This window comes from Vidua chalybeata, chromosome 3, assembly GCF_026979565.1.
Source record: "Vidua chalybeata isolate OUT-0048 chromosome 3, bVidCha1 merged haplotype, whole genome shotgun sequence".
Taxonomy (NCBI): domain Eukaryota; kingdom Metazoa; phylum Chordata; class Aves; order Passeriformes; family Viduidae; genus Vidua; species Vidua chalybeata.
Window position 1 is genome coordinate 103,496,480 of NC_071532.1, and position 288,358 is coordinate 103,784,837.

The window sequence follows — 288,358 nt, forward strand, 5'->3', positions numbered from 1 at the left end:
GATTTCTCCTTTTGTCCATATCTCTGCCACCACAGCTGCTACCAGCACCTCTAATAAACTTTTCTACACAGAGAGCCCTCCCCTGGACCAAGGCTTTTCAAACAAGGCTTTCACTGGAGAACACCTCAGGTCTTCTCACACACCTGCTGTTTGCTGCTCTTGAGCAGTTTCCAGGCAAGAATCAAATTAGGATTCTGTGAGGCCAAGAGCAGGATATAAGAGCAGACATGAATCTCTGTCTGCCCAAGATGTAACAAGCAATTCAGTTTTAAATTTATTGAATATCAAAAAGGCAGAGGAAGAGGACACTGAGCTGTTTCCCATGGTGTTCTCTTTCTACCTGAAGACAAGGCTTATAGATATTTTGATAGCAAAACTCCCCTTTTTCCTTTTCAGTCAACAAAATATAAGTCTCTTGCTCATCAGTGAGCTATGCTGGAGCAGACTGTTTTGCATTTGGTAATGAATTGCATACCATCTTTAGATAGAGATCTTTTGGACTCGTTTTTGGCATCTCCTAGGAAATATGCTCTCCACCTGCTCTCTGTCCAGTGCAAACACCATTCCCACAGCATGTTTCACTGCTGCAGACAGATCCTGCCACCTAGTGCATCCAGATGTGTACTAGCCCCACAGCACACCTGGAACAGCTGCCTGGACCCCCACTCCTCACCAGTGATGACCAGATTTCTCCATAACACTCTTTCAGTCACTGAAATGAAAAAAACTGCCACCAGAAGCAGTTTTCTGAGAGATGGACCTAGGCAAATATTCTCCCAGGACCTGGATCAGTTATCAAAAAAAGCCATTTTGATTTTCATTTCCATTTAGAAAGTGCCACGTCTGTATTTCTCTGTTAGTAACAGGGAGGAGTAAAAGAAGAGACCTAATCACAGTCTGCAGCTTCCTTACGAGAAGTGGAGGATTAGGCACTGTAGTGATAGTGACAGGACTTCAGGGAATGGCCTGAAATTGTGTCAGGGGAGGTTTAGGCTGAATATTAGAATAAGATTCTTTATCCAGAGGGTCGTTGGGCACTGGAACAGGGTCCCCATGAAGTTGTCACTGCATCAAGCCTGATAGAGCTCAAGAAGAATTTGGACAACCCTCTCAGGCACGTGGTGGTTCTTGAGGTTGTCCTGTGAAGGCCCAGGAGTTGGACTCAATGATGCTTGTGGGTTTTCCCAGCTCAGAATATTCTATAATTCTATGATAATAAACTAAGTAAGCAGACACAGGAGCATCCTGTTTTGTTCTGCCCTTCTTCTGCCATACTTAGGTTATATCCCTTTTCTCTGGCTCACTCAGGCCAGCATCCAGCCAGGAACAATATTGTCTGGTTTTCTGATCTCTTTTTGCCCCCTTATTCTGTGGGGTTTCCTCTATGTCATGAAATGAACAGCGTTTCATAAAGTCCTCAGTGCACTAACTTTGCTTCCAGTCATAGGTTAAGTAGTGTGGCCACTGAAAAAGGAGAGTATACAGCCCAAGGCTGGATTAGAGGTTGTCAGGAAAACAAAATGGGACTTAGGCATCCATGTGTGGCCTGATTCCTCTCCATAAGACTGAGCTACTCACTGTGTGTGTGTGTGTTACACAAAACACACTGTCTCCCTCTGACAAATCAGATCTGGGCACTGTCAGAGAGGGAAAAGCAAACTGGACACAAAAGATATAGTATTCGACAAATTCTGTTTATTGAAGGAAATTTTTGCTTTCATTTTGCAGGAAGAGTTTATAAATCTTCAGTTCAGGTTTGGAAGTCTTAACTCTTCCACACTTTCCTCCTCACAGAGCCAATGATACTGTATTCTGACATGACAACCGCTAGCTTTTTGCACTCTGCACTGAACAAATATCCACTTCTTTCCTCATCTCTCATCTCTGGGAGGAAGGCATTTGTTTTCCTCCTCAGAAGCAATATAATGTATTGCTTCAATCCTTCATTAGCTGCCTAATCCAATTCATGTCAGCTTCTTCTCTTTCCTTCTGCCCTGTGTTTCTAACCTTGCACCTAGAGAAAAGCTGTGTTTGCTATCCTTTTTTCAAACTGTTGACCAGCCTTGCAAAATTTGCACTTCTCTTCTGCTCTGTTTCTTTTTCTCCCATGCTTCTGATGGTAAATAGATTCAAACCTGTAAAGAGGTTATGGTTTTTGCATTACTCATTGAAATTACTTACCAAGAGCCTTGGTAGACTCTCCACCACTTGTGTGGCTTTTATATAAAATCAGAGCCAAATCACAGCAGCAGGTGAGAGGGGCTGAGCCCAGAGCAGTGGCAAGGGAGATCCACAAGCTGCCTTCTCGTGCAGTGCCAGGAAAGAGGTGGAGGACCCCTCTGAGCCACAGCACATCTGGATGCCAAGGTAATGCCCTGATCCTGCCCCAAGGGAAGGATTGGGAATAGTGGCAGGGCACAAGTGGAGTGGGAAGCAATTTATGGTCTATCCTGCTACTCCTGGCAGCAGAAAGGACTGTTCCCCAGCTGTCCCCACCTCAAGACCCTTGCCTGTCTGTAGCCCTCTTCCCATCCATTTGTGTTGGTCCCCTGACACAGGGTAGGACAAATAGGAGCGGCACAAATCAGGAGGTGTTTCTTGCCTCAGGGGGTCAGCTGGGGCTCAGGCTGTGGGGCTCACTCTTCTCTAAGTATAGGAAGTATCTGAAGTGTCTCCTCTGTAAATCCAGAGGGGAAAGGATTTGCTCAGGTGAGGATCCCAGCTTCAAATGACAGTTCCCTCAAACTACCCATGTCTCTCAAATCCCTCCATTCACACCTCTTTCAACAGTTTCATCACTTCCATTCCCTTTCTGGAATCCATGACTTTTCTTCTCCATCTCCAGCCTGTAATGCTTCAATTTTAAACTGCCTGGCCCTGTGACCTCCTCCTGAAACACACACCTTCCAGAAAATAAACTTAATCACCTCCATATCTTCTCTGCAGTTGCCTGTGATATTTCCTGCGCCTGTTTCACACTCGTGGTGTCCGAAAGCTTGCTAATCTCACACTTGCCTACTGGAGTCCTCCTGATCAATCCCAGCATTCTCATCCCCATCTCCTGAAATCCCCTGGCCCCTTCCAGCCCTTCTAATCTCAAACCCGTCCTGCTGCTGCCCTGAAAAGAAATTTTTGCCTTCACTGCCAAAAAGCCTTCAGCCATCTCTGATTACAATGGAAAACTTTCTTCAAGTACTCTCTCTCCCAGCTGCAGGAAATCCTGAGGGGGCTATTCAGTGACCTCCATAATGAAATAGGTCAGATTAGATAACCACAATAAGCTTTCCTGGCCTAAAGGCCTCCTGCAAAGCAAATTGCATGATCTAGCACATAAGAACATGGATTAATAAGGACATTCAGGGAGGACAAAACACATGTTCCTAAAGCCTTTGAAACTCCAGATGGCTTGAGCAGTCTAAACCTATAGATCTAAAGAAGGAGGAAAACAAGTGTAAGTGCAAAGGAGCAATCTATGTAGCCATGATAATACCACCATTACACTCGTATCATTTGTTTTGTATTATTAGACAAGTCACACAGACATCCCGTATTCCCCAGTTTGAACTAGCAAAATGCCAATGGACAAGGAAAAAAACACAAAAGTTTGTTTTTGTAGGAATAATGTGATGACACATTTTCAGCAATATATACTATATTGTCAAGCCCTCATTAGACAAGCCAAATATTTTTGTGTAATTTCTGCAATAAAATATGAAAGCAGCAACATTCAGACAGAGAGGCTGGCTTTTGTTAGAGTGGGGCTCCAAGAATAACAGCTTGTGAATTACCAACACCATTGTTTGGGGGGAGAAAGTTGCTTGATATTAACAAATTCATTAAGCCCAAACTGACATGCCTGTTAAAGCAGCCATTAGTCTCAATCTTTATGGATTTGTGTCCCAAACATACCAAATAACACCAATCACGGGTACTGTGTTGGGGCACAAATATGTTTTCCAGCAGATGTTAACAATGATTTATGACTCGCATTTCTCCCGTGTACTATGGCACTCGTACAACTCATTTGTGCTACGTGCTTGCAAGAGTCATTTCACCCACCCACAATGCCAGGGAAAGGCAATTGCCTCTATGGATCAAAGGGAGCGAGGCTTGGAGCTGTTACAGAAGCAGCACACAGGTGTCTGGAGCAGGGCGTGAGGAGCACACTCCTCTGCTAAGGCCCACCTCACCAAAGGGGCTCTGAGCCTCTCTGGAATCCATTCCCTGATCTCCCATCCCAAGTTATCATCCCAGTGGGCAGCGGACTGGCAGTCCATGTCAATGTTACCCATTTCAGATAGGGACCATGCACGGGGATAAGGCATGAGCCCTGACCTACGTGCAGTCCAGGGCCTCAGCACATGGCAAACCCTTTTTCTTTCTCCAGTAGAAACTGCCAAAAGGATTTAGGAAGATGGATGACAATTCGCCCAGGAGAAATTTGGCCCCGACACTGGTGTAAATGTTCCAACCCCTCTGATAAACTTCATATGATATTACAGCTTTAGGTATGCAGCAACGGTGTCTGACTACACAAAGTTTATTTATTTGCTGCTTGATCTGATTTTTTTTTCAATCCGAAAGACAGTTTCTCCTCGTCTCCATCTCGTATGTTTGAGAGATCTGATCCAGGATAACAGGAGTAAAAATTGGTTTCCACAGAATAATCAAGACAAGTTACAGTAAGGCATGTGGGAATCTGTATTTGAAGTACCCACATTGCTGAACATCCATTTTCCTTTTTATCTCCTCCTTTTCCAAAGGAAATGGTTCCGTCTTCCACCTCAGCTGAAACTCCCATTTGCACAGCAACTTCTCATTTATACTGTGTAAGGCTATCATGTTAGACATTCAGATTTGGATATGGAAGGTCACAAGCTTTGGTGAACATCAAAATATAACACCATTGTGGTGGAAATTCTCTTTTCATTCCTTAAAAAAACTATAGGAACATTAACAGATACAAAGACATTGAAAGATAAAAGTTTTTACAGAAGCAGCAAACCCTTTTAGACTCAGGCGAGCCTAGGTTTAGCCCAGTTCGCCAAGAAATTGTTCTGAAGCTCACATAAATCAATTTTAGACAAGGATTATGCTAATTTTCAACTTCTTACCTGTCCACACATGTTTCATTTATCTCCAAAATGACACTTCATTGTCAAAAGAGATCTCATGAGTACTCTAGAGATGTGCAATTCGCATCACAGTTAATTGACATCCTACAACACCATTTATGGAGCAGTGTCATCTGGAAAACGTTTCTTCCCTGCAGTAGTTTACAGCCTATATAGAAGAAAAATGTTAAATTTGGAGTGATGGAGACTTTCAACTAAGAAAGAAACTCAAGGTTCACTTTAATCCTTGGGTCTCTGGGAAACTCAGCTGCCAAGTATCTGTCCTACCCAACAAAGAAAGCCAAAGAAGCTCTACTCCTACGTGTCACTGTCTTTTACCAGTCAAACAGAGCTAAGCTTTAGCTGGATTAAAGCAAAACTGCAGAAACCACCAGAGACACATTATCAAACAAACCCTTAGACAGCATGGAGACTACCACGGCAGGATCAGATAGGAAAGACAAATCAGTGTATTAGGCTTTTGTATAACCAAAGAGTAGTATAAAGTAGCAGCAAATCATCTGTGTTATTCCTCCACACTCCTCAGGGAATGCTCAGTGAATCCAAATCCACTTCTGCAGATCTTTCAAACAACCCATGGAAAGCCTACTTCCTCCTAGTAACCAAACCTGACCCCAGAGCCCCCAAGCAGCCGGTGGTAACCACAGTGGTAACCATAAAGGACTCAATTTTCTGTCATGTTAAGCCTGCTCTGTACCAATACTGATCAATAACCTATGTGATATGCCTGTCACCTGCATAGAGATCCTAGTGCCCACAAAAAGTCAGTGCTGTATTGACAACTTCTGCTGCCACTGTCAAAAGAATTACATGGGACCAAAAACCAAAACAGAGTAGCCACCAATGAAAACCCAAACTAGTTTGTCAAGAAATGCTCTGTTTCTATTGAGAATGGAAAGACAAGTGGATAATAAGGCACAGACCCTTGTTCTGTGAAACATTATACTTGTAAACACAGGAAAATATTGTCACTGGAAGGCAAGCACTGCCCCTCTATTGCACTTGTCTGTGTTCATTGAAGCTTGCAACACACAGGATGCTCTCTTTAGCTTGCCTCCACGACATAAACTCCTGCAAAATAACAGTTATATTCACAGCAGAAAACAAATGAGCAATTTAGGTGACTTTGTTATTTGAGAGGACTGAAGACAATATTCTAGAACTTCTCAAGGGCATACAAGCTATAGCCCTCAGCTGAAACAACCCCAAAAAATTTGACTATTTGGAAGTGTGGGTAGAGTTCGTGGTTTGTTTTCCACTTTGCTGAATCTCTCCATTTACTCACTCTCTCTTTTTGCAGTCCCACGTGTAGTGGCTGAGTTCTGGCACCCTGTCCAAGTCTCCCCATCCTGGGAATACCGACCCCATTGGTTCTGGAATCAAAATGACCACACGGCACTTATAACATTTCCAGACAGACATAAATACACAGATTAGTCTTTTCTGCATTTTTCCTCATAAAAACAACAGCAGCTTCGAAGCTCATTGGCACAAGCATTGAGATTAAGTATTGCAACCTGCTATTGTTGGCAGGCTTGCTCTGGCTTCTTCTGCTTTCCCCACCTCCTTGTAATCCTCTCTTCTCTTGGAGAGTAGTTAAACGCTATGTCCATTCATGTCACCACGGAGTAGTTTTGGCAGATGCATGCCCCAAGGCTGGGATGTTTTTACGAGAACCGTTTTCATATTTCACTGTTTGCCTGGCTGATCCTTTATCTGTTCTAACAGTTATACAACTAAACATACTGAACCTTCTGTCAGATGATTACATATTCCATGTTGAATTGCAGGATATGGAAATCCTGCCAAACACAGTCCTGATCTAACTCTGTCAGCTTCAGTGTGTGGCTAAGAATGAATTCAGACCTTAAACTCCTTTACACTGGTCTTTGAGAATAAATAGAAGCAAATCATCAGTAACATGTCTTCTGTTTTGTGCATCTATGCCTTTCTAGGCCCAAAGGCTTCTGTGGATGCCTTTTAGCTGTGAGTGATGGGCTTGTATACACCACTCCTCTGTTCAGAGGTGTGTATCGAGGGGGTCAGAATCCCACAGTCTAAAGCTGAAATCATTTTGGTCTAGAAGCAATGGATGCCAGCTCCTAATGAAAAAGCAAAGATGGCAGCAGATGGAGCCCTTCCCGTCACTCCTCGCTGTTGACCCAGCAGAGCCAGGAGGAGGGTGGAGGTGAGGGAGGGGGGAGCAGAGAGGAGTTCATTTCCCTTCTCCACCTGGCAGCATCTTCCCAGTGCCACCAGCTCTGGCTGCACAGCTCCCAGCGGGCTCTGGCTGCACACACCCTGCTGCTGCTGCTGCTGGTAGAAAAATTCAGGGGATTTTTCAGGTTGCATTTAAATATCCCCAAGACCACAAAGTGTTTGGGTTTTTTTCATGAGGAAGATCTCATTCCTTTTTGAACTCATGATTCCCTAGAGAACTGCTTCAGGTGGAAGAAGCTGATCTTATCTATTCCCCTACCATTCAGCTATTGCTACTGAATCAAACCATTAATACAGCCTGAGGCTCTGGTGTGCACCTGCTCAGAAATGAAGCAGACAACAGATGATCACAGCTAAAGTTCAGGAAGGGATTTTGTCCACAGGAGAATCCTAAGAGAGAATGGATACATGGAAAGAAGGAAAAGCAAACATACTGTTCATGTTTTAAAAATAGCTATCAAAGTGTTCTATAACAGATTTCAAAGTTTTTCAAAGAATCTCTGAGTCCTCCTATTAATATTGCCACCTAGAAACTTCCCAGACATTTTAGCTAGCTTTTTCACGCGTTTATCTTATGTTTTCAGTGCTGTTACTCTGATCACAGCTGCCCACACACAACCAGCATTCTTTTGTAATAAAAGCATAGAAGGGTTGTTTATTTGTTAGGTTTTTTGTTTCTGTGTTTTGACAAGAGTGGCAACCTCATCCCCTACCAGTGTTAAAACAACATAAATGAGGCTAAAGCAAAGGAAAACTCAGTCATTAAAAGGTTGAAAGGGAAGTTTCCAGCAAAAAAAAGTTATTGAAAATATCTCAGAGAACAGCTGAATAATCATCCTCAACATCTCTGGGTCACTCACACACTGAATTTCTGAAAAAAAGTCATGTCCTCTTAATATTAGCATTTCAGTTCCTCGATCTCCAAAGGTGGGGGACCACAGAGCCATTCCTCTCCTCAAATCATTTTTCCCTGCATGATTTCTGTCCAGCCTCTCTCATTATCCCAGCTTCTCTGGACCCAAACAGCAAATTCTGCTCACAGCAGATTTAATGAGGACTGCATGTTGCTGGCTATTTAGTTGGCTGTAGCTATAATTAGACAGCTGACAAAGACAGGCTGGTTGTGTGCTCTTTTTTTCTGTGATTACATATCATAGTTGGTCTATGTGCAAGACAAAAGATGATTTTTCTTCTTTGTCACTCCCCAAACTCCTCAAGGGAGTTGATAAGAGTACTGGCTGCTTTCTGCCACTTACCTCACTACTAGCAAGAGGACTTTGTCATCATTTCTAAGCCAATAAGTGTGTTGAAGTGACATGTAGAGGAATTCAGTCAGTCTCCTGCCTAAGCCAGCACTTTCCCTCTTTTTACAGAACTCCTGAGGAGGGTTTTGGGCTTGTTTATTTTTGGGGGGCATGGGGGGAGGGGGGGAAATATAAACCAATATTTTAATCTTTAAATGCTATGCTTCTTGTTTCATGAAAGTAGTTGGTTGAACTGCATCCCCCAGTGCACTGTGATGTCCTTACATAGCAAAGGGAAACAGTGCAAGGTGGCAATTCTGTGCCTACATGAGGACAGAGAGATGGGGCTAGTCCATATGAGAAAGTGTGGACATGAAGATGGCCTGACACAGAACTTTCTAATAATATTTTTCACCTGAAATATTTCTTGGTTTTACTAAAATCTTTCTATTTTTTTCATGCAGAAGACTCAATCTTCCCATGAAATTAGAGCCTTTTAAGGAAAGACTCAATGAAAATGTTTTTAAACATGATGTGCTAGTAGAACATTTGTTAGTTTATTAAAATAAATACATTATCTTCAGTAATCACTCACAGTAAAAGCCTAGACTCAAAGTCAGGCCAGAACATATATTTTGAGTGAGAAGATGCCATTTCCAAGACACTTTTCTAATCATAGATCAGGACACTACTAGCATCAATAAAACTATCTGTAAAAGTACATAGAGCCATTCTTCATCTCCAGTTCACTGAGATGAGCAAGCAGCGTATTATTACCAAGATAAATGGGTAAAAAAAATTCCTGAAAAATAAAGACCAATTAAAAAAAAAATCAAGGAAATACTTTTTATCCCTAGTCTGTGAAATCTCTCAGTGAAGGCAATGGAAATTATACTTGTGTTAGGACAACGTTTCTACCCTACCAAAAAAATCCATAAACACAGGAAAGTCAGGTGACAGATATGGGCACTCCTCACAACCTGAATTTGCTGTGGATAACATCACATCTCTCCAACCAGAACCTGTCCAGAAAAAGATGGAAGGACTTCATCTCCCAAGAGAAGCAGAAACCTCCTGTAAGTTTCGCACTCAAACATATAGAATGGAAATGTAGCTCCTCTGTGGACACTGGCCAGCAATGGCACCGCTAGCACTAGGTTTTATTTCATGTCATCAGAGAGGCAGTGCAGGAATGTAAGTAAAGCCTACGAGGCTGCAAGAAAAGCTCCATCATATCTATAGTGTGACCAACCCAACTCCAGCTGCTACACATTTTCTATCAGGTTACTTCTGGCAAGCAAACAGCAGAAAGCAACTTATTCATTTTATCAGCCACCACCAATTTCTACCTTTCTTCCTCTGTCAAGAATGCCCCGGCTATTGCTTAGGTAGCACATGAACAGCTTTCCCACAGTCTCTCCTGCTTCCTTCCACTGTTCCATAATTCAGCACAGCACCTTGTAACGCTCAGAAATTATACCCCAGGGTATCATTCCTATCACCTTCCCAGTCCCCCCCAACAGCTGCCCGCACTGCCTTTTGTGCAGACCCCCTCAAAAGTCAAGCGGGTTGGTAAAAATAGTTCTCCCTGTCTGCCCCACTTCTGATTCATGGTCCACTTAGGTAACGTCTCTTTCAGCTACATGGAATGGCTGGGGCCTCCTGGACCCCAGGGACATTACATCCTCATAAATAAGGAGATTTATTTACAGATATAAATCAAGACACAACGTTTAGAACATGCTACAGGGAAACAGTAAAATCCAAGGAGAAGGAAAGAAGAATAATCAAGAGTCGAGGATTCTGGCCAAATTCTTCCTAAAATAGCTCTTCCAAGACATAGTGAACATTGTATCAAGCTCACACAGGATCTTTGCTTCTTCATGACTCATTTCACTTGAGCTGGAGAGTAACAATTTCCTCCCTAGCCACCGACTCACATGGCTAAGACTAGGCAGATGGAGCTCAACCTGTTGTGATTGATCAGGCCCCTCTTTAGGGTAAACGATGCATTTCATCAAACGCTACCGTACATAAAGATCAGCATCCAGAAAATCGTGCTCTTTAACACACACTGACTCACCTGCACACCCACACACACACCCGTGCACACCCAGCCCGGTGGTCAGGTCATCACCTGCTAGTGTTAACATGCACACAAGCAATTACAGAGCAGACATCTGTTCAGGATGTTGCTCACTGGATCAGCATCTTCGCACTGAGATGGCTGCAAGCCTTTGAAGCATTTATGTTCTGACTGTGCTGTCTACTAGTGCAGGATGGTTTGTCTGTAAACGTCCCTCGTGCTGGCACAGCACTCACCGGCGTGAATTATCCTGGTTCTGGTTCAGAGCTAAAGCAACGATGCTAATGGGGAAAAGCCAGCCTTGTGCAGACAAGATGAATCCCACTTCTTTCAGTTGTCACTATGTGGGACTTATGGAGTCCTGGATGGAAGAAGGTTTTGCAGATTTTCCTATAAACAATAAATAAAGTGTCAGTATCATGTTCTGTTTGACAAGATAGGCACCATCTCAGAGAAATCAAATAATTATTTGGAAATTAAAAACAAAATGCAGGTCCGTTACAGGGTCTCATGTCAATTATATTAAAGTTTTAAAATGTTCCTCAGAATGAATGCCAAAGCAAAGTTTGAGTTTTCACTGTGATTTCTGAATACAGACTGATGCAACTCCCTCTGAGGGCATTGGTAATATCTTGAGATTGTCCTCGAAGGTAATTAAAAATTAAACTGGACAGTGGTTGCCAAGAGGTGGTAAATGCCCTTGCCAAGTCCCTGGTCCTCTGTCCTGGCATGTTGGTAGCAGAGGAGCACAACCCTGGCCATGACACTGCAGAGGTCATCGTGCCCCAACTTCTGTGGCTCTACACCAGCACACAAGTGCCAAATCTTTCTGTGCCCATCAGGTATAAAAAAAAAAAAAAAAAAAGCAAAAATACATTTGAAATACATGTGAGCTAGACATTATTCTGGACTTCACCACACCTGACCTCAGGTGATCATGAATAACCCATGTGTATCTCAGCATCTTCAGATGTTCAGCCTAATGGCATCTTCTCTTGTGGGCTGAGAGCCAGGCAGAGCAGTGGGATTTTCAGGATGGGCTAAGCCACATGTTGAACTTGGACCCCTTCTCTGTACCACTGCCACTAAATGTTGCAAATAAAGGGAGACTGATTGGGAGGAAGAGACTATGAGAGAGAGCGAGAGAGAGAGAACAAGGACTCTTATCTAATACAGACACAACAAATTTTAAGCCTGCACACTTGTCTAATATTGCCTGCACCAGGAGCTGGAGCCCACACACTGGAGCTGGACACAGCAGTAGCTGCACCTCCCTGCAGCACAGCCCCAGTGCCACAGCCACAGCACCTCAGTGCCAGGCAGGAGAGCAGCACACATGGCACCCACAGGGGAACCCACTCATCCCCACTCCACCATGGGGACCAGGCTGATCCCAAGTTCTTGGAGGCATTGAGCCCACAATGTTCAGTGCCATTAGGACTTGTGTTTGCTCCATGTTGAGGTGGAGGTGAAGTAGGGAGCCAGTGCCAGGGCACCTAAGCCAGCTGCCACAGGGGACCTGGGCTCTTGCTCACATTCAATGCCTGTGCTATATTCTTGTCCTGAGCAGGTATTCCATGCCTCCTCACCCTGGATATGGTGCTATACTGTTATCCTGAGCAGGTATTCCATGCCTCCTCACCCTGGACACCATGCAGCAGTGGCTGAGCTCGCTGGGCTGCCGTGGAGCTGGGAGCAGGGCAGGAGGAGGGAGGGATGGCCGACACTTCATTCAGTGATTGCAGCCCTCCTCCAAGGCTCAGACTTTGAAACAAGACATTGGCAGGACTGCTTAGAGAAATGATTTCATCCATGTATGAATTAAGCCAAAGAACACAGTACTTGTCCCTTTGGTGTTTATTTTAAAATAATTATTACATGTTCCCTTTTCTTTCAGGAACATTAAATACAATGCTGCACATGATTTTGTTCAGGAGGGCTGCAGACGGCTGCGATGGGGGAAAGTCAGTGGCAAGTACTGACATGCACTATGGCAAGTACTCAAAAATGAACTCCTCATTCCCTTGAGCCTGAGGAATGCTGAATTCTGATACCATTTGGGGGGAAATGATGATCAATAAGAGCTAGCAGATTTATTTAGTTGTTGATTTTTCAAGTGCTGGCCCACCAGTCCTGTTGTATTTCTGCTCTTTAAATCGAGAGCAGACCTTTGCAACCAAGTGCCAGCATTTGGTAGCAAGAAAGGCTTTCCTCAAGCAGCTGTCCTCTGAAAAACATGCTGTGGTTTGAAAATGTGGTTGCAAAATGTGGACAATGTGCACAGGAGTTATTAATGTTTGCAAGAAAATGTGCTGCTTCATCTCCATTATGGTCATTAACCTCAGCTGTGGTTTTGCAAGCAAAGAATTCTGCACTCATTCTCAGAGCTGAGATTTGGATTTCAAAAGCAGAGACACAGTTAGTTCCTATAATTCCTCTCCCAGCTATAACACGAACATATATGGACACTGGAAAAATACTTCCCTTTATCTTAATGGACCTAGTACACAGTCTGCAGAAGGAATTTAAAACAGAGGTTTAATGTCAGATGTTTCATATGGACCATATTTCTCACAGTGAAATGGGAATTTTTTTTTTTTTTTTTTTTTTTTAAGGGAGACAATATGCTGTCCAGGAAAACAAAGCAAGCCAGCCAGCTCTATGACCATTTGACTGGGAGACAGCTCCAGAGTCATTCCAGTACTGGCAGTACAGCTAAGCCAGAGTTCTCCTATAAGCCAGATGACACACTTGGAAAAATATATTCCAGAGCTTGTTATCCAGCCCCTGCACCTGCCAAATTTGCCCATATGGGACCACAGGGCTTGGCTCAACCAAAGGAGGAAATAGATGGGAAAAGACAGAAGAGTATCAATATCTCAAACAGTGAGTATCATCAAGTTAGTGCTGAAGTTGCTACAAGTCAATTTTTGATGAAAGGCCTGTGATCTTTAGAAAGTCCAGTCCAATGGAGAGGGTGCTTTTAGATACATGCATGGGCAGATATTTAAAAGCCCAACATATAAAATGTAATCCAGCTTGGGATGCTCCATTTTCACACATGTATGAACACAGTATTTGTCAAACGTGGGTGGGCACAGGTGCTGGAGAGCACAGCTTTGGTGGCACAGGGCCTCTTGGGGCAATTGACCATTAAGAAGTGACTCCCCAAGCACTGCTAGCATAACTCTCCTTACAGTGGTGTGAACAGGCCAATGCATTCACCCCAAATTCCAAGCTGACCCTGTCTGGGAGTTGTATCTCTGTGCTAGTGTAGCAGGGTGCCCAAATGAACTGGGACACTGGAAAGCAGAAAGCATTGCAATATTAGCAATATTAGCATGGCTGTGTGGCTTCTGGAGCCACAACCAAAGGGGCTGAGGGCTCTCAGGGAGAGAACCAGGGAGGAATTTGCTTAGCACCTGCACAATCTGGTCTTTCTTCCAGGAGAGTAAACTAAGGCAGAGTTGTCCTTGACTAAGTGCAACATACCTGAGTTTCAGTTCCAAACGGCCCCAGGCTGCTGGCTGCAGATGAGTCAAATCCTGAGCAGCACACAGATCAGCACTATATTTGTCATTGGGAAAAAGCATGGGAATTCCAGCATCAAAAGTACAAAAGCCCAGCACTTGAACAGGAACAGCATCTCTTACATTGCCAGCTCAAGCCATCCAAAAGTTGCAGACAGGTTCCCATACTCATGAACTTGTCTTTAGCTAAAAATCACACCGCAATATATGATTTTAATAACACATTAGGGGTTGATTGCATTTGCTGTCTAGGGTTTTTTTAAACCACTGGGGTCTACTTCCAAACACTTCCACAACAGGAAGGCTCAGAATATGTTATTTTATGCTATTTTTCAAATGAAAGCTGAGGTTCTTATGCAGTCATCTTAACTCCAGGAGCTGTGTTTTTTAAGGCACACACAAAATGTCAAGGGACTCACAATAAAATCTCAAGAATTGGCAAGATTGCCTTTGCTGGCTTTGGGGAATGAGCAGGTTGTTGTTGGAGCTACACATTAGAGGGAGACACACTCACATGTTCTTAACCAGTGAACTGTGCACCGAGGTATAATGGCAATTCGCCCAGCACTGACATACAGCAACAAGAACAGGATGCACAAAATTCCCAGGCCTCTTAAAGTAATGGAGAAGCTTTGTTAGTTTCACTAACAAGGGAACCAATGACATAACCTGTCATAAACATGTTGGGACCATTATATGCACAGACATGAGATATATTTAAACTATAAAAACCCATTTAATAACCAAAAAGACAGCTGCGTAATCTGCACATTACAGTCACAAAAAGGAAATAAAAGTAAAATTAACTGGAACATGTGTGTCTGCAGAGAAAAGGGGTAAGAAAGGCCTGAAGACTGCTCAGAGGAATCTGGGACCTGCTTTAGCAGGAAAGCACTGCTATCCTCCATTCTCTCTTGCTCTGTACAAACCCTACTTTTACAGGGGTTTTTGATTGTTTTTTTAAATAGAATTGCATATACACTAACAATGGGACAATTTTCACATACAGGGAGTAAGCTGGGAGGAGAACTTCGTCTCTTCTACATTAATGGCATAAAACAAATGTGTACTCATCTCAGTGTCCAAAATATCTGGGTACCAACACTTGGGATCAAGACAAAGTCAAAGAAATACAGTGAACTAGTCCTTAATTTTCTTACATTGAAGTGCAAACACTGAGGCACAATATGGCAGAAAAAAAGGACCTGCTCCTTCATCTATCTCTGCCTTTTTTCTTAACGGCTTTGTAGATTTACGTGCAACAGGAAAACTGACTCAAATGTGTTTAACTAGGACTATGCTCACAACCTATTTGGGGTATGGAGGTTTTTATAAATCATATTGCTTATGCTTTGCCATCTCTATGAAGGACAGGTTTAGCTCTGTAATAACTCACTGAGGTTTTGTCAGGATCAATTTACATTTGTCAGATGCTCTGCAGTCTTCAAACAAAAGCCATAAAAAACAGCACTGCACTACTATTTCATCTTTTTAAAGGTTATGATTTATGGACTATAGAATGGGAAGAAGAGGCAGTGGAGGGGTGTATTTTTCTCCCAGCTGCAAACACTGATCTTCTCCAGAGAGGAACCAATGTACAAAACTCAGCAACATGCATCCCTAATACCAAAATAGAGATTGAAAAACCCCTCAGAGGTACCTAAATGTCTGTATCTAATTTATGGGTAATTTACAATGGAAATAGATGATTTAAAAATGTATACAAATTGTATCAGAGCAGATAGATAGCTTAACTACAAAATAATGAACATGAAGTGTCTCTTGTGAGCTGCCAGGTAGACATTTTGATTGCCCAGATTTCGTTAAACTCAAACCAGAGAGAGCTTGAAGTCTTCCAAACATTCTTTAACTTTATCAAGTGTGTCGGTGCTCTACAGCCGATGACAATATATTTCACCAGAGTTGCCAAAAAATTGTTTCATTTTAAGCGATGCCTGTGTTGCATTACTTTTACAAGTTAAGCCAGTGTGTAGGGCATGATCAGCTCCACAGAAGACTAAAGCCATTGCCAATGTTTTCTTTACATCCATAAAACCAATTTCACACAGGCATTCCTTAACCAAGGAGAAAGACAACAAAAACAACAATAGAACCCCTGTCATGTCCTTGTCTCCTCTAGCCTTCCAGTCTTCCAGTCAGCATTGCTTTTCCCAACTTTGCCAATCAGACTCAAGCGAGTGAAGAGTTACAGAGAATGTCTGTGCTGCCAAGAGCTATTTCCAGTGGACTTTGATCAAATGATGCTGTAATCCCTAATGGGAAGCATACTTCATTTATAAGGTATTCTTTGGTGCCATTCCCAAGGAGCAGGCCTACGGGTTTTTGAGCAGCAAAGCTCTTTCCCTACAGAAAGTCTGGGCGAGGGCAGCACTGCCATGTCCAGTGCAGGTGTCCAGGCCTGCCCAAGCCAGTGAGATTTTGGTCTTAGCCATTGGTACAGTCTGAAAAGGCTGAGGGGGTCAGAACCTTAGCTCTGGAATTCCCTCAGCCACAGACCTTTACCCAGCAGCAGTGACAAGCTCACAGCAGTGCACTCCGATTTTATCTTTTCCTGCGAGGAACACGACGGCAGGCTGTTCTGACATTTGCATTTTCATGCAACTTTGTTGAATTTAAGATACTCGGGTTGTTTTCAGAATAGTATTTTATTTTCCCTGAAGACCAAGGACAATTAGCTCACATTTTAACAAGGAAGCAATTAAAGTGCATGATGTTCATAAAAATGATTTATCATGCTATTAAATTAGGATGAAAATCATCAAAGTTCATAATAGCCAAAGAAAAACAAACATAAATTATACTCAGTTTGTACCCCGATGCTTATCAGCCTGAAACACTTGTATCTATTCTCCAGTGCTGCTGTGCAACTTTGCAATTGTATCTCACTGTTTGGAAAATGTGCCATTTTCATTCTGTGCTGTATTGCAGCCCTTTAAATTGAAGAGGCTTAAACAGCCCCTATGTGTTTAAAATTTCCTCAAAAATAGATTAGGCTTGTAGAGTTAACAGCATTTTGAGCATCCCAGGCAACCCTGCTGGAGTCAGGTATATCACTGAACACAAGGACAGCCCCTTGCCACACAAAATCCACTGTTTCTTCCATCTATCCATTTGTTCATGCATTTACAAAAACGTTTGCTCTCATAACCAATAAAAATATATTATTTTTTATGTGCCTTCACTTTTTGTTAGGTTTTTTCACTGTTTTTATATTCAAAGAAAAAAACTTAAGATGCTTTTACTGAAATGGCAGTTTCAAATCCATACATTTTGCTCCCATTTTCTTCCCTAGCATATTTGGATATTGCATAGATACCTCTTTATTATGAGATAAATATGTTAATAACTCCTCAAGAAAAGAAAAGGCAATAATATGCCCCAATATAGAACCAGAGTGGAGTCTTTTGGCTATCTTAGTATCTGTGATACTAAGGAAAAAAGTTGTCTGTGCCTTTGTTTTGTTAGTGAAATTACGACATATTAACTCTTTCATAGGACTTTTGTTTGAAAAAACATTTGGACACTTCTATAAAGAAGCATTATGTTTTTTTAGGCAAGGTTTCCCAAGCAATCAGGGTTTCACTTCCATACCAATCTACAGAAGCCCCTTGTAGCAGCTTTCTGCTCTTCACTAGCATCTTTCATAAGAATCCTTTCTGCATCTCACTGCCAGCCCCTGAGATTCTGACCAGGGAGCAGCTTCAAAATCTGGCAGAGTCTGCATCCCTGCAATGGTCCGTTTGCTCAAAGTTGAGGGATCCTGCCATGCTATCAGAGTCTGTGAGCCTCCTGGCCCTTCCTGGGGTTACCAGCCAGGGAGAAGATACACCTAAGAATTGCAAATAAGGCCTCCTGAGCAGTAAAATTATCAGGAAAAAAATCAATCCCTCAATAGGTAAGAGCCAGTTCAGATAAACTGCCTTCCTATCCTAAATTTAAAGCATCTGGGAAATTGAGCACCTTATTCATTAATTGCTGGAAAGATTCCTGGTTTAGATGTCTGAACTTCATGTCAACAACAGAGTTCCTTATAGATTTAAGTTAAGGGAATTATTAGTCTACTAGCTACGTGTTAAATTGATTTGCTGAATAGGGACTTGTGTTTCAAAGTAATAAATTTCTGTTACGGTGGACACTGTTTCCCTTACTATAACTTGGTAAACATTTATTTATTAAAACTTAGATTATACAATTTGCAAGTAATTTTACAGGTTAAGGCTCCTTCATGACTTGGAAAGCGTCATGCGTTATCACATCAATGCAAACAGAGCTAATAAGAGCTTAAGTACATCTGTTTTCTAGAAAGTAATTTTTTTTTTAAGTGTTTCAATTCCTCATTTCCTTAGCAAATCGTCCTTATTTTTTTGAAAAAGGGAAGCATTAAATGCTCTGTCTCCATGATGAGTTCTAAATAGATATTTTCAATGAATTATCCTGATTGAGCTGCCTGTCAAGATAATGGTATAAATTGCTCCTTCAATCTACATTTACAAACTGATTTAAACAGCCTCAGTAAAGACTCAGACAAAAGTTAAAGGAATCTGATGTAAATCAACAATGAGATTAGTGTTCTGATCTCTTCTCACAGACAGGCTGTGCTGCAGCTGAACAGACTCAAGTTACAGTTTCTTTTCTATTTTGCTTTAGTTTCCTTATTTCAGCTCTGTTTAAATTTTGAAAGTATGAGTGGCAGGCTAGAAAGAGTGTTCTGAGATAGATAATGAAATATTCCCAGAACTTCAGGTACTGCATCTTAAAAACTTTCATTCACCATGAAGGATTGAATTTTAGGTGTAGGAGATACATTCAAATGTTGAAAAAAACACACACAAAAATGAAATTTTAAAAACTAGAAGTGTTAGAGTACTTTACATGTGATATGGGCTTAAGAGGCAAAAGTATTGCAGGTCTTATTAATGAACCTCAATATCATATAGAAGTTCTTTTTAACTTTTCACTTCCCTGCTATAAAAAAAATACTTTTTTTACTGTACTTAGTTTAATTTAAATAACTTAATCATTACAGTGATCCCCATTTTATTTTGTTTGTAGTTCAGAGGATTTAGGTATTCTAGTAACTTTTAGCAGCATGTTTGAATACCATTTTACCTTCTCAATTACTTTACCGTCATTTATAGAAGAAAAAGGAGTAATGATAATTGGATATAACTTTTCAGTATTCATGTTCTGAAAAATGATTAGAAGCCTTGAAAAATGTTGACATACCTCACTGTTCTGTTTTGCTCTGGTTTAAATATCAGTGTATTTATTAAAGCTGGTTGGAAAATTTAATCACATATAATATTTTCTTTTTCATCAGATGTGAATTCTTTCCAGGTTTTTCAAGACTCTCATTTTTCTACACATCTCAGAAAATCTGTATTAAATGAGGTAGGATTTATTCCAAGTTATCCAGTGCCTATCTTCAAAGAAGTATGTTATGCATATATCTTTTAAAATAACTTATTATGTAAATAGTCATTAATACAGAATAGCTGGGGAAAGATTACTTCAAAAAATGTCGGTCTTTGAAAATGCTGTGTGAGAGAGATTTAGCGAACATAGTGAATATCCTGAGTTATAGTTCTAAAATTATAGTTTGTGCAGTATTTTATATTCATCAGATTTAACTCTTGAAGGGCAAGAATTTTGTCTTTTTGAACTTGCTGCATGATACATGATTCTCCACTGCAAACAACTCGTCCGTGTAGTGGAGAGCCCGGCACATGTGGATGCTCAGACTCTGATCTCACAGATGCTCTGATCTCACGGCTCTGGGCACAGAGGACGGGCGGCTGCAGCCACCCGCGGCTCCGGCCGCAGCAGCAGGACCAGCTCCGTCACCCTCCACAGCCCGCTGCAGGTCAGGGGAGTCTTGGGTACAAGGACTTGAGAAATAACCTCACAGGTGGTTCTTAGACATTAAGAGCTGAGGATATTCCCTCTGTCCCCCGGCTTTAGGGATTTAACTGAGGCTGGTTTGGAGTCCAGTCGCTGAGAATTCCCAGTAGGGTCCTGGAAGAAAGACAGGCTTCATCTCCACTTCCAGAGCAGAGCTAGGACTGGACACAATGTCTGGAGAAGCTGACCTCTGTCTGTTGGCTGCTGTGGGAGCATAACCTGAGGAGATGCTTACTTAGGCACTTCCAGAAATTTCCTACAGCTCGGCAAAATGGATCCAGGAATAGAAATATTGCAAGAAAAGTGGCACAGCTGGGTCACAGATTTTGCCAAAGATGCTTATTATAGGAGTGTTTATATAATTTAAGCCTGGAATTAAATCCTGCTAGACATACACTCCATTATTTTTTTTACCCTCTGAGCAGATTTCCCATCAATCTCTGTGCTGGTAACCCAAGGTAAAACCTCAGTTTGTAAACACACAGAAGTCGAAGTACACAAGCAGTCCTTCTGAAGTCAGTGGACTTGGCTTTTTAAAGTGGCATTACTTGGCATGTGTGTAATGAGCAGGACTTCAAAATGGTGATGCCCAAGCAAAGGCCAAAGGCTTTCAAAACAGAGAGGCAGGAAGCAGCAGCAGTCAGTTCCTCTAGGTGAGAGGAGAGACAAATAATTGTAATTGCTTCTTGAAACTGTTCTTGCTACCCAGGAAGCTGCCAACTGCCCCTCATTGCCTGAAGCTGTCCAAATTCAAGGAACGGGGGGGAACATGGCCAGTCATTATAGTTATTTCTCCCTTGCCAAGGGAACTACTGAATTACTACAGCTTCACATGGGCTCACACCTGAAGAGACAATATTCTCAAACTCCTCAAAAAATTGCTCTGAAATTTTGGGTTATGCTGATTTTTGTTGGGGTTTGTTTTGTTTTGTTTCAAATTGTGCAAATGTAAAGGAAAACAACCTCAAACAACAAAAGGTGAACTCCAGAGGTGCAAAGCAGAAAACAAGATTAGCAAGTTCTCAGTCTGGCCAACAGAGCTGAAACAGTTTTGGTGCATATCTTAGATTCAGTATGATACTAAGTCCAAGTAAGGATAACCTTGACTGAGCAAGTGTTAATTCCAGCTTTAGGGATGGCTACTTCCACACATTTTTCCCAGGTTGTACCACATCATTGATTTATAGGGCTCATTCCAGTAAAGCCTGCACCCTTTTTTCCCAGTGTTTACTGCTTAGATTACAGAATACTGAATAGTCCCCTTGACCTCTATTTATTGGTCTTTTGTTCTTCACATATGTCACTTTTGGCCTTTCAGCAGCACAACTGTCTGGGCCACAACAGCAACACGAAGAACACTGCTGGCAAATTGCTGCTTTCATCTGTGCTTTAACATCAGTCCTGCACAGGCTCTGAACTGTTCCACACAGCTCAGGAGCTCAATCCCACCTCACTTATCAGCAGGCCTGATGAGATATTCCTTGCTCAAGGCAATAGGAGAACACACTTCAGCACACCAAGGATTGGCTTAAAGACACACCAAAGTGTTTCTCTGATTTGCAGCCCAAGAAAAACACCTTTACTGTAACAACATGGATCTGCCTACTAGTTTGGTCAGTCTGAAGTCAGTGGTAAAAATGAAGGCAAAATGAGGTCAGGCACCAGAAGAGCGATGAAGTAAGACCATGACTGCAGAATACAGGGAAAGCCCATAAGTCAAGAAGATGATTTAACATATTCAAAAGACAGGATGGGAAATGCCAGGGATGAAGGGGAGTGGAATCAATGCAGAACACACTGGGCAGGAACACGCTGTGGAAGGGGAGCAGGCAAGGGTGAAACAAGCTGATGAGAAGGCACAGGTCAAGGAAGATGTGACCAAGGCTAAGAATGAGGTCTAAGGCTCAGGGCTGAGTAGTGCTAGGAGCCAAGCACAGAAATACATTTACCCCTGTAAACTTATATTTTCTCTGGTTGTATTCATCTCATCAAACATTCTTGTCTCCAACTGCAGATCTGCTTGCCTGTGCTAACTCTGACTATACTGGACAAGTTTGCCCATGACAGAACTGTGCAAGTGACCTGTACCCATGCCCTAGATATCCAGATGGTTTAAGATACTAAAGTAGATGTGCCCAAAGACTCTTCACACAATTCACTGACCATTTGCTGTGTTACCTGACTGACCGAGCCTGGAGTCCATTTCCCATGAACACAGAACCTCATGTCCTCGTTCATAAAAATGAGAGGATAGAGTTACTGTTACATTAATGGGACTTTCATTTTGGAGCCTTAATATTCTTCAAATACAAAAGGTTTTGTACCATATAAAAACTACATTATCAATGCACTTTTTTGGCAGCATGAAGATATGTTTGTCACTTCATTGCATCTCCTTCATTGAATATGACTGGGGCCACAGGGGAGGAAGGCCATCAAGGGATAGATCCCATCTCAAGGCTACCATCACATTTTTGCAGCAACAAGAGCTTTCTAAACTCACCTTCCTCTAGCCTGAGGAAGGAAACTCAGCTTGACAAGTATGTTCCTCATCAGGCCATTAGTTTGTTAAGTGACAAAACTAAGCAATACTGTTTCACGAGGGCTGTGCTGAAAAGTGACTTTGCTTTAGAAACTGGGCCGAGCCTCCCTCAGTCACGTCTGTTTTCTATGTGTGATCATTGCAGGGGAGGGAGGGTAGTCAAAGTGATTCAGCACTTGGAGCCTCATCCAAGACTCTGCACTGCTTGGATCACCATCATGTTGGGAGGCAGGAGGATGACAGGAGAATCTGCTAGCAGGATGCCTCAGATTGTTTGTCCTTGCACTTAATCCACTTTATACTTCCTCTCATGCCAACACTAGCAACAACCAGCAGCTTTGAGACACTGGAGGTTTTGTGTAGCTCTTGAACATTGTTTTGCTTCAATTTTTTCTCTCAGTGTTGGACTTCTTTTTTCTCTTTTGTGATATATGTGGTAGTTATGAAAGTTGTGCCTGTGAAAACAATACTGACAAAGGGTTCTATTCAGGAATACAACAGGAATTATACTAAAGGTATCCAGCTATTGTAAAGTCATGGAATAAATGAGGTTGAAAGATACCTCTGGAGTCATCTGGTCAAAACTTGTACTCAGAACTTCAAAATTAGATCAGATTGCTCTGGGCTTTGTTCAGTCATGTTTTGAAAATCTTCAGGGGTGGAGACTGCACAGCCTCTCTGGGCAATCATGCCAGTGGTTAACCACTGATTGTGAATGGTTTTTCCTTATATTCACATTCAGTCAGGATTTCTCTTGCTGCAGATTGTGACTATTGCCTTCTGTTCTTTTGCCATGAACAACTGAGAAAGTTCAGTTCTATCTTCTCTGCAACCCTCCTTTAGGCAGCTGGACACAACAGTGAGTAAATGCTCCTCATGCTGAGAGCCCAGATCTCTCGGCCTCTCCTCCTATTTCATCATGTGCTGCAGCCCCCAGCCAGCTCAGTGTCCTTGGTTGAACTCATTTGAGGATGTTCATGTCATGTTTGTACCAAGGGGCCAAACTGAGCACAGTAGCCCAGCACACAACAGTCAGGAAGGAATCACCATTTCCCTCAGCCTGCTGGCTATGTTTTGGCAGATACAGCCTAGGGGACCATAGCCTCACTGGCACAGAGGCCCACTAGAGACTTCTGTCCCATTTGGTGTCCACCAGGACCCCTACCTATGTCCTTTGGTGCAAAGCTCCTTCCCAGCACTCAATCACTTCCCAGCCAGCAGTGGTGCATGGGTTTGCTCCATCCCAGGTTCAGGACCTCACATTCCTTTTTGCTGAGCTCTCTGAGGTTCCTGTAGGCCCATTTCTCCAGCTTGTCAAGTGTCTCTGGATAGCAGTCAAACCTTCAGCACACTCAGAGCTCCCCTCAGTTGGCATTATCCACGAAGGTGCCTGCCAGGCTGTCACCCGGGGCAGTGGTGAAGGTGTTTGACACCATCCATGCCAGTAACACAGCTGAGAGCTGCCACTCAGCACTGACCACCAGCCAGACTCCAGCTCCTTAACCACTCACCTCCAAGCCCAGACAGATTTTCAGCCCCCTTGAATTCCACATCTCCCAAGTTTGGCTACAGCACCTCTCTTGCCTGTGGACATTAGTGCTGTTCTGTGGTTGAGGAAGCATTGCAAAAATTCGAGTGCAGAGATCAGAGGCAGGAGAGCTGGGCTGTTTCCCAGTCTCTGCTGTGTGACCTTCAGTAAGTGGCCCAAGCCACAGAGACCAGATGCTACATGTTGTTTAAATAAGTCAGCCTATGCCACAGATTGTAGATGCAGCTGCTTCTGGGGCAAAACTCTGTTTGTGAGACAGCTGAACAGGAGCACATGCCCAGAATTAATAAATAAATTAAAACGAAAATAAAATTTTAAAACATACTTCTGTAAAGACATTCTGCTCTGGCATTTAAATCTTAGCATAATGTTTTAGGCTCAAGCTTAAGTCCTCCTCTCTACAAAATGGTGACAAGATGACCTAAACTCATATGCTGCAGGAGTGCCACTAGTGGCACTTCAATGTTGCATGTGAATAAAGAATAAAATCTGAGATCAGCTGTAAAACTTTTAGTGCCACTAAAATCCCCTTGCAAGGTGATTTCAGATGAGGAGCAAGCCATGGCAGTGACTGGATGATTTCTGTGAAGGCTGCAGCATGCAGGGTGCTGTGTTGGTATTGTCTTCACAATCTGCTGTATTTTTAGTACCAGATAATATTGGATCAGCAGAAATTCATGTCCAGTGTCAAGATGCACAAAACTTGAATAATTTTAGACAGCTCTATGGGATGTCCCAAGGAGCCAAACTTACTAGAGCAGAGGTGAGATCAGAAATCATCTGCAGAAAGAGAGGCAAAAGCCTCCCAGCTACCCCATTGCCAAAAGGGCCTTTTTCTCACCACAGAAAGTCTCCAGAACATCATTGTCATGATTTCATATTAGGGTTCAGGGAGGGGGGCAGGCACGTTTGTGCATGGCTTGCTATGGTGCGCCCTTCTTTGCATGTGTTTACTTCACACATTGGTAACACAGGGGAACATCCTGGGTCCCAAGCAGGGACAGCACATAGTACCTGTGACTGGGCAACAGACCTTCTCTAGGCCTCCCTCCACCGTACTGGCCTGCTTTCCTGACACCAGGAATCTGGGTTCAGCCTGAAACTCCATCTAGATATGTTGAATGAAGCTGCAAAGTAAGTCGTATGGATACAACACAGATACATCCCTTTTTCTGTGGGAGGGCCTGGTGGACAAAAAGCTGGACACGACACAAGAGTGCCCTTGCATCCTGGAAAGCCAATCATGTACTGGCTACATCCAAAGCACTGTGGCTCCAAGGCGAGGGAGGGGATTCTGCCCTGTGAGTCTGCTCTCATGAGACCTCACCTGCAGTGCTGTATCCAGCTCTGGGGTCCCCAGCACAAGGAGGATACGGATCTATTAGAGAGGGGCCAGAGGGAGCCACATAGGTGGTGAGAGAGCTAGAACACCTCTCCTGTGAAGACAGGCTGAGACCTGTCTTCACAGGAGAAGGCTCAGGAGCAGAGAAGGCTCAGGTGAGATCTCTAAGCAGGAAGGTCTCCAAACAAAGATGTCCTAGTAGCCTTCCAGTACTTAAAGGAGAAACTTAACTACTTAAACTACTTATAAATACAGGGAAAGTAAATTTTATACTGGCAGATAGTAATAGGGCAAAGGAGAACGGTTGAAAACTAAAAGAGGAGAGACTCAGATTAGATACTAGAAATATTTTTTTTTTTCTTTGAGGGTGGTGAAGCACTGCAACAGGTTGCCCAGAAAAGTTGTGGATGTCCTATCCCTGGGCATGTTTAAGGTTTTACAGAGCTTTGAGCAACCTGGCCTAGTGGAAAGTGTCCCACTCCATGGCAGGGGATGGAACAAGATGATCTTTAAGGTCCCTTCTAACCCAAAGCATTCTGTGATTCTGTGACGATCAGCGCTGTTTGTCCCTGCCTGCTGGGACACCTGTCCCAAGCGGGGATGCTGTCTGCCCCAAACAGACATGGACCAAGAACGCCACGGAGCCCCAAGGACCACTGTGCGACCCTAAGAGGTTGGAAAAGGGTGCACACTGCCCTGACAGCGGTGCCGGCAGCAGGATCCAGCTCTCTTGCCTTGCCAAGAAAATTTCCTGAGCAAAAATCCCGGCACAGCATCCATCAATGCTCCCCGAGCCAGAAACTGACGGCGGCTGTGCGGTGCCCCGATGCGGGTGCGCCGTCCCGGAGCGGCGCTGAGGGACGATGCCTCCCGGCACGGACTGCTCTCTCCATGCGGAGGGGAAGGGAGACACCTAATGGGAACCGGCGGGGACAGCGAGATCTAGGGCTTTGAGAACGGCTGGGCAGCTACCTCTCTGAACACTGCTTTTGGAAAGACATCCACCCGGTTAGGCTGTTGTTCCACCCCCACTAAAAAAAATATCATGCCTGCAGGTGACAGCAGCATCGTGCAGTAGATCAGCCTGGATACCTGGGGACAATCGGCATCAAAATTGTTTCCCTCAAGAGAACAGAAGGACACTGCACCTTGCTCTCCCCTTCACTGCGGGCCGTGAGCACCAGATCCTACTGAGAGGTGGGGAAGTCTGACAGGTCCCAGGGAATACAGAGGCTCAATTCCTGTAGCGCAGCACCAATTTAATTCACCAATTTCTGACAGTAGAAAGAGCACATAAGGTACCAGTGATAAGAGGCAGCGACCCCACAGATCATCTTCCCGAACAGATCTCCACTCCCAGGGAGGCTGAGCCTGGTGAGTTATCGATATTCTCGAGTTACCCAGCAAACATCCCCTACATCCCTTGCAAGAGTCCCTAGGAGCAAGTACTGTTCCCATTTTGCAGATTTTACATGCCCAAGCATGAGAGGGGCTACAGCTCATCAGACAGATGGAAACTGCATCCATCCTCCTGACAGCAACATGATGAGAAGAATTAGCCAGTGGGGCCAGGCAGTAGATCACCTCCACAGCCACACAGGCAAGCGTGGAGAACACACTGAGAGGAGAGCAGCCATGAAAGCCACCGAGTGAAATTGGGAAGAAGCCTCACAGATCACTGTTAATGACAGCTGCTCAGCAAGGAACAAAGTGCTTCACACTGGTCATGGGCCGAAGCCCATGGCTGTCCATGCTGGCCATCATCTTAGACAGATGTACAGCATTAGCTTGCCAGCTTTTGTAGTCCTAATCCGCGTTGCGGTAACCCGAGATAGGAAATAAAAGCGACTTCTTGCCAGCATTCCTGGATGTGCTTCAGGGTGAAAGCTGTCTGCTCCCTCTGTGCCTATAACTGTGTGACTGTGGGGAAGCACGTGAGTGTTTTTGTGGTGAAAATGTGAGTCAGCAAATTCTGTGCTCAGCTGGTCCTGGAGGAAGCCGTGGGTGTCTGAGATGAAGGCGAAATACCACCAAGAGGCTGCTGACAGCTCCTTGGGAGACAGCTGCCCACTGGTGCAGGTACCTGTGGGGAGCAGGATGGGGCATGCCACAGTGCATGGCAGAGAGAGCAGAGATGCTGTAGAAGGACATGGAATGAAGAAGGAATAATACAGGTATTAGGGGTAGTCAGGGAAAAGGGTAAGAGAAAGAAAGGAGCACAGGGCTCCTCTACAGGAGAACAGGGGAGGGGAAGGACATACTCATTTATGTCCCCCCAAGAAGGAGCCAGGAAATTATGTTGATAATAGGCCAATGCCTATTGTGGAACTGACTGCAATAAGCATATCAACAAAATACCTAATTCTTTAACACAGTCAAGCTTTTTTTTTTGGTTCCTGCCAGTGAAAGGCATGTCACCCTTAGCACAGGATACCAGAGATAGCAGCAAGGTCAGACACAGGTCTGAGCTTGGTCTGGGAAGGGTTTACTTGTGTCTAAATCTTACTGAAATAAATGAGATTTAAGCAAGGGCTTAACTACTGTACTCAACAGAGATGTTTTCTTGAATCAGGCCCTTCATCAAGAAATGTTAATTAGATATATTTCCTTCTGAAGACATCTGCCTGTGAGGACAATTTCACCATCTCTGAGATGCTCAAATACAATAGTAACAAGGCTCCACAGTCACCCCGGCAGTGAGAGTGCCGAACCTCTCAGATCCCAGTTCTGCTACTACAGATCATGACAAATAGTGTTGGGTTTTTCTTTCTCTGAAATAACATCCTAAATAGCTACTTCAGGCCTGCTAAATGCAGGAGTACTCCTCATGAGTAAGATAACAGTCCGGTCTTGGGATTCCAACTCTTTCATACCAGGACTTAACAGTCAGCTCTGAAGACCACCACCGTGCTGGCATCACAGGCACTACAGAAACAAGCAGTGCATGGTCCACCTCCTCCACCTGCGCAGAAAAAAATCGTGTGCCTTCAGCAGAAAATAAACCCATGCAGTCAAATACCAGAGAGAGGTGGGGGAAAAGTCAGACAAATGAAATAGATGGATCAGATTCCAGCATGCCCCAAAGGTCACTCCATGCAGGGCCTGCCGGAGGGAAGGTGGGAGCAGTGTCGCTCCTCCAGGGAGGGTGCCAAGCTACCAGTCTCTTGATGATTAATCCTGGAGAGCAGGAGGCAGTGGAGAACACCCTGCCAATTGCAAATGTGGTGATGGGGCACTGGGGGCATATATATGCATCATTAGTCATCTGCAAGAATTTTGTTTTTGTAACCTCTGCATTTTTATCTGTCACTTCGAGCAATAAATATGCACTCCCGCCAGTGATTTGACATTACACTTGCTTTGGATGGTTGCCTTTCCCAAATATTAATAGTAACTCATTGTGGACACAGCATTGGTATTTAGTTAGATCAGACCAGCTTCTTTTAAAAAACAACTTTTCATATAAAGAGAACAGATGTTTTTAATTTACACAAAGAACAAAAACAAAGTTCTATTGTTCAGTTATAGTGAACACAAACATTACAGACACAGAGAAATTAACACCAATTGCATGTTAAAAAAAAAAAAAAATTAAAAGCCCATCAAGGTCTGCTTATTTGTGCTTTTTCCACCACTTTAACAATTTAGTGGCATGCAATGATAGCAACTGTTGCTTTTTGGAATTCATATGCATTTGGGAGTGGTATGTTTTAAAGATTAAAATGGCATAAACACAAGGGCAATTTCTAAACACACATTATATAGACAATAATAATAATAATTATAATACTTTAATAATAACAGATGAGGAATGTAAACTCTCACAGTCCAGAGCATAAGCCAACTACTTGCTCATGGGGATTGGAAGCTGATTTTTCTATAGTTGTTCCTTACAAGTATATTTTCCCCCTGAACCATCTGCAGAGAAGAGTGAGGCCTCAACCCTCTGAAACCTGAGTGTGCATATGAAGACAGACAGAGCAGTGACATCAGTCACTAAGGTTATCTTGTGCCATGGTATGAAGTTCAACCAGAGCTATCTTTCTATGCTATTTTACCCTGGGAATTCAAGAGCCTTTTGAATGCATTTACAAGCTCCTAGTGCATGTGGGTGGGAGCAGAGCTCAGGCTCACATTCCTGCCAAGGTGACCAAGCTCATTCCAGAACAGCAATGCTACCCTGCAGGTGGAGGCCACTTGCACATCTCTGTCTCACACACACCCTGAGAAAATACTTCTCAGAGATAAAGCTTTACCCCATTCCCATTTCTCACCCTTTGAACCCACAACCTGCTTATCTAATTCTCATCTTACTCCAAGGCATTTCTTTTCCCTTGGAGAAGCATCTCTTCTAGCATCTCCTTGAAAATTTTCTAGAGGCTGTCTCTAGTTGACAGACACATCTTAACTTCTTGGGCAGCCACTTCTAGGTTTAGAAACACTGACATAAAAATATTTCTATCTCTATTTAAGGTTAGCCAGTCCTGCAGTTGGAAGGGGACAAGGAGGGCAGAGATGCCTTATACTGGCTTTTCCCAACTCATAAGTATAAGCAAAGATTCTATATAAGCAAAGACTGTTGCTCAGAGAAGTTGTGGATGTCCCGTCCCTGGAACTGTTCAAGGCCAAGTTGGATGGAGCCCTGAGCAACCTGATTCAGGGGAAGGTGTCCCTGCCGGTAGCAGAGGGGTTGGAATTGGATGATCTTTAAGGTCCCTTCCAACCCAAACCATTCTGCGATTTTATGATTCTATGAATCTGGTTTTGATTCATTAAAACAAAACTTTGCCCCAACTTTGCCCCATTTCCTCTCCCATTGCTCACTAGTTTGTTTTTTTGGTCCAATAATGGGTGCCATTTTACTATATCCCACAGTCAGACTAAGTATCAAATGATGAGGCTTTGAGGCTTACTTCAGATCAATAAACAGGACATAGTGGAAAAAAACAAAAAAAAAAAAAAAAAAAAAAAAAAAAAAAAAAAAAAAAAAAAAAAAAACACCAAAACCAGCTTCCTTGCATTTTAACCAATTGTAGAAATAAAGTAATCATTAAGAGGCCTGGGACAGAAAAACTTAAAAATCTCTTTCTGTAGTATTCATGTAACCTGGGGATTTCAGCGCCACAAAACAACAGATGCAAACACCATGACTCAAAGGGCTGGAGCCTTTTTCCACCACTGAAAGCAAGCCTCACTGGGAGAGGTACTGCTCCAAGTGGCTGGTTTTAAACCTTCTAATACATTATATAATACAAAGCCCAGCTCCAGACCCATGCAGGAAAAAAAGAGAAACCAAAACATTACATTCAAACAGTACCTTTCAGCTCAAAAGAACCCAAGCCATTCATCATTTTATCCACCACAGAATGCCATCACCTCGAAGCTGAAATGCAGCAGCTGTTTATTACCCTGCAAGAACATTAAGATGGGTGCTCCTTGGCAGCCAAAACAGCGAGGAAAACCGAGTAGACAAATATAATAACCTGGAACACAGAGGCTTATCCTCCCTACCTTTATAATGAGTACCAGAGGAACTTTAGGGACCACAAGCAGCTGATGCTTCCAGACGCCCAGTGCTAACAATGCTTTCCACAGCACTTAAGCGATCCTTGGAAGCCAAAAGCATTTGACCTGGACATGCTTTGCTTTGCTTGGTTGATAGTGAGGCCAAGAGCTGGCTATCACACACTGACCACAATTTCTATGTCACATCCAAAGTCACTTCTGTCACACTTAGAACCAAATTAATGCCAGAAACACAGTAATCATGATGGTCTGAGTTGTCCAAAGATGCAGAAATTTGTCTTACTGCTTGTGGCAGCTAATTGCAGTTGTGTACCTGCCCTGACAGTTGATTGTTAATTAATCAATTGTGATCATGCTCTGTCAAACATGGCTCCCTCAGACCCTGACTCACAGTATCTCGGGGAGATGCTACACGTCTCTTGGAAGTGGCTTATCAAAATTGGAACTGTTTGCTATCCAAATATACTGAAGTTTTCACTCAAAATTCAAAATCTCATTGTTACACCACACTCATCACTGTGGTATCTGAGTATGGCCATTTCCAGCAGAATTCCAGCTCCAGCTGGATTCAGTGAGGAGTCACTCGGACGCAGAGTTAACGGGGGCCAGGATCATGCAGCCTGCGTGGGCTCATGAAAAGTTGTGGCAGAAGCTGGACTTCAGCTCCCACTGAATGAGAAACGGTCTTGTGGCCAAAGGACATTTAATTAGGAGATTGCTAAAGCCCCAGGGCTCCACTCCAGAGCACTCACACAAGATGTGTGCCACTGTTCCCCACTGTGCAAAGTGACCGTGTCTGGCAGAGCAGTGGTGAGGGTTCTGCTGTGGTGAGGGTCCTGTTCTGCACAGGTCCTCTGAAAGAGGAAGAAATCACACTGATTGCACTGTGTCCTGGGAGGGGATGTGCCCACTGGCTTTTGTTTATCACACAGTGGTGTGAAGTGCACGGCAAAAACAATCTGTTCTACAGCACAGCTCTGGTCATGCCTGTGAAAAAAAGGTAAGGTATGAACGTTTGGTCAATGGCCCAAAATGGTGGGCAAAAAGAAATTGAGCTCTGGGTTGAAATGGCTAAAATGTCAACCTAAGTCTCTTGTACTCCTCACCCCGCCCTGGCTCATCCATGCCACACAAGCTGTATTTTTAGCTCTCCAAGCCTGTCAGCCTTTCTTTCCTGGGTCACTTGCAGTCCCAGAGAAACAACTCCCATTATCAGCAAAGACTTTCCCAGGCAAGATGCTTGGCCTTTTACAGACCTGCACATGGTCTGACTGATACAGAGATATTGCAGCACTTCTGAAAACAAGATGTTTTCACCAAAACACTCTCTGATAATCAAACAAATCAAAGGGCAATCTAACTGGATCCACAAAAGCAAAATGTGCAGCTGCCAAAGTACTGCTGTTATCTTTTGCATGGCTGGGTCACTGAGACATTTCACAGAAACAAAAATGTATTTCCTGTGTAGACCAAATTAAAATACCTCTGGAGAAATGTTTCATGTGTTCTAAACACCTGAACCTAGAGCTACCCAACTGGCTTGTAAGGAATGATAATACTTCCCAGGGGTTGATGGAAAGCACCAAGCACCCTCTGCTGTATTCATTACATTTAGGCTCAGCAGCAGCCTCTGACCTTGCAAATATCTGGCAGGAGGGTGCTGTGCCCTCCCAGAGAGAGGGAGCTGCCTCCTCTGCCAGGAGCGAGCTCTGATAACGTTGGAGGGCATTGCGGGATTCCACCCAGGTGTCCTTCCACAACAGAAGCCATTGGTCTCTCCTGGTCGACACACAGGGTTTGGAGAAGACAGCACAGTCTGTGAAAGGTAACCTGTACCCCTCCTCCTGGGTCTGACCAAGTGCCATCTGCACACGTGGGTCCCCTTTACTTCACAGGGAGGAGGACTTTGCTGCCCATGCACAGGTCTCTGGGGACAGATGGAGGCTGTGGGTCACTTGCTACACAGGTAACAAGACTTTGGTTTCCACCTCCTTAATTTTCCATTTTGATATTTTATTTTTTCTCCCTGTTCATTATTAGTTCATGTCCTTATACTGCAGGATCTGGCTGTTTTTCTTGCTGTTCTGGCTGGGACAAGGGAGGCAGATGGCTCCCCCAGGTTGGTGAAACATAAAAAAAGCAGAGTGGGGAGAGAGGAAAGGATGAGAACTTGGTTATTTTGCTTGTAACACGATGTGCCTCTTCTCTGCCCTCCAGTCCCACTGATTCATCAGCTCTATATGTGCTCCCACTAGGTTTTGTAGAGAGCAGTTGCCGCTCCAGAATTTTTTGGATGAAACTGAATAAACTCTTGCTCCAGGGAAAGTTCTTCCAGCTGGAAATCTATGGTGAGTTACAAGTGGCAGCCCCGAATGACATGAAGGCTGGGGAATCACCTAAGTGATCCCAGAGTCTGTGATCTGGATGCTGCTGCCATCTATTGATAATTGGTAACTCACCCCAAGGAACCTGCAGCACATCACTGTCACCCTGAGCCAGCCTCTGCCACCTCAGTTTGGCCACTAACCCTGCAGAGGAGTAAAGCTGGTAACTACAGCCACAGCCCCCTCTGCCCCATGCTACTGTGGTGCTGGGAAAGGAGAAAGGATGGTCTGAGGAGGAAGGACTGATATTTGACTTTCATTATTCTTCTGCTGAGCCTTACACATGTCTAACAAGGAAAACAAAGGCAACATTGCAGATTGGATATGACCTGAACAGCATAATGACAACAGCAGTGTAGGCTGGGTAATACCCAGAAAACACACTCTCAATGAGGGCTGAGTGAGTGCTGCAGCAATTAAAGGACTTTATTTCCTTTTTATTTAACACCACAATAGCATTTAAATACCATGATTCAGATTGGACAACGGGGTTCCATTTTCTACAAAAAACAAAAGTCTTTGGAACCAAAATGAAAACCAGAAAATTTTCACATCAGATTGTAAAAAGTATGTGATTTTACCCCAAACCTAATTAATTTCTCTTGAGATCAGTGCACTCTTTTCTGGGTTATGTTTTTCTTCATTTGATTTGGAGGCAGAACTGAAAAAATCTAATACGGAAAGGGTGTGGGCAGAAGGGATAGCATTTATGAGAGTAACTGATACTGCTGGAAAAAACAGACCAGCCTTCAGGCACAAAATGATGTTTGTTTCTTCCAGCTCTATCAGCTGGTCTCATAAAAGCTATTCCTTCTTCTTCCAAAATCATTCCTACTTATCTCCTGAGCCTATCCTGCCTGCAGGCATACATCTACAGAAACAGCAGTTCTAGAACTGTCCAACATATAGGCATGACGGACAAATCTAGAAATTGCAGTGGCAGCTAGTTAAACCCTATCTATTTGTACAGATTTTTGTGTCTAGCCCAAGACTAAAACAGTTCCTTAATCAGAGGGCAGATGACTAACAAAATATGATGTTATTAATTCTACCATCATCAAGAGCTGAGCACAGCCAGTCCCTGTCATGTCTCTTATTGGCTCCCCTATAGGCCTCACAGCATGCAGAGAGAAGCAGTAAACCTGATCAATATGTAAAAGTGCCCACCAAAACAGATCTGTGACCACATCCTTTGAGCAAAGTGAGCAGCAGATTATCCTTACTTGATGATTTTTAGAAACAGATGTGTTTAATAGCCCATAACTCTTTTCTAGAGAAGAAAATCGGGTAGGAAGAAATGTAAGTGATGCTTCAGAGAAACTCTCCATAATAGCACTTCAAAGTGGCAATGGCACAAGCTTCTGGATGCGAGGAAACAGGCATTGAAGAGCACATTATATGTGTGAGCTTGAGTCATGCCAAACTGTCTCATGCACTCCTACACATGCCAGCACAGTGTCACCAGCTCCTTAGCAGCACATGTCACTGGAGAGCACCCAACCCACATGGAGAGAGCTGCGTGAGAGGACCTCAGCACCACTCTGCCCCAGGACTTGTCTTGAGCTGTACATCCCACATATCTTTCCCTTTTTCTGTAGATCCTTATTCTGGTCCTGTTCTGCTGGATGAGAAATTAGCATCTCGCTGTGGCTATGTCCTGACAGAAGACGTGTGGGGCAATCCCGTCTTCCGTGCCTCAGTGCTCGGCTGTCACGTGGCCAATGAGGTAAGGCCCAGACATGGGCTTGGAAGCAGCTCAGGCAGTACATCTTCTCCAAAAATACAAGACTGAGATAGTATATGCGTTCTAATGGCATGTTTTGAGAATACTGAACTCAAGGAACTAGTGTTGGGAGTGTAGTGTAGAAATGAATAGGCAATGGCTCTCTGCTGTGAGGTTTGTTCAGTGTGACTGACATGGGATTTCCTCTCTCCATGGAATGACACTTATCCTAATGCTGCTGAGTAGCTGCCAGTTCTCAAGCATATCCTTGTAGCTGCTGATTTGCCAGAGAGTTTCTTGAAAGCCTCTCTGGAAAGAAGTAGGCATCTGCTTGAAAAAGTAATGTTTGCAGTGTGATTCTGGCAGATCATTTCCTGGCTTAATTTGTGTGGTAATGTGCCTGTTAACACATGCCTAGGAACGTAGATCACACATGTCTATTAGACCCAAATTTGCCTCATGTAACTTTAGCCATCTAAAAGATAATGTCTAGTCTAAACTAGTTGTTTACTCTTCCACAATAGTCAATGGAGAGAAGCAGGCATCTCCAGAAGGTGATTCACCCCTTCCAAAAATATGTGTAAAAGTGTAGCTTGGATTTCTAATTTCTAAATGTTAGTTGAGATGAAATGTACCCAAAACCAGAACAAATCAGAGTAGAAACTTCATTGCTTGTCCATGTTTAGTCTGGTTGGTCCTGGAAGCCCCACAGAAAAAATACGGTAAAACTTTATAGGCAGAGTTAGCTAACAAGAACGGGGGTATACAGTGTGCTGTGCAATGACCTGGATTTCCAGGCTGGAAATTTCTCTGTAAAGCTTTTACCTTCTTCTGTTGAAAAATACACATCTGTGTCAGATAGAAGGACAGTCCGTGGCTTTGTGTGTGGCTCCTGAGGAGCTGAAGAACCAAAAGGATTTTTTTTTACTGGTCTTAGTCTAGCATTAAACAGCATTGTAGATTAGATCTGAACTACTTAGATCAAAACAAAAGTTCCAGTACTTTCTCTCCATATGGAGACACACAGAGTCACAAAGAGGAGAAACATGAACCTCACGGTAAGGTAGGTCAGGTCTGCCCTTGACCAGCTGCTCCTTTATAGTGTGGCAAGAACAGAGCTGAGATGGGGTCTGAGGCAAAGGCTGTGAGTGCTGAAGCAATGTCCCTGGCTCAGTACGACCCTGGACACAAACCATTTCAGACAGGATGGTTTGTTGTAGGAGCTATTACTGCAGTTCTCAAGCTGCTCTCATCATTATAAAACACTCTCAGAAACAGAACACTGGGCTGTATGGTCCCATGCAGCCATTCCTGGAACCTTCCACACCATCTGCTGAATTGCCAGTTTTTGTTCCCAGGCAGATGAGCTGTTTTCACTGACTGTGAACATCAAGGTCTCCTCATTTTCAAGCATGAGGGCAGCTGTCACTTACACGTACCCTATGTACTGCTCCTATGCATCCTGGGCTTCAAGAGAAATCATGTGCGAAGAAAACTACATGGAGGTAAAACCCTTCCCACTGAAGGCAAGGCTACATCCAAGCTCCCTGCCAGGCACAGCAACCTCCACAAATTCCTGTCAGAAGTTGATTGTACCCCATGTACCAGGCATAATAGCAACGTACTATTTAGCAGAGTGTGTAACTGTAGATCTGATTGGTAACACATTTACATACCATAAATATTTTGTATGCAGTGAAACTCAGTTAACTGTACAGATTAAGTAAGGCAAGCCTCTGCAAGCAAATCAACACAGAGACTTAAGGCCAAGCTCTTAAATTCGTGAGAGTCTCTTTTGGTCATAAAGTGCTGCAGCATCTGTGCAAATGTCATCCTCATATCTGAAATAATAAAACCTAGAGTTTGCAGAGCTGCATCTCTGCTGAATCACACAACTCACAGGACATGCCTGTGAAACAAGAGCTGCCTCCTGCCAGGTGGTGCAATTGGGCTGCTTGGCCTGCTGCCATCACCTACACACCAGTGTAGAAATGAGGCAGCAGACAATCCAAATTTCATTGCTTTCTGTGCATGCCTGAAACAGGCAGGAGAAAGAAAACATACTTTTCCTGTCAGAACTCAAGGATGTGCAGTCATGTCTGGGTTGCAACACAATTAAACCATGGTACAGATGTCTTCTGTCCTGTTTCCTTGCCTCACTCTGCAGCACATGTGGGAAAAATTTACACCACAGCACCTACCTTACGTACTGGGGACATTTTTAGGTGTTCAGCCTGCATGGGAAGAGAGAACCAGTCCTGTTAATGCCAATAACCTGCTTTCCTACACCTCCAGTGGAGAGACACAGGCCAATTAACTTTCATTTTAAGGCCACAAAAATTACTGCCATCAAGAACCTCCATGGAAACACTTTAATTACCTCCAGTGAATGCACACTGCTAAATCCTGACAGATGCTGTTCCCCAGGCCTGTAATAACACTGAAGACCTGTTTGCTCCCATTGCTCCCAAAGAATCTCCTGTGTCCCCAGGTGTCAGTGAAGACTGATGTCCCAGCGGTTTCAAATGACTACACCGTAGCATGGATGTCAGCACTGCCAGAGGTATGAAGGGGAGTCTTTCCTAACAGTTCCTAGCCTGCCTCTTCTCTCTGCTCTTATGAGTCATTCTTGGGGCATAGCTCCATCTCTGACAAAAAAAAAAGGGAGTTGACAAATTTGCCGTCAAGTACTGAAAACCTCTCAAGTATTTTTAGACCTCTAGACTGCAAAAAGACATTTAGGTGGGAGAACAGAGTCATATGCTTGTTCCATTAGTGGAAACTGAGTTCAAGACAAACAAAGGTAGGTGGTTCTTCACACAATGGGTAGTGAAACTCTCAAACTCATCACCAAAAGATGTTGTGGCTGCTAAAAGCTTACTTGATCCCAAGGAAAGTCTGGAAAAGTTGACTGAAGAGAAATCAAATAAGACATACAAAATACAAAGAAGGTACAGATAGCTCAGGAGTCACTAAGATGAAAAATATTTGAGGCTGGAAAGAATGAGTGGGAAATGATGACAGGAGAATCTATCTTATGAGGAAAAGCTGAGGGAGTTGGGCCTGTTTAGACTGGGAAAGACTAGGAGAGGATCTTAGTACACAAGTATCTGAAGGAAGGGTGTCAAAAGGATGGACACAGGTTCTCCTCAGTGGTGCCCAACAGTAGGACAAGAGATAGACAGAAACTGATCCACTGAAAGTTCCACCTGAATGTTAGGAAGAATGAAACAGATTGCCCAGAGAAGGTGTGGACTCTCATCTGGAGAAGTTCAAATGCTGCCTGGACACAATCCTGAGCACCACACTCATGGGGAACCTGCTTAAGCAGGGAGGTTGGACTAGATGGCCTCCAGTGGTTCCTTCCAACCTTAACCATTCTGTGATTCTGTCAAATATACATGCTTGTCCCATGCTTCTCATGTCTTACTTGCTCCTGATGCCCATTTTCCTTTTGACTGTGCTCCCATATGGCCATCACTGCAGGGGACTCTGTTCTAGGCCAGTACAGGCATTGCTCTCTTCTAATCTTTGACACAGTATGGCTACACAGTAATGGTAGTGGGTCATTTGGCCTCTGTACTGCTCCAGCAATCAACAGACATGGAGACAATCTGTTTCTTAACAGCACAGATATTTTGTCCACAGTGGATTTGTTCAAGGTCACCTGTCTGTTTCTTCCAGGGCTGCTAGAAGAGTATCCCTAAACATGCCTTAAAGAGCTCTAGAATTCCTTATCTTTACATATTCATATATATATACACATATATATCTCAAGGGTATTTCTTGCCTGAGATGAGCTCGTAGTATCATTCCAGTTACTCTCACTTCTAACAGGAAAATAGGCACTACAGTATCAGTACTCCGCTTTTCAAGAGACTTTGGTAGACATAGAACTGATATAGCTCATCTCTCTCTTGCAGACTCAAAATGTTGCATACCAGCAATGGCAACTGATGTTTGTTTCTCCATCAGGGAGAAAGAGAATAACAGTAAGTGATGCAGTAAAACTGGGCTACAGCTTCAATAACAGCCTGTCCCGAGTGTACCTGCGGGCGCCCTACCACAGCAACGAGTCTGACGTCAGCGTGGTGAGTTGCTGACCCCAGTCAGACACAAAGCTCTGCTGTTCCCACTGCCTCTCCAGAACATAAGCTCTCTTTTTCTGCCTGGGCTCAAACAGGTCAGTGGTGTAAATATGAACATGATCACTTCCACTTCCATGTACAGGCAGCGGTGGCTGCTTTTGCTGATTGACACAACTGTCTCCTGTCCTGTTGGTAAGGATCTCTTTCTTCTTCACTAAAAATAACCACCGAAGGAGGTAGTAGAAAACACAGTCTTCCCATTCTCAATAAGAGAAGAGGTTTACAAGCTTCCCTCAGAACAACATGAGCTAAGAGTCTGTGGCTTTAGTCCCGGACAAACACAGTCCCTGCTGTGACACTACATTCCTTGTGTTCCCAGTGCAGTGTCATGCCTTGTCTCTGGTTTCTCAAATCCCCACATTAGATGCAGGAAACTGGAAACAAGCAAAACTGCCAGGGCCTCCCCTGGACTAATCCCACAGCCTTGGCCGTTCTTTTTCATACTATTCCATGCAAGGCATGCAGCTCTGCATCCCTGAAACTCACATAATCCTTTTCTCTGGAGAGACAGGACTATCCTGGCTTTTTGCAGACAAGTGGTGGCTGCACTTGGCTCTCACAGCCATTAATAATCTCACAGAGATTATTAATGTGAACAAATAATGAGGAAGCACAAGGTTTTAAGTTGATGAGACCTTGAGGCCAATATGCTCTGTGCCCTCTTCCTTCTGCCAGTAAGCCATGGGACAACAGAGCAGGTAGCTGGGAGCACAGCTGCCAGTTCTTCTGAATAAATTAATGATTCCCCTGAAACTGGTGATTCAGGTCTGCTTCGAGTTCCAGGGTCTCTGTGACAAAATAGCCATCATTTGGCTAATATCCTGCAAGGTGTTGCATCAATGAAAGCTGTAGAGATATCCTGGTGAAATGGAATCAGGGAAAGGCAGAGATAGGACTGAGTGGTAACTCCAATTGCCCCTTCTCTGGAACTGTCTATCTAACTCCACAGATGGCATCAGCTTCACCAATACCACGCTAACATGGACTGTGCCAAGAGTTATCCCCACACTAGTGGTCCAGGAATCCACCTTTCTGTCTAAAAGCATTGTAATGGGAGTGGATGATCAAGTCATAGTGAATCCAGAAGAGATGAACTACTTACTGGAGTACAACGAGACACACATCAGAATAACCATCCCTACTGGAGCAGGAGGAGGCAAGCTAGAGGTTAGTACAAACCTGTCACAACAAATACATTTGAGGGCCTATACTATGGATGTATCAAATCATGATAAATCCAAATACGGATTGACTGCTGCTTAAAATTTGCAGATACAATAAATATTTGAAGAGCTAGATGCTTCTTCTCTGTGTTTTGAAAGCACTTACTCAGAAACTAGGAATTCACAATGACAAAACATGGTAGAAGCAAGAAGCTGCCTTTTGTTAATAATCTATAAGACATACTAATACATTAAGAGTGAAGGAATTTCTGGACATTGGAATTTAATTGTCTTTGTTGTTCAATAATGAAACTAGTCCTGGTAAACCTCTGGCCTGGCTCAATGAGTAATTTCCCTGTCAATTTCCAAGACAGCATGATTTAGCAAGGGACAGGTTCTCTGCATGTTGTTGTGGTGCAGTCACCTGCTTTGAACACAGTTTATTCCTCATCAATATATAATTTACAGATACAGAGGCAATGTCAAAAGGAATGTTCAGTAGAACAGAGGAGAATAGCTTGGGCTGGAAGGCACCTTTAAAGACAATTTACTCCAGACTCCACTTCCATAGGCAGAAACATCTTTCACTAGATCAGGTTGCTCAAAACTCCATCCAACTTGAACATCTAGAAAGGAGTTGGCAACATTCCTACAAGATGGCATTGGTGTGATTTTTACTTAACCCCGTCAGGAGTTCCCTATTTGTGTAACAGACAGAACAAGAGACGTGACTGGTAATCCAGGAATGGTAAAAAGCCAACCAAAACAAATATGGTGATGTGCTAAACTTAATGAGGACACCCCTGATACTTCCTTATTAAGGGTCTCAGCAGTATCTGAGCCACACATGGACCAGACTAATGGGCCAAGCTACCAAACAAACAAGCAAAGTCTCCTAGTAAAATCCACCCCAAGCTGTACTAGAATACCATTTGCTCTTCCTAGTGTGAGAATCTTAACCATATTCAGTCATCTCTTCATTAAGCTACTGAGAAGACTTAATCACACATTTTACCTCCTAGAGCTCCATAACCGGTGGTGTGTATGGAGTCATTTACTGCATTGACCTGTTTCTGGAGCACACATGGACAGATGCAGATTGGCAAACCACGAAGTATACAGTCATCAAATCCATCACCACACCTTTCATGCCACAAATACCAACTGTTATCAACAGTAAGTCATTCCTCTCATTGACCCTCACCAATCTTCTGCTGTGCTATACATTGTTCCACCCAACCTATGCCACACATCTACATTCACCAGAATATTCTTAACTCCCACTTACAATTTTCTAGGCAAAGTCAAAATTCAAGTATTATATTAAAACAAACAAACAAAAAAACCCCAGTAAAAACCCTTTAGCCTTAACTTATAAGTTGCTGGTAAAAATGTAAACGTTTCTTTCATGTTAATCCCTGGGTTTTTCCAGTGAGCACTGGAATAAAGATGTTGTGATGTGCAGTTATCACACTGGGAAGAACTATCTGAGGACAGCAGTCATCGATGGTATTTTCTCCCCCAAACTGCCTGCATTTGATACCTTGGGAGCATACTGAAATCCTTGTGCCACCCAGTGCTGTAGTCATGGTTTTAAAATTTTATTTTCCAATGCATTAAGGCACTTAACATACTTGGAATTATCTGGATAAGTGATATAATAAGAAAAAGGAGTCTCTTACCATACATTATGATCATTTTTTCAAATTTTATGTGGCTGAACTAGATTCTAGATTTCATTAAAGGTATTGCACATCAGAATGCACCTCTAGAAAGTCACTGAATCCACTTTCTATAAAGCTCTATGTATTTGTTGTTAATCCCCTGCAGCTTGAAGCAATTCTCATGTACTCGGAGAATTTCAGATCTGACTAGAACACAAACACTCATTAATCAGAGCCATTAAAGAGATGGCTGTTGGCTAAGTTTCCTGGAATTTGAATGGGAGGCCACCCCAACCGTCTTCCTTATTTGATCCACATCAGCAGTAATTTGATGCTCTCTCCCTGCAGATACTGTGCCAGAGGAACGGCTATTTAATGTTGCATTTGGACATTTTCTTCCTGATGTCTCTCTGGTGGCAATCACAGTAGGAAATGTGCCATTTTCCCTGAGGGAAGCACAGCACCACGGCTTCAAGATTTATGAAACTCCCTTTTCTAATGGAACAAAAGCATTTATCCTGGAAGTCTCTTTTGATGATCCATATGTTCTGAAAGAGGTAGGATACAGCAGGTCACTTCAGCAGCAGAGTGGAGGAGGTGGGGCAGTCCCTTTGCAGAACATGGTCCAGCTTTTATTCACCAACAACAGTTCCTTGATCATAAAGGTGTCAATGAGTCTGAGATCATCTGAGTTAAGATTAGAGGCTTTTATGTGCCCACCTTGCTCTCCATAGATCTCTAGGAGATCAGTATCAAGTGTAATTAGATGGGATGAAATGTTACTTCCTTTAGTGCCTGTCAGCATGGCTCATGTCCAAGTGCATGCTCAACAGGAAGAGGTTTGTCAAGCCTGTATTAGATGCTGCCCTTTGAAACAGGAATGTCTTGGAAAAATAAATCAATTATTGCAATGCTGGCAAACACCAGTTTCAAAAATCCAGTAACTCCTGAACCCACTGTTTGACTGCTGGCCCAGGCCATGCCCCGTGCGAGCATGCTACGGGCAGCCTCAGGGTACTCTAAATGTAATTTTGTTAAGCTTCAGACCATTTGTAATCTAAATATTTGTAAAAGGTACATATTCACAGAGGGATTTCAACCTCTCTTTTCAGTGGGAGGATGCATAACTGCAAGTTCTCTACCACTTTTTCAACCAAACCACGCAGGGCTGTGATGCTGTTACAAGGAACAACATTGTGAACGCACAGGACTTGTGCAAATAGTTTTCAGGCTGCAGTCAAACCACAGTCAAATTGCATTAAGGATCAAAGCAAAAAAAGAAAAATCCAGAAGTATTTATTTCAGGTTGAACACCAGGTTTTGCTTTCAGCACTTTCAGTGAAGGAGACGAGGATACTGAGAGGGATCTCCCACAGCATCTCCTCATACCTTCTATTCAACCGATTACTTACTCTTCTGGTTTCAGCCCACACTCTGAGTAAAGACGAATAAGGATTTGGACCTGGATCTCCCTCTATGATCTCTTTCACCATTGGGCTACAGAGGAACCACCATTGTGTTCATTTCCATCTTCATTTTCTGAAAAGGCACAACATTCTCCACATTTATGTTTGGCTGAAAGAGCTGTTGAATCCAGGCCAGATTTCTGAATAGCTTTAGGTTAGCTGAGCTATTTGTAGGGGAGAGGAGGGTGTTAGAATAATTATTTAATGTTGTTCAGAATATACATGCCTGCTTATTCTGAAAGCTGCTGCAGCCTTACTCTTCTCTCCCTTTCAGTATGTGAATAGAAATGAAACAAAATACACCCTTCTGGTCAACTACACCCTTAGTGTGGGTCCACAGATGACACTCTACTATCATTCAGCAGAGGTGGAGTGCATGATTGCTGATATTGGTAAGCTTTCCCCTGCCATTAACTGGTTTGCATCAACAGCATGGCTGTCAATGAATTCAGCGAGAGCATCAGAGTGAGAGTGAGAGCTTTGGGGAAAACCCCACCCCTCCCCATAGCTCACTGTTGGTAACAGCCAAGTTGCTGCTTCACTGATGGCAGCTCTTCTGTATACTAGCAAGACAGTCTGCCCTCGAGACACTGAGAGCAATAAAACAAATGTGTAGAAGAAGTTGGCTTGCAAACTCAGTGAACAAGATGCCTCAGAACATGAACATACATATACTGGCAAAGCTTTCAGACATTGCTACAAGTTTCAGTTTGTCCTCAAACACAATTCTGCCTCCACATCCAGGGCAGAACTTTGACTCAAAAACATTGCTCTAATCTCCAAAGAGAGAATTTCTGTAAGGAGAAATCATTCACTAAGAGCTGTACTTAGCAGGTTACTGAAACAATTGGGAGGTCTGTTTGGTATTTCTCAAATTTATTAGATTTTTACATGCCACAAAGATGACAGTCTCCTCACTGTCCTATTTTATCTCTGAAATAGCTCTTGGTTCAGATCAAAGAAGGCTGATCAAAAAATATATTTACATACATAGCTCAGCTTGCCTTACTGAAAGAGGGAACAGTCCTGGAAGCAAACTGGCAGGCCACTGCTGAAGCAGGACTTCCCACCTCATCAGATGTCAGCTGGTACACCCCCCTACCACACAGCCAAGCCCTGCAGACAATGCCAGCATGCACATAACAGGCTGCTGGGGTTTCTTACCTGTGACAGAAATCCCTGCCTGGGCCAAACCTCACCACTCAAACCTTCCTTCATTGCTAACTCTTCATCCCACCTTCTTCCCACAGAAGTACCAGAAGCAGTTGGTTCCTGTGATGAAGAAAACCTGTATCTAACCCTGCCCACTTTTGGCTTGCACCAGTACTGGGACCTGTACCTTGGCAACAAGCTCCTGAACCGGCACCTTGCCCTCACCAATGGGTACCTTGCAGCTACCAACTCCACACACCTGATCTTGCAAATACCTCTGTTTGCTGGGGGGCTCATCTATGAGGTAAAGGAGCTGTTCAGAAATGCCTTTTCTAAAGCACATAGGACTGTTTGCTCTCATTGAGTCCTACAGTCACAGTCTCTAGTGCTGCGGTATTACATAGATTGGAAAACCTCCAGAGAGAAGGACTTGAGACAGAGCAAGTAGGATAAGAGGCATTAGACATGGACCTTTATGGAAATGCCGTGTATTGTGCAATCTGCAGTCCCCACTTGTCTCTAAAAGATATGCAGCAAGTCTTCAAAAACAAACTCCTCAGTGTTTTTAGTAAGATGAGGCAAAATGTCCCATCTGCACTGAGCCAGAAACAATATTTCAATATAGCTTTTATGAAAGCAGATCTTTTAAAGGAAATTTTGCAGAAATTTTAAGACATGGCAGGGGAAAAATGATGCTGTAATAATTTGAACTATTCTACAATAATCAGCCCAAATTTATCTCTGTGACAGTGACTGATAAATTCATACAAGAAAACTTGTACTTGTACTTCTGCCCCCATGTTGCTTCAGGCTCGAGCCTGCACACTGACTTAACTCTTGTGACTTGTTAGTATTCAAGTGGCACGAGCTATGGAGCAGAACTTGGTACACGTGGATGATGTACAGGAGATAACAGATCTCTTCCATCTCCTCCTTCGCAGGAAGTGTCCTTTCAGAAAATTAAAGCAAGGTTTGATGTTGCCCTAAGGAAAGTGAGAACTATGGAGACCTTACAGATGTTCTCCATTAGCTGCAGTTTTAATTCTTCAGCATTTATAAGTAAGTTATGCAACTGATCAATCAATAAAAAGATGTGTGATTCTTTCTCGAGCTCATAACCAACTCTCTGCCTTTCTCAGTATGCCACCCAGATGGTACCATAATGGTATCTGCCCAAATGAAGACAGTTCCTGCCATTGACATGAGTAAAACCAAGCTAAGGGACAGCTCCTGCAAGCCTAGAGAGTATAATGAAGCCCATGCCTTCTTCAAGTTCCATGTCACTACCTGTGGCACTTCAGTAAGGGTAAGTCCATGACCAGAGCAGATACACCTGCTGGAACCCTCTGCCTCTCCTGCATTTTCTCTTTTGGTCCCCTACCCCAGCTCCTGAGAAGAGTCAATTTACAATGAGCTTCCCATATGCACAGTTTGAAGGTGACCACATTATTTATGAGAATGAAATCTCTTATGAGAAAGAGACTCTTCCAGGACAGAGCATACCAACAATCACAAGAGATCCAGACTACAGGTAGGAGCTGCTGCTCGCTGACACTGCTCACTTCTGTACAGCTGCTGGGAAACAGATGTGAACACAAAAATTGCTGTTTCTTCTAGACTAACAGTCTTGTGCTACTACCAAGCAAAAGAGACCCTAGTGCTTGGTGCCTTCTCCAGGGACCTGGCCACATCTCCTCCCTTTGGCTCTGGGACAATGTTTCCACGTTCAAATACTGCAGGTGTGCAATTCTCTTCCTCCATTTTTAAACCTCTCTGACTTTCAGTCCTAAGTTCCCTTGTTAAGACATGCCTTACTTTCACCTAAAGAACCTCACTAACATTTCCTTCTCTGCAGCTTACAGAAGGGTAAGACAAGCTCTGAATGTAGTTTCAAGAGTGTCCAAAGGTAAATCTCCTCCTATGGAAATCAGAGAATTTCCAATTATGTTTTAGTTTAAATAATATTAAACAACAACAAAATCCCCTGACATTTTCTCAAGATGAATCCTTCATGGAGTTCTATGGGCCCAGCATGGCAATACTCAAACAACCCATGGAGCCTGTGTTTCTTGAGGTGGAGCTGAAGGATGAGAGCCCCAATGTTGAGTTATATCTGGAAAACTGCTGGGTAGCCACATCTCCAGACTTCAACAACACCCCAAGATGGAACATCACTGTGGATGGGCAAGTTGTATTAAATATCCAATGATCTCATCAGCAAAGCCCTAATTTCTACTTAAATCTGTTGATCTTTCCCCTCAAATAGGCGTGAGATTAATGGCAGTGAGTTTGCTGCAGAGTTCTGCCCGGTACCTGTTAGCCCCAGGGTGAGACACCCTTCTCACTTTAAAAGGCTGGCCGTAAGGACCCTGGCACAGCAACTGGAACAGGTAGGATTGAGTGAAAGGCTCAGCTCCCACTCATGGACTCTATCCTGGAAGTCTGCATGATGCTCTTAGTCATGTGGTTTAGTTGGAGGTAGCAAGGAGCAGGAAGTTGGAGTTGATGACCCATATGGGTCCCTTCTAACCTGAGATATTCTGTGACTCTATGCTTCAAGAAATAGATTTAAGCACCTCACAGACTTAAACCCTAACCAGCATTCAACTCAACTGCCCTGACTGGTGTGCAGCTTTAATTCAGTTCTCTTCTTAAATCTCCTCTGCCACCTAACTGGCTTGAGATTGGACAGGCTGGAGTAAACAAAAGAATTTGGTACATAAATATGATTTTTATATGGTGGTTCTGGCTTTGTGTAGGATCAGATTCATATCACTTCAGCTCAAAATGTCTAGAGCAGAAAAATCAACTTATGAATCCCAATATCCACATGAAGTTCAGCTCTGTTGTCTCCCATCTGTCCTAGCCAGTCATCCTTCTCCTCGGGTGTCAGCCCAATGGGCAGAGAAGCAGAGACATGTAGGTTTGATCTTAAAGTTTGAGATCTTGTTCTCCTCTAAGGACTAAGGAGAGCAGAGAAAAACCCAGGACAGTCACCTGAGGGTGCTTTGCTCCTTGTGCATCCAGCTGAGTGAACTGTCTGTCCTGACATATACTGATACCAGCCGTGGTGTGTTCACCCTGCCTGGGCAGCTCAAGTAACTGCATCGTTATTTACTTAGCCTTTCATAGGCACCTCAACTCTTGAACTTGCTAGAAATGAACATGATGCAATTCTGGCTTGTGCTGCTTCCTAAGTGTGCAGTAAGCACCAGACTGAGTTTCTGTCTAGTTTTGATACACTGCAGCACATGAGGTTTTAACTTCTCCTGTCTCAGCTTCTCAGTTACCAAACTGCCTGAGGGCTTCCTTGGCATCAACTTTAAATTCAAGGCAGGTTCAGCTAGAAGGTGCCACATGGAGCTGTTCATAGAAGCATAAGTCTAATCAGCTGTAGTTTCTGCAAAAGGCAAAGACAAAATAATGCTCTGCAAAGTAGGATTTGATATGGATGAAGCGGCAGTTTTTCTTCTTCTCAGGTGTATGTGCACTGTTTGGTGGCAGCATGCTCTCCTACCAGCACACAACCTGGCAGCACCTGCAGAGGACAGTACAGCTCAAGCAGGGAGAAGAAGGGTAGGTTGTGGAGGAGAAAAAGAACCATTGCAATGCACCCCTGACCTGATGTTTCTCAGAGATTTAGGAGCTCTGACTTTGGCATCTGAAATGCCTCAAGCATGGACTGTGAACGTTGATGTCACCTTTAACATGCAGCATGTTTGTATTCTTTAAAAACTGTATCATTCGCAGGCTTTCCAGGTCACCCTTCTCACAGTCTCCAGGGCTATGTACTTGCTGGACCAGTATGGATTGTTGCTCCAGATCGAAGATGACACATGTAAACTGAATTTGGTAAGAACACCAGGCCCTGTGTACTCAGCCTGAGAGGTCACCATGGTTTGTGACATAAGTAGAGCAGAGTCTGTCCTTGATGACCTCAAAAATAAAAGTTCTGGGACAAGAACAGGGAATGGACATGGTTTGCAGTCCCATGGTGTCAGTTGAGCCCATGAGAGAGGGAAGAAGGAGAGCTCCCTGCCAAGCCAAACACAGCTGGTGTGGCTCTGGAGCAGATGCCAGCAGCAGAGCAGGGCATGCTGGACTTGGGCCATAGCAGGCAGTTTTGGAGCCAGGTATTATTTCAACAGGTTTTCAACGGGACTGCCCCCAGTCTGAGAGAAAACAGATCCAAAATTTTAGAAACAAACACTAAGGCACTAAGGCACACTGCCATATTCCAAATGCATTTGAATGGTTCAAATCCTCCAAAAAGTCGGGTTTCTCCTATAGCTTCATCCCCCCTTGGACAACCAGAGCTGCTGAGCTGTCTGCTCCAGCATCACTCCTCACTTCAGCCTCTGTGTGTTCTCCAACAGTACCTGAAGGCTCTGCTGTGCTGGCTGCTTTCCAAATGGTGCCACTGGGCACAGGAGCTACTTCTTCCAGGAGCCACCAGAACTATTTGCATGAAGTTTAAAGACCAGATGATGGGACAGCACTGCAAAGTTCTTGAGTCTGCTAACAAGATCAGTAAATCTTGCAACCTGTTGCCTCTCTAAAATGGCTATAGAAGAAAACTTAGCAGAAAACGACCCAAGGCTGCAAAATAACACTTTCTGTTTCTTCCAGATGCTCAAATATGGACTTGCGGATCACTAAAATTATTCCAGACCCGATTGTGGCTGCTTCTTGTAATATTTCATAAAGTGATGCCAGTCTTCCTATCTGAATGTAAAGTGCAAATCTGAAAAGTCAAATAAAAATACACCAGAACAATGTATGCACAGAACATCTCCTTGCTAATGTGCAACAGCAACCATCTGCTGTACCAACACTGGCTTCAAAGAGCCAAGCAATCACTGCCAGCGCCCCTCCAGCAGGCAACACTAGGGCACACACTTCTTCCCACTAATGCAGAGCTTTGTCTGTATCATGACATCAACCTGACATTCTTGGAAACCTGTTAGTTCCTCATTTTCCTCTCGCCTGCCCCTGTATGGAAAAAGTTACTCTATTTTATCTCTACAAAATGTGAGCAGATGGACACTGTAGTATGAGCAAAAATGACACCTGGTATTTTTTGTTTCTGTGCACACAGAAAGCTTTTTTTTTTTAATTCTTCTTATTTTTTAGAGATCAAGTACAAACCTGACACATGACCACCTGTAATTACTCTCAGGATGTGCCTACAGTGTAACTGCAGGTGTGGCTGCAGCACATGTAGACGTTCAACAGCAGTGCTGAGGGGGCAGGTGGCACACTCGTGTGTGGACTCCAGAGGGTTTCCCAGCTCCTGCAGCCCCTGCCTTCCCAGGCTGGCTGGTCAGTGCACACACGAGGCCCACTTCCCAAAAGCTGCAATGCTGCCTGAGATGATTGCTGAATAAATGCCCTCTTAAAGCTGTACTTGCCGAAGGAGAAAGATCTGTGAAAAGGAATGGGAGGGTGCTGCAACCCCAGGACCCCCCAGCAGCTGCCTGGGTGCTGCCTTCGTCTGCTGCATGAGCAGTGCACTCTGCTGTCCACAGCCCACACTGCAGAGCCCAGCACGTTACTGCATTTGCCATGCATGCATTTGCCAGGAGAGCACGCTCCCCGTTTTTAACAACAGCAGCAAATTCATAAATTTAGGTTAACTTTCTGTTAATCTAAAAAGGAGTCCTCTAGAAATTTGCAGACTGGGATGAAGGGAAAATAATTATGACCAAATGCTAGCTCTTCTCAGCACTCTCGGGCCACACAGGTGAGCATCAGGTCTGGTCTGGTGTAACTAAGGTTCATTTTGTTTTGCAGCCTTGCAGAGTATATTTAGATAAACTTGTTTGCAGTAAGTGGGATATCCCAGATCCTCCCCTTTTGCCCTAGAAAACCAGGAAGAGGTCCAGCAGCATTCCATACCCTTCACCCACTAACTGACAGATGAGGAGACTTTTCCACGTACATTGGAAGGGAGATGGAAAAGGAGTGACAGACTTGCATTCGCATTTCAACAGAAATTTCAGGTCTCCCCCTTCCCATAGACAAGCCAAAGCAATTCCATATCCTTGGTCTCCTTCTCCTACCTTGGCTGCTGTTCATGGTGTAGATGATGATTTTCACACCAAATCTCACTGTGTGTTAGGGTTAGGCATTCCCTGTTTACCTTTGAGGGTGTCTTTCCCAAGGTACGATTCAGCCATGCTATTGCACGGGTGTACTGCTCTGCTCCTCCGTTCTCCTGGGATTATTCCTACCTCTCAGATGCTGCACAGGGAACTTCAGCACTTAACTCCTGTCCTAGATTGCAGTTTTCAGGCCTATGGGCTTAAACAGTTCCTTGGATTATCTTTCAGGAGCCACTCTGGTCATACCCCTGTAGTTGAACAAGCCTTCATTATTCACCCAACGTGAAGAAAAGGAATTGTGAGAGAAGTTATTTTTAATGCACAGACAGAGGCACACCAGAGTCCCCATGCTGGGGAGTCCCCAGCCTGGAAAGCACTGATCGGCCTTTTCCACAGCAACAGGAGCTAGTTTGAAACCTACTGTTGTGATGCCTGGGACACAGCTGGACCAGCTGTTTCTTGCTGGGATATCCTTGCAAGGATATCCTTCAGGCCCATTTCATATGCTGGGAGACAAGGATATCCTTCAGGCTCGTTTCACATGCTCCTTGTACAACACAAACACGAGTGATGAAAGAACTGATCTGTTGCAGCCTGAACAATTCAGGTTACAACACTGATCACCATGATCTGTAGGAAGCAGGGCTCTGGACTGATCCAATCTCTGCCTGCTCATGCACTAAAGGGATCCTACAAGGAGAATCTTGGAAAGAATCTTAGGAAACGGACCAATGTTCTACTCAAATCGTCACAACATGCTGGAAGTGGGGACTCCAACTTGACCAGATCTCTCAGCAAACTGTTTTCATACAAAGCAACCAGACCTTCCATTCTGCATGAAAGCCGCTGGCTGGGATCAAATCTGTTTCACTGATCCAGCCCCTGCCTCTGTTAAAAGGATGAGGCAGATGGCAGATGAACATCTGCTTACATAAAAGAATTTTGGATATTATCCTCCCACTAGCAATCTTCAGTTTTGAACATTGTTTTTGCTTTTCTGAATCCTTCCCCTCCTGACAGGCAACAGTGCATGACCTGCATAGCTAAGCTTGATGGAGATAGAAGTGTTCAATCCCCACAAAACTGGAATAGTGCACCTTTCTCTCCTCAGTCACTTTTTAACAAGGTTACCTGCTAGATGAGAAGTGCACATTGCAGCCCTCACTTGTAATAGCCCAAGAGTTTCAGGCTTTTCATGCTGACCAAACCTCCATTGCTCAATCAGAAGGCAGGCATCTAGAAGAGGGACTTATTCTGGCTACTTGACAACCAAACCCTTTGGCCTCAGTGTGCTGCAGCTTTCCATTTGGAAAGGCTCTCCTTGTTCCCCATGCTGTGCTCACACTAAACAAGCATGAAACCCTTCTCACACTGCTCAGTGCCCTGCTAACTTTGGCATTCTGTCAGCTTTTCCCACCTTTCTGCAAAAGCAAGGGAAAGGCCTTGCAACACTGATAGTTGTGTGACAACTCCTCCTCCTATGTTTCAGTAGGACAAATGGAGTCCTAGGGAAAAGCACAGGATGATTATGTTACTCTTTTCCTTGTTCTGTAAGGCAGTGATGTTATTCTTTGAGATTCTGTAACACATTATAGAATTCACAGGGTTTTTCATAAGTTTAGAGGTAAATCATCAGGTGAGAACAGTTACTCATTGCCAAATTAACCCTGCCTACAGGAACAAGCCAAGCAGAGGGGCTGCCAGTGACAGCTGTGGAAGGAAAGTCAAGGGTTTGAGAGAGTAGGTTTATAGGTAGGAAACCTTGGGAAAGCAGCTGAGAATTATTCACATCTGAAATATTTCTGGCCAGAGTAAAGAGAGTCACAGTGCATTAGCAGCAACCACCTCTCTGACTTACTGGTGCAACCCCTGACTTTGACAAGGGCAGTGGAACGGGCAGGACTGACCCAGGGGCTCCACAGAGGGATGGAATTCTCATGAAGAGACAACCCCTAAAGCCCAGTAAAAGTATAAAGCTACAGCACCTCGCAATGCAAAGCATCCAAAGCACACAACCCTGCTCCTTTTACAGGCTGAGAGGCTGTGTGAATTTCACAAAACATTACATAAAATAATTTTATTACTCTCCATTAGGCTTTTAATTCTTAAACTTTTATAACAGGAAACTTTGCAGGACAAGGGGAGTTACTAAATACATCCTCCTCTTCAAGTTTTGGGGTTTTTTTATACACATTATATACTGAACATTATACCCTGTGGTGTGGAATATCCCTTTGGTCAGTTTGGGTCACCTGTCCCAGCTGTGTCTCCTCCCACACTCCCAGGCATCCCCAACTTCCTCCCCAGCATGGCAGTACAAAAATGAGAAAAGGCCGTGGCTGTGTGTAAGCCCTGCTCAGCAATAACAAAAACATTTCCATATTAGCAACCCTGTGTTCAGCACAAATCCAAAACACAGCCCCATACCAGCCACTGTGAAGAAAACTAACTCTACCCCAGCTGAAACCACCAGGGCTGTTCAATAATTTCAGGCTGAAAACCTGAAAGCCAAAGAACTAAGTGACTTGTGTGCAGGTGAAAGGGGAAAATGCGAAAACCTTACTGGCCAAAAATACCTTGAAAGAATTCCAGATTAAGCTGAAATGTATGATGACAGTTCATCCTTTCACAGGAGAAACAAGGAAGAATGGAGAAATGTGGAGAATTGGCAATTGCTCCCCAGCCCTGTGCAGTATTTCTGTGCCAGCAATTGCATGAGAAGTAATTAAACAACACAAAACAACACAAGCTGGAATATTATCTCTAGCATATTTGTTTTCTAAAATACTTATTCACTGTTAATATTTTGATCTATATCCTGGCATTTTAAGTGTTCTGTGCAGAATCACATCTGTGATCTCTCTTCTCACAGTAAAACTTCCTAAGTCACATTCAACTGTTCATTACTGCTTTTTTAATTGTCTTGGCAAGGTCAGTCATGAGCATGTTTAGTTCTAGCTCACCTTCTCACCATCAGTCAAGAGTTGGTAGGATTTCTCAGTTTTTAAGACTGAGGTGGCATGAAGTGTGTCAAGTCATTGAATCATCTGTGTTGTTTTAGAGACAGAACACCAAGATAAATGGTAGCAAAGCATGTGCTTAACATATCAAGTCCAAAATTAAGACTTCTGAGGGGGAAAATATGGTCATTGCCTATTTCTCAAACTGTGAATGGTCACATACATATCATATTTCTGTAATTTCAAATGGTTGCAGTCAAATGTCAAAAGCATGAGGTAAATGCAGCATTTTCTCAGCCCTGTTTCAAATTTGCTCATTGTGGCTGTTGCAGTTTCATCCCCACACTGAAAGTGGTCTCAGTGAGGCTGCTGGGAAGGATATCCAGAGGCTCCAGCCTGCTCTCACCACTCACCCCAATGGTCCCACCATCTTCAGTGAGCCCTGTGCTTGTGCAGGCTCCGGGATCATCCACAGAGGAACTCACCATAAGAAGCAGGAATGTCACTGGCATAATTTAAAAAACAAAATCCTAATGCTCATGTGAGCAATCAGAGAGTATTTCTTTTATTAGAACTTGTGTTGCTATGAACTTGCAACGGTGTTTCTTGCTGACGATTTACAGATTTCAGTAATGGTCCCTCCTACCATGCGAGAAATGAAGCTGCCTGGGTGTTCACAGCCAGCTCCATCAGATGGATTTCACACTGTATTGTTCAGGGAATTGATCTCTTTAATAAGGAAGAGAAAGCCACAACTCCTCCTGTGAATATTTTCTATGATAAACTCTGCAGACAATCATGAGATAAAAAGAACGTGTTCATTTTTGTTTTCAATTAAACTGGCCAATATATTTATTATAGAATTACAAAGTACTTTTGTACAAAATCTGTACATGTGTCTCACAGAGATCAACATTACACCTTCCCTCAAGAATAAAAATCCGAAATCCAGATTATTTTGCAATCATAATCAATTTTTAACTTATTTACCTAAGAATGAAGTTCTTCAACAGGTCATAACAGATGTAAATGACCTTTTTGTCATCCATCAATGACAAAAATCACATGTTTAGCAGAATATTTTCACACCACATCACTACCTGAAATTTTCAATAACCCCGCTTCTGTTTTTCTTCTTTATCAAGAATAGCCTGTTTTAGACTCAATGCAGCATCTTCAAATTGGGGGTTTAACTCTAATACTTTCCTGAAATCTTTCACGGCCTCATCAAAGTCTCCTGTCCCAAAAAAGGAAAAAAAAAAAAGTAAAATTATCTTTCAGCAACTGCTCATGCTCACAAACCTCTCACAACTCAAGAACACCTCCTAATACTTTCACCCACAAAGTAGCAGCTACTTCCTGGACCCACAGCATTTGGATTGTGCACAGGCCCAACTGGGAGTGAAAGTGTTTCACATCAACAACCAGAGCATGTATTTTTGAACCTCAAATGGACTTAAGGGTCAGTTCAGCCAGTTTATTTCTAAGAGAAAGAGACAAAAGGCCCACACCAATAATGAGGCTGCCTTAAGGCTGGCACGCAGTCACAGAGCTTCCAGCTGGTGCCCGTGGCCGGGCTCCATTCTCCAGTCCCTCGACCTCTGCAATGGCCAAGCTCTAATAAAAGGCACAGGGCTGTCATTTTGTGATGGCATCATCAAAAACGGGGCAGGAAATTCCCCAGAGGTGGCCGGCAGCCCACTGGAAGTCGAGAAGGCTGTGCTCACTGCAGCTACAGCTGCTTGGGAGATGCTCTACCTCAGATTTAACAGCAGTGTTTGGAACTGGATTGTTTTACCCCAGTGCAAATTTTTCCACAAGTCAACTACACCCACGGAACAGCATCGTTTCGAACGACTCCGCAGCACAGCCGGCTGCACAGGGGTGTACGCACAGGCTGGGCAGGCAGCAGCTGCAGGCGCTGTCACTGCAGAGACCGCGGTCGCGCCTGTCCTGGGGCGGTGCCCGCCCTCGTCCCGCCCGTGCCAGGCGGGTGTCCCCGCCCGTGACCCGGGGCTGCCCGGGGCGCGCTGCCCTGCCCCGCCCCGGCTCGTACCCAGCCGGTAGCGCACCAGCCCGCGGTTGTAGTAGGGCACCTCGAAGCCGGGCTGGCACTCGATGGCGGCCGTGAAGTCCTGCACGGCGGCGGCGAACTCCACGCGCAGGTACCGCACCTGCCCGCGGTCGTTGAGCGCCGTGGCGAGGTCGCTGCGGGCACTGCGGGGACAGAGGGAGCGGCGTTAGCGGGGCCCGGCCCGGCGCGCCCGCCCCGGCCCCGGGCCCGGCGTTACCCCGCGGGGCTGCGGGCGATGAAGCGGCTGAAGAGCTCCTCGGCCGCCGAGAGCCGCCGCGCCCGCAGCTCCGCCCGCGCCGCCGCCAGCAGCGCCGCCGCCTCCCCCGCCATCGCGCTGACGTCACGGGCACGCCGGCGCGCGCGGCCACGTGAGGGACGGTGCTGGGCCGGAGGGAGCTGCCCGCAGAGCAGGAGCCGCGCGCGAGCCACAGAAGTACGGCGATATCGGCCGTAACAACAGCGGGGCCACGGCGATGTCTGCGCCTCTGCTCCGCTCTCCTGAGACCCCACCTGCAGGACAGCGTCCAGCTCTGGGGCCGCGGCACAGGCACGACATGGAGCCGGTGGAGCGAGGCCAGAGGAGACCGAGATGATCGGAGAGCTGCAGCACCTCTCCTCGGGAAACAGGCTGGGAGAGCTGGGGTTGTCCAGCCTGGAGAGGGCTTTGTGGAGACCCCAGAGCACCCTCCAGTACTTAAAGGGGCTCTAAGAGAGCTGGAGAGAGACTGTTTACAAGGGCATAAAGGGATTGGAGAAGGGAGAACGGCTTTAAGCTGAAGGAGGGACGGTTTAGGTTAAACATAAGGAAGAAATTCTTTACGGTGAGGGTGGTGAGACACTGGAACAGATTGCTCACAGAAGCTATGGATGCCCCATCCCTGGAAATACTCAAGAACAGGTTGGATGGGCTTTGTTCTACCTGGTCTAGAGGAAGGTGTCGCAGCCCTTGTCATCAGGCTTAAAGCAAGATGGTCTTTAAGGTCCCTTCCAACCCAGGCCGTTCTACTGCTCTGATTCTGTGGAGATGGGGTTTATCCTTACCTAGCCTGAGCTTAGGTGAGAGCACAGAAGAAATCCTGCGCTCTCCTCTCAAACGTGTCAAGGCACAATGTGAACAGCTCACTGTCACAGCTCACGGCTCTTGTCAGGCGGCCAGGTGCTGGCTGGCCTGGGCACAGCTCACCCCTGCAGCACTGCCAGAGCACAGGCCTAAACCAGCAGTTAGGTAGGACAGCAAGACATCGTTCCTTGGACCTTTGTGTCTAACAAGGGTGACACTTCAGCTCTTGAAATCTGTTCAACAGATGCAGGCTGCTCTCTCAAGCTACATGAAAAATGCCAGGTTCCAGGTTGCAAGTTCATGGAGGTTTCCTTAAGCTGTTGAAGATGACATCACCCAAGCTCAGGAACCCAACTGACACACTGACTGCTGCGTGTTTTCAAGCCCTTTATTTTATGGTGGGTTTAAATACACTTGGCAAAAGAAACCAGCACTAACATATGCTTATACTGGTATCATCACTTTAGTAATTCTAAACAGTAGTACAAAAACATATATGGTAATATTATCAAAACTATTGTAACAGTATTTCAACTCAGGAATCACTTCCTTCAAAAAACTGAATTCTGAGAAAACCCAGTAATTTCCTGTGGAATTAGGGAGAAAAAAAATGGAACCTGCTCAGAGTAGAAGATATTGATATGAGCCTACATTCAATTCACATAGTTTTGAAACTAGGCTCAATGTACAATTCAAAAAGAATGCTTTTACCTTAAATCTTTTTTTTAAAGTGTAGCAAAAAATGGAATCTATTTACACAGTATTTTCTTCAGATAAATGGAAGCGGTAATGGTTTCTCTTGCGGGTTTTCTGTTTTGGTTTTGAGTTGTAGTGTTTCTCTAACAGCAGCACTAACTGCTTCAATACAATACCTGAGTTGTAATTCAAAAGATAGTACCATTTTAGAGGCTGTTCTTAGCTGTCATAAATGCAGATACAGAGTCTTTATCCTCAGCTTACTGGGCTGTGGCACAGAGGACAGGCATTATAATGGCCTGCTTCTTTGGCTTTCATGCAATGCTTACACACACTGCACATCCAGAATTGATACTCCAGGATAGGGGCTCCTGTTGCAACACATACAGGCATTTTACCATCTCCACTATAAAAAAAAGAAGAAAAGAGTAAAGCTGAAAGAATAAAAATGAGGCGTGCCAGTTGTTACTAGCTCGTGTAACACTTCACTGTCCATGTAACCGAGTATATAAATCTTCACACCAGAGAATGCCCACCCCCAGAACCACACAGTCAACAAATCAGGACCAGCAGATCCAAAAGATGGAGTGAAAATACGCAGTGAAGGCCATATAAAAGTAAGGCCTGATTTAGACACCTGCACTGCTATTATACTCTGTCCTCTGAGGTCTGAAGGGTCAACAGAATCACAGCTGCTACTGAGATTCTGTACAGCTGCACAGTAGGGTCAATCAAGACAGGTTAAAATCCTGTTTGCTCAAATAAAATTGATTTCCATATTTACAAGTTCCATGCTCTCAGCAGGAAACATGTCAAACACACTGTTGTGGGTACAGCCACTCCAAAGACTTACCCCTTAAATGTGCCCTTTATACTAATTTTAACTTCACGTATTGCTCTTTTCACACCAAGTAGATTTAGGTAATTCACAAAACACTGGAGACCTGTTAGTTAGTAATGGTTAAACAGTCCCTTGTTGATACTTTCAGCACTCCACCACGGAGATGCAAACAGAAACATTCTTACTTTAATGTCACATGACAGAGTCACAAAGGTCCTAACACTCCTGTGCTTTATCTACCTGCATTTCAAATTAAGATGAAGTTACATCTTTATGCCCAGATCCTTGAATGCAGTCAATTTCTATTTTCCCAAACAACATAGTGCTGTATTACCTTCCTCCAAACTGGCTAACTCCTGCCTCATTCTTGCCCAATATTTGGTTTAAGCAGCAAAGCACTTAATTAATTTGGTCACACACAAAACCTGCTAAAACCCAAAATATAGCGAAAAGCAGAAAAAAGTGACAATATTATTACAGTATCATATAAAAATATACCCACCTCTCAAGAACATCATCCAGATCAGGTGTTTTGTTATACTTTGGTCTATATCTTGTGAATATCTGTAGAGCAAGCTCTTCATACAGTTGCCTCTGCTCTGGCTTAAGCGTTTCCAAGGATTCTAATTTAACAAAGGCTTTTGAACAAGTATCAAATGCTCTGTTTGCACATGCACAGAGTGCCAAAAGGGAATAGATTTCAACTGCAGGAATAATGTCTTCATAATCTCGCAAATGAAGAGCTAAAAATATGAAAAAAAAAAGAAATCCAAGGAAATTATTACACATCTTCTGAGAAGTGCAAACATCTGTATGAAATAGTTGCTCCTAGACAACAGTATTAATTCTAAAAAATTGGACAAAATGAACTACAGTCTTTTTATTGACATGACTGTGAAGCATTGCTCTAAAAAAAAAAAAAACTAGGAGATACCACTTGGAAATTGATGTCTTCTTGAAACACTTTATTTTGGTTGATTGGTTTTAAAAAACCAAGGATTTGAAATCTTCATTACTTGGACAAAGTACAAGTTGCTATTTTTTTCTCTAATTCCCACAGATTTTTTGTGAATCTCTACAAGAAGGTCTGATGTAAATTCAGGTATGCCTTATAATTTAGGGAGAGAAACAAAACAGTCAGCAGAACATCTACCGAGATTAACCAGTTTGCCAGGTAATATTTGGAAGGATTTGCTTCAGCAAAGTCCTTTCCAGATATTGTGACTGCAGCCATATTCAATTCATTATATGGTTTTGGTTTAAATTCCATGGATTTATTAAGAACTGAAAAATGTGGCAGCTATAAAAGACATTATGTGCTGATTTTACAGGGTTGAAAATGAATACTTACCTGTTTTAAGTGCTGCATCTACAGAACCTTTATAGAGCTGTTTTTGTGCGAGTATGAAAAAGTGGTAAGCCTCAGCTCCTCGCCAAGCATTGTCTGCAAAGCGATTTGTTGAAGAAAGAACATCTTCTTCCAGCAAACCAGCCAAAGCTGAAGCACTCTGAAAACAAACCAGTATCACAAGTAATTTTTCTATGAAACAGATACAGCAGAAAATGGGGATATATGAAAAAAGCTTTTCTATACTTGGTGATAACAACACTGTCTGTGTTAAGTAGGCAAAATACAAATGGACCTACAGTGAGCATTGTCAGGTGTTCTGTACAAAGCACAGGCACAACATATGGTGCAGATTTTCAAAGATAAATATCACATACATGTGTATACAAATATATTTTGTGCACATCTGCAGACTGGTTCATAGTTTGGATTAGTACTTCATTTCAATACCAGAGCTCTTAAAAATTTGCTTAAACTATTTCATTTGTGCATATGAAGATGAATATGTGAGCAGAGAAAAAAAATTCTTCCATTTGCTTCCCCTGTATCTGGAGCCATCTCCCTGCTGAATTACAGGCAACATAGCTTAATCTAATCACAGATCACTCTTTGGGATCAATACTTAAATGAATATGAATAAATACTAAAAGAACCAGAGTCTTGCAGGAAGTTTCTTAGTATGGTTTTCATTGTTATAGTGAAAATATTAAGAAAACTATGTTAAACTTAGGAAGAAAAATATCTATTAATACATAAGATTTAAATGTTTTAAAATAATACTTGAAACAATATGTTTTCATGGGGGACTTGCTTGAAGGAAAGCTTTGTTCTTAACAGGGAAAAGGGTAATTAAAAAAACATTATACGCTCCCATGAAGATGGCTTGCTTAATTCTGACTAGCTAGCAGATACCAGAATTCAGAAAGGGGAAAAAAAAATACATTACCTCTGAACTTTTCTCTTTAACTTTTCCCCTTTGTGCATTTTGCCTTTGTTCATGACACTGTTCCATAAGTAAGGCTGACAGCACATAAAGCTTTTTAACTCGCAAAGGCTTCGTCCTTTTCTTTGACTCTTCATCTGCAATCTTAAAAAAAAAAAAAAAAAAAAAAAAAAAACAAAGGGATTTAATTCTCTTGGACAACTGCATGCTTGTACAAAACCTAGGAAATCATGCCAAGAAATGATTCTGCCTTTAAATGCAATAATTTAGACTGCAAACAGAACTATAAATGAAAATGTCAAAGTGAAGTATGCACATTATTTTATATTTATTTGGTTAACATGTATATAAAGCCAAGTTCTCAGGAAGGATAAATCAGTGTAACCATGTGTAAGTCTAGTGATCTAGTATAAAAATAAACTAAAAAATAGCAATTTTTAAACCCATACATATCTTTCAATAAGGTCTGGTGGTTTTCCCAGAAAAGAATAATGGCTTTTGAAAGTAACATATATGATATATATTTTATATATATATATATATATATATATATATACACTGCTATAAATATTTGCTGTAAAAATCACAACTAATTGAAGAAATATACCAAAATTTAAATTCTAGTTCTTACTGCTTTTTTTTTTCTTAAGGAGATAAAAATAAGTCCCATGATATCTAAAATAATGTGGACACTGCAACCCAGGCCAGTCTACCATACTCTTTTACTAGGCAATGCAGGGCATCAGGACCTTTTCTGAGGTGCAGTTCATCTCCTACTGAAAGTCTCAAAATATATAAATAGATGGCTTGTGTCCCCAGAGTCTCCTCTCCACTAGCTACAGAGGACACCCAGGGTAACTATTACACATAGAGATACCTGAGCTCTGGGAGTTGAGTTCATCTTTGCAGTATCGTGTATGATGACATTTGCTTATTGCCTAAACATTGTTAAAACTAAAATAACCCCAAGAGAATAAAAGTAGCACAGAAATAGTAAGAGCTAGTCCAAAAACCCCAGTCATTTGACATAAAAATAAAACCCACCATACCTTGAACATGAGCTTAGCAGCTTCAAAGAAATAATTGGCTTTACGATAGAGTTCTATAGCATCAAGGATTTTGTTCTTTTCCAGTAAATGACTTGCATATCTGGCTAACAAGGATCCAATCTCTTTCATATTGTGATTTTTGGCCAGCTCCACGGCTTTATTCCACTAGAAATTACAGGAGACAATTATTAATCTCATGTTTTCAAATACATTCTCAGAACAAACCAGTTATCCATGAACAGACTGCAGCATCTGTGTGCAATATTTCATCACCATTTTGAACCAGACTACTATAATATTAGCATAAAAAGAAAGAGAATACAAATGCTTACATCATTTCCAATCATGTGATGCAGCAGTACTGAAAAAAATGCTGGACCAATGTTGGGGTAACAAAACAGAGTACTCTGGACCTTATTAGCATAAGTGACTTGATAACAGGATGCCTTGGCAAGAGCAAACAGAACTTTGAGAATTAAATCAAGATTGCAAGAAGATCAAATCAGACGGATTTACCGGAAAAAAGAAAATTACATCAGACTTCTGCAAGCAAGAGATGTTTAAAATATAAATTTGTTTATGTGATCTTTAACCCAATCATCGTAGTAAAACATTACTAGCCTTCCTAAAACACTATATGAACATTTGTAGTCCACAATAAAATCAGATTCTTTGACAATCTCAAAGTCCTCCCTGTCTCTCTTCATTGCTGATAGACGTCTGTCCAAAACTACATATAAAACAGTTGCTTCTACTTTTATGAAAGCTATGCAAAATCATTTCACTGTAGCTCATAGCTGGGCATGTGGATTTTAACCAAGAAAAGTCTAAACCAGACTCTCAGAAGCATGTCTGAAAGAGGACCTCAGCCCAGAAGCTTAAAGCACACAGTAATACTTATCCTTCTATACATCTCATTTTGTAGGTGAATTTTCCTGATTTTCAGTGGTTTGGCTACTGTGTTTGCCCCAGATGAAAAGTTTGGCAGGACTGAGATCTTAACTGAATCTCACACCTAATAGCTCTTCAGATCCATAAACTAAGAAACTGTTCACAAAAAGCCAGCCCTAGTCAGTCCTGCCATTCCCATCCATCAAGTTCCTCATAGCCGTCCTCAGTTTTTCCCTTATTTGTGTTGACACAGACATTTGCACAGGTTAAGTCATACCAGGAAACAGCTCTAGTTATAAACATGCAGATTAGTTTCCAGTTCAGCTTTTTCCAGCTACGTCCTCATGCTGTCACAAACCCATTTGCATCTATACAAAGAAGGAGGGGGATGTGGTAAATATCCAGAATGGACATCTGTCTCTTCTCCAGTCTTCTCCCAGTCCATCAGGAGGCAGCACAGCCTAGCTCCATAGAGCCTACTAATGTCTGTATGCTGAGCATGCTGCTCACATACTCTGCATGTTGCTTTGCACTGCCCCTCCAGTGGTTTAATCTTAATCTCAGAGAACTGTCTTAAGCACTGAAAGATGAATTTTCCAGAAATTATGACAAATCATCTCACACGTAACAAGGATTTGTATTCTATTGGGCATTAGTATAGAAATCTCACTGTTAACCTGGTTGAGGTTAACAGATTATCTCCTGCTGTTTTACCTGGTTGAGATGCACACAGGTATCCACGGCATCCTTTGGTCGATTACATTTCAGAAAGGCTGACACAGCTTGTTCACACATCCCCACTCTCACAAACATATAAGCTATATCCTGCAAAAAGCATCAGCACTGCATTAAATTCACTTCTGCATTTTTAGTACATTGTGCAGCAACAGCAGTGCTCCTGTTTGGTTAATTTAAGTCCAAGAGGGTGGGGAATGGGTTGTTTGCTTCATGGACCCTGTGAAGGCATCAGGCACTGTTGTAAATCTTTAGAACAGTGTGGTAGTCTCACACACTGCTTCTAAATTAAGAAAGCTATTACAATGAGGCTAAAAGAAAATGCTGTCTTGATTTAATGGAAAAGGCATTAAAGGAGCATGTTTGGCATTTTTCAAGCATTTTGGATTAAGTCAACCACAGCATTGTTTTAAATTATCTATTGTTTAGTAGGCAATTTCCTGCTACATATACACACCTATACCCTGTACACCCATATATCCCACACACTCTATCCCATCTACTTTCCCTTCTTTTAGAGTATTGTCAGTCAGGTCATTCTGGGGAATTGGAACAATAAAAGAAGAGTGATGAAGTATGAAAACAACAGTAATTAGTAGAGATCAATACCACAGTAACACCATCGCACTTAAGTGAGTAGGTCATACACTGCATTCATTCTCTCATTCTTAACCCTCCCAAGATGGGAAATTTTAAATAAATAGTTTGGTATAAGACAATGAACAATAAAGGTGCTTTCTTCTTACAGGAAGCAATTTATGATTCTCTGGAAGTGAGTTGGCCAAATTCTCCAGTCCTTGGTAGTCTTCTAGCATGTAGTAACATTCAGCTAAACGTTCCTGGTTCTGTCCTTGGACATAGTACTGTACAGCATTTAACCTAATAAGACAAAAAAATGTGATGGCCTGTGATGTATAAACACAAGAGAAGTTTTAATTCTGTAAGCATTTTGCATTTGTAAATTTTAAATCACATTATTTTAAATAGGTAACTTTGCTTGAAAAACTTTCATAGCTAGAATCTCACTGTTTTTCCAAAATATTTTTACAGATCATTATATTAAAAGTGTAGCAATATTGATTCTCTGACTAGTGTAAGTTTAGGAAGTCTTCCCACACCTGCAGAGATGAGGGCAGACAATGGACAACTTACAGCTAAATTTCCAGAAAAGGGCTTTACTCTTGTGCTTCTGTATTTTAAAATGCAAACACCAAGACCTCCAAGGCCATTCTCCAAAGTTACCTAAAGCATCTAAAACTCAACTTTCAAAATCTAATCACAAATTTCCAGCTGCATTGTGACAATAGTTTGGATAATGGCAATACATAATGGAGCTGTGGAAGTCTAAGACAGAGGCTTAGAAGGCAACAACAAATGTTTGTGAAAATATTCCCTGCAAGTTATTAGCTATTAAGACATTACCTCTGGCTCAGTAATCACCTGACTGCAAAATGTGTTCTGGAGACATACCATTACAGCTGTGCACTGCACTTAAAATCTTCCTTGGGTGCCCAGTTTGGGCAAGAGCTGGAGACAGATTAAGGTCAGAGAACTCTGGACACCTTCTCAAATATTTGTGGTTTAAAGCATTTTAGAACATTCACTGAGAGTTAGTAATTCTGTACTACTTTTAATCCCTTTTGGGTTTTTTTTTTTAATACGTTCTATATCCAGCCTAATATAACTATAGTTATTCCTCTTTCCTTCCCTTCCTTTGAAACAGACAGACTTCTGGCAAAGCAGAGATTTATATCACCTTTGCCCTTTAGGTAGCTGACCAGCAGCTCTCTGTTTATTGTACCATGGAACCATAGAGGTATGAGCTAAATCTCATTATTCCAAAATTATCCAATGTATTGCATCCTGCCTTTCCTGATATCCATCCCTCCTCATAAATTAAGTCTTGTCATCAGTTTAATAATTTCCTCTGTAAGTTCCCTACTCCTGGTTCCTCTACAGACCATACCATTTCTGTCGGTCTGCAAAGTAGTCTCCAATGGCGTTGTGTGCCTGTTCCAGGAGGGCGTCGTCCGAGTCCCCCGAGCCCGTCTTCAGCAGCTGCAGCACCCGGAACCAATCGCCCAGCTTGATCCGCAGCCCAATGGCAAGATCTCTGAACAGGAAACAGCAGGGAAAAGTCAAACACAACAAAACAGGTAAGAAACATCTCGAGAAAAGCACCCAAAAGTGTTTTCACCTGCAATGCAGGTATCAGAGTGATCCCAGGTAATTTGTTTACAATTTAAACACTATTCCATTAAAGCAAATACTCAAGAGAGCTCCTAGATTATATCACATGTATGCACTTCCTTATCAGCCACGCTCCTGTGTGAGGAGTTAAATGAGTGAGACAGCTGGGCTGATGTTGCTTCAGGCTCCCTCTTACTCTATTCTGTATTTTTCACTGCTGACCACTAAAAGAGATGGCAGCAGCTGCAAAAGGCTAAAAGCAAAAGGAAGGTGAGGGGAAAGACCAAGAAGCAACAAATATCAATAATGGAGGCTAAAACTGAGATGTAATAAAATGGATTTCAGAGACTTCTTTTCCAGATTCAGGGTGATTTTGCATAAAGGAGAAAGGACTCAGCAGTAGTTTTTCCTTTTTTTTTATTCATGCATACATATGAGTCACTGTGTGTCTGTCTGGGATGTTTTTTGCACCAAATAGAATAATTCTATATTACCTCATATAAAAGTAATTCTGCAGGTGCATAGAAAATAAATGGGAGAGACCTATGCCCTTCTTTTAAAAATGCCCTCAACTTACAAGTAAATTAAGGAAAGCACGAGAAAGTCAATGCAGTCAGCTAAGTATGACCATCTATCTAAAAACATTAAAATTTTATTTGAAAAATATATTTATTTCATTGTGATTTATGGTAGATCCTTATCAAGATTTTTCTAATTGTGAAAGTTGAAACCAGTAAACAAAAAAGTAAGTTTTTGACTTCTGCAATTCTATGTCCGAATTTCTCCTCAGCCATGTGAAAAGGAATATGCCACATCTAAAACTGGTGTTGCAGTGTGACTGAAGTGCTGAGGAGGCAGCCCACATCCCCAGACCACCAAACTGTCAGCAACTAATTAATGTCATGCAAGGAAGTTTTCATTACCAGGCACTATTGGGCATCTCTCCCCAGCTCCTGCCTTCTCCCTCTGCCCTGCCACCTTGTCCCCCTTACTTTCATTCTTATAGCATGAAATAATAACTAATTTTTTCTCCATCATTCTCTACTGTTTTTCATGGCTCCGTTTATCAAAGCTTAAAATTTTTTCATGTGCATAAGTGATTCATGTTTCTCCATGTTTGACCACCATCTACAGGCTACACTGCATAACTGCTGCTGCTGATTTCTCATTATCCTTTTTCAATAGAGACAGTGCTCTAGCTAATTACTTCATGTTAATTTATATTCCCAACAATACTAAAATTTTGCTTTGTTTGTTTTCATTCCTGAGCAAAAATTACACTGATTAGTTTCAATGTTTCACAGTTTCATCCAGAGTCCTTCTGTCTCTCCAAAGATTACAGTTCATTAAAAACTCTGTTGTTTGTATATGTAATTGAGAAGAATGTGTACTTGGCTACTAGCGCAGAGCAACACCACATAAATTAAACATTATTTAAGACTGTTTGTATTTTTGGAATCCCAGTTGAAATACCAACAAAATACTTGTGAAAAAAAACATGTATAAAATACAGCACTACCTAGAGCAGCCAAGGTTTTGTAAACAGCTTGGAATGCACTGGTTTACATACAGAACTGGTTATCTATAGACAAACCAAAATTCTCTCCATCTGATCCTTTTATGTTTTTGCAGAAACTGGTAAAGACTCTCCAGAGAAAACAGCCATTCCTGATTAAGGAATGCTTTTTTTTCCCCAGACTTTTCTACTGCTGTGATGTTTACATGCAATTACCTCCTGTCCATATCCAGATACATTCTTTCAGCTTCTTCAAATTTGCTAAAATAGGCTGCCACTTCTGCTTTCTTCATGGACTCGCTCTGCAGATTGCCCAGGTGCTTCACAAACTTAATGCCTTGATAATCTTTGCAACGCACAAAAGCTTGTTCAGCCATCTGCAGATCCAGCTTCTGAAGAGCAGCTTCAGCCAGGAGTCGCCTGTGTGAAAAACAAACATAGCAGATGGAAAAGCATCTATAGAGTAAATTAAATGAGGGTACATTTAACTAGTAATTATTTAAAGAAGGCATACAAGTTGTTGCAATTTATTGTTTACTAGCTAATCTTAGTACAGTCGTGTGTTTATTCCTAATACGTTCTGTGATCTGACCAGTACTTGGTCAGGGAGAGATGTTCAAATAATTGCTAATATTCTTTAGTTCAGCTGTTGAGATGGACACTGGCTTGGGAGGAATGGGCAAGACTTGACTGTTACATTTATGTGAAATGTGTTGCTGATCTCAGTGCAGTTCCATTTATTTATTTCTCCCTATGCATTTGTGGAAACGTTAAGCCTTGATGGCAGCCTCAATCTAAGTGCCTCCAGCTACATTGGCCACAACAAATAAATTATCCTTCTGATCCAGATGGATCCATTTTCTGGTCCATTCCTGGTCCTGTTAGGACAGCAGTTTGGGACAGCAGAAAAAACCTTTGGGGAGCCTTATAATTGGTACTGCTCCATTGGTTAGTTCTGCAAATAGGGAATTCAGGCCAACCTGTGTGCATCGGGTGCTTGAATGGGCTCTAGAATTTTCTGCAAAAATAAGGCTATTTAAAATTTAGACTGACATTGTGAAACAAACTCAGTGCAGTAAGGCACTGACAAAACCACTAATATTATTGTTGTATTCAGTGATCCAAGCCATGTTAGGCAGTATCAGCTGTGTCTCTGAATGAATTTGAGAAGGTTGGTATCACTAAAACTCAAGTGCTTATCACTGACATCAAAGAAACCAATTGATCTACACATCACCCTGTTTGTTGCATTCTAGAAGCAAGGTCACTGTTTTGTTCTGATCTGGAATACACTGGCTTTATATCCAGCACTTCTAATCAATATCTTCTTCATAAATATGTGACGCGTTTTCTCTCATAATAAAAATAAAATTCACAGCAATTCCGGAGCAAGGTGAGCAGAATTTGACCTATATTTTATGATTATATGATATAGAACTTTTTCTGAGACACAGACTGGCAAAACTAATAGTCATTTTATATTAAGTGAACAGATGGTACTAGCAAAAAAACCATGAACAATTTCAAAGCTCCAAATATCTTCAGCTAGTTCAAGACATTTGTAAAAATGAAGACTCAAAACACTAACATTTCACCCTGCACACTCAAGCTAATAAAATTATAGTATTACAGAAACTTTCAATATATAACTAGCAAGTCTTGTTTTTCAAAATGAACATTCTGGAGACAAAGGCACAACTAGATAGAAAGGAATGTTTTTTGGGACAAACTTTTAAAGCAAGGTGTCTTGTCCAGTCTTTCAGCAATTCTAAATTAATCTCTGAACCATCACAACTAACAGTGAACTCTCCAACCCCCCTGATGCAAGCTAAGCACCCAGTGCTGCAAGAGACCATTTAGCTTCGAAACAGATCCAAAATGATTAAAGAAAGGTACAGATAAGTAAACAGTCTCCGGAGAGTTAAGTCTCCTTCATTAAGGAACTTGTTAATGAAGTTTTAGGTTCTGCACTGACTTTTCATTAAATTATCTACTGAGGCCTTTATTCTTCTAGCCTTTCCAAGTTGGGATATTAAACAGATTTCCAGCACTCCTGTTTCCACAGGTTTACTCTCACATGTTTGCTCTGCAGGCTTTTCAACTTTAGTTAAATAGCTGAGCCATGTTTAGTTTAAGCATGCCACTATCTCCATTTCTCAGATTACTTCTGAGATGATGCATGGAAACACAACACACCCAGCCCTTCTCACTTCTGTCCTTCAAGGCCTGTCCAAATGCTACAAGGTTACTCAAAGTACTCTTATCCTGCTATCACTCCGATGCGTTTCCTTTACTGGGTTTTAAGCTCTTTAATGTTCAATATCAAATATATAAATTTTAATTTAACCAATTTATCTTGCTGTTAGCTTTCATTTCCTTTAAATTCCCCCCAAAACACAAGGAACACTGTGTTTTGGGGCCCATATAGCACAGAGCAAAAAGGTGTCCTGAGCCTACACGTTATACCCACTATCATGATACAGCACATGCCTGACATTCTAGGTACTCCAACATTCATTAAATCATAAGTGATTGTGTGCAAAATGTATACTGCTTTGGCTTGTTTTAATTTGAGGGTTTTTATTTTCACACTAGATCTGTCTGAACAGGAAAAGAATAGAAAAGGAGACAAATTTAAACAAATTTGGCTTATAGCGATTTTACCAAAGTCTGGGATGTGGATTGTCTTCTATGAATTGAGAAGATTCCTCAATGCCAACTTTTTCAATCAATGCTCGACTGTCTCGTAATGACCGAATCTCGAAATTGATGATGTAATCTTTGTTAGGATGTTCAGGATTCTAACATAATGGATAAAGAAACATATTTTTATTCCTGATGACTTCTATTTTCACCCAACAAAACAGATATCATCATTAAGACAGACACCAACTTTTCCTACAAAATAAAATTAGTTATACTGACCTTTAATATTTCATCCAGAAGAACAGACTTGATTTCTAAATCTTCAAAGTTGCAAATGTATCCAGATGTTTGTATAGGTTCCTGAAAGTTAAATAAGTTATAAAGGAATGAACTTGTATTCAGTCTGACTAAATCCTAATCAAATCTGTTAAGTATACATTAAGATACATTCTTCTCCAAACTAGGATATACTTGCATTTCCAACAAGAAAAAAATACTATAATCATGAACATTATTGACAATTCTGTAAATATCATTAAAAACATCATTAAAAATCCTCATGTTTTCTGCAACTAAATTATGACAATGAGATAGAATAACACCTGCCAATATTTAGATTCAACTGAACTGTTTTACAAGTATTTCTACTAAAATTGCATTTAGGTATTCCAAAGCATCAAAAAAAAATATGCTCCTGAAAATCTCATACATTTAAGAAAAATATAACACCATTTTTATGTTTCTAGGACTGATCATTCATTTTACCTATATGGTCCAAAACAACATTCCCAAAATTCCTAAGATTTTGAGGTTTATATAAACAAACACTTGCAGAACTGAATGATAAGCACAACAATAATACTATTCAAGAAAGAGCCATTAACCTAAGAGTGAATTTTTTTAAATGAGTAGTTTATGTATGTTGATATTTACCTCTGGATCCAAGTTTCTGAAAACATACATTCTTGTTTTCTCCATCATTGCAAACAAGTCCGGGTTGTCCTTGGCCCATTTCATGTCCCAGACGTCTTTGCGCTCCAGTTTCAGCTGCCCGCCTGCCTCCTGCTGCCCCGCGCTGTCTGCAGCCCGCGCGTCCAGGTCCAGGAAAGTCAGAACCCCTGAAAGGTCGATGATAGCGAGACGACTGCAGAAAAACAAACAGAGAAGAAATAAGGCAGCTAAATGACACTACTCAAGGCTGTAAATCTGAAATAGTTCTCTATAGTGCTGGCACACTATAATTCTATAGATTGCATGAGATGCTGTTGTGTGCCTGAACCAGCACAGATCCATATGGTTTTCATGTATCTGCATAGCAGAGACCAGATACATGGAAAGATGTTCTTCATCTGCTCACAGAGGATCTGGCCCTGCAAAGGTTCTGAAATATGCCCATTTTTATATACAGCATTTTGAAGATACATCAGATACCAAGTAGAAGAAATTACAGGTCTATCCCTCACCAAACTTTTCTTGACAAAGACTCAAATTAACAACTGAACAGAATGGGTTTTCCTTATTTACTAGGAGGCAATGAAGAAGATTAGTAAATTAAAAAGTAAGTGTGGTGATGCAGACTGTTAATTCCTAAAATGTGATTTCTTGCGTTTCTACAAAGGGTATTCTTCACTTTTTTCCAAGGCAATGTTAAGTATAATCCAATTAATCTTTGAAGTCATTTAAAATATGGGAAAAATACAATTTCTAAAAGGCTATATTTGAAAATTTACAGTTGCATAGATCTTCAGTGAATCATAATAACCTGTATTTGCCACAAGGCCATTTTAAAAGCATTTCTAAATATTGATAGGTAGACAGCCTTAATCCCTATTAAAATTTCAAATGCAATTTAGAAAATTAACCTCAAAATGCTTATGGATCTGAGCTTATTTCTCTAGAACAAAGTCATTTAGGAAGAAAACAGCTTGGGTTCAAAACAAAATGAATATAGCTCTGACTAGATCACGCTGCCTTTTAAGCAAAGCAATCTATTTTTGGGCTACACCTGAAGAGGCAAGAGATCTCTACACATATATTATTAATTTTGTTTGAAATTTTAAAGTTATTTTGAAGTTAATAAAATGGCCTTGCTAATTCTTGTGTATTTTTGCCTTTTCTGCCAACACTCTCATGCACTCTCTTGCAAAAAAAAAAAAGCTGTTGAGTAGAAAACAACTTTAGTATTAGCACAGATGAAGTTCAGGAGAACCAGACTTACTAGAAACATCACCACTAGTTATAGCCTGTAACAATGGAAAATTAAATGGGATGAACAAAATTTCCAGGCTTTAGAAGGACACAGAAATAGAGAGAAGTAAAAGATATAAAATTTCAGGTTATGATATAATTTTATCAATTCATGTTATGATCAAAGGAAGGTTATGTTTGGTTCATCTAAGAAAACAAAGGTATTTTCACGTACATAGGGTATAAAACATAGGAGGCCTTTACTAACAGTCTCTCAGAACAATGACTGTCCAGATGGAAATAATTAGTAATAAATAAATGGTTAAGCAAACATTAAGAACAACTAAAATTAATAAATGGTTTATACTAAATTAAAATTAGTACATAATTATTATAGAATTATAGATTTCACAGAATTATCACAAATTTTAGTGCTTGATTTTGAAATTGGATATCTGTGTTAGAAACAGGTCTGTAACTTACCTGGAGTTGCAGTTCAAAGACAGCTGATAGGCACGACAGTCCAGGGTATAGTTCTGCACCACAGCCACACTAGGGAGGCTGTATCTCTGAATAGTGCCAGATTCTCTTCCCTAGAGGAAAGCAATGCTGCCTCAGTAAGAGAATTTGTCCATCAGTAAACCCTTTAAAATGGTCTTATTTATATGCGGTTTTAGACAAGAGAGCTTTGGGCTAAGTGACAGAGCATGAGTGAAAAGAGGGAGTCATCACCCTAGAAGTTCTGAATTCTGATATTTAAACAAGATAGTCTAAGATGCTACAATTGACAAATCTGCTTAAATCAGGGATGTTAAAACAAACAGTTACAGTCCACATCTAGCCCACAGAATTTCAGGAGTCATGACCCTCCAGACAGGGTCTACATAATAAAACAGGAGAGGTGTGAAAAGATTCTTGTCCCACACTGGTAAATCCCCTCAAAGAGTTTCATATAGCAGCACCAGCCCAGGTCTGAAAGCAGGACAGCTCTGCTTATGTGGGGCTGTCTGCATACCAACAAGTCTCACCAGTTACTGCAAGACCAGAGCTAGATTTAAAAGGAAATGCTATAAAATATACTGGCCATTCACAGGCTTGAGTAACAGGAAAGAAATCTAAGTAGTGGTGTGGTTTATCTTTATTTTGCTGAATGAAACACCAGTTCCCTGCATCAAGATACCATCAGGCCATCAGGGTGAAAGGAGTGACATCCCTGAAATGAAATGATCACTGCCACTATTTTCTTGTGGTGTTTCTGTAAAAGTCAACAACATATCCAGGTTGGTTTGCCTACTGTTCAACTCTTTGTTGGAAATGAGTCAACATTACATTTCAACAGAGAGAAACCTTTATTTCTTCTTTCCCCAAAGCCGTCCCTAACATCCTCAGCATAATTTACTATTTTTGACTTTTTCACAATTGTATACCCTATAGACTAACAAGCAGCTTAGTTCAGAAGTGTTAGAAAATTGAATCACTATCATATGCATTCAGCTTCAGCACATTTATCCAGATCTAGTCTCAAAGGCATTTCTTCTCATTCCTTTCCTTTAAAAAAAAAGTCACAGATTAATTATTGTGAGAAGTTCATTTTCATATTCTTCAAGAAGCAACAATCCCATAGTCACCTATTAACCATCACACTTCTTTTGTCCATGCTTTCTCCCATGACCCTCTGATTTTGTAAAATCCAGTCAAAGGATCAAACAAAAAAAAAACAAAAAAAACCCCACAAAAATCCACACTAGAATCAGAACATGACAAAACAAGATCTTTCCTGGAAGGTGGAAAAGAGGAAGAAACACTGCTCTTTCTCTCTCTTTGTTCTGTTCAGTTAGTTTGCTATAAAGCCCACATATAAGTTTGTTCATCTAATGAGATCACTTTCCAGCTTAGAACAAAAAAATGCACCAGCTTTTTGGCATTATTCAGTACCTCACATATCTGTATAATACAGAGGTGTATTCATCTGTATATAGTACAGTGCCATGCATTATACCATTAATATGTAAACAGACAAACTTTGTAAATCTTTGTGTCTAGAACATACTATCTCAAAGAGACTTCTCAGGATTCAGATTACAAAATTAAGTCCTAACCTAGACTTTATAAAATCCTATATATAAGTATTTTTTGTAGATGAAATGTGCTTGCCACAAGTATTAACTCAGGCAACTAGTCTGTAATTAAATTGCAAGTACTTAGTGAATTAGCCCTCCTAAAGAAAGAGTCCAGGCTAACAGAAGAATCCATTAAAGTTATCTTTGAGGAAGTTTAGAAAGAGATTTTGTCTGTGCAAATTCTAAATTCAGAAATGCTTTGAAATTATGACTGCTTATGAACATAGAGAGAAGAATCTTATGCCTACAAGCACAAGAGGCAATTAGGAGTTCTGTTAATCATGTAGCTTACCACAAGTAGTATCTTATCAGACGCTGTTATTGCACAAATTGGATCTCTTGTTCCCTGAAAGTAAACAAGTGATATCAGTATCAGTTTTACTGCAAAGGTAAGCGTGCCCTGCTAAAGAAAGATGGTTATTTAAATAAACAAGAGTGTTGCTAAGTATCCACATGAAAAGGAGCTATCAAACCCTGTCAGCATAGTCTGTGGATAGTTTATGGTATCAGTAGCCTTTGCTATGGCAATCATAACAATAATATTAACAGCTTCCTTTCTTTTCCTGACCCTCCCTCCAGAAAAATAAGAAACTCAAAATGTAACAGATGTTTAACAGAAAATACAAGAAAGCAACAATCCCTGACTTATGAGGGCTGTTAATTAATTAATTTCAAGTATATTAGTAAGTACAGCCAGCACTTGTACACACACATGATGTGAAAATGGCCAAAAACACTAGAAAATATCATAAAGGTTATTGAGTTTCAACAAAGTTATATTTTGTTGAAGTAAGGGGAGCTGCTTCTGACCAGGAAGACAGCAGGTGCTGTCACCTGTCACACCCAGAATACACTTTTTCCATGTTCTCTATAGTTTGCTGTATATTTCCAGTAATACACAATGACACAGTAACAGCACCCACCAGAGGGAAGAAGCATAACACTTAAGTAAAAAAGGTAGAAGTAAAAGAAATTTTAAGTACAACCACTTATACTAATGAAAATCTAAGAAAATAAATAAATCAACACTAATTTCTGCTCTTTCAAGCTAACAGTGACACCACAATAAACTAGTTCATAGTTCATAACATCACTCACTTCAAAAGCTCTGCTGTAATCAAGGTGTCCCTCTGCAGACCCTGAAAAGGTGTCATCAATATGATAGATCCTGTAGAGAAGGAAAGTTAAAAGAAAAAATGAGTCCAAAGAAAGGAGCATCTTTGGTAGCATCGGTATGTTCCATCCTTGAAGAAAAAACCATTGGAATTGGAGAAGAGAATAAAAGCTATGCCTGTTCTTATGTTCAAAAGCATCCCCTTTGATAAACCTGCTTTATACTGTTATAAAGATATGGCAGTTGCTTTCACTTTCACAGCCCCTGATGGTCTATTCCCCTATGATCTGTAAACTTTCATCCTGTAACAGTAATTTCCTGCTGTTACAGTTAAGTGTCCTGCTGAAAACCATCAACCACTCAGTTGTCCCTTTGAAACATGCACTTCCATATTTCCCCAGGCTTTTCTCCATAATTATGAAGTGCTTCACCTTCACATCCACAAAAACTTATGTATTACTGTATTATTCAAAACTTATAACTTCTCTTTTGCCTTAAAAATTAGCATTAGGAAAGATTTTAGAATGTTAAAATCCTCATTAATGCTGAATTACAACTATCTACCTTTTCCAATATTTTTATCAATTTATAATCTTGTCCAAGGCTAGGACATCCAGGTCCTACAAAAATGTAAGTTATTATATCATGTACAAATATTACTCATTATTAGGGACATATGGTGACAGGAGATGGTAGGTTTATAGAAAGATGATATAGGGTAGAGATGATATGGAAGAACACACAAAAAAAAACCTAAAAAGAAAACCATAACAAAATTTCAAGCTCTGTGGAGGTGACAGAAAAGTTAATACCACAAATGAGCACCTGGGAAAGAAGTATTTTGGAAGCAAAATTATGTTGACTTTGGCTTGTTTAGTTTGAGAGGATAAAAGTCCATACAGGATTAGTTGTCAAAGCCACAACCAGACACAAGTGTATTAGAGAAGAGCCAGCTGGACAGACTAAGTTCTTACAGGCAATGACAGACGAGAAGCAGTTAAAGTTATCAGAGGGAATAGAGCTGCCTGGAAACTAAGAGCATGGAGGAGAAACAGGAAGGGGTAAAAAGGGATCAAGACATACTGCTCTGTAAGGAAAACATGCAGCAAGCAAATGGAGACACTGAACAGAAACTAATCCAAAAACATCTGAGGGATGTGGATAACAAACACACAGCTGCTATACAAAACTAGTATATCATCTTACAGGCCTGAAAGTCAACAAACCTGATTAGAAAAATGAGAGGACAAGGGTTTGCATTTTAGACATGGCAGAATCCACCTTATCAATGCCACCAGAGCAGAAGAAAAATGACAAAGCCTAAAGACAAACCTTTCCCTGCCTTCTTTCCTGGTCCGTGCCAGCTGATTGATTTCCATGGCTGTGAGCTTCTTGGCCACCCGATACTGCCAGACGTAAAATGCTACTTTGGAAGCCGCGATCACATGAGTTCTGGTCATTGTGACAAACAATGGCTCTGTTACAAAACCCAAAGAATTGCAAAATTAGATCAGCAAGCACTGGAGTAGATGCTGATTCGTACATTTTTTCCAAGATGGATGAAAACATACACCCATATATTAAATGCAAAAAACAACAACCAAAAAATCTGCCCACACACAACCTAACAGCAGTTTTCATTAGCTGGCAACAAATTTCACAGGGGCCTTGTGGTCTTGTCCAGAAGAACAGAGAACTTCTTTACAGGTTCTGATTTCACCATTAACACTTTCCTCTCCCTGCTATTTCAGCAAATCTTCATGCGCTGATGCAGAAAACAGCAAATACATACAGACAAACTTTCAGGTTAATGACCAGCTCAGGAGCATCTCAAATCTCCTTAACAATATCTATTAAATATTTCCATATCTGACATATTTAAGGCTATTCAAAAGTTGAGATTCTTTTTCTTAAAAACAATTCATAAATTTTAAGTTTGACAAGACCTAGAAATGCTGTTTGCACCTTAGTTTATAGTTGGGCCAAATATCAACACTTTATCTGAATGGCAACAAATTAAATATTTAGCAGACTGTACACTTAGTCTTACTTTATTATACCAAGAAATCACAGTGTAGGAATGCAGGACATTTTCTTTACTTCAGCCCTAAACCCACTTAGAATATGTACACAAACTGAGTATCTCATTCCTGCTATCCATGCTCAGTGAAAAAAAAAACAAAACAAAACAGTGAAGGCATAGAAAAATGAAGAAACCTAGGATGCAAATCAGCCAATGTCTTTTAAGTTCTACAAGTAAATCATTATGACACAATTTATTATATATTTACCAAAAAAAGCTAGATAAATTCAAAAGAATTGTGCAAACCAGCCTGGTAGTGGAACACTGAGTCATACAGATCACATGATGTGAGCAGAAAATAGAATTCTTTTACAGTGAATCTCTTTTAATTTTTTTCTCCTCTGTATTTTAGCACAGAACAGAACTCTGGAGGGAGCTATAAGCCTTCCACATAGAAGAGCAGTGCTACAAGAGACAGATGGGGGAAGATTGGTTGAACAGATTTCATTTCTTTGAAACCAAGAGGATTATATAAGCTACCCAATGGCTGCAGAATACTTTTTAGTAAAAATGTCAATACTGGGCAAGAAGGCTTAGTGACAATGCTTAACGTGAGCAGCACAGTTGTTTACGTTATATGCAACTCATGTATTTCATGTACTTATAACACATTCATTTCAGTGCTTAGTCACATCCAAACTGAAGGATACAGTCTCCTGTATAATAAAAAACATTAACAAATTCTATGTGTTTGCTCTGTTTTTTTATTAACTTCCAACTGTATGTGCCATAACAACCAATGTTTTTATCCTTTACAAATGAAACATGAGAATCTCCTGACCTGTAAGGGAATAAGGTTTGCTCAAATCACAACACTTCTACTAAGCCTCATATTTGAACACAACTTAGTCAACATTTGAGTACTTGTAGTCCAAGACAATGTTAAACCACATTGCCATACCAACATCTGAAGCCGTGGACATTCCTCACACTCAAGAGATGAATCCTCCTTTGACTTACAGCTTCCATGGAGCCTAAACTTATTTGTGCACACCTTGAAATACCCGAATCTGGGGAAAACAGTTGTTCGCATAAGGTCTGTTGTCATCCAGAAAGAAGATGGCAAAGTATCCATGCTTTATCCACAGGAATGTAATCAATTAGGTGTTTTATGAACATGCCTAAGACTAAACTGACAGTTGCTGCCAAAAAGCACATACACACTAAGCCCTGACACATTTTCCTGCCACTTCTTTCATATCAGCTCTAGCCCAGCTGGACAACAGAGTAAGTTTGATCAGTTCATTCATCTAACTGACCTCAAAATTAAATAAATAAAAGATTACATTAAGTTGGATTAAAGAGAAAATCACAAATGATGGAGCAGGCAGGAATGAGCAGCCAGCACACAGGGAGGGCCTTCCCTTCTTTGCAACAACAGGCTCAGCAATGACGGGATTTAAGCCAAATGTGAAATTGCAGGGCACAGCACAGAGACACAATCATCAGGATCAGATCAATGCAGAGCCACATCTGAGAGAGCAGCATCTCTATGTGGGAGCTGATGCTTTTACAGAATTGCCTGTATAACTTCAACAATTGCATAAAAGTAGGACACATGGCATTTTTTCTAGGACTGTTTTAGCATTTTATATTGGTCAGTCATTGAACAAAAAATCTCAAACAGAAAAATCTGTGGAAAAAGAAACTCCAATCCAAGTCTAGACTGGACACTATGAAACATTTCTTTACAGGAGGGTAGAGACTCATTGTAACAGTTTCCTGGAGAGGTGGTCAGTGCCCCAAGCCTGTCAGTGTTTAAGAGTCATTTGGACAATGCCCTTAGCAACATGCTTTTGGTCAGCCCTGGAGTGATCCTGGACTGGCTGATCACCAGTCCCCTCCAGCTGAAAGTATTCCATTCCACCTTCTCACCTCAGAGCCTTCCACACTGGGCTATCTCTGCTCCTAAAATGTTTTCCTTCTTGACTGCATGACAGCATAAATTCAACGTGAGAAAAGGATGTCCCAGCCACTCCAAGTTTGGGCTGTTGCTGGGCAGAGAAGGAAAGAATGGGGTTTGTCATTTCCTAAGACAATATGCTCATTTCAATCCCTTCAGGCTGAGGAAGATCTAGAATCCCTTTTCAGGCAACTGGTTTAACTATTTAAGTTTCCTTTAGTGTAGGGAAATACCATCTTATACAGCAGCATTGATTTACCAGCAGGTGCTGCTCACCTGAGCATCAGTGCCCTTCACAGAACCTGTGCTCTGACTATTAAGCAGACAGAAATGCAAGCACGTAAAGTCTGAAGGAGGAAAGAAATTTGGACACTCTTCTGCTCAGCATTTCCACTGCACAGAAGCTTTCCATGCTCAATATGTAAACTTGTTAGACTGTTGAGATCTTCCTGCTGATTTTGCAGATACCCAACTTCAGTATTAATGTCTTAATACTTAATTTTCAGACATTGAAAATATGTGAGGAAAACATTTAAACAAGTGCTTCACTTTTCAGGTCCTGACCAAATACTGAAAAGGGCTAAACAAACTATCCCCATAAAAACAACTCCAACATGTGAAACAACTGCCTTTAAATTTCTTCTGGCCCTCCTTTTTCTTCTCACCTCATTTCTCTTCACTATTCTTTCATAAAGCCTCCTCCCTGAAGGAAAGAAACTTTCTTTCCTATATACCCAGGAATCTCGAATAACCTTCTACAATGTTTGCATTTCATCCACACACACTCCATCTCACTTCAAAGCTGTTAGAAAACACCTGCTTCATGTCTAACCTTCTTGTAAAAATACAGACAGAAATCAAACTTAATGCATGACTACATTACTTCACCACATGAAAAAGCTGAGTTGCTTTCTAGTCTATGAGATAGTATACACAAACAAGAAAGACAAGCAATCCCACCTAAATCTGATGGAAAGGAAGCAATCTGACAGACACAATATTAAACTGTTGTTTTCATACAAGTCTGTTACAGGCTGTTCCTGAGAAACTGGAAAGAACTTAGTCTAATCAATAAATCTACCTAATTTTAGACCTTGATTCAAGTATCTCTACAAGTGTTGGCTCACAAATAGAAGAAAATGTCAGGCAACAGCAGGGACAACTGAACATGTTGGGACATGTGGGACAACTCATGAACAACCACAGTTTACGAAACATAAATATTCAAAATCCGTTACAATTTACATTAAAAGGATCAACTAAGTAACAGCAATTCAAGTGCTTTTCATATGTAGTTCAGTCATCCCTGTTAAGGCATCCAGGAAGGAGGTAAGACACCTGGGCAGGACTCCAGCTCTGCCTTTAATCCACCTGTATGTTGGTCAAGCTGTTGTATTAATTTCACAGGGTGCTAATACACACTTGAAAGATAACTCAACACTTCACTATGTCAGTGCTCCTAAACACATATAAGAAGATGATATAATCCAGCCTGAGTGACCTTTTCTTAGCAGATACCATCTGTTGTGTTTCCATTAAAAAGATATTATATAACAAGATATTTAACCTTCTGTAGTTTATATTTAGTTATTCATCAAAGGACTTTGACAGAAAGCCTGTGAGCCTATAAAACAAGCACAGAAGACACTGTGTTGGTTAATTTTTGTCCCAGAGTAGGATGGAATGCAGTAATATTAGACAATGAAGAAAAGAGTAATTTATGGGCTAGCAAACATAAGCTATTATGAAGGACCTCAAACACAAGGCACAGGAAGCAGAGGAAGCAAAATGCCTTTGGACAAAATAAAAAGCAGTATGAGGAACAGCTGAAAATGTAACCACCCAACAATGTCTTAAGAAAGCTTAAGTGATGGCCCTTCATCAGATAATGACTGATTAATCCTTTATTGCCATCATTAACAGAGACAAACATTAAAAAGCTAATGATATAATTAAAAATTCAACAGAATAAAGGAAAAAAACACTTCTTTTTTTTGAGCCTTACTTGAGCTACTGGCTTAGAGCCCAACAACACAAGATTTACATCTCCTGAGAGTGAATCAAACACTGCATAATGTCAAAATTTCTTTTGTCGTTAGGAGATTAATAGCGGTTTGTTGAAACAATATTATAAAATATTATAAATGGACAATTCAGACAAATTGTGTCTTAACAAACTTTCTCAGATGCATTATTTAAATGCTCTGTCAGCTACTTAGCATCCCTACATGAGCAGTCTTTTTTCTCCACTATCCATCTCCTACCAGGACAAAGTCCAAGAGGCTTTGCCCAAGAGGCCAGCAAGGCACCTAAGTCTCAAGGAGGAGTAAACCCTTTATGTTCAGTAGAGCTCCAGGTAATTCTTGTTCCAACAAGGGGCAGTCTGTTAGAAACCACAGACAGTCCCTGTTCAATTTGCAGTAATTACAACCAGTCAAAACGTATAGTTTAGAACTCATGGTAGTGAAGAGCACAAACTCAAGAAAAGGCAGGAGTACACAGATACCAAGTGGTCTGTTGAGGACATTCTACAACATAAGAAATAATTTTTCACCAGCATTTATGAAAATCAAATAAAGTAACAGCCTAAGTGTATTTAAGCCACTCTGAAAGATGGCACTTTGAAGTCTAAAACAAATACAAGAGTTCAAAACAAAAATTACCTAACTTTTTATGGACAGAACTTTATGCAACAATTTATTAGTTTATTAAAAGAGAATAACCTGAAATTTTTTATTAGTAGAAAGAAGAGGGGAAAAAAAGAATTTTACAAACAGATAATAGCATTTTTCATAAGTCAGTAATACCCATCCAATTATCCTGAGTAAGAGACAAGTTAATTTTAATGTTTAACTGCTTATTCCTTAAACTGATTTTCCTCATTTATAAACAGAACAGAAGGACAATGATTTTGTTAGAAACCATGTATCAACCAGAATCTTAGACAACTTTCAGAAAGGTCTTCTGCCCTTAAAGTTTTACAAGGTCTTCTCTCTCTATTGACTTCTGCAAGGCCAGACAGCTGCTTAAGTTCATCATGCTGTCAAACTGGAACAATTACACTTCCTACTGCCAAAGAGCTGCAACTGTGATAAACAGCATGATACTCTGTACAACAGGACCTTGACTATGTACAGCTGTCAACCTCTCACACCAACTGACCTTATGTTGTAAATATTTCTAGTTGATCTATAAAGTTGCATTTTCAAATGTTACAAAAAGAGGAAAGTAACTATGATGAAACCAGCACAATGTGTTCCAAAAGAGTTGCATTTATAGGCATTTGCTTTTCACTTTCATCTTCAATCCCTTCTGCAAGTTTGGAGAGCAAACTTTAAAGAAGTCTTACAGGATGCATATATTAAAAAAAAAAAAAGGTTGAATCTTTGTCTGTGTATACCATACAGTAATGAAAGATGCTATTACAGAGACTACAGAAATTTTTCAGGACTCAAAAATGTAAATATTCCTAACCTTAGGTATTTGTCCATCTATGAGGCTGAACGTTGTAATGCCCAGCACTTTCACAAGTGAACTCACTCTAAGAAAGAGCAAATCTATGCACTAAACTGGTCCTCCAGTACTGAAGGGAACAGCAGCAGACTGCAGAAAGCTTTGCTATGCTAAAGGAAGAAATTGTTTAATCTCTTCAGCACAATTCAAGTACAGTTGGAATAACAACAGCATTTTTCAATTAAACAGCCTTTAAGTGTTCCCAGTTACTGAAAAATATTCTTTTTTTGTGTACAGGCAGCTGCAGGAGATGGGTCATACTGGCAGAATCATAAATATACCTTTGTTTATAATAAAAAAAAAACCCAGAAAATTAAATAAAACTCTCACAGATAGACTCAGAAAGTTCACATAAACAGAACACTAGAAAAATGCAAAGCAAAGAGTTTAAATGCAGAGTTAGACTTGTACATGCAAAGCTAATTATAACAGTGAGGGGGATTCATCTCACCTAATTTTATACATCTCTGACAGAGATAAGCTGGCTGCCCTGGGCTTCTTCATACCCAGTGAAGAGCAAAAAGACCCCCTTCATGAATGATTCACTCAACTTATTTTAGATGTCAGCTGCAGAAACTACAAGACCTACTCCCTCTAAGTCCCTGAACCCTCCTCCCACCACCCCAATCCTGCCTGCCAAGGATATCCAGGAAACCAGCGGGCACATACAGTGTAGACATCTGATCAGGAGCAGAGACAGGACAGGGCCAAAACACACACCCCACTCACACCACTACCACACATCACATCATCTTACTTCATGGGATTCTGTTTTGGGTTTAGGTTTTTTGGTTTGGGTTGTTTGGGATTTTTTGGAAGGGGAGGGCATTGTTTGGTTGTCTTATTGATGTTCTTTCCTCCAGTCCTGGTAAACTTTTCGGTATTGAACCTCTTGGACATGTTATTCCTTCAGATTCTGATATGGCCCCCCTATTGCAAAAGGTGGCAAGAGGACATCAAAGGGACAGAAACAGAAACAACAAGAATAAAACTACCACAATATTTCATAAACTTCCCATAGGACAAAGTAGTCAAACTCATTCATCAGAGCATACTCTTCATTTTAATTATGATCTACAATATAGGGCACAAATTACAAAATATATGTATGACTCACAGCTGGTTTCCTCCTGCTATCACTGAAAAACTGAACATTAGAAAATTATACTTAAAAGCTAATTAATATAAAATAAAGTTTAAAACCATTTAGAAACATTAGTTAGGGAAAAAATAATTTATGATCTTGATTATTTCTAGTCCTTGGTTGATTTTTTTCCTACCTATATTCTTCTGTGAATTGCTGTTACTTTCTTGTTCAATAGTTCTTCACCTTACTTTCCTCATAATTTCTATCTTACCAACACTTTGCTAGACACTTTGCCCATCAATTTTATCAGAGAGAATAGCTGTTTGCTGTTTAATATTAACACCAAGTATTAGCACTATGACTTAAAATTAACATCTCTACTGAGACTAATTTAGCCAGAAAAGTTTCTTTATGCAGAGAGGATAAAACTAATGCCTCTAGAAGGCAATTTACATTAAAAAAGAAAATCATGAGGTTTCTTGTCATAATAGAATCTTCCCTCTCATTCAAAAAGCAAATAAATATTTTTATAAATTTAAATAAGTTATTTAGTCCTGCAACAAAACAGGAGAGTTAAAGAATCAAGGTTGAAAAAGAAAACTGCAAACAGGATTCACAGCGTCTACTCTGAATCCAAATTCAGATCTATTTGGGTAACAGGCCAAAAATAAAGCAAAAACCAGAACAAATAAAAGTGGATTCATTAGTCAAAAAACTGATTAATTTGTCCGTTTGGCTACAACTCCCTCATCTGTTTAAAGGGAAAATAATGAATTATCTTTATACTCAAGCAAAAATCACAGAAAACAGTGGCTTGCAATTACTTGGTAATGTTCTGTACCACGCCTGCAGCAAACAAACAGTAGGGAAAGCCTGGAATTCAGCACTAGTTAGGATTTGGGGGTGTTTTCATACTTGTGTTATAATCCACTGTTTTTAAATTAAATTTTAATTTATAATCTCAAACTACTTAGGTAAAACATTTGTAAGGAAGATAAGGGAAAGATATTATCAACACTGAAACACAAGAAATTGATGCTTAAGTTATTTGGGAAGCAGTAACAAGTTATTTTTAAATGAAAGTCCAAATCAAATTATTTCACTTCCTCTGATACAACTGGACCCTTTTCAAAGTACATTTTCTTAAGAAGAAGTTGAATTACCAGTGTTCTGAAGGAAAATCTGAATTGCCAAAAGACATCCATTAAATAAAAAATAAAAAAAAAAGTAGCAATTTTTAAAAATTATATTATCCATAGTTTGCATTAACTGGAAGAATCAGTTTAAGTTTAGCCAATTTGACAAGGAATGTTACTGGTTTGATAAGCCATTATCTTTATTAAAAGATAACTAACAGGTCAATTCCAACAGAGATTACAGAATAAGACTGTTGCAAGTTGCTTACCAATATCAATATATTTTGGGTCCAAGGGTGTGCCAATAGAATTGCAGAGAACCAGCACATACTGTATGGAAATAAAAGCAAGTGTCATTACTACCACACTTCTTGTAGATCAGTAAGCTGTACATGGTTTTCTGTGAAGGTGCATCTCATAACCCATGCCACACATTCTCATGCTCATCAGCAACAGAAAACACAGAGACCATGACTGCAGCAAATATAAAGCAGCATAAGAGTAATGAGCTGTTTGCCAATTAGCACTATAAATTAAGAACAAGCACAAAACAGGCAAGTCACCAGCTGTTTTATGCATGGGAACAAATCTACCAGACAACATCCAACAAGTAGGAGGTACCACCAGCACGTCCACAGACAACACACAGCCAAGACAGGCAGTGTCTCCCCCGCTGCTGTGTGAGGCACAGGCTGCACTGAGAGCATTTCCAGGCATGATACACCCCTGACTCAGGAATTTAGTTCTCATCAGCTGCTCATGCAAAAGATAATCTAATAAACTCCCAGCAGTTAGGATCTTTGTTCTATCCTTTGCAAATCTCCATCTCCTTGAACCTCCAAGAGGGTAACAGTGTGGGGAGAATTGTCAATTAGGCTCTCCCTCTGTCCTGCAGCATCACAGGTACTACAGAAGTGATGAGGGTTTTTTTAAAGTTTTTCCCTTCTTGTGATCTCACTCAGGAAGGCTTTAATAGCAGTTACCTCAGAGACCGGGCTGTTAAATTCAGGAAGATGCAAATACATAACAATTCACTCAACAATAATGCTTCATTCCTGTAGTTTATGTATTTCTTCAGGTCTAATCAAGGATTAAATACCTTAATGATTATTGCATAGGGAAATGCCTTGAATGAGAAGTGTGGAAGTTAAGGAGCAACTTTTACTGTCAAGCCTTTAAACTTAAAATAAATAAAATACACAGGGCTACCAAAATGTGAATTAGCCATGAGCTGTTACCCTGACTCTCCAGGAAATGAAAGATAATTAGTTTTTAATGGCTCTTTCACCTCCTGAACAATCTATGTAATTGTGGTATGAGACTACAGTAACTGTACAGCTACCCTTTTAAACTGATAGATTGACATCTTATTCATCACACAAGAGCAGCTCAATTTAGCTTTTCATCTACCATATGAACTTCATTCTTCCAAAGAAAAAGACCTGAACATGGATTTCTTTCCATTAAGTTGGTTTTTTTTTCTGGTTTGGCCACCAGTAAGTATCTCACAAAAATAGTATTTTTCTTTGTTCATGAGTTAAACTTTCCACCAGCATTCTCCACAGCATTCTCAAATTTCTATTTTCAAAAAAAAAAAAAAAAAATGTTGTGCCTCTGCCTGTGTAGGAAAACACACATAGCTTTAACTCTCTGTTTTTTATTTCAATCATGTTTACATTAATTCTTCTCTGGTAAATTATCCCCACATTCAGTCTACAATAAATTTCTCTTTTATGCCCTATCCAGTAATTTCTGAGACTCCATGTCAACAGATCAGAGCCTGTCAAGGAGTAATGGAGTAACAGTATCCAAGACAGGCTGTATGACCCACACACAGTGGTGCCAGGGCAGAGAGTTTCCATTGGCTGATTTATCCAGCCTTGCTATGGATATCAACATGAAGTCCTTCTTAATTTACTGACACATCTACTTGCAATATCTTTAAACAGGTCCTGCTGAAATTAAGTCTTTTTTTCTCCCATTAGCTATTGCTTAAATTCTGCCATTTTAAAACCTCATTTGGTCATTAAATTTTAATGACCAAAATCTCTTGTAAACCAAATCAGTTTTTCAGACAACAACCCTAATCAACTGCTATCCATATGCCTATGGACTTAATTTCTTAAAACCTGAAAACTCACAGTGTCAATAATTACACTGGAGCCATTTCAAAACAAATGATAGGTCCTTCCTATCTGCAATTTTCAGGTGCTAAAATTAAATCTCTTATTTATGCTCAAAAGAGTTACACTATGTCTCTCCACTGTTCATTTCCTCCTTTAAAATTACAATTCAGAAAAAAATTATCTTATTGCACTCAACTTCACCAAATGTTTATGGCCACAATCCTATGTTTTCAGTCCATATGACAGTATACCATTTACAGCACAATGAAGCAAAGCAGCACTACAGCATGTTTGGGTTTTTTTACCATGGCACCAAATGATTCTGTCTCCTGCTCCTCCTTTGTAAGCAATATATAAGTAATACAGAAAATAATTCTGAAATGATTACACAGGAAAAATCATGTAACAGTATCACACTAACTGAACATTCATTAACCAAAGGATACATTTATCAATTGTGGTTATATATAAAATAAATTAATGAACAAAGCAGTTTGCAGTAAAATGTAATTTATATCACCTAAAAAAATTGCCCGTTTTTTTCCATTTCTGACTGATGAAATATTCATTACCATTCTGATGCTTTTACCTTGTCTCTGGAGAATTGTTCCAAATATTTCTGAAGAAACATTCATCTGGAAGGCTGCAGTTTTTATTAGGTTACTAATGGCTACAAGGAGTTGATCTGTAGATGCAGTTACTATGAATCAGCTACTTGGTTGGTTGTTGTGATTCTATGTTTTTGAACACTGAGCCCATTCACACCATTCTGTCAAATGATAACTGACACAACTCTAAGGCAGATTCAGACTTTTACATTTCATTCCAGCTGTAGAGAACTGACATGTGGAACACAGCATTTCAAGTGAAAATTAAGACAGATTTTACCTGAGGTTGATTTTCATCTGCTTTAGTTGCTAAAACACAGAAGTCCCCATAAGTTGTTATGGAAATAAGGCTCTTGACATATTTCACATATTTCTCATTGTTTTTTGTGTCCCAAAAGACTACACAGCACTCTGGGCGCTCCGCTCGGGTATAGGCGTAAACAACGGTATTGGAACAGTAACCCCACTGCCAAGAAAGACAATGTTCATAAAACCAATTAGAAATTATAAGAATTCAATAATGAATTGTTCCAGCCATGAAAGAGTTTATTTCATATACACAATTAGCATTCAATATTTCTTACCTGTCAAGTGACAAAGTGATTTAATATGAGATCACAGCTCACATAATAAGATATTGGAATAATATTAAACTGGCAAAAGAAGGTTTTCTATCACAGCAAGCTTTTTCTATCACCTTCAGTACTAAAGGATCAACCAGAAAATGTGACAAGATCTCACTTTGCCCTGTTTCCTCCTTGTTCAGCAGGTATATAGAATATTTATATAGTTCAGCAGGTATTCAGAAATACCCAGTGTGATGATGGTTTTTGCCATGAAAATGCTTGCTTTGTGACTACTGATTCAGAAACCTGAAGTTCATTTCCCAAAGGAAATACAATAAATACCTTAAACAGTGCAATTCCAGAAGCAGACAAAAATAAGCAATTATACAGGGGCACTGTAATAACTCCATCACCTCTTCCATATTAGTACCATGAGAAAACCCCTCCCTTCCTCCCAGAAGAATGTAATTATTCCTGTAACAAGGAGGAGAAAGGGCAAAAAGGCAAAAGAAACAGAATATACATAAGGATGCATTTTATTGCATTCAACTTATGTAAAGTACAAAATATAATGATGAAAATCCTTTCTAATACAACAGAATCAGAAAATAGAAAGGAGGTGAAGCTATCAAATAAATGAGACATAAGGCAAAACACTTAAAGATGACAATGCAATTGTAGAAAACCTAATAGCATCTCTGCATCAGCATCTACTAGAGAGGGAGAAGAGAAAGCTTATTAGTGTTGGCAAGAGAGGCTCCCACACTCCTCAGGAACTGAAACCAAAGTGATAAACTACAGCATCAACAGAAGAACTTCTAGAATAGACCTGCAGACTCTAAATTAGCATTACAACTCCATGAAAACTATGACTAGTTTAAAAAAAGATCAGTTCAATTCATAATTTTTACTGTCATGTCCATTTAAAACCTCCTTTCTCTTATTATGGCTTATTGAAAAATAGAGGAAAACAGATTATTCAATAGATTGGTAATGTGATATTAACTCTTCATTTCCAGGTCATTAATTCCAATCCAGCATAAGATAATTACAGCTTTGAATCATTCTCATTTAATGAGTGTCACCTTTTAAAATATGTAGCTCCTAAAAGGTAGTTACTTATAGTACCAAAACACAGCAGAAGTATTGATTGAAGGAAAACATGTATCACTCACCATAAAAACATTTAACATTGAAATGGAGTACACCACCAACATATTAAGAATTTATTTACAGAAATAAATTAATTTGAACATCTCTCTTTCCTTTTCAATTGTGCAAAATGGAAAAAAAAATGAGCTTACACATGCAGTTCCTAAAACAAAAGTTTCAAAGTATTATTAATTTGCAAACTGTGCCAGATCTTGAAACACACATGGTCTCCTAGATACTGATGAGTTAAAGAAAAAGCAACAGGCCTGTGTTCCAGCTGTTGCACATCTCCCAGAATAAACATTAGGTAGCATTTCCTGCAAGACTAATTTCCAGCTCAGATTTCCAAAGACTTTTACAGAATATTTACAACAAACTAATTTAAAATGCTTTCTAGCAGATTTGTGTTTACAACTCCCTGACTAAAATACATTTCAATGTAGCTGCAGGATGTTCCTCACATTGCACTCTCTCTAATTACAGTGGCTACACACTGTTGATTAAAGAACATATCGTGTGCTGTGAAAAGAAGTATACAATACTCTATATTGGATAGTAATTACTATTCTTTGTTAAACTGTAAATTTAAATTAAATAATAACTCCTAAAAAAAAAAAAACACAAAACGAAAAAACACAGGCGGTAAACAAGACACATCATTATTTAGAATTAGATGATAGAGACTTGTAAGAAGTATATTAGGAACTGAAATGTAAGCAGGAAGTACATCTATCAGGTTGCATTCACTCCTGTTGTTCAGGTGCCTACTCAACTTTCCAGGCTCAAATGAATAATTCACCACTAAAAAAAATGGCAGTAAAGTAAGGCTCAAACAATTCCCATTGTATGACTCAGCCCAACCTAGTCAACCAAACAGCAGTGAAAACACAGTAGCCTTACCTAATGACATCCTCAATTCCTACCAAATTTAGAATCGTGCCCAATTCTGTTTCCTTATTGTGAACATGAAACTTCAAATGCATTGCAAAGGCAATGGCTAAGTCATTGCATCACCAAGACAGACCCTCACATTCCACTAAAACTGCAAGTCAGTAGTGTTGATGAAGCTGCAATCATAAGTGAAGCACTAGTTTCATACATACATGTATACACACACATATATGTATGTATGTATATTAGAGCAAGCTACTTTTTCAACCTGATCAGAAAGAGAATAAGTAACAGGAAACTTATTAATACAATTAAGTTTCACATTACTACATACCTTGTAATGTGGACGAATGTTTGCAAAATATATGTAATGATCAACAGCCAGTGCAATTTTCAGTCCACCTCCCTCCCAGGACAAGGAAGAAATCTGTTTGCCAGGAACTTTCAGTGTACGTAAGTGCTTGGTTAGAACAAGGAAAGAAAAAGATTTGAATTTATCACAGGAAAGCCACTCTAAAATACATAAATTACAGTTTTGATAGTTGTTGAAAAAAACTCTATAGATATTCTTTACAGTACCCCATAACAATTCTCAAATTGCAAACATATGCAAAGAAAGAGAGATACTTAAGGTGTACACCATAAAGTGTTCTTCCACCTCAGATTTGGTTTGTTGTTTTTTAATTTGTGTTTTATTTCTCCAGAGAGAAAGAAACAACAGGATTCAGTGATAGTTCAAGCTTGAAGAAATAAACAGTAGATAATGACAGTATAAACATTATTCCTTTTGCTTGGTAATTTGAATCACCTTTATGATTTCAGTCACAATTAAAACACAGCGGTAGTACTGACCCTGACATGCCTCAGAAGTTTCACTGACGCTGGAAGTGTATTAGTCAGTTCATGTACAACACTCTTAACTACAGCTGATAGCTTAAACAAATAAAAACATATCCCTACTCTATGTCAAGAGCATGCAATTAATTAGCTGCATAGGTACACAATTTTCAGTGAGGCAATGGACATTTTCCTCTTCTCTACCCCCTTTCCAAAAGAATCTAAGAAAGGCAGTTGGTACACTTTCCATCTTTTTTCAAGTATCTTTATTTTGCTGCAGAATTTTAAACTGAACGAAGGAAACAATTAAGAAAAAAATAACGTTTTCAAAAGCTATAACCTTAGTCCCACAGAGCACTTCTTTGGGGGTACCTTTTTAGTTGCAAATAATATAGATGTATGTAGTCAAAGATACACTTATCTACTATTTACTGTACCTTTCTGAATAATCTTGCGCTTTAAAAAATACATTTTACTGAATAGAACATTGATGCTCAGGTCTAACTCTCCTTTAGAGTACCTATTTCATACCTTTGATCAGATTAAATACCAAGTCAAATACTGCTCACACATTATTCATGGAAAATACCATCTTCCAAAAAGTGAAGTCCATATCTGAGTATCAGAACGAGTACAAAACAATTCTAAAACCTGAAGAATTTACTTCTGAACACTAAATACAAAATCTGGAACACCAGTTTCAGTTCATTCAAAGGACATTAGCAACCAGAGATGCAACATTATTGCCAAAACCTTTGGTTCCAATAAATCCTTTCAACTAAGGCAACCCCTACAGATGATATTGGATCTTAACCCCCTTCACAGCACAGCTCAGAGCTGGCCACTACTTCCTCTGTACAAGGGACAAACTTCACCACACTCTGATACATAACACTAACTTACTGATTTTCAGCTGTATTACTAAGAGGGAACAGGATATTACCTGTCAATATCAAGGGGGTCAAGGCAAAAATAGCCCAACAAAAATATATTGACCAGTTGTCTCACAACTATCAAACATTTACTCTATTATAAAAAGCCAGGATGGATGAAAACCATTTACAAAACAACAGCCACAACAACCAAATGAAGAAGTTTAGGAAAAAAATTCTCTTTTCTGAGGTTTCTGAGCCATTGCTTTTACTGATACAGGATGCCTTTTTGCCAGTTTTACTGATTCCATATAAAAGAGCAAAAACCAAGTATTTAATACCAATACTCATTCACTGCTGTATTTTCAGCTTCTAATCTAGAGATACCCAGGTCTCTTACACAGACAGTGTAGAAAGACAAGTACTTCTGGATTTGATACACAGATGTTGACATCTGGACTGCTGCCTAAGCTTCAAACTGCTTATCTTCCATAGTCTCATCTCAGGGATCTGGTGTTCAAAGTTAGACACCACACTTGTCCTATCACTAGTGTTTTAAGAGGCACTTGGGATTTTCACACTGGCCACTATGCTGCTTTTCTAAAAGGGTAAGTGGTCCTGTTTCCAGATCCATGTGGATATCCCAGATGGATACCTCAGAGCACTAAACACCTACATTTTGGCATCCAAATTCCACCAGTAATGACTCTGTAACAAAACATAATAAAATTTAGACAGAAAAAAAAAACCCAAAACATTTACACTACGTATCAAATATTTTTACCTCACCAAAGGGAGTATAGAACTGCACAACATTGACATCTTTATCTTGAGAAGCTGCTTTGAGGGAGCCTGCCAGTGCCAGAATGCTTCCATTGGAGTTCCACTGAATACACACAACATTGATACCAGCATCAATCAAAACAGGATCTAGTTTTTAAGGAATAAACATTAAGAATATCAACACAAGTAGACATGTTGGGTCAAGAGAAGCTCAGTAACTTGCACCCTATATTTTGTACCTACTGTAGTCATTCTCATCTCTCATTATCTGGCATCTCCCATTATCATAACAGACAGCAAGGCAAGGGCAGTTGGGTTCAATGTAGCCTTGGGTACCGTGGTACCAGTGTATCCCAGCAATGCTGAAGGCTCCAGTTAAATTCACCAAACAACTCAGCTTCATTTTCACCTGCACAAGAATGGTTAATTAAAGTCATATAAAACATGTTATTTAAAGAATAATTTATATCTCTACTGACACTTGCAAAAGACAAGATGTTTAAGCAAAATTGTTTTCCTGTCCCAAGAAAGATCTTGAAGTTCTCAGAATTTTATGGGTTTGAAAAACTTCCTTATATAATCAAAGCCAGATCAGACATACAAAAAACATATATTTTTAACTACAAAGAAGTACCCTAATGTTGGCATTTTCATTCTTTGAAAACTAAATTAAAAACAAAGAAAGCCAACAACATAAAAAGGCACACTCACACATGTGCATAGACAAAATAAACCCCCTGGAACACTGCAAAAAATAATTATTATTTCAAACCATTCCTAGGCACAATATTTGAAAACAACAACAACAAAAAAACCAACAACACCATCAACAAAAATAACAAAACGAAAAAAAAATTGTTTGCTTTTTCTTGACTAAAGTTTGCTGAATAACATATAAAAATAATTGGAAAAAACTGGTGTCTAAATTAGAACACCAATTAAGAGAACTTATGCAATAACTAGCCCAGAATACCTGGTAACACCAGTGAGGTTTCGTCTGAAAGATAAGAGTATTCCTGAATCAATTCCAAAAGGAATGCCAGATAAATTATGGGAGAGAGGGGGAGAGGGAGAGAGAGAGAGAGCATGACCATACATATTGTTGATATGGTGGGGGGAATGACAGCAAATTATTTGAAGAATTTCAGTAATTTGTAGCAGTTGGAAATACCATGACTCATACAGTGGGAAAAAAGAAAGATATAGTGGGAGGAAAAAAGAAAAGAAAATGGGAAGAGTAGCAGATACTTTCTTAGGAAAGTAATGGAAAGGAGAAGAAAATTCACCATATTAAGCATTTAAAAGTTAAGAACATGGTCCCAAATACACTGGTTTTAAAGTCAGTGTTTTACTTAGCATTTTGTTATAGTCGTATTCCAATACTTTAAGTAAGTAGATAAAAATAAAGAAATAAATCTAGGTTGCAGGAATTCAACAATATACTATATCTATTTCCTTCTATTTTTCTACTCACTACCAGGATTTCTCTAAAGATTAATAGGAGCAATAGGAGAATAAACTATTGCTTTTCCTAAAAGCATGCTAATACTTTAAGAAGCAGAAGCTGTAAGAAGACAATATCCTTTAAGCTAGCATTAGTTCCTCCAAATAATGAAAGGAGGAAAAAAACAACAGCTAAAAAATATTAAATCTGACCTATTATCCCAAACATCTTTGAAAGTAAAGATTTTCAGATGTCTTAAAGAGTTTAACTTAATTTCAACTACTTTTACATTTTCCGTAACTATTGCAAGGCCGAAAGGCATTAGTTGATGTGATAATCATTTAGCTACCAAAAAAAAGAAATAATTATAATAAAAAGCTGCAGAACTCTAGAATAAAAGCTCTGTGCAGGAGGCTGTCCAGGACTCATGTCCACCAATTAAATAAAAATTAAATAAAGAGGAAGTGAGCTTTTATGCCTGTTGAAATAAATCACAATCCTTATATATAATTACTATTATATCCCGATGTTATAATCATAATCCTTAATTATATCACAATGAACTTACAATAAAATTTCCCTGATTGTCATAAATGTGAATCTCTCCATTTGCCATTCCAAAGAGTAAAATTTTGCTATTGGAGGACCAGGCCACATGGCACAGGTGGGTGCCTTTCAAGTCTTTTCCCCAAATGCGATTGCCTGGAACAAAACATTGACTGCACTTAAAAAATATACCACAAAATTAAAAGCAGGATGCAAGCAACCAGTGTAAAAACTAAAACAGCTGAAGTCAAAGCAACAATTAGTAAGTAACTATTGATTGTATTTACCTAGAGAAACAGAGCCACTGTGTATGTGGCTACAAGCAATTTTGTGTGATAGCACAACAATTAGTAGGGCTTAAAATCTTACCATCCACTGATCCAACAATCACAGCTCCATCTTCATATACAATACAAATCTTCTGTCCATCAGCATTCCAGCTCATACTTCGAACCACTGATTTATTTCTGTTGTTAATCATCTCTTCATACCAAGAACCTATCAGAAGTGAAAGAAAAGCTGAGTTACACTTGTGATTTGATAAACCTCTAGAGGACTCAAGGCACATGCTGATCACTGAACTGCTCTTTCAGTAAAAGCCTAGCAAGACTACAGTACAGTGTCCCCAGAAGACACATACACAGTTACTGTGAAACCCAGTGTTCCCATGGGAGCTGCTCATTTCCAAAGCCAACGATGATGAATGAGGACTCGGAAAGGGGAGCCAAAGTCCAAGAGGAGCCTACAGAAAGAGCTCTGTGCTTAGGTAATTTCAGAACTGACAATAAAATAGGAAACATAAACAGAGAGAACAACTGGCTTTGCTAGGAATAGGTAATAAGCAATTTACTCATTATTTTCCAAAACAAACAGATTATTTATGTGACAGTAGCCACGATATCAGCCAGAAAGACTTTTATTCTTTACTCCTGAAATGAGAACAGCTAAGATTTTATTTGTTTCCATTTTTCATTAAACTAAAATTCCCAAGAGAATAGGAAAACTCTTTATTTTCTTTTTTTTTCCCCACATGTGTTGGAAAGTGGTTACCTTGACTGTGAGGTTTGCTGGGTTTCAAATGAATTCCAGTGAACCACAGTATATGTGTGTGTGAAAGGGTGAAGAGCAATAAAAGATAATTATAGTCATACACTGGTTAGTCATATTGGTTCACTACCTTAAACATTTCTAAAGATAGTTTTTATAAGAGTATTGAATTGATGCCTTATGCAGTGGTGATAAGTTCTTGTAGTCACATGTTTGTGCTTACTGCACAATATATTTTTCATATTGTATTCCAAGCAAGAGAGATGAAAAATTTAGAGCAGTTTATCAAGCACATGGCTAAGTACTGATATCTTCAACTACAGCAGCTCTGCAGGACAAGTGCCTTGTCTCATGTGGCTACACTATAAAAAATATAGACAAGTATTACAATAAAACCTGAAAATGGTTTTTAAACTATTTTGAGCTATATAATCTGCAAAATAAAAACTCTGAAAAACAACAGTAAAAACTGCAAGTGAGAAAAAAATATTTCTCATGACACAAAATATTATCACATCTCAAGTTTATCCTGCAGAATACCTCTGTACATCATCCACACAATGATAAGGCCATTTTGATCGCTGGTAGTCAGTTTTTGATACTGTTCATTCCATGTCACAACCTGCACAAAACCTAGAAAGTGGTAAAATTTTTTTATTATTATTTAAGTAGTTAGTAAAAAATACAACATTCAACTTAATCAACTTGGAACTTTTCAGAAATTTACATTGCTGACTTTGATTTAGTTGTAGGCTTCTTTCAGGATCACTTATTTCCTCTTTCAAAATTCTGCCCAAGAGCTCCTTTTGCTTCTGTATTCACCCACTGGAGTAACATCCTTTCCAAATCCTGCTCAGAGTTGATTCTACACCCAAAACCCAAATCATGGTTTTGCAGTTTCTGACCACATCTGACACTCTGGGACAATGACAAAATTTTACAGTTGTAGGAAGTTTGGGGTTTTTCTTCCTCTTAGAAGTCTGATCCTCACTATCACTGCACATATAAAATATAATCTCCCTGACAATTACCCAAAAGAGCACTCTACACACAAATCCTTCAGACCCACAAGCTTCATATGGGATCCCACTCACAAATCTTTGAAACATGTTTGAACTTTTATCAGTTCCATACTGCGGATCAAATTGTACCACACTTTCTCCTCTCCTCACTGCTGGGTATCCATTTTCTCTGTATCCTTTCCATTTTTAGTGTTTCAGTCAAGAACATTATCAACAAATGCAATCAAAGATACTCTGATTGTCAGGGATTTTTAAGGTAATAGTAATCTATTTCAGAATTGAAGACATCCATTCAAAGTATCCATTAAATAAATTCCTCACAATTAATTTGTTCCAATCCTATTTAATTAAGCGCTTAAAATAACCTGACTCTTGGCAGATTTCAACTGCAAGTCCTCATAAAAAAGTCCACTCCCTCAAATAATTTTTAGGATTTAGGATTTTAGCATCCTCTTCATATCCCATTGTCCATGGCTGATGACCATTCAACATTTCTCATGTGAGAAGTTAAGTCCTCCCCTAATTTTGCTGCATTCAATTTTTACTTTCACACATTAGACTTCTCTGGCTTGCTTTCTAACCTCTCTTAATTTTGTACACTGTAGTCTATGCATATACACATTCTGTAAGTTGTCAATAAAGGGAAAAAATCACCATATATTTAACACAGAATTCAAGTTTATTGAACCAATTTTCTTTTCTTCAGAAGAAAATGGAGAGCTACTGTAACATATAATCTCACAGACATTATTAAAAATAAAACCCAAACAGCCTTATCCAAGATAACATGATAAAAATATACAGCCAAGCTGTTACATACCATGCTGAATACTCACAACCTTTATTTTGGATTTACAATAAAATGTTAGACCATAATTACTCTATCAGCTTCACAAAACCTTGTATTTCTATTCTAACTAAAAGTAGACCAAATGCCCAAATGCACTTACCACTATGACCTTCAAGAGTTTGAGTCACAGAAATGTTGTTAGGAGCTGCCAGTCCCTTTATCTTTGCCTCATCTAAAAAAAATAACACAATTCACTATGAAAATAAACCTAACAAAGCATACATGTTACCATGTTTCTATGAATTCTGAAGCTCTAATCACTATTTACACAATTTGGATGACAGATGTGAGTAGCAAACACATGGAACTGAGGGGTGGAAATTTCATCCTGTGGTTCAGTTTATCTATGTAAATAGACCACCTTGTGGTCTAGCAGTTTTTCAGGGAAAAATGCCAACCAAAAAAAAACAAGCAAAAAAAAAAAAAAACAAACAAACAAAAAAAAAAAAAAACCAAAAAAAAAAACCAAAAAAAACCAAAACAAAACAAAAAAAATACACAGCTTTCTCCATAAAATAATTAAGATGGTAAAAACTATTCAAATAAAAAAATAAATAACAAAGTAAGTTCCAAAATAAAGAGGAAGTCTACAAAAAAAAAAATTAATTATATGCCCTGAAAAAAAAGGGAGCAGAACTGAAGAAAAGTTCAGCAGATATAATGGGTAGACAAATTATTTGTGTGCCAAATAAGACCAGCTGGAGAAAAACTGTATACATAGGACAGCGATGAGAAAATTTGATGTCAGAAGAAATACATAATAGCTATGTACAGATTTAAAACATATGCAATATTGTCAAGTAACTCAGGGAAGAAGTTATGCTTAAGTGTGGTGGGTTTTGGTCTTAAGATAAAAATTTTAAAAATAAAAAAAAACCCAAACCAACAAAAAACCTAAACAAAAACAAACACACACACACCCCCATTTACCTGTTTGCATTTCTAATTTTATAACTTTCAGCAATCCATCTTCTCCACCACAGGCTATGAAACCTTGGGTCTTATTCCAGGAAATACATTTTAATCGAATATTACCGGGAATTGCAATCTGAAAAAGAAGTATTTTGTATCTCTACACAGTTTCAATAATAAGTTGTTTTATTTTACATCGTCTATCTGAACACCTCAGAAACACCCACAATAGCACAAGAGATAAAATTATTTCTGTTTCTATAAATCTATTTCTATTATTTGTACATGCAAAAAAAGAGAGAAGACAGAACTGTAAGCACCAGCGAAACTGTGCCACCCTCAAGCCATTGAACTCACGCAGTAATTAATAATAACAGGACACCTGCAAAGGTGTGCTGAGCAACAAAAACAGGTGACAAGGGTCACACAGTGCACAGGGCTTCGGTCTCCAGCGGAAAAGCCGCGTCCAAAGCCTATCGGGGGAAAACGGCGGAGCTGCCGGAGCAGCGGGAGACCGAAGAAGCCCCAAGCCAGGCCGAGGGAACCGGCGGGACAGAGCAGGGCAGCGCTCCGGGAGTGCAGCGCTCCGGGAGTGCCGCACTATGTCCGGCCGCCCCGCAGCGGCCGCAGGCGGCGGGAGAGCCCCGATGGTCCCCTCAGCCCCCGCGGGCTCCGCGCTCCCGATCCCCGGCACTCCCCAGGGCAGCTCCCCCTGCTCGAGAGCGGCCTGCCCTCCGCCGCCCCGCGCCGCCCCAGCAGCACCTTCTTGCACAGGTAGACGAACATCCCGGCGGAGAGCGGCAGACGCCCGGGCCGGCCCTCACGGCAGCGCGGCCAAGCCGGCCCCGCGTCCCCCTGGCAACCGCCCGCGGAAGTGGCGCCGCTTCCGGGGGAGCGGCCGGCGCCGTGAACGGAGTGCCCGTCCGGCGCCGCGCCCGGGATCGCCGGGCTGGGCCGTGAGGGCATCTCCCGGCCCAGGAGTGTGGGAGTGCTCAGCTTGGTTAGAAGGCGCTGCCAGTTCGTTAATAACGCTGCTTTTACACGAAGAAAAATCCCAGAGTTTGTGAACCTCAGCTTGTCTGGGCAAAGTGTAATGTAACTTACATCAACATAGAATCATAGAATGGTTTGGGTTGGAAGGGGCTTCAAAGACCATCTAGATCCCATCCCACTGCCATGGGCAGGGACACCTTCCACTAGACCGGGCTCTCCATCCAGCCTGGCCTTGGACACTGCCAATTATGGGGTGTCCACGGCTTCTCTGTGCAAGAGCCTCACCATCCCCACAGTAATGAATTTCTTCCTAATACATTACCTAAACCTGCCCTCTTTCAGTTTAAAGGCATTCCTAATCAAAAAGTAAGGAGACTTAATCATTGAAACGGAGAGCAGCTCACAAGCTCTCAGTGGTGTTAAGGTATTAGAAAGATAAATTACTTGTCACTGATACTGCCATGTTAAAATTTACAGCTGGACAAGTTTTGCTGATGTCAGACCTAGAGGCAGGTTAATAAAGCCTAGGAAGAAGGATGTCACACTGATAATGGACACAAAGAATGCAGAATTTATGGGCCACAAGGCCCACATTTGGCAGAACTCCCAAGGTAAGAAAGAAATTACTAAAGTCAACTCAGCATCGTGCGGCAATCAGCTCAGACTGGGTAAAGGGTAATTCCAGCAGGGGCAGATTGCAACCATCGGACCCAAGAAACCCACCAACCCAAAAGAAAAGAAACTCTGAGCACGTGGACTAATTAACAGGAGAAGCCAGAGAATCATTAACCAACAGAAGGTAGAACACTAATTAATAAAAGAACTTATAGCACTATGTAGCTCCAGCACCCATGGGCCTTTTGGTCGGGGACTGTGCAACGATCTCCTCGTCCAGGAGTGGGTAAGAGATGCAAAGATGCAACATATGAAGAGACTGTATAAAGGAAGAAGAGGGGTTGATATAATATTGTGGAATTGTTATCGTGTAGCAGAATTTTGGAAAACTCATACATGCTTGAGAGTGACAAGTGGAGTGTATGAAGTCATGGTTAAAAACCATTCTCTTCTGGGTAGTAATGCGGAATGGGGCAATCAGTTAAACCTTGTCCTTGTTCTCCTTTAATATTTTGAATCATTGGGACAAGTTTAGTGGAGAGCTCCTTACAAACTGGAAGTTAAAGGAATACTGTACTCAGTGGTGGCCAAAATATAAATTGGATGGTGATGAAAAGTGGCCAGAAATGGGAACATTATATTATAATAACATGCTACAACTGTTGTTTTGCAGAAGATTGGAAAAGTCGGATGAAATCCTGTGTGTGGATTTATTTTTCTCATTGAGAAATGGTCATAAAACAAGAAAGAAATGGAGATTATTGGCATCTGATTCAAATGTGTTAATGATGACGGAAGAGAAAAAGAAATTATCTTGTTGCTGTTCTGCTTGTAGTACAGCGAAAAGGTATCTGAAAGTGGGTAGTGATGAAAAAGGTGTACAATTGTTGGCTTCTCTGAGAAAAAATCAGAGGATAGTGATAATTGGGACCAGGAAAGTACTGATGGTAAGACTGGAGGAAGTGATGCATTTAGTCCAATTGAGGTTGAATTTGGACGCACCAAAACCCCGTATATGTAAAAGTTCCCTTCTCAACCACTGACTTGATACATTGGAAGGAGTCTGCCAGGCTGTACTGCGAAATCCAGAAATATTTTAAATTCTGTATGGTACACCACATAATGTGAATCTGACAGGAAAAACTGACCAGATTATGTGGTAAGAGAGAAAGCTTTAACAGGTTATCTCTTGTCTTTAAAGAAAACCCTGAGATTATTACACAGGTACTTGCTCTTTAGAACACCAGTCCCAATCAAGTCACCAATATATTCTTTTAAGCATGGAGATCAAGTCAACCTGAAAAGCTGGAAAGATACTCCATTAGCTGAGAAGTGGAAAGAACCTTAGCAGTCCTTACTGCTAAGGACACAGCCATGGAATTGAAATGACTGGACTCATGAATTCATTACACATAGACCAAAGGTATTCCTCCAACTTTGTGGTGGTCTTAACAGAAAGACCCCGAAGCTGAAATTGACTCGGGACTCATGAACTGCACATGGACAAAAACAGAATCTGTACTGCAATTTTATTGTGTCCACGGAGAAATTTTACTATATTTTTGTGTTTTACTAAGTTTAAAAAGTTTTTGTAGGCAATGCGCTTGATTTTTGGAACACCATTGAGCACCCAGGCCTGGGTGCACAACTCTGAAATAAACAATCAGGTCTCTTTTGAGTGTGTAATTATTGGCTTGTAGCACACTGGATAATAAATCCAATTTTTCTGAACAACAATATGTCCTACTTTAAACAAGTCATTTATATCATCTTGGAATTTTATATGGTACTCACAAAGTGAGGCAGGTAATTGCTCAGAGAAATTGAATGTAAATATTATCATTCATAATACAAAATGAAGTTATGAATACTAGTGCATGAATCAAAGCCTGCCTAGCTGACAGCTTGAAAGATACATCTGGCCTCCAGGACAATATTCCACTATCCTATAAAATTTTACATCTCATCTGACAGCTGGCCTTAGTATAAATAGGACTGATGTAATCCCCTCCCAATTGCCAAGAACTTGTAAAGTCTTGCATTAGATTTACAATTTGTTTATTCTTACCAATTACAGAGGCCAAGGCATACTTCTGGCCCTATAAATGCCTGTATAATACTCATGCTTAAGCAGAGGACATGAAAGTAAGCAAAGTAAAGTGCTGGATATAAAACTCCATGACTTGGAGAAATAAAAAAATTATGCATGCACAGCACTTTGAGGAAGCAAGTGTAGCATAGCCAGGACGTCCTATGCTAACTTTAATTGTACTACAGCAAATTAGTATCAGTACAGAGACACACGACAAAATACAAAGCACATCCAAATCCAGCATTCTTGGAGGGTTTATAGTCTCATTTTTAGCCCTTACAGCTGAAGCTGTGTCCCATGTTCACTTGTGCTGTTTTGTATTATATTCCAGCCTAACAATACTGTGTAGGCATACCTGAAGTCACACTCCCATGTGCAGTGAAGTGAACATAACTGAACGTGCTTGAATGTGGTGTGTGCAGGGTGTGAAACAAGTACAGATGTTGTTTAATACATCTTTGGCAAACCAGTTACCAGATATAATATTTTGTGTAATGATATTGCAAAGGTCTACAAAATATATGGGATTTTTCCATGAAAAAAAAAAACATCATTTTGACTCCTAACTTAAAAATAACTTCTAAAGTATTTGGATGATTATAAATTCCAAGTGTATATAATGACTGGATTCCTTTAACAAGTAATTTTTTTTTAATTGTTAGCTTGTGTGTTTTATCCTAAAAGCCAGATTGACACCAGTAAAGTGTCAGTAAAGTCTGTAATGACAATAGGAACGACTGAGAACATAAGTAAATCTTGCAGGATAAAAATATTAAATTGGAGGATGTCTTTCATTCTTCTACATTTTTAACATTATTAATACTTGAAATTACTGTTCCATCTTTTATCTATATTTACAGTGACATCTAGGTTTTAAAATCAAATACTTCTTTTTCCAAACATGTGACTTGGGGGAGTATTCTGTTTATTTCTTCCATTTATGCCTCTTTTATCCTTGAAGTTCTGTTTCCTTGGGTTTTTTAAACCCTTTATTTCATAACACGTGTCCTTTAGGTTGAATACAAAATAACTTCCAACATCAATGTGCATATCATATTGTATTTTATTAAAATAAGTTACAAGATCCAACTTTCCCATTTAATTAAAAGAAGACATAGGCACTCTGGCATTCTGCTTTGCCATTTGAAAGTTTTATATAATGTGATATACTGTATCCATTCATTTTTTTTCTATATTTACTTTGAAGTAAGAGAATAAAAAATGCAGTTACCACAGAAAAGAAATATCTGCAGTAGAAACTGAAGCACAGCAGGTATGAGTAGCTTCATTGCTATAAAGTGATTGTACATGAAGATCTTTAGGGTCACTGTATTTTCAAGGCTCTTGTCTCCCTGAAGTCTTCTTGACATTTGTTGATAATAATAAACCACTGCTGTTTTGTAAGCTGTGCAATGAAATAAAGTTTCCTGAAAACAATTACAAGGTTTGATTCTGAAAAATTATTTTAAAATACAGCAAAATGATAGCTCAGACAATCTGCTGTCTCTCTTGATATGCCTGCAGTTTCTCAGACACTTCCTCTAGTGGTCAGTTGTTAAGGGGAATAAAATAGATGGCTATAAGGTTTGTTTTATTTACAGTCTTTCTCATTGCTGCATTTTCAAAAAACAGTCTGGTTTCTAGATTAAGTCAATACATGCTTGAAACAGAGATTTCTAAACATATTAGACTTCTGTCAAGATCTGGCATCTTCCCAAATAATCTCAACAACCCTAATCTCTTAGAAAGAGTTGGATTAGGTGATACCCAGGGATGAGGAGAAGAAGGTGATGGTCTCTGCTGTTTTCTGGGTTGTCTTGAAAGGGTTCTAGGGATAGAAATGGCACATCAAAGAATGACTTTGAAAGAAAGCCTCAGTTCTTTGTAATAAAGTCTATTCCTAACTTTAACCTACAACATTTTCTTGCTTAACATGAGCTCTTGGGGTAGAAAGATTGATCTCTGAAGGATGTGCTACTACTGAGATGACATTACAGGTGTAAATATCTTGGTGTTCAGTTTTAACTAATTAGATTCCCTAGAATTATACATTATAATCCAGGAAAATCTGAGTTTTTCCCCTTGCTTTTCCCAGGTAGATAAACTGAATTCCAAGTGCACTGCATGAAGAGGGATGTGCAATTAGATCTCATTAAAATAACTTCGAATTTATTCAAAAACTGGGAAAGTTTTGTGTCCTTGGCAGAAGTCTTTATTTGACTTTCAGATACTTAGGCAAACTGAAAAACTCTTGTATCTATCTAAGTGATGTATAAAACTCACTACTTTACTCTCCTTTTTTTTAGTCTTAAATAGTCCACTCTTCCTTCATTTTGAAGCCTAAGAGATTGGGATGATAACCACAGACATAATGCTCCTTTAATCAATTTCTATTTGAATAAGAGCACCTTTTACAGAAAAAAAATTCTGTTTCAAAAATTTTCAGCAAAGAAAATCTGTGACCTTCCTTGGTAAATTGTAGCAGTGATCAAGCACTCTCACTTCTAAAAATTATGCCTTATGATGTACCACAGCTTGTCCAACTTCAACTTCCAGTTATTAGTTCCTGCAATGTCATCTGAGGGCATTTATTCCAGCATTCAGGCTTGCTGTGGTACAACACAGATCACCACTTTCTCTTTGCTTATTGCTTGGGTTTTTTTTCTCTCCCACATGTTTGTGGAATGTCTGATCCGGGGGCGGACCGCATTTCTCTGCCCGGCTGCAGACACGGCACTGCAGCAAAGGCAGCCGGCAAATTCCAGCGCCAGCCGGCACCTCGGGTCTCCTGCGGGCACAAGGCGTAACCAGAGCCTCCAGCCTCAGCACCCTGCCTCACAGCCCTCTCATGCTCCTGCGTGCCCGGATACTAACAGGCTCACAGATTTTCAGAGAAAAGAAGGTGCTTGAAAAACACTTGGGACAGTGCCTGCCTATGGAGGTGGGATGCAGAGGAATACCACAGCTAATGGGACTGTTGTCACACTGCCCGTGAAGTTGTCCCTAAAGTTTTGGGACATAATAGGAGGGCTCAAAACTGAGTGTTTGATGTAACAGTAAAAGCCAGCTAGAAGAATTATGAGTTTGATGAACAGTGCTTGATGTTCAACATGGCAGATATAATCTAGGGGATGTGGGTATATGCATTTATTTTATCTGTATCGTGTTGCTCTTCAATGAAATGTGAAAACATAATGGTGTTTGTAACAACCTATCTTTTTTTCCATAATATTTGTGAAATTACCCTGAAAAGACTTACTTCTCTGGATATTTCTTCCCTGGTTTATAACAAAACAGCTACTTCTAAAACACCAGGAATGTACTGAATGCAAGTGATCATGTGAGAAAAAGGATATATTTTTTGGACAGAGCTTCAAGGTGTGAGGTCACTGAGTCCTGGAGGGCAGTTATGGCTTCACACTTACAGGACTCTTCAGTTGTTACAAGACTGCTCGTTATGGCTCCTAAGAGAGAAAACAGCATTTAGTATATTTACTACAATTATTGAACATTTAAATCCCAAGAAAATGCTTGATCCTGTGGAAGGAGTCAAACCCATGATGTGACGCTACAGCAAGCACTACAAGCCAGGGCAGTTGGGAAGGAGGGGCAGCAGTGAATAGGGGCTGGTGTGTAGCCAGAGACCTGAGTGTCATAGTCCAGGACAGGCAAGAGAGAGCTCAACTCGAACCAAGAAGGAAGCAGAGCAGGATGTTCCTCACCTGCCTGCCTGAATCCTCTACTCTCTTTAAATTAGACCTTTACTGAGAAAAAAAAATAAAATAAAAAAAGGTTCTGGCTGCAGAGACCAACCAGCCTCCTCTTCAACTTTAATTGTGTTGCGCCACAAGTACTCTTGGTTTCTAATATTTGCGACATGCATGCCTAGGGAGTAACTTTCTTGATTCAAGAGTATGGACACAAATCCATTCAAATGTCACATTAATATAGATGGAGGGAATGACATCATTCAAATAGGCCCATGTGAATTTATAATCTAGCAGAAAGTCACAGCAATCTAACTGGAGGAGCCACTTAGTATGACAGCTAAGTCATACTACCAGTATGCTACCAGTCTCTTCAGAAAGAGAAAGTGATCTTTGCTATACTCCACAGTGCTTCCATTTAATCTGTTCCTAAGTCTTGTACTCAGTCTTCCAAATTTGCAGGGGACCAGCCTCCGCTGTCCTCAAGAATTCCTTCTTCTCCATAATTCACAAAAGAAACCCCAAAAATTATGACAATTTCACTGTAATATAATAATGTCAAGCATCAGTAGATGGCTGTGAGTTCTCAATTTAACCTCACCTGCTCCATAAAGTAAATAAGTTAAGGCTGCACCACTTTGATGAAGGCTGAGAACAAGTGTATCAACAGATACTACAGCACAGGAACTGCAGAGTTCACCATCCACATCTGAGACTGGAATAATAAGCTTCCAAAAGCAAAGCCTTCTTAAAAGAGAGACTAGAAATACATTTTCAATAACTTATCAAGAGGTATTACCTGTGTATAATACCCATCTCTTAATACATGTGTTTTTACATTACTTGCAAAGGTAAAAATAATATATTAAAAATTTTTTGTATATATGTAATTAATAATATATACATATATATAATTTTGGATATATGAATGCATAGCTGATCAATGTCAAACAATGTGTGTGAGCATTGTAACAGTAAAAAAATAGAAATATTATACATAAGTACATTTCCCATTTTTCCTGAACTGTTTTTGGCTTTTTTTTTTTTTTTTTTTGGTTGGTTGGTTGGTTGGTTTGATTTGTTTGGGTTTTTTAGCAGTTATGCTATTATTACTCCCATTTTGCAACAAAACTGCAAAATCTATGAGGTAGCAGATTTAGCAGTGCAGAAACTCATTTGTCTTAAAGCCAGTGTTGAAATTGGTGTCTCCTTGATTCCACTGAGCCTGTATTTGTTCAGCTCCCCTCCTTGGAACATTCCACTGGCTTTTTGGTCAATGTACAAAGAAGAGCTCTTCAAGAGTCAGCTGGAGGAAGGCCAGTTCAGAACATCACACCACTATGGTTGGTTTCCAACCAACTGCCAGTTAACTTTTTATGTCTGCATTTAAATTCTACAATGACAGATACAGATCTTCCTTGGATTTTGTCTGTTTTAACAAAATTATTTTTCCAACCAGCTCTGGCAATTGTCCAAGGGTATTCTGAATTCTGCTATAGTCCAACTGTGAAACTGAGAGTTTTCCAGTATTTGATATTCAAAATTTGGGGCATTCCTGTTGCCACTGGGATGCCCAGCAAGTCACACAAAACATGCTAAAGCTGTGTTTTTACACTGCATTTGTGGTCAAGTCCAGACCAACAGAAACTATTTTTGCAGATGGTGTTTATCTATATCTACCTATTTTATAACTCTGCTCTTACACAGCATCTTCAGCCACTTGGTGTGATGGCAGGTTTTTCCCACTCTGAACCAGGGGTACACCTAGGTAGCTCTTGAGGTCCCTTCCTACCCAACTTAACTTTGGATTCTACATCAAACTGTGGAGAGGTTCTGCCAACAGTTGATCCCAGTATTGCCTGTCTGAAAACACTTGTTGAGTTCATTCTTGCCCCACTCAGCTTAGAGGAGATGCTGAGAATACAAGGTTTAGCATTGCATTAGTTCTAACCTGAGTATTGTTCCCCTGGGGACCCCCCAGCCATTCTCCAAATGCTGGTAGGCAATGGAGACTCACATCCCAGAGGCAGGTGCCCCAGAACCCTGCCTTGCCAACACCCTCAATTATTCCCATTTCAGGAATTAAGATTATGACAGACTGTATTTTTAAATACAGTCAGTCTTTCAAGGTGTGATGATAGATAAGCAGCAACATTAACCTTGCTGTAAAACTAGTTTTAAATACAGTAACTGCTATAACTAAAGAAGGACCAAACTAGCTCAAAATATTTTGGAAAGAGGCATAAAAGAATGAAAAGGGATTGTACTTCCTGAGAGCCTGTGAGTTGATAGACCATTTCTCAAACAGATTAAAAATGCTTGACACAATAAAAAGAGGTGCTTCAATAAATACACATATTCAGTAAAATACCCAAACATTAAGTTATTACTTGAGCATGTTTTGTCATCTGAATTTAAGATAAAGCCTTCATAGCAGTCACAGGTCTATGATCCACTCCCACAGACCTGCTGCCAGGCATAGGTTCCTGGTGCACACACACCGGCTCACACAGGATGTGCTTTGGTGAAGTAGTTATCCAAAACCAAGATAACATTTTTTAATGCTCCCCAATGGCAATGCTTTTCCATGCCAGGATCCTGTCCTCTATGAATCTTATCAGGAACTGCTGAGATGTGTAACTGGTCTCACGTTGGAGCAGCAATTGTCTTACTGGGGATTAATACATTAATTAATCAAGGGATACGTCAGACCTTGCTCCCTCTGACCCAGCTGCGTAACCCCACCAGATGTGAGATGCCACATCAGCTCCAAAGGTACACTAGGAAAGGTTTCCAGTACACAATAACTTTACAGTAAGGAAACTGGGAAGCAAAGAAACACTTCTGAAATTGTTACCTTTTTACTGTAAAACGAAGTCACTGAGAAGCTAAAGAAAGGAACAGCAAGATGAAATTCAGCCTGGAGGGGAGGACATCACCTCAAACTGTCTTGCATGGTGGTACACACATTCCACAGTAAAGTGTGTGACTAACCCCAGATCTTCTCTCAACAATTTGTCAGTTCTGGGTTTGCTGAATATTACATGAATTAGGGAAGGCCTTATTTCTAAGTTGACAAAGACTGCATGGTGAGTATTTACTAACATTGTTACATATAAAGTTCTTTGTGTCTCTGACATTTGCTCAAGTGGGCTAGGCAGAGTGATATAGAACTGTTAATTTTAACACCCGAGCCCGTGTGAAAGCTCCTCAGGCAGATACAAATATATTCACATGCTAACAAGAGAGGGCATGGCTGGAAGGGGATCAGCAGTCTGCTCTTACTTGAGCACGTCCTCCTGTCTGGGTTGAGGGTGTAGCCTCGGTGGCAGTCACAGGAGTAGAACTGGTCGCCTCTCACGCAGACCTGCTGGCAGTCGTGCCTGCCAGGCGCACACACGTCGGCAGCTGAGGGAGGCATTGCAGAGGAGAATATCAATCCATATCCAAACTTTGATTCCCATTCGCAAATGTATCCTCATTTGGATTCAAACCAGGATGTTTTTACTGCGTGTCAGTGTGCTGTTAACCAGAGCAGGGTGCACAGAGTGTGTTTCTATCTGGCTATCAACGTCACAAAATTAGTAGGAAATTTTGGAATACTGGCAACACTTTTCTGCAGCTGTAACAGATGGCAAAAGGAATGGAACTGGAAGTGAAGAAGTCACAAAACAATTCTCCAACAGAATTTCAGAGAACAAATATCTTGATTTTAAGAGACTATTTGGCATTATTTCAGCTCTAATTGAGTTGAAGAAGACACTGTTTTAGGGAGTGAAAAGACCATAAACAGAAAAGTATATGTGGCTGCTAAAAAAGATGTGACACCCACTGCCAGTTTTAAAGTGGGCACTTTATGTGTGAGGCTGCTGTTTTCTGCCAAATTTAACATGTCAATTCTGAAAGGGCAAGCTGAGAAGGAGTTCCTATATTTGGATATCTTTGCAGTAAGAAGGCCCAGTAAGGCACAAGAAAAAAAAAGGGTGGAGAAAGAAAGGAAGAGAGCAAGAAAGAGAGAAAAAAATGAGAAGGGAAAGGAAGCAAAGGAAAAGAAGAAAAAAAGGAAAAGACCTAGACTAGCTTTGCAACATTCTTGCACATCTTTGTGATATAATTGCGACAAAGACCTGGGTGGTTGGAAAATCATTAGCAGGATACTGCAAAATGAGATTCAAAAGGAGAAAAAAAAAAAAAAAAAGCAAGCAATGTGAAGAAAATAATTTAAAGTTTGAGTAAGCAGAAGGAGAATCAGTGCTATGAAATGAGGTTTGGGATTAGACTCCCAAAGGGGAGGCCTAACTGAATTTACATTCCCTCACATGTTTATTGCTTCTCTGTAATGCCAGCTAAGAGCTAATGCTAAGCACCATATTTACAAAATCGGCTCCTAACCTACTGAGGCCCTCTGGCTTCAGAACTCTTTGAGATGTGAGACCTGTGACTTACCTTGAGAGATTTGCCCAGAACTTCCTGGAACTGGAAGCCTAAATTCAACAGTTTGTCACACAAAATATAGTAAGGAAAGGGATTATAGTGGAAGTGGGGAAAAAAAAAATGATTTTCCCTAAATAAATCACCAGTGATACATCCAAAGAAATTCACAGTGAAGATCAAACCCTAATCAAGTGAAGATAATATAGAATAGATAACAATTTGTAGATAATATATACTTATATGTACATCCCTGAGTACCAGCTGCATCTATGCTCTTGTTCTCCACAAGAGACCAGCACTGAGAAGGAACATTTATCTCCATCCTCTAGAGCTGTAAGGCTGGAATATTTTTTAAGGTCCAAACACATCCACCAGAAAGAGCAATCACACTCATGATGATACAGACTGCAATCTCTCTTCCAGCACAGTCCATGCTCTCCCTCATCTCATTCCCTTGTGCTGCTTTACTGAAGAGTTTTCTGACAAAAGTGGTCCATATCACATGCTGGGTATGGCAATTCACACTCCACGGGTGTGAAAATACTGTGAAGTCCTCAAGGAAATGCCAAATGGCATTTTAATCTTAACCAAATACAAGCTTCACACAACAGCAGAAGAGCCAAAGATCTAAAATTACTACTGTACATATGGTAAAACAAAGTTGTTTTCAGGAGTTGTACAGAAACTCTGGGATAATTTATCAGAAAATTAACATCAATTTACCAGATTTTAAAAAGCTGCTTGCTTTAAGTGAAATACATTTTTTTCTTAATCAGAGCTTACCTGAGCAAGTCTTCTTGTCTGGATTCAGAGTGTATCCTTCATAGCAGCCACAGCTGTAGGATCCATCATTACTCAGACAGACTTGGGCACAGTCATGCCTCCCAGGTGCACACATGTCCTGGGCTGTGGGGAGCCACAGTTTAGGAAAGAAGCCTGTTAATCCCTTCCACAAACTGTTTTAAATGCTCAACATTTTTAATTACAATTTCATTACAATTTAACCAGTGTCCTACTACATTATTATATTATGATGCAGACAAGTGAATTCAGTTATTAATTATTTAATGGAGGAGGCAGATACTGCAAGACATTACTACACCACATTTCATGCAGTTCTGCCTTTCATCAGCAATTCCAACAGTCCCATACATCCCCAGTAAGGATGAATCTAAAAACCCACATGAGATGAGCAATAACCTGCCCTGTGTCAGACTAAGCAGCTAAACAATGTTTATGGAATTTTGTGAAGACCATAAAATGGTAGATAAGTGCCAAACTACATTTTCTAATCGACAAATTTAAAGAAAAATGCAATGTTACTGTTAATGGAAACAAGGAAAAGACTACAGCTGAGTTCTCATTTTAGAGTAACTCATGGAAAACATGTCCATATCTCCATGAGTTTCATGTATTCAAGTAGCCTTTAAGTCTTACCTGAGCAAGTCTTCTTGTCTGGATTCAAGGTGTAGCCTTCATAGCAGTCACAGACATAGGATCCGTTGTTACTCACACAGATCTGGCCACACTCGTGCCTCCCAGGTGCACACATGTCCACAGCTTGTCAGGCGTGTTAGAGAAACAACTCATTGTTAGTAACAGGCAGTTTGAGATGGAGTGCACATTCCCATTTTAAAATATATTTTGATTTGAAATCAGCTCAGAAATGGCAATAGTAATTGAAGGAATTAGAACAAGTGGTAGGAGAAAATATGTATAATGTATTTGAAGACTTTGTTTTGGCATCTGGCCCTCATGAATGGATCTGTAGGCACAATAAAAAGGACGGTGATAGAATCAAACTACATCTCACCATTACTTGCAGCTGAGTTTTATTTATTAATTTCTAGAATTCTTACTGAAAAAGATACAGAAGTTTGTTGTTTCAACAGAAGCATACAAGTAGCATCTCAAATCCAAGAATAGTGTTAGTTTATTTTTTTTTTTTTTCTAGTTGAACTCGTTATCCAAAGGAATAATACCTGAGCAGGTTCTCTTATCTGGATTCAGGGTGTATCCTTCATAGCAGTCACAGAGGTGGGATACCCCGTTACTCACACAGAGCTGCTGGCAGCCGTGGGTCCCCAGGGCACACACGTTCACAGCTACAAAGGGCATGACAGAGAGGAACTTCAGTCACCCCAGAGGGAAGGAACGGGCATTGCTCATTCATGCTTACAGAAGTACATCTTGCACTGTTTGCTGGATCAGTGGTAGTAAATGTCAGTGCTGTGTTGCTGTCACAACAAGTTACAGATCTCCTTTGCACCACTCCATAGACAGGAGAGAGAGGCCATAAACAGCATGGAAATAACTCATTACCTGAGGTGGCAGGAGAAAAGATGAATTGAAAATGAGATGGTTCAACAAGGAGAGATTTTAAGCATTCAGTAACATTACACTGGAAAGGAGAACTCAGCCATGAAAAGGACCTTCTGGCTCTTTGCATCTAGTTCTTTTCCATTAAGGACAAGGTGTGGGAAGGGAAGGGAAGGGAAGGGAAGGGAAGGGAAGGGAAGGGAAGGGAAGGGAAGGGAAGGGAAGGGAAGGGAAGGGAAGGGAAGGGAAGGGAAGGGAAGGGAAGGGAAGGGAAGGGAAGGGAAGGGAAGGGAAGGGAAGGGAAGGGAAGGGAAGGGAAGGGAAGGGAAGGGAAGGGAAGGGAAGGGAAGGGAAGGGAAGGGAAGGGAAGGGAAGGGAAGGGAAGGGAAGGGAAGGGAAGGGAAGGGAAGGGAAGGGAAGGGAAGGGAAGGGAAGGGAAGGGAAGGGAAGGGAAGGGAAGGGAAGGGAAGGGAAGGGAAGGGAAGGGAAGGGAAGGGAAGGGAAGGGAAGGGAAGGGAAGGGAAGGGAAGGGAGGATTAGAGAGAAATGGGAAGACAGGTCTGGTTTTACCTGAGTTTTTTACATCGATTAGTAGTTACTAATTAGTATTATAGTGGGTATGCATTACTGGTAAAATAAATCTCCAAAGCAATACTGGTGAGATAAAAAATTAGAAGCAAGAGTGCTTAAACCTTCTCATGTATTTCTGAAAACAAGGCAATTTTGTGGCAACAAAATGGCAACATTTCCCATTTTCTAAAACAAGGAAATCTTCCTTGTTTTAGAAGTCTGCTAAAAAGGCTGATAGAGTTGTCTTGTCTTTACATTTAACATGAACAAAATTTCTGGGTGGTCTTTTCAAGCATGAGTGAGAAGCTCAGACTCAAATAGTCAGATTTTTGTGGTAGGAAAGTCAAATGTCCACTGACTTGGACAGCAATTCAAGGCTAAGACTTTTCCATCTCTAGGATGGCCTCATGCTGAATAATGCTTTCAATGCATCAAGACCTTGATCTTAGCCAGCTGTTTTTCCCTTGAACATTAGTTTTCCTGTTTTCAGTTCACCCTGCAGATAAATTAATTGCCTTGGTCAAAGCAAAAAAAAATCCTAGTTGCCACTGGTGAGTACAGATTTCTGACCAAAAAGCACTCTGGAGCTGGAAAGGGACCCAGTTTACCACACTGTCTTACAAGACCCTCTTAGATTCATTTGATTTATAGGAGTCTTTTTAAAGACTGTTTCCTTCACCCTGTTTTTTTCATGAATCCCAGATTCTGGCAAACTGCACGCAGGCACCTCAGCGTTCCGCTGGAAGTGTACACGTGTGAGCTCTCTGATTTACCCTCCAGCCTTGCAGGGGTGTAATTTCTGGGCTTCAGCACAATAAACAGTTTATTCTTAAGAACAAGAGATTTTTCTATCTGCTATGAAAAGACTTGCTTTGGTGAGAACATAGGTGGACATGAGTGCTGTGTTCACAGCACACATACCTGTCCAGCCAGGTGGGCACTTGTGAGGATCTGGTCACACCAGCAGCACAGCGTGGTGTCAAGCCAAACCTCAAGGCATTTCCTATGCTAATTACTGGCAAAATGTCCTGTCTGCAGACAGTCTTACACATTTATTTCATACCTAGAGAAAGAGGTTTATTCACTCTAAACATACTCAAAAGGTGTGGTGGTAATTTTTAGTAAGGCTCTGAAAAAACAAAGTAACACACTGCCAAACAAGTTCCCAAGGAAGTGGCTGTTATTTTAATTCTTTTACAATGTCATTTATACCTATTATTTGCTGGAGATTTATTCAAAAGTAAATTTCTTAGAAATTCACTAGAAAAATCTACTTTGCACATGTTTTTTGATTGTCAGAAAGTTGTCATTTGATTTTTGTGAGTAGGGCTGTGTCACAGCTATCTATAGGCAGTTCTAAATGCTCCAGATTACCTTTTTTCCCTGTAAATGACAGTAACAGCCCACTCTGGCCTAGCATTGTTAGTGGAGTTCTAGCCTAAACCAAATACATACAGCATTTTTATAAGATCAGCCCTGAAAAAACCAAGCTAATTAATAATATCCCACAGTTCCTTGTGTAAATCAAGCTGCAGAGAAACAGAGGGAGATGTGGGCCTGGCACACTGGAAAAGCCCAGCAGTGCCTAAGGAGTGAAAGCTATTCTGAGATGACCTGCTGCTGCATTTGGGCACTTTATCCTGCACCAGATTGCTCAAGCCACTGCAGTGGTTTACCTGCCATGCTGATTGTCCTACTCTGAACCTATAGGGAATCCCTTCAGCTCCACATGCCCATCGTCCTTGCTTCCCAGTGAGCTGGGAAAATAAATGAGCACCCTGCACAGCTCTGGTGTGCAGTAATTCAATAAATACATGCAGTCAAACCTTGTCTAGATTGCTGTGATTTCTCTTTCTCCCTAAATCTGACCAACTGAACAAGGAGGTCCACTCGAGTCAGGTCTGTTACCTACACTAAGGTCACTATTCAAAATGAAAGGCCGTTACTTGGGCTCTACTGAAAAAGAGGGTTGGCTTGTTTGCCCAGTGGATGGTAAAGGAAATATTTAGATGTGATACATAACACTTCTGAAAAACTTCTTTCTTAAGGAGTGGAACCGCAGCAGAAGTCACAAGGAGCCAAGTTACACTACTCTCTTGGACTGATCCCCTTACCACAGAAAGTCTCCCTGAATCTGGATGTCAGCTTTTCTATCACGCCGTAGGTCTCCACATAGAAGACGTGTTCATCCAGAGGCTCACTGGCCATTATCCTCAGGGACTGCATGTCTGCCCGGTCCACCCCGACCGCGTAGATCTCGATGCCAGCTGTCCGGGCGCTTGCCGCCACATCTTGAACCCGGTCTTGTGGCCGTCCATCCGTCACAACAATGACCACCTTGGGGATGTTGAAGGTTGCTGGCCGGGCGCCCATTTCCTCGGTGAAGACTTCTTCCATGGCAGTTTGGATGGCAAGGCCGGTCATCGTGCCAGCAGACAAGGGCTCAATGCGAGACACAGCTTCCTTCATAGAGGCTTTGTCAAAGTAGGTCTGGAGGGGAAACTCCACCTTGACAGTGCTGGCATAGTTCATGACCGCCACACGCGTCGTTCTTTCACCAACATCCAGGGTATCGATCATTTCTGACAGGAAGGTTTTCACTTTCTCAAACTCTTCAGGTCGGACGCTGCGGGAGCTGTCTACGATGAAGACGAGGTCTAGAGGCCGGTTCTTACAGGCAGTGTCTGCCAAGAAGGAAGGAAAATGCTTCAGTCATCTCCTACACAGGACAGGAGCTCTCACTCACCCAAGGGCAGTGAGTGCTGCCATGGCAAACTACTCCTGCCAGAAAATGTTGGTTGATTCTTTATGAAGAGGCTTCAAATTACAGTGAGCAGCATATTAGAGAGTCATAAATATTAATTTTGACAAGTAATAAATAACTGATTTTTTCTAAACATTAATAGATAAGTGCATTTGAGCTCTCAAAATGTCTAACTATCCTTGAAACGAAGGTTTGTGGTAACCAGCCAACAAAGAGATGGAACAATTATATAAAAATGTATTTACTATTTATTTTCATAAAGTTTGAATTCCAGTTTTTATAAGATAAAGAAATAAAATGGCAAAACATCTGAGTAGATCACATAGGGAACAGATTGTAATATTTTTTAGGATAGTAACAATATAAACTCCTAATTAGGATTTCTTGTTTTTAAATTACAATCCAAAATACACAACAAGAACAAATAAAGGCCAACAAGGAAAAGAAAAAATGATGTTGTAAAAAGGCTTCTTTGGAAATTGTTATTGTTTTAAGGCTTGTAGAGCAGAGAGAAAAATGAAATTACTCATGAAATAATTTTATATGTAAAAATGAACATTTACACACACATTTCCAAAATTCCTCACTGCCATATAAATCTAGACAGAAGCAGAAAAGCCATAGCTTAGATCAGAGACAAGCATCACTTCTAGGAAGACAAAAACCAATCAAGACAGTGACAGCAGGCAACTGAAACGCTCCCTCCTTGTCCTGATACCACATCCTGACACAGACGGTACCATGTACTTAATTTATACCATCAAGGTTGGATTTGCAGCTGAAAAATGGACAACCCAAAACAAGAGTATTTCTATAAAAGAGATATCTTGGCTCACCAGTGCATTAAATAGCAAAATATGAGGTGTCCAGTTTGAATTCACACCTTGTTTTGGGAACCTGACACACTTCTCCTGGCTACTATCAAGTTGACTTTTATTATGCCATTCTAGCTTAAATTTTAAAAATCTTAACAAGTATCTTAAAAGTAGAGGTGAAAACAGCAGTTTTTAGTTTTTTCCAAGGCATGAGAAACCTTTTTTCTCTGATTCAAGTGAAAACAGAGGAAAAAAATGAAATTGCACAAATTCCCTCAGGAAGCATAGCAGCATAGTTGATTTTGCCTTTGGATGGAGTAATAGACCAGACAAATCTAGGATCCCAGCCACATATATTCTATATAATTCTGTATTCATCCTGTAATTCAGTTTTGCTTTTGGAAAGCTGAAAAAAACAGGAAGAAATGTTAGTGCATGCATGCGTAGCTTAAGACATGAAAAAAAAAAAAAAAAAAAAAAAGAAGGAAAAAAGAAAAATTATTTTTTTTAGAGTGAGAAGGAAAAAAATGGTTTTCAGCAACCTGGTCCTTCCACGAGTCTGAAATAAAGATGTTTCGAGCACAGGTAGGGAAGAGCTCGGGGTTCAGAGGCGCGGAGCGGCAGCGGGGCAGCAGCGAGGGAGCGCGGAGCGGGGCCGCGGGCCCGGTGCGGTACCTGCGGAGCGGCCGCCGGGGCGCGGCTGCCGGCGCGGGCGGAGCGCGGGGCCCCGCGGGGCCGCGGGCAGCGGCAGCAGCGCCAGCGCCAGGCAGCAGCCCAGGATGCCGAGCGCCCGCCCCATGGTGCTGCCGCCGGCCCGCGCCCGCCGCGCCGCATTTAAAGCTGCCGGGACCGGGAAGGGGGACGGGACACCGAGGGGGCATCGGCCGCCCCCGCCGCCTCCTCCCCAGGGCGGGCCGGTGGCCCTCGCTCCCCCGCCCCGACGGGCGCTCAGCCCTGGGGAGAGGGAAGGGGGGCGAGGATTAGAGCTGGTCGTTAGGAACGTGCGGCAGGGCCGGGGCAGGGCTCAAACCTGGGCGCAGCGGGAGCTGAGACGCCGTTCTTCCTTCACCGCAAGTGTTTGGTCCAGGCTTATTTTGCCTTTCCGTCTCCAGCACAGTAGTTGCAAAGAAAGGGAGAAAGCTCCTAGTGTCGTCACAGAGGCACAAGCTCCCCACTCTGTTGCCAAATTTGGCCAAGGGCATTTTGGCCAATTCCTGCAGGAAGCTGCAGTGAGCTTTGGGAAAGCACGGCTTATGGCACAAAGGCACCCTGAGCTCCAGCACAGGGCTTTAGAAGACGCCTTTGCCAAATCTGTATCCGGTTGTATTGCAGGATCATCTTCTCTCCCATCACCTCCATCAGTGGAACAGGAAGCCTTGATTTAGAAGAGGAACCACCAACCCCCAGCTGTACAGTATCAGGCAGGCACTGACTCACTTCAGCAAGTTCTGCCACGAAGGCACAGTAGAAGAGGCCACCATCATATTCCTAAAGGCTGCAAACAGTATCAGGGAAGAGGGACCACCACCCTTCAAGCAGAAGAAAGCCACAGGGCAGGGCTCCAGGGGAGTATAATGGCTTTTCTCTCTCAGAAGACACTGCAGCTTTTTGAGCAAGAGCACATGCACACACACACCGGACAAATTTCAGGCAGTGCCTGCTGCTGTCAAATACTGCTCACAAACATCGTCAGCCACCCATTTCAGTAAACAGCCCTTGGCAGGAGCTCTTTGCCCACTCATGGTCAGACACACACACCCTCACTGCAGAGGGACCCACAGCAGTGTGTGTGCTGGAATTGAGCAGCACCCAGTTGCAGCTCTGTTTCTTATACCTCACAAAACCAGTGGTCTTTCACACACCCCCCTTCCTCCCTCCAGAGTCAGACTGAAGCAGTCTGTGGCAGCATCTAAAGACGCCCTGGGTTTGGAGTCTCTGTGGGAGTTCAGATCCAGTGCAGCTCCAGAATCTGGAAATAAGAGTGCCACTGCCAGCAACACTGGGCCCACCCTGGGTATGCCCTCAGGGTAACAGAGGGACAGCACTCTCAGAACAGGGGCAGAGAGGGTCTGAGACCACTGTTCTGCAAAGTGCTCTCACAGGTGGCACCTGAGTTAACCACTGCTGGCAGCACAGCCCTTAACAGAGCATTTTTAAATGTGTAGAGAGATAGATATTGAAAGTACAGGAATAACCCCACAAATTATATGCTGCAGCAATCTGAATCTCTTTTCCCAGAATTTAACACCAGGTACCTCTTCTCTTCCAAAGCAGTAAAATGTTTGTCAGATTTCTTCAGATTATTTAAATTGTTAAATAATCTTTTACCTCTTTACAGCTCTTGCTACAAAAGAGGAAGAATGAAAAGTTTTTTGCAGCTTGTTTTTTTTGGTTTGGGGTCTTTTGTTGATTGTAGAACATCACAAGTTATGGCCTATCTCCAACAACTCTGGACATTTTCCAATGTAAATGCTGTAGTCCTACGGGGTGTCTGTCCTGCTTTTAATGCCTGAGCTGACCAGACATCAGATTTCCCCAAGGGCTCAAAACCTCCAGTACAATTCCCTTTTCCCAGCTCATGGCTAAGTACCAATCAGACAAGTGGAAGTCACCCAAGTACTTGAACTGCAAAGGCTTTAACACAGGGACTGTGTGTTAGAGAGAATCCATGTTCTCCAGCCACATAAGGACTTCTACTGAAGCATGGATCAACCACTAAACCTGTAACTAAGTATGCTGGACTGTCTGCAGCACACTGAAGCACTTAAACAAAAAAGCCACCAAAAAGATCAACCAACACTACTGGTAAACATTTTGTAAAAGATTTATTTAAGTATCATTTATCACAAAGAGGAAAATACATAGAAGATTAGAAGCATGCAACCATCTTCCACATTTCTATTTATTTTTCTTGCATTCCCAGCTCGTTGTAATAGAACTCTTGTGCCACCCTCATTTGTTCCACAAAAATACTGTTTCAAGACATAGGATAACAAAAAAAAAACAAAAACAAACAAACAAAAAAAAAAAACAACCCACAATAAAAGGTAAGATAACATATGAGAAAAGTGCAAAGTAAAAAAGTCACATATATACCACATTCAAACCCTTCCCCTTCCAAAAAATGGATAAAGGCAAACTGTCATTTTGCTGCACGATCAGATTGTCTTTATGAACTACTTTACAAAAAATTAATATAAATTAAGGGCAGAATCCTGCAGACACTTATAATCACAGCTAACTTCAATCAGAGTGGCTCAATTGGTTTTACTAAAAGCCACAAGTTAGTCACATGCGTAAGTTCTTGCAGGTGTAAGGCCCTAAGGCAATAAAATGTTTAAGAGCATTAGGGAGAACAGAAATTAAAGCAAATGAAATCACTCTCAGATGTGTTTTGCTTAGTAAGTTTATATCAAACATATTTTAAACATAACAGTTTGCTCCTAAAGCCCTGAATATTTCTATTACTTAAGCAGTTTTGCAAGATTAAAAGACAAAACCCCCAGGAAGCTGGTACAGATGTTAATGAACATAAAAATTGCTTCAGGCAGGTATGTAGGGAGGTGGAGGCTCCTTCTCAGGCATCTTCACTGCCATTTCATAGGTTGGCAGAACATACTAAGGAGAAGACATTTTGAAGTGATTAATGCAAAAGATTAAAAAAAAAAAAAGCACACATGGCCCATCAACAACTTCATCCTCTGTTGTAGGCAAAGTTATTTTAAGAATTTGCTGCAGTTCCTAGTAAGCAAATGAGGAAGTGAAAGAAGGTGCAGGAGCAGTTTACTGCTCTGCTGAGCCTAACCCTCATTCATTCATTCCACACCCCACTGCAAAGCAGCAGTGAAGGTTTGGACTGGTGCAATCAAAGCTTCCCTATACCACAAGAAAAACATTCAAAGACTTCTCTCTAAAGACCCTCCTTTTAGGCACTGAGAATTTAGCTAAGAAATAACCCATCACAAAATTAGCTGCTTTAAATTTTTTTATCTTTCTAGTCTTTCTTTAGAAAGCTGGACAAGACTTAGAAATATACATGGATGTGGCAATTTTCTACTTCAAAATTAATGATACTGCTTCCTTTTATCTTAAAAAGATGTTTTACCTGTGGAGGAGCTTCAAAAGCAGGGTACACTGCAATCTCTGGCAAATTTCTGTTGATGATGTATTTATAGCAGTTCCATACACAGTTAATTAGATATGCCTGAAAGAAGAGAGATTTCTCTTTTTAAACACCTCATAAGCATTGGCTGATTCAGAAATTAGATGTTGGATGACATTCCTATGATAAAAAGGAGCATAAATCAACTTAGACAATACATAGCTGAGGAATGGTTGCTATTTCACAGACCTGGCCACATACCTATGTTGCTATCCATTTAGCTTTGCTGTCACAGTGACTCAGAGTATGCATCACACAGGTTTTAGCAAAAGAATTCACAGATCCATTCAACTAATCTCTGTCTGCCTCAGCAGCGCTAATCAAATTAATCCCCATCTGGCTTATGCTTCTGTGGATCTCAGTACAATCCCACTCATCCCTCAGCACTGATTCTCCAGCTAACTGCCAGTGCTAAGGAGAGAGCTCAGACACACAACTGAGGCAGCAGGGAGAGGGTAGAATGAACCTTGAACATCGAGTCAACACTGACTACTGCAGAAAGAAACACTATCATGACATGATAAGGATTAGGGTGTTTTTTTATTACTAATTTGTGTAACATTAACCTCTCCAAATCTCTCACTGACAAGTTAGCACTGTTGTACAAAAGGTACCAAATTTCCCAATCAGTACACAAGTGTTATCTACTGTATTAGGTTTTCACTCCCCCCAGTTAAACATTCCACTTGGAAAAAGTATAGAAAACCAGTAAAATTATTTTTCATAATTTCATTTTTTCTTAAATGTAACCTGAACGCAATAAAGGAAAAGTATCATGGCCAATATATATTATCCATTCATTTCTCTAATATGCTTTGTCAAGAGTTTTTAATGCCTGATTATTTAGATCTTCAGAAAGAAAGTAACTGGTACTATCACCCTTCAGCAGGGAGAAAGATGCAGGTCTAGAATTAACTTATACATTTCCTCATTCAATCATCTTCCTTCCAAAACTTGCATTCTGGTATGTTAGGCACAGTGAGAGATTTTAAACATTTTGTTTAGAAACTTGTATCTATTAACTCAATATTATTTCACTACAAGCTTAATTACAAATATTAAGCTTATCTCCGCATACACAAAAAGTCTTTTTGCATTCCTCCTTCCTACTCAGGAAGGGCAGAGCTGCATAAGCACACCCCACTGCACACGTGCAGTTAGCTGAAGACACCAGTACACAACATATTAGACCCAAGTCATACCAGAACCGAACATCATAACAATTGTGCTCAAAGAAGTTCTTACCTCAGAAGGCAGCTGGGTTCTGAATTCAGCATTGAGAATTAACTCAGATTGGCACCGTCTTAATATTTATTTACTCTTGCAACAGACACACTATTTAAGTTTTAACTTACCTTTAAAATGATAAATAATACGAAGAACACCAAAACAATAAACAAGAGACAGCTGGAGTCCAAAGAAAGGAGATCATCTTTGTAAGGAAAATCCGGCTAGTGAAAAAAAAAACAGGGGAAGGGAGAGAAAGGGAAGAGATAAGAATGAACACTGCATAATCAAATATGATAGAAAAACATCCAAACTTCACACCAAATGAAACAAACTCTTGTGTAAACTACTCCCCTGAAACAAAAAGTTCCATTTCTAACAAGTTTCCTCTTTATCCACCCACAAAGCACAGTATTTATCCTGTCTCTGTCCCACAAGAACAGATCGCTACAGTACAGTCTGTGTCCCTAGTTACTTCATCAGTCTCATGCCAACACAGATTCTTCTTCACAGCTGCAGGACAGTATTTGTACTCATGGTCCTCTACAACTCTTTAATGGCTTACTGTTAATTACATCCTGTCAGTCCAACCTGTAACACACAGGTGTGCAGTGTAAGATGTCACCCCCAAAACTGGGGGAGCTGAAACAGAGCTTCTGCAAACCTGTCTCTTCTCCTTCCTTGACCACAGTAACAAAGCCTCTCTCAAACACCAATCTAACATTTTATCTGTTTTAAAAAGGACTTGCTTTTAAACATCTACTTGAACAGATTAAAACATCAGCCAGCCAGAGCTTGTGGTCCCTGCTGACAGTACATTCTATGCATTGACTCTTCTTGCCGTTCCAGCACAGGCAGTGTTAGTGAGAACTCCACTGCAGTTTCTTTAGAAAGTGCTGTGGCAACTTGAGAAGAGACACATAGAATGTAAAAAGGAAAGCTCAGACTCCATGTGTAATGCCATGGGAATCCTTACCTACACTTCTACACACCTTACCTACACTTCTCTTCCTGTTCCCTACACTTCTCTTCCTGTTCCCTACCAAACACATTTTTAATCTGCAGTAGCAAATTTGCCATCGAACCCCACTGCTTAAAAGGCACAGTTAAGTGTGTTAAAGAACACACTTCCAAGTCCACTTGTAGCCAATACAGTTTAAACCAGTAGTTCCCATCACAATTCTTTCCTTACTCTCCCTGGCTTTCCTTTTAGGGAGCAATGACAACTTTAACTCTTCCACCTCTGCTGCAATGATAAGCTACCATTCCCTAATAACCACCTATGGCTGCTGCAGGCTGAATTCCTTTTTCTTATGCAGAGGAAGGGGAATCACTGATCCAATTAAAACAAACTTTAATTTTAAATGCAAAATATCAGCGTGAGCTGAATACTTACCAACTGATCCAGGTAATCCTTGATTCTGGGCAAGTAGGTTAGAGAGCTGATGGCAACCAGACAACTGAGCACAAAGTCAAAGAGTTGGTAACAGAAAAATGGGATCAGCCAGCCTACACGATGCTAAGAAGAAATAGAAAAAAGGAGTAGCCTGTAAATTTAGTTTTAAAAAAATCAAGTAGCAACTCTAAAACCATAGATTATAAATATACTTACAGCAATGGCACCATACACCATCATTGCACTGATTGTGAACATGAGAAGGGAGATAGCAAACAGAACACAGGCATTTTCTGCATTAAAAAAAAAAAAAAAAAAAAACAAACAAACAGTAAGACTCAGTAATTTCCTGGAGTTGTCACACTGCAGCTGACAGGTACCCAAGCTTTGTCCATCACTATGATCTGTTCTCAATTGATTCATCCATGCCAACTACCAGCAGCAGAACAGAGTAGTTCAGATCCTTCCTAACAAAAAAAGATCTGGTTCAAGAAAACCTACAACTACTTGGAAAAATCCCTTTGCCTTAATCAAAAGCCTGACTAAAGCCCAGGAACACCGATTAGAAGCTTGACATAGTTTGACAGTAATGCACCATAATGATACTGATTTGCAATATGTGTCAGTGCTGAATGATTAACTTTACAACTGGACAGAATCTTAAGCTAACACACTATCAACCTTTACACTTGAAAATGGTTTGGTTATGTAATTTGGTCATTGGCAGTGGGAGCAGCACTGCTCCTTCAGTAACACTAAGGAAAACAGGAAATCACTGTGTGGAAGGTATCCCACTATTTACAAGAAAAGGCAGTTGAATAGAAACCAATTTCTAGCAAAATCCAGGACACTAACGGAAGCTGCATGATAAAGATTCTCCTTGTGCATCACAGTTACTGATTACAGAAGTACAGCTGCTTTCCACAAGTTAGATTATACTTGTTCTTTTTTAAACACAAAGGAACCAACTTAAGAATCTATAGATGTGGTAAATAAATGGGTTTCAGCAATATTGAAGCCAAAATTTTGTGGTTCCCCTGCTTGGAAGAGACATTATCTGAGAACCCTTTCTACTCTGCAATTAATATCTACACACATAGATGGCATCAAGAAAGAGCCCCCCATGTCTGAAATGCACTGTGTTGATCAAAGTCTCAGCAAGTGTGGCTGTCTTCTGAGGAGTTATTACTTACAATATACACAAGTACAATAATACCTGTAATATTCTCTCACACACACAAAACCCCTCTAGCCAAGATCCCAACATAAGGAGTAAGAATTTTTAAGTCAAAAGCATGTGATAGATTTTACGCTGAAGAGTGAACAGAAGCTTCTTTCACTCATATAAGCTTAAGGCTACTAAGTACACCAACAGCCTTTACAGATCATATGACATTCTACAGACACCTGCTGTGATTTTACTTCATATCTTAGCTTCATAAAGAATTTGGTCCTTGCTCCCACTCTTATTTCATTAGTAGTAAATCTGAGTTACAGTCACAGGTCAGAACTGCCAGATTCTCGATTCAGGTCATGAACAATTAATCCAAAATGCTCAAAACCCAGTTTTGTGCTGTACTATTTAACTTTGCTGAATCTGACCCTCCCTACATTTTCATGTAATACAACAGACTGAGGTAGATTAGAAGTGCCACCCTACACATTTCTACACATTTAAAACCAAGAGAAGCAAAGCATATGCACAAGTTTACAGACACAATAGTTAAAAAGCTTGACACCAATTATAGCTGTATACATCATACACTCAGTAACAAAGTGAAAAGCAGGCTTAATTCTGCTCATGGTGCTTTCTCCTTCATTTATTCTCCAGGTGAAATTTAGAGAAACACTTTGGTTTCACTCAAGCACTTGGCATCCCAATTGTTCCTTCTTCTTCAAAAGATATCATGGTCTTCTTCTTAGCAAATTCATATGCAGGAGCTCTAAGGCATTTCCTGATCTATGAAGATGACCAAAAATTCTGAAGAAAAGTCTTTAAACTTGTTTTCTGCTGCTTGTTTTACTGAGACAGCAAAGATACTGCTTATGGAGAAAGTGAATCAGAGATGTCCCGCACATACTTCAACACTCAAAGCATCAGAAGGCCAAGAAATCTCATCACTTAAGATGCTTGGGTATAAAATGAAGTTAAAATAATAGTCCATAAAGCTTTCTTTTTATTCTTGTGGAAGAATTCAATCCAGAATAATTGAAGAGAATTTCAGAAAATAAGATAACCATATTTATTAGAAGTTGTATGCATATATTACAACCCATCAGCCAGCAGAGTTCTAGACCTACCAGCCATTCTCTCAGAAGCATAGTAATTTCCAATGACTTCATACTGGATATCAACAGTTGGCACCATATTTGGATGAGTCACTTCTACTGTCAACAAGATGCCCATCAGCAAGTTCACCACCTGAGAGAGATCACAGTTACCTCAAGGTTAATTACATTGCAACAGCTAAGATGTTTTTAATGACCACTAATAATCCTTTATTTCAGTTAAAAATAAACTCTTCCCTTTGTCTGTATGTGGAAGAAAAAAAAAATCCCAACTTACAGTTAAATTTGAAGCTGATTTAGTTAAACAACTACCAAAACAACCCAAAGAGTGTGGAGCACTTGCTAGGTTCAGTGAATCACAATGAATAACTTTGCAAATTGAGGGGATGGTAAGGTTCCTAGGGATTCAAGTAACATAATTAAGCTGATGCTCTAGAGATTTGTGAACTGAAAAACTGGAAATAGTTAAAAAAGGTCAGGAAGATAAAGGTACAGAACGAGGAATATTTTGAAATAATTTCTGTTTTCTACAATGAGTTAATTTAACAGACAAATAAATTACCGGGTTTCTGCCACATTCCAGTTTTAATAAACTAGAGAGAACATCATCTTCTGCTTCCCAGATCACTTATTAAAACCTCACCAGTCCTTATCAGAAAGCCTACACAACCACAGGGACGTTAAGAAGTTTCAAACGACGATCAACCCCCACAATGTGTATGCATTCAGCACGGGCTGTGTGCTCACCAGTCTTTCTCCTCCCTCATGCTGCCACTTAAGACTCCTTTTGTTGCCCCATTTTGGTACACACCAGAAATGTCTTCAGGAAGAGCTCAAAGAAGCAGAAGTAGCTTAAGCCTCCGTAAAATTGCCTTGACAGCATTTATAACGTATGCAAGGTTTACAGGGACATAGTTTCGGTTACTGATATCTGGAGACACATGCCAAAGGTTGCATAACACAAAAAAAACCTCATGATGGTCTTTTCGAGATGCAGACATTTCCAATCAGTATTCAGTACTGTCACCACCACCAGCAGGATCCCATCCAATTAGCCTCAAAAGAAAAAAAAACTGGTTTGCAGTTTCTCACAACTTAAGAATATTTGCCAGGTATTTCTTCTTCTACTGGCATTACAGAAGTACAGCTGCTTTCCACAAGTTAGATTATACTTGTTCTTTTTTAAACAAAGAAACCAACTTGAGAGTCTATAGATGTGGTAAATAAATGGGTTTTAGCAATATTGAAGCCAAAATTTTGTGGTTCCCCTGCTTGGAAAAGAGATTATTTGGCATGGTTCCAGGAGTCAATGATGGTGGCAAGTCTACATACAATTACTGAAGATTTTGGAAAGGAAAAAAAAAACATTCTGAACCTTTTAAAATTTTTGAGACTCTCAGTTCCTCTACTTTTTTTCCATCACTGTTTTTATTGGGTTTTTTTTTCTTTTTCTTTTCCCAGGGGTTTAGAGATAAATGGTGATAAGCTTGCTTGCACTTTCTGCTAAAAGTAACCTTTAGTGGAATTAAATTTAGTAGTGCCTTTCACTTTGTAGAAATGCAATCATTTCATCATGTATAACACAAACTCACTAGAATTTCCAGCTACTTTGAGCCACTTTATTTTTATAAGGCATTTCATGCCTTGGAATATAAACCATTGTAGCCAAAACGGCTGGCAGCAAAGAACTCTGTTTAACCACCAATATCTTTAGCCTCAAAATGCACTTATTTTCACTCTCACAAGACACTTCTGAAAAGACAAACTGTCAAGTTGCTCACCTGCCTCTTGTCTTCAAATCTTATTTTGCTTCACCCTTGGTCACAAATATAGAACACTTTCATCTCCCACCTGGTTCATCCTTCTGTACTCTGGCCTTCTGCTCTCAATGCATTTTCAACCCTTCTATTTCCTCTGTGAGTGAACTGGGTATATTGGAAAATACCTTTCTGCACTGTACTTGTTTCAAAAAGCCTATGTCAAGGTTCAGGTCTCTGGCAGTTGAAACATTGATCTCTACTTTATAAAGCCCAAAAGTACATGTTCAATTACAACTAAATCATTTATTGTTTATACACAGTCATGAGTTTGACTGCCATGATAGGCTATCTGCCTCAGGATAAGGAGTAAGCAGCACCTGAATTTACTATAGAAGTACTGAAAAACTTGACTGCCTCAGAATTTTGAGACTGTAATTCTCCATATGTCACTTTATTTTTTTATTTTCATCTTATCTATGGTCCTAATTCAGTGTACCGAAGTCCTTAGTAATTTCACTAGTTACTGAGTGTAGTTCCAAGTATTAAAGGTTTATTTTCTCAACCTGAAATGGTATGCAAGTAAAACAGAAAATAAGAGTCATTTAAAATCCAATCAATTAGAATCAATGAGACCAAATAAAAATAGTAACAAACCAAAACAAAAACAAACAACAAACCCAAACCTTGGCCAACTAACACCTCAGGGTTTCCAGCACTCCATTACTACCGTTTCACAACACTGAGTAATTAACTGAAATTTATATGTTAAATGTGATTAGGACCTACAGAGCCAGAGCCTCTATTTTAACTACTTCCATTCTTTCCCAGAAACTTGGTAACAGCAAGACCACAAGGCTTGTTTCAAAATAATCAGTGTAACAGGCAGCAAGAATATGGTTCAGACCACAGAACATTGTTAGAGCTTTTAAGTATATACTCACTGCAAATCAAACGTATGTTCACAAATATCTACATAGAGAAGTCCAAAAAAATGAAACTCATGTATGCCTCAGTGTAATATGAGGATTAAACCATTATCATCGCCCCCTCAAAAAAACCCTCAAAAAACAAAAAAGAAAAACAAAACAAAACAAAAAAAAAAAAACAAAAACAAACTGACAGCACTCAGTGGGACACTGCAGCACCCTAGAAGTAACACCTCAGAAATCTCAGTGGCCTCATTCTAGTCTTTTTGCTAAGAAATCAAAAATTTTGCAAAATATATGTTCAAGTTCTTGTTCAAAAAAATAAACCCATTAAGATGAAAATAAACTATTACAAAACTAAATTAGGGTTAAGGAGTGTATTTTACATTTTCATATCAGGGATAGCTAAGTTCAACAATTTGGTGTAGCTTGTATCAAAATTCAAATTGCTGAAATTTCAAATTCTCAAGTAGAAAATCATAATTTATTACACACTAGTAACAGAAATATTAGCTCCCCATATGATTACAACTCAAAAGACTGTGGAACTATTAACAAGCATTATCTTTTTAATTAGTGAGTTTTATCTCCACAGCATACACTTGATGCCTCATCATGTAACTGCTTCATCTCTCTGGAGGCCTGAAAATGAAGTCTAGTTTTCCCCAAGCACTCTGAGTGACTTGGGCAAAACCAAGAATTCCTACTTATAATTTGCTTATATCCTCTTATGAGGGGAAGAATGGAAATTGCCTTGCACTACTACATTATTTTTCAAGGGGAAAAAACAAAACAAAAAAGAAAAGGAAAAAAAAAGAAAAAAAACAAGACAGAGAGTCTGATTTGATCTGGTTTATTACTATATTGAAATAGTCAAAACTGAAGAAGAGTAATTTTAAATCGAGTACTTCAGAGGCTCTAGCACTACCACTATTAGACTGAGACCAGTTATATTGGCTCATTCCTGCCAATCTGGTTCAGTGAACAAACAATTCCAGAGATCCCCTCCTGCTCCTGCTAACCAGCAGCAATTGCATCACTGACTGCAGCCCTGAAGTTTGCTGCCAGAACACAGCAACCCCTCCCTCCAAAACAATACTATCGGCTTTTATGCTGTTTACTGAACTCTGATCCCATTTTTGCCAGTGCAGTGTTCGTGCTTCCGGTTTCTGGAAAGTGCAGTGCCCAATATGAAAGTTTACAGGAAAAAACAAACTTCAAAGCAACACGACTGCAATTATGGAGAGAGGAACAGGAGGTTTCTTTTTCCTTCCTACACAGAACAGCAGTGGGTGTTGCAGAGCTAAGCAAGCTTTATCAGACCTGGAACTCAAGTACAATCCTGCCAGAAATGTTCTTGTCTTTTGGTAAAGACATTTTATTTACTGATCACAAACAGCAGCAGCACACAGACAGAACTGTGCTTGAGACACTCTCTGTTCACACAGCACCAGCAGCAGACATTTTAGAAGGTAATCCTCAGTCTCTCTGGACTTGCAGAAGCACACAGCAAGGACAGTGATAAAACTGGCGAGGAGCAAAGTTAATTATATGCATGATTTAAAGTACACAAATAAGCAAGGAATAGGAGAATGCCTAAAGAAATGGTTACATAAGAATAACACATGTATTAAGTAGACAGAAGTCTTATCTTACTAAAACATCTGGAGAAGATTGCTATGAGACTCCATTTTAAGTTTGATAGCAAATTCCTTCAGGACTGCACTGCACGGGAACACAGTTTATATAGTAAACAGCAAGATTTTCAGTAACATAAAACTATTCTTGAACTAAACATTCACCCCCTCCAAAAGCTACATCCTTCAAAAAAACCCCAACAAAACTAAAGCACAAAAAATACAAACAAAAAGCCCCACCAAACCCAAACACCAAAAAACACCACCCTCCACATAAAGTTATTACTATTTGTCCCATTGTAACTTAAAAGCAGAGATTACTTAATTGATTTAGAAATACTTCTCATAAGTACCTGAAAGACTAAGTTAGAACTATACTTAAATGGTGCATTAATTAACACGTCTAAAAAACCTGACATGTTCTGGACAATTTTTTAAAGCTTGGCAGAAGGTAATTAAATTTAACTTTCACTACCAAAACCGTATTTTACCTTCAAAAATGTATAATTTATAGCTGAATTCTGATTTTAAAGCATTAGGGAAGACCACCTAAAGCTTCATGTTATAACCTTAATTCAGCTCCAACAGACAGCTGTTTCCAGACTTGAAAGTTCTCACCCTTACCTAGGTGACAGCTGAGAATTGGATAAAGATATTCAACGCACTGTATAACGAAGTGCTCGATACACAAGGTTTTTTTAATAAAAACCGGCACCTCTGAAGCAATTTGCATGGCCCCTGCTACCATGAACTCAGCTCTACTTTTCCAGACCGAGTGGCTGCGGTTACACGAGATCAAAGCCGCACTCCGCCCCTGGAGCCGCAGCCTCACGGGTGCCCGGCGCAGCTCCCACCGTCCCCAGCACCCATTCAGAAAGAAGAAAGAGGTGCCGCATCCAGGCAACAAGAGGAGACACAAGCACAGCAGGAGAGGTAGAAACTGGAAGTGCTACCAGGTCTGCGGCCACGGAAGCATCTCCCTGTCCCCCGCCCCCAGCAAGTTCCTGGGTTTACAGACACTCCCGCGAACAGGAATCGCAGTGCGGAAGGCCGCGAGGTGCTTTTGTTCTCTAACAAGGATTACTGTCCCCCGTACTGCTCACGATTTGTGCTTTTTCTTGAGGGACCACAAGCATATTCTTGAACTCCATCCATCAGCACAGGGTGGTTTGCAGGTTTCTAAAAGTTTGATTCTAAATACTACAACGGACCTTTTCCTTTGAAATGAACTAATTAAAAGAACTTAATCAGCACCAAGACTTTAGTCAATTTCTTTGAAAGAGATACCTTTTCCCTAAAGTTTCATTACATTTCCAACCCCCTACCCTGCCTTTTCCTCAAGTCCTGTCTCTCCAGCGACTTTCTTTGCCTGTACAATTTTTGTCAACTGAGGGACCAAGATGAATAAAGGATCTCCCCATACTTGTTGAAAATAAACCATAAACTCCCCAAAATCAAACCCCCATGCCTCTAAAGGCAAGTTCTGTGCATGGCTGTTTCGTATCAACATAAAAATTCAGCATTCTTTGTTTCTTACAATCTGGAGAAGTGCAAAGGAGAACACAGGTTTGATTACAGCTCCAGGAGAACAGAAAAAGTATGACGCAACTTTTGTAAACTATCCTCTCATTTTTACTGCCCACGAGGTTAAGGGAAGGAAAGAGGAGGAAATGACTACAATAAAAGGGAGCTCAGCCCCCCTTTAAGGGAACCAAGGGAAGTTAGGGCTCCAGGCCTTTAACTTGCTGGAACTGTTTGCACATTTCTACTTCGCTCTAGTCCAGCACTTTATTTCTAATATTTCATCCGCACTACCACAGCTCTCTTTCTCAGAGAGAAAGCACTCACCGGTCAGAAGAAAGGAAGTGTTTTGGGAGCCAAATTTGTTTTCACTGCTTTTCAATCACAGTTTCGGGAACAGAGTATGGAATAACCAGGAACTTCCCCTGCCACAAAGCTCTTGCTCATTCTGGAGACACTCATCTTCCTCTCAGAGGTTACGCACCACTCATTCCCCTACTATACACCCCCAATTCCAGTCTCTCCCGGTCTCCTCCCTTACACGCTCAGTACTGTATTAAAGTCTCAATCCCTCCAAACCAAGAAAGAGAAGAGTAACACAATCTCTCTCTCTCTCTGAGACGCAGATTAAAACGCCCGGAACTTTCTCTTCGCTTTCTTTTTCCAAACACAACAAGGAAGGCTGCCGAGGGACAACAGGACTTCGTTAGCCCGAAGGAGACCCCGGGAAAGAAGATGGACCCGAGCCCCGCCGGGTGACCCCAGGAAATCCCGTCGTGCCGCTTTCCCGGACCGCCTCAGGACAGGGAAGAGCTGCCCGGGCAGGGGAGCGGGGCGCCCGCGGTCCCTCAGAGCGGCCGCGCGGACGCTGCTCCCCCGCCCCACCGAACACCCCGCGCACGCGCGCTGAGCACGGCCCCCACCACCGCCGCCCCTCCAGCCGCTGGCCGCCGCCGCCTCTCACCATGTACCAGGTGCCCAGGATGATGGTGCCGGTGCGCACATGGCAGCAGCCGCAGCAGCGAGTGCTGTAGAAGCGGTCACGACTCCGCTTGAACGTCATGGCGGCAGCGCGCAGCCCCAACCACCAGACCCACCACCCGCCCTCTCCAAGCAGTTCCCGACACCGAGGGCCGTAAAACCCCCGGCGCGCGCGTCACCGCCGCACTGACCAATCAACCGCCGAGAGAGTGTCGCGGGGTGGGCCTGTGTTGCCGCGGTGACAGGTGATTGACAGCATTTCTGACCAATCACAACAGCTCTGATACTGACGCCCCGCATTCACCTGCGGCGGCGGGGGCCGCACCTGAGGGGGGGGGGGGCGGTGCCTTTTCCGCCATGTCGGGCTTTGCCTGCCTTTGCCGCCGGTCCTCAGGCGGGTCTGGCGGGGAAAGCTCCTGCCCTGCCCTGCTCGCCTGGCGCACGGGGAGCAGCTCGCCGCGGGTTTGAAGAGCCGGAACTTGACAGCCGGGGAGGCAGCGAAAAACCTATGGGGAAAGCTGCGTTGTCTAGGCACGTTCCCGTGTACTTAGCGCGGGTGAGGGGCTGCTCTAATTCTGGGGCCAGTTCTGAGCCCCTCACTTCAGGAGGGACATGGAAGTTCTGGAGAACGTCCAGAGAAGGGCAACAGAGGTGGTGAAGCGGCTGGAGCAGAAGGAGGAACGGCTGAGGGTGTTTTGCCTGGAGAAAAGAAAGCTCAGAGAGAGCCTTATCGCTCTCTCCTCAAAACTCTTTGAAAGGAGGTTGTAGCCAGATGGGGGTCGGCCTCTTCTCCCAGGCAGCTGGTAACAGCTTTAGAGGACATGGCCCCAAGTTGCAGCAGGGAGGTTTAATTTGGACATCAGGAGGAATTTCTGACGTTGGAACACAAATCACTGTTCCTGGAGGTGTTTAAAGAAAGACTGGCACTTAATGCCATGGTCATGGTGTTTGGTCATGGTTTGGATTCGATGATCTCACCGGTCTTTTCCAACGTAATTGATTTTATGATTATGGACAGCCCTTAATTCCAAAATTGTAATGAGTAAGTAATGTTTCCTGATGCCCTGATTTCAGCTGGAACAGTGTTAATTTTTGCAGCTGCCAGGAGGGAGCATGGCTCGGATGTGGAGGTTATTCTGTCTCACCTCACATCATTGGTCATTGCCAGGAGCAGGGAGAAAAGGAGTTTCTTCCCATGGAGAAAACGTGGAGGAGGGAGCCGACTGGTATTGTGTATTGGGAGTGGGGGCAGGTTTCTTATCTCGTTGATGTTTCCAGTATATTGTTGTGCCTCTAATTCTCAACGCAGCAGGAAAGATGAGGGGGAGTGAGAGAGAGCAGCGTGTGGTTTCGGAAAGTCTCAGTGGGGGTCCTGAACTGGGAAGTACCATTCCTAAACCATGATACCGGGGCAGAGCCTGAAGAGGTCTGCTTTGAGGTACTGCCAACATCCCTCGGCTTTCACTGAACTGCGCTGCAGAAGGTTTAGTTCACATGAACAGTTTTGCTGTTCTTTTGAGTTAATTCCTTGGATTGAAGAAAAATATTAAGACTGTGTTACATGCTAAGAGGATATGCCATCATAGGGAGAACAGAGGAGGTGAAATTTAGTCCACAGAAGTGCTTTACTTTGTTGGTGACTCCAAACCCTACTCAAGCCCCTCTGTTGGCGAGTGGGTAATGGAAATGCTTCATTAGTTCCACTGAAACATCTAATTAATGTATTGAAAAGTGCTGCACTTTTCAATACATTAATTAGAAAAAACGTCTGTAAATCCAAGTGCTGTCTTCATTTGTGTATGTGATGAGTTTCACCACCACTTAGACACACAGTCTCCTGCTCCCACATGGAGCAGGACCTCCTGACCCAATGGTTTCTGGAGACCTGAGCTGTTGATGCAGAAATGCACACAGTTTATTTTAACCTTCTACTTGCAGCTGCAAGTATTTCCTTCTTGGCAGTGCACAGTCTGAGACACAGAACCATAAATATTTGCTTGTGCCTATATACACCAAGATGTACGTCAGTATTAATATTGAGTTTTTTCACTTTGAACAATAAGAAGGTAATGGGGGTGACAGTGGTTGTCCTTTTGATACATTCCAGATTATACAATTAACACAGTTTATTGCTTTAGCCGCTTAGTCTGTTTTTAATCTGAGCTGTTACTGAGTTGTTTGAAATTGTTTACTTAAGGGCTTTAAAAGTGACCTTTTTTATTTTAAATCCCCAGAGTTCCATAGTTGGTGTTTTTCTTCCTTAGGGCATATTTCATTTTTGAATAAACATGTTGTAAGTGCTGCTAAGATAGCTGTAATGATCCTCTTACAAACTATTGTTTGTTCTTTAGTGCTGCTGATGTTCTCAGCCCTGTGCACAGATGCCTAATTATCAACACTCTGATTTAATGTAGCAAGAAGGGACTAATTTTAATCAATATACACATGTCCATGTAAAAAAAATAGAAAAAAGAATGTGCATTTTGTTGTAATCAGTCATTTAAAAAATCGGTTTTCTTACAGATGGCACTTAGGGAAGCTAAGCCAACTACTCCTGCTGCACGCATGCCTGAATTTATTACATTGTTCTGCGGAGCTGAGAGATTCTTCTTCCTGTTGGTCTGTCCCTGTGTGTAGCAGGAGTTCACAGGATTAGAATGAGTCAGAAATTAAAGCATGAGCCACTCCCTCAAAGTTTGGACATCCTTGGAAACCTTTAAATCCCACTCCCACTTCAAGTGATTTGTGAGGGCAAGTGTTCCAACTAAGAGCTTGCAGTTGGACACTGCCTTCGCTAAGATCAAGCTCTCACCAGGCTCAGATTGTCAGGGCTATTTTCATGAGATGAAAGAAATCTTAATTAAGTGTTCATATCTTTGTCAGCCAGACTCAGAATAAAAATTGATGCGATTCCCTTGAGCTTTACTGCTTGTTATACTCGGCAACAAAGATACTGGGAAGAATAATGTGAATCTCATTTAACATCACAAAGGAGCTTTCCACAGCAGGATGAGCTGATGTGGAACTATTGAATTTGCATAAAAAAACCTCTCCACTTTCTTGTCCCTGAAAAAAAAAAAAAAAAAAAAAAAAGTAAAAAAGGAAAAGAAATATTTAAAGAGTATTTTGAGAATGATTGCATTGTTTCTTGTACTTAAGGGAAGAGCTAACAGGCTAATGATTTTAGTCCTACCCTCTGTGAAAGACTCCAGTTCTTCCATGCCACAGGCAGCCCAGATGACCTCAGGCAAGAGACTTCCTTCTTGCTGAGCCTTAATTCTCTCCTTTTTGCTAGTTCAGAGAGGATTTGTGAGGCTAAATATATTAAAAACTCTGGGCTCAGCTTACAGTCGTGACAGGCCGAGCAAAATCCTCAGAGTCAGCGAGTAGTAGTGATAAAACTTCCTCACAAGCAGACCATGGCATGCAGGACCAAACCACCCACAACAGTAAGAGCAGGAAGCCATATACAGATCTGCAAGTCAGAAGCAGCTGCAGAAGAATGATTTGGATTCCTTTACCAGCATGACATTTTAACTCCTTCCCTCTCAGCAGGTAGGGAGGGTTTGATATCGAGGTGCTCCTCATTAGCCAAACTAGTCGGGCTTTCAAAACCCATGTCTAGACAGGAGATTTGCACTTCTGTCTTGAGAGAGCCTGATAATGTTTTACCAAACACAAATTAGTTTTGGATAATCAGATTTTAATAAGGTGACAGCAAAACAACTAGGATCAGGTAAATGAGAGACCAGACTTCAACTTCTTTAAAAATTTAAAGTCCTACACTTGCAAGATGTCAAAGCAATGCAGCACTAAGACTGTTTTCTGCTAGGTTTTGTAATACCATAGTTTTTCTCTTTTGTGCTGTTCTTCAGTCTATCCCTTGGCTAGAAGATGGTGGATTAATGCTGTAACCATACACTGAACTATTACCAGGTGGCAATATTTTGAAGAATAAGGTGCTGTTCTGTTTCCGCATTTGCTGTGTTGTGTGAATGGAAACCTACAGACTCTGAACTGATAACCATATGTAACCTCGGGCAGAGTTCATATCACTTCATAGTGAAAATATTGTCCTGATGGGGGTTGAGAAACAAAGGTGCAGTGAGATGGACTGATCTGACTACTACAGGTCAATCAAAGTTCTAGGAACATCTTGTCCATTGGCTTCTTTGCCTGGAAATAAAAGGTACAGTGCAGGACATGTTGGAGCTCCTCCATCCCAAATGGAAGGCCCTTGAATATGAGGGCAGGAACAAGCTACTGCTATTTTTAAATTTTTTTTTCCTATAACTTTATGCATGTGCCTGCTACTCTGCATTCTAAAACTAAAAACAAAACAACAAAAAAAAGGTTTGTTAGCTCCTCAGATTCAGTTATTTTCCATGCTGAACAAACATTTTTAGATTAAAAAAACTAAAGTTTTTCAATATCACAGACAAAGTCATATCTTTACATAGAAACTGCAATATATAGTACTGTATCCCCTTAGCAGAATTTAGAAAAATCTACAGAACTGGTGCAGAAGGTGTGAAAAATACCCAGGTTGAAAGTATGGATTGACTTTTTCTTTCCTTTAAAAAAGGTAAGAATGTACTAGAGTAAAAGCAACGCATTAACATATCAATGAGAGGAAAAAACTCTCAAATAAATTAGTCAGGAGGAAGCTTTCCTGTTGGTGACTCATACAGCCAAATCACAGATAGCCTGAAGTCAGCATTAACAAATTTTACTATCCTTTTTCTCCAAGATGAATTTTGTAGGAAAACAATCTAATTTGGAGAATGGACTGTTTCTGGGTTGCTTGCTGTATGCTCAGATTTTCTAAATCAAATACTGAATAAAAATTCTTGTCTTCATTTAGAGAATCAAAGTCTGCTAAACTAAAAGATCTGTGGTTCATTTATAGCAGCCTCCACACAGTTGAGGAGCTATGAAAATGTCTAAAAATAACATGATGTAAAATGGTACTTGGAATTTCAGATATCTCAGTGCTTTTACATGAACAACAGTGAGCACTGGAAATGGAAAATCTCCTGTACTCACTGGCAGCCTCCCCCTTCCAGCCCTCAGCCCAGACTTGCCCCTCCATGAATTTTGGCAGGGTGAGCAGGAGGAGCCTGAGGACCTGAACACTACCTCCTCAGGGAAGCAGGGAGTCACCTTCTGATGGCTGTTATTTCTTTACACGTTGGCTCCTTGACAGGGTTTGCAATTCGGGTCACCAGCAGGTTTCCAGGAGGAACACTGTGGCAGGAGACTCTTGCTGCCAGAAGAGCTCGATAAAGCCATTTATCGTGAGTCCCTGCAACGCGCAGTGCACAGAACCACCACCAAACGAAAATCATGCGTACAAAGAGAAATCAAAGTTGGATAGAAAGCAGTCTTTACCAAAATTCTGATACTCTCTTGGTGGGATGACACAGGGGTCAATTACTCTTACAGTGGCCTTTTCCCCAGAAGACACAGAGTTGTTTCTGAGATCAGTGCATTACAGTGTCTCTTCAGTCAGTATGGGAGGATCTTTCCTTTGCAGGAACACCTGCAGGGCTGAATGTCAGGAATGGCACATGCTAGAAAGTTCATTTTACCTTGAAAAGATCCCTGGGTCTTGTTCACTACAATCAAAGAAGGACAAGGTTTCCTATATCTGATTTTTGTGGCCCATGACTTAAAAACCCTCTCTCACAACATCCAGCTACCCTTAGAAAATACTCAGCACTACAGAGTAGGCCCATGTTGTAAGCATAGTAAAGAAATCATTTCCTTCCAGGCAATTAGCATGTCTACCTGCTAGTCAGCTTGTGCACATGTTGGCTGTGCCACTGATATCCACATTGGGTGGGACCTTGATAATTATAGACAATTACAGTGATCAGTTATGGATAATTATGGAACAGCAGGCCAAATTCCTCTCTGTGGTTGCCTGTCTTTACCCTGGCAGTGTTACACCATGGTTTGAGTGTGAAGCTTCAGCTTTTACATCTGCATCCTGCTGTCTGCCTGCAAGTAAACACAACTTTGTAGGTCAGGAGCTTGTCAGTTACATAATCAGCCACATCTTAATGCCAATGGATTGATCACATATGGATATGGCTCTTTTATTAGGGATATAGCCAATCTTCTACCTTCAAGAGCTGCCCACAAAAAAGAGCATCATTAGAAAAATAGAGCAGACTGAGTTTAAGAGAAAGTGGAAACTTAAAGCCGTGTATTTCGTCATTTACAGCTGCTGCTGTAACAATTAATTGCTTGCCCCTAACCAGATCATAGATGTTTGCCAGCCACACTTCATCCCACCACCCAGACTGTGGCTGCACCAGAGGCTTGATTTCCAGCCACTGGGCCATTTGCAGGCATGTGGAGAGCTTTTGGCTGTTCCTAAAGCAAGTGCCCCTCAAGCAGCTAATAAATTGCTTAGGGAAAAGGCAGGGGGTGCCAGCTGGACCTGGCCCATGAACTGGCAATTAGACACACTGGGTTATTATGAGCAGAGAGAACTACTCTCGATTTACTCTTCTAAGGGATAACATTCAGTTATAGCTCAAGCAATGCTTCAGCATGTTGGGGGGGATGTTGAATCTTGTCTCTGAGGATTTTCAATAGTCTCCAGCTAGCAAAGATCAGAGACTGGGGGAATGCACACATCCAGCACACCTGTGTAACCCTACCAAAGCCAGGAGCAGCAAAGCAGGCTGATGGTCTTCTGTCCTAAAAGCACAGAAACCAGGGAATAACCTGAACATGCGGTGATGAAAGGGAGTTTCTTAAGGAACTCAAAGCTTTGTCTGATTTTCAAAGCATCTGCAGAGACCATGTGTGATGATTTTTTAGCCTCTGACAACTGGGAAGTGAAAGAATGGAAGTTGACAGAGTTGCTTGGAGCTTTGTGTTCTGATTTGGTTGTTTTTGTAAATTCAGTTCTCTCACTGAACACTTCTGCATCCTTGTGAGCCTGTGCAGCAGCACTGCTGGGGGATGTGGTACAGGAAGGTTCCAGGCACTGCCACAGCCATTTCAAACAAGCAACAACCAACATACCCTTTCCTAACTGCTGACAAAAGAGATGAATCACACCAGCATGCTGTACATTGCCACCTAATTTGCCCTGAAAGGTGCTTTTCAATTATTTAGGAAAGCCTATGATCAAGAGTATTTAGTCGTAGAAGTGTATTCTTTTTTGTCTACATTAGAATGTGGTATTAAATAATGTGCTGCTGTAAACTATTAAGCCCATCTCTGTATTACTGTGATGACTTCCCAGGGGTGAAACAGTGAAGCCAGAAGGAAAATGCAGGCCTCAGACACCACGGAAGTCAGGAGGAGAGGTACTAAAGAATTGACAGAAAAACAGTAATATAATTTGCTGCTGCTTGTCATCAGCACCTCAGTCAGCTTGTAAGTCTGGATTGCTCTTTCATCCCAACAACAAAAGAATGTCACGAGGATTTCCTAAACATTGAAGAGTTCAGATAAAGGGAATCTCTTAAAAAAATTTATAGTACCTCGAAAAAGCTTGAAAATAGAATGGTTCTAGCAAAAAACACATGCTCTTACTCACACACATACAAATTAAATAAAACAGCTCATGAGTGTTGGACTTCAGACAAAAGTTTTGATTTTTTTATTATAAAAACACTGACATTTGAAATACTGAAAAATGTTGAAATAAAGCATAATTACAAAGACATCAAAGCGTTTACAAGCAGATATAGAGAAAAAAGCAGAAGAAATCTGTAGTCCACCAATCTTGTGAGCTTCTCTCTATCTCTTTTTTTTCTTTCTTTTTTGGATGACAGAAGTTATCTTCAATGCCAAGCAAAGGCCATGGGCAACATCTTGGCCCCAATGAGGTCAATGAATGTTTTCCATTGGCTTCAGAGATAGCAGAACTTTGTTCATTATCCACATACTCATTACCACATCTTCTAAATCCTTGAACTTGCTGTACCTGTTCCTCCAGCAAGGCCATGTATTTTCTTGTTATGCATCTATTCCAAACCAGTTACTTTCCCGATAAAAGCTCTTTGGTCTGTTCAGTCCATTCATGAACTGCCAATATTTCACCTACACTGAGACACAAACACCAAGATGTGCAGATCCCAGACAGTGGGCTGCTAAGTGGCATCAGTTAAGATTACCCCTCCCCTGCCTGTCTGAAACAACCCTACTGTGCTAAATTTCAGGGCACACAGTACAGCTAACTACCCCAAAAATCACAGCACAAGAGAACTGCCCTTCAACATATAGTAGCTACACTCTAAACACAAATACATTGCTGCAGTTAATTGCTTCTCTGAAGGGTACAGCTGATCTGATAGCTATGCAACAGATGAAGGCCATCAGGGAAAAGTGTTGAGCTGCAAGTAAAGCTTAGACAAGCTGGGATCGGGGATCAGGGATGCAGTGGCAGAAGCACAGAGCTCTCCTCTGGCTCCATGATGCAAACAGGAGTGCAGCTGTGGCAGTGTAAAGCCATGGACATCCCTGGTTATTCATTGTCCTAGTGAAGAGTTTCACAGCATCAGCCCAAAGCCTACAAATGTGCACACATTTAACATGCATTAGTAACTGTGCCCCACCATCTCCAAAGGCACAGAGTCAAATGCAAATGGAGATTTGAGAAAAACTATCTCATCCTTCAAGGCAGCACGTCTGGGATGGGTCAGGCACAGTCTCAGGACCATCTACTAGCTATGGAAGACCCCCCAGCTACCACCAAAGCTGCAGCTCCTCTGGGGATAAAGGGCTTCTGCTTTTAGTGGTGTCAGTTCAGCATTATTTATAAACCACAGTATTCTATTGTAACACATTCTCCTCCATACTATGAGCTCTCTGACAAGAAGAAATACACACCCTTCAATAAATACTAAACTGACTTAAAAACTTCATTCACAAATTTAGTTTATATTAGAATATTCAAGTGACAAAATGTTAAAAAAACTTCGAAACATTAGATTAAGAAAAATGATTTTTAAAAGTTACCTCAATCTACTATAAGGACAAATGCAACATGCTTTGGACATACAGACTTTAAACTTTAGCCCACCATGAAATCCAGGGGGAAAAATGGGTTTAGACCATATTTCCAAACAAGATAAAAACCTCCTTTAGAATGTTCCTTGAGGAGCAAACTAGTTTAGATGTTCCCTGAGGAGCAAACTAGTCTGATGTGGGATAAAAAGTATAAATATGGCAAGGTAAGAGGCAAAAGTCTGACAATAGCAGCCACCAAGGATTTAAAAGAGTTAGGAGGTTGGAGAATTATCCATGTTATTCTCCCTTTTTTTCTGAAGAGTGCTTCCTTCTGTACATTACTAGCCTGTCGATGAGCACCTCTGCAAAAATGCCAGAGGAGACCAGACTAGCTGGTGGATCCTCCACGGGACCAAAGTAAAATCACAGTCAGGTACAGCCCGACTATTATCTACAATGGCATAGAACACTACAAGTTGACAAACAACGTGACAGCAAAAAACTGAAAGGACTTAATGCAACCAGTCAAACCCCATTCAACATCTTTTGATCGAGGGCAGCAGCTTGCAATGAACAGCCACTCTGTTTCAAAACCACCTCCTGTGCACAGCCTGCTCCCTCTCTCCGCTCTCTCACACACTCACGCTCTCTGGCTCACTGCTCCTCTTCTCTTCCTCTCGCTGGGAGCTCTCCCGGAGCCTCTCTTTGCCTGGGGCTCAGCGGCATCGCAGAAAGCAGAATCTTTGCAGCTCATTGGCATGTCTGCCCCATCAGACTGGCACTCTGGCAGCTACACAGCTCCCTCAAGTCTCTTTCTTCATTTTCTTCCTCTTCCTCCTCTCCTTTTTTCCAGGTACACCTGTCATACAAACAATAGGGACAATGCACAACCCTTCCACATGCAATTGCATCCCTGAGAACTGTTGGCTTTTTGCCTGATGAAGAGGATTTAAGGGTTCTTAGTTGTGTTTTACAAGGGCCACTTACTTTCAAGGGTAATTCAAAATCATGGGGAGAACTCAATGCTTTTAGTGGGCTCTAACTCATTCATATTTGCTTCTGTTTCATGTTGAAAAGAGCTGTGCAAAAATTACGGTCACTATATGCAATAGTAGCTTTTTTTTTTTTGCTCAGTTACTCTGAGAGGAACAGGAACAGTGTTTGTCAGAATAGCCTCTGAGTAATACAGAGGCTCTCAAATAATTAAAATATGCAGCTAAAGGAGAATCATTTCACATATTCACTTAAAAATGCATTTGTGAACACTTCTTAGATTACGCATTATTCTGAAAATTCATCAGATGTGCAAAAACAATCACTTACTGTTATTGGGTGAATTATTAACAATGTCCAAGGATTTTTCGAAGGAAGCACTGACTGCATCACTGCTATCTTTTGTAGATATCAAGTTCCTGGGGCCTTCTTCCATTCTTGTTTGCAAACCTTGCTGGGGCTTAATTGAAACAATATGCTTCACTAAGCATATGAGTTAAACGCAGCATATGCAAGTACAAAATATGAGAGAACATGTCATTATTGTGGGGCATTTAAAGAAACTGCAGGACAAATTAATTTTTACATGATTAGAATAGTTTGCTGTGTTATCTACCTACCTCTTATTTATTTGTTTTAGAGGGGATTAAAGTGTTGAAATTATCTTTCAGTGTTATTTCTCCCCTTGCTTCCCCAGTGAACAGAAGAGCAGCAAGATATACTGAGATGAAAGTACTGTCATTGTGTAGTGACACTGAAGAGTAAGATGTGCCCAGTGACTGCTAAATGACTAGAGTTCACAGAAACACTGGAGGTAGCACAAGGAGTGTGATGAGCAACTTTGTGGATCTGGCTTCGTATGTAATTTCATTTTTTATGTCCAAAAAGGACATAAAAACGTATGGAAGCACTCTGGGAACTGATAGGATGTCCTAATGATTATGTGGATTGTGGTCAGTGAGGTAGTTAAAAACTTTCTCTTAAAATAAGAGCATCAGGAGATCTGGGAGCAAAATTGTCTCAAAGATCATGAGAGACCACAGTGGGTCTGAGGGGAAGACAAATGATAAAAAAAAAAAAAAAAAAGCAGCGATACATGTCCAGAAAAACATATTCTATGACAAGTGAATGAAAGACAATTTGGACATTTCAGGCATTCCCCCCACAATTTCTCATTTCACTGAGCACCAATCACAGGCACTGGTCCAAAAGCCACTCAACACTCTGTTCCTGTGCACTTCCCATCCCAAATGAACTGACATTCTCCACAGCCTTTCTCTGTTGCACTATGAGACATTTTTAGTGCTATAACAGTGGCCTTGTTTTATCTGCACTGACTTTTGGGAGCCACCTTTTCATTACTATTGATATCTCTGGGTGACCTTCAGCTACAGATGAAACACAGGCCAATTGTACGCTAAATTTGGAGTGCATCTGGTCTTAATCATGGATGAAAAAATGTTTATGCAGATGCATTCCAAGTTTAGTGCACAACATTCTGTACTGCAAAATCAAAGTGTTTTGAAAATATGTTAGGGAATACCATGTTGCAAAACTCCACTGTTCACTGCCCTCATAACTTCTTTTTATGGGAAGACAGGGAGAAAAGAGAAGAGAAGGCCAGAAGAGAAACCCAGAGAGGAAGAAAAGTCTCCCTTAGGTCATCCTAACAGAGAAGAATCCCCCCTCTGCTAATGGAAAACCAAACACTGGAACACTAATGGAATACAAAATACTCACATGCCTCAGTCCAGCTCCACCCTTTGCTTCCTTCACCTCCATTTTCTTCTTCTTCCGTTGTGTTTTGCTTTCAGGTCCAGAAAGACAGAAACGAATGCCTGCTTTGCCTTTTGGCAAATCCTGAAAGCATCAGAGATTTTGTAAGAGGAGTCATGGGACAACTAATTTTGTTTTTTTCAGGTAAACTGATTACCTTCAGGAGTGTGTGCTGACAGTGTACAAGTGGGCTTGTCTCTCTGGATAGGGTGCACATCTCAGCTGAACATGTCTTTGCAAAGAGCTCAGCCTGCTCTTCCCACTGCTGCCCGAAGGGAACACTTCCCTGAGCTTCTAGAAACCATTTAAACAGCAAGACTTCTGCTTCTACATCTCCACCCAAGATACGACTGTATCACTGTCACCAAACCCTCTTATCAGCAAACTTAAATAAATATGTCCTGGCTGCCCAAGATGCTGTGAAGGCTGTGCCAGCTTTGGACTCCACAGCTCTTTTAAGGCTTGGGTATTTGAGAAGGTCAGCAGCAGTAGGGTGCAAAAACCCAAGGTTTGCTGCTTAAGACAGTGATACTAGGGGGATGATGAACTCCCAGAACCAGCCAGCTCCCCCTAGCCCATCTCATGCCTCCTGCAAGTGTGTTCCCCAGCTCCAGCTATCTCAAACAGGTGAGGCAGGGACCATGCCAAGCACTTCCTCCCAGCATGAGAAAACCCCCACAACCGAAGGAGCCTGGCTCCAGGGCTGGACTGAAGACCCCAGCGTGGATGAGGCTGACCCCAGTGGACCAGGTCTCCCTTGGCCATCAACAGCACTGCCTCACCTTCTTCTCATCCCTCATCTGAGGCTCCTCGTCTCCAGTCCAGTTTCCCCACTCCTCCGTGGGAGCTTTCCAGTCAGAGTCCAGGTCAATCACAGAAGGGTCACCTGTTAGGGCAAGCATACAAATGAGTTATGTTCAAATCCATACTATTTCCCAGCCTCACATGAGGCTACAAAAATACCTGACATCTTCTTGCTTGCTCATGTGATATTTGGATGTGCATGTATGCATGTCTTAAATGTGTTAAAACATTTATAAATTTATTTGAAAAACATATTAAGACATATACATTGACTGCCAATCCACAATTAGTGACAGCACACTTCAGGAGAGGAGAAAAATTAAAGAAGGGCAGAAAAGCACATACAAAACCAAAAGCCCTTCAAGCCTGCACTTCAAGAAAACAAGCTTTACAAAACTAATAGTGTGGCTTGTCAAATATTTTCTTTTAATTTTATGAAGAAGGATTGAGGCATATCCAGAAACACTGTCAGACACAACAGACTCTTCCATTCACTGCAACACACCATCCTCTGGGCAATTATTCATATGGAAGAGTAATATTAACAAAGGATTTGTGCATTCATTATTGCTCTCATCGGTGTCTTCTTTCTTACAAAAAATAGAACCAAGTACATTCTCAACTTCATCTTCCTTTTGTTTTCTTTTCTTGAATGTAAGTCAGAAAAGCACCATCCCAGCACTGATTTGCAAACCTCCTTAAGATACAACTCTAAATAGGCATGAAATAGGGAACACCTACTCTGCATAAATTCAGATCATTTCATGGGAACTGGGCAAAAAACTTTTCAAAATCTTTTAGGTTTCTCTATCTTTCAGCATCTGGTATCTTTGAAAATCTGGCTGCAAGCCCTCAGCTGCCTCTCCACAAAGCACTGGCAAACTATCCTCAGTCAAGAAGAAACAGACCAGTTTAATTCCTTCACCCAAACTGAATGAGGTGCAAAAAAGCAGATAAATCAGCATAAGATGTTGAAAGGACTACTTGATTATTTTTTAGCAATTTGAATGTAACAATCTTAAGTCTTATCCTAACAGGAAGAATGACTTTAAAAACACAATATATGTTTAAAAACATAATAATAACTCTTAGCTGATTACTTCTCTTAAAAAAATCCCAAGCCGGATGGAAAAACTTCTACTTGAAGCAGGGCCAAAACCAAAAGCATGCTGGGAATGATAAAAGAAAACTGTTTCCAAAAAGTTGCTCTGACCAGTTTGCTGCCAAATGTTATAAACATGATTATAAACATTTTTCAAGCTTCTCAATTTAAAATCCATGCCCTCTATATAGACAATATGTCTTTCATTCTTCAAAAAGGAAAGGAACAACTAATTTTGAATGCATTTTCCAATAAAATTCCAGTCCAAAACAGAATTCAGCATCCTGAGCTTCAACTCAGCAACTCTGCTGATATATGTTCTCGTGGGTGTGCAAGCAAAACAGACCATAACTTAACACATGGAAAGCCACAACTATTGTTTTCACCTTTTTAACTTCTGATATCTCAAAAAGTGCATTCATGTATATACTTCTAAACATGAAAATAGTTTTGATGGCAAACTGCCTGCAATGGGCCTACGCTAATGCTTCACCCTTGTCACATGTGGGCATGAAACTCTGCAGACAGTGGTGACTCTGCCTTGTCTCAGAAATACTCTTCCCAAAGTATTGTGTCCCAGGGGTGTTTAAAATCAATTCAGACTAAAATTAAGGGCAATATAAGATTCTTTAAAATTTGCCAGATTTGATGGGGAAGTTGGGTTAAATGTACTTATCCCAAAGCTCTGATTAAATGTACTTATCTCAAAGCTCTGACTTAAAATCTCTTCTGTTGTGTAGCATATTTCACTTCAGTGACATCTCCCACAGTGTCTTTAAACTTTGAATATTCTATAGTATTTTTAAATCTGATTCTCCTTGGGTCATCAATTATCTCACAGGCTAAAACTGATCAGTAATTTCTATGAACATAAATACTAAAAGGAATGTGCCGTGCAGCAGCATGTCCCCCTTCTCCCCATGTGGGTTTAGCCCTGACAGAGGTGATTATCTCTCTCAGCACCAACACAGACCAACATCTTGGCAATTCCTGCTGTTCATTTTTACAAAAGCAATGCTGTTAAATGTCATTTTCCAGCTAAGTTCTTGCTTGCAACCCACCCCAGTCCTCCAGCAAACTCCATCCAAAGCTGTACTTTTCTGTTGGCAGCAAACATTTGCAGAGTGCATTTCAAGATCAAGGTGGTTTCCATGTACCCCATGCAATGAAAACACTATTAGATCCTGAGAGGCACAACATTGAAGGTGTCTTCAGAAATCAGGGAGGCTGCCAGCACCTCTGCAGGCAGAAAGTCCATCCCAGCACCAACTACCTGAACATACTTTGTCTCCAGTCTCTCTCCTGTGTAAGGAGGAGCGGACAGGGAGCAGATGGCTGCACCCTGGGGGGTGTTGGGAGCAGGCAAACAGGGCTCCACAGCAGCAGGATCTGGTCAAAAGGGACAGTCAGCAACTCCTCTGCACCTGCTGATAGATAAGGTGGAGTACAGCACCGTACAGGCTGAACCTAATTATCTGGCCTGGAAAATGAAACTGGAAAGTACTGCAGCAAAACTCAGTCTGTATCACCAAGAAGGGGATTAAAAATTTTCTACTCTGGAGTTGTACATTTGGATTCTAATCCACCAGCGTCTCTCTTGGCATGCTGTCACAAAATATGGGCAGCAGAAACTTAAGGGAGGTTCATCTGACAGGGCAAACCCCTCAGTAGGCTGCATATTGTCCATGGCAGCGAGCTTTTCTGTGGCTGCTGTAGAAAACCCACCCCTTTGCAAAGGGCAGTTTACTGTGTTATGAACACAATCCTAACCCAATCCTTGCCAAGTCATCACTTGTAGACTAAGTGTAATACATTCAGTTGAAATGGGTAGATAATTTCCAGTCTAAAGCTTGAATTTCTGTGTTACAGGTCAATAGTTGGGTGGAAGAATCCCTTATTTGGCACCTTCCTTCAGCATAATTCAGCAGAGGCAAAATATCAAATAAATCTCAGACTGATGACTTCTTTTAGTGGAAAAAAGCTACTAATTCCCATAAAACAAAGGAATTACAATTGATTGTAACTCTGGAACAGAAGGAAGGTTGGGAATCAGGAGACACGGAACTTTTCTTAAGGTTATGGGGAAATTTTGCTTTGGCAATCAAGAAGGATTCATTGGGAGGATGCCAAGACACAGATAAAAAATTACTCTCGTGGTCATGAGCTGTTGCATTTGTAAAGCAGAATGTGGATTTTCTGAGATTGCACTGCGCTGTTGCCAAAGCACAGGTCCGCTGCACTTGGAAGCAGATGCATGGGATAAAATTAGTATTCCCTTGCCTCGGAACCAGACACAAATGCTCTAAAACAGCCCAGCCCTCACTGTGTGGGTTACATGTTTTATAACAGCAAAACCAGCCACAGCTTGCAATGCATTCTGTGGGACAGCAAAGCTCAAGTACATAAGTGTCACCAAAGGGGCAGTGGCAGATGTGTGGCATAGGTACACAAAGGGAGTAGTAGGAAGCACATGCAAGTAAAGCTTCCAAGGCAGAGGCAGGAGGATCAAGAACAACCCTGCAGAAGAAGCAAGAAAGGCACCTGGTGAAAGCAGAGCACTTCCTGGGCTCAAAAATGAAGTGAATTATGTCAGGACCTGTTTGTGACAGGAATTAAAAGTATGCAAACACTAATGATGAGTAGGGAAAAAAGATGATGAACAAAGCTTCCAACTTTGGGACTCTCTTCCCTCATGGCAGAGTCCTGGCCACCTCATCCTGCTGGTGGGACTGCTGGGTCTGCAGCCATCAGTGCTGACAATGTGGCTTCAACTCCAAGACACGGAATGCCCCCAGCTAACAAAGGCTTAGAGTTTGAATATGCAGAGACAATGACCAATGACAGAATGAAAATTTCAGAATCAATGAGGTTGGAAATGGCCTCTGGAGATTGTCTAGTCCTACCTCATGTCTCTCAGAGGGCTCAGCTACAGCAGGTTTCTCAGGAATGCAGCAAAGTTTTGAATATTTTGAAGGGTGGAAAGTTTGCAGCCTCTCTGGGCAAACTGTTCTGTTGCCTGACCACTCTCCCCATAAAAAAAAGCTTTCACTTATGGATAAGTGGAAAATCACTTCTTACCCATTTGCCTGTTCTCCACTCTCCAGGCCATGACCCCATCAGGTGCTCATACACAGGCATGGCTAGACCTTCTCCAATATAACCCTGACTGTCTTGTACTGGGAGCCCAGAAGTGGACACAGGACTCTCAATTATTATATGACAATAATTGAGAATTAACCACCAGCAAGCGTGTATCATTAATGAATGCGACAGGAGTCACAAACAAACAGGAGTGTGTTGTTTGGAAACCAGCCTGATTGAGAGTCTTTCAAATATTCCAAAAGTGACTGCCTAGTTCCCTTTACTACTATCTCCCTCTCTCCCTCTGTATATATATATATGCTTTCAGTTGTGCCAACACTTGAATCTCAAGCCTTTTGTAAGTGAGAGTGTTATTATTGCTGGTACTTCTCAAAAAGATAACCCGAGGTGGAGCAGGGAGCAGGCCAAGGCAGCTCCACCAGCCAGGCCAGAGGCAGGAGTCCAGCATCCAGCTCCTTCGGCTGTACCAGCCCAGCACAGAACAAAGAGAATCATTACATGTACTGCTCTGGATTCGATAAAATGACCCCAGGTCATGTTTAGGCTATGAATGGCTTTTTTTTTTAGTTCCCAAGCCTGCAAGAGCTAACAGGCCGTGTTTAACTGTCTAAGAGCTCATTTCGCTTGCAGCGCCAACCTTAATGCCAACCATTACCTCATCTAAATTCAGGGAATACATGTTCTTGACGCACCCCTCCCCTGCATCAATAGTAAGGCTGATGATTCAAAAGAAAAAAAAAAATACCAGGACAAAAAAGCAAGCTGTAAGACAGACTGAATCCTCTAAACACTTCTCCTCTGATGTTTGCAGAAGCAAGCTGCTGAATTTGCTCCTGTCATTCTACTCTCAGACAGATATGGAGCTCCAAAAGCTTGGCTTTGCAAGTGCAGATCAAGCTCAGAGTGTGCCAAGTCTGACATGTGCTAAATGTAGTGCAAGGGAATGCTGCTGAAGAGCTGCCCACACTGCCTCCCTCCATCCCACGTGGGCATGACAGGGCTCCGAAGTTGGAAAGGGCCAGGCACCCTTTGCAGCAACACAGAGGTAAAGAAACACAGCACCAAAGGAAGGGAAGGCTCAGGGCTGGGGATTTTGTTTTTATTCTTTTTAAAGCAAACTGTGTTATTTATAAAGTCACGCCAAAATGATGCGTCTGCTGCAGAGCTTCAGTTACGCTGGGCAGAGAAGCAAGACAACCACAATCTTTTCTCCTTAATGCATTCCACCTCTCTGGGTTCTCCTGCAGTTAAGCAATCAGAGCAGCTAGAGAACAAAGAGGTTTGCTCAGCTCATCAGCCATCATTCCTGCAAGAGCAGGGAAAGGCTTCCCAACAATAGAGGTATATATAAATACTTCACTCGATCCTGACCAGAAGGTCAAGAGAAAAGGTCATCTAATACCCACACTGTTCATGCCAAATTATTCCAGCCACTCAGGACCCATGCTTGTCTTTCTTTTAAAACTAAAAAAATACCCATAACCAGTCATAAAAAGACTAAAATCCTGACTTCCACAAAGCACTGGAGTCATATTCTGCATCTGGGTTCAGGGCATTTCCAAGGAAATTTAAAGTTTTGGCAAAGGTACATGGAGCTAGAAAAGCACCCTGTCCTCCCATGGCTCTCCCTCAGCCACCCCACTGAGCCCCGGCTGCAGCTGCCTGGAAAAGGCCCACTCAGCTCCACCTTCCCACACAGCTATGGGAGGGAGGGAGGGAAACACAATGCTTCAGTTATGAAAACCAAACAGCTTTGAACTCGTTTCACAAATGCAGTAATCTGAGTTGACTGCTAACACATGGGGCTTTTTGAAATGCAGAGCCCATCCTGCTGCCTCTGGCTCAGGAAGTCCCTGACCCGTTCTTTTCAGGGTGTGGGGCGGGATTGCCCTGTGCTTGCCCCGTTCCTGTGCTTATCTGCCTGCAGCTGATAGCAGTGCACTGCTGGAGAGCCTGCAGACAACCCCCTAGAGCTGCTGCTGCTGCCCAGGAGCTCTAGTTACACTTTGCACCACGATCTAAGCACCAAAACAGACTGTACCTACTGCATTATTTGTTTTTCTTCTGAGGGAAAACAAATAAAATGCACTTTCTTGCCCTTCTCAAGAGTTCCACATGGACACCTGCTGCCCTGACTTGAGCTCACAGCAGCTCTGGGCACCTGCTCAAAACCAGACCCAGACAGGATTTCTCCCTGACCAACAAATGAGCCGTATGGGAAGTGGACCCTGGTGTCTGAGGCTTAGGGAATGGCCTGAAGAGAGTTCCTGCATTGGAACTTGGACAAGTACATTGCACTTGTCTGTCTACAGAAAAAGGGCAAAGAGATGTACCCTGCCCCTGCCATGCATCATCTGCTGGGAGGAAAGTCAAGCTGCCATGCCAACAGCATCTGGAAGGACTGTCCTCAGATGATTTACTCTTCACATTATCTGCACACAGGAAAGCATCTTCATTAAAAAATTAAACCAAAAAAAGCCCAAATCCCAAACCTAAAAGATAATCACATAGGTATATTCACATTATTAAAACCAATTAATCATGCCTCTGTCTGCTCACTATGTCACAATGCCTGGATGTTATGTAATTTAAGCCACACATTAATCTATCTTCTCATCACTGTGGATTTATTAACAAAGGCCGGACGAGGACACTACATGCATAAGTTATTAAAAGCAGCTCACTCAGGAATGGCTACACTAACAACATTCCAAAAAGTAAACTTCTGGCACATCTCTGTTGAGGACCTAAGGAGGGAGCTGTAGTTCCTGCAGAACAAAAGCCAAATCCAGAGTATTCAGCTCCGACTCCCACCACCTTCAGTGAGAAGACTTCTGCTCAAGCTAACAGAAATCCATAATTACCAAACTAATTGCTCCATGAAAGAGCACAGGTGAGAGAGCTGCTGGAGGAAGAAGTTGCTTTGATGATTACTTTCAGTAACTAAAGCAACCAGTAGGATTCACATGCCTCCCTGAATGACTCCCCTTAGCCCTTTTCTAAGACCTGTACATAACAGACTAGGGTATTCTTCACATCTTTCATAAATCAGGGGTTTTTGACATCTCTGACTTTTCCTTTCTTCCTTTCACCTAATGAACTCTGAGGTTTATGCAGTTGTGTATCAGTTTGGTGTTTTGCTGCATAAAAGCAGATATTAGAAAGTATTTCTCCTTGTTGAGTACTTATACATTAGGAACTGCTTGAATCCACTGACAAAGTGTTGGAAAACAGATGGTTAAATATGGTATGTGTTATATTAATTGCCTTATCTGGCTTTAGAAGCTGATTTCAGCGTTCTGACTAACATCACACACTCTGTTTTGTGCACAGATATCTATATGTATCTATGCTTGTCTTTAGCATCTCTAACAGATTCAGGACCAGACTCTGCATTCATCATCCAGCTAAACTTTCAGTCAAATATGAGTTTCTGGTAGACAGGGAATTTATGAACCAGGGGTGCTTGCAGTCAATCAGTGAAGACTGACAGCTGCAAAGATGTAAAGTGAAAGCCAGAAACAAGGCTTAACTCAATGCAAAACGAGGAGATGCTCCATCCTTCTCAAGGCCATGCATGGAGAGGCTCAGGCAGGAAATCTCTCACTGTGCTGGATGAGAAGCTGCTGGCTAGGCAGCCTCTAACAGAGCCGTTCCAAGCTGCACATTCACTCCCTCCTTCGGTCTGAAATTCTCTGAATTTGTTGGTTATCGGAGCACAACAGAAACCTTCTGTGTGAGTCAACCTAACAGAAAGAATCTGCAGGGGAGGCAGTATCTTTTTTTTATTTATTCCAAGATGAGTACACGAGTTTGGAAAGCGCTCAATAAAAGGTTCTGATGTCGCTCCCTAAAACACTGGTGTGCTGGATTGCAGATGCAAGCAAGCTCTGCAAGGGAGAGTGACTAATGAGATGTGGCTCCAGGGGAGAAGACCCATGTGTGATCAATGAGAGCCCTTTTCAGCCAAGCAGCTAAGAAAGTGATAGAAGAATTCAGATAGAAGTGCAATGAGAGGCCACTCACCTAAATCCCTGGAGAGATCTGACAATGTCCCAAAGGTCACAGGACAGGATTTCACATCTGCAATATCCCATGTTCCTGAATTTAAAATGCAAACAAACAGTAACCCAAAATCTGATGTCATGTTCACAATTTTTACCTCATGCTCCCAAGCTTATTACAGCCCTTCCATGTTCTCTTCATTCCAAGCCTACATCTGCTGCTGTTGCTGGACAAGCATCAAGCAAGGAGAAATCACCTTTATGGACAGAGAGAGTCCAGCCCCATCACCATGTACACCTTCTCAGACTTTTAATGTGCATGTCACACCAGCATGGCACTTCTCTGGACTTAAATTTCTCACTCATCTGAACTGATACCCTTTATGCACTGCTGGCAAAATTGTCATCATGTATTGGAATTTGGCCTTTTGAAAGCATTAGAGTAAAAATTGTACTAATGTCCTCCCCCATCAACCCTGTACTTTGCAAGAAAAGGACTCTAGCAGAGAAGGCAACTCACATGAGGGCAACCTAAGAGCATTTTCTGAATCATCACAGTACTGGATTACTGTTGCTGAAGGTGAGTCATCATGTGACCTTATTCAATTATGCTCAATTATTCACTGAGAATGTAGTCAAAATCAAATGCTTTCGATTTAGGAATACCCTGCCTTTTCCTTTTTCGAAAGACCCAGATATACCCTGCAGCCTAACTCTGGCCATGTGTGAGCATCCTCAGAAGGCAAGGCTTTGGTTTTAAAAGACACAAATAGTACCTGTGGGTAGAAAACAGCTTGCACCCAGCAGGTAGTCTACAACACAAAGAATTCCTGCCATAAGGACCCCTCTTTTCACATTGCTGGGAAATGAATGACACCTAGCAGGGTCCAAAGAGGGTGGACAACACTGCGTGTGCAGGATGAATGTCAGTGGGGCTGCACTCTGATGAGGACACAGCAATTTGTGAAGCTTCCCCTCGGCAATATTTGAATGTCAACACTCACCTACATTGGAGAAAACATCGTCTTCTGACCTTGAGGGTGCTGATTCTTCCCGTAGGGCTCCTGAGCCCTTCAGCACAGTCCCACACTCTGCCTTGGCAAAGAAAGCACCTTTTCCACCACCACCAGTGTCCTCTGTGAGTGGCCACACTGCTCCCTTCTCGTCCCAGTCAAAGGCTGGCTCAACCGCTGAGCTACCCAGAGATGCTCTGCCGGGGTCTTCTCGGGAATAAACATTACCACAGGAACATCATTATTTTTAATTACAAGGAAGAGTTTGTTCAGGAGAGAAAACAGAACAAAGCCTGATCCAAACCCATCAGACTATTTCCAGCTGTAATTATTTACAGACATGGTGGCAGCAAAACACAACTCCTGGGATGGGACACTGAAGTGGAAAACAGGAAGGCCAATGTGAGAAGGACGGTGCCACAGCGGCCTTGGGCATTCCTCCCTGGAGAGGAGGCAGCTCAAGGCCTCCAGGGTTCTGCTAGGGCCCCAGAACAGTGAAGGGAGAGAAACAGAACAGCTGGACCTCCAAGAAAAAAGAAAGCAAACCTCTTGGATGTTGGTCGTTTAAGGCTGCTAGAGAAATCAGTCCAGGCATATGAATATTATAAAAAATGACAGTTATCTCCAACATTTGTGTTCCGAAGAACTCCTCAAGTGTTTTATGACTCCAGCCTTCAGAATAGCAAAGCATTTTCTGGAGCTCTGGCGAGGAGGAGACCACTGCTGACACCAACTCCACCTTCACATACCTTAATGGTGATGCTGCTGTTTCTCCCCTGCCAGGGAACAGCAGCCAGCACTCGGCAGGTTAGGGCTTATTCCTAGATCAGATCTCACTACTCTGTAAATGCCCATGCCAGCATGATCCAGGATTTAGCATTCTGCACAGCCCAGGCTGCAGGACTGCACCAAAGACTTCTGGTGCTTCAAATGAGACTTGGAACTCCCTTTCCTGGGTCAGCAAAGCCCTTAACACCTGCATGACCTTAGGGTTAATCCCTGTGGGGTTTGCATGTGGAGCTGACACCACTGATGACAGCAGTTCAACTTACATGAAGAAGGAAATGTGAACCCATTTACTGGAGAGAAACTGGCAACCTCAGCACCTCTAGTCTTTACAGACCCTTGATAAACCAAGAGTCAAAAATCTAAACTCCTGATATTTAACTCTATATAATCCAAATTATAGATAAAGTGGTCCCAAGGTCTCTGTATATTTTTCTATTGAAATTTCCTGTTCCCCTACCCTTCAATTTTAATACAGCACCTGAGAGCACTTTAAAAGTGTTATTGCAGACACTGCACTAACTCACATATATCCAGCTAAATCTCCTAATCCAGCTATGTCTCTCCAATATCCAAACTCCTATCTTAGTTTCTAAATTACTCTAATATTATAAACCTAAAGGTTATTTTGATCATTTTATCACAGATAATGAAAATACTTACAAATGTCTTAATTCTATTATCTGCTTTCATATAGTGGTTATTACATATAACCACTATGATTTCTGCTGTATGATTAGTAGAAATGTATATAGGCGTAAGTGCACAGCAGACACCTTGAAATCCCCAGAGAAAAAATGTGGAGTGAGCACGAAGTGTTGTTTCATTTTATCTCATTAGGATAAGAGTATATTCCTATTGTAGTATTAGTCTGGACAGTCCTGGACTAAAGAACCTGTTTGGAACTGAGAAAATTATTCGTGTTTTTATACGTCCATTATCAGAAAACCTCTGTCAAGCCACGCAAAAGGAACAAGCCCACGTGACACCAAGCCTTTAGCAGATCTATGATCTAACAGACATCTGCTTTCAAAGTCCTGTGGGTAATGCTGTGTGCTCTGCTGTGTGTTTTAATGAGAGCACGGAGGAAAAGGCAAGCTCCCAAAGCTGTTTTTTCTTAAGTAAATAGCCTCAGTGAGTGCATGGATTTTGCTGCCAAATGATGAATAGAGCAAACAGATGCTGGGGTGTGGGGAGGGGTAACAAGCCCAGCCAGATCAGGTGTGCAAATTGAGCCTGTACATTTACCTTTTTGTTTCAGCCTTTCCTTCCTTAAGTGTCTCTTTTCACGGCTGCTGATCTTGGTCTGCCAAACTCCTGCAACAGAGAGCAAAGTTCATTTTTAAGTTATCAAACAACTTTCTTCATTGCCTTTACTGCTTAGCACCAAGGTAAATAGCCATCTGAAAGTTTCTGATTCTGGCTGTAAAAGAGGCATCAGATCTCATGCAGCATGTCCCCTGTGTGCAGCCTTTGCTTCCTCTGCAGAGATGTTACATAAGAAATCCCCATCACAGACCTGTCTGTTGTGTCCTGACTCACGTAACTGCACGTATTCTTCTGTCCTGCGTTTCAGCCTGATGTGACACCCATTCCCTTGGGGGAGATGTCACAGCAAAGCATCAACCACCTTATATATCTGACAGTGGGGAGAAGTTAATGAAAATCTTAACCATTAAATAAGGCTTCAATTTACTGAGTTCCTCTAGCCCTAGACTTGTTCTGCAATGTGGACACCCTCTCCCACTCAGCTGCTTTACACACACATTCATTCACACCCGTGGGGCCACATCCTGTCTCCATCCATGCTCTCCATGACCCAAGAAGTCAGAGGAGGTGCTGGCAAAAATGGTAAATGAAAGAAAAAACACAGCCCCTGGAGCTGACCAAGACACTTCCTTTCTCTGAAGCATCCCTGAAAAACACATGAAACAGTTCAGCTGGCTCATCCATTCAAAAAATTACAGATCTGTTTGCAGAAAGCCTCTGCTGTGTCCCCTTCTCCCCCAGCAGCCTCACAGGCCCCAGGAAGGACTCTGGTCCAACAGCAGCCAGGGCTTCTCTTCCTCTCACCACCACACTAATCACGTTGTAATCTTTTAAGCCCAGAAAAGCTTAGAATTTGTTGTTTGCAGTGCAACCCTTGGTGGGGGGAGGTAGAGAGGGTCTCATGGGATGCAATGTATTTTCCAGTGAAATTCTAGCTGCCTGAGCCTTGCTGGCCTCTGCCAGATTTCTCTGCAGATCTTCTTGCAAACAAAGGTCTTGGCTCTGCTCACAGGCATGCTACAATTTGGCTGTGAATTGCCCCAGCACCTTTACCAGCCTCAGTCATGGGCACAACAGTGTGCTGCTCCATCAGTGTATCAGCATGGCAGAGGCCACAGGATTAGGGGAAGGACCCTGCTGACCACTGGGCCTCTGACCACGTCAGAGATCCTTCCTCACCTGCAGATTTGCCCTCCCTGTGTACACAGTTGAGACTTGGGGAGTGTGGCAGGAAAGGACATATGCCTCTGTCAGAGACTGAAATTTTATGGCTTAAACATGTATTAAGGACTTTTGCCCATTACAGAAAAAGTGCATAATGAAGCTGCACCACCGAAGCCCACCCTGGATGGGCCTCCTGACTGAAACCCTGGACTGTGAGTTAAACCCATAAGGCAACTTGAGATAAGGAAAGTGACACTATTGTTCAAAGCATCTGGAAGAGCACCCATGGCCCAGCACAGCACCTGCTTCGAGGTGGAGGCCACAGCCCCAGGTTTATCAGCTGCCAAGCTCACACAGACCCTGCACCAAAGGGGGGAGGGGGAAAGGTTTTGGGTGTGTGGCACAGCCTCTGGCCAGAGGCAATGAGTGCCCACCCTCTGCTGTGCAGACCAGCTCAGCTGTGGGGCCCCTTCACCCCAGGGAAGCCACATCTAAGGGACATCCATGGGAGGGACAGCAGAGGAGGTGTCATGGTCCATCAAAGGCCCCTCCCAAAGGAGACCCTGCACCAGGGCACTGCACATGATGCAAGAGATCCACAGTGTTGCAAGGGACAGTGTCAAACCTGCCCCATCAGGGGAGGCACATGGGCATTCCCATCTGCCCAAATGTATATTACTCCATGGGATTCTATACTTTAAGGCAGGGGACCCTCACCACCAAGAAGACCAGATGGAGGGAAGCAACAAGGCATCGTTGGAACCCATGGAAGGGTGATACATTTCTAATCTTTGTCACTCTCCCTGTTCCCCCACACACCTCTTTTTCTATTTTTCTTTCTTTTCTCTTTCTATTTGCCTCTTTTACTATTAAATCAAATATATTAATTTTTTGATCTCAACATCTAAGCTCATTTGGTTTGAATCACGTTTTTTGGGTATATTCGAATCTTCCAGGGTTAGATCCATTTTATTCACAGAGAGTTAGTTCTCTTTTCTCCTCTGTAATTAAACCAGATCACAACAGCACCTGTCCACGTAGTTACACATGAAAAGGAGCAGGTGATAGAAATAACTCTCAAACTGGCAGCTTTCCCCACTAACATAGAACTCTAGAATAGTAGAGAAGGCCTCCCTTTTGACATATTTCATCCCATGTTATTATTTAGTAATATGCATCAGATAACAGAAGAATCAGATCTTTTATTACCTTCTTCTTCTTGCAGTTTGTCTTTTTCCACAGAAAGCAGATCTTTTGGCACTTCCTTGTCTGAGCCCTGGGTTTTCCTCTTCTTCTTAGGCTACAGTATAGAGGAGATATAGAGCAGAAAGATAAAACAAATATTTGTTGTGTTTCATCCAGAAGAAGAAAAGAGTCAGGACATTAGTTGTGAAATGGAGACAAGCTGTGATACTCAGAGAGAGTAGGGGGTTGCTGGAGTCTTTTAAGTGTGTGCAAAAGTCTTCCTGAACAGATTTTATTGCAAATTCCAAACCAATAAATGCTATTGCGTTGGACCTACAAATCTTATCTGCTAGATTAGAAAGTTCACATTTTAATTCAGGTACCTGCTCTATAGTAAGATTTGCATTCATTATTCCTAAGTTCTTCCTCTGAAGGAGGAAAGTCTAAAGTATTTACCCCTTTTAAAATCAGGAATGCTATAATCAGGAGTTAGGACCCTGCCCAATGCTTAACAAAAAAAAACCCAGCCCCCTCCCCGCCCTTTCAAACCATGGAACAGCCTGTTTTTAATGAAGGTATCTGTAGTTTGCACTATTCTGAAAGGGCACAGGAGTAGCTGGGCCATTTGCATACAATGTGATGAAACAGTAGTGCTAACCCTAAACTATACATTTTGAATGTTCTAGTTTAAACAGTGATTCTTCACTTTTCCAAGGTGGGAAACCCCTGCCAGAAAATGTAGCTCCCTGCCCAGGCTCAGGGGCTGCTCCTCACTTAGAATCACAAAATCACAGAATGGTTTGGAAGGCACCTTAAAGACCATCCAATTCCAACCCCCCTGCCACCTTCCACTAGACCAGGCTGCTCAAAGCCCCATCCAGCCCGGCCTAGAACACTTTCAGGGACGGGGCAGACAGCTCCTCTGGGCAACTTGGAACTTGCTGTAAAGCCTTGGAAGCTCTTTAAAGCATTAGTCTCCTTCTCCACACCAGTACAAGTGCTTAATGCCCAAGGTAAAACCCTTAAATAGACCCAAGGAAATGTCCCTGTCAGAGCAGGAATGGAAATACAGGAGATTCCAGCACCCACTTCTGGGCTTGGATGATGAGATCATCCCCCTTGTGGTGGCAGTGACAAAAACTACAATGTGGCTGTGCCAGAAAATTACATGGTCTTATATTTCTGCAGCATCTCTAAAGTGCAGCAAACCAAGGAAGAACAAACTATCTTAAAAAAATGAACATTCTTAAAACAACTGTCTCTTGAAAGATAATCTGTATATCTAAAACTCTTGCTGGTACCTTGAGGAGCTTTTTCTCTCTGATGTTGACTGATGTGATAAGATGGCCATTCACTGGAACCTAGGAGGTGGACAATAACAAAATGCATTATAGTACATATACATGCATGTGTGTGTATGTGTAAATATTTATAAAAATATATTTATTTCAATACCTTCCTGTAATACATATAATAGTCTGAAAGATACAGCTAAGTAACCCCCTGTACGAATCTGGGCTAGAATTTGTGCCCTTGTTCCAACTGGAGTAATTAATTCCAAATTAATTAGTGTATGCTAAGCCTTCATGAATGTAAGTCCAGAAACTCCACAAAGATTTGTTCCAAAGCAGACATTTATGTGGTTTATCATAAAATTTGTCTAAGATCAATGTTGTTTTTCAAATAGGGTAAGCCTGTCTTAAAGAAACAGCATAGACATGAGAAGGCTTATTTTAATTCTTGTTTACCAATTGGGGTGGACCTTATGTTCCCTCTCAAGTCTATCTGACCAACTAAAAGAATAGATTTTATCCTACCTAGATCCAGTAAACAATAAAAGTTTAAGGACTTTTCAAATGATAGTTTGACTAATGTCTCCGCTGTCTCAGAATTCCCTGGGAATTGCCAGCCACCAGCTACAGGGATGGGAAGGTGTAAATCTGCAGCTGAGACAGCAAGGGCTGTGGCAGCAAGGGCCACTGCACACTCTGCAGAGCCAGCAGCATCCAAGACAAGGCTGAAGCTCCCTCCACAGGTGCCTCTGTTTCCCCCTGACACACACAGCAGCTCATTGCTGGATGTATGGCACTTCTCTGACTTATCGAGGTTGCTCTCCCTATGCAATGCAGCTGCTGTTCAGCACTATCCAGGCTTCCTTCAGCCCATCAGACCTGTTGGGCTGCCCAGCTGACCCCACATCTCCCAGAAGGGGACCTGACTCAGGCTGTCACCCTAATCCTTGATCCATCCTCTGCCAGGGGCAAGGGGATCCCTGGCAGGTGAAGGCAGCCCTGCCTGGAACAAAACCCATCTGATCCCTGTTGAATTCAGGTGCCCAGTACTCTTGGGGAAGGGAAGCCAGAGAATGCTTCCTTCTGCCTCCTGCCTCTCCCCACTCTCACAGGTCATCTCTGTCCCTGAGACACTGGGGCCATGATTAGCTAACAGCAGATAAAATCCTGTGGCTGACTGCCCATGTCTCTCCCCAGCAGACCCAGTGGGGCTGCAGTCCTTCAGACTATTAATGGTCATCTCTTTGATATTTTGGGGATTTTAGAGCTATTTTTCACAAGTCTCAGAAAGAGTGAAGTGCATAACAGGCACCCGTATGCTGGCAAATGCTTTGCCCCTGGAGGTGTTTGCTTGTAATTCCAGACCAGTTACAAGCCCATGGTGGACATGGACCCAGCGGGCTGGTGTTCATCCCAAGTTCCACAATGATTAGGAGCAGAAGCCCCAAAACTCTGGACTTTGCACGCAGACAATACTGATTCAGGGTCTTCCAGTAAAACATCACAGTGGCAGGCGGCAAAACCCCTGCCTGTTATATCAGTAATTCCACCAGCTTCACATTATAAGCTTAAGACAAAATCTCCTCCGTCCCCTTGGCTGTCAAATGCAAACAATATAATTCTGAACATTAGTAAAAGAATTACTTCTCTGTTAAAACCCAGCAACATTTGTTAGTAGCTAGCAAGGCTGTCTTGTTTTTTCCCATGGGCACTTTCTTCTAAGCCTCTCAGGTTCATTTCCTAGAGGCACTCCATAAATCCCAGCACAAAGCAAACCATTTTCCATCTCCTGCTTTGCTCAAGGGAAAAATCCCACTCTACCTGCAGCAGGGAGGGAAGCAGCTTCTCACATAAAATGTGGGATATAAAATACAAAGCCAGGGGCATTTTGGTGAAAATTTGAACCACATAGATATGGAAAATCTTGAGTTTATATTATTCTTTCTTTCTCAGTATATGTTTCTGTCCATCTAAATGTTTGAAAGTACATATAGATCTTGTCTCAGTGGACAAGATCTATGCAATATAGAATCTTGGGGGAATGACTTTCAATTATATGACAGAGAACTTCAGGAAAACGGAATTTTATTGGATGAATGCAAGAGATGACTGGGGGAAGCCAAACAACATGTAAGTGGAATATTCCTTCCCGATGTCATCAAATCCTGGTGATTTCCCAGTTTTCATAATGAAATCTTCACTGTTTTCTAAAGGCTTTGCAAATGGACCTCCCAAGTGAAGGCAGTTTGAGCAAGACTGCCACCATGGGCACAGAAATAGCAACACCAGCTTAGGAGGCAAAGAGGAGGATGCTTTTTTGCTGTCTTTCAGAAACACACAGATAAGAGGATAAGAGACATCCTGTTAGCCTCTCTTTATATCAAGATGCTTCTGTAAGCATGAGGGACTGCAGGCAGAGACAAGGAAATGTCAGGATTAAGGGCATGAATCTGCCTTCCTCCCCCAGGCTGGCGTAAGCGAGCACAGCCCGAGGCTGAACAGGACCCTCACACAGGCAAGAACTCCAGAAGGAAAATGCTGAGTGCAATAAAGGATTAGGGAAGATGCAAAATATATTGGCTCTGACAGACTCATCTCAGCTGGGGCAGGATCACGTTCCTGGACCTTCTCTCCGTATAAATGACAGTAAGCAAGGAGATGGAAAATTGCAGCACTTTGTTTTAGTGTTTTGCCAACTTGACTGCTGCGTACTTTTACCAGCCAAGCACAACATTTGCTACTGAAATGATATTTCACCTGCTAGACAAACATCCCCCTCTCTCTCCATCACTGACTAGGAGGTTAAATAGTCATTTACTATGTCCCAGGGGTCTTCATGATGACTGAGTGGCTATTCAGCCCTAAGTGCCCACATGGGACTCCTGAACCTTGTTGCATCCTTCCTAAAGAGCAGCTGAGTGCAAAAAAATACCAAACCTGACCACTGACTGATGCTCAGCAAATGTCCCACCACTGTGGTGTTGCTCTTTTTTTGAACCTGAAATATCTCTTGCTTCTCTGCCATCCTTCAGTAATACCAGCAACTCCCTTTCTTTCATCACCAAGAATTTTTACTGAGTTCTATTTCCCTTCAGTGGAAAGGTATTATGTTAGCCTGACCTTTTGTATTAAATCCTGCCCTTATCCAACCCTTTTTCAAGTAGTGAGCTGGCTGTGTGGCTGAGGAACCCCACCCTACCCTATTCTTCCCTTTTGAAGCCCTTAGGGTAGGGGATTAGTCATGCCTCTTTATCGTGCCATTTGGCCACTATGAAAAGGAAAAAGGAATTTTCATTATTTTATTTTATTTAACCTAATGGAATCATTACAGAGAAATTAATATTGTCAGGGGAATTTTTTTCTTAATGAAAAATGTAGTTTTGTACAGGGAAAACACATCTAAATCCACCACATTAAATGACTATATTAAGTGCAATTCCAAATACATCAAATATATGCAGAGAAACAGAATCAGGACTTTTAGTGGAATCAGACTTAGCATATTAATTTCTACTCACATTCTGTGGAACAATAGAAAGATTATTTTTAGTTCATGGCCATTTGGTTCGTGACCCAGTGGAACAGGATTTCCCCCCCACCCCCTGCCTTTTTTTCCCCTTTTTATGTAACTTAAGGTTATATTTCTGATTATTTTTCTGAAACTAGCAACTTCTGATTCTCTTGAGCTAGTGTTTAATTTATTTTATGCTGTTAATATAGTTCTACATAAAGTCACAAAGAAAGGAGGCAAAGTGATACATCTCCAAGTGCCAAAAAATCCTGGATTTAGTATATAAATCTTGTATTCAAAGCCATAAAGCTGTATGCCTGGAGACCTACCTTTATGCATTTCAATAGTTTTGTTAGACTAGTCATTTTTATAAAACCCAACACCTTTGTGTCTATCAGATCAGGCTGCCTGCTTTCACATCTCAGTGCCATCAACTGGTTAGAGGAGTAATTAAACGTGAATATCAGCTTCAGGTTCACTAACTGCCCTTTGTCCCTCTTGGGAAAGGTGCTTAAAATTGCCTTCCTTAGGAAGGCATGGAAAGGTTTGCCCAGTAGAGGGATACTAGCACAAAATAAACTCAGCCTATGAAACCCAAATGGAGCTATTATATGATTCACACATTGGAAATCAGGAAATTAATTTAAGAACATGAATAAAGATTCAGAAAATTGTTCTCAGCTACCACTTTCAGAAAACTCAAATTAAGTGTGTTGGATACTGGAAATGAAAGGAAGCAAAACTATCCCATTCTGGCAGGGGGTCTGTGAACACAAAACCATTTCCAGATTTAAGAAATACTTCAATTAAATTGTTTCTTAGTGCTCAATTCCAGTGGGGAAAAAAAAAAAAAAAGGTTTTTTTCACTTTATGTTACAACACAAGAAAAATGTCGTGGATTTAGGCCAAAAGGCAATACTGGTATGACAAAGGTAACACCAACATGCACTAAATTAAAATATTAAGGGAGGGGGTGGGAGAAAAGAACAAAAAGATAAGGACTTTCTTAGCAGGGAAATAAATAATCTCCCTTAAACATGCTCTGTTACAACTGAACAAGGTATGACTGCACTTTTCAGCTTTCTCAGTAGATCTTCAACAAGCTGAAAAGTGAGCAGGAAGTCTTCATCCCTCTCAGCATCCTCTGGAAGATCCAGTCCTTGCTCCCTACACTGCATGCTCTGAGTCAGATTATTTGCAGCACCACTTGCAGTTCGCTGTTTGCTCTCTGCAGGTGGGTTCTTGTCTCCTGTGCACAGAAGCAGGGGCTGGGCCACAGGGAAAGCAAACCCAAGTGCTGCTGCTGCTGCTGCTGCTGTTGTGGCCAGACAGGGCTCGCGTTTCTGCATCCACAGACAGCGAGCAATCGGCAAGACAAACGTGCTGGGAAACAAAGCAGTGCTGGCTTTCATTAACTCTGACTCATAAATGGAAGCAGACATCCTGGCCAGTCTGGCTTTGCCACATGGTCTTGTTCTGATGATGGACTTTGCTCAGGGAGACTTATTCCCTAAACCAATGGGAACCAGGTGAATGGGAAAAGACAAGCCTACATTTGTCAGAGGAGAAAGGATGGGGTTTAGGCAGAGGCAGAGGCCATCAGAGAAACAGGAGAGTACCAGCTTCAAAGGAAATCACTCATTCAGTTCTAACAGCTAGAGAAAGGATAACACAATGACAATTTCTCAGGTGACAATGGAAATGACAAATTGCTCAGGTGACAATGGAAAGCCAAAAAAATGTTGGGTTTGTTAGCAAAGGAAACTAAGTGGCTTTCCATGCATGGCAGAAGGACATAAAGGAACTTCTCTGGGATATGGCTGTTCACAACACTACAGAGACATATCTGCAAAGGGGAGGGAAAAGAGCAGAATCTTGCTTTTTGATCAATATTGTAAGTACTAATAATCTTGTTGTTAATAGCTGTTACTGTATGTGGTAATGCAAAGTTTTTCCTGGCAAAATCACTTCAGACAAATGTGTTCCCAGTAGGAAAGAAGACTGTTGGAGAGCAAAATTACATAGGAAACACATGCAATGAACAGACAGAAATATATAGAACTACAGACTAAGAATATGTGAAATTTTCCCTTTCCCTTACAGCACCTAATGTAGAAAAGAAAGGGGCAGTTCTCCCATCAAATGGATGCTCCAAGAAACTTGTGGAAAAGGATCTGGGCCATCAGCACAGAAAACCCATTCATCTGCACATATTCCCAGGGATGAAGTTGCCCATAAGGACCCCTTGAGCACAAACACAGATTGATAACAAGGAGTGGGAGCCAGGACTGCATATGTAGCCATTCATATCCAAAAGCAGTCGCACGAGAAAATTTAGGGAAACATCCTTAAGATGATGCTGCCTGCATTATATGTCCTCCAGCTGGCCAGCCTTCCCTGGACACACGAGAAGACACGCAGCAGCCATAAACACAATCACACCTGACATGTACCTGCCTTGGTTCAGCTGCTCTCATCATCAGGGGAAAAAAATCATATCTGGGGAAAGAGTTTCTGCAGCATGAGTAGATTAAAACTACTGTTGTGAGGAGGGAAGAAGAAATCAGTTTCCTGGCATCTTCTATTCTGATTAATTAAAGCACCATCTCAAGAAGGGATAAAGGCTCCATTTTAAGGAGGTAATTACCAATCTCCAACACCTTCCAGGATACTTTAAAAATCACTTCTCGTCCAAGATAGCTATATAAACATAATTGTGCAACTGTGTTGCATTGGCATGAAAAATACTGTGTAACCTGAAAAGGTAAAAGAAAACATCTATTTGCAAAATTCTGAAGCTGAAGGGATGGATATGTAATTCTGGTACTGTTAAGCAATCCTGCAAGAAGCAAAAAGTATCTCCAGTTTATAAAGACACTTCAGAAAAGCAGAAAGCTTTCTTTTGAAATGTATCAGATGGCACATATTTTTAGAAGCTTTTTAAGGAAGATGATGTCACTGCATTTGTAAAAAATGCTCTTCTTTACAACTGACCAATTTGCAGAACAGCTCAAAAACTTTGAATAAGCACAAACCCCCCAAATCAAACATTGTCATTCAGATTAGTTGGCTTCCAGCAAGTCTCAAAATTATTTCCCAAAATTAGGGAAAAGGCAATCCTGAAAAAGGCTAAACACTATCAGCATAATTTCTAGACCTTTTTTTTTTCGTGTGTGTGTGGCTGTGTGACAACAGCCAGAATGTAACTTGTTTTGTTCTATGCATGAGATCACATTCAAAATGTGCTTGTATGATTGTGTGGAGGCCATGAAATCATTGGAACAAAGTGGTGGGTGAGAGGCTGGACACGACACAGCCATGTGCTCTCACAGCCCAGAAAGCCAAGTGTGTCCTGGGCTGTACCCAAAGCACCAGGGAATGGGGGACTCTGGCCTTGTGCTCTGCTCTACCCTGCCCTGGTGAGACCCCACCTCCAGTGCAGCATCCAGCCCTGGGGTCCCAGCACAGGAACGACATGGACCTGTTGGAGCAAGTCCAGAGAAGGCCACCAAGTTGATCAAAGGGATGGAGCGCCTCTGCTATGAGGAAAGTCTGAAAGAATTGGGGTTGTTCAGCCTGTAAAAGAGAAGACTTCAAGGTGACTGCCCTGGTTCTGGACAGGACAGGGTTAATTTTTTTCAGAAACTGTCATGGGGTGTGGCCAGGACCAGGAGCTTATTCTATCCCACCTTACTGTCATTACCAGGGGTGCCAGGGGAAGGGATTCTCTTCTGGGGAGAAGGGGTTCCTTCCAGTCTGGTATTGTCTATTGTCAAGGGGTTTCTGTGTAAATAATTTCTTTTCTTGTACCCTCTGTTGTGGATATTCTCAGCTCAGTCGGAGAGAAAGAGAAAGGTTTTCTAACCAGGCAAGAGCCTGGGAAACAGTTGGGAAAGAATGTAAATAATTCTCTAATCTATCTTGTTATTCACATTGTTTATAGATATGCTCTGCCACTGTGTGTCATTCACTGCACACCAATGGTGTGACATGTTTTCATTCTAAGACCAATGAAATTAGTCTTCTCGATGTTCTCTATATAATGAGTGGTACATTTGAAATAAATCAGAGCTCATTTTCTTTGCCTTCTGAGCTGGAGTTCTCTGTTCCCGTCCTGCTCGACAGCTACACTCTGTCATTTGTATTATTCCTTTTCCTGTTTGTTTGGTTTTTTTTAATCTCGTTGCTGTTTCCAGTAAATTGATCTTATCTCATTATATAATCTTTACCTTTTGTGCCTCCAAGTCTCAAGTCCATCCCACTGCAGGTGGGAGGGGAAAAGCTTCAGAGCAGAAGGGAGGAGCATTTGGTTTTGGGGAATCTTGGTGGGCATACTAAACTGGGGACTAGCATTCCTAAACCATGACAGTGATCCAACTGAGGCCTTCCCCTACCTGAAGGGAACTTGAAGGGAAGATAGGGCAAAACTATTTACAAGAGCATGTAGTAAGAGGACAAGGGGGAATGAGTTCAAACTGAAAGAGAGGAGGTAATGGTAGAAATTCTTTACCATGAGGGTGGTGAGGCACTGGAATAGGTTGCCCAGAGAAGTGGTGGGTGCCCCATCCCTGGAGGTATTCAAGACCAGGCTGGATGGAGCTCTGAACAACCTGGTCTAGTGAAAGGTGTTCCTGCCCATGGCAAGAGAATTGGAACCGGATGATTTTCATAGTCCCCTTCCAACCCAAACCATTCTATGATTCTGGGAAAGTTTGTTCAACAGACTGATCTCACATGGGCTGTTGAAGCCACTCTGGCTGAGTCTAACAGGGCACCATGGCTCCTGGACAGTGTCTGTCTGCCGATTGCTATGGGGAGTAGGGATACACAAAGGGAAGATCAGTCCTACATCATCCTGCAGCCAAGTAAGAGCAGATTTAATGGGAAGGCAACCAGACAGCCTACCCCTGGGGCAGCAACTGGGAATCACTGGCAAACATGCATTCCCAAACTGAAAAAATAATTAACCACCTAGGTTCTTTTAATTAAGATCTTGACTTATCCACCACTCCAGGATATGCAGATGTTTGGCTGCTGGGATGTATCAACACACCTGAGCACTGGAGGCAATTTGTGTCTTGTTTTTTTCATATCTCAGCAGGCAGCAGAGAGGGGTCCCATCCTGTAATATCTGCCATCTTATCACATTGGCCATGTGTATGAATGGGAGACTTTGTTATTAGTGGCACCTCTGCTGCTGCTTTGGTGGAGATTTTCATATGCAAATTTCAGCATATCATAGGTGTTTGGCTGTTCTGGCATCCTCCCATCAGCTAAGTGCCAAAGCAGGGCAGCATATTACACTTAAGCAAGGAGATACAGTTTTTGCCTCAAGGATATGATGTTCCAAAGACAGAGAGAACCTGATGGGAAATGACAAGGAGCAGTGGAGAAGGCACGATGGGGAAAAGAAAACAAAAGAGACAGAGAAAGGAAAGGGCACGGTACTGTCATGGGAGGACAAGCCTTCATTTTTCATTTCAGTATGCAAGATATTTTCTCTGGGTTATCGATCTTTAGGATCTTTTAAGTTATTTTTCTTGATCATCCTCTTCTCATTTTCCACCTCCTCAGGACCCTGTTTTCCATACTCTACACAATAATCAGAGGGTCTCATACAGAAGATGATGCTACTGTGTAAATGCAACTGCTAGAGCCCAGTTCCTAAAGAGTAGGAATTGCTCAGCACTGGAAAAGATGAGATTAATGGCAGAAACTGCGCATGGCTGTAAAAAAAATTATCCCTTCAGTTTATCCCTCCTCTTCTTTGGTTTCTGTTACTTAGGCTTGTGAGATGCAGCGTCTCTGACTAGAAGATATCTTTTCAAATCAATGCCGTAAGCTTGAACTAATAACCCTGTCACCATCACAGCACCTGGACACATTCCTGACACAGCACCTCTGACACATTTCTGTTCATGAAGAACAAAACAACTTATTTTATAGCACACATTTTAAAAAATCCCTGCAAATTCATTTTGTTTGTCTTTCTCAAAAATGAGACCTAGGAGATAATAGTAACAGAATAAACAATAAAGTGGGTGTCTCCCCTTTCTGTCCCACACTGCCTCCAGTATTGGTGGCTCTGGAAAATTTTCATTCGTTCTGCAGACGACTCAAGTCATCTAGTATTGATGATTATAAAGGTATGATAAAATTGTTACTGAAATCCTTCTTCACCCCTTGACACTGGCAGCTCAGTTCAGATTGCTTTTGGATTTAATTGTTCTTTGCTAATTCAGGAGTACTTGTGCTGCCAGGTCAAGATTCTGCTCTGACTGATGAAAAAAGAAATGCCCTGAAATGGAATAGTTTATTAAAAGATAACTATAATACAACTAAAAGCTAAAGCTTCCATGACAAAATAATAAACCCTTGAAAACTAGTGTTACAATGGAAAGCCTGACACATTTCTGCCTGAGGCACAAGCCCACTTATTTTATAGCACACTTTTAAAAAATCCTGCAAATTCATTTTGTTTGTCTTGCTCAGAAATGAGACCTAGGAGACAATAGTAACAGATTAAAATGTTAAAAAAAGCTCGATGTATTAATTTTAAGTACATACTTATGTTTGGTAAGTTATTCTGAGAGCTTTCCATATTGCAGTGCCTCAGTGAAATTGTTTTCTGTAATTTACACTGAGATTTTCTGCTACAGAGAGCTTACAGTGTGTCAAAGCAACAGTCATGACAATGTCATACAGAAACTTCAACACTGTGCATCAAATCAAACTCACAGCATATATTCAACAGGGTGGCCATGGTCATCAGCTCACAGCCAGGTATTCATGCAGTAACAACAGAGCTTTAATTTGGAGTAAATACACATAATTAGCACATTGTATTAAAACCGTAGTATGGATAACTATTCTTGTATATTCCTTCTTAATATAATGGACATTAACTGGCGTTTTCTTAATTCCCTGCAAAGACGATCAATCTCATATGGAGTTACGCTGTCAAACAGAACGGTGGATGAAAGGCCAGTGCCAGCAACCCCCAGTCAGGTGCTCGGGCAACCTGCTGCCTTGCACTGTCAGCTTGATGGCACCGCAGGGTTAACGGGGAACGGCTGAGCCCCCTAACCCCTAAATCACATCGAGAGGTTCGGGACGGTGCGTCCTGGGCGGGACGGTATGAGATGGGATGAGACAGGGTGAGATGGGATGGCAGCAGCCCGGTGGGGCCGGACGCAGAGGGTGCAGGACTGTTCTCTGCCCTGAAAAGGTGCCGGGGAGGAAAGAGGGAAGGATGCTCGTCCCGTCCCGGGGAGCGGCCGAAGCGCGACCCCCTATTACCCTTACCTGCGCCGTGCGCCTTTGTTCCTCCGGCTGCCGCGCCGGCAGCGCCGCGGCCGCCCGGCCGCCGGCCCCCGCGGGGCCATCCCCCTCCTCCTCCTCCTCCTCCTCTTCTTCCTCCTCCTCCTCCTGCGCCTCCTTGGCGGCGCGGCGGCGGGGGGGTCCCGGCACGGCCCCTCGGTCCCGCAGCCCCCGCAGGACGAGCAGCGCGGCCGCGGCGGCCGCCAGCACCAGCGCCGGCCAGAGCAGCGCCAGCAGCCGCCCCGGCAGCTCCCCTGCGCCCAGCGCCATCCGCGCCGCCGGCCCCAGCATGGCCGCGCCGGCCCCGCCGCCGCCCCCCCGGCGGGGATGCTCCGCTCGCTCCGCTCCCAAAGTTGGTGCCGGAGCCGCGCTCGCCGCCGCCGCCCCGAGCGGCTCCAGCGCGGCTGCGGAGCGGCGCGGGCGGGGGACCAGCCGGCCGAGGCGGGGGATGCGGGGGGGCCCGGGGGGCGCGGACACGTCGGTGCTTACGGGAGCCTCGTGGCGAAGGGCGGGTGCGCCGTGCGGGGGGGCGGGAGTGGGACCCCGGGCGCGGCCGATCGCTGGTGCGGGGGCAGGAAGGGGTTAATGCACGGATTGGGTCTCCCCTATGGAAAGATGAGAGTGGACGCGATGAAAGGTGAAGGCGATGCGATTCGAAGCAGCAGCGTTGGTTTGAGAGCAGATGTTTGGCCCAGGATTGGGGTATGCAGGGATGCTCACAAGTGATGCTTTTCTGCAAAATTCCCCAGTCTAGACGGAACAGTGTTTAGGGATGTACTTCTGTTGTCAGGCAGCGCTACAAACATGTCGTTATCGAGCACCATCGCTGTGATGATGACAAGCGCTGCCATGTAACTGCGCTCTCATCTCGGGCTCATCCTCCGAGAAACAGCATTTTACCGCCGCCAGCAGAGCGCGGAGCAGAGCGCCTCGAACCACAGACCTCTTTGCCGTGCTGGACGGAAAATTTCTTCAGCCACCTGATGAATAAGTGCAGATGATGCTCTCAGAAAGTATTTTTTTCAGTCACCGAGTTTCTTTTCAAGTGGAAAGCTGAGGTTTTGCCTTGGTCAATCTAGGGGGACAACCTCTGAGCAATTAATAAACGTTGAATAGCAGTGAAGGGAAGGAGTGAGCTCCTCGTTCTCTCAGCATGGTTGTGTCTTGCACCTGGCACAAACACCGTGGAACTTACCAGGGGCTATAACTAACAACAACAACAAAAAAAAAAAAAAAACCAAAAAAAACCAACAAAAAAAACCCCAAACATGTTTGTAGTAAATCCAGCACAGAGAAAAGGCTGGTAAGGGAATGACTTTTTATCTCTTTTATCTGTCATTGTTTATTTCACACCCAGCAGGGACTGCTCTCTCTTGAGTGTGGATCCAAGTGCTGGAGCTCAAACTCAAACCCACTGAAAAGATACCAACGGGAAAGGCTCATTATCCATCCTTCCATTGGATTATCAACTCTTCAGGGATTAAAGATTTATTATTCCCATGTCCTGGGCCAAATTACAATTAATCCTAAACAAGTCTAGGTTTTGAAAGCACAATAAGGTGTTTATAGCACTCTAGAAATTTCCAGATGAAATACAGGAGAATTGTGAATAAAATGATATGCTGAATGGCCTTATGGGGAGAAGAAGGTTTTGGGAGGGAGGGAGGAATGCTTAATATACAGGAGGGAGCTGTGGGGTTATGGTGGTGCTTCAAATACTGTTGTTGGGATAGGAAGCTTCTGCTTAAACATGGGTCACACAAGTTATCATTTTCTTTCTGTATATCATACTGTCTATCTTCTAAAATTCAGCACTGAATAATCTTGTGGTTTAAAACCTCAGGAATTTGAGTGTTTCTGTTCCTAGGCTTGATACTGATGTCTTGTGAGAATATGTCTATCTTGCACCCATCTGGAGCCCTGAGCTGATAACTGAGTAGTCATGTGCAAATGTCAGAGAGAGGGGGACTTCCTCCATAGTTAAAAATCGCAGTTATGTGGGTTAGTTTAGATACTTGTATTTTATTTTTTTCCTTATCTTGATTTTTATTTTTTACCTTTCTTTATGTATCTGTTTGTAAAATGAAGATACATCTCTCCAGGTCTGAGCTGTTAAAATTCATACAATCTATATCTCAGTTCATACATAAATTCACTACTTTCAGCTCATATAAATTAGTTGGTTTTTCTTTTCCTGGGGAAACATAAGCTGAAAGACATTTCAGGAGTCAGCATTGCTTAATTGAGTATGAGATTACTGCTTTGCACCATTCCTTTCTATCTCTTTTTTTTTCTTCAATAGAGGCAATTACTGTGGCTGGCCTCTAATGGCATTTATTTAAAAAGATAAGCATCATCATATTAGACCTTTTTTTCTAGTATTATTACAGGCTCATTTGGCAGCATATCTCTTACACTATTGCTCTATGAAAATAGCACAAATTATTATCATGTCATGTTATATGGAAAGACTGAAATTTTATTGCAAACGTGAGGAGATATTTTCCCATTTATGTATGATGTGAGCTAATAGCAAATGTCAGATGGGGAATTGTTCTTCCTCCATACCTGGACAGAAAGTCCAATAACTAGGAGCTGGAACCCCCTATCTGTCATAGATCAAAATGTGGTGGATTTCCACTGACAAAATAGTGCAAACACTAATGCCTGATGGGTCCTGGTCGAACCTGTCTGCTTCTTTACTGAGTTTGTCATTCAGGGTGCTGAAATTATGAAGGTAGGCTTTGGGAAGTTTTCTGGAAAAAAATACAGCCTTATTCATGTTTAAATATTTAATGAAAGCTGTTTGATTTTGCCAAAAATCATATGGCAACTGAAAATAAAGGCAAAAGCCTTGGTTTGGGCAGTTTTCATGGTAAAGGCAAAGCAGAGTTTTTGAGCTGAAATGAAAGCATTATTTTTATTTCCGTTTTCTATTGAATCATTAAAAATGAAATTTACTAAAAAAGGAAGGAATTAAATTATTTTTAATAACATTTCACAGAAATTGTAAGGTTCTGACCTGATGTATTAACAGTAGACTTAAGGATTCTCCCACAAAACCCAAGAGAAATGCCCTACCCTGACACTACTCATGTTTAATCAACAGCAACAGACACGATAGAAAAATCAGTGATTTCAAACAAGTGAGAGATATAGAGAGGAAGCTTAAACTGCCCCAGCAAAACCATCTTTTGAAGTCCCACCAAAACCACCTTTTGAGGGGCAGTGAGGAGACCTCTTTAATCAGACTCCCTAACCTTAAGGAGTTCAGCAAGCTGCATCTGGAAGAAGGCAGATGAGGTTTGTTTGTAAGCAGCTGCTCAGAAATCCCTGCATCAGGGCAGAGCATGAGCTGTGCCCTCCCTTGGAGGAGCCCTTGGTGCTGATCAGGCTGTTCAGAACAGACCCTTCTTGTAGGATCACAAGGCTTTGCTTTCCACTCTCTGAGCCTCAGGATTTTGGGGTAACTGGGTGGAGAACAGAGGGGGTTTGCACCTGTTTAAGTGACATGGAGCAGTCCCTGCTTTCTGTTTCTGAGCCCACAGCTGGGAGAGGTTCTGGGGGAGCACTGTGCAGATGTGGGCCCGAGGATGTTTGGACGTGGCTGAGATCAAAGCACAGGTCTCCGTTTCGCCTGAATTCGTGGGCAATGAATGCTGAGTGAGGACGTGTCCCTCAGCAAGGCTCCTGCTGCAGGCCCTGCTGTGGGCTGGGACCCTCCTGCTCTGCTGTAATGAAGCTCGTTCACAGGCTGAGATGGTCTCACAACCTGCTTGTTTACAGGCTTGAAGGGACATTTGCACCAAGTCCTGAGGTCCATCAGCTGATGTGCAGGACATGTATTTATCACATATTTGTGTAATTTGCAAACGTCTCCCATTTTTCCTCCTGTCTGAAGCCCTGGTGCAGCAGTGACTTTCCACGGACATGCCTGAAGCTGATGAAGTACTGAGCTCGCTTAGCCTGTCGATGAGGAAACTGAGGAAGGTGGTATCTGCACGCCTGGCAGCAGTGTGACAATGACCAGTAATGAGAGAGGAGGGCTCCATCTGTTCAGACTATTCAGCTCTTTTGCACAGCTGCCCACGTGGCCAGGTATTTGCCATTAAATAAGATGATTCATTCCTTGACAAGTTGGTATCTGGCCTAGCAGTCCGGCATTTCCTTTCGGCATCTGTGGCTGCTTTGAGGAATGCAGCTCTATAGAATTTTACTAATTATCTAATAGCTTTCAATCTCTTGTTTCAGTACAGGGAACTGCTGTTAATTAATTGCAGATCTTCAGCATACCATTCTTAACTGATTCCCCTAGTAAATATGTTTAACACTTGCCTTGGTTTCCTGTACATGATTCATTCAGTTGGTAAGTGATCCATCTTTGTTTGCTGTCAAAGTCTTTGAGTTGGAAGAAGACTTTAATCATGTTACTTGGCTTTCCTGAACAGAGAGAAGAAATGGAGTCAAAAAAGCACGCAATGGTAACACAGTGAGAGAAAGACCACGGCCTGGGTTTCTTTCACCAATAAAAAAGTTGTGTAAGCTTCAATTTCCCTTTCATTTTCATAAAGAACATACTGGAAACATCTATTCAGCCAAAGACATGAAACTAAAACAAAGAAACAAAAAACATCTTGAAAGAAGGAAAGAAGGCACTTTCCCAGCTTATGCATTAATTAAGACCAGTCAAAGAAAACGGCTTCAAAGGAAGGAGGAAGCCAGTGGTAACAACTGCTTTTAATGGGCTATAGCAGTGACATGCATGGCAGGCAGAGCCAGAGCAGGCATCAATGCAGCAGTGGCAGTTCAAAGGCGACAGAGAAAACGTTGGAGGCAGAACTGAAGTTGCTGAATAGTAAAATTGTTTCACTAGGAGATTTGTCAGCCACACTGTGGGACAAAGGAACTTGTTTAGCAGAACACATCATCTTGAGAACCGTAAACACTGCTGGTTTAAAGATAAAATCAAAGGCCTTGAGAGCAAAGCAGAAGTAGACGTAAAAGTATGCATAACTGGCTTTCCTGGAGGTGAAGAGGTTTGCATCCCTGTCAAACAATTCCGAAAGAAGCTGTTAAGTGCCCCAGGTCACCCTTAGCACCCATTCTTCCCCTGGGTGGAAGCCTGTGCAGAGCTGCATGAATATACAGCAGGATTGGTAGGTTTTTTGCACATCTCAGTGGTGATTTGGGAGTCTGGCAGGAAAATTTATTCCCCCGTACAAAAAAAAAAAAAAAAAAAAAAAAAAAAAAACACAAAAAAAAAAACCACAAAAAAAAAAAAAACAAAAAAACAAAAAACAAAAAAAAACAAACAAAAAAAACAAAAATAAAAACAAAAAAAAAACCCAAAAACCCCACATACTATTATACTATTATAAATATTTTATACAAGTAATAAATGTATTTGTTTAGCAGCAAGAGAGAGGGCTTTATTATGTTCTTTCCATGCATATTTATTCTCAGTGCTTTTCAGCCTGTGTCCCACATCCAGCTGTCTGGGAAACCAGCTGGTAATTTGCTGTTTCTTTTGACAAACAATTCAAGCTCATGCTTTGAAGACTTCCTAGGTCCCTTCATCAGCAACCAGAGGCACGTGTGCAATTTTACAGGAACATGATGTCTACAGAGAAGTCTCCAAATTAAGATGTCTCTCCTTGCTTTAATCCAAACTGGCACACGACACAGTGAGCATGGAGTAAATGAGTGATGACACACAGTTTATTGCTATCAAAACCAGCATTCAGAGAGATGCAGCTGACACACTGGAGGGAGGGCATCACTTCCCTCAGGGAGATTTTAGTGTCAAAAGTGTCTGAATACACATCCACTGGTAAAAGTGTGGCTACACTGCAGCAGGCAGTTTCACATTCTCATGAAGTGTGGGTATCAAAGGCATGGCTGTCCCCAGATGTGCTCGGATAAGCTTCGAATCTGAAGAGGATCTTCCACTTTGATCTGGAGATGTGGAGGTCTGAAAAATGTACCACATCCACCACATCCTCCATGGTTTCTTCTCATGTTTAGTCATCCTCCACGTGAAAAAACCTACATCTTGTCGCTAATTTAACGTTACCTAGCTCTGGTATCCCACCACTGATTTCTGTGACTTGCTCTGACAGCAATATCATTCTCATGTTCCTCCTGAGAATGTGCTTCAGTGTCACATGTACATTACCTCTTAGACTCACTTCTGATAAATAAAAGATATTAAAACTGTATTTCTCACCAAAAGGCATTTCCAACAGGTCTCATGCTGGTTTTGGAGTCTCTTATTTTGCACATTCTCTCGACATCCTTTTTCTGTATTGTCTTACGGAGAGGTAACATTCAGCCTTTGTAACCTATTAACTTAATCCTAGACACATGGTGTGGAATCATTTGAGCTCTCTTTTCCTCATCAGCATATGAGGGGCACCAGTGGAGCTGGCTGCTCATGTTTTCTCTGCTTCCTAGCCAGTTTTCTAATTTCAATTAAATAAAATGTGACCCTGGTTCCTTCAAAGGAGGTGTCACAGTGAAGGGCTGAGTCTCCTCTATGGCTGGAAGTTGCCTGTGGTTCCAGTACACATAGGTTTGCTCTAACAAGGGCTCTGTCCCGTGAGCAGCCAGGCCACAGGGCTACAGTAATCACAAAGAATATTCTGGATCTGTGTTTTTAGCAGAAATCTCTATTAGCAGCTAAGTCCTAAGGTTTTTTCAAACTACCATTTTGTCTGGATCCCAAGACTGTGTCCCTGAGTTGTGCCCCAAGGATCCAGACAATCAGGATTTGTTGGGGTTGTTACTCTTCTGCTCAGCCTACACAAAAAAAACCCTCAGCCTCTTGGGATAAACCCCACATTTAACATCTCCTTCCCCAACCCAGGGTGCCAAGATTTCATCGTAAGGCATGTGACAATGAAATAAATGACACCAATGGTTTCCCATTTTATAATTGCCACGGCAACTATATTGTAACTTTTCTGATAACATTTCATTTCTGGGGCTGTATCTCTCACAAAATTGCATAATTTAGCACTCAGAGCCATCCCACCAGCCTGCCAGCCACACCATACAGTAACATGTTGTTGCAGCAGTGCTACTGGAGACTCCCATGCACAGGGTTACTTGTTCTTCTGGATTTCTTCCCAAATAATGCAGCATTTTAGAAGGGAAGGCTGCATATTTGGTAGCTGTTTTTCAGAAGGGAGTACCTTGCAATTTTCTGAGTGCTTGTAGAAGTGTGTGTTTAAGCCAAGTTCAAGTCCTTTAGCAGTTCCTTACACTTCATGTTCCTTTCATGTAATGTTGTTCTAAATTTAGGGTATTGAGCTTAAATTCACTGTATTAGACATCTCCAGAGATGAAATGTGTCTTTTCTCAGCGTCCAAAAACTGTGCTGCCTGCAGCTTACCATGGTCATTAGATACCATGCAACACATGCTATTCAAACATGCAAACCAGGAAAGTGAGATTTCTTTACCTGGCATGGATCAGAGGCAGTCCTATTTTTAAATCTACCTCTGGAATGTGGAAAGCAAATTGTCTCAGGAGGCAATCCAGGCTGGAAAATGTAGGCAGTCATACCAAGGCTCAGTTTCTTTATCTGAGTGGTGCTGCTGCTGGGCAGAGCTGTGCTGGCCTCGGGACAGGCAGGAGAGGGCAGCTGAGGCCAGAGCCCAGCTCCATCTGCCAGGTCTGCCCAGTGGTGGCTGGATCCCAAGGTCTCCCTCCAGGAGGAGCTCCCTTCTCTTCATGTCTCGCTCTCAGCCAAGCCCTCTTGGTCAAAAACTCACAGTTACTTTTGCCTCCTGCTTTCAGCCCTCCTGTTTCATTTGTAGTCCTGCTTCTGGCTTGCTCTGAGACCTCCTGAAGCCACAAAAACTGGGAAAGGTCTTCAGCATCTTGACCTCTGTACAGCTGTTCTCTAATTAGCCACAGGCTGCAGGCAGTATTGGGAGAGGGCAGCTCCCACTGAAAAAGGGCTTGGTGTGGATGGTATGTCCTGTGGGAAAAACTCAGATCCTGGAAGGAAATGCTGGCCATCATTATGTCAAGGGTCTCTACTGACACTTCATCATGTTTCTATCTGAAATTGAATCATTTGCTGTTATAAACAAATTGTAAGATAATTATATGAAGCAGAGGAGGAACACCAGTATTAGCCATATTCTCAGTCTGCAAAAGGGATTTTCTACTTGTGTTCCTGGTATTTTCCATTTTATTTCTCAACTAGAAAACAAACCATGGTTTACATGACCTTTGGGGGCCATGTTCACTTCCCAGCTCTGCTATGTAATACTGGCCAAGTCATTTCAGCTCAGGAGCTAATGGCTTTGTTTCACATCCTTTATCTGCTTGTATTCTCAGACCAGCATTCCCCAAACTCCACCAGCCCATGGTCTACACAAGGCAACACCACCCCTTGCTGTCCCTGTGAGCCTCAGTTTTAACTTCAGAATGTCCTGTGCCTGTGAGCAGCATTGGGCAGGTTCCACAAGCCATGGACTGGTATGGCCAGCAGGGTCAGCTGGTGTGGCCAGCAGGGTCAGCTGGTGTGGCCAGTGGTGTGGGCTGGTATGGCCAGGCGGTGACATTTTGGTGCAGGAACTGTTGATGGTAGGATGGACACCTAAAGCCTTGGGGACAGGTACTTGGAGGAGCACTGGTGTCATGCCAGCTGTGAGTATTAATGACTCTTTGTTGATCTGGGAGTTCTTCATGCTGTTGAGAGAAAAACAAACCTTAAAAACTGCCTAAATCCTGAAGCAGAGCAGGATTTAAGGTGTATGTCTCAGGATTTCTAATGAGCTTATTGTGTGGTGTGCTGGCCATTCTCAGTTTGATCCCTAGGCATATACATCCCCCTCATTAGACAGGTGCCAAAGGTGCCAGGTCCTATAGCTCTCTGTAACAAAATCCTATTAACTAACTGCTCACATAATTCTGTGTATAAAATACAAGACATTTCTAATAGTGTCAGTAGATAGGCATGTTGGTGATGTGAGGCAGTTAGATGTAGTTATAACAGGAAGCAGGAGTGGGATTAGACATTCCAGGTCAGTTGTGTCTGTCAAAATGTGGTATTGTTCCCTTGGAGAGCTCGTCCATATACCAACTGCCTCATTTTTGAGCTGCCATAGACAGGCATGGAGCACAGCATGCCTGTTCTGCAGCGACTGTCAGGAAAATGCCCTGTGTTGAAATGTTAAATTTCAAAATGCGTTTGGGAATGTTTCCCTGCCAGTCTTTCCTGGTAGACCTTTGAAAACAGAAATGCTTCTGCAGAGGATGTGGGTTACCCATGTGAGGAATCTGAGTACCCAGTGCACAGTCATTTTCAGTTTTTCCAAATCGGTATCGCTTTCATGTTGGCACATAGGAGATGCTTGTGGTTAAGAGTGTAATCCAGTTTCAGTAGCAGAATAATATCTCTATTGTTCAGTCTAGTTTTTAATAGCTCTGTGATCCCACAAGCATATAAACAATGGGAACTAAAGACTGGGAAGGTGAAATTGCCCATTCCTTAGTTGTCTGTGCACCTTCTCTGTTCATGGAACTGAAGAGCAGAAGGAGGTTCTATTTTCTGCTAAAATCTAATATTGTAGAATATGACTCTGCAGCCCATGTGTGTCGTACCACTTTTGATACTTTTGAGCAGGAGGGAAAAATGGAAGCCCTTACATGTCCGTGCCAAAGCAGAGCCCTTCAAAGCGATGAAATAAATGACCCTGGGAAGATTGAAGCTTCTGACAGGGATGGCAGTCACTCTACAACGTGTCCCCCACCTGGGACAAATCACAGTCATGTGTGGCCCGGCCGTCGGAGCTGACTACTGCAGACTCTGCGGACTCAGGGAAATCTGCAATTCCAACAGCAGGTGGCACAGTCTTAAAACTAAAATCAGCCCGCAAGGGGAAATGCTGCCTGGGCTGTGAATCTGAGCGTTCCTTCAAGGGGATCCTGTGTATTTGTCAGCCTAAGCATACTGGTTTTGAAAACAGTGTGTTTTCTCTTTAGGAGAAATCATTTAAAGAAACTGCATATATGAGACAATCTGATGGCAGTGGAGTTTCGTTTAAGATTCTCAAATACAGCTGACAGCTTAAGTATGATATTTTTGCATCCATGCCTGATAAATCGCTCTTTTGATCATCCTTGTATGATCTAGAAACCATTTAGAGTGGTCATGGATACAAAGAAATTCTATTTACTGGAAAGAAAGTGAAACCCCAGAATGATTTAATTGAACAGTAATGTATGAAATTTGCTTTTATGTGGACATAATCCTTTTGCGATTCTTAAACATCATCCAGAAACTTACCAAATTAGGCAAAAAAAATCTTCTGTTAGTTTTGGAATTTCATGAACTAAGTCAGATATGGGTAAATCAACTCCATAATTCTCAGCCCTCCACATGTGAGGAAAGCAGTGCAGCAGATCTGGCACTTTGGTTCCATCAGCAATTAGCATTTGGACAGGCAAGTACACTTAGCTTGGCACTTTTTCTACTAAGTTACAGAATAAAACCCAGAGATCTTCCTCCAGTAGACAATATGGTAAGCCTGGGTGTATAATACTGGAAAACCATTTCATGATGTTGAAGGAATTAAGAAACTAATCCATCCTTTTGATGCACTAAGGAATTGCTAGAGGAATTGTCTAGTGGTTATAACAGGAAACTGTGAGTCAAGGCATCTGTTCCCCCCTTTGTCAATGAATCATTTCCTGTTCTTTGGTCCCACAAAACACCCAGACAGAATCTGTCCCCAAGTAAAATACACCCTTTACTAGATCAGGTCCCCACATAGCTCCCAGGCTTGTGGTAGAAGCTTTCACATTAGAGTCAGAAAGATGTCAAAATAGAAAGATGTCTTGTAGTCCTCTACATGAATTTTCCCTCTGCAGGCTTCACAGAGCCCAGAACTCTGTTATCAGCTGCCCTGTGAGAGCACATGGAAGCAGCAATCTCAGCACAGTCCTCATTTTAGTAGATGTCAAAGTGCAGAAAAAAAGAGTTTTCCAGTGGTAAGATTCTGTATTAGCAGTGTTTGTATTAGCAATGTTTAAGGAGTGAACTATCCACTACTGTTAAGTATCTCATAACTTTCCTGCAGTTAGAAAGAGAGACTGTTGTATTCAGAAAGAGATTCAATGCACAAATTTTAATTTTTTTTCCATGGGATAGGATGAATTATTTTCTGGAGCTGCCTGTCTCCACTGTTTGCAGAAGGAAATGTCAAGAAATTTTACTGCTAACTTACTGTCTCAACTCTGTGCTTAAATGGGCATCCCAAACTCCTGCCATAGGAGTCAGACCACATTAGTTAGATATTCTTCCTAATTAGATATTAGGAAGAAATTATTTACTGTGGGGGTGGTGTGACAGTGGAACAGGTTGCCCCCGGAGAAGCTGTGGGTGCCCCATCCCTGGAAGTGTTCAAGGCCAGGTTGGATGGGGTGTTGGACAACCTGCTCTAGTGGAAGGTGGCCATGACCATGGCAGAGGGTTGGAATTCCAACTCAAGCCATTCTGTGATTCTGTGGTTCTGTGATTCTGTGAGTGAGCACCAACTATGTCTAACAGTGCTGTGTTGTACTTTCAACGGCTGCAGTTGTTGCTGCTGATTTTGTATTTGCCACACATTCCCTGCCTCCCACCACTTCACACCAAGCACTGCTGCTGCTCTGCTGCTCAGGGGTGTTTGCCCAGGAACCAGCACCTTCCCTGAGGAAGCCTGAGGCAGCAGCAGAGAAACAGCACAAGACTTTACTGCCCAACACACCAATCGCTCATCCTCTCCCACTGCTAATCAAGCAAACAAAAATATGTGCTCTCAGAGATAACGGGGATTAAAGATTTTGCAGTTATTTCCCAGAGGGATTCCAGGCATTCCCATGTTTGCAGTGATCCCCAGAAGTTTACATCACAGTTGCCTACGCAGGGAAAGCAGTGTTTTTCAATATTCAGAGAAACATGAGCTCTAAATTAAATAACTTTGCAGAAATATCTCAAATATTTGAGATCACTCCTTCAAAAATATCTGACACAAGAGGAGATGAGCCTCATCTAAATACAGCTTTCTAAAAGTTAGGCGGGTGAGCAGGAATCCCCAGTAACTGATGCAGGCAGGGAAGCAATCTCAAACAATGCAAGTATGAAAGAAATAATGCCTTAAACAAGGGAATAACAATGGCCTATTCCGTTCTTCCTCTGTTTGTCTTAAAAACAATTCCAACTGTAACTTTCTCAGGGAGAAAATAATTTTAAGTTTCCGTTCTCTGTTAAAATTCAGTTTGCATTTTCCTGATTTCTCCCAATTGGTATGGTTTCTTCCTACTCATCTGTTGTCTGAGGCTGTTGTGGTTCAGGTGCGTGAATGTAGGTACACGGATTGTGGATGTTTACATCTGATTTCGCTATTTTGAGCTCTGATTGCAAATACTTCCGTGAGTGCTATTTCTTGTTCTAGGGTAGAGTAGGCCTAATGAACAGCACCCCAGAGATGCTTATTTGTCCTCATTCACAGTGGGGAAAGCCTGGGGTCACTAGCTCTGGTGTAGATATCTGCACTGCAAATGTCTAAAATTAGGTGGGATAAATCTCATGCAAGGAGCTTGATACTTTAAGCCCCTGTTCAGCAAAGCACTTACTGCCAGCATAAAAAGAAGCCTGAGTTTCATGCTTTGCTGAGCTGAAGCCTCAATTACTTAAGGAATGAAAAGACAGTGGTGGGGATCATAGCAGTCAGACTTGTGCAAGGTTTATGTTGGATTTCCACCAAGCAGTCCTACATAACACTCTGCTCCCCTACAGAAAATACTCTTCTTCCTTCAGTTTCCTCCTCCAAACACATTTATTTCCCCCTCCCAGGGCTCCCTCTCCCTGGCTGAGTCACCCACACTGTGTAACCCAAAACAGGGCCAGGTGAGCCAGGGTCACCGCGGGCTGCCGGGATCTGCGGCTCTGCGCCACTGCCTCTCACTGCTTCTTAGCCTTTGGGGCTTTTGGCTTCAGTGTTGAGCATCAAATTCTTCACCACCAGCTGAAAACTTTGCCTGAGAGTGGCAAGGCTAAATAAATATCCGGTGGTGGGCTGAGTGAGCTTGATGTAATTTGGGGCTTGTTTTGTAACTACCCCAGGAAGGTGGCTGGAGCTGGAAGTCTGACCCTGTTGGGTGTATTGGCACCAGCAAACTCCAGGGTTGCAGGGCACAGGTCCAGGCACAGGCACCAGTACCTGTCGGGATGTTGTTCTAGGTCACCGTGCTGTCCTGTGCAGCACTTGGGCACATCCAGGCCCAAAACACCCTCCACGTCCTGCCATCTCCTTCTGGCTACCAGGAAAACCTGGCTGTGGGAATAAACCTGGAAATTATGCTAATTCACAGAATCGCAGAATCCTTTAGGGTGGAAAAGACCTCTAAGATCATAGAGTCCACTCATTAACCAGCACTGATAAGTCACCCACTAAGCCATGTCCCTGAACACCACATCTACATGTCTTTCTTTTAAATACCTCCATGGTAGTGACTCAGTTATTTTTGTGGCCACCTTGAACCTTTAGGGCAAAAATGTAATCATAACTTTTGTGCAGAAATAAGTTATGTTCATCTCCTGAGCTTGGCCAGGGATTTTGGGTGCAAAAAAGTAAATAGTGGCAGAGATTTATTATTGTTGTGCTTATGCTGTAAAGATATCAGAGGAGAAGTCAAAATACTCAAATCAAATTGACATGCTTTGTTTATATGTGCCATCACTCTGCTATATAAGAAACAAAAAAATTAAATTACTAAACAGATCAGCCACCAGAACGAATTGCTGCAACCCTGAGGATGTGCAGAGCATAGACTAAGTGGAAAGTGATAACTATAAAAATACAAGGACACCAGTGTGATACTTTTTTTCCCCCATTACCACAATTTAGGCTCTGTACTTCTTGCTGGTTAATAGAATCAATGGAGACTCAATCCCGTGTATTGAGCAATACTGGTATTGATAATCACAGTCACCTGAATTCACACAAGTTGTTAACTACCTAGTAAACCAAGTAAGTAAATTAAACCCAGCAGTAGCAACAGAAATTAACTGAGAATTCAGTTAAATCCAGTGACTGTCACTGCCATGGGCATGGGGACTATGTTAAGGGACAAGGGGGACTGAGGTCAGCATTATTTGAAATACTCATATTTTTTCTGGCCTAGCGTACATTATATTTCTTTCCGTAACTCCGCAGAACTGACGTTCACTTCCTTGTGTTGAGTGCTTATGCCATGTTTACAAGTGCAAGTATGAATCATTATCAAATGCATTTTTTGCTTGTTTTTCTCCTGATATTTTCTATAAGAATGATTGCAGATGTCCATGTAAAAAAAAAAACAAACCCAAAGCATTCTGTCTTTCACTCAAAGCATTCTGTCATTAGCACTCAAAACTTTAGTAAAGAATGAGGTATACTTAAGCTTCTGTTTTTCCTTCCTGAATTTTTAAATGAGAAGTTTTTTCTTCCAATTAATTGTGTCAAGTTTTTATTATTAGGTTTTCATACATTTAGCAATAAATATGGTATTTTTACCTTTTTTACACCTTTTGTTTGCAAGAAACTACGCCCAGTAAACTGCAGGCTGGAAAATAGATGTGTGCATGTTATAACTTCCAGAAATGCTTTCTGGTAATATAAATAAATGCTTTTGGAGTCTTTCAAGGTGGGAAAACCTTTCTAATAAAACACTGTTAATGAGAAATGTTTAATCTCTTTGACAAGTTCTTAGGCAGAAACGAGTGAATAAGATTTTTATTAGCTTTTCTTTTTCATTATATCATGTATGAATTAAAATATCCCTGTAAAATAAGCTTATGGATGGGTTTAACTTTCCATTACTCTAAAAGCAGTATCAAGGACAAATTTGCCTGCAGTTCTTATTTCTAATTGTTGAGTACTTAAAATGTAATGAGTAATTAAAAGCTACTAGCAGTGCAAAAAATGTACAAATTCAATAATAGTAATTAAACTCCCTCCTTGCATAACTCCAAGGTTTCACAATGCTCTAGCATTTCTCTTTTATATAAGACAACAATTGAGTCAGAGACTTCAACACATTTTTACAAGCTCAGTTGGTGCATGGCCCCTGTTTGCTTCCCCACCATGGTCATGAGATGATCTACACCCAGTTAAGGCTTACATGCTGTGGGTTAGATACTCATTACACAGCCCTGGTTACTGTGTGCTGCAAAATTGCATAATGTCTCTGTAAATCTTATTTGAATGAATGAGCCATTGAATTAAAAAGTGACGTAAAGCTCAGTCCTACCCTTTCAGATGTTGTATTTCACTATGAACTTTCGAGAATTAGCAGGTGGCAAGATGAGCCTTTGCTTTCCCCACGACAGCCTGGAGGCAATGGCTGGGCACTCAGGGTCACACTCTGACTTGCTGGTTCTTATAAAAGCAAGGTATCCACGGAGGAGTCAGAGTTTAGGCAGTTTACATTGCAGCCTTTATTCCCTTGGCATTTACTTTGGTTTAATTGTTTTAATCTGGGGAGCTCTAAGGTTTCTGCCCACAGAAGGAAATGTTGTAAAATCTAAAGACACAATAATATGCATGGCAGCATGTTGGTCCTACAAATATGGGGGAAGCCAAAACATTTTTATTATTTTATGAATTTGTAATAATTTGTGGCATGTGCTTTGGCTATGAAGCTGGAGCTCCCATGTGCATCAGTGCACCACTCTGCCATTGAAAACCAGCATGCCTGAAGCTGAGGTCATGTAAAACTTTTTGTTTTGATGATACCGTAGGGGCAGGAGTGAGCATTTATTAAAGTAACCTTGTCTCTTCATGCTAGTCTAGATCACAAGGCCCCTAAATTGCCTGCAAAATGCCATAGCACACCACTGTGTTACATAAAATTGCATCTCTGGCGTCGCTCAGTACATTTCCAAGGGAAGAAAAAATAGTGCTCACTGACCTGCCTTTGGGTGTGAGCTGTGCTGAAAGCACTTACAGCTGTTGACAGTGAGCCCTCAAAAACCTGTCCCACTTGAAAACCAGTCCATAGCCTTTTACAAGAGCAAACAGGCAGAGCAGATCAAGGCAGCGATTTCAGTTTGCCGTCCTCTGACTCTGCAGGAGTGGCAAAATCGCCGTAATCCTGCTGATATTACTCACAACACTGTAACTGATACCCAGCTCAAGAAATTTAATGTGTTCTTACGTATAGGTAGCTCACCAAAAGTAATGCATTAGTGTTTTGTTCTCTTCCTTGGATAGTAACAGCCTCAAACCTGGAGGACAATATTTCTTGCTTCCCTCAGGAATTAGTTGCCAAGAGACTGCGCCACTGCCTGAGATAATTCCTCTATCACCTCTTTCTTTCATCTGGTGAGATGCCAGAGGACTGGAAAGTGCACAGGGGTGCACAGTCTTCTGACAGTCTTCCTGTTCTAAACTGTTCCTATGCCTTGGCCAGGCATTAAATGAGAAAGAAGGTTTGCAGTGGAGTTCATCCCGCTGGGAGACAGGTCACAGCCTGGCAAGAAATCTGACTAGAAAACTGATTCCTTGTTTCACCACAGGAGAAAACCACTATTTTTAGAGATGAAAAAATAATAGGAATGAGGGAGAAGCCTCTTACCTACTTCAGCATAACCAAATGGTCACAATCCTTATTCCAGATGTAGTGAGAGGACATGGAAGTTTTCTAAATTTAGTTTTACCAACAGTATGTTTTTTTCCTGAAAAAAAAAGAAAAAGAAAACCCACCAAAACTCAAAACAAATTTTAAAAAACCCATCAAAATACCTTTAGAAAGAATAAATCTACTTATAAATCTAGGCTAAGTTTGGCAAAAAATTGTGACCCTCAAAATGGAGGCATATGTTTTGTAAATATTACTTTGGTATCCCTTCTTGGCTTTTGCTAAACAAAACCTTTTATTTTTCACTGCAGAAGGCCATCTTGAATTTTAAAATTACCTTAAATTTACAAAAAAAAAAAAGCCTTTGAGGGTTTAAGTTCTATCTCCCCTAAGAGACATGTTGGTTTAGATCAAAAATATCTAGATGTTAACAGAAGTATTTCTCATCTCCAGAAACCCTAAACTTCTGTTTCTTGGTTCAATCTAAGGGAAAATTTTTCCTCTGACTGTTTATTAAATCTCTGCCTAAACAGGAAGTTTTGTTTTCATACTCAGATATAGATTGTAGAGGAAAAGTCAAGTCCCTATTCTCATGTCCAGATATTTGTAGAGAGAACATTGGAATTCTGGTCTAGGCAAAGACCTCCTAGTTACCTTTGTGCAATAATTTTCTCCTGTGTTAAGCAAAAAATAATTTCCTTTTTTCCCCCCTCCAAATCAGATACACATAGTCTAAAAAAAAAAATTTGGTTCATATGAACCAAAATTTTCAGATAGAGAAGGTTTCTGTAGGAAACTTTTAAATCTCTTTAGTTGCCAGGGTACTTGTGGGGTGATTTCCTTTCACGTTTCAACAATGGAAACAGCTGTTGCAGGGGTGAGAAATTAAGAAATTGCTCAAAAAAAGCAGCCTTGCTGAGGGAGGCAGGGGTTCAAACCACCTAGACCCTGTGGGAAGGGGGCAGAGAGGCAGACTCAGCCCTGTCTGTCCTCAGCAATGCAATCAGAACTGGCAGGGAGAAGGATTGCTTAAAGCCCCTTTAATTTTTAAAAAGCTTGACTTAATAAGTATTCCCATGGGAGCATATTCCAGCACAATGTGGGAGTCAATGAGCCCATGAAGCAATAACACATCATATATTTTAAAGGTTTTAAGAAGTAGTGGGAGAAGCAGAAGACAAACTGGGTAGAATTTAAACCACATTTATGGCAAAACACCCTCATAATTAAAAAGAGGAATTAATTGTCTCACAAGCAGAAAGGCTTTCACTTTCTTTTCTCCTATGTAGGTGAGAAAAAGAAATTAGGAGATGAGAATCTGAGAAAAAATGGTAAAAATGCTAATTTTATTTCTGTGCATTGTTGCTAACTTTAAGCCAATGCAGATCCAGCACAGGTGAGTGATATCATCACAGCCATTTAGAGAAGGGAGAGAGGTGGGATTTATCCAGGGTGGTTCTTCCGGTGATGGAGAAGCAGATTTCAGTAAGATTTATTTCATGAAGACACCCCATTGAAACAGGAACCCAAACTGACAGATTGATATTGCAAGGTCCCAAAATCTCCACCTGAGGGAGGGAGGGAGGAACAGAGGCAGGTTCGGGGGTTTGTGGTTTTGTTGTTTGGGTTTTTTTAAGACATTCTCTTTGATACGATACAAGTGAATTCTTGGTTGTTCTGCCCTTTCCTGTAAAGTAAGGATGTATAAAGATCAGCTATATGAGATACAGAGAGGACAGACGATGGGAAAACAAAGATAAGACATCCTTTAATTTGTACTTAAGCACAAAATGTCTGATGCTTGCCCCAGCCACGGGGAGGGCTGCTCAAAAATCACATGTAAATTTTAACAGGGCCAAGCCAGGCATGTGGCAGCAGACTGATATTTTTTTTTTTTTTTTCAATGTGAATCAGGACTCTTCCACAGGGAAAGTCTCCATTTCATCTCACAGCTCTTCACTGTTGGCTGCGAGAAGCTTGGCACTGCCGCTCCATCCTGATGCCCGGGGGGATGCCGGCACGTCCCCGGCGCAAGGCTGGCCTCGCCCAGCCCCGACTGCTGAGGGCTGCTCGCTCCTCTCCTCCTCATCCCACAGCGGCCTTGGCACGGCCCAGGCATTTCCCTTCTCCTGTGAAACACCGCGGGCCCTTCCGCGCTCCCAGGAACACGGACACTGGGAGTGAGGTGCCCGCAGGGCACGAAACCCAGAGCATTTCTTGCTGCGACAGGGTGCGGGGAATGTCAAATATTTCACATTTCCCTTGATTACTGGATGTTTTTTCCTATGAGAGGGTGCGAGGAATGTCAAATATTTCGCGTTTCCCTCGATTAGTGAATCTCCGTGAGTCAGCTCCTGGGAAGCGGGGCAGCCCGGCTCGGGGGCACTGGGAGAGAGGGGGCTGTTCACTGCCGGCTTGGTGCCAGCAGCTCTCACACGCCCTTATCGAAGCCAAGAGCGCCGTGTCTCCGCCGGCCGGGCCAGCAGCCCTGCCCACAGCCCAGCTGCGGCTCCGGAGGTGTCACAGCAGCCTGAGCTTCGTCCCGTGTCACTCACGGAGCGCTCCGGCTCCGCACCTCGCACGGGAGGGAGCACGCTGGAAGAGACGATGCCCACGGCCCATTCCTCAAAAATCTGACTGCTCTGAAGGGCTCAGTTAACCCCGTACTTGGCGTGTGCAACACGAAGAGAGTTTCTGTAACATGTAGTAAGAGGGAGAATATACCCTGGGATCCGGGAGGAAGGTTTTGGAGAAATACAAGTATGGACTGTAACAGCACTTGGCAAACCTGAACCAAATGCATTTCGTTCTTGATATAAGAACCTTCAAGGCTAATATCACTGCCAAACATGCTGAGGGTGGAAACGAATGTTTCCAGGCTCTTTAGGATGCCACTAGCACCGGGGCCATTGTGGCTGTCCAGGTAGGAGGTGTCCTGGCCTGCAGCCCCCAGGTCACAGATTGTGCCAGTAGTGAAGACTTGAAGGGGAAGAAGGAGAAGCGCTGGGGTATCCTCAGGGAAAATGCAATATTGTGAGTAGGAAATGGCTGTACCATGTCTCAGATAGGCTGTCTCTCTACCTGTTCTTTTGACCCATTTCATATCATGTGCTCTGCCTATTCTTTTTCTCCCTTTGTTGTTCTATGTGTTTTCTTTCCTTACCTCCTTTTGTGCCATTCTTCCTCCTGTACCTGAGCACACATTCCTCTTCTTGGGCATCAGGGGGCAGAGGGATATCATCCCTCCTTGCACCCCCATCACCTCTGGCCATGAGGTAGAGTGACAATCCCCTCACAGACCAGGTATTGTTGCATCACGGAAACCATCTTTGTCACTTGCAATAGTAATATCTATAAACTTTACATTTTTTGGCCTTGGTATGGTGAAAACACATGGTAGGAGACAACTGCTGCACCCAGGAGGCTTGTAAACATGATCCTGGGTGTCTTAAAAGGTGTAGAGTTCTTAAATGTGGGCACCAGTTTGGGGCAACTGCATTGTCCACGGAATACTCAGAGCCCTGGAAATGGCCTGAGCAGGCAACCCACTATAACACCCTGCACACAGACATGTTTCAGGGTGAATGGGACCAGGCAGGAGGGCAGTGCTGTCCCTCTGTGCTGTCACAGCTGCAAGCAGAAAGAAGAGTCCAGGCTAATTCCTATATAACTCTGCTGAGGGTTAAGCCTGGGGCTGGCTGGGTGTTAATTCAGATTTCCCTGACTGTTGTTTCCTTCTGTTTCCTTCCCTCCAATAAAGTTCTCTTCATTTAAAGCTTTCTGCTGTGACTGGTGAAACACTGCCTAATCCAAGGTGCACAGAGGCATTTAGTGTCCCAAGTTTCTGAATGTATGATTGAGACAGGGTTGCTTCAGTTTCCAAGGACACGTGGTTCAAAACTGGACCCAACTTAGCAGCACATGCTGAAAGTGTTACAGAAGTTAGAAGACAAAACCTAAAAAATGCGATGACAATGATGAGGTGAGGGACGGTCCCAGGATCTCTCATCACCTCAAGACATTCTATAACCCAGCTATGGATCCCTTCCAATCTGGGATACTCTGTGATCCTGTGATACAGCAGAGCATCAATAGCAGAGTGGAGATCTCTGAGACCTCGGCCTGCCTGACAGCATGTCCCTCACGAGACTGGACATGGACACAGACATGTCCTGACAGATGCTAGGTCATGTGTTCAGGCTCAGTTTGGCAACTCTGAATGTGCCCAAGGAAGTCTCTTATTTATTTGCCAAACCACTCTGTTCTTACAATTGTCCCTTTGTTTGTTCTGTTGGAAGTTCTCACACTGCAGAGCCTCAGGCTGAGAAATTCACTGTCACTGTCATAGAGGGGGCGGTAGCAGCATAGATATGTCCTAGGAATTTATCCCCACATTTGCTTTCTGTGCTCTATAAAAATATTAAAAATAGTAGAGACCTGTGCTGCATCCAGAGACATGATCCACCCATGACCTCCTCTGAAAACACAATGCCATTTCACACAGGCAGAATTTCAGTACCTAGAATTGCAGAATGAAGAGAAATACAAAGTAGGGAATTCCACACTGGTAGCCCTTGATATCTGTGATACCTCTCTATGCTTTCAATAAAACAACTAAGAGCATTTCAATCTTTATAATTATCCTAAAGACCGATTATCTTAAAAGATAATTTCCTTAAGATTATCTTAAGATAATCTTAAAATAATCTTAAATTATCTTAAAAGACCAATTCATTATTTTATTTGTCTGTCTTTTAAAATTAATGATATTTATTACAAATTTAAAAATCAGTCCTTAGGTAGTTTGGGGTGGTTTTCAGCTCTGTATTAAGAGGGGCTGTGGGCTCAGCTCCATTGGCTAGACATGTGTCCTGGGATGCACAAGACTTTTATGTGGTGCTATGGAAATTGACACAGCACAGTCACAAATATGTTTGCATTGCTATCTAGAAGCCAGAGAGAGCACCAAGGTCCCAGGTGATAAAAAGTACTTCTCCTTTATCTCATGTGTTGACACTTAGATGCAGATGCCTAAACTTAATGTAATAAATTTAATAAAGACTTTTTTCTGCTAAGTCCTGGTGTCTAAATTGCTTCAGAGAGCTTAATTTGCTCCTTTCCTCTCATGTCCTGGCAAGATAAATCCTAAGATGTCACCACTATGAATAAGAAAGTAGTTCTAGGACTCTTTCTGCCCCATGGCAGAAAGTTGTGACACAGAGTTGTGGCATTCCTCATGACCACACAGGTAAGCAACCTTGTCCCCAAAATTGTGTGGGCCCATTGTAAACGCCTGTTGGCAGCAGTTCACCTCCTGAACCATGCCTGAGCTATGACTGCAGGAGCACAGGCTGGCCTGGGATGAGTGATGGCAAACCATGGGCCTCTCTACACCTCACTCACATTTTTGTATCATCTTTTCAGAGCTCTGCTTGTCAGCATTATATCCACCTTTTATGACAACATAATATTTTAAGGCCAGCATGAAATGTGAATGAAATTTTCTAAAATAAGCGTGTTCTGTATAATGAAGTGAAAATCACAACCATAGAATTGCTTCACTTAATCCAGAAGCTTTTCACAGATATCCTGAAAATGGCAACTTTACTCAGCTAAGGCAAGCTTAGCTTGCTAAGCCCAGGAGTGCCAGATTTTCTGAGAGTTGACTGTGTTTTGCCCTTTCATCCTACCTTGGCTTCACATTGTAAAAGTGCAGATGCTTAGGAAATTGCCTCCAGGTGTTGAGTGATCTGAGTTTCACAAAAATAATAAACCTTGATCTGAGATAGATGACCTTGTTGTCAGCATAGGATCTTCAGGCTTGCAGAAGAGAACTGAAAAGGGTCTTTTTGCATTCCCTTGCTGCAGCTGTGGAGGTATTTTGGAGAGCCTCAGAGAGATTCAGAATTGTTCTGTTTTCCTGGACAAGAGTTTTTTGATACACACCAAGCAAAAGGCAGATTTGGGGAGATATGGGAACTTATGCTAAAGTCTCTCATTCAGGTACTGTCTGTTAACTTAGACGTGGCACTTCAGTACTCAGCATGGAGCAAAACATCTCTTTTGGAGGCATCCAGGACCATAAAGCCACGTGGTGTCTCTGCACAAAGGCCTGGAATGGAGACCTGTCCTCCAGTTCTCTTTGTACATCTCATGGACCTAAAGCACCTGGTCTTTCTGACTTCATTTATTACACTAGAAAGAAGTGGCAGTACTATTTTGTTTTCTCTTGGGGGTTCTGATATATAAACAGGGATGAAATCTGGAAGTCTTTATGTAGGGGCTTGCTATAATTCCAGTCCTTTGTCCCATGTCTCCTAATAGACAAACTAATGCATTAGGGGCCTCTGATGTGCACAGTGGTAGCCCAGCAACTGCTGCCCAGCTATCTTTATGACCCAAACAATACTGTGCTGCCAGGTTCAACAGTGCTGAAAAAAAAATTAATTGTAGATGCAATTTCACTGTAGAAATTGTTTAGAGCCTGCTAAAGCTTTAGCCAGAGCATATGGGATTTTTTCTTCTATAAAAAGCCTGAGGGTTAGTGTCTGTTTAATATTCAGGAGGCAAGAAATGCTTCTAGCACTCAGAAACAGTGAAGAGCATCCTTGTGGGATCCCTGGGATGAGATACTAAATCCTGAACTTGCACTCCTTGTTCTCCTATTACAGCAGACATCGAGGGGTAGCACTTGTGTCCCTGCACATCATCACCAGCAGCAACAAAGACATTAACTCAGTGCTGCTAATGAGGGCCGGGTGAGCACTGGAATAGGAAGCTGTGTTGACATTTAAAAGATCCCAGTCATCAGGCTCCATGTTGCCTAATTGCCAGGGCTGTGTGGGAAGCACTGCTTCAATGTCTCCATCTAGTATGGACATGACGGGCAGGAATACACTACTCCTATGGAATGTCAGTTACTTCAGGAAACAATTAGCCTTTCTGAATATTCAAAATATGTCAAAACACTCTTCCTTTTTCCCTTTTAGAGCTCTTCAAAGCTGTGAGTGTGCAACATTATTCCACCTACTTGGAGGCAGCTCTGGAATATTTGATTCACAGATGTTTCTCTTGGTTGGTGTCAAACCTCGAGCTGCTGCAGCCAAATCAAATCTTTGCAAGCAATACAGGCGAAAATGGATCTTGCCAAAGGTGGTCTGATCAGCATGTACCACTATTATATTCCTTTCCTCTCCAAAATACAGTGCCAATGTCCAAATTTCCTGTAACCTTGGACTATGCTTGTTCCCAAACAGTGCTAAGTGTGTCTGGGAGAGGGTCAGTTTACCCTGGTCAACAAAATGTGAAGGACTGTCCTAACAATTTAATAGCATAGGTGATCTGGCTCTGGAGTCTGGGCCTGGGTCCTGACACTTTAATTTACTAGCAGAGATAGAGCCAGTGGGTAGTAAGAACAGGATCATCTACTCAACCGGTCTGATGGTGTATCACAGACTATTATGTCTCACCTTGCTTCCCTTTCATAAGGGTTTGCCTGGGGCATCTCTACTAGGAAGACATCCAATCTTGATCTGAAAACATCAAGAGACAGAGAATCCAGCCCTACTTTTGGTAAGTAGTTCCCAGGATTAATTGCTCTTACTATTAATAATGCATGCCTGGGTTTCTTTTTATGAATTTGTTTGGCTTCAGCTTCCAGCCGTTGATTCCTGCTATGCTCTCTCCACTAGATGAAGAAGATCTTTTGCATATGGTATTATCTTGTGGTGGTACTTGTATGCTTTAATCAAGTCATGTCTCCATCTTTTTGATAAGGTAAGCAGAGAGATTCCTTCCAGGCTTTCACTAGAGAGAGACATTTTTCTCTCATCCTCTCTCTGACCTGTCTCCAGCTTTTACAATTAAAATACAAGGCACCAAAACTTTATGCACTTTGCCAGTATTAGTCTTACCAGAGCAGTGAGGAGAGATAAGATCAGCTCCCCACTCCTACTCACTACTTCCTTGTTCATACATCCATGAATAACATTATCTTCTCCTGCTTTACAGTAGGAACTCACTTAAATTCAGTCTGCGGTCCTTGATTTCCATGGCTGCCTGCTGTCTACACAATAGGCTCATTCCCTGGTCCTACAGCAGTGTCTATGTTAAGACATATCTTTAAAATCAGGTTTTCTGCATTGTCTGTGTTATAGTGTCCCACAAGTGTGTTCTGAAGTTAAATCCCTGTGCTGCTCAGTTAGTATTATTGTGCATGGAATAAAGAGAATAACCAGAAGTTGTTCCTTAGAAAATGAATTACAAAATTCCCCTTAATGTCAATAGGAGTGGGAAGAGCTCATGGCATTTGTTAATCAATATGAATCTGTAACTAAATTTTCCTCAGAAAATGTAAAAGCCATGCTGTTCTAATACTTTTTCATATACAAGATCTTATAACTGCTGTAACCAGTGAACACACATTGACTCCTTCCCACTGATACTGACAGTATTTTTTTCTTCTTAAGACAAAAATAAATCAAGTCTAACCTGTCTTTCCAGCAAAGATTTTCTGTTCATTAAAATCTGAGCACTGCTGCATGGATTTTGGCTCAATAGGCAGAACGTACCCCATTCATCTCAAAGGCAAGTGTAGTCTGTGTGGCAAATCCAGCATTATGAAGCTTTTTTACAGTCAAATCAGAGCTATTCTTTGAAGGATTGTGATTGTGCAGTCATCAAGGCATTTTTCAAATTAGCAAGAAAAGACACAAAGCAAACTGATCTGACGCATTTTAACGGGTATTTTTTAGATATGTAGATTGAAAGAACAGCCCTGAAACTTTTACATGAGCAATTCTTACATCTTTGGCCCTACTGATTTTGATGAGGTTTCTGGTTGGGAAAGGATTTCAGGATTTGACTTGCACCAATACTTTCAGCCACCGATTTTTCCATGTAAATATGAGGTCACATTGATGTCATAAGACAAAGAAATCAGTCTTTTGGGTTCATTAACAGGGGACAAGCATCTAGAAGTCTACAGAGTTTTGTGGCTAGCTAAGGATTACAGTGTGAAACCAACACATTAATGCAGGAAAGAAGAAAGTACATTTAAGTCCACACAAAGCTCCCAGTTCCTGTGCACAATACACTTTATATTAAAGCTCAAGAGCTCACAAACTCTGCCATTTAAAACAGGAGTTGGCAGTTCTGAGGAACAGTACAGTTTGTGTCTGAAGCTACTTTTAGTGGCTACCTGTGATTAATGTTCATGGACCTGTCATTGCCAGATGGTCACATGAAATTAAATTATTATTATTATTACTGAAGAGCTGGGATGCTCCCTGCAGCACTCGGGAGGGGGGAACGCTTCCCCACGAGGCCATGGCTCTCATTGAGGGCTGAGCACGAGGTTGGGGTGTTTGTGGAGACTTGTGCCTCTGCAATATGCATCTCACTGTGGTCTGTCTGTGCTCCCCCAGGTCCCTGCAGCACACCCTGTGTGTGAATGCCCCTCAGTGATGTATTGAACTAATCACCTACCTGTCACATGCATCTCAGATGCAGGTTTGCAGTCGGAGAGAACTCACCCAGCTTTGGGCCAGTCCAGCATGTTCCCATGCAGTCACATTCTCTCTGCACTTCCTAAATGTTTAAAATGAGCAAGGAAAGTCAATTATGATTTTATAAGCACAGCAAGATCATGAACATGAAAATCTGTGTCAATAACAGTCTGACCACAATGAATTCTGTGAGCAAGGGGTTGGATTTTTGTGTCAGCAGAGCCGTAGCTGTCCCAGTGGCTGGGTGGCAGTAAAGGTGTGCTGGCCCGTGGGAAACCTGACCCGGGGAGTTCCCAGGCAGGCGAGCGAAACGAGGTCACGCTGCCGGGTACCTGTCGGGAGAGCAGTCACACACCTCACCCCGCCGAGTGCTATCTGCCAAAGCACTGCTGGCTGCCCAGGCTTTGGAAGCTGTTAGAAACAGTGGTCAGATTCCCCAGCTCCCTAAAAACTCTGCTGAGAGAAGAATCAAAATAGCCATATGCAAAACATCACTTCCCAGCCTCAGTCAGCCATTCCTGGGGAGCCGACGTGGTGTTCTGCAAATGCATCATGGAGAAACCTGGCCAGCAGAGGTCAGATATGGATTTGAACAGTTAGGGAGAAAAAACTTCTCTGAGGTATTCTTTGGCTTGATATTGTCTCTTGATATTTGAGGACGGAGAGGTGTTTGGTGCTAGTGTACAGAGCTGGTATACCTTGAGCCATTTTAGTTTATTGCTGTGGTTATATTTCCATCCTTATAGTATTTGCTGTGTTACTCTCCTTTAGTACATTTTAAATTGTAAATTTCATATATTGACTCAGTAATGAAAATTATACTAGGAGGAAAGTTATAATTTTAAAACATGATGTATGTATTTCCCTCCTTTCCTCTATTCTTTATTTTTTTCCTCATTTCAGTCTTCCTTCCTTCCTTCCTTCCTTCCTTCCTTCCTTCCTTCCTTCCTTCCTTCCTTCCTTCCTTCCTTCCTTCCTTCCTTCCTTCCTTCCTTCCTTCCTTCCTTCCTTCCTTCCTTCCTTCCTTCCTTCCTTCCTTCCTTCCTTCCTTCCTTCCTTCCTTCCTTCCTTCCTTCCTTCCTTCCTTCCTTCCTTCCTTCCTTCCTTCCTTCCTTCCTCCTTCCTTCCTTCCTTCCTTCCTTCCTTCCTTCCTTCCTTCCTTCCTTCCTTCCTTCCTTCCTTCCTTCCTTCCTTCCTTCCTTCCTTCCTTCCTTCCTTCCTTCCTTCCTTCCTTCCTTCCTTCCTTCCTTCCTTCCTTCCTTCTTCCTTCCTTCCTTCCTTCCTTCCTTCCTTCCTTCCTTCCTTCCTTCCTTCCTTCCTTCCTTCCTTCCTTCCTTCCTTCCTTCCTTCCTTCCTTCCTTCCTTCCTTCCTTCCTTCCTTCCTTCCTTCCTTCCTTCCTTCCTTCCTTCCTTCCTTCCTTCCTTCCTTCCTTCCTTCCTTCCTTCCTTCCTTCTTCTCCCCTCTGTTGTCTATTCCCTCTTTCTCTCTGTCTCTCTATTTCTATGCCCATTTTTCTCAGGCTCACAGGCCTGTTTTGTGAACCTGGCTGCACTGGATGATAGAGTTACACCCACAGATTCACCCTCCCTAAACACATTCACAGTCAGACTTGCCACTGCATGTTTCCCTCCTTTCTGAAGGAGGCAAAGCTGAACAAATTGCACAGAAAGAATTGAAACAACTTAGATTTCCTTTCTAGCTTCTTTAGATGCCACAATAACTGAGACTGAGTTATTCTTAATTTACTCTGCAGATACAGAGAGCAGTACTCATTGCACAGAGGGGGAAACTGGGGTGGGTTAGTCACATGCAATAAACACCCTGTGGCTGTTCCAGAGGGGCTGGACTCCAAACTGAGTGATGTTGGCGTCCTGGCCAGGGCTGGGGCAGGGCCTGGACACCCACCAGCAGTGCCCAGCCACGGCTGCTCAGCCTTTGGGCTCATGATGCCGACAGAGCTTCTCAAAGGTTTGTTTCAAAGTAGCCTTGAAGAAAATGAAGACAATGTTCTAGAATAAACATCCACTTTTATATATGTATGTGTCAGGTATTGGTAAGCATCATAGCTGGAAGCCAAAGCCATTTACTATTTGTACCCTGTTGACAGAAATTAAATGCTTCTGGTCCACAGGTGGTTTCGTTTACATTAACTTCAATCACATCTCCAGTTCTTCGTACAACTATCTACCAACAATAGTTTTAAAAGTTACATTTCTACTGCAGCTATTTTTCTTCACACTTAGCAACTGTTGTAAGACAGCAGGTAGAGCTGTTTTTTAGGAGAAAAGTACTCAGGTCAGTAAAGAAAGCACAGACTTGGCTGAAGGGCAGCTCTTGACAAACATTTGCAGTTTTCATCATGAGCATCCTAACAGGAAAGATATTTGTTCAATCTAAATTTGCCCGTTCCCCTTTAAAACACAATTTGTTTGTATTATATAATTTCCTGATATAATTTCCTGAGTTCAAGAATGAGAAAAAGAGGAACTATTCTGGAAGAGTAGACCTCCTGTGAAGGTTTTTTTTTCCTGCTGTGAGTCACACTTTCAGAGGGAGAGAACCCAGATTTTTGTCTCTCAGGAAGTGAGGTTCAACAATAGTAGGAATATTGTATCTTGATATAATAGAGCTATACCAAGGTCAGGGTGAGAGGGGGAAAAAGGACAACATGAGCTGTTGGCTTCTGGTAGATTGGTAAACATCTCCCATTGCAGGGAGCTCAAAAAGGAAAAGCAATTCCCATTTCCAAGTGTCCTATTATTCCTCTGAAAATGTTTTATATGTGTATGTTAGAGAAATGCTTACAGACTTTGGCCACCTGGGGAGAGGTTGCAGTCCAGATAGACAAGAGGGATGAAGGCTGAGGGAGGAAAGAAGTCTTCAGCAAGGCATTGTGCAGTCTGCCAGGACAGCCCTGCTCCTCTGCACTTCCAGGCTGGATTTCTGTAGGCCATACCTGAAAAACATGTGAGGTGCAATGGACCTGGTTTGTAATAAACAGCTCCTTTTCCATGTAAAGGTCTAAAAATGGCATTTCTAATAAATGCTGGAATTTATGGATTTACTAGCCCAGCATTAAAAGCAGGTTGAATGTTTCAATAGGACTTATGATGGTACCATTTGTCTCTGCTAACAAAGACTGTAAGCAAGTGTGAATAATAGGTAATACAATTTACACCAAGAAACATCTCAGTAAATGCCTAATGATACCATTTAAACTGTGCTTGCTGAAGAACTGGGCTATACTCTGCTGCTTGAATTTTTGTAAATCCTTGACATTACAGCCACTTAAATCCATGCCAGGAGCAATATTGGATCTGTCAAGCAGAGATAGAGGCATCATTGTCCAAAATTAAAGATGCGTGAAGGCTCTGCTAGGTTTTCACTTTTAGCTGCTCTGCTCTGGTGTTGGGGAGCCTGTGCAAGAGATCCAAAGTCCAGCTGAAGGATCAAACCCTTTACCTCTGTGACATGGGCGATAAGTATCACTTGCACAGTGTGTCTGGATCATGAAGATACAGCAGAGCTACCTTGTTTCTGATTTTCTTTGTGCTTGGAGGGCTCTGGAGCCACTCCTGCACCCTGAACAAAGCAGAGAAGTCCTTCCAGCCCAGCCTGTGTCTGAGTTTTAACTAAATTAACTGCAATCCTTCCCAGTGCAATGCTAGATGTGTTACCTGTGTGATCATGTACATCTCCTTTGAGTGCACTTCTCAGGATAGTTCTTTAACACATCTAGAAGAACATAATTAGATAAATATGCCTTCAGTATCATCAAATTGGGACTGTTTTCCTGAAAATAATCACATAGGAACACCTCTTCCACTTCCTTTTCAGAGACAAAAAAATTGGTTGTAGAGAAGGGCATCAAGTAATGTATCAACAAGAGAGTCAGAAATGGCCAGAAGCAAAAGGAATTCTGCCCAGATTTCTATATAAACTCTTTTGCATTCTCTGCATTTTCAGAGAGATTAGGAAAAAATAAAATTCAGAGCACGTGGACGTCAGTACTCCCATTAAATGAGGCTTTCTCACTCCTAACACTCACTTCTCTAATTTATCAAAATTGAGCTGAAAACTCAATATTTCTTCTTCCATGAGCCTTGCAATGGTAGGTCCTTCCTTTGGTGGGCACAAAAAAAGAAGTCAAATGTGCTGAGACACTAAAGATACTTTGGCATACCTTTGTCAGAAGAGACATGGTATACTTGGGGATGAAAAGTAATTTCCACCATCTTCCAGGAATTCCTTGGAGATGAAGAGTAATGATAAATCTTTCCACTTCCTTGCATGGTTTAGGGTTGCTACACAGTGTTTGAACAGCTGCTCTTGTCCGATCCCTGAAGGTGGCTGCAAGTCCGTGGAAGAAGAAGAAATCTGAGTATATATCATTCTGAAGTGGCAGACAGGATGAGTTATTGGGATTTTTGCCACTGATAAATCCCTTATTTCTGTTACTGATACTGAACATGCTGTGCAGTCATGACTGAGGAGTTTCAGCAACTCACCACAGTGCTCAGTGTGCCTGTCATGTAACAGAAAGGTTTATCTCAGTGTCTTGGCTCAAATTTCCTAATATACTAACCTCTATAAACTCCCTTTAAAGCCCCCAGAAGACACATGTCATGGAGCAAACTCCACTGTCCTGTGACTTGGGTAACTTACTATTTACAGCTGTCCTGCGTTTCCTAACCAGAGAATTCCTGTAAAATAATGCAGTAAATATACCACGTGTAGCCCTTTCTTAGAGGGCTTGCATAGAGTAAAATCTGCATATATGTAATTTCCCCCATATTTAGTAGCCTTAAAGGCATAATGGTCAAAGCCATTATTTATTGCCAATTTCCCCAACTGATCCAAATAAGCATGATTTCTTACAAAAGAGGGAAATATCTTCAGTTTACCATGTGTTGCTACAAGACTGAAGTCTGGGTAATCCTCACACATCCTCCATGCTGGATACTCCAGCAGAGTAACCTCTAAAATATACTGCTTCTTTACCCCAGGGGACCTCAGTGAGTGACATCTCTGTGCAGCTGCATTTGGTTCTATATGACTGGCATCTGACAGAGAGCTTAAGCAACTTTGGTTGTGTCTGCGGTGGTGCCACTGATCTGGTCAACATCTCCATGGACAATTCCCAGTCTGCTCTGCTCAGTGTCAGCTCACTGCTTGCCAGCTTTCAGCTTTGCTGGGTCTCCACAGGCTCCTCCTGGTATACATCAGGCACAGACTCGAGGTGGGATCAGTGTCACTTAAATTTCAACGTGTAAAAGTTGTTTTTAGCTTCCCTCTGCCTTCTGTGTCATCAAAGGAGTGTGCTGAGGGGGGTATTTTTCTCATTCAAAGGCAACTGTCAAAGTTAGATAAGAAGAGAATTTTCCTCCAACTTCCTATTTTGCCTCTAATGACTTTAATGGACTCTCAGAAGAGCTGAGACCTAAGAAACAAAATTTACATATCTGAATTTACATCTCTGTCTCAGTCCTTCATGAAAGCAGGGGCTCACAAGCACATTGCTGCTGACCCTTAGGAAAGTCACAGTTTCTAGGCAGGACAACTTGATCACTTAAATAGCGTGGGCTGTCCAGGGAAGGATGAGTTTATGGAGCAGATGGCAAGTTAGTACCTACACATAGAAACAGGATTTGTGTGAGATTTGTGGCTTTTCTTCTGAAAGACTAAAAAAAAAAGAGTCTGGATAGTTTGGGAATGCATAAAGGTTATGAATTCTATGTGATTTCCAGCAGCTCATCTGCAGGAGGCCAGCAGACACAACTGTCCCCAGTGAAATCAGATCCTGTCATTCCTCTCTGCTTCTCCTTGATCAGCTCCAAGAAGAAACCTCAGCCTCTTCCCTCCCAGTTCCCCCACAAAAGTTCACCGAAGAGCTATTTTGCACCAGGCAGTGAACACCTTTTCTCTTCTAGTCCCTTTTATAACAGCAGAGGATCAGTAATTTCCTGTGGCTGGTCCCACACCATCACATTTTCTCTCTTCCTGGAAATTGAGCTCAAAATTGAGGTTAACATACAGAAAAGCTCCTGTCCCTTACATTTATAAAGTAAAAACTTTTATAAAGAGATTGGTGATGCAGAGAGTTTGCAGAATCCAAGATGATTTCCACCAGCTGAGGGAACAGAGGGAGCTGCCCAGACCCCCAGGGGGAAGGGCAGCTGGAGGGATCGACATTGCATCACAGCATCTGCTGTCTTCTGAGGGCAGTACAGACTGTTGAACCCTGGCTTTACTACAGTCATCTGAAAATCTGCAGAAGAGTCATTTTTCTGTAAAACCCCTTTGGTCAGATAGAATTTGAATTTTCTACATGTACAGTGATTATTTCTTCAGTTTCAGAGAAACAGTGAATGTAGAGTTTGCACAGAAAAATGTGCTGAGAGGTTGCCCTAAAAATTGTCTGAGGCTCACCAGAAGAAAATAAAGAATAGCTATAATTTTAAGAAAATAGTTAAAATAAGATAACAACACAACTGTGCAGTCTGTTTTACAGCATGTTTCAGATCTTTCCACAGTCCATATCAACCTAAGAAGTCACCAAAGACTTCAATGCCATCTATGGAGCACCCTGTTAAGGACTGGCAGTATAAGTTTTACATATATTTAGTTCGTGGCCCACTAATTTGAGTATTGGATCTTAAATGAATGAAAATTCTAAATCTAATCCTTAATTCAGTAACATTTCCATTTTGAAAATGTTTAAAGTCTGAATCTGGATTTGGATCTGAAGTATACCACCATACCATCACAAGGGACTTGCCTCAACCCCCAGTATAAATGCCCCATACGCTCTGGAACACATTGTGATTTAAGTCGGCAACTAGAAAGCAAAGCAATGGGTATTTCTCAAATGACTACTGTAAAATCAAAATGATGTATTTTATATGTAAAGATAAATAATTTAAGTCCTTCTGGCAGTATTTTATTTATTAAACAAGTAAAAAGCTATATTGCATCATAAAGGAAAGCCAAAAAGACAAAACTGACCAAAGCTGAAAAACAGGAAAGCCATGAGGGAAGGAGAAAAAAGGAATTCTAGTTATTTTACATAACAGATGGCAGTATAGCAGAGAACAGCTGATGCTGGTAGCCTAAGGGAATTTTCCTGTGTCAGAAGAAAAATAAAGTTTAGGATATACAGAACCCCCCATTAAATGAGTTTCATAAAAAAGTGACATACTTAATGTATGACCTCTGGTGTCTGTATATCTTGCCTGGGCAATTCATCCACTTTATGGCTCACTCTCAGTGACCTTTCTTCCCCATGAATGGTGAATGAAATATTCTCAGCAGTGACATACCTCTCCCACTCTGCATTTTCCCAACTGGTTTGTCCCATTACCCAACACACACCCCCATCACACCAGGCTTAAGTTTTTTGACAGGGATAAAATAAACCACCAAGGCAAGCAGCTTGGTTTGCCTTACCAGAAGGTTTTGTGGAGCTAAATACCATGGAAGCTGACTAAGATATCCAAATCTGAATATCTTATCTAAACAAGGGATGCAGTGTGCAAAGGAAAAGAAGCTGCAGTGAGGAAGCCCTGAAAAAGGACAACACAGGAAACAAAAACGAGAACATAAATTATCTGATGCAACAGACATAATCAGAATAATCTTATGCAACCACATGGACCAGTGCTACTTGAAGGGTGATGGGCTCAAGTCATTTTGGGCTACGTGCATATGAATGTCTGTCTGTCCCTGTGTGCGAGGGATTTGTGCACTGCCATTTGGAGAACAGAGGAAAAATAGATCCTGTGCCACCTGACCAAGGACTGAACATACCAGTTATAGCTGTCACTGTAACGAGTAGCAATCATTTAACCTGAGTACACCATTGCACCAAAAGAGAAAATTGATTATTTTTAATTAGAGTCATTATTCACTAAAAGCGACATGGTGGAATTTTCCATGTACCAACCTAACTCAAGTCCTTTTGAATTAATGTGTTATTTTTTTCTCATGGATTCAACTAGAAGCAAGTCAAGGCCTGAGATCTTTGGAAACACTCATCCAAAGAAGGAACTTTGCCTTGTTGAGTATAATTTTTCTAAGACTTTTGAAAAAAGATGAAGTTTTACTAGCCTTGGAATCATACAATATCCTGAATTAAAAGGAACCCTTAAGGATCATCAAAGTCCAACTTCCTTATAAGGTAGTAGTTGGGATCAGCATAAAATTCCTGATGGTAACATTCTTAGAGGAGAACTACTTCTTCCATGCATCTAAGTCCTAAGAAGTGGTCTGATGAATGGTGTGCTCAGAGCTGACTCAAAGGATCTGATCCTAACCCAGATTTCCCATGTTGTCTAAGGCTGTTTCACAGAATCATTGCAGATAGAAGGGATCTCTGGAGACCATCTGGCTCAACATCCCTGCTCAGAGCAGGGTCAGGATTTCCTCACTGGAGATGCACATTCAATATTTATTCACTTCAACTCTTTGTGGATGTCCACAAAGGTCCTCGAGATCCTTGAGAGGGAAGTGCTACAGAAGTAAAATGCATGTGACAACTATCTGGATATTTATCTATGCAACTTTGGTACCTGCAGGCTCAAGAGTGTGCTTCTGTGTGTGTGTGTGTGTGTGTCTTTGTGTGTGTCTGTGTCTGTGTGTATTTATGTATCCTGAGGATGTTGGCATGAATCAACACTTTTGTCCTAATCACAGCTTTTATTGTGGTTGCTATTATTATTTAGTTTTGCTATAACAATAGAGTTCTATGTCATAGAGGTAAGCTCTCTATGTGTGCTCTACTCTCGATGAGTGCTGGGTCCTCAGCACTCATCACCCTATATTACTTTTGGGTTTCTCAAGGTCTCTAAGCAAAAGGAGCTCCTACTGCACCAGCATCCCCTCACATTTACTGGAGAAGGATGCCACGAGTCCTTGATGCAGCCTGAGTGAGTTAGGTGTAGCCTGAGAACGCAGCTGGTTTGGGCAAACAAACACATGCCATTGACAGTCCTTAATGGAAAGGACTTAGGCAATAGCAGAGCACCTGTCATCTCACAGCAGGGAGTGGCTGAGCAGATGAGGAACCCTTTGCACAGGTACCTCAGGGCTGAGGGGCTCTAGCACTTTGGTAGGCTTCCTGAGCAACTGAATTGCTCAATAATCCACAGGAACCATCCCCTGGAACAGAGACAATGAAAGATTTTCTAAGCTTGGACCCAGGTTTTGTGGGTTTATAACCTAGAGAATCAGGTCCAGATTTTTATGCATGTCATTTTGTTTGACCTCATGAAGGCAGAGACAGGTCCTGAAGCTTGGCCATAGGGTACCTTTATACAAGTCATTGTGATGTTTGAGTCACATTTTTATTTCCCTCCCACTTCTAAAAAGATCATGGGAACCAGACTTCTCTATAGGAAAGGATCAGATGCTGATCATTTCAACAGCAAACATGCTTGGAAATGACACCCACAGGCAGATCTGCACACTCTGGTCTGCCAAAGTAAACCCTGGTGAAGAGAAGAGACCTTTCCAGAATGCAGCAATAAGCTAGGAAGTATTTTTTTCTTTTTTATTTACAGTTTTTCCCCATGAAATAAAGTTTGAAACATACCCTTATACATATCTGACCAGAGGGAATCAGGCCAGCTGAACAAGTTTAGCAACACCATTCAATGTGGATTCTAAAGAAAATCTCCTGTAAAGTATCTCAGAGAGCTGCAGAAATAAATGTACAGGCTGCCATCTGGCCATAGTGTCCACACATATGTATTTGAATGGAATGGGAGGCAAATGAATATTATTTTCCTGGGTTACTGCAGGAACTTTAAACAGAATTTCAGTTCTCACATTGTGTGCTCCAGCTGCCATCACAGCTCCAGTGCAACATCTGTAACACTATCAGTCACAAGAAATCACAAGTAATCCTTGAAATGAGGAGCATTGTAAATAAAACCAGCACTAGAAAGCATTCAAAACATCATAATCCTGCCTACTCTACACAGATATTAGTGAGCCCCCTTGGGACAGCAGTCTGTGCAACTGTGGAGGAACTGCTTCTGTGATACTGTTGGATATATGGGTGAAAACAGAGCAAGAATCCAAGGAAAAGGGCAAACAAGTGAGGAAAACCTTACAACCTAGAAGGTGAGGGTGATGGCTTCCAAAGCCACTCAGCAGATTGCTGGCAGTTAACAGAGTTATCACAAGTGGTTTTGATTTCGTTTCTAGTGAAAGACTTGATGAGAAGGTAGCTGTGAAATAGGATGGCTGACTCTACTAAGTCAATGCACTACAGCTGGAGCCTGTTCTAGGGGTAATGAGCTAAGAAATGGCAAAGACAGAAACCATGTCTGATTCTGGAGGAGCAACAGCTCATTCTCTTCTTCTGTGGTATCATCTTCCTGACTTCTCAGTTTCCTTTATTTTTGCTCAGCTTTAATGGGTGGTGTTGAATTATTTCCACTATGTCACAACTGTCACAGGTGTTGTCTTCCAGTTTGCTTTGCATTTCTGTTATTTCACCCAAAATTAACATGCATTAGAATGTCTGGTCCAATAAATCTCTTACAGCCTTCTGTATAAATTGGATATGAAAATCCTTGCTTTATTATACATGTTTAGACAGATAATAATTTAACATAGTTCCTTAAATATATTTTATCTGCTTCCTGATGAATCATGCTACAAGATTTTAATTTCCTAATAAAAGATCTGTTCCATCAGATTAAGCAAATAACACTGAAAGCATTGAAAATTTGAGGGAATTAACTTGTCCTGCATAGCAAGTGGAGAGGTGAGCTAACTGTCGTTCCTAATTTCTGATTCTAATGTGAAATCTCAATTCTCATTTCACATCTCATTTCCAGTGCTCCCCATCTGGGGACTGTTCTCAGAAACAGAAGCTGCACTGGCAGAAAAATGGAGAAGACAGAAACTTCTTGATTTAAAAATTTTATAAACAGCTACAAAAATCACCCAGCACAGATGAGCAAAAAATAAGCATTGTTCCTCCTGTGACCACAATTTCTCTGCTCTGATATTGCCATAATAGGGTCTGGGCATTGACAGCCACTAGTGATGCCACAATCCCTCAGGAACAGACAACTGCATCTGGCAGCTTTTTCTGCTGTCATTTGGGGTTATCTACTTGGTCATCTCATGTTGGCCCTCCCTGTGGACAATGACTTATTGCTAAAATCCACAAACTGATAGTTTAAGTCTCTATTTCAGCCTACAGCTCAGTCATTTGAGACATCCTGTGGGGTTTAAGCCAGGATGAGTAACTTGTATGTCTCTGCATCCTGCCTCTGCTCTGGCACAGTGTCTATGAAAACATCCCTCCTCTCAGAAGATGTGCCCCAGGGACACGTACAGCCTGAGGACAGCAGCTCTGGCATGCTGGCAGGATGACTGGAGCTTCTCCATGCTGAGTCACAATCCCCCCTCTCCAAAGAGCAGGGCTTTGGTTTATTCCCAGCCAGGAGCACAGGGCAGGCAGTTACATCTCTGAACACATCCTCACTGTATTTGGGTGCAAACACATCCAGTCATACTGCAGACAGTACTGCAATTTAGCTTTCCCCAGAGATCCAGGATTACCAGAGCTCCTCTTGTCAAGCATCTCCATTCTTCTCTCCCCTGCTCCTCCTTGTTTCTCACTCACTGCTCCACTGTTCCAAGGCCTTGTGTGTAGGTTTGCTTTTGAGCAGCTGTACTTTGTTACTGGTTTTGTTGTGATAGCACCCAAAGCCCTGGCCACAGACAAGGTCTGTGTGGTCACAAACTGCTTCGCTGGGCTTTCATTTCCAGGACTCATCTGGGCACTGAGGGGCTGAGTGATCTGCAGGGTTTTGGAAAGAAACACAGCCATAAACCCCAGGGCAACACCAGCCTTTTCTGCGTTTTACACAAGCTTCACAAAAGCTGTGTCAGATTAAACTATTTATAGTCCTGGGCACTGCTCACTTCTGGTTTGGACCTACTCCTTCCCATTTTCCTCTGCCCTGACATTTGGTGGTTTGAGCACAGTTTAAGAGCCAGAGCTTTCTGATCTAACTCACCCCTTGTGTGGCCCTGTGTGAAGCCACAGACCTCTCCTGTGTCAGCCTCCTCATCTGCAAAAGAGTGTAGCCCCAGCTCACCTCCATCCTCTGAGAGTGAAAAAATCAATTCATTTACATTTGCAAGACACTTTTAATGCTTCACAGAGTACCAAGCACAGAGCTTTGTACGTGCTAAATGTGACTGGGATGATTAGGAGCATCTACAGAGCTTGTGCATGGTTGTTACTTAGAATTATTTGGGAAAGAGGAAAAGGTGATAAACATGCAGCAAAAAGCAGCCTCTTCTTGGAAAGAAAACAGCAGAGTGAGGGACAACTTCCCCAGGGCAGCAACTAAGCTGGAAGTGCTATTTTGGGGCCTTTTAGCCTTTTATGCCGGACCCTCAGACTGTGGGCATAAACAGGGAGCTTGCACAGGTACAAGTTACTCCTGCATTTGGAGGCCTGAGGAGGAACTGAAGAAGCTCTGGGGCTGGCCCAGGAGATTCTGACTGTACCTGGAATGGGGACGGGGTGCACTCCTCACCCATGGCAGAGCAGCATACTCAGATTTCATGCAGGCTATAATTTTGCCTGCTGCTGCTGCTAGATGCTAATAACCAAACCAAGAAGGGAATTTTTACGCCATCCGAGGCATTCCTGATCCCCCTCCACATCTAGTGAAAACTTAATAGCGTGAGAAAATGCCTTCCTGTAGCGTACTGTAAACCACATGCAGAACAGGAGCAGATGGAGGGGCCTGTCCTCGCCCGGTGGAGGGGCTCTGTCAGGATGCTCCCTGCCAAGGGATGGGAGCAGCAAGGAATGGCACCCTTGCAGGGTGCAGTATTCAATCAAGGAGGGTGAAGCCAGCGGAACTTGCAGAGGCTCTGGGATAGTAACTCTTGCTGCTTGGAGGAATGTAAGTAAAAGGAGAGGGAGAGCTGCTTTTCCAAAGTCTTTCCCCTGTACAGATGGAAGCATTTAAGATTCCTGCAGGAGCCAGGAGTGGCAAAGTTACATCTGGAAGTTTCCTGGTGCCTGAAGTCAGGCCGTGGTGAACAATGCTCACTGGGCTGAGCAGGCTCTGCTCGGCTGCTTTTATTGCACTTGGACTCATTTCAAGCCCTGGTCTGTGATTAATTGCACTTTTAAAAATAAAGTTCAAAACACTTCCCGGGAAGTTTGGGGAAGGCAGAGTGCTTCAGTGGCACCAGGAGCTCAGTGCTCAATGAAGTTTCAATACAGCAGCCCCAGATACAGCTTGCATTAGCCACAGCTTCATTTGACATGGGATCTTGTAACCCCATTCCATCATGGAGAGGGTGTCTGGCCTCCCAAGCCTCTCCAACACCTGCCAGACATGGTAGGGTTGCAGCAGGTGTTAGCCAGGCTCTCCACCCATCTTTTTTTTTGGCCCCTAGCCTGGGGCCAGGCTAGGACTGTAGTTGTTCTCTGCCTCATGAAATTATGGAAAGGAAGAGCCTTGCTCCTTCCCAGGGTGTTTCTGCCTGTCTGTCCCAGGGCCTCACTCTAGCTTACAGTAAAAAAAAAAAAAAAAAAGATAATGTTTTGAGGATGGGGGGGAAGGGCATCATTAGGAAAGCACATTTTTGGGATGCAAAAGACATTTCAGATGACTGAAGCTAAGTCCTTATGGCCATATAATGATGGTGGAGAGGCCAGAGGCAAGACTGAAAAAAGGAGAACAGTGGGTACTTTTCATTTCATACTAGGATGGAAGTAGGCTCAATCTCTTTGCTATAAAAACAAGTGTATATTTGTGACCAGCTGCTCCAGTAGAGTTGCACAACTCACACTGCCTGAGAGGAACTGGGGTGAACTGGATGGAGACCTGGAAGCCAGGGTCATGGTAACTCATTAATATCTAACAAAAGGGTCTGTGAAGGGCTGTTGCACATGTCCTACAGCCCCTTCTGGGTACCTGTACTAGATAGCGTGAACTAAAACTTGCACATCCACAAAAGTATTACCTTGGAGCCAGTCACTCACAGGCAAGAAGGATGCTCAGAGCTGTTTAGCTCTCTGTTAGCACCCAGAGAGGTTCCAGGAGCCAGTGAATACCTGCAAGCTCTTTGCAAGTGTCCTCTTCACTACAAAAGACAGAGGTTGTTTTTTGTACAAAGGTCAGCAGAATAAACAACAAAAGATGTGCTGAACTGCTGGAAAATTCTGCAGGCAGGCACCAAGAAGGGAAGCAGGGAGCTGCAGGCACCATGGGCTTGCCTTGGCAGTCTCTGCCAGCAACACAGCTCTTCACACTTGGGCTTTCAGGTCAGGTCGTGCCCACACAACACAAACCCCACGGAGCCCTGCAACCACAAGGCATCGCTGCACACCACGCACTGAGGTGGACAGAGGCTGCAGAGGTACGTGAGCCACACAGGAGATGGGTCACCCTGTGGGCTTGTGGTGGGCTCTCGGTATGCCTGGGCTTCTGGCATTTACCTCCCATTATCAGGTGTGTCTGAAAAAACACCCAGACTGGTAGCCATCAAGGCGGGTGTGCTGTTGGTTTATATTACAGCACGTTTGGAGTGCTCCTCCCTTTCTCCTCCGCCCCCTTCGTTTCCTCCATGAAACTGTCTTTGCATCTTGTCTCATGTTAGGACCTGATTTGAAAAATGATTTAACTGCTTGCTTAATTTTAATACACTGCAAGTCATTGTGTTGCAATCACAGCTGGCTGCATGGAAAGCTCACCCGTGTGCTGGTACTGGCAGAAGGAGCTGCTCTGGAATGATGGGCTGGGGCTGAGCCTCCCCCAGGAGCTGGGCCAGGGGGGTGTCTCTCGTCCAGGCTGCTGCCTCCAATGCTTTTTGGCCGCATCAACACCCAGTGAGTGGTTTGGCTGGGGGAGCTCTGGGCCACTGTTTGCCATGCTGCTGTAGTACTTCAGGGCTCCTTTGCAGCTCAGGTCTCTTTTGTGATCCCAGTTTGGCTCCTCCTCGAGCTCTGCTCCGTTGTTACCGGGCACAGAGCACCCCGGGGCTGGGCGTGGGGTCGGTGTCCCGGCAGGTACCTGCATGTCAGTGCAGCTGACTGAAATACCACGGGGAGCACATGGCAGGCTGTGAGGTCACTGCTTGAATCAGTACTCTCCTCATTACAGAGCAGGGTTTTCTCACCTATTTGCCCATCATACACAGATGCCTCCTGAGGTAAGGTGTGGAGTGTATGGGCCCTTAGAGGCAGCATTCCTTCAGAAATGCTCTTCTGCTGCAAAGTGTTCAAATGCTGGGACTCATAGGGGGACTTTTAGAATAACAGAATCACAGAACCATTTGGGTTGGGGGGAACCTTAAAGATTATTCAGCTCCAGGTCCCCTGCCATGGGCAGGGACACCTTCCACTACAGCAGCTTGCTGAAAGCCCGATTCAACCTGACCTTGAACATTGCCAGTTAAAAGACTTACCTGGTTCAGTTCAGACCACCAAAGGGTCTGTCTCCCATTACCCTGAAAATCCCTAGGTTGGTTTTTTTGTGTTTGTCCAGCATCAGAGTTGCACTGCTGAGGTATACCCACTGATAGGTACCTGCTGTATGTAGCTACAGCACCATGCACTGCTGTGGGTGCTACCACAGTGCTAGTAACCATGACAAAAAGAACACCAGGGGCTGCTCTGAACCCGGGGTGCTCAGCTGTTAGCTCAGCTCTCCCTCTGGTTTATCTTTTGTGTACTCTTTCCTTTACCCACAGCCCTGAAGGCATGAGTCTCAGTGGATTGAGGCTATATTGTATGCTGTTTTACATATATATCAAATAATAAATTAACAAGAAAGCGATTTTCCTGAGACAGATCAAGCTTCTTACCAGAGGCATGTATCAGAAATCACTGTACACATGTAAAATTGCAGGTGGAGCAAGCCCGCACATGGAAATACCGTTCTTCACAAGCAAGAAATTACCATGCTGCTTTGTTTTTCTGTTTTGCTTTCCTCCTAGGAATTTCTTTCTGCTTCCATGCCTTATCTTCTGACCGAATTTCATAGTGCGTGGAGGGGAGGAATGTGCGTGGGAAACACTTGGCTGGCCAGGCTGTGTCTCCACCGCACACCCTCGCTGCCGCCCAGGCATGAAGCCCTTCCCAGCCTCACCGAAGTCATTGTCACACATTTCACCCGTGACTCACTAATGTGCCTGATGTTCATGCTGCGGCTTGTAAGTGATTAGTGCTTGTTCACACAGCTTTTTTTTTTTTTTCCCTTTCCCCTGCTCGTTCTGATTCAGCTGATTTAGGTGGCCCTTGCTCATGCTGCATTAGTCACAGAACGGCTCCGGGTTCACCAGCCTCCCAGGGGTGGGGACAGGACAAGCGGATGGAGGCCAGTGTTTGGTAATCAGGGATGGGCAGGTGATTCCATGGCACCTCAAAAGAAAGCTTAAGCCTGGCTGGTACCATCTGCCTAAGCATTTCACACAGGAGGTGCTAAAAAGGGATCCTGGAGCTTTAGGGATAAGTGTGAGCTGGAAGTGAGCACCAACAAACCAGAGAAACAGGCTCTGCTGCCTGTGCTGGCAGGTGAGCAGCTACTGAGCAGATGTTCCTGCAACTCTTTGAGAAATAAAGTTCTGCTGCTTAGGCTGACTGGAGAGAGCTGCTACCTCTCCAGTTATATTGTAGCCTTCAGATGTACAGGGCTGACATGACTGTGGGTAGCCATGGCATGGAAATACACCATTCCAGGTCTGTGTTATGTGGGCTGTCTGCTGCAGCGAAGACAGGCAGCAGTGTTTGGTCTCTCACTGGGGCAGAAATGGTTATTGTACAGGCAGAAATGGTTATTGAATGGCTGCATATGGTGGCAGCCCCTTCTCCAGTAGGGACCTAATAGCCCAGAGGAGAGTCCTGGAATGGATGGAGCAAACTGGCAGCATTGCCTTTTGCAATGATTTGTACCTCTGGGACTCACTTTGCCATGGGGGAGTTTCTTTGTATTTAACCAAGTTCAGAGCATCTGGGAGCCCTGAGTCAGCAGCAGGGACTACCTGCATGCACACAAGGCCTTGCTGGGAGGGCTCCATGTTGGCTACTCATGACCCTAAAAATCCCTCCTTGACATCTGCAAAATTTTTTCTTGTTTTCAGGAATGTCTGCTGCCTTCTTACCGACAGCAGTGAGAGCCATTCCACCACAGCACACAGAAACGAGATACCCTCACCACATGCTTGCTTTTCTTCTTTCTTCATGTTTACCTGGGATTGCAGCCAGATGCACACTGGAAACTGGTTTCTGGGAGCAGAATTTTGGACAGTGATAATCTAATCTGACCTCCTGTGTAACCCAGGTCAGGGAGTTTAACATGGTAATTCCTGCAGAGGAAGGAATTAGTCTTCCTGGCTGTGCCATGAACCCTGCTCAGCCCAACAATTTGTGGTTGAATTAGGTATATCCACTCTTGGGTCTCAGAAAACAATGAGTTTTCAAGTTTTTGTCTCCCTTGGTGGACAAAGATGTGGCTTATTCCATTAGTTTTTTTTTTTCCCTGACCCATTCAAGAAATGTTCGACAGTTGAATGAGATTAGGAGGAATGGGACCCCTCCATGGCAGAGGTATAACTTGGATGTGTACAAATATATTATGCCACTAATGTGTTAACCTTGAAAATTCTGGAGTAAAAAGGGTGATGATTACAATTGTGGTGATCTCCTGCAGATGACTGTGACATCTTTGTTCACATAGTTGTGATTCAGAGGCTGTAGGATCTAAGTGCAAATAATACAGAAGGAAGTTTATGACTTCCTCCTCCACTTCATCCCTCTGACCCTGCTTCTCTCCTGCCTCCAGTTCTGATATTATTTTGGTTATATGAAGACTTATGAGGGAATGATGGCTATGTTTCATGGGGTATCCACTTGCGAAAACTGAGTCATGTTCTCTCACAAGAAGAGTTTTTATCAGAGCGTCTCATCTCTTGCATAATGCAAGAAAGAAAGACAAATAGGTTGGAGAAAGAAAGCTAAATGTTGAAAGCCTCAGAGATCTTAATCTGACCCCACCACTCATTAAATGACCAAAGGGAGATCACTCTTAGTCAGTCTTTCCAGCAGAAAGCTGCTCCAGAAACTGTTCCTTGCCTGCCTCTCAAGATAAATGAGTTCATATGGAAATACATCACTTGGATTATGCAGCCACATGTGCATTTTTTGTATATATCTACACACATACTTACTTGAATAATATATACAAACAGATCCCTGAATATACCTGAGCTACTTCAGTTTGAACTAAGAGCTGTCAGTGCTCATGACTTCCAGAAGAGGTGATACACACATATATATATATCATCAGCTTTCCCTGATTTCCCTACCAAAGACAGGAATCCCTGTGCCTTTTAGCAGCATGGAACAGGCATTTCCATCATGTTGGGGCTGGCTAGACCAAAGACATAAAACAAAGCTATCATGGTTGGGAGGGAGGAAAAATATCTATTTAACCAAATATATACCCAGGGCCCAATGCTGCACTTAGTACAGCTGTGCTCCCTTTTTGTGCCACAGACAGAATTTAATCCATAGAGTGAGCTGATTTATTTTCTTCTGATCTTTTCTAGCAGCAGATTCAGTCACTTACCTGCATAAAACTACTTCTTTCCCAAAAAACTCTGCCTTCATTTTACCCAGTGGATTAGCACTGCTCAGTCTGTGGCCTTTTGCATCTGTGCAGCCATCTGAGAAAACAAGCCTTTTGCCAGATAGCTTAAATTAATAAAGCCGAGTTTTTCTCTTCACCAAGACCAGCAAACTGAAAAAGGCAGAAGCCCTCCAGAGTGGTTTTAGACATAGAGGTCACAGGGAGAGAAAGAAAGAGGAGAAAGAGCCTGTACAAAAGTCAGGTGAAGAACTAATGGCAAATGTGTTTGCATTCATTATCTTCTTCCTTCTTCTGATTCTTCATCCCATTTCCTTTTCAATGGGTGAACGGGGTAAGTGGGTCTCAGGTTGTCTGTATTTAGTGGAGTACAAGGAAATCCTGTTGCAATGCACATCACTTATGGCACAGTTTGGTGGTGTAGGTTTTGCGATGTTCAGGGAAGGAAGATCTTTTCATTGGCAGCTGAAACATCCTACATAAAACTAGGCTGTGCTTTCTCCCTGCAGTCACTGCTTGTGGCTCACTGAATAGGAACTCTCTCTAAAAAGATAAGCTCAGCCTGCACACTAGGGATAAGTTGGAATGGGTGGAAATCAAAACAAGGCTGTTGGGTTTTTCTTTTCCTCTTGGCACCTGATGAATTTTCCCAATGTAGAATAATTTGGAGCCAAGATTTTTTTCTTGAGCTCCAAGATTGTTACTTTGCCTGTTCATACACTTTCTTTTTCCAACAGAGTTTTATTTTTCAAACCAATTTTTCATCAGACCAATAAATGAGTAGCTTGTGGAGACCTGCTCACATGTGAACCTGGAGAGTGGAGGGGAAAACCCAAACCAGTATTGCTGCATCGCTGATGATGCAGAGGCTCAGATAACAATTATGGCTGCTGGATATTTAGGCTCTGCATTTAACCCACCTTTCCTGGCTACCTTTACAGCTCACGTTTAAACAGCCAGCACTTTTCCAAAGCTTTTCCTTAATTGGATTTTTGTTATGCTTTTGTCCCTTCTCATCTGTGGCTTAAGGAACTGTAAAAAAATAGCTTGGAGGGACCAAAAAGAACCAGCACTTTAATTTCAGGCAGGAATTACACAGCTTTCCTAAAAAGTCATTTTGCCTCTTGCTTACAGGATGGAAAGGGAAGGCATTTTGTTCTGCACAAGTTGGTGATGATCCTGAGATGCAAGTTTAAATCAATTTATGCATTTAAATCAGCATTTATGGTAAAGGGAAGGGCTTTGGGAAGGTGATGACTTTTATACTCTCTTTGCCCTGTACGTTTTCCTGTGGTCTCGCTGGTCCCACAGGGTAGCAGAGCTGGGACTGGCACAGAGGCTGCTTGACTCCTGTTCCAGTTCCCAGTGGCTGAGCCATCCCTGTCCATAATAACTCCACTGCTGTGGGTTAAACTGAGGACTTCACACCAGGCTGTATGTGCTTTATCTCATGAACAGCCATGTCACCTGGGGCAGAGGGCACAGCCCTCTCCAGGAGGGGAGAGGGAGCACACCAGTGACTGAAACCCCCTCACCCACAGCATCACTCAAAGCATCCCCACTGGAAATAAAAGCATCCTCTTCTGCCCCGGCACAGCTGAAGGGTGGTGAGCTGCAGCAGAAGGTGAGAGCAAACAGGGTAGGATGCCCACCAAGAGCCCTTTGGAAGCCAAACAAGCAGTGCAGAGGCTCTCACTGCTTTTTCAGTAGATCCCTGCAATAACATTTCAGTCAGGAAATATATTTCAAATAATATGGTGGGCAACTGGATATTGGCAATGAGGGAATAAGAAGATCTTTTGTACCTCACTGCATAGCAAGATTTCTCAGTACAGAGCTACAAAATGCCCCCACTGTGCTCTGGAATTATCAATCGCCATGGCAGTATGTCTTACAGAGGTCCTTCAATAAAATTAGGGATTCAACCTTCTTCAAGAAGGTTCAACTACTGACACACACTGTGCATATTTCTGCCCCTCCAAGATTTTCATGGGGTTGTGTCCCATATATTCACAAATGTATACAAACATTCATCCTCATAGCACAAATGCTTCTAGAAGTTCAAGAGCAGTGCTTGCTCTGCCATCATATAATTTTGCCAGTTTTCAAAATGTACTGGACACCAATTGCCAGCTTTTTTGAAGAAGCTTTCACTCACAGGCCTTGACTAAGAAACACTGCAGATTTGGTGATAAAGGGATGGTGAGATTTTTCTGAAGCCACACTGGTCACTGTGATGGCAGCTGAATTCAGGCCTGAACTCCTGATTTGGGGGCTGCAGCTGTACCCCTCTGAATAAACAGCAGAATTCAGTGGACATCCTGAAGTCACTGAGTGCTAGATAGCTTTCTTCTTCTCTCCAGAAGATTGCAGCATCAGGTTGTGTCAGAGCTGCAGCTGCTGCCAGGGATCTGGAGACCTGCTAATTTCTATTCTACTTTTTTGGAATTTGTTGCCTTGTAAAAGAAGCAATCAATTGTCTTTCATAAGGACAGGGCTTTGCATTGTTGCAATGTTTTTCACTTCCAAATCACTTTACAAACATTCAGTGGTGCATCTCACAACACACCTCCAGTGGGCTGTGGATATGTTTTATCTTAATTTTATAGTTGTATTTAATCAAGTAAACAGGAAACTAGTTTCTTGTCAAATCTTCATCTTGTGGCCCTCAGGCTAGACCCACAGGCACAGTCTTGTCCTCTGTCTGGCTTGGGGTTGGTCTGTAATCAGCCTGGGATGGCATTGCTACAGAAAAACAGCCCAGAGAATGATCTGAGGGCCAGGTGCCAACGCCAACACCAGGCCCAGGGTGACTGAATGTCATTGTTTTACCTCCCAGTGTAAATGTTTAAGCTCTTGGGCATTTGCAATCATCTCTTCTCAGCCTGTTCTAGACAGTGAATGGCATTTTGCAGCCACAGCTCATCCTCTCTAACCAAAGGTTTATTTTATAGTAATCTATTCCCTTCAGTTTATAGCCACACAGGCCAACAGAAAATGACCCAGCAATGAAATGTGATTGTATAAATGTCTCCCAAAGCATATTTTCATTATCCATTAACTCTATATAGTCAACAGTGAAGGACAGGTAATAGACATCAGGAAAGCAGCAGCAGGATGGTTGAACACTGATACTGGAGGAGACCAAAGCATCCCATGAGCTGCCAGGCTGCTGCTGGGAGCCTGGTGCTCCTGTCCCTTCAGCCCAGACAGATTTTATGTCCCCAGAGGACCTAAATAGTTTTTAGTGACTATACCATGTGTTCTTATTTTCCTGTCCTGCATCAGCATATTCACACATCCATATGATAAGTTTTTCAAATTTTAGTTCTTTTAATTTTAGTGAATAAAATATATGCAAATATCTATAAAATATCTACAGGCTGCCAAGAGAAGTTGTGAGTGCCCCATCCCTGGAAGTGTTCAAGACCAGGTTGAATGGGTCTTTGAGCAACCTGGTCTAGTGGAAGTTGTTTCTGCCTGTGGCAGGGATGTTGGAACTGGATGATCTTTAAAGCCCCTTTCAACCCAAACCATTCTAGAATTCTATGATTCTGTGACAACAATCAGACCACAGTCTGAAGCTTCCAAATAACCTTATTTTTGATCAAGTGCACTCAACTTTTTACGTGATGATGCACTGAGATTTGAATTGTGGTTAGAAAGCTAAATAAGTCATCAAGGATACAGCTTGGAGTCCCATCTCTGTTGCTCAGACCTCCCAGCCAGGATACAGTTCAGCAAACCATGCCAGGCTCCTTTTCAAACTGCATTTTCCAGAGGCTCTTTGTAAATAAAAAGGCTGCAAAAATCCCCTGACTGTTCAATGAGGGCAAACCCCAGGAAGCTGGAGTGCTTGGTCTTTGTGCCTCTCATTCCATAGCCTTTTAACACGAGAGTTTGGCAAGGGCCAATGACTCATTTGAGAGGAAAATCCACAGGATGGTAGTTCCTCATTCTCAGAGACTTTAATCTGAGCATCAGGGTGAATCTGCTGAGATGTTAAATCCATGAATACTGTTCAGGTTTCAATTTAACATTTTGAGGCCAAACACCACATCTGAAAACATGACACTGCTCTTGTCCCTGTACCAGACTCCACAATTAACCCATCCATATGTGTTTGTAAAGCACAGTAAGACAAATAAAGGCTGAATTTCCCAAACTGTGACCACAGCATATGAACCTATAGACATAAGCAGAAAAGTTCCCCACATCAATGGATTTCTTGCTGGTCTGGATCACTTGCATGTCAGTATTTCCTGTCTCTATTAAGAATTATGGCTGTAATCCTACAGGAATGGTTCTTTAGTTTTTAAAGTGCAGCTAACCATCAGACGGGCAAGATAGCGCAAGCCACACGAGCTGAGCTCGTCTGTGATCTCACCCCATTACACAATAGTGTGAGGAGCTCCAGTGGTGTAACATTGCACAGAACAAGCTCCGAGGAGTTTGGGGGTTATAGACAGTCCTGAGGAATTATTTTATGTCATGGGAGAGAGGAATGGCAATGAACGGGAGTTCAAAGTCCGGATTGCCATTAGGCCAGCAAAACACATTCCTATAATCTGCGAGTATATGAAGACATCACAGTTGGCTCATTTCCTTTCCTCTTGCCTGTAGCAGCCACAGCTCCAGCCCTACTTTATTTGCACTACATCAACGTGTCAATGAAATGTGGCTGTGGGGCCTCATCCTCACCCAGTAGGTGTGAGGTAGCTCTGTGTGAATTGCAGCCAGGGCTCAGGCTGGCAGCTCTGTCCTGGGCAGGGAAACATTATTTCCATTACATTATCTCTTTTGTTTATTGGCTTTTCTTTTTCCCCTTAAAGGGATTTGTATTTAAACCATAAAATATGATCAGATTCAAACTGGTTCTGGACTGGCTCTCCTCAAAAGGGTTTGTATTTTAAGTTTCTTATTAATTTTCCCATAACATTGATATGTCTGCTTGTCAGGAAGCACAGTGACAGGCAGGCTGGGCTTAAATCCACCAAATTCAGTTTGGATTTATATTATCACTGAACTCCTGCCAGGGGGTGAGGCAATGGCAGGCTGAAGGCTGAGGGAAGAGCCGAGGACCCAGGGGAGATGGGATCACTCTGGAAGAGCAAGAGAGAAAACAGAGGTCTACAAAATGAGAGTCCCACCCTAAAACCCAGAAGGTGCAGAAAGAAAAAAACTGTTAATCTACCCCTAATGCCAACCCATGCCTTGCAGAGATTGCTGCCAAAGATACACAGGAGATATTTTGCTCTCCAAGCCTTTGCTGGTCCTTGTGTTTCAGAGCATCTCTGCTTTTTCAGGGCTGATCCCTGGATCTCTCCCTGCTGCTGAGGGTGGAGCAAACTTGGATGCTCTGGATGTCTGCGCTTACTTCTGCTGCCCCTATGTGTCATGGCAGGGGAGGGGGATTATGCCATTTTGCTGGATTTTAGATGATACTTCATTTGTTTGCTGGGCTTTGCCCTCAGCTGTGGTGAGCACAGTCTTTAAAAGAAACCTCAGACTCATCTGAGTGCTCAGTGCTATGCAGAGCTTTCATGTTTCCCAAAATGCATCTTAATGTCCCTTCTGTTCCTTCCTGGGAGCCTTTGTGTAGCAACCTCCTGTGGTTGTTTTAGTTATCTGTATACTTTTCTCCTTGAAGCAGATGACTTCTCCCTTCCTAGACAGATTACACAAAGTATTCCTCACCCAGACACCGTGAGTCTTTCCGCCCCCAGCAATTGCCAAACAGCTCCTCGCTGAGCCTCTCTTTCTATAAATAATACATGCCCAGATTTCTTGAATTCTTGGTCATCTTCCTTGATTCAGCTACATGTCAATGACCTCTCTTATGACAAACAAGTACATCTGCAGCTGGAATCCCATTTAATAACTTATTTCCCTTATTATATAAATAGAAATATATACTGTAGTCCTTCGTGTGTGCAGCAGCATGGAAATTACCATGATGGTTTCTGCACCCCATTAGCAGCTCTGACCTGATTTATCATAAGATGGCTCACATCACCTCTTACTCAATGTTTTCCATGGATGAAGTGCAGACAAGCCACGTACGAGGAGCTCATGGATTTGTGTCATGTGTGATGAAACAGAAGAGGATGGACAGAACTCATGCCAGCTAACTGAGATGCTCTAGCTAAACTCCAAATTACCAAGTCCCTCTCTCTATCCACTTGGTTTAATCCAATACCCTTATCTCTGTCAGACTGACATGCTTGTTTTTCCCACATTGCTCCCTACAAATGGTGGTACAAGAACAGCTTCACCATAAATGTGGTAAGTGGAGCAAAGGCATCATCTTCCCAGCACGGATCATCTTTACGGGTGTGGTAACAGAAGTGAGATTCCCACACTCAGCCCAAAGAATCCAGTGGAAACAATGAGATCAGAAGCAGAAGCACATGTGATTCATTCCAGTTTAACCAGTAAAGCATCGATTACCAAGTCAATAGTTCATTTTTCTTCACAGAACACTTTCCTGCAGAAGAGGATTTCCTTTATGTCCATATTGACTTTATGTCCAAAATGTCTCTCTCCCCTCGGAAAGGCAACCTGTCTCGTGCTGCTTTTTGTGGCCAATAATACACACCATCCTTAAGAAGGAATAGATACTTCCCACACCTTTTTTACCCTTACAGCATCTGCGGACTGAAGCCTGCTCCCTGAGCTGTCACTCAGTACTGCTGTGTTGCAAAGCAGGGGGGCTGCTTTCCCAAATTTCTCCATTCCAGAGTTCTGCTGTTGTCTCATGCCCTGACCTGCTCTGTTTCCACACAGATGAGCATCCTCCTTCCCCCACCCTCTCTGTGTGGGTAGCTCATGGCCCTGCCACACTCATGTGTTTCTCCTGTGAGGAGACACCCTCCACCCTCTTTATAGCCACCCCATAACTACTGGAACACTGTGATGAGATTTCCCCTAGGCCTTTTCTTCTCCAAGGAGAAGGGACCTAACTCCTTCAGTCTTTCTGCCAAACCCCTGTGCTCAGGCATGTCCTGCTAGACACACCATGTTTATAAAGGATTTCCTTGCACAGCCCGTGTTTACTGCCCATGACCCTGCCATTCTCCCATGTTTATGTTCCATGGCCCCTATTTACATACCTTGACATCCAAGGCCCTGCTGCCTGTCCCTGTTTTACTCTCCCAACATGTGTCGCTCACTGCACCTTTGCTCTTGGGTTCAAAGCTCAAAATGAAATGCAGTCATAAGCAGAAGATTAAAAAACCACAAGTGAAACAAGACGCCTAAATCCTTGCGTACTTCTGCTGATGTCCTTGATAGGAATTGATCCTTCCACCCTCCTTGATATGCAGCCAGTGGACCCTTAGTACTGTGTGGGATGCAGAGATCAAAACATGCACATTTAATGAGCTCATTTCTAACAATATTTTGAAGTTGTCTTTTTCTAGTTTGTCTCCTAAATTCTCTCTGGCTATACTTTGCATTTCCCTCATTAGAAACATGCTCTTCCAGTCAGGCTGCTGACATTGCAGAGAAAGTTGCTGCCCTTGACTGGAAGCTGAAACATAATTTGGGGTGCCTAAACTCATAATCACAAACACACACACACACACACAGAGCATTAAAACTTTCAAACATCCATTGAATTTTTTAACCCAAGTAGCTCACTAAAATTCAGGATTTTGTAAAAGAAATCCAGTTAGAGAGAGAAAGCTGGAGATGGGTTCAAACATATGGCTGCTTTGTCGCAAGAAAATACAAAGTCCTACTTCCCTAAAGACAGGAGCAGCAAGTTACTATTCACGCTAAACTGGCTTTCTTTGAATCACAGTTCCCAAACTACATGAGCTTTTCCCAGGTTTTCTCTCCTGCCCACTCTGCCCAGCAACACATGTCTTTGATTTCACAGGCTGTCTGCCTCCCTGTCTTGCAGCTTCAGAGCTGGATGTCTCTGTTTCTCAGCCACGGGCTCACCCATTGCTCTGTTTGCACACCCAAACTCCGCACAATCCATGGAAAAATGTCCTCACTGGGATCTATCAAATTCCTATGTTATCAGTGCCTTTCTCTGTGCTTACTTTGGGCTTTTGAGACTCCTGGTTTCCTAAGAGACCTCTCACAGTTAAATTAAACAAAGGCTGGGGAAGACATGCTGACCAGGAGCTTTTGCTCAACCTCCATCACAGCTTTCTTCTGTTCCACAGCCAGGCTGACATCCCCTTCCCTGTGCTGGAGACACACTGGAGAGGCTTCAGCCAAGTGTCCTCCAACATCCTATCACCCTGTAGTCAGTGCCAACCCTTCTAGAACTGTCAAAGCAAGCTCTCCTATACCTGCTTCTCTGCTCTCAGCCTGACTATTTTGGAGCTAATCACCCACTCATACAAGAGGCAGATCTGACACAAGCCTCCCATAAAAGGGTGGACCAGGATGGGACCAAACAGTTTCTGCTGCCAGTGTGGTGGCTGGGAGGGATGCCCACAGCCCCGAGCACTCCAGGAGCACAAAATGTCAGATTTCAATCAGCACCAAGCTCTGGCTCTCAGGAGGATGTTGGCCTGCACTTCAAAAAGCTTGAACTCATCAGCACTGGAGTGTTGTGCTGTCAGGGTCAATTATTATCATTATGCATTGTCCTGCTATGTGACTCAACTCACAAATTGTTTCTTTCCACCCCACAATGGATTGCAGACAGAAATAAGCCCAGCTTCATGAGTGTATGAAGAGCACATGCTCAGTGGCTTCACGCAAACCATGGGTCACACTTATCCCATGCTGTCCATCAGCAGTTCAGTGGAAGTTCCTGTCCCATTGTATACAGCAACAGCACTCTCCAAACTGCAGTAGGGAGCTAGAACTTAATGTAACTACACATTTCCCCTCCTCAGAGCCCTGCAGCTCACCTGTGGTTGCTGAGGTGTGTCGCCCTGTTCTTTTAAAGACTTTAAAGTTATTTTAAAAGTTTTCTATGCCTTCTGATGTTTACATATTTCTACTGGAGTTTCTCACATATGTTCATGTAAATAATGATTGTTTTGCATTCTTCTTTGTGGGAGGAGGGAATTGATGGACTGTTGGTTTGACCAGTGTGGCTAGAGAGGCAATTTCTTCCTCCAATCCACTGTCACTTTTGTAATTCTGTATATTGAGGGGTCAGAAATAAAAGTTCCTTCCTTTTGCTCTTTTGATCTTAGTGTGTGTGTGTGAGTTATTTTGTGTCGTAGTGCGAAGAGGTGTGCAGTGCTCCCTGGGTGCACACACCAGAGGTTGTGGTTTCTGATACTGCAGCACATGTGCTGTTAGAAAAGTACCCTTTTTTTCCCTCAAAATTCACCTGGTTACAGTGTGCAGCCATAGCTTTTATTATCCCTTTCTTTTTTTTCAGGTTTCAGTTTTGCAAAAAAAATGCATATACTGTAGTCAAACTCCCTTCACTCTTGTTTTTGATAATTTGAGGAGGCTGGTCTGTATTTCTCATTAGAAGTGTTTTGCTCAACTAATTCCCATGACACTCTTCTTGACTTCTTCTGTTTGACAGAGTATTTTTAAAAGGGCACCAGAACTGTGAGATTTTTTTTTTCAGGATCAGCTTTAGACAATTGGAGAGGCAAAATATGTTCTCTGCTGCTACTAAACAACTTCCTTGCTTGTACAGACAGAAATAGCTTTATCCTCTTCTGTCACTGTGAAAGTTGGTATTGTGTTGCTTGACTGATAAGATCCCTCAATCCTTCCAGTGTAATGGCTTTTCAGGGCCAGCCTCACTCTGCAGATGGTCAGCTCTCTTTGCTATGAAATCTGTCATTTTCCAGCTCTCTAATTTAAAATACAGGTTGTTTGAATCAGCTCAATTTATCTCTCTCTCCAACTGATTCTGGATGACAGCCTTATCTTCATCATTATTTATCATCCTGTCAAACTTTGTGTCACCTACAGCAAGTTATCTCAGCAGTGTTCTTTATATGCACGCCCAGAACAGTGCAGACAATTTTGAGCAGCGTTGATTATACAATGATCCCTGCAGTTCATCACTAGATGATTCCCCATTGACAGTCACTGTTTGAGACCTCTCAATTAACATGTTCACAGTCCAATTAATGTGTGCTTTACTGGCAGTGTATGTTGGTCTTTGGAATTGCAATGATACAGGAGTACCAAGCTCTGAGAACCCCTATTTACCATTACCACTCAGCTGTTCAGTCCCCCCAATAATTAAATCAAACTAATCTGAATAGGACAGCGAACCATGAATTATGTTCTTATTCGTGCCCTCTTTGTGAAATGAATCTTGCTAATGGAATTATTTCCATTACCTTGTCTGAGAGAGGTGGGATACCTGGCCTGTAGTTATGCAAATAATCTTGATTTCCATGTGTGACTGCCTTAACATGGGACCATTTCTTCCCTCTTGAACTTTCCAGCTTTTCCAATATTTATAATCAGAGCACTAAGTCTCCCTCTCCTAACTCCTTTGTGGCTCTGGAGTTCAAGTTACCTGGACCTGCTGATTCTCCACCACATTCACCATTGTCCTCTTAATGGACTGGGAAGCCATAGAAACCCACTGCTCTCTTCCTTGCCAGTACAGAAATACTTACTGAATGGTTTTGCTTTCTTCAGTGGATCTCCCAAAAGGAAGTTTCTGATTGCAGTTTTACAAGGAAGTTTTGCAGTCTGGTCGCTGTGCCAAGTTCCCCCATTCACGTAGGTTGTTTTTGTCTGGCTCAGCTCTATCTGGGTATGAGGATGTTGGCAAATAGGACTGGCAGAGACTTGCTGTGACATAATCTTGAGGCCTTATGATATAATCCCTTTCACAAACTGTTTAAGCTTAGAAGTGACTGGATTGTTTGCTTCTCTGGGAAAGGCTCAGAGAGTGACATTCCTCTGGAAGAAACTTCTTTCCAATTCCCAACCTAACCTTATTCATGGCTAGCTTATAAATAATTTGCTGCACCAACATTTTCCTTTTCCTTAAGCATCTTTTCCATGTCTCACAGGTACTCTCATATTGTATAACAGCTGTTTTATACAACACAGTCTTGGATGGCAGCAGTTAAGGAGCCAAGGCGTTTTTGTTTCTCCATGTCTAATAGACTGCCAGTTCTTCCAGCCATTCAAGCTAGTCTTCTCTGAGCTTGCTCCAGTTTGAATCCTTCTTTCCTTACCTTAGGATGACTAAATGATGTCTTATTGAGGCTTTGCTCAACAATACTGATCAATACTGATACTTTCTCCTTTTTTTGCCGGTGATACTTTACTTGATGTGTCCCTCTCTCTTGAATGCCTTATTTTATGCATTTTTGATTCTTCTTATGGGGTGGAGACACTGAGGAAATGGAAAGAAAACTAAAAGTACCAATAAAATAAATCATAGACTGTGATTTCCAAATTGTCCACAATATCTTAGGGTTGTAATGTGACTTTTATGGATGTTTCAGCTCTACTGCAGTTTTCTGTAGTGCTTAGGTGTGTGATGTAAATGTGGCCCTTACATTCAAATTCTGGTAAACCCCTACCTGCACATTTAGGTCCTTAAAACATTGGCCTTAAGCACAAGGAGCACCTCTGTAAAATGATTCACTTAAATACATTTTAAACCATTCCCTTAGAGGTCCTACAGTGGGCATGGTGTGCTGCTCTGAGAGCAGTGTAGATGGGATGTGTCAGTAGTGTCTAATCATGACTGTATGGAAAGTCTTCAAAGTATTTGGTTAATAAAAGGAACAGTAGCATTTTCCATAAATAGGATATATATATACATATATATATATATATATCTTATACCAGGAAAAACCTAATACTAGTTTTTCCTAGAAGATTGAAGGGTAACTCACTGAAAGACCTGGATACAGAAAAGGAACATGTGTAGGATCCCTTCACACTTTTATCTCCTCTGGGAGTTGAGTGACCAATATTTTTATGATATTGGCTCGCCTCTTTTTATATCCTGCTTGTCACCTTACACCTTCAGAATATTGTCCTTTATCCCATCCTTCAAGGATCCAGCTTCCCACACACGGAAAGGGAATACCCAAGAAGGCCAGCAGGGAGGAGAGGAGACAGAGGATGGTCACTACATGAGGAAGACCCATGTGCGCCTCAATTCATCTGTCATGAGAGGCAACCGAGGACTTTAAAATCATGAAGAGGGGCCAGCTGAGAAGAACTGTCTGCTTTTGCTGTCACTACAAGAGGAAAACAAAGATAAAAGATGCAAATTCAAAACTCACTGAATGAAATGCTTCTTTACACAGTGCCTGAGCCCATAAGCTATGGGCGTGTATAGGCTGACAGAGTACACGGGGCAAGTGTCGTGCTACGTTTGCATTTTCCTTGTATATTTCCCTAGGTGCCCATTTTTGATCCTGTTGGCAGCACGATTATGGGCTGCCTAAGCCTTTGGCTGGAGCTGGCACAAATGTTTTCTAGCTTTGTGCCGAGTAGGTCCACGTCTGCCCAGTGTGTCAGCACTGCACCATCAGACATAGTCTATTGACCTACTTCCTCATGGTACTGCCTGATTGGGAAAGCAGGAGAGAGGTTTGGGTGGAACTGTTCTTGTTCCTGGCTCCTGTCCTTGGCAAATCTATATTTCAGCAGGCCTGATCACAACTGATGTGCATTGCTATTAATTGTTTTCTCCTTGCTTGGCAGTGGTGTGCCAGGGTGGCTGCCCCTCATTCCAAGAGCATGGCTTTATGCTACAAATAAAGCCATTTTGGAAGGAGATGGTGTTTAAAGCAGTGCTACGGCTTTGCTTTCTCCTCCATCCTTGGCTGCACAGTCTCCTGCCACCTCTCCTCTGCTCTGCCACTCGTCTTACTCTACAGTAAGTTGATTCAGGGATTCAGTCCCCCAGACATTGTTTCGTGTATTGTGGGGTTATGGTTCCTAAGGGTTAGCACCACAAGGTGGTTCACAACGAGGTCAGAGTACTCTTACTGGCCCAAGGGAACAGGGATGGGAAAGGGAAACAGGAGTACACTTTTCATGAGCCACTGTTAGTTTGACTCTGCATAATGAACATTTTATCCCAGAAAACTCTGAATCTACCTGGATGGAGAGTTTACACCTCTGTCCATATCACTTCACTGTGGAGCCAAATTTGCATATTATAGTCCTTTGAAAGATTATTTTGAAAAAAACAAAAGGATGAATATTTTCCTGTGTTTTCAGTTCAGGCATTAATTTCTTAGAAAGAAAAACCATTGTTAGTCACATCTGCATGAAAGACATAGAGAAGGCAAAATTATTTTAACATATGGTTATTGTTAATGGGGATAAAATAATTAAGCACCTTGGAATTAAATTTATGGCAGTATTTTTTCAAAACAGAAAATCAAAACTGTACTTGCATTACATTATTGATATAAAGCCTCTGCTCTGATAACGTTAGGTATCTAATAGCAATTTCAAGCATTTAATTAGACTAATTCTTCAGGTTAATACATCATCTTGCACTTCAAATTATCTTTATGCTCTTTACAAATAGCTACTAATTAAGCCTTATGCTACTCCTCCCAAATCAGTTAATAGTATTATGCCAGGGATGTGAGGTCCAAAGGGGTTTGACTCTTTCCTCTCCTCTCATGCTTCCCAGGGGAGGCAAAGGTTTGCTCCAGCCTTATGCTCCTCTGCCTGGTGCTGAAGTTAGATGACAGGGACCTAGACCCTGGAGGACAGTGACTAAATTTTACTAAAAGAGTCAACGGTGACAAGCTGGGAGTGCTTGGAATCAAGTGAGAAACAGTTTATATTTGGCATTCTGGTCACCTGGAGGTGGACACTGCTGGGACTCAATGCATTTCAGAAACACTTGGGTACTTTTAGCTGGTGTAAGACAGAAAAGGGGGTGGGAGGAAGAGCAAAGAGCACAGAGCAAGGTCAGGACTGCTGGTGATGGCATCTGTGATGGACTCAGAGCCAGGGTGTGATGAACTGCAGGTGGTGGCCAATGCTGCCAGCTTGGCGTAGGCACCAGCTTGGTGATGTGCTCCAGGACATACCTGTTCCCCTGCCAGGGGAAAAGGGTACTACATGGGACATGTATATGGGACTATGAATATGGTTCCCTACACAGGTTGTTTCTTATCAACAACCATTTCTCACATTTCTCCTGGGTTCCCTCTTCTTGCCCTCCTCTCAAGCCATGCTCTGCTTAAGGGGCTGGTCATATTCCTGCCCCTAACACAGGGCACAAAGGCCAGAGAGGTCCAGAGAAACCACAGGGGCTTCCTCAACACCTCAGTGCATGCAGAAACACCACAGCTTTGGGGAACATTCCCAGCAAGGGGTAACCAGTCCAGGTCTGACCTTGTCCTCACTGTGGGCAGATGGAAACTCATGTCATCCCATTGCCAGGAGCATTTTGTGTCATTGCAGCATTAGGCAAAACATAAAGTTAGACTAGGAGAGGGGAGGGTTGTGTCTTTTGACTTGTTGCAGCCAAGCAAAACACCTCTCGCTCCTGTTTCACCAACACCTACATTCTAAGCAGCATTATCCCTGTTCTGCTACTCCTCCCTGTCCAGGGAAGTGCCCTGCTCTGAAACCTGAATGCACAAAGGTTTTTGAAGGCCAAAGCTCAATATCTTCCACTATCCCGACTCTATGTTGGTTTGGAATAGGGCTAAAGAAGTCTGAATTATGAAGTTTTGAGCCCCCCAAAATAATCTTGATCTCTTCCAGCACCTGCAGGTGTTTGACTCTGCACTGCCAAATCAATTTGACTGTGACACTGCTGCCATGCCTTGCTGGACTGGCATGGGATATAATGAATGCTTACCAAAAGTATAAAGATGATTTGATGGAGGGCACTTGTGAAGTATAAAGTGATATGTAACCTGCAAAACAAGTTTAATGAAATGCTTTTAATTGCTGTAAGTTATGTAACCACATTAAAACAGTGGCATCAACACCAAAACATGAAGATAAGCTATGATTTTTCAAGCTGGGATAGTCAAAAAGTGCTAAGAATTTGACTTACTCACATTACTGCATATGCAGACAACAAATCAGTTACTGATTTTTATGGTAAAACAGTCACTACAGTTTCATAATTACTCTGTGTGTTGTTATTTAGAACATAATTCTCCACTTTTTCTGCATCACAGAGAGGAAGAGGATGGGGTAAAGTACTGTCCCTTGTTCCACCAACTTGCCTGAGCCAGGGCTCTTCCTCTTGCCATGAATGAGGGACTAAATGACCCCATATTGTATTGACTCTAAACAGCCATTCCTGATGACCTGCACTTCCCCCCTTTTAAGAAATCCTCACATCTAGACAAGTCTTTTGCAATCTGTTCATCTCAATAGTAAAATTTTCCCATATTTGGATTAGATTGATTTGCATTGATGAGATATGAGATGATGGGGGTTTAAAATTTCTTTTGGGGAAGTAACTTTCTCACACAGACCAAATTTTGGTCTCATTGTCTAAATCCACATTCTTTAGTCTGTTCAAAGCTTAACACTGCATTGGTTACGTGAACATCTTCTAACAAAGGCTGCTGATCTTCATTATTACTACCAAGAGGTAATGGCCACATAAAATCACTTTGCCATCCAGTGAGATACGGAAGGAGTCCTCATGTGCTGAAGCTGTGGTTAGAGATGAGCCCTCTCTGCCCTGTGACAGTCTAATTTAAGAGCAGGAAATTCCTTAGAATAACCAGCTCCTAGTCCCAGCTGAGAGCTGGCTGATAAAAGCCCTGTGAAATGTTTAACTGTGCATCGTAGCAGAAGATTAAGAACAGATGTGATCTAGAAAATCAGCTTCACCTACAGCAAACACAGACTTCTGCCCAGCATCCCTGGCTCCAGCAACATCTGGCACACTGTGTCTGGGTGGCAAGGGCTCTGCCTGGCACCTCTGCACCTTGTCCTGCTGCTGCCCTCTCCCTGCTGGCACCTGGGAAGAGATGGTTTTTTCCCTTTTCTCAGGAGCTGTCTTTATATCTGATTAAATCACATAACCATAGAATGGTTTGTGTTGGAAGGGACCTTAGAGATCATGCAGTTCCAGCCCCTCACCACGGGCAGGGACAGCTTCCACTGTCATGGATATTCCTGTGGTATAAACAGCCCCAGCCACATCCTGGTGCCTGAGATCACAGAGGTCACAATGCTGCTGTTCTCACCCAGGGACACGGGAAGAGCTCGTGTTGCAGGGAGTGGTAATACACATTCTTAGGCAAACTGAGAGGGCTGGAAAAAGCAGACAGACAGTGCAGTCTCAGACCCCTTTGCTACACATCTCAAGGACCTTCTCAGACCAAAATTTGCCTTCCTTCATTAGGAGTTGGACTCAATCACCCTTCCAACTCAGCATATTTTGTGGTTCTATGATTAAAAGGGGTTATTTGAAAGGCAGTGAGCACAGGGTGGCTCAGCTGACAGGTACAGTGTGGCATTTGCAAAGTGGCCAAGGCATGTTTGGGCTCCAGACTTAGCTTGGGTATTTGCTGCCCACAGCTGAACACTTGGATTATCCTGCTCTCCATGTGACCTACAGCATTTGTGAAGCAAAGAAGTTTTTATTGGGCCCATTTTGGTGCTAACTGGAGCTGCTGGGGGACTTCCAGGAATGTATTTCATGTGTGCAGTGGTGACCTGGGCTGCTGCATCCCAGGATGGCTCTGAGCCCTGGGGGTGAGCTGGGGTAGGGGGTGGGGGACAGCCAGCCCTCTGGGTCAGACCTGGGTTGGCTGCAGGACGTGGGTGCCTGATCCACTGAAGACCAGCCTTGGTTAGATGTGAATATGAAGTGCCTCAAAACAGGGAAGTGTTTGGAATTGAAACATCATTTTAGGATCATTACAGGAACTGGGCAGAATATGGATGCACAAACTCACATTTCAGTTTCTCAAAAGACATGACTCTATTTTCCAAGTGGCAAATTACCAGAGTTTTCCAGGTACTGACAACTCAGAGCTTTCAGTGACTCCAGTTGCAACATTTCTGACAGTATAATCTACTGTTTTTTTCTGGGTGCCTTGTAAAGGGGTTCAGGAGTGTGAATTTTGGCCCTGGGCTTTGAAGCTTCATCCAGTCACAATACTTCTCTGCTCCCTGGCTCTAATTCCATGGCCTTGTGCTTTGGATTTACATTACTTACCTTCTCTACATTTCGTTATCTTTTTTGTGTTACCCAGCAAAGATTTTCATAAGAATTTATTTACTTGTAAGTGTCAAGTGTTTTCACAATAAATTCAAGGGGGAAAAAGTGAGAGTAATTCCTTTGCACAGAGACTACAGTCAGTCAGGCAGCTCTTTCCCTCCTTAGGACCAAGTGAATGGGAATGGGATGTTTTTTGTTGCTGTCCAGAGGTGGCTGGCTGGCTCTGAGTCACTGCATGCAGCTTTACCTGCAGCCACTGAAACACTCTGAGTCACAAGGAGAGGCAGGGCAGCTGACAGTCAGAGGTAATCACACAAAGGATATTACAGCCATGAAGGCATTTCAGGCACTGCTCCTGGTGGACAGCAGCAGCGGGGAACAAATACATCTATGTAGTTCTTAATTAACTACAAAAAGTGCCTGGGTCCCTTCCCCCCCTCTCTCTCTTATTTCCCAGACCATAAACCAAATCTTCAGCAGGTATAAACTGGCACAGGCTTTCTGACTTCAAAGGAGCTGCATCAGTTTGAACCAACAAAGATTCTGTTGCCATATGGCCCTAATTATGTTAATGTGAGGCCCAAAGGATGCAGTGCAATAATAAAAAGGAAATACTGTGTGATCCATCATCACTTTGGCACTCAAGGCAGGACTTTCAAAGGTATTTAGGCACCAAAAGCAGCAGACAGGTGCGTCAAAGATTTTCTGTGTTCCATTTCCCCACGACAAAAATTTATTTCCTTTCTGTCCCAAACCAGGCTTGAGAGTCCCTGAAAAGAGGGTAGAAACATTTTATTTTTATCACCATGGAAATAAGAGGGGTCTTTCTAAAGTGGACCTCTAACTGCTTTGTTTCTAGACCTCTCTGAGTGCTTGGCAGGTCCCAGTGGTGGCAGGGCCTGCAGACACTCCGAGGGTCCAGGTGAGGCGGCTCCCAGGCATCGCTGGAGCAAAACTTTGGCACCAGGTAAGGATCTCCACAAGAAGAATGACTCCAGCCAGGCTCACTCGCCCCCAGGGAGTGGCTAAGCCACACAGCCCCATCAGCACAGCTCCTTGCAGTGTTATCCCAGCATATGGGGCTGCAGGAGGATATGGGGAGCACAAGTGCCACTTACTCCTGTCCTCGGTGGATGGAAGCCTACTGCACCCTGAGCTCCCATCGGTATGGAAACCTTCAACAGCACGGAAACTGCCTTTGATTTTAAATCCAAACAACTAACCGCTGTTATTCTTGGACATTTATATTACATTTTCCTCATATTTTCCATCTCATGGATGATTAAAAACAAATTATTGCATTAAGGTGTTTGAAGTTAGGATGCTCTGTGCAGCAGTTGTTTGTTTCTAAGTCCTTGACAAGAATTTCCTGTTGATCTGGTTTTACGTTGTCTTTACCTAAAACAAATCTTCTCCAGGGACTGAAGTAGTCCCTAAATAGTTTTAAAAGGGTTCTTCCATCTCAGGCTCTTTTCTAACAGCCTTGTAATCTTTGTCCTGCCAGGGAATGAAGCAAGATTGCTGAAAGCATATTCAGGTTGCCCTAAAGGAGTGGGAAACAGATTGCTTAATAAGGCAAGAGCTACATCCCACATAATAATTGTCACAGTCATCTTTCATTGTTCTGATGCCTTTATATTGGTGCTGTCTGTAGTGTACTTGGGAGTGATGCAATGCTGATGCTGTAATAACCTGGTGAGCAGTTGCACAGATTCCTTTTAGTAAACAAAAGGTCACCATTTCACAGAGTTCCCAGCATGAAAATGTGTTTATTGATGGCTTGCATTTTGTATAATTTTGTTCTTTAGCTACTTTACTGTTCAGTTTACCCAGTCCCAGGGCACAGATGTACTCATGGTGTGGTGCTGCTGCCCTTCTAAAGTGCTTGCAGTAGTCGATGCTTTTGCTGTAATCCCCAGCATGTACTAATGTGTCAGGAGTATACATTACCCTTGGGACTGGCCAGGAAATGCAGAAAGTGAAGAGTAAGGTAAACCAAACGCCAGGCTGCCTATGTGTGGGAGCAAGGTTTAAGTCTCTACTCTGCCTGAGCCAAACCAGTTAATAGATACAGGGCTCCTGAAAGCTTGTAGATGCTTCTCTGCTCTGTTAGGCTGCAGTGGGCCTCTCTAAATTTAATCAGAATTTTTTATTTTCCTTTTTTTTTTACTCTTAAAAGCAACTCTCAAAGTGGGTTTGATCAAACATATTTCTGATAAAAACCTGGATTTTGCATTTTGACATTTCCTGGTGAGAAGACTTTTGCTGCTGAGATCCCAGATGAGTTCTGGGCAGCTGCAGTGAAACACAAGGGACACTGAGTCAGAAGGGTGATCCCAAATTCCTGCTGTAGAAGATACAAACAGTCCTGTCACCTGGTTGCAATAGAGCCACTCCAGGAATAAACCAATAAATTATGGATGGTGCCCTATGAGATAAAATATCCAAAAGATATTGTCAAAATCTATGCTGCTTAAAATAACATGGCCTCTTACAATTTTAATTTCAGCAAATGAAGGTTTACAAGATGAAACCCCAGTCCTGCACATTTTTGTGACTGTAACTAATGTCGCACATGTAAGCAATGTTTCCCCTATGACTTAAGTTATTTATTGGCATAAATATTTGTGAGATCAGAACATTAACACCTAACTAACATGTTTTAGCATAAAATAGCAACAACTCATATGCAAGTCTCAATAGTTTCTGTATTTTTCCATAAAATACCTGGAGTTCCTATATACTGGGCAGCAGGGAGCAACACAAATCTGCCTTTAAAAATTCACAGGACTTGTTGATTCATACGCAACTGAGAAAAAATGTGGAAAAAAATATTTATTGCAAATTCCTCAAATATTTACCAGGTGAAACATTAATAGCAAGACCTTAAATAGACTCTTAATTCCACAGTGAGGTATTTAAACAGTGTTCTGAATTTCAAACATGCTGGGAAACAACACTGCTTATTGATACCTTTTCTGAAGATGAAACAACAGACTTTCACTCTTGCTATAGAAGAAAAACCTATATTTGGACATTCATCTGCAACATTTTCATTGCTACTTCTCTTGTGTGACATTTCATCCTTGTGGTTGGGTAAAGGATATTCATCTAATCAGTACCAATGCTTTGCAGCACCCAGGTATTGTGTTCTCATTAACTCACAAGCCTTCTTATGTTTATAAAATGCTCTGAATATTTACTGGGGACCTGGACAACGCTGGTTCATTGTCACAGAGCATAAGTGTATGCAAAAGACTCTTTTGCGTTTCCCATATTTTGCAACCATTTTCTTTTCCTCTTCTTGAGTCATAATCTCTGCAGAGAGCTCTGTGATGAAATCCTGAGTGCAATTAGGCTAAAGGATTTATTATGATTCATCCAGAACAGGGGTAACTGTGTGAACTTCAACTAAAACATAAAGGTTTTTCCCAAGCATTTACTTTTGTCTAAAATCTGACAGTGCTTTTTCACTTTCCTCAGAGCTCCTGAGATTTTTAAACCATGTGGGCCAAATTCCAGGTATCTCTAATATCAGCAAGAAACTGGGGTTGAATCCAGACAAAATATAGGAGTTTCACTTTTGGCCCTGCTCCTGGAAGAACAAGGGATTTGATCTTGTATTTGATATAACATGGATCAGGTCTTCAAATCAGACACTTGGAAATGGCTATGACTGAAGTGAGAAGGAAAAGGCTGGGAGGAGTCTAAAACATGAAGAGGCTCCACTGTAGCCACCACACTATGCAATTTCCCTTACAAGTATATTTATTATCATGTAAAATCAGCTGAAATGTTTGCCCCTGCCGTCTTGTTGCTCACTACAAGAGAGCACAGGGATGGTTGCACACACCCAGGTGGGATCAGACATCTACCCAGCCCAGGGTCCCATCCCTGTCCCTGTCCCATCTGGTGCAGGCAGGCCATGGGAATGGAGCAAACATGTCCAGCCTACCCACAGTGGTCTCCCAGCCTCTCTCACTCAAAGCACAGGGCCTTCTGCACCAGAGGGAGGGACTTTGCATTTCATACCCACATGGGCTTTTGTCTGGTATGAATTCGTCCAGCTACTTGTTTGAAATCATGTGAAGGCTTAACATTCATATGGTCACATGGAAATGGTGGGGGTTTTTTGGCTTAAAGGCACCTTGTTCAAGTACCTGCTGAGTGGCCCCTTCCACTTCTACAGCATTCTTGGAAAAAAATGGCAAAGCTCCTCCTTGTAGATACCAAACGTGAGCTTTTAAAGCATCAAGACATGATTTCTACATTTAAAGCCCAAAGGAAAAAGTAAAAATCATCCAAGGAGTATTGAAGGGATGCTGCAGAGCACTGTGAGGAGCCCACTTGATGCCATCACATGGCACTGCCAGGAGCCCATGGAAGGGCAGACACTGTTTGGGTCACTTGCTCCAGGTGAACTGGCATGGGCAGAGGTGCAGCCCCAGCCCAAACAGCTGCAGAGAGAGAGGTGAGACCTGTCGGGGGGACAGCAGCAGCAGAGCTCCTCAAACAGAGCAAATCAAAGGCCTGGAGAAGTCAGGAGGAGTTATTTATGTGGAGGGGTAATGTTAGCTGGAGTATAATTGCTTTGGGGCTGCTCTTGGACAATTGCTTTCTGGCTGCTCTCAAACCGTTGCTTTCAGGTTGACCTCTCTCGCTTCATCTGGAGCTGCTCTGCTGCTTTATTAGTTACTATTAGTAATTGTAGCCTGCAGCTATGGGCCAGAGGAGCGTGGGGAAGAAATAAAACATGGGAAGAGGGCTCTGCTCAGGAGGGTCTGCTGCAGCGAGGCCCCTGCTGAAACATGGCTCGTCCCTCTGCAGAGCAGAGCCATTGCAGCCTGACCTGTGGCTGTGCCCAGAGCTGAGGTGGAGGGGTTAAGGTGATGCAGGCTCACCATAAGCCAGCAAGTGTAAACTGAGGTGGTGGAGGTTTAGGAGAGTAAATGACAAGTTTTGGAGAGCTCAGAGGACTCAGAGCTGTGGGAGGAGCACCTTTCTGTGGTTGTTTCTTCTGTGGCAGAGGTAAAGCCCTGGTACCCCACTGGGGCCAGGCAGTGCCCCCAATTTTCCCCAGCAAATCGTAGCTTGTTTTCAACCTTCAGGATCATGGATGATGGTAAGTGCCAGTTGCCACCAAGATGGAGCTGTTATTTGGTTTCCCAGGTGTCTCAATACTTGTGTGAGGAACCTCCAGTGTCTGAGTCTGGCTTGGCTGGATTGAGGAACAGCTCTTACGGGAGGATATCATCATTCTGAGTTAGTTTGATGTGTTGATGTGCCATGTGGCTTTATGGAGAGGACTGAAACAGAGCTTTGCTGAACAGACTCAGAAAATCCCTGATTTTGGAGTAGCTGGAGGCTGGGAAAGGACTTGGAGACATACTGTGTACACTCAATGAGTTTTTGCTCTTCCCTAGGTGTCTGCTTAATACAACTATTTGAATTTTTAATTTAAGACAACATAAAAACGAGGAGGGAAGAAGGAGGGAGGCAGTACCAGTCTGCCCCCATATGCATCCCCAAAGTTCTCCACCATGAAACACACAGTGATGTGTGATGGAAAACCAGTCCTGACCCCAATGTCATTGGACAGACTGTGGTGGTAGGGACAGGGTGACACTTCCACAGTGACAGCAAAGGAGGTGCAAAAGCAGCAGTGCTCCAGACAGTGGTGTCAAGTCCTAGATGGACGTAGAAAATCCCTGTGATCAATTGAAAGGTGATAAGGATGTCTCAGCATGCTCCTTCATTGCAAGCTGGAGGCGCAATTGGATTTGACTCTGGATGGGAAAAAAAATGTAGTGAAATTACCAAGGAGGACTCTCCTTCCATTACTTCTGCAAGTTACCTAAAAAACCCAGAGTCTCTGTAATGCAAACTGCAAGCACTGCCATTATAAATAAAGTGGCACTAGTTCTGCTACAAGAAAGTGCTTTAGCACTACATTGCATCAGCATGCATCCCAGATGCTCTTTAACACTTTCCCAAAGTGTTTCCCGTATCTCTTAAGCAAAACATGTCCAATTTCCAAATGCATCTGCCTACAGCTAAAGCAGTTGCAGTTTAGCTGGGACGCGTAAGCACGTGTGTGCTACCGTGCATGTATACATGACCCTATAATATTTATTTTTAAATCTTCTTATATGAAAAAAAAAAAAAATATTTTGTGCCTGGATAAAGGGGGAAAAAAGAAAGTAATTTATTTACTGAACTTGCAAAGCCATAGTTCCCAGGGTCAGGAGCATAGAGTCTTCAGAAGCTTCCCAAATCAAATTGTTAAGCTTTTTTTTAATTTTCATGCCTGCTAATTGCTCTGTGCAGCTGGTTTTATTTAAGAGGTTAGTATTTTGAAGTTGAAATGAGGACATATTGCAAACTTCACCCCACAGTTCACTCTGCTATGTACTCTGCACAGCAGCTCAGACTGTTAATCATAGGTGAGGGTTAACAAAGCCAAACTGATGCAAGTGCAGGGAGACATGAGGATACAGCCAGACAAAGAGTTTAGAGCTGTAAACAAAGACACTGTCCCAGTGAAGGATGTGCATATTGTAAAATATGTTAACTCAGGGCATCCCTTTGCACTGTAGTGTGAGGAACACGTGCAGAAGTCCTGTTGCAGGTAAGGAAACCCTCCAGTGTCATCAGGATCACGTGCCTGACTTATTTGCTCTGTCTGGGGGAAGATCTGGACAGGCTCTTCAGGCAGGGTCAGGGGGTCTCCACTCACAGGTCTGGTTTGGTGCTACAGAGTGTGAGCAGGGCAGACACTGAACACACAACCCTCGACCTTCTCGAGGCTGTTCCCAGGCACTGATCCTGCCCCAGGCCATGCCCTGCATCTGCAGGTGCTCCCTGCACTACAGAGGTGTCTGAACAGGTTGGTGTCAGTGAGAGCTGATCTGTGCTTCCCCAGTGAGATGCTTAATGATCCAAATATTATCCAGACAACTCGAATACATACACCACCTCGACAGAAAATTAGGGAAGCACCTTTCCAACTTCATCTTAATGCATCAGATGGCACCAAATGTCAGATATTTTGGCTTTTGTTTTCATCTGACTCCCGTAATTTCTGGTAAATAGATTCAACAAACAACTCAGTCAGCAGCAGCAAAGTTCAGACACAGCTTTCCCTTCACACATTCCCTCCTTCCCACCCACTGCTTGAAATTGTGCAAATACACAAACCGATTACGGGGTTAAAACAAAAATAAACGATTTGTCCTTCATCAAGACAGTTCCTATTGCACATGACCTAGGTGTGGCATAATGAGGCTGCTGCAAGGCAACCCAAATCCAAAACCATTTCACCAGTCCAGGCAGTTGTGCTTGCTCAGGTTGAAGGTGGCAGTGCTGCTACCACTTCCAACAGGCTGCTTCCCCCTTGGGAAAATGTTAGACTGGGAGGACCAAGGGTGTGGAGCAGCATTCCCAGCTCTGTTTAGCATTGTCCAAGGAAAGGGTAATGTAAAAGGAATGAAAGGAATTGTGTCTTCTGGTAAAATTAATCCCTTGAGGATTTGCAGTCTGTAAGCAAGGTCTGGCTGGGCCATATAGAAGGCAAAAGCAAGCATTTAGCTGGGAGAACTGAAACTTTTCATGTAAAAAAAAAAAAAAAAAGTTTCTTTCATTCTGTTTGCTTGCAAACAGGGGAAAATAAAAGAAGAAAAAAAAATAATCCCAAAACCAAAAATGACATTGGAAATTTAGAAGATGAAACAGCTATCAATTGAAGTATGCCATTTTTTTCCATGCCTCTAGGGACTGAAAGACTAAGTATTTTCAGTATCTAGACCCCCTTCACTAAATTTTCAGGGCAAATGCAATGTAATCAAATTCTGGGTTTAAAAAACAACCCAAGAATAATTGAGTTAAAAATCCTAATTTCTACCTGAGGAGAAGTGTTTTGAAGGGTAGTTTGTTGCTATTGAACTTGCTAGTAAATTATATTGTCCATTGTCAAAAAAGGTTGTTAGCAGCCACTGGGTAGGTGGGTTACATATCTTTAATATCTGGCATGTAAAATATTTTGTTATCAAAAAGGCTGATATTTTCCTCTCCTGCCCAAAGCTCCAAGGAGAGAGGAGCTCATGGTTGCTGTTCCCCACAGCAGGGACATGGAAAAAGGGACCCTGGAAAGGCTCTTGCTGCCCTCTCAGCAGGCAAATGAGCTTCCTAATTCTGAGACATGTTAAGCGAGAGCCAAGGAAGAGCTGTTGCCTCTTAATCTTTTCTTGTATTAAAAATATCTTTTTGACTTAACACCATTATCATCTTCCACTGGTGGCCACTTGACACATGCTTCTGGAGAAAAAGCTGGCTTCTGCTAATGGCTTCTGTCCTGTGGAGAAAATCAGAACATGACTGAACCTTGCATCCAGACCTTCTTCAAGTTTTCCCACTGTGCTTCCTGCCTTGCTGACACCAACAATCCCAGCAGAGACAATCCTGTGCCACGGGTTGGGATGGCAGTACCACCCCACCTTCTCAAAGTGATGATGTGAGAAAAACCACTCTTTTTTGTTTGTACCAGTGTGACAGTTAGAGGTGATGTCTGAGAGGTTGGAGGGAGTTGACAGAGAGAGTTGGGGTCATGTTATCACTAATTCCCCCCTGGGCCACGTGCAGAACTTGCAGGGGATTTCTGCTCCACCCTTCACTTACTTTCCTTTAGCACTCACTAATCTAGCATTAACCTGCCCCTGTACAGTGGCTTGCTATGGGGATTTTCCCACTCTGGATATCCACAAAGACCATTAATAAATTGTCCTATCTGGGAGGCTGGTTCCAGACTCCAGTACAGGCTCAATGTGATTTATGCTCATGACCAGTAAATGGAAAAAAAAGCCATCATAGGCATTACATTTTTTTTCAGTAACATATTTGGGAGTGTAAGAAGTGTTAGATCAGCTGCAGGATTGCTCTCTTCCTCCAGTGAAAACTCTTCTAGTAAAACATTAATTTGAGAAATCAAAAGCAAGGGTTCAAACAGAGCCCGCTTCCTGGTTCAAAGCCTGGTTCAGACCTTGATCTATAAACCTCCAGAATTTGTTACAAGGGGAGACTTAAATTTCTTAGTTATGCCTGGATGTTATAGTAAAGAAAATGTTAGTGGAACATTTTAAGTAAGTATTGAACATTTCCAGGAAGTGAAAGTGTTTGTTGCTAAAATGCAGTGATCTCTCTAACATACACCAGAAGATTTTCTAATCAAAATACAACCTTGAGCAAGTAAAATACTGCTTTTTTATAATATATAATTTATCTTGGTGAAGATCAAAAAAACCCAACAAATCTGCTACAGAATATGACTGGCAAGGGTTAAATTCTCCTCTCAGATATATCATTGCAAATCTGATTATAACACTACTGCTGGTAACATTACTCCAAATTTGGACTGGTACAACTTGAGACTGATGTCTTGAAGTAAACCTATCCCTGTGATTTCAAAGTGCCTTTACCACTCACTGAAGTATGCAAATTGCCGTCAGCAGAACACAGACATGCTTCTTTGGAATGAGAAAAGGCCTATTACATGAAAAGAAAAAAACCAAGATATAAGTGAAAATAAATTTAGTTGGAGGGCAGGTGTAGGTTCTTAGTGTCCCCCCCAATCAGCACATATAAATCTCTTCCTGTACCTCAGACTTCATGTACTCCAAGCTTTCTTCTGAGAACCAAGGAGAGTTTTCTATCATTATACTCATTAGTAGCTGCCTCAAAAAAAGTTTGTATTTTTTTTAGATGAAAAACATAAGCCATGATTCGTATTATGCAATTTCCATTAAATCTCCATTAATAGCCTGTCTAATCAAGTACTCAGTTATTTAGTAAACAAATGCTTTGAATGGTGATTACTTTATGGTTTATACAGATGTTTAGCAGAAAAAGGCATGAATACTATAAACATTAATATAATATAATATAATAAATAATATATATAATATAATATAATATAATATAATATAATATAATATAATATAATATAATATAATATAATATAATATAATTAATATACACCAGAGAAAGGTCTGTCCACACCTTGGTGTCAGCAAAGAAAACGAAGGGGTTCTGCAGAAGGGTCAGTGTTTCTGGGGTTTATGGGAAGAAGGTATTTGAAGCTGGCTGTAAAAGGGGATGATGTGGCAGATAAGTGAACTAAGTGATTAGCTTTGTGAAAAAAAGCTAAGCAGAAAGAGCAGAGTCTCTGCTCTTACTCTGGTGCAAGATGCAAACTTGGCCAGTCGGTGCTTTAGAGCAACAGTAGAGTTCTTTGTCTGGCTTAGCTGAGTCACACAATTATCTCAATAACAGTAAGTACCTAGCAACAGCCTCAATAAACACCCATTTATTTGATTAATCAGCCACTTTGAAACAGGTTTGGTAAACATCACCCTTTCACTTTTGGCTTACATTATTAAAAAGCTGCCCACTGAAGCTGCACCCCACGCTATGAATAACCACGAGAAACCACCAATGTCTTGGGCAGCTCAGGCACATGGGCTGAGCTTAACCTGACACTTCTTGCCCATTTCAAAACACAGAAGGCAGTAGGGATCAGTGTAGGATTTATCACAGATTTTCTAGCCATGGGCTCAAAATAAAACTGCTGCTGTTAATGAGCGCTGTCAAAAACTGCATAAGAATTTGGTCGTTGTGAGACCAAGACAGGAAGAAAGAAAAAGCAGAAACTTAAGTTTCCATAAATGTAAACATTTGCATGTGATATTTGAGGATAACTTACAGTGGCTGGAATGTTCTTTAAGTACCAAAAAGGTTTTGAGTACTCAGAGATTGTGAGAAGTGTTTGCAGCGGATTGGCATCTGGGAACAAATGGAATTTTTTGTTATCATGGAAGATATCAAGATTATTTCCAACCCTTAGTAGACTCTGGTGAAAGGGAGGCTGTGAAGTCTGGTTACAGAGCATACAAATATATATGTAAATATATACTTCTAGTTATATATGTATGTATGCATGTATGTGTATATATATAATGTATGTATATATGTATGTATGAAGGTGCACTCTTCATGGGAATACTGAGGTGGCAGCACTTTACTGCTTTTCCCAAGATCTCCAAACAGTGCCTGTGCCTGCCTCTTGTGCAGTGATGAAGGAAGTTTTCCTCTTCAAGGCACAGGGAAACTTACTTCACAGGGTAAATGGTTTTGCTCAGCTGAACCCCTATTCTCTTCCCCTCAGGTAAATGCACCATCAGCCTGTACAGCTGGAATGACCTTCCCTTAACCTTTCTGGCTGAAACTATTCTCTTGACCATGGATTAATTAAGTGTAGATATCTGCTTGCATTACTACAATAAATAATTATAAATCTGCATTCTCATCCAACATTCCTTTTCTTAATGCTGCCATAATGCCATTTACGTTTGGATTGTTTTTCATCAATATACCAATATTATCCCCAGTATTAAATTATCATGTAGCAGCAGAGGTTACTCGCTTTCCTGCTGATTTTTAATGTACAAAGAAAAAAAAACCTTTTTATAATTGTGCTGGGAACCCAGTGTCATTAAAGCCATACAGAGCCTGCACTTAGGTAAGATCTAAATCTAACCTTGCTCAGCAGAGAGGAAAGGAAGAACAGATCTCTCCTGCAAAACATCACCCATCTGCTGGGTGGGGAAGTTCACAGGTGCCCCCTGTTCTCCCAGCTTATCTCAACCACACATCACACCTCTTCGTGTTTTTTCATGCATTTACCTTTATGAGCACCAACAGATTGTACTTCAACACATTTCTGTAAAAAAATTAGACATTATGCCAGAGATAATATGCAGTACACGTGAGAGTTAATTAATTACATATTTTCCAAATATTACTCTGGGGTAATCTCGGGATTTTTTTGTCTCCAGAACTTAAAACCTGGCTAATATGAAGCTTCTGTGGAGCCTATATCCTTAGAAACTTTTGAAAAACCTGTCTGGAAAAATCCTGTAGGCAATCTCATCTAGCTCTGAAGCTGGCCCTGCCCTTTGCAGGGTTCAGGCTGAAATCTCCTGTGCTTGTTACCAAGTAGTTTTTTCAATAATTCTCTGGAACTCTGATTCCAAAATTGACATCTGAAGACAACAGTCATGCCTTGATATAAGTGTTCTCTGTTATATACGAAAAGCCTGGAATACCTTTGATTGTTTTATTTCCCCAAAAAGAAGGGGAAAGCCCCTTGAAATGTGAATCGTGGCCTTTGCATCTGTATTCTTGTAAAGGCCATTGTAACACACAAGGAAGGCCAAAGAGTAGCATTTTACCAGATGTGATTACAGACCATTTTATTATTTGCAGTTAACTGTACAGGAAGGACAAATGTAATTATTCATCCATGATGAGGTTTCTTTTGCTTTTTATATTTTCTTGCACATAATGTCTGGCAAGTTGTAAGTAGTATCAATTTTCTCTTCCATGCTTCCAAGTTAAAGTTCTTCACCCCTCCATTCACAGAGGATTCAAGGGGTGTTACTCAAGATTGACTTCAACAGAGAGGGAGAATAACTGCAACAGCTTTCACAGGTGCACACAGATAATCCAAGTGTCATTTTCCCCTGAAGAGTGAAAACTTTCCCCTGGGAAGGGTGTTTCTGTGGATGACATACCACTACCTGAATAAACACACAGAGTACCACAGCACATGCAGGAAAATAAATGTGGTGGATATACTCTGGATGGGAGAAACCTCTGACCAAAAGTGACCATGGTGCAGGAATCAACTTGTTTCATTTGTTCCCTCCCTAAAGAAGATGTTTGTTATCAGGCAGTCTAGGGATGTATGGAAATAAAATGACAGGGAATGGGTATGTGAGCTGTTTTCCTAAAAGCAGCCGAAGTAATTTATTATATGAAATTTAAAATATAAAAAAAAAAAGACAGTAAGTCAGAGGAAGCCAGAGTTCTCTTAACAGCAATTGAAAATCTTTTCTTTCCTTGCCCACATGTCTCAGTGCAGAACAGAGCACATTTTAACAGCTCCCTCATTAAAGATGGCTGTTCAATGCAGAGAGAAGGTTATGCAAGTCAGGGCAGATGTGAAGTGTTGTGCAGCTCTGAGAAGTAATACTTTGGAGCTACACTTTTATTGTGTGATTTCTTCATGAAAAAAAAAAAAAAAAAAAGCAAAACTTCAGAACACTGAAATAAAACATCTGATTTTGTTCTACCTGAAGAAACTATAATAGAGAGTCAAAATTTAAATTAAATTCTCCCAGGGAGCTTGGAAATAAAGCATCAAAATTACAAGGTGAAAAGTTTCTAAACCACAGGAGCTAGCCAGAACTTGTTACGTTCCTGAGTGATAAACACAAAGTTCAGCTGATCTTTCATGGAAAAAATATAGTAAATTTCCCTTCTGGGGGTTATATTTACCCAGCCTTTTCAGGCTGCATTATCACCCACTGTAATCTATTTAACTTCCATTCATGAGTCACTCTGACACTACACTGCTTTTCAGCTCTGTAAACAATACAAAAACTGAGCTCCTAGCTACAAATAAGGAAGGAATTTTGAACATAATGTTTTTTATCAATGAAACATATTGACACATGACTATACTGTTGTCAGTCATACTTCCATTGAAGTTAAAAGGAATAAGAGCAAGCCAACATTTGATCATTAATTCACAAATGTACTGCATAATCTCTGAAGACGAAGTCCAAGTCCTAACAGATACTGAACACAAATGATTCTTCATAGTGAATCCATGATTTGCAGCACCTTTAATAATTTGCTATGATAAAACTTCCAATGAAAAAATGTGTACACTAACATAATAAAACACACTTAAAAGGTAAGCATAGTGTATATAGTATATGGGAATGTAATATATACTTTATTAAAAATGTTTTGCCATTATTTAAAGTTAGAAATAAAACAGTCATGTAACATTCATTCATGCTACAGATTCAGTATTATTATAAGCAATAAACACTTTATTAAAGTTGAGGCAACAAGGAAGCACAACAGAGTAAACTGAGAATTAAATGGAGGCACATTTATATACTATAAAGTTGGAATGTGCATTTGAGAGTGGCAAGCTCCCATCATTGAGTTCCTACCCCGGTAGGCAGGCAGTGAAGTCTTTTTAAAAGATGTAGTTCAGATCCCCAGTCCTGGGGTGTGAGACTTCCAGAGAGAAACAAAACTATCCAAAAGTAGATTTGGTCTGAACTCAGAGTCTGATCTCCAGGTCTGAGACGTGGTGTCACCTGTGCTCCTGCAAGAGATCCCAGCCTCTCCCTGCACTCAAAGGCAAGCAGGCAAATGCATCACGTGGCTCCTTCCACACCTGGACTCAGCACAGCTCTTCTTGGTGCACAATTCCTGGGAAAATACCTGCTTGATTGGAAAATACCTGCTTGATTCCAGCAAAACCTACCCAACTAACCCTGGCTTTACAGAATGCTTAGGCATATCTGGTAATGGTTTGTCTGTGTCAGTAACAAAGTGACAAATCATGACAGTGCATTGTTTTGCCAAAGGGAAATGTTTAGGGAAAATCCATGAAAATTTTGCCCAGGTGCTGTGTCTATAGGAGCACCCAAGCCTATTTTTTGCGCCAGAGAACCCATTTGAACTTCCTTCCTAGTGCCCAGCTGGGTCCTTGCATGCAACCTGCTGGGTTCCTCCTGCAGTTCTAAGTAGGCAAGTTATTTATTACTTCCTCTCCTGAGCTGCTGGGAGTCTGATTATACACTGCTGATGTTTGCTTTCTCAGTTCAGGACTTGGCTGCATTTCCAAAAGAGGTGCTGTTTGTTAATGGTCAAAATGATTTCTGTGTCAGTCTCTATACACAGCTAGAAACAATGCAGCAGTGGGGTAGAGTTTTCTTGATGTGAAATGTGACAGTGATCTTGGAAGTCCTGCCTCCACACGTACCATAAAATGCAGTATCCTTCATATTCTGTTACACCATATATAAAATAAAGCAGTCTCTACATTGTTAGAACACTACTAATGATATAGCTTGCATCTTTACTCTCTGAGGTCTTAAAAAACACCACTCTGCAAACCTGTGCTTACTGAATGTCACTGAACAAGTCCATCAGCAGCTGATTATCCCACTAGCCCAGACAAACAGCAGGTTAGTAATAAATAATAAAAAATAGGCTATTATTTGCTGTTTTGACAGCAGATGTCATTTCTAGAGCAGTTCACCCCTTGCCATGCTCAGTGTGTTAGATGAAATGAGAAGGAGGAGGACAAAGAGCTCCCAGTTCTGCTTCCAGTGCTGAGGCAAGGCGCCCGCCAGGGAACCGTGAGGCTTCTTCAGGCTGCAGGAACGTCTGGGCTGTATAATAACAGCTCATAGGCCATGAAATTTTACACATAGGGTGTGTGTGATTCACTCCTGGGTATTGCCATACCCTCAGTGAAATCTCACCAGTCACTGCAAAAGGAGAAGGCTCAGGGATGGAGATGAGCACTTCATAAAATCCCATGTGTGACAACACTCATGGATCAGTTCCAGAAGCCTTTTAAGGAAGCACTTGGGCTGCCTGGAGCCTGGTTACTTGCCTGTCTTCCCAGGCAGGTTTTGCAACTTCCTTGGAACAAAGTTCCGCCAAGGCTGGATGGTTACTGACATCCACTCTGGGAGCCCTTTGGGCTGTGTTTTTGCAAACTGGCCTGGCTGCAGCACAGGCACCCCAGGGGGCTGAACCCCACTGGGATTAGACAAAAAAATCATGATTTGGCACAGGGAACAGCATAAGATGTGATCTCAGGTCTGCCATCTCCCTCCTTTCTTCTGCATGGTGGTTTGGAGCCCCGGGCTGAACCAGTGCTCCTGTGTATTTATACCCTTCTGTCCCAAACCCACAGCTTCTCATGCAGCAGCCCACTGGGCCCATTGCCTGCCCAAGCCTTCCTGTTGCTCACTCCTTGGACCACAGAAACTCTGCTGGGGCACCAGCTCCTGCCCTGGGGCACCACCCATCCTCATGGCTGAGATCCCAGCAGCAGGAGGGGTGGTCCCAGAAAACTGTGCCTCACTGGGACATGCCTCAAGCTGGTGCTGCAGAAATGGAATTAGAATCATAGAATAATCTGAGTTGAAAAGGAGCCACAAGGGTTATCTAGTCCATCTCCATGCCCTGCACAGGACCAACACAAAAGTCACACTATGTGCCTGAGAGAGTTGTCCAAACTCTTCTTGAACTCTGGAAGTTCAAATCCCTCTGAATTGTGGAGGGATGGAAGCACATAAAAAATATATTAATTTCTTTCCTCTTTGCTGCCTTACTAAAAGTGTCTGGGCAAACATTTCACCCCTCAGGCTTGTTGTCACTCTTTTCTGAAGTTCTGAGCCTTCCCACCTGCTGAACACCCATCTATCTGCTGGCACATCACAGACTGAAGGCACATCTTTTTCTATTTGCACATATTGAGGAGAAAAATTCTATTTGTTGAAAGATGTTTAACTGAGTTTTGTGAAAGTAAAACCTCTTCCAAACAATGCTGCTGGAAAGGTGAGCCTTGCATTTATTATGGAAGATACAAGGGCAGATAAGCAGGCCCAGCATGTGTTTAGCAGTCTGGCTGCTAGAGCAAAGTACAAATAAAAAATCTGTCAACAGCCACCACAGTGGCTGCCAGTGGACTGCCTTTTCTAAAAAGGAAAATCTATCTTTGCTTTAAAAATTCACTCAATGCTCCCTTGATCGCTCTGGCTTCAGGTAGCTGGCAGTGCTCCTGAGCTCCTGGGCCAAGATGGATGAGCTCTGGCTCCCAGTGGAAGGAGGGGAAGTGGGGACCCCACTGGGAAACTGTGCCACCATCCAGCTGCTGCCCCATCATCACAGCAAGGGACAGGGCACTGCAATGCTCCATGACCTGCTTACCATGGACTCAGCTTTCATGAATCCAGGCACTAAATGAAAGGATGGCTTTGGGATTTTGTTTCCTCAAAATTTATCCCGGTGTGTTTGTCCTCTGCCAAGACATGGAACAAGTGTGCTCACCCCAGTTTTTTCCTCATGTCTGTAGGCTGGAAAAAATTTAGACTTAATATTTTTTAAATTCCCAATTTCACACTCTCCTAGTTTTGTCCAAGGCCATGAAGAGGGCGGAACCTGGAGCTGTGTGGGCATCTCTGGGTTATTATTCTACACCACTCACATCACTGAAGGGGGTAGATGTGGCTTTTACCCACTATGGCCTCAAGCAATAGAAAAGCCCCGGCTAGCGCTGCCTTTGTGAGACCGTAGAGGCAAGGTGAGCGGGCACTCCAGGGTTATGGCGTTTGCCTCCCTGCTAGCACTGAGTGCTCCAGCGTGGGTAACGCAGCTTTGGTAGCTTCACGCTGAGAGGAAGCGAAGGGACGAGAGAGGCACACTTTGCTTGCTTGCCTGAGAACATTTTATTCCACGCGTGGTCGCAGCGATGGTTGGAATGACCATTCCCAGCGCGGTGCAAGGCAAAATGGCAACTGGACAATGAAAGCATCGGGTTAAGTAGGGGGTGGGCAGACAAGGGTGGAAACCCCCCTGGCCCAATAGGGACAGACAACAGGGGAGTGACGTAGATCACAGCAACCTATGGGGACATAACAGAGGTGGGTACAGTGTTCTGGGACAAATAGCATTGCAAAGGTGGGGTGATTGATACAGAACTTTCAAGAAGAATCAAGGAGTGGCTACAAGATTGACATGTAAGAGCTCCCGTGGTAGACAACTTGGAACAAGCCATTGTGAGGGAAAATAGGGGTACAGAGAACCGACCTAACTAACATTTATTAAATCCCTGACTGAACCAACCCAAAATACAACACGTAGAAATATGGAATTCTCACTTCCAATGAGAAAGGGGGATGGCTTGCAGTCAAGAAGGAAAAGGTGCATGCAGAGGGTCTGGGGAACAATTTCTTTTCCTGTCTCACGAGCTGTGTGGCACAGGCTCAGGTCAGTGAGAATATTTTCTGCATGTAAATTCCCCTCTTTTTGTATGCTTTTGTTATTAATATTTTTGCTGTTGCTGTCACTGTTTGTTTTCTTATCTCATTGCTGTTTCTAGTAAGTTGTCCTCAGCTCAGAATTTCTACCTTTTGTCTCTGTCTGCCTCAGGATGGGGGAAGGGAGCGGCTCCATGGGACTCAATTTCCAGCTTAAACCATGATGCACATTTACAAGTTACTTCAATTTTAAAATCACTTAACAGATTGTACCCAGGTTTTGCTTCTCTCTTCAATCTTCATTAATAAATAAAATCGGCCAGGGACCATTTGCTTGCTCTGGGGCAGAGCAGCCCCCATCCAGATGGCTGAGCTGAGCTCTATTCCTGCCCCTGTACACTCTGGCTGAGGGAGAACCAACCACAGGAAAAAAATAATTGTCCTGTGGTGTTCCCTGGCTGGTTCAGGGTGCTGTTGGAACAGTGCTAGGCAGTACAAGCCAGCAGTGATGGGGTCCATGTTAACAGCTGGACATGCTTGTCATGTGTGCCTGTGGCTGAACCCCCACTCTAGCCTCATTTTATGGACCACTGTAGGTATACCTGGGACAAATTAATTCATCCCAGTTTAGTTCCCTATATCCTGATGCCTTCTAGATATTTGTAGCATATGCTCCTAAATAGCATGGATGGAAAAAAGAGTTGAAAATTTTATTTAATTTATGTCGTGATTTATCTCATTATTTTTCAACTCAGGAACTTCATGGCTATGGCCAAGCAGGGTGTCAAGCTGTGCAAACGTGGCCTGTAAAAGCTTAAGAACTGCATCTGCAAAGTTGAGAAAGTCAGAAGAAATACATAGGCAGATGGCTTAGGGGACAGAGCACACTCTGAGTACAAGGTCGAGGAAAACCTGACAAAACAAAAATCATTCTGAAATGTAACACCCACACAGCCACTCATGCTTTCAACATAGAGAATCATAGACAATTTTTAAAAAATTTTCCTAAGTGATCCTGTCAACATCCTGGAGAACAAGAAAGTTAATGTACATCCTCCAATGGTCAAGGACCACAAGGGTTTCTTCAACAGTACTACATAAACTTGATACATTTTCAGGAAGAAATAAAGCCCACAAAGACCATTCCTTTGCTATTTATTCTTCCCTAAAACCCTGCATGTCTTAGATAGCTTCAACCACGGTGTGAATGGGAGCCTGGGTTTTCCAGGCAACCCCTGCAGAGCCAAAGCCCAAGGGCAGGTTCCTGTGGTGACTGAGCACGGTAAAGCTTTTTGCCTGGTTCTTAGGAAGCGCTTTGCAAAGTAGGACTGAAACGCTACTCTGTTTAAAACCTTTTCCACAGGATTTATTCACCTGTGGCCTGGCAAACGATTAACCAGCTGCATTGCCCCTGACACAAGTGATAGGCACTTGAAGCCTTGAGTGTGTCTCTATTAGCTCTTAGGTGCAACCATTTTTAGGACTCAGGAATTGCTAGGGCTGAAAGCTTGGGAGATGTATTATCTGTCATAACCTGCATAATTATTTTTCACAAAAAAGATGGCCTTACTGAACTTACACAGTTTTATTATGGATGGCATCTCACATAGCAAATACATTGTACACTGGTGGCAAAGCGGGTATTAATGTAGTTTATTTAATTTTCTAGCAAAAACAATGAAGAGTCAGATGACACTTCATGTAATTCACAATGTATGCCATTGAATTCTGAGCCCTGTGCAACTGAAAAAAATTACCATTTCTATCCTGGTCATACTACTTTGAACTGCAGGATGTCAGTATTTTAAACCCAGAATTCAACTTTAAACTTTTCATTTATTAGCTAAAATGAGGCCTACCACATCTGCCAGAGGAGGTGAGAGATGCGGGTTTCCCTGTTTCCCATGTATGTTCCCCAGGAATCGCACACTCTGTCAAACTCCTGCTTTCCAGGTGGATGCTCAAGAAATATCTGGGGACTTCAGGAGCTCCGTGTGCCGCCATAAGCTGCCACAAACACATCTCTTCCCCGGCTCACTGCTGTCAGAGGCCATGTCACCTCGGGCTGCGAAACAGGGGGCAGGACTCACCTGGGACTGCCCCTCTCTGCCTGCAGTGAGCTGGGTCTGCTGCTGGAGACAAACATGCCCGCAGGTTTTAGCTGACCTTTACAAATCGCTCCTGTCACTCTCTGTTAGGAGTCTTCTGAGCACTGACAGGAAAAACAAGTCACCCTGTGAGTAGCGGGACTAATTGGTGGTTTCCTGTGCTTGAAGCGTTCATTACAAAGCTCTTTCTCTCTTCATTCAGTTTTCTAACATGGGCTGAACTCTGCGCCTCTCCCTCAGTCAGGCACTAATGGAGTGCACTTTCTTTTCCTATTTCTGTGAAACCCGTGGAAAATAAAGACCTTTGCAATGGCTTCCTACTATGCTAACAGTCCTGTGAGTGCTGGTTTTTGTGTAGGTGTTGTACTTGACTCAGCTTATCAACACCGGGTTATCATAAATGTCAGGGTCTCTTCCCTAGGAAGGGAGTAGTGCTTAATCATTTTAATTTAATCCATTTTACCATACTTCTAATCTTGGTCAGTGTAGGAGGACCTCTCAAAGTGCTCCTGTACCTAACAAGCACACACAGTATTCGTCTGATGTGAGCAGCCAGGAGTGCATAGAAGAGCTGCTAAATGTACTAGAATCCTGAAATGGTTACAGATGTCCTGCAAATTATTGCTGCTGAAATTTGATTGCATGTAAATCTATTTTGCACATAGAATCACAGAATGGTTTGGGTTGGAAGGAGCTTTAAAGACATCTAGTTACATACAGTTACTCCCCTGTCATGGGCAGGGACACCTTCCACTATCCCAGGTTGCTCAAAGCCCCATCCAGCCTGGCCTTGAACACTTCTATGGATGGGGCATCCACAGCTTCTCTATACAACCTGTTCCAGTGTTTCACCATCCTCACAGGAAATAATTTCTTCTTAACATCTAACCCAAAGCTACCCTCTCTCAGTTTAAAGCCATCCCCCCTTGTCCAATCACTCCACACCCTTGTAAAAGGTCTTTTTTCAGCTCTCTTGAAGCCCTTTTTGGTACTGGAAGGTGCTGTAGGATCTCCCCAGGGCCTTCTCTTTGCTGGTTATTTTGACATTCTTACAGTCCAGCTGGCTTTTCCCCCTGGACTGGCTTTCCATCAGGAAGGCAGGCACACACGAAGCTCCATCAGCCAGCTTTTGCCTCCTGAATTCTGTTCCCTGGGAAGCATACAAAGGCCCAGGTTTCAGCAATTAAGACATTCAGAGCTGGTATTGTATTTCACCATGATTCTTGCTCCTGAAGGACTTTGGGCAGCCGTTTGGCCTTCCTCCCTTGCAAGAACCATGCAAGAGCAACAGCAGTTTGAGAACCTGCACAGGACAGACTCCTTCAGTCTGAGCTCTCCAGACTTCAAAAGCCACACGGTGACATCGACCACAGGACGGACAGACAGACAGGAAATTCCACCAACCACACTGGCTGCTGGCATGAGGTTGTGTCCTGCCCCCTCAGCAGATTCCTTCCTGCCTGTTGCTGATTCACCACCACCAGCTGCTCACATCTTCCTGCACTGTCTTGCCTGGTGTCCCTGGTAAGCTACTCCAGAGGAGGAGTTCCATCCTGAACTTCAGTTATTGCTTTTTCTTTTTCCTTTAGTCAGATACACTTTGTTTTGCAAACATTGCTGTAAAACTGCTTTATTTTTTAGCAACAAAATCAGCAAGAACTGGCAGATCCTGGTGGTATATGATATTTCCCAACAAGTGAGCATTAGCTATGTCTGAATGGGGTCAGACCTCACACCACAGGTGATGCTCACTGGGTAGATGGAACAGCACAAGGCTTCAAACAAAGAAACCAAAGGTAAATCACTACAAGCAGAGTATGACTGATCTGAGGTGTTGTATTTCTTTCTCTTGGTTATTGTCTATCGCAATTGATATTTGGTAATTTCTCAAGAAAAAAAAAAAGTCATTTGGTTCAGGTTTAGTAAATTCCATGAAACTTTTGTCTTGGTGTGTATATCTTCATCTGTATATTTATAAGATCTTCCTTTTTATCTCTGTGTCTATGTCAGCACCAGTCAGGGTTTAGCTGTAGAACTTTTTCAACATAAATATGATTTTCAAGCCCCTCACAAACTTTCACGCTCTGAGGTCATGTAGGATGGGGCACCTGAGAGATGCCTCATTCTGGTCAAAGCCACCCATTCCTAGGGATGACCAAGCACCTCAGCAGTGTCGTTAAGCAGGAGGCAGGGCAGGAAGATAACTCCACCAAAAGCCAGCTGTTGGTTTCACACTGACCACAGACTGGGTCTGTGGGTTTCACACTGACCACAGACTGATGGGACTGCTAACTGAAGAATAATCCTTGTAGAAACAGGCACTCACAGCCTTTTTTTTTGCTCCAGCTGAGACTGTATTTAGGACTGAGCGCAGATTCTTTCAAACAAATTTATTTTATCAATTATATGCATCTATACAGACTTTTGCTGTAGGATTGTAAAAGCTTTTCAGCCTTCTCTCTACTAATTTTTCAATCACTACTGTAAGACAATGATTTTTTCCTTTAATAGAGTAAGATATTAAAACACAGATGATGGCCTTGGTGGAGAAAAGCATTACCACACACAGGATCCAAGGTGGATTAGTTGTGTATCACAGAATCACAGAATATCAGGTTGGGAGGGATCTCAAGGTTCATCTGGTTCAGCCTTTCTTGGCAAAAGCCTGGTCTAGGCAAGATGGCCCTCTACCCTGTTGAGCCAAATCTCGGAAGTGTCCACTGCTGAGGAACTCACTGCTTCCCTGGAGAGATTATTCCCATGGCTTGTCTAGACTGTAACACATCATCTTCTCTAGGAGGAGGCTGTGGGAAACTATCAAAAGCCCCTGAGAAATCTAGGTAAACAATGTCCGCTGCCCTCCCCACATCAACCAAGCAGGTTACTTTATTGTAGAAGGCAATCAGGTTTGTCAAGCACAATTTGCCTGTGGTGAATCTGTGCTGGCTTTTCCCAATCATATGTTTCATCTGACTTGTGATAGCCCCCAGGAGGATTCGCCCCATAATTTTCCCAGGGACAGAAGTAAGACTGATGGGCCTGTCATTTCCTGGGTCCTTCTTTAAGCCTTTCTTGAAGATGGGGGTGACCTTAACCTTCTTCCAGTCTTCTGGGATGTCCTTCAATCTTCATGACTTCTCAACAATTACAGTCACCTCAACCATGACATCAGCCAGTTCTCTGGAGACTCTTTGTTGCATCCTGGGATTGGGTTTTAGGGGTTCTTATTTGTGTTAGCTAGCCAAGTCCTGTGTACCCCCATGCTTCCCCCATGTCGTTCCCCTCCCCACGGTTTCTGGCCCCATGCTGCCTGCCCTTGGATTTTCCCCCTCTGCCGCTCCTGTGACCACTCCCCTGTCCGTCCCCGGGAACCCCCTGTCCGCCGCCCCATCCCCATGATCCCACTCAGCCCGAGGCTCAGTGCCTGCCCCTGCAGTGTCCTGGTTGGTCGCTGTCTTACGTCATCACCACGGCACCTGTACGGATTGGGGGGCGGTGTCTGCCCTCCCTATCACATCCCCTATATCATCCTGCTCCCTCCCGGGTCCCGCCACCATTTCCCCCACGTGGCGTGGGAAGCGCAGGTCGCAACCTTCCCTCTGCAGCTCTCCGTGACAATAAAGCCTTCCTGCTTTCCTCGTGGATGATCTGGACATTCCTTCCCTCTTTACCTCGGACCCTTGTGCGGACGACTGAACCTGGCAGACCCCGACCGGCGTGCCGGTGCCAGCGCCACGCGGGAGAGAAGCGGCGGACCCAGAAGTCTGGGCGGGGGCGGCGCTGAAGGGCGCCGGAGCTGCCCCGGACCCGGGAGAAAGAGCGCGACACCACAACTCTCAGGTGGATGTTGTCAGAGCCCATCGATGTGCAGGGGCCAAGCTCCTGTAATTGTTCACAGACCTACTCCTCCTTCACTGACTGGGTCTGTGTTTGCCTCAGCCTGGATTTTTGTTTGAAGACCTGAAGGTCCAGCAGTGAAGACAGGACTGAAGAAAGTGTTGAGAACCTCTGCCTTTCCTGTGTTATTGGTGACTAATTCAGCTTTCCTGTTGGACAGCAGACCAACATTTTTTTTCTGTTTCCTCTTGTTATTTACATACATGGAGAGCCCTTTCTTGTAGGTTTTGACAACAGCTTCTCTTGCCCATGGGCAGTCTGTCACCATGCTGCTTGTAGGAAGTGCAAAGAGCATCCCTGCCCTCAGAATGTGACCGTGCTCTTCCTCTTGCAGGGGCAAGAGGCGCATGGGATTTAGAGACCGTCAGCTCTGCCACCATCCCCAGACTGCAGGGACCAGCCTTCTTTGCTATGTACTGTAAGAACATCTGAAAACATATATTTTTCTCTGTAATAAATGAGAATATTTGGGTGCAATATTGTCATTAGTATTAAAGTGGGTGAGGGAAGGCAGGGAGACAAGACAAACTTTAAACGCTTATTCCTGAAACTTCAGCATACTTTTCAGGCCTCCTTGAATCCTTGTGTACCTGAAGAAGAACCACAGCACAGAAGGCTGTGTAGCTGCCTCTGGAGGGGAAATGCCAGCAGTGCTGTGTGAAGATTCTGTCATGGTGTTTCTCATTGCTCATACCTCGTTTAACATGGATGAATGCAACAGAAAGGAGCTGGAGGACTGATGGGAAGACAAGCAAACTTCTCAAGAGGCAGTGCTGAAATAACACGCAAAGTGCCCTAACTGGCCAGAGGATTGTGTTGTGCAGGATTTATTTTCCCATTTATGAAACTGGGGATCAGTGTAGGAACCCTCTGTGTGGAATAATTTCAGATCTTTCTTTTCTGTAAGGTGTTTCCTAGATCAATATTAGTGCCTCCATGCTCAAGGCAAAGTTGGAGTTTATGCTGCCTCATGCAGAGAAAACGTGAGGAGCCCCAGGTAACCTTCTATTACTGCAGGTAGGGAAGGGGAGGCACGGTCTGAAATGTGCTATGGGGTAGCAGGAACACAAGCTTAGAGGCAGTGGTGCTTGTTAAGGAGGGAAATGAGCGCAATGCATAGAAAACACACGCTTTCCCAGAACAATACAACTTCTCACATTATGGTATTATGTAAGTTCCTAGCCCAACCAAAATTCCCTTTCCAGGCAGGAGCCAGGGTGGGGACATGGCTTCAGAAATCCTAATGGAACCACAGAAACTGGCTGAGGATTCCCAGCTTCAGTTCCCAAACACAGGGACATCACTTTCAGAAACACCAAGAAGCTGGACTGCCTTGTTCCCAGTGCCCAGTTCTCCTTGATATACTCAATAGGAATCTAGAGGAACCTCCCTTATTTATGTGAAAGGGACTTTGTTGGTTGCTGACTTGCAAGGGGACATGTGACACAGGCCTGAAGCAAATCAGTAAATACAGAAATTTTCTCTTGAGAAGTCAAGGGAGGGGCAGAGGACATGGTAATTACATGTTCTCCATGAGTGCTGCTTTTCTTTGCCCAAAGCAGCTTTGGAGAAAGCATTCCTAATTGTGTATTTCTCATTTGCACTGCCTTTTTGTTCCCCTCAAAAAAATATTCCTTTTAAGAAGGTTTGTCATCCTTTGCATGAAATCCAACAGCAGTGGGGAGATAACAGAATATATGGTTGGTGAATGATGATCTGGGATGCTCTCCTGGAAACCTTGACTTGTGTACTGTGCCGCCAGCAGTATTCAGAGGCCAAAGCTTGACACAGAGTGGCTCTAACAAGTCACATGTTCCTAGGGGGTATGCTGCTGTCCTATTTCTCCTTCTTCTCTAAGCTCTCCAGCTTTACTACCTCTGAGAAGGTGTGAAGAGGAGCACTTGGAAACTGAATGCAGGACCTATGCTGAGAACTATGCAGAATGGGACATGTTGAGAGAAGGACAGCAGTGATGAATGGGGACTTCCTGTTGAGCAAAAAGCAAGAGAACTTGCCACAGCGTTTAGTTGGTCATCTTGGCAATGAGCAAGGGTGCCCTTGTTCCTCCCAGACCAAAAGTTTGAAGCCCTAAATCATCTTTTGATATCACCTGCTTTGCCTCAGGTAGCACTGGAATCATGTAACTTTTCACTGGAACAGTGTGAGTACCCCTTCCCCTGCCAAGACCTGCCAGTTTAGAGACACCAAACTGGCTGATTTGGCTCTACCTGTAAGACCTCTGTCCACCATGGTCCATGGAAGTGGAGAAGGTAGGGGAGTGCCAGAGGAAAAGCTACAATGCACCTCGAGAGCAAAGTGAACATGCCAGTGAACAGTCTGTTGCACAATGCTGGAGCAAAGTAGAACAGAAACCCACCTCTTTGGAAACGAGCAGCAGCCTCAAAGGGCTCAGTGTTTGGCCGTGATTTTCCCATAGATGTGTTTTTACAGCTGTGGTTAATTTGTGACTAATCCTCACTGTGCAGCAACCACACAACCACTCCTTGGAGCGGTGCGAGCACACGGCGGCTTTGGGTTGGAAGTAGAGATGGTAACATCAAACTGACAACACTTCTGAGCAGGGCTCTAATCATTTATGTCATGCCTGAGAAACTTGCAGCCAGGCTCCAGAGTGTATATATATATGTATAACAAAAAAGACAAACCACCTCCCAAGAACAATAAACGGCTCAAAGGCTTATGTTCTCAGGCAGCTGCTATCAAAACATTAACTGCACTATTTGAACAGGAAGAGCAGATTCAACCACCACTTTCAAGAGCACTTGCAAACTCTCTTTTCCTCCAATAGTACACTAATGGCAATAATAATAATAATAAAGCCACATTTTCAGTCCGAACAAAAGGCAGGTAATAGTGCTCCGAAACAACCACATTCATATTTTTCTCTGTGCCACCCTGAGAACAATAAAACTCCTAGAAGTTCATGAACCATTGCTCTGTGTTATGAAGACTGAACACTCAACTGTTTCATCAAGTTATCCATAAAGGCAACTCGAGGCCTGGATGTACTGAATGAGAGATGACATCAGGGCTGTGTGCTGCATGTAGCTGCACATACAGTCCTACTCTCTATGTGCCAGTCCCTGAAGGGCTGCCCAGGCTCTGATGTCCATTCAGAGGTGAACTTTGAAGGTCTCTGACCATGACTGAGATGACTTCTGATTGCCAGCAAAGTCAGCTTTTCAGATCTTCTCTAGGTACGGACAGATAAGCAATTAGGTGGGCCATCTGCTCCCTTGTTTAGATACATGCCAACTCTTTCTTTTTTTTGGCTTTATTTTGAGAGGCTCTAGTCTGGTTGGGGGAGGATTGTTAAAATACAACAATGTTCTTTAATGGCCTTTTGAAATTATTTCAGCCTCAATTCCAACTGGTTTGATTTTGTTCTGCACAGACATCCTAAGTTTCAACACTTCTAAGCTTTCCTCAGCTAAGGTTTTGTGTAAGACAGTCTGTGTGTGTCTTTAGAATAACAAACTCTGTGATTCTTTGTGGTCACACACTGTCACACACTGGCACCCAGCACATCCCCTAAGCACAGCAGCAGGCTCATGAACAGCATGTGCTCATGCCTGGGGAGCATCTCCAGAGAAGCAGCCCCTTGCTCTCAGAATATACAACTTCCAAATCTGATGGGAGTCAGGTGCCAGAAAAGAGAGGCATCTTATGCAGAACCTGCATTTCTCAGCTCTTGCTGAGCTTCTCCTGGCACTCAAACCCTCTCCTTTCAGGAGGAGATGCAACCTGGTTTGCCACATGAAGGAAACAGCTGTCCAGTCTCCTAAGGCACAGGTTCTCAGGCTTTGTTTAGAGGGAGAAATGCACTGGTGGCATCAGCATAAGCTTCTTCCAGGCTGCCCCACTCCTTTCCTCAATGTCTCTGCCGTCACCTCAGTCACCTGCAGCAGCCCAGCTCTGTGTACAGGAGGAATCCAGTTGGCTCCTGGCTATGACTTCCAGAGGTGAGGCAGGTGAGATAGGTTTTGGTGGTGGATTTTTTGAGGCTTGGGGGTTTGTAATTGTTTTTCTCTGCACATTATTTTCAAATGCATTGCATATCAGAGGGGTACCACAGTTTGGGGACCCCTGGCCTTATGGCACGTGTTAAGCATACCACTCACTCCCACACAGGTTCTCAGGGGCCAGGAATGCTTTGATGGTTGGCTCAGACAAGTAGGGTTTATGCTGAGGACATTTTTATATAACAGTGTCACGTGGCTTTGGTTAAACTGGAACAGCTGTGCTCTGGGGTCCAGGATCTGTCCAAATCCTAATATTTATTTTTAAATCACACCTATTTATCCTTTGCTCAACTTTAAAGTAGGATTTTTTACTTTTATAAGCAAAAAAAATCTGTTATCATCTCAAAGAATGCTCCAGAAGGCTGCCCATCTGCTTTTCCATGCTAAAGGAGGAGTAATAAACTAGAGTAAATTAAAAAAACAAACCAAACCAACCAACCAAAAAAAAACAAAAAAAACCCCAAAACACCACCCAAAAAAACCCCCCCAAAACAACTGGGTAAGAAAGAGGAAGAGTTTTTAACTGGTCTCTGTGTTCTTCGCACCGACTATTGGCTGAAAGGCATCCCACTGGCTCAGGGGGAACATTTTCTACTGTAACTTTCCTGAGCATCCAGCTTTTTATTCAGTGCATTTGGATCTTCCCCCCTCACCATTAATGGAATGATTCTCCAAGTTTTAAATTTTTTTAATGTTTGTACTTGCCAATTCCTTTTTTCTTTTTTTCTTGTTCCCATATTATTCTTTTGCCTAAATTGCTCATCCCCATTCCTGGTACTGTCCTTTACCACAACAAGCATGCAGACAGCAACCTGTCAGTCTGTGTTTTCCTGTTCTGGACAAACCAAATACCATTAGTTTACTGTGGGAAAAGACTCTTTTCTCCCACATAATCTTAATGTTTTTCCTCTGTTCCTTCCCAACACGAGTTAACTCTAGACCATTTATGTGATGGTAAGCAAAGGGCTCATCAGTTCTTTGTGTAATGATACCCATGATGCCAACAATTCCCTCCACTTGCTGGAAATATTTGCTGGCTACTACATTCTGTATTGATTATCTTTTCCTTTCTTACAGCTACATCACACTTAATTATTCTAAGATTGACTAATTCACCTAGCCCTTCTATTCTCAGGTTAGAGCAGAAATTCCTTTTGTTATCCCCTTCTCATGCCTGACCTTGTCGTGTTGAAGTTGACCCTAAATGTTACTTGTCAGAATATTAACGTATCCTTCATACTCTAAACTGCCTAGGGTGCCCAAATTCCCAACAGCAAATATAATTCTGTGTATTTCCTTCTATGTCAAACAGTTTTTAGAAAGATGTCCCCAAAATGAGGTCTTTTCTCCCTACTAACTCTGCCTTGCAGAGCCTGCTTCTCTTTAGCTGACTTCTCACCACTTTACAATTCTTCCACTAATCCCTAGCTTCCTCCTTTTGATTATTCATTTTCTGTGTGGCACTGATAACTTGCTTTAGTGAAGTTAAATTAGAAATATTGCCTTTGACTGAAAAAAACTGGCAATCAAAAAGCAAGATATCAGATTAGTCAGGCACAATCTACTTTTTGGTGAATCTATTTTGTGCTGTATATGATCATCCTACCTTTTAATTTCTCTATCCATCAGATCCTTTTGTAAGACCCTGCATACTGCTGAGGCTGCACATTTTCCTTTCCTCTTTCCTTAGTGAAGACACTGCATTTTATTTTCTGCAGCAAAATTGCTGTCCTCTAACTTGACAAACTTATTAAAAATTCTGTCCATCAGGCTTGCAGTTTTATGACCTAAACACTACCCCAGAATGCTAAGTAACTATCTGGTTTTGAGCCTCTACCTCACCTCTTGCATATTCAAAAGCTTGGTTGTTTTTTTTTGTTGTTGTTGTTTTTTTTTTTTTTTTGGTGGGTTTTTTTTGGTGGTTTTTTTTTTTTTTGCAGCTCTCTCAAATGGAGCAAATTTCACCCTGCACCTTCATTCCACTACTCATTTTCATCAATATACACACTAGTTCTGATGAAGACTCAGATAAGGCATTTATGAAATGCCTGACATAGTTTTTCTTCTCAGCACCCCTGTAGAGTGGCCCTCTTTTTTCTCCTGTTCTCTATTTCAATTACAAGATTATACAGCCTTTTAGATTTGCTTTAGCTTCCTTTATAGGCTCTAATACAACCTGACAAAGTGAGAATTGTGAAAAGTCCTCCTTCTCTCATAGTTTGCCTTCTTTGACATTCAGTGCATTTACACCCTCCAGCTCATTTTTCCAGAACAAAGAAGGGGTCAAATTTTTCTGCCAGCCACATTCTTTGCATCTCACTTGTGAACAAGAGCAAATGTGATAATTGCTCCAGCATGGATGAAGAAGAAAGTCAGGAAGCACAGTGAACAGAAATGTGACTCAGGAAAACCCAGGCCAACCTGTGCCAAAGTAGGAGGCAGACCAGCCCTCCTGTAAGTAATTCTCTCTTGGTACAACAAAACTTCTCTGAAGTGCACACTGAGGATCAGACAAGTGTTGCACTTGCAAGGATTTTCACACAGGAATTTCTCACGTCCCTTAGCACTTCATTTCATCCCCTCACTGCTGCCTTAACTTCACATATTATCACTGACTAGAAAAGGGGAAGCAAAAGTCTTGGTAGCCCCTAAGGAAGTGAATTCACAGCTGGTAAGGCCCTGCAATGCAAACCAGCCAGCTCTGATCTTACACAAATCCTCCCAGTTTAAGGGACTGGCAAAGTTGGCATGAAGCTAATAAGCACTTTTCAGCTATGGAAACAAGTCTTCTAAATTCAACCCTTCAATCCTTTTGCCTGGATTCAAAACTTTCTGATTTCCAAGATTCCTCCAAATGTTTGGTTTTTTTTTGTAAACATAGCCCCCCCATGGTTCCAGTGTAAGCAAACTCAAAATACAGTGGCCAGTTTTCAGAACAAAAAATTAGTTTCTTGCAGTTCAAAACCTAACAAAAGTAAATAATTGTAAAGCTGCAGTAAGACCCACCCAGACAGACAGCAGCTCCTTATTCCCCTGTTTTGTGAAGGGAATATTTTTCCTCTACGTCTGTGTTTCTCCATCTCCACAAGCCATAGCACCCCAGAGTAATTTAATAATGTTGCACGGCAGAACACTGAGGACAAGCCTGCTCTGTTCTCCTTCCTTGGGGGTACAATCTCCAATTTGTCTTGGAAAGCAGGTTTTAGAGAAGGCTTGGGGCTGCCCTCCTACAGTCCTCTCTGCTCTCAAACTCCTGAGGGCAAAAGATGAGGAGCTGGAGGAAGCCCCGTGGAAGATCTGCAACTTTTATCACCATTTTGGGGGTGGTGACATTCTGCACAAGGAGAGGTGGCAAAATCAGAACCAGCATGAAGTGCTTCAGGGCTCTAACAAAGCCATTTCATTCACGTCTCCACCGGAGCCCATTTGTATCCCATACCAGTGCCTCAGCAAGAGCAGCTAACTGCAACCAGGCCACCCAGGGCAGGGTGGTAGAGAAGGCAGGCCACACTCTGACCCTTCAAATGCTGAACTGAATATCTGTAACCCAAATTCTTAAAGACGTAGGCAGTCTTAAAAACAACATCTAGTTTTTGAACTATTATATACAACAATGTTCACAGACAGACTGTGTCAGACGCATTCTTGCCAAAATGCCATTTATTGCAGTATACCTTTACATGGCATACAGATAACCCAATGTTGCATCTTCTGTCAGAACTCATATTTCATTTGTACCACTTAAATAACACAGAATGTCATGTTTGTTTCACAAACTGTCAGTTAAGACTACCAAAATATACAGTTTTTTTCCTTTCTCCCTAACAAGGTTGTGAGGTACAACTGAATTTTACTACTTTATCTTTCTGTGCTTTACAAGAACCTTTTCATAGATAGACCTATCAAACATTTCTACATTCCTATACAAAGCAAAGAATTACAGCTGAAATTAACACCATCTGGTCATTGCATTAACCTATAAAAATTCATTCAGTAAAAAAAAAAAAATCAAACCCAAAACAAAATAACAAACAACTGAAAATAGAACAACCCAAAAAAAAACCCATAATGGTTGTTGCAGTTTTACTTAAAAAACCAGGCAACTACACATATGCACAAGTTCTCCACGTGCATAAAGAGGAGTTTGGAATCAAGACATTTTGGAGTTTTTTTCTTGTGTTTGCAGCAAAGGCACCAATTTTAGCTGCATGGCAGCTCAGGAGTGTTTTATACTTCATTTAAATTACACAGGTTTTTAAGTTTGTCTGTTAACGTGCAACGTTTGTACCAACTGTTGCAGTATTGTCCAATATACTCAGATCATTCCCTCTGGCTCAACAGTACAAATATTTACATCAGCTGTAAACACTCCTCCACCCACCCCATACCTTCTGCACTGAGTGATTAGGAGCTGAAGTGGCAAGAAGCTACCCAAAGGCAGAGCAGAAGTAAGGCTTGTACAGAACACCACACTTGTGTTCGCACGGTTTGAGATACTCTGGAGAACTCCAGACCCCCACTGAGGCCCCAGTGCCTGACATCTGACAGCACACTGACCACACACAGCTTCAGGCATCCAGACTGTGCTCAGGAGGTGCTTTTCTACCCTTACTAGACTGACATCCCTGGAGTGGCTTCTCTCCAAAGTGCAGGAACAGCTTCCAAGGAGCCGCTCCGGAGTAGCGAGAGTCAAGCACACCAACTGCTGTATCTATTTAAGGCCACCTACACTCAGCCTTCCCCAGGCTCATTTCAGATGCTTCTCTACTCCTTAGCTGCAGTCATGACGTGCTGCTTCCCACCTCCCAGCCCTGTGTGCCATGGCACCCTGTGGCACAGAGGGCAGAGTAAGTTCCAAGACAACCATAGTGACGGGAGGTGCTACAACACGGCCCCGGTGACCTGGTACTGCCCAGGGTCAGATCATCTACAGCAGGACAGCCAACCTCAGCTCAGCACCTAGGAAAGGGAATGTCTGAGATGAGACTGCTTGGAAAAATCTACTTCTTACCTAAGCCTTGAGAGAGAGAAAAAGAGGGTAGGGGGACAGCCCAACACTATTGATAAAATTAACTCTCTGCTTAGTTTTGGGGTTCTTGGGGTTTCTTTTTTGCTAGTGTATGTACCAGCTGCTTAGGAGCTGGTTCTGAGTATGGGATAATGCTTCTAAAATATAAGTTATTTTAAACCACATGACAGTCATTTGTTTACCCTGCCCCTCACACCTCCTTTTGGCAGAGATCAAGTTCAGCTTGATGTTTCATAGCCATTAAGTGCTCCAAATACAGCTGTCAGAAAGAGCTAGAGGATAGCAGTGTACCAAATGTCTGCCCAGCACAGCAACTTATTACACTCAAAACACATCTATGAGTTAAATAGGAAGGACCCCTGCTATACAGAATTTGAGCACTGATAATTGGTTATTCTTGCTAGCCCTTTCCCTAAATATCAAGAGTTTTATACATACAGTGCTCCTTTATCTTCTCCCCACCGCCTGTCCCAGCAGTCTTTAGATAAACCAAAGTGAGTTTAGGAACTTGCAGTTCTAATTCTGTTAAAAAAAAAAAGTTGTGCAAGAAAGCAGGGAATGTTCAATGAATCCAGATCTACTTTGTAGTTATAAAAATTCCAATGGCAAAGTGGTAAGGGCAAATAACCCAATGATCATATGGCTTAAGTTTAATGCAAAGCACACTAGGAGGTCCACGTGCAGGGAGAGAAGAGTCCAAGAAAGATGGAATAAGAAGTGTCCTGAAGAACAGTGTTTATGCATAGAATTCCTCTTGTTTGTGTGGTTTTTGGTATCCTCCATTAGACTGTTTTGGTTCATCCAGTGAATAGCTGCCTTCATCTTTTTTCTTCATTCTGTACAGCATAAATGCAACTAGAAACACTGCAAACACCAAGCCTACAAGTCCTCCAGCAATTACACCTGGAAGGGGAGAAAAAGACACAGATTACTCTAGATGCCATAGCAGATAGTACTACTATGATTTTAAGTTCCAGATTGTTCCTTACCTGTCCCTGGCTTAATGACTTAAATTAATTTGTCCTTCTGTTCCCTCCCAAACCAAGCACCTGCTCAAATACAGCAGCCAGTCCTAGGGACATGGATCTCCCACTGGGCCATGCTGCAAAGCACACACGGCTATAGTGTTCAACCCTGGTAAGTTGACTGAGGCAGCAACAGAGAAATTTTACTGTAACTTTTCAGAGGAGTGAAGGAAGAGGTTTAAACAAAGTTGCAGATAAAGCAGTCACTGCTAGCTGCTATTAGTAAACTAATATTTGCCCCTGTTAGGGTTTTGACAACACAGAATCATCACCCTAATTTCAGAGGTCTAACATAAAAGGTTGTCATCCTTGCTCAGAGATGTATTTGCACAAATGCAGCTTCTGTTGCCAGGAGATTCCAGGAATCTGCTGTTACCAACTAGAAATCCAAAATATCTGGTACCTCCAAGAACTTCTTTTCTGTCCATAATTCCCGAGGCTCCTGCTGCTTTGGCATTCCTCTCAGAGTCAGCCAGTACTTCTGCGTTCTGGGTGGGGAACAATTCCTCGTCTTTAGTTAAGATGAAGTCTCCCTGTTGGGACATACAAGGCAGGTTATTCATGTTTCTCGTCATCTCTGTTTCTGGAGACTTTCTTCTCATCTAAAACCCTCCACCAACATAACCTATTAAACCAATCACTGTTTTTGACTAATTAACACCTATTCCTACCAAACCAACTTAGTAGATCCTACTAAAGACATCTCCCAGCAGAGGGTGTCAGAACTATTAGCCCTCACCGGGTCTCCAGAGCCATCTTCAGAAACCTCCTCATGTGTAGGAACGACATCCCTTGGAGCTGTGGCCGCGGGGGTGGCAGCGATGTCTCCCTCACCATGAACAGTAGAGTGGGGCTCAGGCACGTCCTTGGTGTCTGGCACATCAGAACTGGGGATTTTAGGTTCAAGCTCATGGACCACAGCAGAGGCTTCTGAAGGAGTCACATGAACCACGGAAGGAAAGTGAGCAGTGGGACTTCTCACTGTTGTTGTGACTACGTGGCTTGTTGGTTTCCCATCAGGTGAGCCCAGGATGGATACTTCATCCTTCACAGCTACAACTGGTTCCTCTGTCACTGGATTACTGGTTGCAGAAGGAGATATTACTTCCTTTTCAGTTCTGCTCTCAATCCCATGAAACGGCTGTTCACTGAAATCCACTGGTGCTGCCACTATTGAGGAATTAGTTGATTCTCCTGGGATTCTCCAGGTGCGAGACTGGTCAGTCAGGGGACCTGCAAAACAAACAAACAAAAAAATATTATCCTTGGCCAGTTCAGAAGCCTATTAATAGTATTCTCAGGACACTGGTCTAAGAAGGATAAATAACCTTCAGAGTCAACTTTCATAATAACAGAAGTTCAGTTTGTAATTCCTCATCCTTTTCAGTGGAATAAGGAAGGGACAGACCAATGTGGTGTTCAGCAATACTTTGTTAGTCCCCAAGGCAAAAGTGCCTGTTTGTGGTGAGGTTGACAAGGGAAATCTGCTTTCAGTACACTGGTTCCTCAGGGTGGATATCTGAGTCTTTTTCCATAAACACTTTTATTTGATTCAGAGCAGTCACACCTTCAGTCTCAACCACATCTGGCACTGATTTCAGGGTCTTAATTTCTGCAGAGTATAATCTAAAATACAAGCTTGTGGCTGGAAGGAAGCAGAAGCATAGCATGCTTCAGATTTCAATAGCTTGCTCTTTTCTCACTAGCATCCCCTCAACTTCAGTACTGAACACCAAGGGTCTCTCTCATGCAGTTTAACAATCATTTTTACAGACATTTCCCCCTACCCTAAATCCCCTTTATCACTTATAAAAATCTATGGCCCATGGGAACATGCACATCTGATGACAGATAAAGTTTGCACTTGATACATGTTGGTAGGCTGGGGTTTACACAGCCTCAAACATTATCTTCTACCTGCTCATAAAGGACCTTGTTATGATCTCTTTTCTTCATGAGTGAAGAATCAACTCCAGTTTCATAACATTCTTCACACAATATCTCACATTAGCAGTCACATGGAGTGTACCTCTGCTTCTGGCTCCCTCTCAAGTCTCTTACAGCTCATTTTCTACTAATTGTTAGAATCTCAGGGAATACAAGATTAATAAATTAGGCCCTTTCTCTGTTCCCAGCTCTCATATTCTGGGGTGGGTGTGTGTGTGTGGATTCCTCCCTCTACCCCCCCTTCACTTGGGTGCTTACTGAGCTCTCAATTGCCACTTCCTAGAAGGACCAAGCACTATCAGCACAAGTGCTAACAACTCACCTGCACCTGAACCTGAGAAAACATCATCCTCATCACCAGATGAATCAAGGTCTTCAGGGGGAAGATTCAGATTTGTAGTTTGCTTTAAAGAGAAGAGCAAAAAGATATGTCAGTGATGAGATTGAAGTGATCAGGTTGCTTGCTCGCTTCTAGGGGTTCCTAGAGGTCACACAAACATTTTTTGTTCAGATAGTATTTTTTCTTCTCCCTTCATTTCAGCTCCCCTCCCCAGAAGAGCGGGTCTGGTTAGTATGTTTGGTGTTGGAAAGGTGAGTCTTGCTGTCTCCCTTCTCTGCACTGCTTCCAGGCTGCAGTTGCTTTGGGAAAGAAGAAAGCAAGGAATCCATTTGGTGTTGCATCCTGGTAGCAGGCAATGCCCAGTCCTTACCAGCCTGTTTCAGGTGCTGACTGTTTGTGTCTTCCCTATGCACCAGCTACTCCATCTGCAAATCACTGCATTAATTCTAAGGAGCAGAAAGGAAGGGGAGGCAAAGGAGCTTGTCTTCTTTCCCTTTATGACTCAAATACTGTTCACATTTCTGAAACTAAAGCACCTGGCTGGAAGGAGAATCAATGTCCCTTTTATTAAGTATGGGCACTCAAAATGAGTCCGGAGATAGAAGCCAGCCTTCACTATTGGAGAATAAGCCCTGAGCTTTCTCCATTTACACTCCAAGGAGTGCACTAACCAGCACTGAAATTCAGTTGCTGAAACAAGAGGCCAAAACCCTGTTCTATGGCACTTGTTTGTCAGAGCATACAACACTCAAAGCTATTCAGGATCTCCAAAGATGACAATGCTCTTTCAGTGTTTACTAATTTACTAATTACAGAATGATTACTTCATGCATCTCATTGGCCTCTGCTGTATACACTTACTGCTCCTATCATTACAACATGCCTGACTCTCAGCTCATGACGAGTCTCAGGTTTATTTCTGCAGGGCTACCGTTACCTGGTTAGTAATTTTCCCTTCTCAGATTTCAAACCAAAGCCCCGTTAAGTCACTTCTTCCAAAATTCATCTTTTTGACATCCAACTACATTCCCTGTTTTCACAAATTTTGACTTCTATCCCATGCTCAAGTCACTTTTGGCACCTCTTTCCAGCACTGCCATCTGCAAGTTTAGATGTCGCATTGAATCATCCAAGCTGTGGGATCCCTATGATCCCAAAAAGTGCAAAGTCTCATTTTATTATGTAAAAAAAGGACACACATCCTTTGCAGCCAGGCCCACTGTATTTCTTTAGCTCGCATTAACAAAGTGTCACTTAAAAATTAATATAACATTCATCCTCATCTCAGGAAGAAGTTAGCCAGCCCAGTATGTACTGTTGAAACAATACAGCTCTGCAGTTGTCACTTTATTACCTACAATGAATGTGTTTATTGGTCCTATCTCCTTATTCTTAAGATACCAGGTTTACCCAGTTTTCTCTTCCATCCTTAATACCTTATCAATTCCCCCCATTTCCACACAACTAGTTTCCAAGGTGGTTAACTAGCCCATTAGATTCCACCTCTCTGAAGACAAGTAACCAAATTGCCACCACCCTATTCAGCCCCAAGATCTTACCCCTTCTAGGCAATTATTGTCGTTATATGGTTTTTTTTAAATAACAAAAAAACTAGCAACAAAACCTCTTATATAGACATACATTTTTTAGCATTTTTCTTCCCTACTGAAAATAAACCCCTAAAGCATTATTCCTTAAGCTTCTGCAAGCATATTTCTAGAATGAATTGCCCTTCGATCTCTTGCTTAACTGCAAGTCATGAGGTAATTTTGACTTTTAGATTTGTCCCTGCTTGTTTGCACTGTGCTTTTGCACCTTTCCACAGAAAGTAGGTCAGATAAGTACTTCCCGTGTGTTTTCCTTCTTGTGTCGAAGGGTGGTGACTCACACAGGCTGATCTCACTTCAAATATTAAAGAGTATGAACTGTTGGTGCATAAAGCATAAAGAAAGAACTGCCAGGCTGCCCAAACTCAGCTCCCTCGTGTGCCCTTCCCAGTACATTCAGAAGATAAGTGAGGCCTTAGAAATTGCACTGTTTTTATTGATGGGGGGTTGGTGACCACTTTTCTCTCTCCTTCTCACACCAGCAGTGGCAAGCACAACCCTTTGTTCTTTCACTCAGCCTGGCTGATTGCAAAAGGGGAACATGTTGCTAAAGGTGGGGGTTGCATTCTCCTTCCAGTGGGAAAACTTCCTTGAAGCAGCTAGAAAGCAAACTCTCCAGCTTTTTATTGACATAAGGGACTGCCAATACAGCATAAAATTGTATCACCACAAACATTCAGCTAGGATCGAGGCCACCTTCCCCCCCAATTCTGAATATTCAGGGGTAGCTCATATGGATTTTCAACAACACCCGGACAGATTGATCATCTGCAGACCTCAACAATCCTCCTGAAAGGATCACAGACTGCCAAGAAATAAAATGGCAACTCTTGATCTTGACTATTGAGCCTCCACCCCTTCCCCTTGAGGGGTTAATAGGTGAGGCTTGTTCAGTTGTGTAACATTTCCTTTGTTCTTACTGAGTGTGTCCAGCCACCCTACCCTTAACACCTCCCCTCACACCTGAGCTCTGAGCCTCTCCCAGGCTGCAGCAAGCTCTGCTTCTTCACAGCCTTTGTCATGCACCCATTTGATTATTAGTTTGATTTCTGTATCTGAGCAGGGACAGTGAGGTCCTCCTCAGAGGAGAGAAGCCCAGGGCAGCCCAGTCTAAACCAAGGGAGACCCAAGGTGTTCCAGGGCAGAGCTGTCCAGCAGCTGCTCAGCACCCACCCTCCAAACACGGCAGATTCAGACCAGTCCTAGTCCCCTGAGGTTGGCTGCTGCATGTAAGAGTAATAGAAAACAAGAATCAGGATCAGTAAAGCCTGCTTTCCAGTTTTATATGAGAACTTAGTGAAGTTACATGTCCCCAAGGGTCTTGTCCCCTTGTCCCAGCTGCTCCTCTGGGCATTGTTGCATCTCCCTTTGACCAGGCAGCTTGAGGCTTGGGATCTGAGAGGGACTTTCTTTGGCCCAAATACTCAAGAGACAGTATAGGATTAAGCACATGTGGATAGCAGTCAGAATACCCACAAAGTGCTGTAATTTCATGACATCATCCAATTTCATGACACCATCCAATTTCATGACACACGAGCATTAAGGAACATTTGCCCAATTTATTTAACTGTATGGTTATATAAAGACTACATTTCTTGCTCCATAAATTACAATTTCAATGGACATAAAAGATGGTAACCTCCCCACAAAATACAAGTAACTGTAGAAAGGCCATGTTTCTATAATGATCTGCTGCTGAAGGATTTCAGACACAGCAAGGTTAGAAAACACTGACTCAGGACAGCATTGGAAGGGACTGAACTAATTTGGGTTTGCATCAGGAAGACAGACTGTGCTGTTCAAACAACAAACACCTCATGGTCAAGGTTTTTTGATGACCTTTTATTGAAGCTGACTTACACCAATGGGAAAGGTTTTGATTAGCCAAGAGGATTAGGGGCACAGAACACTGGGTTATGCTATCATACGAAAGAGCTGAAAATAATTCCAGCTTAAAACAAGCTTACTCTGCCTTTCAGACAGTGGATCCTTTGAAGGACCTCTGATGGGATCTCATGTACTCTAGTCAAAAACTCTTCACATTCTTATCAAGCATCTACAACATGTTGCTTTTTTACCATTTAACAAGCTTGTATGGTTTTGTTAGAAGTTCAGACAACTGGTTGGAAATACTTGTCCAGTCCTTTTGATTTGCTGTCACTGAATTCAGCTGCATGTGAGGGGTAAAATATTTAACTGTATTTTTGATATGCTTTAACCAGTTCTCATTAACCAGTGGAAGACCCTCTTCCGCAAGGATCAAAGCAGCCTGTTTAGGGGAAACCCTGGGGTGACTGTTCGCTTCTGCTCTTGCTGAGCACTGTATTGTTGCAGAACAATAGTTATTCAGTTCTGCTGGGACAACCAGAAAGCTGCTTAGTGGCATCTTCAATTTAATCAACAATGGGCCAGGCTTTCACAACTCATTAGCAATATTATTGGATCCAGAAGGCTGACATAGTCCAGACTTTTTTCTTTTTTAAAGTATCATTTTTAACTATTCTTCAGTCTTCATCTTGGTCAGAGTCTCAAAGCATGAGTCTTTCTGGGCTTATCCCATCAGCTGCTAGAGAGCTCCCTCCTGCTATAGCAGAGATCTGAAGCACTCTCTCATTATGAGGGGGAGATTTGTAGTTGATTAGTTGATCTAACCCTGCCCTAACTGGGAACCACATTTATTTAATTTGATACATGCAAAAGGAAAGAGCTTTTCTCAAATTGCTCGTTGAGGTAAGCAAAACCACTGGCTTTGCCACAAGCTGCTACAAGCCCTTAACTAGATTAAGGATGGTTTGTATCCAGCTCTTCTTAATCCAGTTAGTGATCTGCAGTGTCAAAAACACTTGAAATCCTCCATTAGCTGAATAAAGCTGTTAAATTTGCACATTTATTTCCCCTAATAAATCCTTCTTACTCAGCTGAAAAAGAATGAACTGTAATGAGCTCTCCCACCTCAAACAGCTCCCTAACCATCCTGTGAGAGTATTGCAACTGCATAGGAAGGAAAACCTATAGTTTGCTCTTGTTTAAGAGAATATACAAGAGCAAGGCAAGCATTTGCTCTGTAATTTGGCTACAATAAAGCATCTAGAAGAATACTTTCAAAAGTATTTGAACAATTAATTCTTAAATAAACTCAAACAGAAAGGTTTGTCTTTCACCTTTTCCTGTATACTGCAGAGCAGAAATACTATCTGAGGCAGAGCAGCCCGAAGAGCTTCTAACTTCAATGTAACATTGGTATTTCAGTGGGGGGAAGACAAAACCACATGCTGAAGGAAACTTTAGCTTTGTTAAACCTTGATATTCTGCAGTTAATAGCCAATGGACAATTAACTCCAATCCCAGATGTTCATGGTCAGCAGACCGCTTAAATGGTTAAGGGGAGAAAAAAATTTAAAAATAAAACCACCCAACAACCAAAAAAAACCCCACCCCAACCATATAAAACCGACCACCAGCATCCCCCTTCTTTTACAGACATACAGACTCTGGAATTAAGTTGGCCATGCAGACTTTCTCTTTAACTGTCAGCCATAAATTCTGGAATAGCAGAAAGAGAGCTGATGCTTTTATATGGCAAGTCAAGAGTGAAGCTTGCATGCAAGCCTATTACATCAGAACTCAGCAGCAGTGTGGCACCACTTCACCTAAATTCTCTTGTGGTTGTTTCTCCTGCTACTCCACTGCTCAAAATAAACCCTGGTGCTCCTTGGTGATCATGTAGGTTAATGAAGTATTTCTCTTCCTAGAGGAGCCAAAGATGCAGAATAACACAGGCCAAAGAGCACAAAGACAGCTACAAACCACCCCACACACAGTCCAAGGGCTGGACAGCCTAGATTTAAGCAGTATTTTATCTCTGGCTAGTGTTCCAATCAAGAATGCTGTGATGACAGGGGTATTGGAGCTAGGTGATCTTTATGGCCCCTTCCAACCGAAACCCATCTATGATTCTACAAACTAAGTCACCAGCACTTCTTACTTCCTAGTGCCCTTCCTGTCTCAGATGGTGGTGTTTCCCTGCACCCTCAACAGCCTTTTGATGTGTATCAACAAGCTTCAGCATCCCCACCCTTCCATTAATCAATCTCTGTCACCTGGAGCAAGGCTGGATAGGGGCTCAGAGGGTGCTCCTTCCAAAGAGAAGCAAGTGGAAAGCAAAGAGTGCTCTTTTGCTCAGCAAGGCAAGGACCATTTTAGCAGAAAGAGGTAAGCAAGCCAGTTAATCTGGCTGCTTATCTATCAGATCATTATTAGGGAAAAGAAATACGGAAAATCTTGGTTAATTGCATTCTTACTGGCCTCCTCTTCTATTTTTGTCTGGTGACTTGAGAGAGGAACTATCTTTGAGGGAGAAGTCCTGGTTGTGTTTGAACTCCCTGATCATCACACAGTACTCAGCTCTCAAAGGCAGCAAAACACCTTCCAGCAGCTGCTCAAAACAGGTTGAGAGCTCTTAGGATCTATTCCACTATGAGCAGAACAAAGCAGACTCTAGACTGTCCACTGTACACTAGGCTGTGATCCTCCTTTTCTTCAAGCTGTAGGAGCATAACCTGATCCCTTACACAAGATGCAGTGGCCAAGGAAGAGCATCCAGCTACTCCACAGGCAGAGCAGCCAGTGTCCCAATGCTTCTAGAGGCTCCACACTATTGCCCAATCAGCTTTACATTTTCTCCTTAGAGTGACAGGGCAACTTTTTAAATAAGTAGGGCAGAAATACAGTAATCAACATGCCAAGTGCAAAAATGAACCAGCCTGTCGCCATCAGGTTAAGTTTCACACTGTACAGCAGGGCCCTTTTAACTCCCACCTCCCACAAGAGCATGTCACTTCATGTTTCCTGGACCATCCCCTGCATGTCTGTTTGTGCACGGTCAACCAGATCAGGGAACTGGTCCTGTTAAACTAAACAAAAGGAAAAAAAAAAACCACAACCAAACTCCCACCCCCCCAAAAAAAAAAAAAAAAAACAAAACAAAAAAACCAATTAACAAAAAAAAAAATTACGAAGAGGATAAAATATCATGCAAAGAATTTTCCAGCAGGACCAGTTTTCCAATCCTACTCAGTGCATGAATGCACAAGTGTTTGTGTTGGCACAGGGCAGAGTGTGGCAGCCAGGGCTGCTTAAGCATTCACAGAGGCTCACAGCCTGCATTCTGGGATGCTGACACTCATTCCCCAGCCCACCATGCATTATGGAAATGCACATCACCAGACTGCAGGCAACACACAAATCAGAGGCTGACTCAGAGGGCCACACAGGTTCATACAAAAATGAGCAAGCACAGGGGCTGTAGGGACAGTTCTCTTCTGCAGTGTTTGCTCATGGATTATGTTTATTCCAAGGTCTGACAGCAGTGCTTTTGAGTCCTCCCAGTCCTCCTAGGAGTAGGAATGCACAGCTAAAGGCTAGACAGATGTCTTGTTCAAACCAGAGCAGTTCTAGTTTCATCCTGGGCCACCTGAACTTTACAGGAGGCCCAGTCCAATTGCCATTTATTCCTGGACAGAGAGTACATTGAACATCCTTCATGAGAGAGGGCTGAGCAAAGCTGGAGTAGCTGGAGTCCCAGAGGGCTATGGATTCCTCAGCAGGGGAAGCTCATGGCCGTGCTCATGGCAGCAGGGACAGCACAGCAGCTGTGCATGGGAGTCCTCTGTGCCAGGAGTGCACAGAGCACCGTGCCAGTTCTGATGCAGAAGAGCTCAGCTGCCTCTCTAGTCCCTCTCAGCCAGCTCCACTAGAAGCCTGCTCAGTCCTTCAGCAACAGAGAAGCGTTACAGCCTGTGCTCTTGCTTTTTCACCTGGACAATGTATCAAACAAGTTACTACACACTGCTTTCACTCACACCAACCTGCTCCTTCCAGTCAGGCTATGCAGACCAGGCCAAAGACTGAATCTCACCACAGATCAACACATCACAGACATGGCATACAACAGGCACACAGCTGAACTCTGTATCAGTGACTGGCTGTCACAATATGGCCAAAAGTGGGATCCTTTTGTCTCCCATGTTCAAGGCAGCCCGTGCTTTGAAGATGCAGTCTAACAAGAAAGCTCATTTCCCTGCAGCTAATCTCATAAGAAGCAGCCAGTTCAGTTTTATGTTATAAAGCACTTTTCTTTAAAGATCCTTCCCTGCAGCTCTTTAACATACTTGATAGTTCAGGCATTTGTTTCTTGAGCTAGCACAAGAAAGCCACAGCTTTCAGGGTTTGTGCAAAGTAGGTGCAACTCACTGAAGCCCATCCATCCTGGGAAATTAATTTCAATCTACTTAAGCTGGCTTGAGAGATGAGCAGTGAGCTGCCTAAGTCAAGACTAGGCAAACCTAACTTGTCTTAAAACCCGCTGACTGAAAGCCACCAGCACTTCCTACTTCCTAGTGTGGCAAAACCAGCACGGAAGATTCATTCTTACTGCAACAGCCACTTCATCTGCTTGTTTAGAAAGGAACAGGCCAAGAATTGCTTGGTTTCAGCAGAGGCTAGAGGTGGGCCACCCATCCCCGAAACCTAACAAAGTAAGGCTAAAGAGGGGAGCATGCTGGCAAGCAGAAAATCTTTATGAAATGGAAACCTATCCAGCAGAGGACTCCAGCAGCCCAAACCCACACATTACCCACACATACTGGTAACTACAGCACAGATAAATGCAACCCTCTTGCCAGCAGAAGAAATTAGAAGTGACAGGATCTAAACACCTGCTGCCTCTTCTTCCTGCACACATGCAGCCCCTGCTGTGGAGTTCAGGTGAGAAAGAGCAACTCACCTCACACAAGGCATGAGCAGCCACGGCCACTTTAAGTAAGAGACTGGACTTTGCAGTGTTGCCTCCTGCACATATAAACACACTGAGCTTATGTCTTCATTTGCCAATTATTTTTTTGCCAATTATTCCTAACCAGCTGATCTGTGGTGGAGGCAAATTCCTTTCCTTGCCCCATCTCTTGACACCCATTCACCCAGTTCAGCGATCAGCACTGAGGACTGTCTTTGCAGTTAAACTTGCTACAGAATCGGAGTTTGTGACAAGTGAAACTGGGCTTCAGATTGCCTGGCTGCTCCTTAGCAGCATGTGTGGGCTGGGGAAGCCAGTCTCCTTTCTCCACACACCTAAGAAATCACCCAGCTCCCAGTGCAGCAGACCGCTGGCACTACAGCCCTGAGGCTGCTGAATGGAGTCCAAGGCTGGGTTTGAGGGAAGACCTGCAGGTGGTGAGTGCCCCCATTTGTTCCATTTGGGACTGGCTTGTCCCAGCAGCCCTGTGAGCTCCAAATGCTCAGCGTGGGGCTGTCGGCCTCGCTCCAGGATGCCCAGAGGCTCGGCCCCGCGCGCTCCTCCTGCCGAGGCCGTGGCTGCAGGACAGAGCAGGGGCCTGCAGCACACCAGTGTCAGGACATGGCAGAGGCAGCTCAGGGGCTTTGGTCCCACGGGAGCACAACTTGCTCTCGTCATCTTCGGCCAATCAGCTCAGGAGGTCCCAGCTCAGAAGTCAGAGGAAAAAGCTATAGGAAAGCAAGATGTGGTCTGTGGCATCTCAAGTCCTCAAATTATGGTGGTGGCGCCCTGTGCATCGCTGATGCCTCTCAGCAGCACCAGAACATGTGTGCCTCTGGCCTAGGGAAGCCTGTTTCCTGGAGACAAATGCTGTGCAATTTGGTTGGTGGAACTACTACCCATTTCAAATGAGCTCCATGGCAGCTTTTATGTGATCAGCAAACTACCACAAGCAGTGCTACAGCTGCACAAGTGCTCTGACCTGAGCAGATGTGGTCCCAGAAGTCAAAAACCACCTCATCACCATGCTACACAGTATTCTGAGGGGAAAGACACTGTTCTGCTTCACCCGAGGAAGGGAAGCCAACATGCAGCCAGGAACAACTGTCAGACAAGAGAAAATGCAACAGCCTTCAGTGTCCAGACACAAGGATAGGAAAAGATTCAGGTTCTTATCTCAAGAGTTTCCCTCTTCTCCACCCTGAAGTCCAGCAATCACCTAATGTGAGATATGCCAAGGAGCCAGGAGACCAAGCTCTAAGATTTCTTGAAGGATCACAGAAACATTTTCAGTCTACTACTGATGCATACATGTTTCTAGTTTGAGCAAATTGCTTGCAGTGCTATATTAAATTAGTGAAATCCAAGTTTCAGATAAAAATCCCTAGTGTACCAAACTAAAAGCTTGTACTTAGGGCAGGACTTGTTGCTCCTGGCAGCTAGGATGTTGTTTAAACCTCAGCAGAAAGATGAACTTGCAACCCTGGTCTCAAAGGTCTCAGATAAAGCCATTGGTAAACTTAAGTTAGACTACTTAAACTTACAAATACATGGCCTTACAACAACAAAAAAGCTGACGAGATGTTCCAATTAGTTACACAGAGTTACAGTGGAACTGCCCAGATAATGTTTTATAAGAGGATGTATTCTGCAGAAACCGGATAGGGACAGGACAACAAAAGTTACTTCTATTTGCTTACACCTCAGTGACAGAAACACCTGCCAGCTGCAAGGCCTGTTGCTATCAAACTCTGCTCTATCTTCCCAACTGATCTGCTCACAGTCTAACTTACAGAACTTATGTCAGCTTCTTCATACCATGACAACATCCCAAGCCTCAACAATCCAAGGCCTCCTTGATTGCTTTGGTGAAAATTCCACATTTTCTTCAGCGGGATGCACAATGAAGTCTCCAAGCCTTGTGAAATTATTTTTTTCTAATGTCCCGGGGTGACAGGACCTAAACCAGGACAGCTAACACTCTGTATTTTCCATACAAGCATCCCAGACACGTGTTCCCTTGGAATGCTGTATTTCACTATAAATGTAACACTCAACTTCTCAATTGCAGCATCACCACCAGCCCTTTCAACCACAACCCCCACTGAAGAGCTGATGGATCAGGGGACTGGAAGCACCCAGAAGGAGCTGCCTGGCTTGACCAGGCACCAATGCAATCTCTCTCCCACATGTGCACACCAGATGGCAGGACCAGGGACATCCCAAAACCTGATTTTTTGGTGCTGTTGCTTGTCAGTCTGGTACAGAAGACCTGGCTATTTGCAAGGGAGCTACAGAAGCGAAACTTGGGCAGCAAAATGAGCCAAGAGTTGGCATTCCACAGCACCCTTCTGATCTGGTCACAACTAAGCTCCAACCAGTTCTAAGGGACTCTGTTCTTGCACAGCAGGGCTCACAGCAGCCAGCACCAGTCTGTTAAGAATGAACTCATGAGTCTCAATTGACAGCCAGTGGCTGGACTCACACAGACCATGCAGGCAGCTTTACATTTTGGGTTTGACCCAATGCAAGGCAGTTTCTGCATCTTGGCAGGTCTTACACTAGCACACAGTGGACTCAATGATCCTTGTGGAGCTCCAACTCAGTATATTCTATGATTCTTGGTGTTTTCTTTATGTTTGTTTGTATGGCTCACCATTGCCAGCTTAGATCTGATGAAATCAAGTCTCTCCCTACATTATGAGGCATGCTGTCCCATTTGTCTTATCTACAGGATCTCAGGGTTGACTAAGCCAAGGTTGTTTATAATGCAGAAGTCATCCCCGTAACAGATGCAGTTACACTGCCATGACTAAGCCATTCGCTAAAGGACTGAAACATCTCCACCAGAAGCAGGAGGCACATCTCAGATCAGGAATACCCTGTTCTCCTATCCCAAAAGTCTTCTCAAAGAGGCACTTTCACTGTTACCCCCTCCTTCCACAACAGTCCTAGCAGCTCCTGAAGAAAAGCATCATGGGTTTTGGATGCTACTGGTCTCCTTGGAATAAGCAGCAGTAGTTCAGATGGTCTTTGGGCACAGGCTGCACCATATTTCACTGAGTTATTCTATGGGAGAAGACAGTTCAGACTGCATGGATTCCCTCAGAGAAACATACATGCTCACACCCCCTGGGTCACACAGCCAGGGATCTACCCACATGAAACGGCACAGACCAAGCTCACAGCAGTCCCTCCTGGGACACCCAGGAGTCTCTGTGCTCAGGTTTACAAAAGCACTGCTAATCCAGCACATACTACAAAGTTCTGACAGCAGTTACCCCATTCATAGTTAAATTATGCAACACCTCAGTGAGATTATGAGAGTTGACTGCTGTACTTCCATGCTGAGTCACAAGGGTGTTAAAGTATCATGTCAGTGATGAAGCACCAAATGAAATCCTACCATCAGAAACAGTCTGATGCTGCAATTGTGCACCAGTCACCTACTGTTTCACTCATTTAATTAATGGACATTAAGCATTTCTTGACCAAACACCTACTGGATTAAACTAACTCTGACCTAGTCACCCAGTTACACTGTTTCATACCACATCTGTACAGCAGAGCCCTCATTAAGGGACTGTTACAAAGGAGAGCTAAATCAGAGCTTCCTTTGGATCTCAGCTGTTATCCAAGCCCCACCTCCTGCTGTCATTTTTGGGTATACAGCTTGTTCACCTGTCTTCCCCATGGTCCTCTTTCAGAGCAGCCACCAAATCAGGTGATAGATTAGAGTTTAGTGGGAGATGCTACTTTGGATGCTCTCCTGCCTCCTATGGGCAACTATAAGATTTCAAGTTGTGATTTGGACATCCCTATGTTTTATACATCTATACTGTGAAGAGACAAGACACACCACTAATGCTACTGCTGACAGATTGTCAGGCACCACAAGTCAATAAAACAGTGCTAAAATTGCAAGGCAAGGTGAATGCTTTACTACCAAGTTACTCCTAGCACAGCATGTCCCCTAGTTCAGACCAGTTTCTGTCAAGAGGTACCATCAGTATAGCCAAGATGTGACATAACAACAAATCAAACCTGTTAAAATATCATTAAGTTGAAGATATTTAATATACATGAATAAATTTCTGGGTCTACTCAGTGACTACCAACTCCAGCCAGCACATTATCCCTCTAAATAAAGCAGAGGAGGAAATGCTGAAGGACCACTTTATGGGCCAAGTCTAAAAGCACAGGCTGAGCCATTGGCGTGTATCAGCACCATCACACAAACACTGAATGCTGTCTCAGGTGTGTAGTATTCACCTTGCAATCCTTGCTGATGGATTTCACAGGACTTCTCACACAACTGTACTTGCTCATCTCTCTGAGTAATCCAAAACAGCTTCCAAGAGAAGAGTTGTGATCCTCTATTGTGAACTTTCACTTTCTTTTATGGATACCACAGTTTTCTCAACTTCATAATATTCTGGGCCTGCAGCCAGAGACCCACTGGCTACATCATACTAGTAAATTAAATAATATCAGAGAACATCCCCAGGCACTAGAACACTACCAATACCATAATATTATTAGAATGATTTATGGCATAGTTTTGAGCCTTGCCAACCAGTATGCCCCCAAATAAGCACAGGAAGGTTCTCAGCAGGCAGTCTGGTGAGGAGGGTGCATTACAGACAGGCCAGACAATTAGATTTCCTACACAATTGTGACTCCAACATTTAAGTTGGTCACAAGACACCTTGTGTCTAACATGCTTTATTGTACTGGGTTTGCATTGTAGGATTTTGGTAGCAGGGGAACTACAGGAGTGGCTTCTCTAAAAAGACAGAGCTTCCCCTGTGCCTGACACAGCCAGTGCCAGTCAGCCAGGACAGACCCACTGCTGGCCAAGGCTGAGACCATCAGTGACAGCAGCAGTGCCTCTGGGATAACACAGTAAAGAAGGGGAAAGAAGTTAGTGCACAGGAGTAATTGCAGCCAGAGAAGAGAGGAGTGAGAATATGTGAGAGTAGCAACCCTGCAGACCCCAAGGTCAGTGAAGAAGGAGGGACAGGAGGAGCTCCAGGCCCTAGAGCAGAGATTCCTCTGCAGCCTCTGGTGTAGCTGTGTCCCTGAAGCCCATGAAGGTCCACAGTGAAGCAGAGATTCACCGGCAGCCATGGAGGATCTCAAAACAGAGCAGGGGGACACCCAAAAGAGGCTGTAACCCCATGGGAAGCCCATGCTGGAAGAAGCTCCTGGCAGGACCTGTAGCCCCCATTGAGAGAGATGCCCACAGCAGAGCAAGTTTGCTGGCAGGACATGTCACCCTGCTGGGACCCAAGCTGGAGCAGCCTGTTCCTGAAGGACTGCGCCCCATGGAAGGGATCCAGACTGGAGCAGTGATTTAGACCTGCAGCCCATGGGAAGGACTCACACTGGAGAAGTTTGTGGAGACAAACCCTTTGCAAGGCACCCCACACTGCAGAAGGGAAGACTCTGAGGAGTCCTTTCCCTGAAGAGGAAGGAGCAGCAGAGACAACGCGCAATGAACCAACCTTGGCCCCCATTCCCCATCCCCCTGAACTCCTGGGGGGGAAGCTGGAGAATGTGGATTAAAGTTAAGCCAAAAAATAAGCCAAAAAAGGAGGGGGGAAATGGAGACAAGGTGTTTTTAAGATTTGGGTTTACTTCTCCTTATCCTGCTCTGAGATGATTGTTAATAAATAAATTCATTTCCCCAAGAGTCTGTTTTGCCTATGATGGTCACTGGTGAGGGATCTCTCCCTGTCCTTATCTCTACCTACAAGTCTTTTGTTATATTTTCTCTCCCTGCCCAGCTGAGAAGGGCAGTGACAGAGCAACTTCAGTGGGCACCTGGTACCCTGCCAGGGTCAACCCACCACATTTACTTTCAAGCACCAGTGTAGGTATGTTTGGTGAATTTTTTTAACCCCTTCTGGCTGCATGCTAGGTGAGGGGGGGGAGGGCACATTGAGCATTTAACACTTTTGAGCTACTAGAGTAATAATTTCTAATTATTCATAATCACATCTTCCAGCTTGTGTAGAAAGAAGCTCCAGTGTTTCACATCTCAGTGCAACTACAGATGCAGACTGGGGAACTTTTTGCAGGTTAAACACACTTCAGAGGGAGCTGTGCTGCTGCAGGATTAAGCCAGCAGCTTTCTTCTGCAGGCCATGAGTCAGTTGATGTGAGCACGATAGCACAGCACTCCTTGCCACTGCCCAGACATGCCAGAGTCAGCCTCTTTTGTTCCGTCCTTTGTTCACTGATGGGAAAGTAGTCACGATCTAGATGATTCCTCTGTTAGGACAGAAAGAGATTTAGAAGTCAAAGCTGTCTAGCTGCAGGCTGTTGGGCAAGTTTCGATGCAAGCCTCATCACCACCTTCCACTGCATGGAGGTGCCACTTACACACTGCTAGAGCCAGTGTGGTGGACAAATCTCATTTGTCCATCGAATCTGCTGGTGTGAGAGTCTCTGTCACAGTTTCATAAGCAACAGAGCACAGCAAGTGAGTAGACGAATAGGTAGAAGAATATCACATAGATTAGCATCTGTGTTAGATAAGAATTCAAGCAAGCTTTGTGGTTCCTCTAGTTTGGGCTTTTACCCATCAGCTTCCTGACTGAAGAAAGCCTGGACTCTGTCCCTAAAGAAGATTCCTATTAGCTGGTCAATGGGATAACAGGTTCTCTCCTCTGCAGATGCTTTTAGCAGAGACTGATGTATTGGTAGATCAACAGGCTGCTCTGAGCTCCTGTGCTTGTACAAAGCATGGGTATCAAATCTCCCAGATCACCATGCTAGGGCCAGGACACACAGCCTCCAAACTCTGCTGTCAGTTGGATAACAAGTAGCAGGCATAGATGTCTCTCTCTATAAATATATACATACCTATATTTGTATTTCTCCACTCTTCTGGTCTCAAAGGATAGGAAAAGACAGCATGGGATCCTGTTCTGGGACAGGAAAGAGCCAGGTAGTCTCTTCCTACAGCAATATAGCTGCCAGCTCTGATCCCCAGAGAATATACAAAGGTTTCCTACCAGCACAGCCACAGCAGCACTCTGCTGTACGACAGGGAGCTTCACAAGAGCTCCCATCTGGAACTCGTTAGGTTAATCACCGCTTGCTCTCTAGAAAGCAGACTGGCTCCACTCACCCCTGCCCACCTCTGGCTTCAATCTACAGCCTGCTCCTCCAGTAATCCCTGTATATGCAAGGGGCTGGACCGGAGCTGCTGCCTGCCTCTGACCAGGATGTGTACAGCCACCAGCATTAGAAACTAATTAGCAAGAGCTTTCCTGTGTACAGCACAGGACAATCATGGTCTGCAGTGCCGCCCAGAAGCATGCTCCCCTTCCAAGTGGAATGGAGTTCAAGTTTCCTTACATTTAAAAGAGGCAATAAGTTCCTCATCACATGGCAGAGGCAGACAAAGAGCAACCCCCAGTCTCCAGCTATGGTTTGTGTGTGCTCAGGTGATGGAGGCAGTGCACTCTGAGGAGTCGTTGTGTGAACTGGCTGTACTTTGCAGAAGGCTGCCTGACAGGAGTGTGTGCCTGAGACTGCCCACAGCCAAAAATCAAGACTGTCAGCCTTTGCTTCTATGACTGGCAATCAAGACATTGACATTACTGCACAGGCAGTGTAGAAAAGCTACACAGTGGAGTATGACAACATAGAGCCCTCATGCAAGGCAGGATACCCATGAGTATTTTAAGCTGGTTGGCAGGCAGTTTCTTATGTTATATCAGCACCCTTGATTTAGTCAGTAGTCGTTCTGCAAGAGCAATCCAGAAGACCTTTCAGTTATTAGAAAAGCCTGAATGCCAAGACACAAAATGTGTGGACATTAAAGAGAACCATGTTACAAAAACATGGGCTATGGAGAAGATAGTTCTGCCAGAGAGCAGAGCAGCAAGACACAGAGGTGAAGCAGCAAGAGTTCTTCAACTGAAAATACCTCAAGCAGTTTCTAACTAGAAACCTAGCAGGGAAAGCCATGACTTACAACACCTCCATGACTCAGTTGTTACTGCAGCTCCAGTGACTCAACAGGAAGTTCCATTGCCAACTCCATCCAAATCCCACTAACACATCGGTTCCCATCCAGCAAGGCAAGCCTCACTGGTGAGACTGGTCTCAGCAGCAAGATACAAACATTACAGTCGAGCAGGGCAAGGAGCCCAAGCTAACAGACTCCATTGGACCTGTGCCGGTTCCACAAGACCCAGAACGCCGACTGCAGCCAAGCACTGCTTGAGAAACAGAGAGCTTGGGAAACCACCACATTAGCAGATGTTGCCCCACAAGAGTTGCTTGTAGGAGGTCCAAATGTTATCTCACCTTGAGGTGAGGCTTCACAGAGCAGTAACTTTTCCATTAGCATCCCCACAATAGAAAATGCCCTGTCCCAAGTTTCTAGCCAGGCCAGATCAGGCTCATCACTGTGGTACACCAGTAGCCAGCAGAGCAGCAGCTCAGGTGAAGTACAGCCCTAACTTAGAGACCTGTTAATAAAGCTGACACTCAGTACTCCAAAGGAGGCACTTTGCCTTCTGCATTTAAGAGTATCTTCTCAACTCAGAAGTGAACCTATAAGAAACATCAGAAGTCCTTGCACTCTTTGCCAAAACAACTTCCCCACTGTAAGTTCACTGCCTATAACAAAGTCTACGGAGTAACAAAAGCTCCTCACATCTAATCCACAAATAAACAGTGTCTTTAAATATTACAGTGTTCTGATGCTTTCTCAACCATCCCCCCACCCAAATACAACCACTTATGTTTCTGCTTATATATATTCTGCTCACTTCAGAATGCTGAGACAGGACCCAGCTGTAACCCCTAATTTCTTCCACATTCTTTAGCAGAGCAAGACTACAGTTACACTAGAACAGAAGAGAGCTGCTGTTCTAGCCAGCAGTTGATGTTCTCCACTGCTTTGCTAGTTCTCTTGGCAGGAACAACTGTCCAGTCTGTTTCTTTATGGAAAGAGTTACCAAAAATTTCCACAGATAAAAAGTCCATCACTTTGAGCAAAATCGCTCTCAGATAAAGGCGACAGAGTAAAGGTGCTGTGCTCCTCTTATAGGAAACTTGAGATCTAGCCAATAAAGCCTTGACAAAGCAACTCACCTTGGAGCAGACGTGCAGGGGCTGGTCAGATAATCACTCTCTTTGGCTCCAGTGATTACATCGCCTTGACTCTAATGAGGCCTTAAGCACCCAGCATACTCAGACACCTACATTTAGGTGCTTCAGCATCAGCTGAACGCTGTCCTGAGGGACTTGTGCCATTTGAACATAGCAAGCCCATCAATCTTCAGCTGTCATGGAGTGCTGTATTAGATGTCTTCTACTCTTTATTATCTCAAAGCTATTAGATTAAAACACTAACGCTGCAATGCTGAAACACTGCAATTTTATAATTGGCAGCACATATTCAGGAAAAGGCCCTATCTTCTCTCTCTCAAGAAGCTCCCTCCTCCCTGTAAGGAGGGCCTAAAATCTCAGCTCCTCAGATGCCAGAAGCAAGTGTGGAATGTCCCTCTCAGGGATATTAGTATGGTTCTTGGACACAGAAATCACTTCAAACAAGGTTAGGACAGAGTGCTGGTATACAGGCCACCTGGAGACATCTGAGTACAGGCAATGCAAAACACATACTTAAAATGGACCAATTTTGCTGCTAAAACAGCAGCCTACATTTCAGGTTTGTGCACTAACTTAATTTTAGAAGGCTTACAGATTTCTTGCACTTGCTGTAACTTGTCTCAGGTTGTTAGAGAGGATTGTTTGTTTCCAGAAATTTCAGGGTGCTGCCATTAAAATGTTAGCTCTTCTCACCACTTGAAACTGAGAGAAACCTGGAACAAAGACTACAAAACTGCACCAGAGCCCCCTTACAACATACAAACTCCAGCTCATCTGCCACTGCTCTACTCAGAGCTGAGCAGATACAGCAGTCACCATTTCACTGGGAGGTGGTCACCAGCAAGTCAGTGTTCAGATGGAGAAGCTCTGTTTACAGTGCTAGATGAATATTGTGACTGCTCTGTGCATACTATAGAATAAAGTGTTTCCTCCTTATCCACCGCCTGCACATTTAACAAGCAAGCTGGACTACCCAACTTCTTCTAATTAGTTTATGTTCAGATAGGAATGACATCACCCTTGGAAAAAGGTTTGGCCTGCTCTGGTAAGCTTCAGTCAACCACCAGCATGCACCTACACCAGACAAAACAATCAGAACCCTCCTCCTCTCACCATAGGGGCTGGATTGCCCAGTGCCCTTCTGCAGCGGGATGTACATCTTGGCTCAGTTGGCTTCCTGGTGGTGTTTTACTGTGTTTCTATTTTAGAGAGTAACAAGGTTAAACTGTTAAAATGGTAAGATGTATCAGCCTTCTCATTTCAAGGAAGTCCATGCCTCCATCATAACAACAGAGGGCAATTACTCTCATAAAGAATGTTTTAAGCAATGAAGTGTCACCTTGAAGGAGACCAGGAACCTCCCAAATCATTCCTGCAGGTAAGAGTACTAAGGAAGAAAACAACTATTGTTTGGCCAGTTTCTTGCTCCAGTTTATTATTCCAATGACAATATGCATAGATGAGCCAAGCTACACAGCAAGAGCCAAGGGCCAAGCCATGTGCCAGCAG

The 288,358-nt window shown here is 42.4% G+C and overlaps 7 protein-coding genes and 3 long non-coding RNA genes across 19 annotated transcripts in view; 4 read left to right on the top strand and 6 right to left on the bottom strand.

The window, feature by feature from the left end:
* Positions 1–32,864: 32,864 nt before the first annotated feature.
* LOC128785437 (zona pellucida sperm-binding protein 2-like) lies at positions 32,865–49,576 on the top strand. 3 transcript variants are annotated; one of them, XM_053938017.1, is made up of 23 exons: positions 32,865–33,062; positions 33,157–33,215; positions 33,352–33,444; positions 35,079–35,206; positions 36,562–36,708; positions 37,695–37,766; positions 39,127–39,294; positions 39,387–39,483; positions 40,301–40,518; positions 41,537–41,690; positions 42,527–42,735; positions 43,919–44,036; positions 44,895–45,100; positions 45,738–45,855; positions 45,936–46,102; positions 46,227–46,327; positions 46,414–46,535; positions 46,652–46,702; positions 46,797–46,980; positions 47,063–47,186; positions 48,276–48,372; positions 48,547–48,648; positions 49,152–49,576. In XM_053938017.1, the coding sequence occupies exons 1-22, from the start codon at positions 33,034–33,036 to the stop codon at positions 48,627–48,629; spliced, it is 2,745 nt and encodes a 914-aa protein (XP_053793992.1). In that variant the 5' UTR covers positions 32,865–33,033; the 3' UTR covers positions 48,630–48,648; positions 49,152–49,576. The 3 variants fall into 3 exon arrangements, with proteins under 3 accessions (XP_053793992.1, XP_053793991.1, XP_053793993.1); XM_053938016.1 differs by having other exon boundaries at positions 49,173–49,576; XM_053938018.1 differs by lacking the exon at positions 36,562–36,708 and having other exon boundaries at positions 49,173–49,576.
* A 4,831-nt stretch (positions 49,577–54,407) lies between these two features.
* Positions 54,408–56,272, bottom strand: TTC32 (tetratricopeptide repeat domain 32). 2 transcript variants are annotated; one of them, XM_053938027.1, is made up of 4 exons: positions 56,152–56,272; positions 55,917–56,077; positions 54,961–55,097; positions 54,408–54,646 (listed from the first exon to the last, which is right to left on the bottom strand). In XM_053938027.1, the coding sequence occupies exons 1-3, from the start codon at positions 56,262–56,264 to the stop codon at positions 54,970–54,972; spliced, it is 402 nt and encodes a 133-aa protein (XP_053794002.1). In that variant the 5' UTR covers positions 56,265–56,272; the 3' UTR covers positions 54,408–54,646; positions 54,961–54,969. The 2 variants fall into 2 exon arrangements, with proteins under 2 accessions (XP_053794002.1, XP_053794001.1); XM_053938026.1 differs by lacking the exon at positions 54,408–54,646 and having other exon boundaries at positions 54,653–55,097.
* Positions 56,273–57,368: 1,096 nt separating this feature from the next.
* WDR35 (WD repeat domain 35) lies at positions 57,369–99,481 on the bottom strand. The gene is made up of 27 exons (XM_053938015.1): positions 99,411–99,481; positions 98,667–98,784; positions 97,837–97,908; positions 96,405–96,497; positions 95,187–95,315; positions 94,840–94,973; positions 93,071–93,236; positions 92,829–92,974; positions 90,670–90,795; positions 88,007–88,192; positions 85,262–85,322; positions 76,603–76,747; positions 75,255–75,324; positions 74,449–74,502; positions 72,520–72,629; positions 70,783–70,993; positions 70,129–70,209; positions 69,868–70,004; positions 67,420–67,623; positions 65,464–65,610; positions 64,244–64,376; positions 63,477–63,587; positions 61,872–62,036; positions 60,826–60,966; positions 59,883–60,039; positions 59,034–59,274; positions 57,369–58,096 (listed from the first exon to the last, which is right to left on the bottom strand). The coding sequence occupies exons 1-27, from the start codon at positions 99,432–99,434 to the stop codon at positions 57,946–57,948; spliced, it is 3,513 nt and encodes a 1,170-aa protein (XP_053793990.1). The 5' UTR covers positions 99,435–99,481; the 3' UTR covers positions 57,369–57,945.
* Positions 99,482–99,553: 72 nt separating this feature from the next.
* LOC128785442 (uncharacterized) lies at positions 99,554–102,849 on the top strand. 3 transcript variants are annotated; one of them, XR_008429876.1, is made up of 4 exons: positions 99,554–99,738; positions 100,119–100,252; positions 100,327–100,440; positions 100,930–102,849. It is a non-coding gene; the product is annotated as an uncharacterized LOC128785442 (long non-coding RNA). The 3 variants fall into 3 exon arrangements; XR_008429874.1 differs by having other exon boundaries at positions 100,119–100,440; XR_008429875.1 differs by lacking the exon at positions 100,327–100,440.
* Positions 102,850–102,978: 129 nt separating this feature from the next.
* On the bottom strand, positions 102,979–119,707 carry MATN3 (matrilin 3). 3 transcript variants are annotated; one of them, XM_053938019.1, is made up of 8 exons: positions 117,988–119,707; positions 115,493–116,062; positions 112,472–112,594; positions 111,927–112,049; positions 111,273–111,395; positions 109,341–109,463; positions 105,705–105,812; positions 102,994–103,892 (listed from the first exon to the last, which is right to left on the bottom strand). In XM_053938019.1, the coding sequence occupies exons 1-8, from the start codon at positions 118,157–118,159 to the stop codon at positions 103,837–103,839; spliced, it is 1,398 nt and encodes a 465-aa protein (XP_053793994.1). In that variant the 5' UTR covers positions 118,160–119,707; the 3' UTR covers positions 102,994–103,836. The 3 variants fall into 3 exon arrangements, with proteins under 3 accessions (XP_053793996.1, XP_053793994.1, XP_053793995.1); XM_053938020.1 differs by lacking the exon at positions 117,988–119,707 and adding an exon at positions 117,633–117,756 and having other exon boundaries at positions 102,998–103,892; XM_053938021.1 differs by lacking the exon at positions 109,341–109,463 and having other exon boundaries at positions 102,979–103,892.
* A 56-nt stretch (positions 119,708–119,763) lies between these two features.
* LAPTM4A (lysosomal protein transmembrane 4 alpha) lies at positions 119,764–133,015 on the bottom strand. 3 transcript variants are annotated; one of them, XM_053938022.1, is made up of 7 exons: positions 132,840–133,015; positions 126,044–126,164; positions 123,959–124,035; positions 123,743–123,865; positions 122,475–122,570; positions 121,063–121,161; positions 119,764–120,575 (listed from the first exon to the last, which is right to left on the bottom strand). In XM_053938022.1, exons 1-7 carry the CDS (start codon positions 132,936–132,938, stop codon positions 120,501–120,503), a joined length of 690 nt encoding a protein of 229 aa, XP_053793997.1. In that variant the 5' UTR covers positions 132,939–133,015; the 3' UTR covers positions 119,764–120,500. The 3 variants fall into 3 exon arrangements, with proteins under 3 accessions (XP_053793997.1, XP_053793999.1, XP_053794000.1); XM_053938024.1 differs by lacking the exon at positions 132,840–133,015 and adding an exon at positions 132,203–132,682; XM_053938025.1 differs by lacking the exon at positions 132,840–133,015 and adding an exon at positions 130,979–131,118.
* Positions 133,016–133,203: 188 nt separating this feature from the next.
* Positions 133,204–137,715, top strand: LOC128785443 (uncharacterized). Its single transcript, XR_008429877.1, has 2 exons — positions 133,204–133,412; positions 135,380–137,715. It is a non-coding gene; the product is annotated as an uncharacterized LOC128785443 (long non-coding RNA).
* A 2,742-nt stretch (positions 137,716–140,457) lies between these two features.
* On the bottom strand, positions 140,458–171,444 carry LOC128785237 (protein LYRIC-like). The gene is made up of 11 exons (XM_053937538.1): positions 171,304–171,444; positions 171,139–171,234; positions 160,332–160,391; positions 159,055–159,145; positions 156,661–156,729; positions 154,618–154,833; positions 153,636–153,710; positions 145,384–145,487; positions 144,566–144,685; positions 143,156–143,285; positions 140,458–142,691 (listed from the first exon to the last, which is right to left on the bottom strand). Exons 1-11 carry the CDS (start codon positions 171,442–171,444, stop codon positions 142,636–142,638), a joined length of 1,158 nt encoding a protein of 385 aa, XP_053793513.1. The 3' UTR covers positions 140,458–142,635.
* A 60,625-nt stretch (positions 171,445–232,069) lies between these two features.
* Positions 232,070–234,189, top strand: LOC128786136 (uncharacterized). Its single transcript, XR_008430186.1, has 3 exons — positions 232,070–232,289; positions 233,176–233,315; positions 233,468–234,189. It is a non-coding gene; the product is annotated as an uncharacterized LOC128786136 (long non-coding RNA).
* Positions 234,190–266,560: 32,371 nt separating this feature from the next.
* The window catches only part of SDC1 (syndecan 1), a 24,063-nt gene continuing 2,265 nt past the window's right edge, over positions 266,561–288,358 (bottom strand). Inside the window, exons 2-5 of the mRNA XM_053939667.1 lie at positions 269,294–269,375; positions 267,764–268,257; positions 267,428–267,557; positions 266,561–266,902 (exon numbers count right to left, since the gene is read on the bottom strand). Of these exons, the coding sequence (XP_053795642.1) occupies positions 266,736–266,902; positions 267,428–267,557; positions 267,764–268,257; positions 269,294–269,375 (873 nt within the window). The 3' untranslated portion in view covers positions 266,561–266,735. The remainder of the gene's footprint in view (positions 266,903–267,427; positions 267,558–267,763; positions 268,258–269,293; positions 269,376–288,358) is intronic.

Coding starts and splice junctions, on each gene's coding strand:
- LOC128785437 (XM_053938017.1), top strand. CDS start 33,034: ATGGAGGCTGTGGGTCACTTGCTACACAG. Junction 37,767..39,126: donor GGATGTCAGCACTGCCAGAG/GTATGAAGGGGA, acceptor TCTCTCTTGCAG/ACTCAAAATGTTGCATACCA. Junction 45,101..45,737: donor CTGGGGGGCTCATCTATGAG/GTAAAGGAGCTG, acceptor CCTCCTTCGCAG/GAAGTGTCCTTTCAGAAAAT.
- TTC32 (XM_053938027.1), bottom strand. CDS start 56,264: ATGGCGGGGGAGGCGGCGGCGCTGCTGGCGGCGGCGCGGGCGGAGCTG. Junction 56,078..56,151: donor ATCGCCCGCAGCCCCGCGGG/GTAACGCCGGGC, acceptor CTGTCCCCGCAG/TGCCCGCAGCGACCTCGCCA. Junction 55,098..55,916: donor GCTGGTGCGCTACCGGCTGG/GTACGAGCCGGG, acceptor TTTTTGGGACAG/GAGACTTTGATGAGGCCGTG.
- WDR35 (XM_053938015.1), bottom strand. CDS start 99,434: ATGTTCGTCTACCTGTGCAAGAAG. Junction 97,909..98,666: donor AAAATTAGAAATGCAAACAG/GTAAATGGGGGT, acceptor TATTTTTTTTAG/ATGAGGCAAAGATAAAGGGA. Junction 63,588..64,243: donor AGAATCATAAATTGCTTCCT/GTAAGAAGAAAG, acceptor TGCTTTTTGCAG/GATATAGCTTATATGTTTGT.
- MATN3 (XM_053938019.1), bottom strand. CDS start 118,159: ATGCCCTTGGCCAAATTTGGCAACAGAGTGGGGAGCTTGTGCCTCTGT. Junction 112,595..115,492: donor ATTCAGGGAGACTTTCTGTG/GTAAGGGGATCA, acceptor TGCCCTTTGTAG/CTGTGAACGTGTGTGCCCTG. Junction 103,893..105,704: donor TGAAGCTCTGTCCAAAAAAT/ATATCCTTTTTC, acceptor ACAACTGACCAC/TAGAGGAAGTGTCTGAGAAA.
- LAPTM4A (XM_053938022.1), bottom strand. CDS start 132,938: ATGACGTTCAAGCGGAGTCGTGACCGCTTCTACAGCACTCGCTGCTGC. Junction 124,036..126,043: donor TGCTTCTGAGAGAATGGCTG/GTAGGTCTAGAA, acceptor TTTTTAATGCAG/AAAATGCCTGTGTTCTGTTT. Junction 122,571..123,742: donor AGGATTACCTGGATCAGTTG/GTAAGTATTCAG, acceptor TTTTTTCACTAG/CCGGATTTTCCTTACAAAGA.
- LOC128785237 (XM_053937538.1), bottom strand. CDS start 171,444: ATGCTGGGGCCGGCGGCGCGGATGGCGCTGGGCGCAGGGGAGCTGCCG. Junction 145,488..153,635: donor AGATCTCTCCAGGGATTTAG/GTGAGTGGCCTC, acceptor TTGCCCTAACAG/GTGACCCTTCTGTGATTGAC. Junction 143,286..144,565: donor GTGGAGCTGGACTGAGGCAT/GTGAGTATTTTG, acceptor GTTTCAATTAAG/CCCCAGCAAGGTTTGCAAAC.